Here is a 288,358-nt window from a genome sequence, read left to right as displayed (position 1 = left end):
CAACAGAGAGGAAGAGAAGGACTTTCTGAGCACCTGACCCTCCACAGGGAGATCCCATAGCTGAAATCATCATTTTCCAGGCAGCGTTAGAGAGAAGAGTCATAATAAACCATAGATAGGCTGAAACAGATGCTTGGATGACATGATTTCCTGCCTTGACATTTTATTTTTTCTGAAATAGAAATGAGTCATGCATTTCAACGATTTTGACTGTCTCACAGTTATTTCAAGCACTTTGTGATTTCCAACTTTTGGAACAGATTTTAACTATGAGTTTAGCAATTGACCTTAGAAGTGTTACCATGTTGGCTTTCCTCCCATAAGCTAGTGCTGTTTGCAAGTGCACAGCTGAGCAGCAGGAACAGAAAATCCGACATTCAATATTCTTCACATCCTGAATGACCGACACTCAGCAAAGACAACAGCCACAAACTTTTCAAATACTGCTGTGTTAGAGAGGAGAAACTGATACGATTCCTACATCTGAACTCAAAGCAGCGACTGACAACATTATCAGTATTGGATATGGCATCCCTTCGTAAAGAAGGTAATAGACTGCTGACACTACCTGTTTAAACCAATGATGTATGAACATTTGCAAAAGGTGTTAAGAGACTGTAGCTGTAAATGGATACTTTGTACCATCTTATACTGCTTGTGCTTGGCTTATGCTCGAAACGTCGAATTCTCTATTCCTGAGATGCTGCCTAACCTGCTGTGCTTTGACCAGCAACACATTTGCAGCTGTGATCTCCAGCATCTGCAGACCTCATTTTTTACTCTGTGCTTTTATAAGGTAATGTAAGAATTGAAAATCAGGTGACTGGGGAGGAGGGTGGGTTTGGGGGTTGTAATTGATGCAGGATACACACTACATAGTCATTCACCATTGCCAAAAGTTAATTATGGTAAATGTCACATAAAATATTAAAGAGACAATTAGATTAAAGGATTAAAACAGGATTCATTAGTATTAACAATATTCAGCTGTCTAAACGGTCTTAAATTTTACACTTTAAGACAAATTCAATTTCTGGTTCTGCTTTGGGTGTGTTAGCATACAAACTAACATCCATATGGAGCCAAAGTGCGTTAGTTAGTGCCAGCAGAACTAGAATGTTTGGAAATCTTAGAAACACATGGTTTTGTAGTTTGATTGCGTGACTATCTGGTACTTTGTCATAGCCAGAGAGCCCACAGTGCATGTATCTGTTATGTATCATCACCGGTGTATTCCAGACTTTGTCAGAGTAGAGCTTCTGAGCTAAAGCTCATCAAATCTGTCTGTTTCTATTCTTTCTATCTGTCTCTTTTCGTGTATCTTTGCTTTTTCTTTATATCTCGTATCCCTGGGCAACATCAGCGATGTCCAGGGTGAAAGCCATTATGGACTCCCGGCCTCAGTGTGGTCACAAACACCTGGTCCCAGTGTGGTCTCAAACACCCGGCCTCGGTGTGGATACAAACTCCCGGCCTCAGTGTGGTCTCAAACACCCGGCCACAGCTTGGTCTCAAACTCATGGCCTCAGTGTGGTCTCAAACACCCGGCCTCAGCGTGGTCTCAAACTCCCGGCCTCAGTGTGGTCTCAAACTCATGGCCTCAGTGTGGTCTCAAACACCCGGCCTCAGTGTGGTCTCAAACTCATGGCCTCAGTGTGGTCTCAAACACCCGGCCTCAGTGTGGTCTCAAACACCCGGCCTCAGTGTGGTCTCAAACTCATGGCCTCAGTGTGGTCTCAAACACCCGGCCTCAGCGTGGTCTCAAACACCCGGCCTCAGTGTGGTCTCAAACTCATGGCCTCAGTGTGGTCTCAAACACCCGGCCTCAGTGTGGTCTCAAACTCCCGGCCTCAGCGTGGTCTCAAACACCCGGCCTCAGTGTGGTCTCAAACACCCGGCCTCAGTGTGGTCTCAAACTCATGGCCTCAGTGTGGTCTCAAACACCCGGCCTCAGTGTGGTCTCAAACTCATGGCCTCAGCGTGGTCTCAAACACCCGGCCTCGGTGTGGATACAAACACCCGGCCTCAGCGTGGTCTCAAACTCATGGCCTCAGTGTGGTCTCAAACACCCGGCCTCAGTGTGGTCTCAAACACCCGGCCTCAGTGTGGTCTCAAACTCATGGCCTCAGCGTGGTCTCAAACACCCGGCCTCAGTGTGGTCTCAAACACCCGGCCTCAGTGTGGTCTCAAACACGCGGCCTCAGTGTGGACTCAAACTCCTGGCCTCAGTGTAGTCTCAAACTCCTGGCCTCAGCGTGGTCTCAAACACCCGGCCTCAGCGTGGTCTCAAACTCATGGCCTCAGTGTGGTCTCAAACACCCTGCCTCAGTGTGGACTCAAATTCCTGGCCTCAGTGTAGTCTCAAACTCCTGGCCTCAGTGTAGTCTCAAACTCATGGCCTCAGTGTGGATACAAACTCCCGGCCTCAGCGTGGACTTGAACCCCTGGCCTCAGCACGGACTCAAGCTCCTGGCCTCAGCATGGACTCAAACCCCCAACACTCCTAGCCTGGAGGCGAAACCTGGCAAGGTCTGAGTTGGAAGGACTGTTATCCTGAACTCTAATTTCTCTACTTTTCTAATTTACTGACAGACATTTTATATCATTTTTTATTGAATATTTTTCCCCAAAGAATATCTATTTAAGACCCTGCACATAGGTACCTTGGTACCTATGAGAACACCACAAGTGGTGACTTGTAAATCTTTCACTGTACCCATTTGAGTATGTGACAATAAAGTTAATGCTAATATTAATTCTAATGTTATACAAAAAGATCAGTCTATTTTTCTCCTTCCTTTTTATTCCAAATCTTTGAGCAAAATGTAACACTAGTGTATCTCCCATACTGACCTATGTAGAATGAGCAGTGAGTCTCTGAATTCCTGGAAGCACTGGATACAGCAAAGGCTATGGACCCTGACAATATTCTGGCAATAGTACTGAAGACTTGTGCTCCAGAACTTGTCATGCCTCTAATCAGGCTGCTCAAGCACAGTTACACCAATGGTTTCTACCCACATGGAAAATTACCCAGGAATGTCCTGCATACCAAAAGCAGGACAAATGCCACCCAGACAATTACCACCCATCAGTCTACTCTTGATTATCAGTAAATTGATGAAAAGTGCTATGAACAGTGCTATCAAGCAGCATCTGCTCATAAGCTGCTCAGTGACACTCAGTTTGGGTTCCACCAGAGGCACTCAGCTCCTGACCTCATGATAACCTTGGTTCAAACATGGACTAAAAAAACTGAATTCCAGAGGTGGGATGAGTGGGGTTGCCCTTGACATCAAGGTTGCATTTGACTGAGTGTGGCATCAAGAAGGCCTTGAAAAACTAGTCAATGGGAATCAGGGACAAAACTCTGCACTGGTTAGAATCATACTGAGCACGTAGGAAGATGGTTGTGGTTGTTCGAGGTCAATCCACAGCTCCATGGCACCTCTGCGGGAATTTCTCAGTGTAATGTCTCAGAGCAGAAGTGGGGATGTTCGCCAATGATTAGAGAGGGTTCAACACCATTCACAACTCATCAAACACTGAATTAGTCCATATTCAAATGCAACAAGACGTGCTGACAAGTGGAAAATGACAGTAATGCCACTCAACTACTATGACATGATCATATCCAATGAGAGAGAATCTAACCATCACCCCTTGACTTTTAATGACATTACCATCACTGAATCCCCACGATTAACATCCTTGGGGTTACTGTTGACCAGAAACTCAACTGGAGTAGCCAAACAAATACAGTGGCTTGGAATTCTGCAGTGACTAACTCACCCCTGACTCCCCAAAGCCTGCCCACTGTCTAAAGGTACAAATCAGGAACATGATGGAATATGGAATACTCCCCACTTGCCTGGATAACTGCAGCCCCAACAATACTCAAAGAAAGCAGCCCACTTGATTAGCTCCACATCCACAAACATCCACTCCCTCCACCACTAAAGCTCAGTTGCAACAGTGTATACCATCTACAAGATGCACTGCCAAAGCCCATCATGGGTCTTAGGCAGTATCCAAGCCCACAACCACTTCCACCAATAAACACAAGGGCAGTAGGTCCATGGGAATACTTCCACCTGCAAATTCTCCTCAAAGCCACCCACCACCTTGACTTGGAAATCTATCACCATTCCTTCACTGTCATTGGATCAAAACCCTGGAATTTCCATCCAAACAGCAGTGAGGGTTTGGGTGCACAACTCCTGCAGCAATTCAGGAAGGAAGCTCACCAATATCTTCTCAAGGTCAACTAGGGATGAGCAACAAATGCCTGCCCAGCCAACATCATCCACGTTCCATGAGAGAATAGTAAAAAAAGGCAGATTCAAGTTAATAATGTCCCCCAATTCCATATTAACATTTTAACAAGAATTTTCCACGAATAACGTTGTGAGAAGCTTCTAAGTAATTGCCATGTGATATTAAATATGCAGCTGGTTATATGTAGATAGCAGACTTAGGTCCTCGTATCTGTAGGTATTTTCACAGCTTTGCTCCTCCCTGGTTCTAGAATCTGTCCCTACATGATAACAGCAAGATAATGTATATTCAGCATTCATCTGCACGTTGCATTAAACTGGATCTATGACTTGCATTTACTGTTCACATCTGGTCATTTAAAGATCACATTTTATCTGAAAAAAAAATGAACTGCCCAATCATCAGGAATAAGCAAGATAAATTATATGTCAAAGTGAAAAATTTAGTGATAATCTTTTGCAAGTATTTTGAACTTTGAGTTCAATTTTGAGTTAAGAGGCAATAAGAAAGGTCTGTCCCCTTCCTTTAAGCCTGAAACCCTGAGTTTGAGTCCCACTCCAGAATCTGATAGTCAAACAGGTTGGCTATCAACCTGTCAGTTCTTTCATTATGCTTGATCACAGACAACAGGCCTGAGGATGCTTCCTAGTCAGCTATATTGCAGAAAGCAATAGCAAAACTGCAATGGCTTCCCACGCTTAACTATGGGTGAAACAAGATGGTTGCCAGTGTCCTGTTTGGGCACAGTATACGGAAAGAGCATGAGATTATGCAATAACTTTTAAATAATAAGACAGATTAAGAGTGGAGAGACAAGAACAGCAGATTAGGATAGATGACCTGAAATATTGATGAAAATAGATCATTGAGAAGGCTTTTGAAGGTGGAGAGTGATTTAGAAGGAGTGTAGGAAAGGGGTTCCAAACAGTAGGATCAAGACACGTGAGATTCTGATTCTGATTATGTGCAGTATTAGGTGAGGAGCACTTTGCATAAGTTAAGTCTCAATCTAATGAAAACATGAAATAAGAATTTAACATTGGTGAGGAAAAGGCAAGGGCAAAGAAACAATAAAGTAAACAGTCTTGGTTTTGGGAAGAATATTGCAAACTCAACCATCATTATTCATAACTTCAGACTACAACATGGGCATAAAACAGCCATTCAAACTCCTGAAAGTGCTGTAGGAAGGATGTTGTGAAACTTGAAAGGATTCAGAAAAGATCTACAAGGATGTTGCCAGGGTTAGAGGGTTTGAGCTATAGAGAGGGGCTGATTAGGTTGAGCTATTTTCCCTGGAGCGTTGGAAACTTAGGGGTGACTTTATAGATGTTTGTAAAATCATGAAGGGCATGGATAGGGTAAATAGCCAAGGTCTTTTCCTCTGGGTAGAGGAGTCCAGAGGGCATAGGTTTAAAGTGGGAGGGGAAAGATTTAAAAGGGACATAAGGGGCAACTTTTTCATGCAGAGAGTTGTGTGTGGTACAATGAGCTGCCAGAGGAATTGGTGGAGGCTGGTACAATTACAACATTTAAAAAGCATCTGGATGGGTACATGAATAGGAAGGGTTTAGAGGGATATGGACCAAATGCTGGCAATTAGTATTAGATTAATTTAGGATATCTGGTCAGTATGGACGAGTTGGACCGAAGGGACTGCTTCCATGTTGTACAGCTCTATGACTCTATGACTTATATCTACAACCCCCTACTACATAATATTTTGCCAGACCAGTAACATATTGTCTTTGTAAAGATGCTTCCCAAAGAAACACTAGAAGAGAGGCACTGAATCTGGAAAGGAGAATTGAGTTGTGAGTTGAAGAGATAGGTTTTGACAGAAACCTTAAAGGTAAAAAGACAGATGGAGTAATTTTTAAATGACTTTTCAGAGAGTATCATTGAAGTGGATGAAAGCTTGATCACAGACGGTGTGATTAGGGAGGAGGGGGAAGCAATGAAGATCAAAATCAGATACAAAGAGCAATCAGGAAGTACAGTATGTAGATAAGAAGTGGAGCACTCAAAGAGATCCTAAAGTGTTGTCACCTTCCAAATTTATTTACATTTTTCCCAGAACTCCAAGTTTAAATCTATCCAATCCACTTTCCTCTCATGGTTCAGTAACAAAACAGCTCTTATAAAAGTCACAAATGACATCCTATGTAACTATAACAAATCTTCCTCGACCTGGCTGCAGACTTTGATTCTGTTGAGCATCTGGTCCTCCTCCTCTTCTATCTCCCAGCTGGGTGGGATTGTACTTGTCTACTCACATTCTGTTTAATTCTAGCTCAAGACTTGTCGCAAATAGCTTCTCTTTCCATTCCTGTACAGTTATGTCTAGTATCACCCCCTTACACCTACCTTTTGATCCTCCTACTTCACAGCTAAAAGCTGGCCCTCAGTTGTATCAAAACTCAATGTTAGCTTCTTATGCTAATGACGTCCAGCTCTACCTCCCACTCATTATGCCTGACTCCTTCAGTGTTGCTAAAGTATCAGACAACTGTACTGCATCAATTATTGGATCCAACATTTCCTCCTTCTGAATATTGGAATGATGGACATCATTGATTTTTTAACTCCAACTTAAAATCCATTTCCTAAACATTGACTCCATCTGCTGGCAAATGTATAAAGCTGAACAAGACTTCACAATTTTGGTGTCATATTTGATCATGTGATGACTTTCCACATATGCATCATCGCTGACATCACTTATTTCCATCTCGATAATATGATCTGACTCAAGTGCTGCCACAGCCCACCTGCTGCTGAAGCCTTCCCTCATGCCCTTGTTACCTCTAGAATTGAACACTGCAATGCGTGTCTGTCCAGTATTTCACATCTACCTTCTGTAAACTTGAGGGCATCTGGATATCCATTGTCTATTTCTGAACTGCCATCAAGTCCTGTTCTTGCTTACCTGAAGCTCATGGTTAAACAGCTCCTCAATTTTACAATTCTCATCCTAATTTTCCAATTCCCTAATGGCCCTGTCTATCCTTGTCTCTGTCACTCCTCCAGACAGTAGCCCTCCTCAGTAATCTCTATTTTGGCCTACTGAGCATACTGGATTTTACTTACTCCACCATAAGAGTGCATGCCTTAAGATGCTGGGCCCAAAGCCTTTGGAATTCTCAGTCTGAACTGAAGACACACATACCTCTGTGATGATTTGGAGATGCCGGTGTTAGACTGGGATGTACAAAGTTAAAAATCACACAACACCAGGTTGTAGTCCAACAGGTTTAATTGGAAGCATACTAGCTAGTGTGCTTCCAATTAAACCTGTTGGATTATAACCTGGTGTGTGATTTTTTTTAACTTTGTATACCTCTGTGCCTCACCTTTCACACACATACAAAAATGTATCCTAATTTGGTTTGGCTTAACATTTTGTTTGATAATGCTCTGTGAAGCACCTTGGGCTAGTTTACTGCATTAGAGAGGTTGATTAGTTGTTGTTGACTCTGGAGACAATTGGCACAGCGAAGGCAAGAAAAGCTAATACTGGAGATCATGCCCATCTTTTGATCATGAAGTGAACCATTCAGAACCAGCCTTGTGGAGTGGGAGATTGAGGCATTCAAGAGATCGTGGGTTGATTGTTTTTGTTCAGAAATAGTGTGCAGGGACAAGAGGTAAAGGCTAGAGGTTGTCACTAGGTCATAGAATCAGTGCAGGCATGGTGGGCCAAATGGCCTTCTCCTGTACAATAATAATTCTAGAATTCTGTGGCGATGTTAGTTCTTGACATCAGCCAAGCCAAACTGAATTCGGATTACAGAAATAATGCTTGTTGTTTATGGCTTTTCGTGGGACCTTTTGGTGGAAATGAGAAAGCTGGACTGCAGGGCCTCACTTTCCCCATAACCAGGGATAGCATGAAAGCCCTTTAAACAGCAATTTTACATCAATGTAAGTTGTTTTAGTTGCAACTACTTACTGTGACCATAAGGTGGCGATCTATGATGAAGAATACATGCAATGGGAGAAGGAAGTGAGGAGCTAATTTGTTGATTGAAAGTTACTGCAGAGAATGACTGTTGCAGGAAGTGCTTGGTCAGGAGAGCACAGGCCCATGGTCACATCACTCAAACTAATTTTTGAACAAAAACTAGACTCTGTTGCCCTTCATTTTCTCAGCAGTATTCTGTGTGAACACTATTGAACAGAGAAATCTTGGTAAAGTAGCCTGGGGAAATATGATCCCAGGAAACCAGCATGTCAATAAAACTACATGACCCAGCTCTATATTGAAGTGAAAAGTTCACCCTCTCTTTCTCTTCATAGATACTGCCACACCCCATATTGAGTGGTTCCAGCTCTCATGGTGGGGCTAATCAGGGTCAGGAAGTCTGTATATCATACAGGCAGCGAGCACAGAAACAGATACTTCAGTCTATCTAGTCCATGCCAACCAAGTTTCCCAAACTGAACTAGTTCCAGTTGCCTGCGTTTGCCTTGTATCATTCTACCCCTTTCATGTTCATGTACCTGTTCAAATTTTTTTTAGAATTGGAGTTACAATTAGAATCCCCACAGCGTGCAAACAAGCCCTTCAGCCCAACAGGTCCACATTGTCCCTCTGAATAGTAACCCACCCAGACCCATTCCCCTATCCTATATTTATCCCTGATTAGTGCACCTAACCTACACATCCCTATGGGTAATTTAGCATTGCTAATTCACCCAACCTGCACATCTTTGGACTGTGTGAGGAAACCGGAGCACGCGGAGAAACCCACTCAGACACAGGGCAAATGTGCAGACTTCACACAAACTCTCACCCGAGGTTGGGATCGAACTCAGGTCCCTGGCGCTGTGAGGCAGCAGCATTAACCACTGTGCCACTGTGCCACCTTTGAAATGTTGTAACTGTACAGCATCTACCACCTCCTCTGGCAGTTTGTTTCACACATGAACCATCGTCTGGGTGAACAAGTTGCCACTCGGGTCACTTTTAAATCTTTCTCATTCTCATCTTAAAAATATGTTCCTTAGTTATGAACTCCCCCACCTTATCTCTGCCCCTCATGATTTTATAAACGTCAGTAAGGTCACCCTCATCCTCGCTCAAGTGCAATAGGTCCCAGCCTATCCAGCATCTCCTTTTAACTTTCAGTTTGGGGAATGGGTCACTGTGGGTCCACTACAACCATCCAGGGCAGTTGTGGAATCGAATGGGGAGTGTACAAATATCAGTCAGGAATCTAGTCACACATTAGGTGGGGTTAAATCGTTCAAGGGGAGGAACTGTCCCCTAAAAGGCAAGAGGGACGTTTTCAGGGGCTAGTTCTGCGGGAGGGAGGTTGGGCAACTTGATTGAGTGTTACAATAGTGAAGAGGAGAACTCAATGTCTAAAGGGGCTGGACATGGGCTGTGGCCCTCCGAGTGCCAGCAACTTTGGCATTTCTAGCTCAGCCAGTGGAGGAGATGCAGCAATGATATGTTCATTGGTAGGTGCTCCTGACTCTCGTCGAGATATTGCACCCACTGAGGTGTGGGTATCTGAGCTGAGTGATGGGTAGGGCAGGCAGCCTTGACAGTACTTCCTCTGGGACATCAACTTTCTCTTTGTCAGAGGTGGATGAGGTGATATCTTGCTGGGCTGCTTCTTGACAGCAGAGACCTTGGACATCCTGCTGGTGCCTGCAGGAGACAAAAGAAAAAGGTGAAAGACGTAGAAGTTGCGGCATGTCTCGAAAGACCTCCTACTTTCGTGCATCCCTCTGCTCCCACTGAAACAGTGCAGCTCCAGCTGTGGATGGAGGTCACTTTGTGAAGTAGTTTCCCCTCAACAGGGGGCATGGCCTGACAGCTCTGGCCAGGGTTTATTCCGAAAGAATTTGAACCTCTTTCATACAATGGAGGTGCTCCTAGGATTGTCATCCTGTAACAGCAATGTTCATCTTTCCCAGGGCACTGTGACAGTGAGTAAGGGATCAGGACCTGGAAGCGTTTCAACCTCTTGATAATTTGTATTGCAATGAGGATTCTTCCACAATAGGCAGCCAGTGGCACTATACAGGATAGAAAGACAAATTGTCTTCAGTCTCTTTTTCTAATAGCCAAACTTTGGCACTAATTAGGTGGTAATTTAACCAACTGAAACTTGGATAGCAAAATATACAGTTACTTCAAGACATCTTTGTAACGCATTAGTGAGTTCACGAGCTCAATGCTTTATGACACATTTGTAAAGGATTCCTTTTACTTCTGGTGACAAGATTAGCTGACTCAGGCTGTCACTACTTAGGTCAGCAATTTAAGTAGATTGAGAAATGTTAAAAGTTTCTGGATTCTATAATTGTTTTCCCAAATGTACACAGGATTTTCATGTCACTTCTACTAATGAAGACCAGCAGTGCATCACAAAAGCACAGATGTGAACAAGTATCTTTTTAATCATAAAGGATTCGCAATAAGTCCCTGATTGATATGAGCGAAGAATATTTTTGCAAGAGATAAATAAAAAATGCTTCCCGTTGTCAACTGAAAAATAATGTCACCATAAGACCAAAAGGTAAAGAGACAGAATTAGGCCATTTGGCCCATCAAGTCTACTCTGTCATTTGGTCATGGCTGACATGTTTCTCAAGCCCATTCTCCTGCCTGATCCCATTAACCATTGATCCTCTTACTATTAATTCTCTGGACTGTCACTTTATACAGGTCTGGGATTGGTTTGTGACAAATGAATACTTCCACTTGCCTGGATGCCTGGCACAACAACAACACTGAAGAAGCTTGACTTCATGATGGCAGGCCACTTGATTTGCACTACATCCACATCCACAGATGTCCACTCTGTCCGCCATTGACTGTGCAGTATGCACCATCTACAAGATGCATTGCAGAAATTCTAAAGTCAAGGACCATTCATGTGTAAATAAAGGGGACATTGATGATGGATACCAGCCACTATGGAGTTATTTAAGACATTACATAGGAAACTGCCTTCAACAAGACTTTGATGACTTTGTTTTGCGTCAGCATTCAAGACGGAATTTTTTCTTACTTTGCATTCTGAAGGAGTGGGTGGAGCAGTTTTCCTTTCCTGCATTAGATCATTGCAGTTGGTATGGATTGAGTGCAACTGGTGAGTCAATCCTTGTTTAGCATGCAATCATATAATTCTATTTGAATTAGTTCATGATGGTATTTTAATTACTGCATTACATTCAGTGATTGGAGCCATTAGATTATTGCCACAAAGCTCACACTCAATTTAAAATAAGCATAAAGTTCATGTTCACCATCTCCCCTTGGTAAGGTGTTGGCAATTTGACCATGTTCTTGGCATTATTCATACACTTCCTTTCTATGGACCTGTGGAAAATTACTCTCTGAAATGGCCTGGCTTGAATATTCATAAGTGTCACAAACCAGCCCTACTGAGTTTACATCAGTATTCAGTTGTCCTGGAGTATTTGTCTGGTATGTAAGATGTTGGTGACTGAGTTTTAAGGCATCCCTTTCCACTCACTCCAAATAATGTGAAAAGTTGGTAGTCACTTTTAACTATTTGCCTTCATTTTTTTCACAAAAAGCAATTCATTTGAGACAAGGATTTACGTTTTGCTTTTAAACAAAACATTGCCCTTTTTTTCTTTCGTAGCCATTTTTACATTATACATTAGTTTGTCAAACTCATTCACTCACTTTATTCTAATAATCATAGAATCTTAGAATGATACAATCAAGAAGGAGGCCATTTGCCCCTTTGCCTGTGCTGTCTCTCAAAAAGAGCTATCGATTGTGCAAAGATTTTGTAAATTTTCCTTGTTCACCTGTTCACCCAAATTTCTATTGAATTTTATAATTGCATCTGGCAGCACATTCCATTCATAACAATTCATGCATTAGATTTGTTTTTCTCTTGTCACTTCTGGTTCTTTTACTATTTACGTTAGATTCAGTCATCCAATCATTGAACTTTCTGTCTGTTAAAAACAATTCTAAAAAAAAATTCTCTCTATTTGTTTGATAAGTGATCATGATGTTGATCCTCACGATCTAGTGCACCTTTACCAAGTCCCCTCTTAAATTATTTTGCATGGAATAGAACAACTCTAATTTCTTCAGTATCTTCATGTGTAACAGATATCTTTCCTTTTGGTCCTATTCTGGTAAATCTTCTTTCATGCCGGCTAATGGCTTGCATCCTTCCAAAGTTGTGGTGCCTGAACTGAGAGCGAATCTATGGATGGGGATAAATGGTGTTTTGTAAATGTTTGACATAACTTCTTTGCTTCTTTGTACTCTATAGCTTGTACATTGACAGAGCTGAGTTAAAGTTGCTGGGTAATGGTGGGGACAGAGACTTGAATGGGAAACCGGAAAGACTGTCTGACTAGATGTTGGCCCAATTGATGGGCTCTCTTGGTCAGACAGGGTATACTCTGGATGTGTCACATGATCGGGTAGATCTGATCCCCAAAACTATAAAGGGTGGGAGGTTCAAACACTGAGAAGTGAGGTCTGATCCCTGACTGCATGGACCAATACATGAGGGAGTGTGGTCCTCAAACCTGGGGGACCATTGTGTGGGTGGGGGTAACTGATAGTGGGTAGTGTAAGGTCCAACTGAGAAAGTACTCTGTCCTGATCCACAAGCTGAACTTTAAAGGCACTTACTGAAATAGCTCCACACAGGCCAGTATCCTGTCAGCAAAGTCATCATTTGTTCAAACATGCGTAGTACTTGGCATTGGTCCAGCTTCTTCAGAGCCAGCTCTCAGAGTCAACAGAACTTCTGACATTCCTCTTTATAATGTGTCAACCAGAGCTCCCTGATTTGGATGTTGTTAAGCAATTTAACTGTTCCAAACCAGATGTATGTGGGTTTTCCAGGGTGTGTCCTCTCCTCCATACCAGCCTATGTGTTTTCTCAGTCAGTTCAGGCCGGGTGGGACTCTTTTCATGCTGGCAGCTACTACAATGGTTTGCTGGCCCGAATCTGAACTAGTTTCTACCCTCCCTACTGTTGTTAGAATACTCTCAACATTTGCCTGTATCTGTGTTTTTGTTTTTGCTGCTGTTTACTTACCAATGCTACTTAACTCTGTGATCAGCCTGTATTGCTCGCAAGACAAAGCTTTTCACTGTGTCTTGGTACACGTGACAATAAATTCAATTCATTCAATCCCTGAAGAGAATGTTAACTGTTTGACTGTGGTTTGGCTTGGTTTTGGGGTTCTGCTATGGGCTGATCTGGACTCCCTCTGTTCAGGTTATATCCAGAGTGAGGCTGTGCAATTGGCTTCACTCAAATGGTGTTCCCCAAGCTCATTTGGATGGCGAGGGTACCATTTTCATCGGAATACCCTGTCACTTATATGCTCCACTTGCTGTATTTTCTAATGACAAAACCAGCTGTAAGGCCTGTTTGAAGTTCTGCTGGACTTCAGTTAGTAGGTGCTTTTGCATGGTCATAAGATCATAAGACCATAAGACATAGGAGTGGAAGTAAGGCCATTTGACCCATCAAGTCCACTCCACCATTCAATCATGGCCGATGGGCATTTCAACTCCACTTACCAGCATTCTCCCCGTAGCCCTTAATTCCTTGTGACATCAAGAATTTATCAATCTCTGCCTTGAAGACATTTAGCGTCCCGGCCTCCACTGCACTCTGCGGCAATGAATTCCACAGGCCCACCACTCTCTGGCTGAAGAAATGTCTCTGCATTTCTGTTCTGAATTGACCCCCTCTAATTCTAAGGCTGTGTCCATGGGTCCTAGTCTCCTCGCCTAACGGAAGCAATTTCCTAGCATCCACCCTTTCCGAGCCATGTACTATCTTGTACGTTTCTATTAAATCTCCCCTTAATCTTCTAAACTCCAATGAATTACAATCCCAGGATCCTCAGCTGTTCCTCGTATGTTAGACCTACCATTCCAGGGATCATCCGTGTGAATCTCCGCTGGAAATGCTCCAGTGCCAGTATGTCCTTCCTGAGGTGTGGGGACCAAAACTGGACACAATACTCCAACTGGTCACATCATTAATCCCACTCTCGTCACCAGTGAAATGACTCCAGCGAGGTCGATAACCCGCCTCCAAGTCCCCTGTTATTTATACATAATATGACACTGGGAGGTGAGGATTGCAGATGCTGGAGATCAGACCCGAGAATGTGGTGCTGGAAAAGCACAGCTGGTCAGGAAGCATCCAAGGAGCAGGAGAATCAACGTTTCGAGCATAAGCCCTTCATCAGGAATGAGGCCGCATTCCAGATGAAGGACTTATGTCCAAAACGCCAATTCTCCTGCCCCTCGGATGCTTCCTGACCAGCTGTGTTTTTCCAGCACCACATTCTTAATACAACACTGGTCCAGCTTCCTCAGAGCCAGCTCTCCGAGTAAACAGAATCTCTAACACTCTGGTTTAGAGCTGTCAGCCAGAGCTCATGATTGGACCAGATTAACAGCTGCAACCAGGGAATTTGAATTCTATGAGGTCTGCCTGGCTGACCTCATTATACTCACCACACTTGCCTTTCCCCGAAGCTGACCCCACCCTCCTCCCTCCAGTTCATGTCAGGTACCTGGCAACCTGGATGCCCACTGTCAAAATTCTGAAGCAGGAGATTAAATGCTGCCAGCCTCATTAAGATATTTTGATTTCCCATCCCATTTCCTTGGTTTATCATTTGTAGTCTGACCTCGAAAACCCATGGGTAGATGGGTAGATTTGAGGCAATTTGTGGTTAGGCCTCAAATGTTTAAAATTTTAGCATTGAAGTTGAACACAACTTACCATTTTCGTGGACTAGAATTTTCACCAGGTCTCTATTAATAAAGTTAAGAATCCTAGTTTTCTCACCAACCTATTCAGAGATGTAATTAGAGTCAGAAAGTCATAGAGATGTACAGCACAGAAACAGGCACATCGGTCCAACTCATCCATGCTGACCAGATATCCGAACCTAATCCAGTCTCATTTTCCAGCACTCTTAGGTCCCTTTTAAATTTTTCCCTTCTCACCCCAAACCTATGCCCTCTAGTTCTGGACTCCCCCACCTCATGGAAAAGGCCTTATCCTATCCATGCTCCTCATGATTTTATTAACCACCATAAGGTCACCCTTCAGCCTCCGATGCTCCAGGAAAAATAGCCCCAGCCCATTCAGCCTCCCCCTGTAACTCAAATCATCCAACCTTGGCAACATTCTTGTAAATCTTTCCTGAACGCTGTCAAATTTCACAACGTCCTTCCGATAGGACGGAGACCAGAATTGCAAGCAATATTCCAAAAGTGGCTTAACCAATATCCTGTACAGCTGCAAAATGATCTCCCAACTCCTCTACCCAGTGCTCTCTTCAATAAAAGAAGGCATACCAAATCACTTCTTTACTATCTTGTCTACTTTCAAGGAACTATGAACCTGCACTCCAAGGTCTCTTTGTACAGCAACATTCTCCAGGACCTTACCATTCAGTGTATAAGTCCTGTTCTGATATACCTTTCCAAAATGGAGCACCTCACATTCATCTAAATTAAACTTCATCTGCCACTCCTCAGCCCATTGGCCCATCTGATCAAGATCCCATTGTACCTTCTTCGCTGTCCATTACAACTCCAATTTTGGTATCATCTGCAAACTTACTAACTATACCTCCTGTGTTCAAATCCAAAATCATTTATATAAATGACGAAAAGTAGTGGACCCAGCACCAATCCTTGTGGCACACCACTGGTCTCAGTCCTCCAGTCTGAAAAGCAACCTACCACCACCACCACCACCCTCTATCTTCTACCTTCAAGCCAGTTCTGTATCCAAATGGCTAGTCCTCCCTGTAATCCATGAGATCTAATCTTACTAACCAGTCTACCATGAGGAACCTTGTCAAACACCTTACTGAAGTCGATATAGATCACGAATGCTGCTCTGCCCTCATCAATCCTCTTGGCTACTTCTTCGAAAAGCTCAATCAAGTTTATGAGACATGATTTCCTATGCACAAAGCCATGTTGACTATCCCTAATCAGTCCTTGCCTTTCCAAATGCATGTAAATCCTATTCCTCAGGAGACCCTCCAACAACTTGCCCATCACTATTGTCAGGCTCATACATCTGAACAGGTGGGACATGAACTCAGATCTCCCAGTCCAGGGGTAAGAATGCTACCACTGCACCAAGCTAAGAAACCTTTATGCTTTTCAAACTTTCTTCTCAACATGTCCTATCACCTTCAAAGTTTTATTTTCTTGAACCACCAGATGTCTTTGTTCCTGCATCCCTCTGGAAATTCTGCAATTTGGTTTATGTTGTCTCCTTTTATTCTTTCTGCCAAAGGATTCAGGATTCTCTGTCAAGCTCTATCTAACAAGTGTTTTCCCAATTGGTGTTGTCCTTGTGAAGATTGTTACGAACCTCTTCACTGCTTTAACCACACATCGAGCCAATCAGGCTTGCTATCAGGAGAGTCTAGATTAGAGTGGTGCTGGAAAATTGCAGGTCAGGCAACATCCGAGGAGCAGGAAAAGCCTTTAGGCCAAGCAGCAGATTTCCACAGAGCAGGCAATGTCAGAGGTTCTTGGGACTCAAGCTCCAGATTTAAACAGTCTGTGACAGCTGGAAGCTGTAGGCTTCAGATGCGAGTGACGACTTTAAACAGTCAGCAGCAGCAAAGGCAATGAGGAGGGTATTGATAGTGAGAAGTGAAGGGTAAAGTTCAGTCAGCATAGATCGTGGAGTAGCGCAGGTAAGTCACAAGTAGGCATTAGTTAAGTGGTTAATGATTTTAATGATTATGCCACCTGGAGGTAGCATATTCAATAGATAAAGTGGTTAGGAAGACCTATGCAATATTTCCTTTACTAGTTAAGACACAAAACATGAGCAAATTACTGCAGATGCTGTAATCAGTACTGAAGACAACAGATGCTGTAGATGACAGCAGATCAGCAGCATCCATGGAGAGAGAGCAAGCTAATATTTTGACTGTAGATGACCCTTCATTGGAGCCCAACATCATGGGTTAGAGCATTTTAGCTATCAAGAAAGACTGGATAGACTTGCTTTTTTTTCTATACAACTGGGAAGACTTGCAGCATGGGGGGAGCTTGATTGAAGTAGTTAAGATTACGAGAGGCATGGACAAGGTTAATAGAAAGCAGCTATTCCCCTTATTTGAAGGGTCAATAACAAGGGAGCACAATTTTAAGATAAAGTGCTAGAGATTTAGAGGGGCTTTAATGAAAAGTCTTTTCATCCAGTTGATAGTGGGAATCTGGAATGTGCTGCCAAGGAATGGTAACCTCACAACCTTTAACAAGTACTCGAATGAGCACTTGAAATGTCATAACATACAAGGCTATGGGTCAAGTGTTGGAAAGTGGGATTAGTACAGATAGGTCTATGCAGACGCAGTGAGATGAAGAGCCCCTTCTGGGCTGTGTGATTTGTGACATTTATTAAGTATTAGAATGTGTGTTTGCGATGCTGCAATCTAAAGCCAATGGAGCAAGAGATGCCAAGTGGAATAGTCTGAATGGCTCTTTTATGACCAACATGAACACAATGGGTGGAAAGACTTCCCTCTGTGCTGCAAATTTCTATGAGTCTATGACTCTATTCTTTGTACACCCAAGTTCTGGTTTTTAATACACATCAAAAGGGCTGTGCTTTCAAAACTAGCCCCAGAGGGATATCACCACGCGCTTCCCTTTAGTCTGAAAAACAACTATTCGCCACTAATCCTGATAGGAAACTTCAGATCCTCTGGGATAAGAAGCATTCTTTCTTTGGCATGTTCCTTCCCAAATCCTTGACCCTTATAGCTGATTATCTCGTTTGATTTGTGTTTCCTCTTCCTTTCTATACGCCAAATTCCTTTTCCACCTTACTCTTTCGAGACTAAACATATTGTTGTGATTCAAAAACTTCCTGACCTTCGTGGACTCAGGTCACATTTTTTAAAGCATATGTAATCACTGTTTATACAAAATGTTAGCCCTTTTACTGTCCCGGATATTCAGAATTGCAGCAGGCCTGAATAATGTTCTACCCGAGCAAATTACTCAAGAGTATTTTACTAATGTCTTGAAATTAATTCAAAGTATGTAGCATGAGGGATCTGCTTCAGATAGATGTAGTGCTGAGACTGCTCTCAGTCAAAGTCAGTCAGAGAGGCTCCTTATCTTTCTCCTTTTGATATATTTTTGTCATTTTTCAGCAAGTCTTCTGCAACAGCAGTAGTTTCCTCACCTCTGGATAAGAAGCTCTGGATCTCAACCCCATTCCAGGAATTGTTGACCACAGAAGGTGTAAATGTAATAGGAAGATGAGTCAGGTAGACAGTCAGTCTTGATACTAAACTGTTATCTATTTCACTCATTGGATGGGACTAAGCTTCAAGTTTGGGAGTGATGCAGTTAGTGCATGTGGGTCATTGAAACAGACCAAAACACTGACATTTCGGAAATGTGATATCTGTTGGGGGTGGGGGGGGCAGGATAATGCATAGGACAGATGAGCAGAGGGACAGTAACAAGCTTGGGGATACCAGTGCTAAATCTGACAATGTCCTTCAGAAGGTACCAGCAGATGCCTTGTAGTAATAGTCTGCTGCCTTGAACAACATTGGATTGCATAAAGTTCTGGAGCTCCACAAGCTGGAAGTGAAGACCTCTCTGCAACAGCAAAGGAGGTGGAAAGAGATAGGCAGGGTGGCAGGAGAAAGAAAAGCCTGATGTGGTTAGGGTGCTGCAAACATTCACTCAACTGCCAAAGGTGCCCAGGCTGTGAAGGCCATAAGACATATCAATGTTAAACCAAGTGGCCCTTGCCATATCATCCCAATACAAAGCACTGCACAATAACGCTGCCATCTCACTCACATACATTACTCATTTCCGTTCTGGTTATACATTTCACACCAAGGATGATGGGCATTTAACAGGCAAGTGTCATGATTATTTAAAATGTCCAATAACATTGACACTATTATTGCTGTATAGAGGTGCAAGAGATTGAAGGAGTTAAAGCTGAGGAGTGCCTTAAACATCACCCACAATGATAATGTCATATAGATTAGTGGCCAAAACAGTGTAGGGTCTCCAAGGAATGAGCTAACACCCAGGTCTTCCTCCAAGTCTCTGTAACAAAGTCTAACACAGCAATGTAACCTATCACTAGTTGCTAACATGCAATAAACTGCTTTTTGTTTAATACAAGTGCATCTTTTCGTCAGAACAGCAAATGGCTTTCCTCTCCCACACTAGACCAGACAGACCCTAGAATTCCCCACACTTCAATCGACTGGTGACTATTTTCTTGCCCCATGGTGAGGTGCCGATTTAAGTGTGACTGCATTTTCAAAATGGTGGCCAGGGTTGCTCGTATAGAAGCCACATACACATAATTACTCAATGGTTTCCTTTGTGAAACTACAGAATTTTTCTCTTCTGTTTCTCATTGCTGCTGTGACTTCAGCAAGACATGAGGTAGCTGCACAATTCTTAGCTCTGACTGCTGAGAAGCTTGTGGCTGATGTCCTCTCAACTTTGGGCCCATGAGTGGTGTCAGAGAAGTTGGTGTTACTACATCTGCTTGGAACCAGCAGGGCACAAGGTCACAGATGGGGTTCTGACTGAGGGGATAATAGGTTAAGAGTCAGAGGAGTTGCAGGGAAGACAGTGCAATGGTAATGTCACCGGGATGGTATTCCAGAGTGCCAGGCTAATAGGATCATAAAATCCTCTTAATGGGAGGCAGGTCATTCAGCCCATCAAATCCACACCGACTTTCTGAAGAACATCCCACCCAGACCCACCCCCTAACTTCTCCCTCTAACCCTGCATTTCCCATGGCTAATCCATTCAGTCTGCACATCCTTGGTCATTAGGGTGAATTTAGCTTGGCCAATCCACTTCACCTGCACATAGAATCATAGAGTGAAAGAGATATACATCATGGAAACAGACCCTTTGGTTCAACTTGTCCATGCCAATCAGATATCCTAAATTAATCTAGTTCCATTTGCCAACATTTAGCTCATATCCCTCTAAACCCTGCCTATTCATGAGCCCATCCATCTGTATGGGTTTTTTAAATGTTGAAATTGTACCAGCCTCCATCACTTTCTCTGGCAATTTATTCCATATATGGATCATTCTCTGTGTGAAAATGTTGTCCCTTAGGTCCCTTTTAAATCTTTCTTCCCTCCTTAAACCTGTGCCCTCTGGTTTTGGACTCCCCTGGCCTGGAGAAAAGATCTTGACTAGCTACCCTATACCTGCCCCTCATGATTTTATAAACTTATATAGTCACCCTTCAGCCTCCAGCACTCCAGGGAAAATAGCCCCAGCTTATTCAGCCTCTCCCCATAGCTCAAACCCTCTAACCATGAAAACTTCCTTGTAAATCTTTTCTGAACCCTTTCAGGTTTCACAGCATCCTTCCTATAGCAAGGAGATCAGAATTGAAGGAAGAAACTATGAACCTGCACTCCAAGGTCTCTTGTTTCAGCAACACTCCCCAGGACTTGACCATTAAGTATATAAGTCCTGCCCTGATTTGGCTTTCCAAAATGCAGCACCTCACATTTTTGACTTGTGGGAAGAAACCGGTGGAAACCCACGCAGATAAGGGGAAATGTGCAAATTGCACCCAGACATTGCCCAAGGGTGGAAGTGGGTTCGGGTCCTTGGCATGTGAGGCAGCAGTGCTAACCGCTGATTCACCGTACTGCCCGCATGCATCAGTCACAAAAAGCTAACATCCAAAATCAACAGGTATTCGTTAATACAAGGGGAATATTGGTCCTTGCTTCAAATAGAATAGAACATAAAATAGGGAAACATTGCTAAAACTTTTCAAGCACTTGTCAGATCACAGCTGGACTACTGTGAACAGATTTAGGTCCCTAATCCAGTGAAAGATATCCTAACATTGGGGACAATCCAGAGAAGGTTCACTGGGCTGTCCCAGGTAAGGAGGAACAATCTCATGAGGAGAGGCTGAGTAGGTCAGGCTTGTACTCATTAGCATTTAGAATAATGGAAGGAAACCATATTGAATCATAACATTCGGAGGTGGCTTGAGATAGGAGAGGGCAGAGAGGTTGCTTCCCCTTGATGGAAAGTCTAACTCAAGAGGACATAATCTTAGAGAAAGGGATCGCCTAATTAGGTCAGAGTTGAAATTCCACCATGGAAACTGGTGGGATTAAAATCTAATTGATACAATCTGGAATTGAAAGCTGGTTATGATGACCATGGAACTAGAATTCATTGTTGTAAAAACTCATCTAGTCGACTAATGTCCTCTAGGGAAGGAAATTTGCACTCCTTATCTGGTCTGACCTTAGAATGACTCTTAACTCTGAACAGTTGTCTGAATGACCGTACCAACCCATTCGTTCAAGGGTAGGTAGGGATGGGCAACACATGCTGGGCCCTGTCAAACTTGCCCATCTGCCTGGAAAGAATAATTTTTTTAAAAAATCTCATGAGCAGGGTACCCACTTGCATGTGCCCTTCCTGCACTATCCCTTTTACAGACACCATGGCACCATTCTGCCGGCCAAACATTGGCATGAACTTTACTGTGCTTCAGTGAAGTACTGTATGGCCCATTAAGGTTTTCTTTCACACTATGTATTCTAGCAGACTGAGTGACCTGGCCATCGCGTGGGCCAGAGTGCACTTTTGTTGCCTGCCATGTTTAATGCTTTCTCTGGGAGATGGAAACCTGCTCCAGAATAATTGCCTTGGCTGTTCACCACACCTCCTTCGTGCTCAGCATTTGTGTCCAGCTGACAGAGCTAAGTTGAACCTGCACCTTCCTTTGCTGTCCTTATACCTTGTGGGAGATGCACACGTTTCATGTAATGATATTTCCTCAGAGTGCACAACCTCATCTGAGGACTCCTCAGAGTTCTTATGCACCATCCTCTGTGTATCACACTTGAATAATCTGGGGAAAGTGGAAGACATTAAGTTAGCTGTGATAAAGGAAAAATGTTCCAAATCATCACCATATGGATGATCATATTTCAGTCACTGGTGATATGTGGGACTATTGTGTGTTGTGCGGTTTTGTGATATCCAGGTCAGCTACGTGGTAGAGCATAATCTCTCCAATCTCGAATGGTGTTGTGCGTGGCCACTCTGCAGTTTCAATGTATCCATCATAGAGTGAAGAGGCATCCTTCCTTGTTTCTCCTGGAGTTTTACGTTTTCTTTTCCTGCAAAGAGGAACGCAGACTGTATGATGTTTTGAGAAGATGGAGGAACAATATTTCTAGAAAGTGACTGCGAGAGACAAATGTGAGATGGCAGTTTGACGAAGGTCAGTGTCAGGAGCAGCTGCTCAGATAACAACGTGAGGGGATACCCTGAGAAAAGGGAATGAGTTAACCTACAAATTGTGTTGACATGTGGAGTTCTGTGCAGGAGAATGGTGGAGGTTTGCAAACTGAATATAGGACATTATTTATGTTTCCACTCCTGAAGAGATCATTGAAGTTCTTTCAGTACCGTTCCCACCAGCAAGGACTCACACTCCTGCAGCTCTCCATTTTAGCAATTCCTGTTTTGTTTCATAACCCTGTTCCTCCTGTGTTGCCCTTCTAGGCCTTGGGGTTCATGGGGCAGTAGTGAGTCAATCAGTGGGCCTTGTGCTTGCTCTCTCTTTCCTGAAATTTCACTAATTCAGTCCTCACTGTATTTTTTAAAACTGAGAAGTGTAACTATCCAGTGTGGGTGATCTTCATGTCCTTCCACTCCAGTAGGTCAAGGAAACCTAGAAAAATCACATATTAATGCCATGGCTGTGTTAAAAAGTCGAAGCAAAATACCTTCCAGCAAGATTTGTTCCTGGTCTGATGCTGGCCTCCAGTTCTACAAGTAGGTCCAAATTGCACCCATAGTCCATGCTCTTCTCCCAACAGCAAAAAGGGAGAGGTTCCTTCTCAGTGAACGGCAAGTCATAACATCAAATAATCCTTTTTCACAGTTAGCAACCCATGGAACAGACAATCCTGATGGAGGGCTTATACCCGAAACGTTGACTCTCCTGCTCCTTGGATGCTGCCTGACCTGCTGTGCTTTTTCCAGTGCCATACTTTTCGACATGGAACAAATATGGAAATGGAGGCGAAATAAAAGCCAAGAATTGGCTCGGTGATGTGATGAGGATGGTATTGATTCTTTCTGGTTGGGCTGAATGGTCTTTATGATCCCTAGTAATCTCGCATTGACCTCATCAAATAAGTGAACTGTAAATTCCTTGCAACTTCAGCAAAAAGGACATTCTTTGGTAAAGTGAGCAAATTCTCTTTAGCACATGATCCTAGACTATTATTTTGTGGCTTAAACAAATGGGGTCAGGGTTATGGTGCTGAAGGCTTGTCCTTGGATTAGACAATTCTGTCTTCTGGCTGGATAGCAAAATGTTGCAAGAAGGACACAAACTTTAAAATAAATTTTGAGACTTTAAAGCAAACTCAAAAGTTAAAAAAACAAGTAGTACAAGTATTCCTTTTTTTTTCAAGCTTTATTGGATTTATGTTGTAGGGAGAACAATCCAGTCTCCAGATGACAATGTCTTGTTTTAAATATGCTACAACCCATCAATGTTTTTGCTAAGGATCCCCACACAGCATTGTCAATCTTCCCTGAACATACCTCCTTCTATTGATGTTACTGCAGAATTAGAGATAAATCGATCAGAAATAAATGCAGCAAAGGGAAGGAAGAAATGATGAAATGTGTTGGTCTTAGTATTTTCAAAATGATAAACCAAAAAAAACTTGATATTAAAATTGCAAAGAAAAGTTCATTTAAAATTGAAATCCAAAATGCAAGTCAATGCAGGATGAGATTAGAAATGGTAATATAACAGAAATTCTCAGTCAAAAAACAACAAAGTTAACGAGAATGATAAACGATTGAACAAATAATATCAAACATGCAAACATTGAAAGTTGGAAAATGGAACTTTCACTTTGCATAGATTACAGTAGCTTTGCAACAATAAATTTACACAAGAAAAAGTACATTTCTGAAGTTGTATTTCAGAAAAGAAGAAGCAACAATTAACAAAAGAGATGTGGAAAAGGTTTAACTGCCATATTACAACAGTGATCAAGAAGGATGTTGAATTGAGTGAACTAAAACCAAACAGTGCAATAGACAAAGATGTAAAATGGAACAATGTGGGACAAGGTATAAAAAATTTGATACAAAAAAATAACATTTGAATTTCAATCAATGAGCATAAAATGAAAAATTTCATGAGTAACGATGGAATAAAACAAGTGGCATAAATGAATTAATTGAGAACAGGTAGATGAATGAATGTGAGTAACTTAAGTAAGGGTAATCATTTAATAATAAAATAATTCATCCACAGATTACACAAATCACCAGCAATCTCCTTTTACAAGTTCTTAACAAACCTAAATTTCTAAGAGTCCCTGAGTAGTTCATTTTGGGGAGAGGGCGGGGACAAAGTTCAAATATTTAACTATTTAAAACTTGAACATTGCAATAAGTCATAGAGAAAACATGATTTGACTCATGGATACTAGCAGTAATGCAGTGCTGTTTTGGGTCAGTCTCTCATTCAGAAGGAGGTATGCGTAAGGGATTTTGGGGATTTCTGAATTCCACCTTGGACATTCACAGAATCACACACATACATAGTTCTCCTACAAAGTTCAATACTTATAGAATCACAATGATCAGAATGGATTTGCATATGTGCCATCATGATGTTTACAGAGATGTGCATTTAAAAAAAAGCATAACAGTTCATGCCAATATGTCCATGGATTTAAAAAGTTTTTAGCTAATATTGTTGGAAAGAAGGTGAGTTGAGGAATGATCAGCATTGATGATAACAAGAGACAATAATTCTGAGTGATACATTTCAGGAAACATACTCATGTTTTAAGTGAAGTATGTTACAAAGAAAACGTGAGTCTGGAAAGGAGAGTTTGTTTTTACTACTATGCTTTCCTTTGCAGTTGTGCAAGAGGCTTGGCCTCTTTTCTGTTTTTGAAGCCACTGGTGAAATAGAGAGGGGAGGACAGGGTGGAGTTGGAAACTTTTCCAAGGAACACAGTAAAAATGCAGAGTTCTGTCGCGACTTCAGATGATACCATATTGTGCTAATTCGTGTAATTCCAGGTGATTGAAGGCCTCCCAGGGGCATATGACGGTGATATCTATAAACCAAAGAAGGACAATTTCAGCAATAATGCAGTTAACGTTGTGTTACCACCATCATTTAAAGTGCTTAACACTTCATTTTCCTCAGCCTTTACACCCATGTAGACAATTGATCACTCTTCTAGGTAAGAAAGAATGGTCTTCTCTTTTATCATACAGTGTGATTTTTGTAAGGTATATTTTAATTATAATTTCTGCCATAATAAATAACATCTTTTGATAAAACAAATATGTATTGTCTGATTGCATTAATAGCTTGATACGGAAAGGTTAGTTTAATTTAATTGGATAACTGTCAAAGTGGTATCACAGTGTCACAGAAGCATTACTTTACAACATGTACTACTAAAGGTCACTAGTTAGTTTACAGGAAAATAGTTATCATTGAACACTTTCCACCCATTGTTATCGACTTAAAAGGCACACAGCAGCTCAAATAAACACTAATAATTAAAAGAGATTGTGATGAATGAAATTATTGAAGGGTCGGCTAACACATATTCCATATTGTAAGACTGCTTTCTGACATAATGTGTTGTCTTTTTTTATTTCCATTTGATGCCAATTTAAACTGTTAAACTAGGATAATATTGGCACAGTGTGAATGCAATAAAACTGTCAATGCCTATCTTGAATAGCATTCTGTGCCCTCTATTATTAGACTTCTGAATGGACCTCAAAAATTTCAAATCTAATGTTGGTCTTGCGTTTTGTACACCTTCTCCTGCAGCTGTAACTTTGTATTCCCTACCCTGTTTAATCATCCTATCAACCTTGTATGTTATAATCTGCCTGTACTGCACACAAAACAAAACTTTTCACTGTACTTAGGTACATGAGAAACTAATAAATCAAATCAAATGCTATGAAATAAGTCCCTGTCCACTAATAATGTGTAACATGTGTCCAGAATAATGAAGAACAGCAAGTTTAAAAATGAAATCCTACCTGTGCCTAATCCTTCCATTCCAGGAATGTCATCACCAAACCTATGGGAGAGGCAGAAACACTATTTAGCAACTCATACTAAACCATCCTACAGGTTGTAATCTGCCTTATGTCCACAGACATCAAGTTTTAAAAGGCTATTTGACAGCGGGTAGCATCATAGTTGAAATTGGTTCTGTCCTTGTCCAAAATCCACACCGTTGCATTTTGATTGACTGGACAGTGAGCAGGATTGAAAACCTTGCTTGATATTTCCCTCACTGAAATGCACTTTCCCTATTGAGAGAAGCTATTAGCTAATCAGCTGCTTTAGTTAAGATGAACTATCTGAGCTGAATTCAATGATTCATTGTCACTTGTATTTAACAAATAAATGCAGTGAAGTGTGTAATAAGTCACCATGCCCCAGTGCCATTCTGAGCAGGGGCTGGACGTCCAACTTGGTTGATCCTGCATTTTATTATTAATTATCCCTTGCATAGAGAAATTGCAAGCCAAAACTTGCATTTTACCACTACACAGTATTGTGCTGTACATTCTAGTCTAGCTTTACATAACTGGAAGTAACATACGTATGGCAAGTTCAATTGAGGGAATGCTGACCCAATTAAACACTGATTTTAGCGTTTTGATTTAATCAGCTCCCTTTTCTTTTAGTGCATTTTGCACTGAAACACCACCAATAATATCAAAGCAGCTCTTTGGGAATTTGGACAGCCTGTGGTAACAATTGAAAGGTTATTTGATTGGAAATGAATTGAACATCCATTAGACTTTTCAAAATCACCAGTCATTACTGTCAGTTAATGTTGCTGATTCTGAAAATGTTGAGAGCTGGGGGGAGCTGGGGGAGGGTGGGGTGGGGGGGAAGAAATGGGGAGCAGGGTAGAGGTAGTAGCTGCTCTTACATGTGAGAAAACTGAAATAATTGTTTGACAGCATATTTCATAGTTTTATCCATTAAACAGCTTTGGAACTCAGTTTAGCTTTAATTTCATCCGTCTACTTCCACCCAACAATTCCACTGATGCTACACACCTTTAAATTAAATTGATTCTGCATTTATTTTTCCTCTTACCCTTGTACTCCTTTCTTTGGTGGCTTGCTCTTAAACTGTCTTGTCTGTCTTTGTTTGAACTTTGGTGGTCCTTTCCTAGGAGTTGCTGGTCCTCCAGTTACTCTTGTGGCTGATTTAATTTCTCCCAAAGGTTTCGGTGGTTCTAAAGAGAGAGCCATCTCTTGTGCTTTCAAGTTGGGTTGAATTTCCAGGGGGTTTGCTGCCATAGTTACTGTTTTTTGTACTGCACTTCACTAGGGTACTATATTTCAAAAGAGACAAAATCTTTACCAGTTAATGTAATGTTGTAAATATAGCGACGTTACTTCACCTCCTAGATTAGCACAGAGTCAGTGCGACACTGCTTAGTCTAATCTTAATCTTCAGAATGAGACCCAAGGGCAGGGACAATGGGATTACTTTCCAACAGTTCTGCTTGTAATAGGATTGCAAAGACTGGAGAGTAGCAAGAAGAGGGCATTGGCAAAGGATTTAAGTTTGAAAGAATTAACCCTTTCATCTTTTCTTTCTTCCAATGTTTATTTAAGTAAATAGCTGCCAATGAAATAAAAATAGAGTGATCCAGGATTCTAGGGATGATAACTCTGACTAAATAAATTGGATGCAAATAACACATCATACAAGTAAATATACATAACAGGCAAGAAATACAAGGTAATGCTAGATTTTTGTGATCTTGAGAACTAATTTATAAAATACTCCATTCAATTTGGACTATACTTTTTTTTATTAATATAGCCAGCGCAGGTATGATGAAGCAAGTGGCCTCTTTCTGTGCTGTATGTCTAAGTTTCTATGATTGGTGAAAAACTTTTACAAAGTAATTCAAAGTATTGGAATCTGAATAGCCACATGTTCAGGTAAAACGCTGAGCTATGATTCTGTGTTTGGTGCTGAAAAGTGGATCATATTACTGGGAGCTTTTAGTACCCTTAATTTCAATCATGTTTCACTTCAACATAACACCCATTTCTGTACACGCTTACAACTAAACCAGATCAACAATTTACCTGACTCAGACTGTGCAATTTATCAAAGGCTCAGAGTTATTGAAACTGGATGACTGAATCAATATTATATGCAGGTTTGGAAGGCTATGTCAATCAATAAGATTTTTAGTTACAATCACACAGTTTCCAGATGTTTTTAATAAAGTTCCCTTTTGGGTTTTTGTCAGCATATTTATTTTCCCTGTTGCATTTGTCTTTGTGATTGTCTTTGTAATTTGGTAATTGCACCACACAGTTATTTTGATTAACTATTTAATGGTAAGAAGACTTAACAAAAAGAATTAAGAATCAAGTTGTCAGTGTGTTATTTTGTATTCAAAACTGTTTTCATGTAAATAAATATGGAAAAGTGAACTAATTAATGTAAGTACTTTTAAGCTTGTGACTAATATTCTCATTTAGAACAGGGTAGTTCATTGCAAATAAACTAAGGATCATTTTGTACCAAAGCATATCCTGAAATTGGGTTTCAAGGTCAAATGATTCCCAATATGCTATCGCTGCATTTTCATTAATTAGTTCAGTTACAATTTTGCTAATACGGGAGTACAGATGAGTAAGAGGCTTATTTACACAAATCCCTGACAAACAGCCACCTGTTCTTCAGTGGCTGCATTGGTCAAGTGATCATTTCAAATGAGTGCAGGTCAGATGCATCTCTCTTAAAGGTCCTCATTACCCACAAGTAAATAAACATATATTTTACTTCAGTTCTGTGACTTTTACAAATATTTAAGCTCTTCTCCTAAGCATGTATAACTTAGGTTGAAATCCTATTTCCACACAGTGGGACCTTCACGTTTGTATCTCAATAACTATTGAATCTGTGTGACCAATGAATTCAATGTACTTTTTTGGTAACTTTCTGTATAATGAAAAATAGATTGTGAAAAAAATAGTGGTTTACATGCATTATTAATTTGGTATACTTTAACAAATCCATTTGAGATCATAATCTGTTTAATAGGAGCAGTCGCTTACCCAATCGGAGAATTTTAGAATTGTTGAATTTTAGGCTGGGATGTAATCCGAAATACAAAAGACTAATCAGCACCCAAAAAAACTTAGCTTGTTCCAAAACACACAGAAGAAATTCAGCAGTGCTATACTTTGGAAGAATCAATCAACAAAGTGTACTAATAGGAAGTCAACACTTGTTGTGGTTCTGTTTGCCGAGCCTGGAATTTGTGTTGCAGACGTTTCGTCCCCTGTCTAGGTGACATCCTCAGTGCTTGGGAGCCTCCTATGAAGCTTCACAGGAGGCTCCCAAGCACTAAGGATGCCACCTAGACAGGGGACGAAACATCTGCAACACAAATTCCCAGCTCGGCGAACAGAACCACAACAACAACGAGCAGCTGAGCTACAAATCTTCTCCCAAACTTTGAGGAAGTCAATACTTTGATACAAATCTTTAACATGTTGGCATCATTATTTCCTGTCCAATTACATTAGATCCATAAAGGAAATCATTTCCTAATGTAAAATAATTATAAGAATTTTATGCAATGATCTTGATGTAAAAATGCATATTATCAAACCAAGAAGAATAAGCAAAAACTGAATGCACCTTCCTGATTATTACAGCACATTTTAAAAATAAAGGTATTTTTAAACAAATATAACAGAGTTTGATAAGATTTGATAATAAGATGCCCAGCATTTAAGATTGTGCTTCTTTAAGGATAGACATTTTAAAAGATAAACAATTTCTAAAAATTTGTTTCAATAGAAACCTGGTAAAGAGATAATAGTGTGGGTAAACAACATTTGAATGTCAAGCTTAATATTCAAATAAATAATATTTCTGGAGTAAAAAAATAGCCCCATAAGATTTCTATGCAAGTACTGACTTTAATAGTTGAGAAATGGACTTTTAACATTTTTCATCATTATTGACTCAGTTAGCTTAAATATTCTTAAAATTTCCCACTGAATATATCACAAAGCTTATCCTAATTATATGAAATGTGCTCTATATTTTACAGGGAATACAGCGTTGTTGAGAAGTATAACTACCAGGTACTCACCACTATGTGGAGGCAAAGGGGAACATTCGCCAACTGAAAGGCGAGAGCCCTAACTAGCTCTCGTCAATGCTTCTGTCTTTCTATCTACGTGGTTCTGGATCTTTGCTGCTCTGAATCCACCTTTTATTGATCCATAAATAGGATATTGACATCACATATTAATCTGATGGCGTAACTGATGGAGTAAAAGCTGATATGAAGAAGATAAGCTGAGCTTCAATTGAAATGTCACCTTTTTTAGTGTTTTGTATCACAGAGCAGAATTTATTTTACAATCTCCTATTTCATTCCAAAACCAAGAATGTTGAATATTTTGTGTATTTTCACTTTAAATTATGATATCAGGCAATTTTTTTAAAAAATTGAAATATACAGAAGCAAGTGTAGAGGAGAATTCAGTTGTCATAATATGAGAGCTGCCAATAGTGGGAAACTAATAAGATCGGAAATTATCATCAAGCACTTTAAAAAAGGTTGTGGAATCATTTGAGCATATGGAACATTGTCCCAGGTTTTGCTTTCAATTTAAAGGTGGTGGTAATAATATTCATTATTAATTGTTGTCCATTATTACTGAGCAAATTATACAACTTCAGTAGAGGGACAGATCTGCAATGACTTCAAACATTCAAAGCTTGCAGTCTGAGTTGTGCCACCCCACTGTTAGCTTCATTGTCTTCCTCAGCTCTGAAGTACATTGAATGCTGTAAATGCGCTTCATTTTCACAGTGGATAGAAACTAAACACATCACTGAAGGCCAAGTCTTGTCTGTTCAAGGCAAAGTACCTTTGTACCTTGCAATGACTTAATAAATTGATTACTTAAATTAACTTCTCTGACTCTGAAAATAAATTAATCCAAGTCTGGTGTCTTATTCTTTTATCAAACTTTGAATACTTTAAAAATGTAATTTTTATTCTCTCTTACTAATTCTTTCTTCTCCCTTAATTCAATCTGTCTTTCCTTCTCATTGTCTTTCCTCTTGTAATTGATTTGACAGTGAATTCATTCACGGTAATTTACCATTCTTTTAGACAGATTGAAGAGACAGCTTATTGCTTGTCTTGTTCATTCAAGTTCAGATACTTTGTTTCCCTCATTCCACCAGTACTGACTTACATTGTTCAGTAACCTGCCACGCAAAGGTATTTAAAATCTACACATATGAATGAATAAGATGTGCTGTGCAACAAAAAGTTGGGTCAAAATTTATTTTTACAAAGGGACATACATTGGGTTGTTATATTTTTGAACCAAATTGATTGAATGTAATATTGAAGGCCTAAACTCCTAATGAAATCCTGAGTGGAGTCCCAATTAGGCATCTTTTTAACAATTATGTTTTGGAAAATTTGAGTTATGAGGCCTTGAAAAAGAGGACAGAAACACAAATTGGTATTATGAGGTACATTTCTTGATCTGTTAACCAAGGCTATTGAAAGGATGTTGTGAAACTTGAAATGTTTCAAAGAATATTTACAAGGATGTTGCCAGGGTTGGAGGGTTAGAGATATAGGGAGAGGCTGAATAGACTGGGGCAGTTTTCCCTGGAGTGTTGAAGGGTGAGGGGTGACCTTATAGAGGTTTATAAAATCATGAGGGGCATGAATACTGTAAATAGATATGGCTTTTTTTCCCTGGAGAAGGGGAGCTTAAAAGGCATAGGTTTAGGGTGAGAGGGGAAAGATATAAAACGGACCTAAGGGGCAACACTTTCACACAAAGGATGGTGGGTGTATGGAATCAGCTGCCAGAGGAAGTGGTGGATGCTGGTACAATTACAACATTTAAAAGGCATCTGATGAGTATATGAATAGGAAGCATTTAGAGGGATAGGGGCCAAATAATGGCAAATGGGACTAGATTTATTTAGGATATCTGGGTGCCATGGACATGTTGGACCAAAAGGTCTATTTCTGTGCTGTACCTCTCTATGAATCTAAGAATGTATGACTAACTTTTTAATAATTCACAAGATTTGCAAACTGCTGGCAAGGCTGGCATTGAAGTGCTCAACATAAGTCATCCTGAGAATAATAGATCTTCCTTAATAGTGGCAGTACAATTTTACAGTAAATAATTGCTTGAGAATACAAAGCTTAAATATTGCTAAATGGAGGCAGGGAGTTGATTTTTTTTATCCTGCTCTAAACTGAACCAGAACTCAAGAAACAGACTTGAATAAAGGGAGACTATTTTCTACAACATGAGAAGAGTGTGCTGATTAGTTCGGTAATCATTGGCATGGAGGAACAGTTAACTGTCGATCTTTGTTCTCAGACCAGGAAGGTAGATTCTGTTTGGTCAGTGTGTTGCCATGGGGGATTCAACAGAGATTTGTTATCTCCATGACCTTTTCTTTATGAAAATGGTGCAACAAATGTACAAGTTCCTTTTGCCCACATAAACCGGGATCCTGTGTGTTTATGGATTTACATCTAGCATGCTTAAATGCGTCAAAATGCAAATCTAATTTACCTTTGCTAAGGCATACATACTGAGATCAATAATAAATTCATGTGAAACTCTGACATTGTTAGCTTATTCACCAACATACCACTCAAAGACATCATTGACAATTGAACTGTGTCACTATATCATTGCAATCTAGTCATTCCACCAGTATCTGAATCTGAGTTCATCAAACTGATAGCATTGCCAAGGGTTCAATCCCAGACTCAGCTCTTAGTAATATCTTTGTTGGTTACCAACGAAAATATATTTTTGATGGGCCACTAACATCCAGTCCCTTGCTTATTTTCAATATGTAGATGACATATTTGCGATATTTTAATCTGCAGCTACATCAAAGAGTTTCTTTACTGAACTTAAACACTCAAATTTACTGTTGAGCAGAGAAATTGAACAAATTCATTTTTTAGTCACATTTGTTGAGGACTCTCTCAATGGTCTCAACAGTCACCTACTAAAAGCCTATGCTCACAGGTCAATATACAGTTCAGGATTCTTACAAACCCACATGATCAGTCTGATTGGCAACCTCATTATTAGGCCCTAATAATTTCCCCACCATGTAATCTTGGTTCTGAGGGCATATCAAAACAAATGTTTTGATATATTGGTTTGTTCTTGCTGCTTCCGGGTGTCAGTTTCAGCTGCAGTGATTTGTATATGGTGTCCAGGTCAATGTGTCTGTTGATGGAGTTTGGGGATGAATGCCATGCTTCTAGGAATTCTCTGGCTGTTCTCTGTCTGGCTTGTCCTATGATAGTGGTGTTTTCCCAGTCAAATTCATGTTGCTGGTTGTCTGAGTGTATGGCTACTAGAGATAGCTGGTCGTGTCGTTTTGTGGCTAGCTGATGTTCATGGATGCGGATTGTTAGCTGTCTTCCTGTTTGTCCTATATAGTGTTTTGTGCAGTCCTTGCATGGTATTTTGTAAACTACGTTAGTTTGGCTCATGCTGGGTATTGGGTCCTTTGTTCTAGTGAGTTGTTGTCTGAGCGTGGATGTTGGCTTGTGTGCTGTTATGAGTCCTAAGGGTCGCAGTAGTCTGGCTGTCAGTTCTGAGACGCTCCTGACGTATGGTAGAGATGACACATAAAAAAATTAGCTTTGAGTCTTGGTTCAGTCATATTTGGAGGACTGTGTACAATTCTGGTCAGTGAATTATAAGAAGGAAAGAGGAAGATTAGAGAGTGTGCAAGGAAGATTAACAAGGATGATACCAGAACTGAGGCTGTACCTAACAGCAAAGGACAAAGAGACTTGAAAAGAGAAAGCTGAGGGTTAAATAGATCTGTTTAAAATTCTGAAAGATTATGATACAGTAGACACTGAGATTGAATGGTCCTATCCATTTTAGACAGGCTGGCAGGAGGAGCAGTAACAATATTTCTGAAGATGAGCATTAGGATGGGAGCCCACTATCTTTCCATAACCATGCTGTTTTACCAGTGATGGAAACATGACAACTTAGCCATCCAGTGGGTGTCCAATTAAGCTCCTTACGTAGTTTTTAAATTAAGTGTCATCATTGCCTCCTGACACCATTGACATCTGCACTGATATTTTACCCACATCAGAAATGCCCACAACAATGTGGGCGGGATGCCACGTAAATCCTGGTGGCATCCAGTGGGTTTCAACTGGGGTGAAAGAGCACCTTTGATGGGTGTTTGATAGCGCAAGGAGGATCACCCTAGCAACAATGGTCACCATTGATGTAATAACAACTCAGGACCCTTCCTCAGAGGCAGGCCCCAGGTTACCTGATGAAGGGCTTTTGCCTAGAACATCGACTCTCCTGCTCCTCGGATGCTGCCTGACCTGCTGTGCTCTTCCAGCACCACACTCTCAACTCTAATCTCCAGCATCTGCAGTACTCACATTCACCCAGGCTATCACAACCACGTGAATAGCCTCTGCTCAGGGTAGCTGCTGAGCTGCCAACTCTCAGGTCGGCAGCCCCTGTGGTGGTCTCATGAATAATTATTGCTGGAAATGCTGCTGGTAGGTCCTAGCATCTAATAAAGCCAGAACAGTGCTAGCTTTTGGTTCTGGTGTGAGAATGCATCAATATCAAGAGAGGTCTTTGCTGCTGGATTTCAATGAGAAAGGATGGGAGGATATTGAAATGAAGCCTGAAGCTGGAATGGAGAAAGTGAGGTCTGCAAATGCTGGATATCAGAGCTGAAAATGTGTTGCTGGAAAAGCACAGCAGGTCAGGCAGCATCCAAGGAACAGGAGATTCGATGTTTCAGGCATAAGCCCTTCTTCAGGCATAAGCCCTTCCTGAAGAAGGGCTTATGCCCGAAACGTCAAATCTCCTGTTCCTTGGATGCTGCCTGACCTGCTGCGCTTTTCCAGCAACACATTTTCAGCTCTGAAGCTGGAATGGACTTTGTTGTAAAATGTAATGGATTCTGAAAGAATTAGCGTTGGAGGCTTCATCCAATTTGTTGAATCTAGCTTAGTATCTTGATGGAGACAGATGTATCATCATTGCCTCCCAAGTTATTATTCCTAGCTAAGTAATATAATTTGTACCTATTTCACTTATACAATAAACTACACCTTATTATAACTAGCTCTTCTCATTATAACTCATTAATTGTTAATCGACTATCATTAGTAAGCAAATAGACTTTTATACCCAATGTAGAAAGGGGTTTGGACTGTTGTGGTGCAGGGTAGTGCCCCTACCTCAGGGCTAGATGGTCTGATTTGAAGTCCCACCTGCCACATGTGAGTGCCATAACATATTCGCACAGGTGATTAAAAATAATGCGAAAGATAATTGGTGGCAATATTCTAACCCAATCACAAGTTGGTGGTTGGTTTCTTAACTTATACAACTGATCCACTGGACAAGTTGGCCTGCTTCTGTATATGCCAGTGAAAACATCCTCTCTACTTCTATGTTGTCTATTCCCTTCATAATTTTATCTGGCTCTATAAGATCCCCCATCATTCTTCTAAATTCCAATGAATATAATCCCAGTCTACTCAGTCTCTCCTTATACTTCGAAATTAACCTAGTGAACTTCCTCTGCACCCTCTTCAATGCCAGTATATCCTTTCTCAAATAAGGATGCCAAAATTGCACACAGTACTCCAGATGTGGCCTCACTAGCACCCTATACAGCTGCAACATTAGCTCACTGCGTTTAAACTCAATCCCTTTAATAATGAAGGACAAAATTTCATCTGTCTTTCCAGTTACCTGCTGGACCTGCAGACCAACCTTCTGCGATTCATGCACAAGGACACCCAGATCCCTCTGCATAGCAGTGTGCTGCAAATTCTTAACATTCAAATAATGGTCCTTTTTATTATTACTCCTACCAAAATGGATGATTTCACATTTATTAACATTGTATTACATCTGCCAGACCTTTGCCCACTTACTTAAACTATCTATATCCATTTGCAAAGTTTCACAGTCCCCTGCATACGTTGCTCTATCTTAGTGTCATCCACAAATTTTGACACACTACACGTGGTCCCCAACTTCAAACCATCTATATAAATTGTGAATAATTGGGGTCCCAACACTGATCCCTGAGGCACACCATTAGTCACTGATTACCAACCAGAATAGCACTCATTTATCCGCACTCTTTGCTTCCTGTTGATTAACCAATCCTCTATCCATGCTACACATTGCCCACAATGCCTTGCATCCTTATCTTATGCAGCAGCCTTTTGTGTGGTTGTGGTTGTGCAAGTCCTTTATGTCCTAGGTTTAGCAGTATAGCTCTAAATGTTATGTCTTGCTTGTCAAAGGTTTAAGTCTGTGTTATTATACTTGTATTACCACGGTGAATTTGTATAAGTCTCAAATCAACCCAAAGGCTGGAAATATTCCACAAAGGGCTTCTTCTTCAGTGGAGGGAACTTTGACACACTTTCTCAGTTCTACTTAAAGCTCTTCCCTTCAGCTAACAGTAGGACACTATTGATGGAGCTCAGGAGGAGAAGGTAGGCAGGTTCCCAGTCCTAGCCAGAGGAGGATAATTTGTGGTCAGTTGACTATGAAGAAGGCCAGCTTATGGCCTATATTATTGTTCGGTGCCCATTGACATCATGATACTAGATCATTGTTATGAATGGAATCATCTTTTGAAGCAGAGGAGCAGTGAGATTTAATAAGAACTGGTAACAAGATGAATTACTGCATGTGCTGTTAAAATATAAATATGACATGTTTTCTCTCACACGCAGAATGTCATCTGAAATGAAGTTTGGTCTCATTTAACTCCTGCTTTTCACATGAGATGTTGGTCAGACTTAATTCAATGCTTGCAAAAATCATGTTTTCAGTGCCTTGAAGAATATAAACAATGATTTGCGAATGACACTTAGCAGGGAACATGAATCTTTTTGTGCTGGTCACAGCAAATGTCTGGATGTCGTGAGGTTGCTTTCATTCCAATATGTCCATCACCATTCACCATTTATCTCCTAGGTTTAGCAGTATAGCTCTAAATGTCATGTTTTGCTGTGCATTTACATTAATTTATTCCTTATGCTCTAAACTGAATTTGAGAGCATATTAATCATTAGCTCCCAGGATAGCTTTGGAAGACATGTGTACATAGATGGGCAAGGAGGAGGGTAGCTGGTAGTTTCAGTTATCCCAGTGAGGAATCGCTCTGCTTTTGTGAAGAAAGTGATATACTTGATTCCATGATTTTTCAGCTATAATTGTATGTTTTATCAATGTACATTATATACAAATCTCTCAACTTTTCATTAGGTCTTGACCGAAGATGTGTAACTTTTTGCTGAGTGAAGACCAGGCAGTTCACAAATTTACTGAATTAATTACTGTCGCTGCTCAGCATTTGAAGGGTATCAAAGCAAAAATCTGGGCAAGCTTTGTGATGACAGTTTTCATTAAAGTAATGACTTCTCCAACTGACAAGCTGTTGTAGTCCTCGATCAACAATTTGGTGTTCACCAGTGTTTATGTCTGCAAAGTTAACCCTAATGTCAATCTATTGTCTTGGAGGTAGTTCAGAAATCTAGTGCTGATCATGATGATTTGTCATTATGATTGCTGTCATAAGAGTGCAGCTAGACTGAACCTACACACGCTAGTACCAAGTCACATGGGCATACAATGCTGACTATTTCCAATGTGTGATTGGGAAAATTGCTACCCCCCATCCATTTTGCTGACTGTATCTATAAGATCTACTTGGTCTAATGTGGTAAGGGAGAACCTCTAGGTATTTAGTTAGCAGAGGCCCTTAAATTCAATCAAATGGTTTATTGCATGATAGCCATCAGCTACGAGTTACATTAGTAAGATAGATATTTTACAGAGACTGTGAGGAGACCAAGAGTGATCGGTTTATTCTCCTTGAGATTTTATGATGTTATGAATTTTCCCTACCCATCTTTATGACAACATCAGATTAAGTGGAACTTATTGCAATCCTCAGAATTAACTCTTTCAGTCTCTTACCTTATACACAGTTGCAGTACATGAAATACATGGCTAAGTTTGTGTTCTACCGTGCAGTCAATTCCTGGGTCCATCCCTTTTCCTGAAATAGTTTTGGTTCTGACAACTGCAAGGTGACCTTCATGTGTTACATGCCCTCAATAAGTGTAGGCTGCAAATATTGTTACTGCAATCCATGAAATCATATAGAGTGCACTAATTTCAAACATTGTTAGGATCTTCCAGGCTTGAAATCCAGCATCCACACCACCTTGTTTCGATACTTCTGCAAGTATAAGTGTATGATAGCCTAAAGTGGACAAAGTACACAATGCAATTCTCATTAAACTACACATTCCGCAGATTGTCTTTTGAATGTTGCACAAAGAATACACCTCACCAAATCAGCACATTTTTCTCTTTTGTATCTTCCTCCAGCACATGGCAAAATACAAAGGATATCCATACAATATTAGTTTCCATGCCGGCAGTTATATAAATATAGGATTAACCTGTATAAGCAATGGACAGAAATAAATGGGAAAAATATGCATGCTTCAACAGCATGATCTTGAACAATAAATATTTTCTCACAGAGGCGTAGGATTTTATAACTGTCATAAACTAGTAAAAACAGTATGGCATTAATACTTAAGATATTCTTGTAGTTCTTTATGTTTTTTTTGCCTAAAACAAGTCTATACAAGAGGGTCATGTGGTGCAGTGGTAGTGCACCTACCTCGGGGGCCAGAAGGTCTGGGTTTAAATCTCAGCTGCTCCAAAGGTGTGTCATAAACAGATTGATTAATAAAAATAACTAAACAAAGGAAAGGAGTGGTCATTTGGACTTGGTCCACATCCCTTTTCACCACTGGTTGACAAAAATCTACATACCACAGTTTTGAAATGTACAATTGACCTAGACTTTAATCTATTCAATGAATGGTTTTCTAATGCTATAGACATGTCAGCTATCTAAGGAGTGCAATTTCAAATGAACCTTACTAAGTCACTTCAATTTCCAACACTGAAGAAGAAAAGAAGTGAGGATTGCAGTGTTTGATGAAGAAGGCTGAGTGGTGCTCCAAACCAGCCTGGACTAGTAGGACTGAACAGTTAGGTCCAAACTGTAAATTCTAAACAATTCTTTGCTCCTCGAAAGAATGAAAACAATGCAAACATGTGACTGGAGAGTTTAAATCCAACACTAATCTTCTTTCAGTAAGATAATCATCAGTGTTGTTACCTTGGTGAAGCCTTGATTGAAGTTCTTGTTAAGCGGAATTAATTCAAAATGATGGATTGCGTAAATCAGATCCAGTTGATTAATAAACTCCGTCATTGATTAAACCAATTAATGTTTTGTAAATGTGCCCATATACTTTCACATGAAATGCATATCAAAATAGGATTGTTTTGGGTCAAAATAGTTACTTTCTCCAAACATATTTTGCCATTTTCTTGAAGTATTTGCAACCAAATCCAGCCAGAGGTGCCAAGCGAATGATCAACCTTGTCTTCCTCCAGAAGTTCCCAATCTCACAGATGCCAGTCTTCAGCCAATTCAATTCACTCCATGTGATATCGAGAAACAGCTGAAGTCATTGGATACTGCAAAGCCTCTGGCTCTGATCAAATTTCAGCAACAGTACTGAGGACTTGCACTCCAGAATTAGCTGCATCCCCAGCTAAGCTACTCTAGTGCATCTATAACATTGGCATCTACCCAACAATGTGGAAAATTGCCCAGCATGGTATGTCCACAAAAACAGGGCAAATCTAAGCTGGCTAATTACTATCCCATCAGTCCACTCTTGATCATCAATAATATGATGGAAGATATCATTGACAATGCTATCAAGCGGCACTCAGTGATATCCTGTCCACAGTCATTCGGTTTAGGTTCTCACTTTGATGGAGTGTGGCATCAAGGTGCCTTAGCCAAACTAGAATCAATGGAAATCTGAGGAAATGTCTTCACTGGTTTGACTCACACTAAGCCCAAAGGAAGATGGTTGTGGTTGTTGGAGGTCAATGATATCAGTCATTGGATGTTAATGTTGCAGTTCCTCAGGATAGTGTCCTCAACCCAACCCTCGTCAACTGCTTGATTGGTGAGCATTTTTCCAACATTTCGTCAAAAGTAGAAATGAACGCTGATGATTGCAAAATGTTCAGAAGCATTCATGGTTCCTCAGATACTGAAGCAATCCATACCCTGCTCCTATTTCTTGTGTTCTTGTGTTCTAGGTGTATGGTATTGAGGTAGACCATGATCATGTTGAACAATAAGCAGACTCAATGGGCCTGCGTCTGTTTTTTGTGTTTCCAGAGATGTAATGGAATGTCTCCCCAAACCTGAAAAAGTGCCTGAGAAGGAAGTTCCTATGTGTGCTCATTATAAATCATCTCAACTCAGTCTGTTTGTACAGTTTTAAGAAAAAAAATTGAATTCTTGCTGAACTCACTCCTCAAACTACAGAAAACCTGTCCCACTATGTCTTCATAATCACCACTCTTGGAAGATGGGATCCATTTCACAGGACCAGTATTGCAAAAAGCATTGCTTTTTACAAATATTATTATTAATTTATAAATACAAAGAAGATTGTGATAACTACAGGTCTATCTCATTCATTGGCATCACTAGTATTGGTTTCTTTTGGATCATGTTTAAGGGTGGTGCATGTAGGGAATGAGCTGCATCAGGATGAGTGGATGAATAGAGCAACATGGGCCAAACACAGGCAAATGGGACCAGCTTAGTTTAGGATATTTGGTTAGTATGGACAGTTGGACCGAATGGGTCTGTTTCAATGCTGTGTAACTCTACGATTCTATGACGCTATGTCTAAAAGCAGCAAGATTTGAACAATATTCAGGTTTGGGTTGATAAGTGGCAAGTAACTTCAGCGTCACGGTGGCACGGTGGTTAGCACTGCTGCCTCACCAGGGGCCCAGGTTCGATTCCTGCCTTGGGCAACTGTGTGGAGTTTAAATGTTCTCCCCATGTCTGTGCGGGTTTCCTCTGGGTGCTCCGGTTTCCTCCCACAGTCCAAAGATGTGCAGGTCAGGTGAATAGGCCATGCTAAATTGCCCATAGTGTTAGGTGCATTAGTCAGAAGGAAATGGGTCTGGGTGGGTTATTCTTCGGAGGGTTGGCGTGGACTTGTTGGGCCGAATGGCCTGTTTCAATACTGTGGGGAGTCTAATCTAATCTAAAATTCACACCAAACAAATACCAGACAATAATCCTCTCCAATAGGAGAGAATTTTCTCTTAACATTCATTACCATCATTGAATTCCCTAACATCAAAACCCTGGGGTTACCATTCATCTATATAATTTCTAAAGGTACAACAGGAGGACAGCAATTAGGATTCCTGCAGCGAGCAACTCACTTCCTGTCTTCCTAAAGCCCGTCCAACATCTACACACTATTGGCGTAGTGTGAGTGAATATGCTTCATTTGTGTGGATGAGTGCAGCTGCAACAACACTGAAGAAGATCAACTTTACTCAAGATAAATCAGCCCGCTTGATTGGCATCTTCAGCATTCACTCCTTCCACCACTGAATACATTGTTAATAGATGATGCTGGTGGCTCTTCATGTTTGTTACGATAAGTCTAAGGAGTTGGACTCAATATTCCCAGGTTATTGTTCTAACTGTAGATGGGATTGGGTTATCTGGAGCCATTGCTGCAAATTTTAAAGGCAATCTCTCACAAACGTAGATGGCTGTCATAGCTGACCTCTGCCATGGAATAACTAAAGCAAGTAAGCAACTCCAATTTTCTTTTACATAGTATTTTTCACATTGTGACCCAGAATGCTTCACAGTCATTGCTATGAAACAAAATTTGACATTAATTTAAATAAGGAAATAGTAAGGCACTATCTTCATGAGGCATTAATTATGAATCGTGCAATCATGCTGAAATCTATTCATAAATGCCAGGAAAAGTGAAAACCATAAAGAATCACTGCATTTGAAATCCTGGTAGCATTAGTAGTTGATGGTATAAATAGAAAGGGAAGTTTCTTTGAACATAAAGTGCAAAATCGCCTCTGCAGAAAAGGGAGAATGCTTCTGGAAATAAATCAGTTAATTACAACTGATGAATGTGATGAATCAACAAAATTAACCTTGAGGTCTACAACAGCCTTTACCCTGGTGAAACAGTGGATCCAAAGATGATTATATTAGATCTGTTAAATCTATCTCTTTAGCTATTCAGGGCACTCTTTACAATCATGTTGACATTGTATTGGTTTATGGTTATGTTACTTCATCATCTGACCATTGTCTAACTCCTCATTGATGCTAATTTAATTGAAGTAAGTTTAAACTAGTTTGGCTGGTGACATGAAACCCAAAAACCAATCCAGAAGAGAGTAAAAAGAACAAGAAGTGTGGGACAGGAGATCAATGAGTTAGTACAGAAGATAGAGAAAAGAAAGCATCCAAAATAGGTAGCTAAGTGTTTTTCAGGGATTAGTACAATGTGATTTAATAAAGTCACCATAATACCACTCTCTCATGAGAGGAAGACAACTGGCAGTGGTTTAACCTGAGGATCACCACAACTCATGTGAGGGGAGAGATTGCAAAGGAGAGTCTTTTGTGGTAACATCAACTGGTGCAAGAATTGAACCCACACTCCTGCCATCACGCTGAATTATAAAGCTGTGGTCCAGCCAACAGAGTTAAACATCTTGTCATAGAGCCATAGAGATGTACAGCATTGAAACAGACCCTTTGGTTCAACCCGTCCATGCCAACCAGATATCCCAACCTAATGTAGTCCCATTTGCCAGTACTTGCTCATATCCCTTTAAACTCTTCCTATTCATATATCCATTCAGATGCCTTTTAAATGCTGTAATTGTACCAGCCTCAACCACTTCCTCTGGCAGCTCATTCCCTACACACACCACCCTCTGTTTGAAACAGTTGCCCCTTATGTCCCTTTTATATCTTTCCCTTCTCACCCTAAACCTATGTGCTCTAGTTCTGGACTCCTCCCATTCACCCTATCCATGCCCCTCATGATTTTATAAACCTCTATAAGGTCTCCTCTCATCCTCTGACACTCCAGGGAAAACAGCCCTAGCCTATTCCTTACTTCAGTTGTTGGTAAAGTGTTGGAAAAGGTTATAAGAGATAGGATTTATTATCATCTAGAAAAGAATAATTTGATTAGAGATGTTTTGTGAAGGGTAGGTCATGCCTTACAAACCTAATTGAGTTCTTTGAGAAGGTGACCGAACAGGTAGATGAGAGCAAACCAGTTGATGTGGTGTATATGGATTTCAGGAAGGCGTTTGATAAAGTTCCCCACAGTCGGCTGTTGTACAAAATGCGGAGGAATGGGATTGTGGAAGATATAGCCGTTTGAATCAGTAATTGGCTTGCTGAAAGAAGACAGAGGGTGGTGGTCGATGGGAAATGTTCATCCTGGAATCCAGTTACAAATGGTGTTGGGTCCACTGCTGCTCGTCATTTTTAAAAATGACCTGGATGAGGGGGTAGAAGGGTGGGTTAGTAAATTTGCAGATGACACTAAGGTCGGTGGAGTTGTGGATAGTGATGAAGGATGTTGAAGGTTACAGAGAGACATAGATAAGTTGCAGAGCTGGGCTGAGAGGTGGCAAATGGAGTTTAATGTGGACAAGTGTGAAGTGATTCACTTTGGTTGGAATAACCAGAATGCAAAGTACTGGGCTAATGGTAAGATTCTTGATAGTGTAGATGTCCAGGTACACAGATCCTTGAAAGTTGCCACCCAGGTTGACAGGATTGTTAAGAAGGCGCACAGTGTTTTAGCTTTTATTAATAGAGGGATCGAGTTCCAGAACCATGAGATTATGCTACAGCTGTACAAAACTCTGGTGCAGTTGCACTTGGGGTACTGTGTACAGTTCTGGTCACCACATTATAAGAAGGATGTGGAAGCTTTGGAAAGGATGCAGAGGAGATTTACTCAGATGTTGCCTGGTATGGAGGGAAGGTCTTACAGGGAAAGGCTGAGGGACTTGAGGCTGGTTTCGTTGGAGAGAAGAAGGTTGAGAGGTGACGTAATAGAGACATATAAGATAATCAGAGGGTTAGACAGGGAGACCCTTTTTCCAAGTATGGTGATAGCGAGCACGAGGGGGCATAGCTTTAAATTGAGAGGTGATAGATATAGGACAGATGTCAGAGGTAGTTTCTTTACTCAGAGAGTAGTAAGGGTATGGAATGCTTTGCCTGCAATGGTAGTAGATTCGCCAACTTTAAGTACATTTATGTCGTCATTGGACAAGCATATGAACATACACAAAATAGTATAGGTTAGATGGGCTTCAGATTGGTATGATAGGTCGAACCAACATCCAGGGCTGAAGGGCCTGTACTGCGCTGTAATGTTCTATGTTCTATGTCTCTCTATAACTTAAATCCTCTAACCCTGGCAACATCTTTTTAAATCTTTTTTGAGCCCTTTCAAGTTTCACATTCTTCTGATAGGAAGGAGACCAGAATTGCATGCAACATTCCAAAGTGGCCCAACCAATGTCCTGTGCAGCCAAAACATAACTTCCCAACTCCTATACTCAATAAAGGAAAGCATACAAAACATCTTATTCACTTTTCTATCTATCTGCAATTGTACTTTCAAGGGGCTATGAACCTTCACTCCAAGGTCTGTTTGTCCAGCAACACTCCCCAGGACCATTTAGTGTATAAGCCCTGCTCTGATTTGCTTTTCCAAAATGCAGCACCTCACATTTATCTAAATTAAACTCCATCTACCCCTCCTCAGCCCATTAGCCCATCTGATCAAGATCTTGTTGCACTCCAAGGTAACCTCTTCACTTTCCATCACACTTCTAATTTTAGTGTCCTCTTGTGAATAATGTCAATGAGCTGATGGCACAGTTAGTCATTTGAAAGTGTGACAGTGTTGCTGAAACATGGTTTAAAGAGGGAAATGAATAGCAGCTTTACAGATGCTACCAGACCTGCTGAGTTTTTCTAGCAATCTCCTGATTGCCAATAACAGTCTTGGAGAATGTAGTTTCAGTTCCAGGATCAACATTGCATGCCAGGATGCTGGTAACTGAGGGTGGGAGAGAGGTTATGTAGAGGAGAGCTGTGGAGTTGTGAGGGGCAACTCAGAGCCAAGACCCTGATGGTGGGTCCTTTGATCAGACACAGAGTGTGTTTGTCAATGAGGGATTCCATTGAACGAGGCCATAAGCAAACCTGACTGGGTTTGTTGGTGGCGTTTGGGATACTAGAAAAAGCCAACTGTACTTTAGGAGAATCCCTGAGCCACCAATAAGTTCTAGTGAACTCAGGAATAATTGACTGTAAATATTTCATTAATGTATCTAATTACCTTTCTGCTTCCTGCAGGTAGGATTCTTTCATTGGCACTTTGCCATTGTAACTGGGGATAGTTTTAAGAATCAAAAACAAAAACTGCTGGCAAACCTTAACAGGTCAGGCAGTGTTTGTGAGGAGAAAGCAGAGTTAAAATTTCATGTCCAGTGACCCTTTTTCAAAACCGAGGAAATTCTGGTGAAGGATGGTGTATGCAGAACCTTGCATCGAATTATAAACAACACTTGCACATACACTTGAAGTGATGCAAATTACAGCCCTATGGTCAAAGAATAAGTTGAGTAGCTCATTTTCAACTGTGATAGATATAATGGGCTGAATGGCCTACTTTTGCATTGTAAACATTCTCTTCCTCTCCTCTCAGGCAATTCTTCAGACTAAGGATGGCTAGTTTCTACTCCAAGTTGATTGGTCTGAAGATCACTGATGTCCAATGCATGATCTGCACATTCTACTAACTCAGACAGGTGGTGCTTGAAGGTTTGGGCAAATGGATTGTTTGGAAATATATGTACTTGTTCTTATGCCTTGACATTGCTTCTATATGTTCCCTCTTGAAGTGTTTGCTGTCTTCCCAAATAAACCTTCTCCACTGCTTTATCACAAGCCAATTGCCAGACATGCTTGATCTCTTCAAGAATGCTTCGAGGACACCCTGAAAACATTTCCAATGTGTTGCTGGGACTTTCCTGAACGCCAACTTCAGTAGTCTCTTTGTGTGTGGTGGGAGATGTATGAAATCTAGACTTCCTTATCTTGCTTCAAGAGATAGGGAAGGTTAGCACAGGAAACATGGTGATCCTCGACTGTCTGTGAAAAGAACTCTGCACCACTAAGATTTCAGACCAACTGTCAGGCTGATCTTGAAAAGCAGGGATTCTGAAAGTCCACTCGTGATTGTGATGCTTCTGCTGGAGGCATCACAATTGATGGTCAATGGGGTCAATGGCAGAAGGTTGCAAGTGCCACTTAGACCATTTCCTTCTTGTTTAAAATAGTAGAAGGTTGCTTTTCAGACTGGAGACCTGTGACCAATGGTGTTCTACAGCAATTGGTCTTGGGATCTCTGTTGTTTGCCATATATATAAATGATTTGGATGAGAATATAAAAGGTATGTTTAATAAGTTTGCGGACAACATCAAAATCAGAATGAAGAAGGTTTTCTAAGATTACAAAGAGATCTTTATCAAATGGGTCAATGGGTTGAAATATGGCTAATGGAATTTAATTTGGTTAAATGCAAGGTGTTGCACAATGGTGCGATAAACAGGAGCAGAACTTATACAATTAATGTTAGAGCCTTGGTTAGTGTTGTATTACAGAGGGACCTAGGGTTCAGATACATAATTCTTTGAAGTTTGCTTCACACAGAGACAGGATGGTTAAAAAGGCATTCAGCAAACTTATAGTCATTGCTCAGACCTTTAAGTATAGAAGTTGAGATGTCATGTTGAGGTTGTGCAACTTGTTGGTGAGCCCTCTTCTTGAGTACTGTGTGCAGTTGTGGTAGCATAGGAAGGATATCATGAAGCTGGAGAAGGTTTAGAAAAAGATTTACCACAATGTTGGCAGGAATGTAGGGTTTGAATTAGAAGGAGAGGCTGGATAGGCAGGGACGTTTTTCACTGGAGCATAGGAAGTTGAGGATTGACATTATAGAAATTTATAAAATCATGAGCTGTATAGATCGGGTTAAAGATACGTGTACTTTCCCTGGGATGGAGGATTTTGAGATGAGAGGGCATATTTTGAAGGTAGAAAAATTTTAAAAAGGCATGATGGACAGATTTTTTTGTACAGAAGGTGGTTCGCATGTGGAATGAACTTCCTGAGGAAGTGATAGATGCAGGCACAGTTACATTTAAAAGACACTTAGGTAAGAACATGAATAGGAAGGGTTTGAAGGAATATGGACCAGAGTTTAGTTTGGGATTATTTTTGACGTGGACTGGTTGGACTGAAGGGTCTGTTTCTGCACTGTATGACTATGACTCTATAAGACCAAGTGAGGCTTTTTGAAATTTGTCATTTTTAGGGTCCATAAAGTAGCCTATATGAGGTCACACAAGGTAGTTATCATTATCTTTCTTTTGGCAGGTCAGCTGCCACTGAATTGCTATGTTTCTATGCTGGTCAGAACCTCAAAGCCCCAGAACAAGAAACCTCCAGCTCTAATCTCACCACTGCTCATCAATTCTAATATTTGTAAATCCATACTGGCAGAGATCCAATGTTATCCATTCCTTTCAAGGTTGTTTGATAAATTCCTACGGAATATCATGGTTATAGCATAAGAATAGGACATTGACTCCAACTGTGTGGGGTTAATCTGATTATTTTAACTCCTTAATGCAATGGAATAACCTTTCTCTTTAATTCACCCAATTCTATAATGAATAATTTTGTTCACTAGTGCTCTAATAGCTTTAGATTTAGTAGAAAATGAAGATGTTGCAGCAAACATGTGGTGTGAAAGAGCACTTTCAGTGCAAATAAACTGACCAGTTCCTGACCTTCTTGAACTGATTGAGATATGTCAGACAGTTTTTGTTTCTCACGTGTCAAGATCCAATTAAATGGTTCATGCACAATAAAGGTCAGGCCATCAACAGTCTTACTTGTCTCTATTACGCTAGAAGGTGCTTAATGCTACTTTAATCAGCTCTTGTTAACGTAATATATAGTCCTGCAACTTTGTTAAACACAGATAGGATTACAATTTTGGTGTGGAGGACAAATTACTAACAGAGATGGGAAAAATATGACAGCAGTTAGTTGCTGCATGAATCAGTTTTAGACTGCAAATTATTGATAGAGAATAAAATGCTATCTGACAACTAGCATCCTGGTTGAACAGAAGTATTTGAATTTTCTTTTCCCCAGTGATGGCTTGGTACATACGTCACCAGTTGATGTGGTACTCAGCCAGAAATATGATAAAATAGCAGCCCTGTGTTCTGAAATGCTGTTCTGTTTTCTGAAATCTAGTTCAAGGAAAGAAATTTGCTCCTTGCTCTAATCTCAAGTGTCTCTTATTTGCCCTTGAAAAAACATGCCTGCAAGCAATGTTCATAGATAATACTGAAGGCTGAGGACTTCATCACCAGCCATGAGAGACAATTGGTGCAGTTGGCCTGTAACTTGAACCCAGAGTTCAAAGGAAGTTTGCTGATTCAACGCATCTACCACATGCAGAAAAGGATATAATGCAGGAAATAACGCACTGATTTTAATTGAATGGGAAGTCATGGGTTTGATGATATACAAATTTCCCAAATGTTGTTTTTCTAGGATGCACTTTAGGAAACTAAAGCAGAAATTGTCCTCGTGTACCTTACCATTTTTTCCTTCCAAGCTTTTTCATTGAAACTTAATTTTGTTTCCATGTAATATTACTATTGTCAGATTTTTTTTTCGCTGAAGTCACCCATGAGACTGTTTCTTCCCTGTAGAAACCCCTTCCACTTCTCCGAGTTCAGAGACCTTAAAATCTACCACTTTCATTTGTGTTTTGGATTACAATTACTAACCTCCCAATCTTTGGCTTAGTTTCCTGCTTTCCCCACATCGCTCTGAAACACTAGGGGCAATTTTCTGTGTAAGGGCATTATATAAATCTCTGTTAATTTTTTGTTGTCAACTTATTAGGAGCCTTCTTTTTCAAATTCATTACAGGTCAGAAATCTGGACAGGAGCATAGTTGCAATCTCCTGATATGTGCTGTTAATGAGCTTGGATTGTGAAATTATTTGATAATTTTCACGAATTCAGTTCAGAAATGCTTCTTGCTGTGTATGGGCCTGAAAAGGTTAAGACTGATGTGTGCTGTAAGCCATGCCGAATATGAGTATGTCAGAGGGACATAGAACATAGAACAATACAGAACAGTACAGGCCCTTCGACCCTCGATGTTGCACCAACCTAGGAAACCAATCTGAAGCCCATCTAACCTACACAATTCCATTACCATCTATATATTTATCCAATGTTCATTTAAGTGCCCTTAAAGTTGGTGAATCTACTACTGTTGCAGGCAGGGCATTCCACGCCCCTACTTTTGTCTGAGTAAAGAACCTACCTCGGACACCTGTCCCATATCTATCAGCCCTCAGCTTAAAGCTATGCCCCCTCATGCTAGCCATCACCATCTGAGGAAAAAGGCACTCACTGTCCACCCTATCTGATCCTCTTGTATGTCTCTATTAAGTCACCTCTTAACCTTCTTCTCTCTAAGGAAAACAGCCTCAAGTCCCTCAGTCTTTCCTCATAAGACTTTGCCTCCATACCAGGCAGCATCCTGGTAAATCTCCTCTGCACCTTTTCCAAACTTCCACGGCTTTCCTATAATGCGGCAACCAGAACTGCACACAATACTCCAAGTGTGGCCACACCAGAGTTTTTTGTACAGCTGCAATATGATCTCATGGCTCCAAAACTCAATCCCTCTACCAATAAAAGTTAACACAATGAATGCCTTCTTAACAACCCTATCAAGCTGGGTGGCAACTTTCAGGGATCTATGTACGCAGACACTGAGATCTCTCTGGTCATTCACACTACGAAGAATCTTACCATTAGTTCAGTACTCAGTATTCCCGTTACTCCTTCCAAAGTGAATCGCCTCACACTTTTCTGCATTAAATTTCATTTGTCACCTCTCAGCCCAACTCTATGTCCCTCTGAAACCTGCAACATCCTTCCTCACTGTCCACAACTCCACCAACCTTAGAGTAATCCGCAAATTTACTAACCCATCCTTCTATGCCCTCATCCAGGTCATTTATAAAAATGACAAACAGCAGTGGACTCTCTGTTATAGGATCTTGTAGGACTGAGGTCCAATATCTGACCTTTCTCAAAGTCTATCATAGCAAAATAACCTGTAACTAGTTGCTATCATGCAATGAACTATATCTTGTTAACTAAAAGAAACTCTTCTAGTTCGACCAGAAATTTGTTTTCCTCATTAAAGGTAGGTTGTCATTTTCTCACATTACCTTTAATCTATTGATCTTTGTCTTGAACATGCTCAATGATTGAATTTCCACCACCCTCTGGGGTAGAGGATTCCAAAGATTCAACACTTTGAATGAAGAAATTCTTTTCCATCGCCATCTCAAATGGCTTACCCTTTATTGGCACTGTATTTCTGAGAAGTTTGAAGGATGAGAGGTAATCTCATTGAAAATAATACGATATTTAAAGGACATGGTAAAGTGGATATGGATCGGATGTTTCATATCCACTTTACCATGTCCTTTAAATATCGTATCATTGTCAATGAGATTACCTCTCATCCTTCAAACTTCTCAGAAATACAGAGCCAATTTCCTCAATCTCTCTTCATAAGACAATTTCATCATCTCAGGGATTAATCTAGTCACCCTCCATTGTGCTCCTTCTACAATAATTAGATTCCTTAGAATCTTTTCTGAGATAAGGAAACCAAGCTTGACAAGAGGTCTTGTTCAACTACAGCAAGACCTCTTTATTTCTGTACTGAAATTTCCTTGAAATAAATGCCAACATACCATTCGCCTTTCTACTTGGTTGCTGCACCAGTAGGCTAGCGTTTAGTGACTCATGGACAAAGACACCCAAATTCATTTGGACAGCTACATTTCCCAAATCCTTATCATTTAAGAATTTTCTGCCTCTCTGGTTATTTCAACCAAAGTTAATAGTTTATTCAAATTATATTCCATCTGCCATGTTCTAGCTCAATCACTGAATTTGTCCAAGTGCTCGGGAAACCTCCTTAAATCCTTTCAACTTGTAGTCTTTCCTGAAGAAGGGCTCATGCCCGAAATGTCGATTCTCCTGCTTTTTGGATGCTGCTTGACCTGCTGCACTTTTCCAGCAACAAATTTTCAACTTACAGTCTTACCCAGTTCATGTCATAAGCAAATCAGGAAATATTACATTTGGTCCTCACACATCGACATCATTTATATAGAATGTGAACAGGTGTGAACCTACCACCAACCCTAATGATACCCTCACTGCTAGCAGCCTGCCATCTTGAGAATAATTGGTTTATTCCTATTCTCTGCTTTCTGTCTGTTAACAAATTCCCAAACTTACTAGCACAGTGCTCCTAATCCATTACACTTTAATTTTATTTTTGAGCCTCCTGAATGGGACTTTGTGAAAAGCCTTCTGAAAATCCAAATACGTCCATAGATTTTCCTTTGTTTATGCTACAAATAACATTCTCAAAAAAAACTCCAACCTATTTGTTAAACATTATTTCGCTTTCATAAATCCAATTTATGACCAAGTTAACATTCTTTTCTAAATGTCTGGCTTTTGCACCATTTTTAACAGATTCTAACTAGTTCCCTGTTCCTTGTGTCAAGTTTTCATGACTGTGGGTCAGAACCTTCAAGTTCTATGGACTTTTCTAATTTATAATTCCAAAACATATTTTTAAAAGAGGATGGATACAGCCAACAGTGACTGCAGATGTAAATCAAGTGTTGGTCTGGAGAGAGAGAGTGAGGGAGAGAGAGAACAGAAAGCCACATCCACAGTTGTGAAGGATATTGCAAACAAGGGCCCTTTAAAGGTGGTGTGTGGGGAAGAACAAGTCAGAATTTACCAGACTATGAAATATAACGAGAGTTGAGAGTGTGGTGCTGGAAAAGGGTCATTCCTGATGAAGGGCTTATGCCAGAAATGTCGATTCTATGCTCCTCAGATGCTGCCTGACCTGCTGTGCTTTTCCAGCACCACACTCTCAACTTTGACTCTCTAGCATCTGCAATCCTCACTTTCTCCGATGAAATATAACCATTAAAGCATCCCTTATCTCAACAGCTATTCTCATCAATCAGACTCTGTAGTTTCCTATACTCTAAGTGGATTACGGCAACAAACTTTACCTTGAGCCGAAACACATAGAGCATAGTGACCTGGCACTCACATAACAACACATGCCGGTGAAATGAAGTCATAATAGAATGTTATCACTGTTGCAATGCAGGGAAATGCAGCAAAGTTCAGACAAACAACAGAGATGGAACCTGATGGTGGTTCAGGAAGAAATCTTGACCATGATAGCGGGAACACCCCTGATTTTCTTTGAAACTTGTCTGTCCAGGGAACTTACTTTATAAATGTGATCAGTGACAACACGGTTTATGAGTGAAAAGCTGGCTGTGCCTTCTTGCAATACCCTCAAATCCTTACCGACATTTGCACACAAGCTTGAGCCTTGGGTACCAAGATATCCAATCAAACATTAGCACCTTCAAGGCACACTCTTGTGGCACAATGTTTCTCTAAATTATTTGTTTTTTCCACAACAACCTCATACATCCACTATAGGCACATGACAGTTGAAAATCTTTTTAATTCACTGATCAAGATTTTACAAAGTCTACTGGTTTTAATAACTGTAGCAGGACATCTAAGTAACATTTGTTCATCTGAATAATAGTCGCGACACTGGAACATCTGCTAAGGATATTAATTCCTTCAGTTTAAATCAATTGACCTACGTGAAATCAGGATTGGCATTTATTAATGCTGTTCAACATTATGCTTTATTGTCAAGATCTAATTTCACGCAGTGAGTCTGAATGATTCTGGCGGATATGATGCAAAGATATAATTACAATTTTCCATTCATACATATTCATCCCTGAAAATGAGTGAAGAGTATAAAAACATTAAACAATACCATTTCTTTAATGTATTATTTTCTGCATTATAACAAAGATATATATCATTACGTAATATGTGGAAAAAACTTACATTATCACAACACTTCGGAACATGATTGGTAGTAAGAACTATATAATCTTTTAATAAAGGACATCATTATCCAAGAACTAGAAATGAATTTATAAAATAGAAAAAAGGGAATGTTGTAGTCTAAATTAAAATTTGTATTTACATTTTTATTTTTATTGGAGGATTTAATTATAGCTCATTTACAAAATTCATTTTGTTGGCAGTCTTACCCATTAAATTATGAATGTACAACCTAAATTCCTTGAAAGATTAAATGAGCCAATAGATCATGTGTGACAGGTAATATTTTAGAACAAACTCTTTATAAACTTTTAACTGATCTTGGACATAGTTCACAGTTGGAAAATGAAAAAAGGGAGAACTCAAAAACAAATTATATTGGGAACAAGAAAATGAAAACAGCTGAATACAAAGAAAAAATGCTGAATCAAATATTGTTTCATTTCCTTTGTGGTTTTTTTTCTCAGTTCTTCATTTTGCCATCCTTTATTTTCGACGCTTTGCTCTGAGCACATCCCACAGTAAAAGAAAAATGCCCTGTGTATAGTATAAAGCCACTTCTGTGGTCAAAGTCCATCCTTGATAGTATGGGACCACCTGTATGCCTTTACATTTACAATCGAGCAATCCAACCCCCTGGTGTAAAAATATAGAGATGGACAGAAGAAAGTCTTTGAAGTGGTGCATCGTTGCTGTCCTCTGCTGCCCATAAATGCACACTACAGGAAGTCCCATATATTAAAATAATTTTTAATCAAACTGTACAGACATAGTCATAGAAATGTACAGCAAAGAAACAGATTCTTCGGCCAACCCATCCATGCCGACCAGATATCCCAACCCAATCTAGTCCTACCTGCCAGCACTCAGCCCATATCCCTCCAAACCCTTCCTATTCATATACCCATCCAAACACTTCTTAAATGTTGCAATTGTACCAGCTTCCATCACTTCCTCTGGCAACTCATTCTATTCACGTGCCACCCAATGTGTGAAAAAGTTGCCCCTTAGGTGTCTTTTATATCTTTCCCCTCTCACCCTAAACCTATACCCTATAGTTCTGGACTCCCCAACTCCAACGAAAAGATTTTGTCTATTTATCCTATCCATGTCTCTCATAATTTTATAAACCTCTATCAGGTCACCCCTTAACTTCTGATGCTCCAGGGAAAACAGCCCCAGGCTGTTCAGCCTCTCTCTATAGCTCAGATCCTCCAACCCCGGCAACATCCTTGTAAATCTTTTCTGAACCCTTTCAAGTTTCGCAACATCTTTCTGATAGGAAGGAGACCAGAATTGTACGCAGTATTCCAACAGTGACCTAACCAATGTCCTGTACAGTCGCAACATGACCTCTCAACTCCTCTACCCAATACTTTGACCAATAAAAGAAAGCATACCAAATGCCTTCTTCACTATCCTATTTACCTGTGACTCCACTTTCAAGGAGCTATGAACCTGAACTCCAAGATCTCTTTGTTCAGCAACACTCCCTCGGACCTTACCATTAAGTGTATAAGTCCTGCTAAGATTTGCTTTCCCAAAATGCAGCACCTCACATTTATCTGAATTAAAATCCATCTACCACTATTCAGCCCATTGGCCCATTTGATCAAGATCCTGTTGCAATCTGAGGTAACCTTCTTCGCTGTCTACTACACCTCCAATTTTGGTGTCATCTGCAAACTTGCTAACTGTACTTCTTATGTTCACATCCAAATCATTTATGTAAAATGACAAAAAAAAAAGAGGACCCAGCACCAAACCTTGTGGCATTTCACTGGTCACAGGTTATGACATATTGTCTGGGTAGTTAGAAATTGAACCCATGTCCCTAGTCCAGAGATGAGGCACTACCACTATGTCACAAGAGCCCAAAAACAAAAAGGATGATAAGTGTTGTTCTATATGCTGACAGACTGAGAGACAATTGGAAATCATTCCCTTCTCATAAATTTACTATGAATACATGGGCTACACACAAGTATTCACTTTTCCACACCTCATGTCCTGAGGAAAAACATCATTTTGAAATTGACTGCAGGAGAGAGCTTATGGGGGTAAAGTGGTTCTAGTTTTAAATTAGAATGCTATTAAATGATGCCAACTTTTACCTTTAGATTACAAAACTACATTGAACAGAAATTTTCAGAACAAGCGATTATTTCAATTATATCAAATTATGAAAATAATAATATGTTCTTGGCCAGTAGATTTTCTGTGGTGCTATATTTTACCTTAACACATTATCCAATAGCATTTGAATGTACCTAATGCCTGTTTCTGTTACTTTCCCTAAGATAGTATTCCATTCATTTACACTGTGTAGTAACAACTATTTTAAACTTATTTTAAGTTGAAATTCCTATCCAATTACCCTACTCACCCAACTTAATTTAAAGTAACATTTCATTATTTGTATCATTCAAAATGTCATGTACATGTCATGGATACTGCTTCCAACATGGTGCATTTTACTACAGGAGCACAGACTGAACTATTGGGGACTTGTAGTATATTTGAGTCTCCATCCTCCCGGTTATTTAATTTAACAATGCAAAAAATTGAAAGCATGATTAGTTGCCCAGATTTAACTTCCACCTATGATTGGAGAGCCTCAGCTTCTCAACATTTCTCATATCTCACCCCCTTTACTTTTGGTCTCATTCACTAATCACAAATTCGATCATGTGGCCACTCATCCATAATGGCTGCACTGCCACAGTGCATACAAAAGAATGTTGCAGCCAGCATTCCAGGAACTGGCCTTAAGGCCACCACGTGTGTTAGATGTTGGATAGAGCAATGCTGCAAAAAAAGAAACTTGACCTTGCACTATGGTCTTGCATTGTCAGGTGAAATCAACTCAGTGACATAGGGGTATAGGACAATCAATCTTACATCCCAAAACACCTCATCCACATGAGTACCTAACAATGGAAACAACTGATCATTTCAAGTTTCCTAAATGCCTTGTTATCTTGCACAGAAGTGATCCCTCCTCCCTTTGTATTTTCCTGTGTGCTTGAACAGTGCTTCTTCTCAATTTCCAGTTACCCTTTCTAAACATTTGGAAGCTATTTCTTCTTTTGGGAAGTTCAGAATAAGGAGGCAAAAATTTAAAATTTGAATCAGGCTATTCGCTGTGACATCAGGATGCACTTAATGCTCAGAGCGGGGACTCCTGGTGTCAGCCCAGACAGCAGCAGTAGCGGAGCTGGAGACTCCTGGTGATAGGGGGAGTGTGGGTCTAGTGCAGGACCCAGCATCGGCTGCCTGTTGGCGAGGTGGATCCAACAACAAAGAGATGGTGTCTGAAGAATGGCGATTCCTACTCTAGTAGATCTGGCATGAGTGTCATTGGTCAGCTGGCTCAGACCTTGGGGCTCATGGTGGAGGCTGAGGAGCGAAGATGGACTTTTTTTCAGCTTTGCCTTTTCTTCTTTTGACTTGAATGCCATTGGATCATGGTGACAGTTGAAGCTTTTCACTGTATTTTACCGTGTTGTTCATTGTAGAGTACAAGTGACAATAAACCAAATTACCAATCCCAAAAGGGAAACTGAAGACTTGAAAACAACCTTAAAGGCAATGGTGTTAAGGCTTACAGTAGCAAAGCAGATAAAACATCCACAATCAAACATAATGGCAGGACAGATTCAAGGGGCTGAACAGTCTCATCCTGTACCTGTATTCCTTCCTTCCAAATGAACAGTCTCATGGTTTATCTGAACATGCTCAAAGCTTTTGACATTTCCTTTAAAGGAATTATTTATTCAACTTAGTCAATCTTGTTCTTTAAAGCAGCAGAGATTTAGATTAATAGTGTCAGAATGGAGGCTAAGCTGCCAACAAAGTAAATATTAGCTGTCCCAGCTGCAAAGGTTTGTGAGCCACACAATGTTCTTGTATCAAATGAAACCAAGAAGTGGTGTTCTCAGATCAGAGGTGTGCAGAAATTCTCACTTGGAATCTCAACAAATTCAGATTACCTTAATGGGTATGCAAGGCAGCAAAAAAAAAGTGCAGATTAAACAGTAAATTGGTTGCAAGCAAAAAAACCTAATATAAGTGCTTAAGCTGGAAAAGTTATTACTGCAAATAGTAAACTCAAATGTCTTGTGCACAGAACAATTTTACACTGATGCAAATTTAAGGTGAGACACAAACAGAAGCCAGGTGCTATTTATGCAGCTGGGGAATCTACCTAAGGCAGTAAACAGGTGAATATTGTGGCCACATCACTAAAACAGTTCCTCTGAATCTCATACTCTGGCTCTGACACTCAAGTGGGAATAACACTTGAGTTACAGTAGATAGAAGAGTTGATATTGATAAAGTAGCAACTAGATGTAATTTGCCAATTTTAGAAACTACTTTTCATCCAGTAATTGAAAACAAACTGCACACGTCACAGAATGCTTTGAGGTACATTTATTTTACAATAAGAAAGCACAGCTTAAGAAGAGATATACATGTTTTACAAAACTTCTGCCTTCCAAGTGTGAAGTGTCTTTTTGCATAATGACCAATTGCTAATGAGTTTAAAAAATTCACAAATATATGTATTTCAAAAATAGTGACACAGTACGCTTTGGTGGTAACTCAAGTGAATGATTGTCCATATAACAGCATCTTAGGCTAATCTTGAATACTCTCCCTTATACTTTCTAATAATAGACACTACGTGGCTTTGTAAATACAGCCCCACACATACAGAGAGCAAATAAGCTGAAATTATTTCTGCAGAATCCAGTATCAAAATATATTTGGTCTAAAAACAATAAGATAATTCACAATCTTTCTCATACTGCAGAATTCTACCCTACTTTGAAAGTTCTGAGACAATTAGATCTGCTTAAACAATTACAAAAATAAATGCTTTATGCAGTCATGACCACCATCACAATGAGTAGGTAGGGAACCTCCTTCAGTGGTTGGAGCCATAGCCTCAAAAGTAAGACCTTTTCCAATATAAAAACCATATACAATCTGCTATTCAATCCATTCAACAAGTTATGATCAAATGTTTTGTAGCAAAACATTTGATCATAACTTGTTGAATGGATTGAATGGCAGATAACTGATCTTGAGCAACTAATGTGGATTAGAGCTGCATTCTTACCATTTTGGCATAGGCTGCTTAATGCAGGTGAGCAATTTGAGAGTTCCCTGAGGACCATGCATCTATCTGCTTCTGAACCGTCTGCTATGGGTAGGACAAAAAGAGATCTCACTGCAATGAGTGTTTATCCAATTGCAACTACACCACTGCTGAAACTTCAGCTAAACGAGATGAAAATCAACATGGTAACAGTTCTAACCCAAAACAGAAAAAAAATCCATGCTAAATAAAGATCAGAACTAATTCCTTTTTGATTTAGGTATAATTAATGTTTAAGTCTGAAGGACAATCTAAAATTAAAGCTTAATATAAATCCAAAAGCAGAATAAAGCCCAACATTCATTCTTTAGGATTTACAGGCTCTTTCTCCATATTACAAAGCCCAGAAGGTTATATATTCTTTGCTTTACTTTTTAAAATCATAATTGAATAAAAATAATTTCTAAGTTACAAAATCATAGAATATTTTCACACAGAACATGTACATTTGACACGTGACTATGTTAGATTTAATTTATTCACAAGGTTTTAATAATAAACAGGTAAAATTAAATGATTTACTACACTGGTGTGTTTCTTCAGCATATTTTCCTCATGTTCCTTCTTTATTCCTTATTTTGCCTTTGTGATCCTAACCTGCTTTTCCTGTAGTTCAGTTTGCGTTTTATTCAAAAACTTAATAGTTGCTCCAAACATACACAGTTTGAAAATAAAATTGGAGAGTTGGGGGATGAGGACTAATTTCTTCTCAAATTTTCTTAACTAATCGTAATTAGTTGTACACAAATATTGGAAAGCAAACTAATCTCAAGATAAGATTTTTAGCTCCTTTGCATATACAACTTTATGGATGCATAGCAGGAAATGAGTGCAGATCAGTTTTAAAGCATTTTCTTACATGTGACTGTTGGCAATGTATAACATCTAAAAACTTAAAGTACAACCTTACACCTCTGCACAATGAATACTATTTCATGATGCAGGATTCAAGACCACTATTTTATGAGTTCACATTCCAGTTTTGATTGTCACCTGAGAAGGACTTCAGTAGATTTTCAACAGGACTTCTGGGATAAAAGCTTCAAGGAGCTGATTCATCAGTCTCTGAGGAAGAAGACAGTTATCAAGGAGCAGAGTCTGTTTCAACAGGACCCTTGCTGTCTGACTCTCAATGATACATAGACAATGATGGCAATGCTGTTTCTTGGATCAGATTGTCTTGCGATTGAAGAAATTGTGGCCAGAAACATGTCCTTATGATTTAGTCAATGTTGCATCTGTGGGCTAAAAGAAAAGCTCTTTGAAGAACAGCACTAACAGAGCATCCATTCCTAACTATTAGAAATTTACTTACATAGTGAGTACCTCTTTAAAAAAATCTTTACAAGGAAATAATGATTTTTCCCAAATTAGGCTGAATTATATTACATTTCTTTAAATTTAATATTTTGCCTAGATATATGAACCCTTCATTTTTCCCATGAAACATATCCATTTTGTCATTGAGAAATTTTGAAAAAAATACCAGAATGAAACTTCCTGACAATGGTGTCTGGAATTAAAAAGGAAATGTTGCAAAATCACGCTTGGTTTGAAGCTAATAAAGCCAATGTATTCATCAGAGTGTTGAGGAAATGTAATCAGATAGTGCTCGTGAAATGTGTGTCAAGTTTCCCTGATATTATACATAGTTTCAGAGATCAGAGCAGGAATGAGAAAGGTTTTAAAATAGTGAGCTACAGGACATTCAAACCCACACAGGCAATGCAGGCAGAGGTATTTAACTTCGTTTATTGCTGGCTTCTTCAAAGTAGGGATTTACTTGTCCACAGCTAAATTTCACTAATATTTTCTTATATAAAGTTGCTTCACGGTGGCAGCCACTGCTAATCCCTGAACTAATTATCATAGAACAAATTTAATAGTGGAATTCTAATACAGGTATTAGATTCCTTGTTTATCCACAAAGGGCCCAACAGCTAGTTTAAGATAATTTTAAGTCAGAGGCTAAACCAAATATAAAATATGGAGGTTCGAAATTAAACAAAAATGATGCTAGAAAAACTCAGCAAGTCTTGCAGCATCTCTCCTTGTTCATGGGATGTGGGCAGAGACCATGGGATCCGGAATTAATGTTGAGGATTCCCTTCCAAACCTATACCACTGTGCTGCCAGTTCTGGTGTATCTATCCTGCAGTGGGACAAGACATACCCATGGATGTTGATGGTTGTGCTTGGGACACTGTCAGTAAGACATGATTCTGAGAGAAATATTATTTCATGCTGTTGCTTGACTAGTCCATGGGACAGCTCTCTCAATTTTGGCACAAGCCAGATGTTAGTGAGGATGACTTTGTAGGGGTTGACAGGGCTGCATTAACAATAGTCTTTCCCAATGCTTAGACCAATGCTGAATGGTCCGTCCAGCTTCTTTCCTGTTCTTAGACATTGTCGCTGTTTGATTAAAAAAGCAATGGTTTGATCTGCCATTTATGAGAACATTTAAGAATCAACCACACTGCTGTGGGTTTGGTGTCACATGTAGCCCAGACTAGGGGATAGTAGGTTTCCTTCTCTAAATGAACATTAATGAAATTGGTAGGTTTTTACAATAATCCAGAATTGTTTCATGGTCACCATTAGACTAGCTTTTAATTCCAGATTTATGAACTGAATTCACATTTATGGAGCGAGGAAGAAGAGTTAATGTTTAGATCCAGTAGGACTACTTTAGTTTCAAAAACTCAAAGCCTCTATTTTCATAGATGCTGCCAAAACAGCCGAGTTTCTCTTGCACTTTCATTTCATGCTCTTTCAGGAAGAAACGTACTGGCCTCTGAAATTGAATCTTACTGTTTTTATATCTGTATTACACCAGAAGATGAAAGAAATCAGAATGCAGAAATGACAATTATATTCTTAACAAAAGTAGTCTCACCTAGGTGGACTAGCAAATAGATTTGAGGGTGTAGTTTCATAAGCTGCAAATGTGTTGCTGGTCAAAGCACAGCAGGTTAGGCAGCATCTCAGGAATAGAGAATTCAACGTTTCGAGCATAAGCCCTTCATCAGGAATACACAGATCATGGGTTTTAAGACCTTGTGCCTTTCCAGTTTCTCAACCCAATTAATGTAAACACAATTTAACATAAATAACGTGGGCGGCACGGTGGCACAGTGGTTAGCACTGCTGCCTCACAGCGCCTGTAGACCCGGGTTCAATTCCCGACTCAGGCGACTGACTGTGTGGAGTTTGCACGTTCTCCCCGTGTCTGCGTGGGTTTCCTCCGGGTGCTCCGGTTTCCTCCCACAGTCACAAAGATGTGCGGGTCAGGTGAATTGGCCAAGCTAAATTGCCCATAGTGTTAGGTAAGGGGTAAATGTAGGGGTATGGGTGGGTTGCGCTTCGGCGGGTCGGTGTGGACTTGTTGGGCCGAAGGGCCTGTTTCCACACTGTAAGTCTAATCTAAAAAAAAACGTGGGAAGTAATTACACTGAAACAAGCAGAAGATCAAATGGATATTGTTGCTTTTGCTTTTCAGTGGGAATGCTTGCAATAATGTTTTGGAAATGCTTTTCATAGGTCCAAATAGAACAATTTGCGTAAGTGTATTTTTCCAATACCAATATATAATAAGTACAGAAAGAAAGACCAGAATCTTTAGTCACATGCATTTTCTAGGGTGTAACAAAAAGCTTGCCAGAAATTGTCTGTCCTTCCAGTATTCCACCTGAAGAAACCATTGGCAACACACTGTTCTTCAGGAAGTTGGTGGAATTTCCACTGCAGGGATCAGTGCATAACAAGATCTAAACATCAGCAGATTCAAGCAGCAGTGCAGAAACCCAAATCCATACCGTCTGACTGGAAGACAGCAGCTGCACAGTTTTTATTTCGTTTACAAGTCTTTTGTGTGAGATTAAAATATTAGGAGATGGGTATTCTGTTTCTTTAGGACATATTGAACTGGAACCTGGGTCTTTAGGGTTCCAAATAACATTCCTCCCTTTTACCATTATCTCTATATAGATATATAAAAAAAAACCTGTTGCTGTTTCCTCACTAATGTGCAGACCTTACATTTCTATATCTTTGATGGAACAAGTAACCATTTTTCAACCTTGGTTGTTCTTAGGTGCAGGTTTATCATTAAAAATTGAAAATAAATTTGAGGCCAGAGCTAAAATAATCTATCTTTTTGAGTGGAATTGAAATTAGTTGCAACTCAAACCAGTGAGTATTTCACTCTTATTACCTACCTTTCTGAGAAATGCAATAGCAAGTCAACCCGAGAACCAAAATCAGCAGCATTGTGACTGCTACACTGACAGCAACAGTCACAGTTTGGAAACTGGAATCTGGAAAATTAGAATGTCAACAATTACTGTGGTTCCTTTGCAACAAAATTAATAAATTCACTATTCTCTTCCTCTGTCTCAATGACCATGGAAGTTACATTCTGTGACAAACAGCATATGAACTTTCGTGCATTTTTTTGCAATACAATATTGCTTGGTACCTGAATGCCTCTGAATGAATATCGCAGCAGTGCACCTATGATGGTGGAAAGGACTATATAATGGTAAGAGTATGGCTTACCATACTATTCAGTCCACTGCCATATTTCCCAAGGCCCCACCACAGGACAGTAAGTGCTCCTGTTGGAGTCAGGATTTTAAGGATCAAATTGGGATTCTCTCACATAAATAGTACCCAGATTGAGTCCAGCACTCATGTTATGGCAATGTCGGTCTAAATTTACTGTTTTCCCATCATCTTAAGGTTAAGAAACATACTAGAAACTACCAATACTTTTTAAGTTGCTTTGCATAGCATCATTATCCCTTGTCATGTGCTATTTAAAAAATGCAGTTGTGAATCTTTTCACTAGAAGATACATTAATGACATAGTTGATGTTAACATTACAAAAAGCACCTTACCTTGACCCAGAACTTCAATCCAGTTGCTAGTTTGTCCATTAATTGAGCAGTAATATCTTCCAGGATGGCTTGCAATGTGAGTGAATTGATTCTGTTTTGTACGTTCAGTTGAATTATTTTCTAAATGCACAAAGTACCAGGTGTAGTCTCCTGTGGTTTGGTAAGTTATACTGCAATTCAGCGTGACTTGGTAGCCCTGAATTGGGGGATCTGGATTTGAGGTCAATTTAACCGACAAATCTGAAGAGAAATTCAGAACGGAAATCTCTGAATGCAGCATGACCAATGAAATTTGATTAAGATGTAGAAAACTAATCTGAATATTGAGCAAATTGTAACAGGCTTTCTTGGGGTTTCACAGCAAACATAATAGCTACACACAGTATCATAATAGAACCTCTGTGTCCATGTATACACCAGTAAAACTCTTGTGTTTTCTAGTGTAGAGATCATATAAATATTGCAGTGTATAGCTAAGGTGTGTGCCAATAGCCCAGGAAGACTCATCTGTAGTTTTCTACAACCTCCCCCATACTTCCATAGTTGACTTTATTTAGGTTGACTTTTATTGTAAAGAGATTGGAGTTCAAGAATAAGAATGTCTTGTTACATTTACATAGGGATATGGTAAAATCACACTTGGGAGTTCTGTGCGGAGTTTTGGTCTATAAATTCTCAGATGGATATGCCTGCACTGGAGGTGGTACATCATAGGTTCACAATATTGGCCCCTGGATGATGTGAATATTGTGCTTATACTCCCTGGAGTTTGGACGGATGAGAGGTGGCCTCATTAAAACTTACATGATTGTAAGGGGGCTTGACACAGAATTTAATTCAAAGTTTCTCGCCCGTAAGTGTTCAAAGTTTCATCAACAGATGCCTAAGAGAAAGACCACGGAACGAGGACATGCCACAACCAAAAGGACTAGCCACACTACCATATATCAGGAGCGTTTCAGAACTGACAGCCAGACTACTGCGACCCTTAGGACTCATAACGGCACACAAACCAACAGCCACGCTCAGACAACAACTCACTAGAACGAAGGACCCGATACCCAACATGAGCAAAACTAATGTAGTGTACAAAATACCTTGCAAGGACTGCACAAAACACTATATAGGACAAACAGGAAGACAGCTAACAATCCGCATACATGATCAACTAGCCACGAAACAACACGACCAACTATCCCTAGTAGCCACACACGCAGACAACAAGCAACATGAATTTGACTGGGACAACACTACTATCATAGGGCAAGCCAGACAGAACAGCCAGGGAATTCCTAGAGGCATGGCATTCATCCACAAACTCCATCAACAAACACATCGACCTGGACCCAATATACCAACCACTACAGCGGACAGCTGAAACTGACAACCGGAAGCGGCAAGGACAGACCACTATAAATACCGGAAGAAACATCAAAGAAGCGCTTCGCAGGAGGCTCCAAAGCACTGATGATGTCGCCTAGCCAGGGGACGAAACGTTTGCAACAAAAACTTCCAGCTCGGCGAATAGAACCACAACACAGAATTTAATTCATGGACTAGGAAAACTAGACAACGGAGAATGGGCACAGTCTCAGGATAAATGGTCAATCATTTAGGTGCAAGATGAGAAGAAATTCTTCATTCAGCCACTCGTGAATCTTTGAAATTTTCTATTCCACGATCTGTGGATGCTCATTCCTTTAGCATATTTAGAGTTGAGGATAATCAAATCTTTGACCTCTTGGGGATTTGGCGTTGGATATGGCAGCTAGTACCTGAAAGGGTTAATCTATATCACGATAACTCAACTCACCAGGATATAAAGGACTCTTCCTTAGGGGAGGAGCTAATCCATTGCATGTTAACGGTTCAGTTATGTACTTGTTAAGAATGTTTCAGTAGCAGTAAGGTGTACTTATTTTTAAACAAAGCCTGATAATCTCTCAAGAAACTATTAATTCGTTTGGGATAAATAAAACAAAGAGCTGTGAATACTGGAGATCTGAAACAAACAAAAACAGAAAGTGTTGAAGAAACTCAGCAGCTCTGGCAGTGCCTGTGCGAAGAAAAGGGTTAACATTGAGACCTGTAACCTTTCTTCCACTTCACACCTTTGACAGTGGTATTCCAGGAAAGAGGACTCATCCAGCCAGGGAAAGCAGGAATAGTGACATTCACTCCTTGGACCACTGAGCATTTGGGTAGGACCTGAGTAACTTTGGAAGGAGGAAGGAAGAAGACAGAAACAAAAGTAGTACATTGGAGAGGAAAAGCAGCTGTTAGCAGCACTTTATAAAGTAAGGAGAGAGCGCAGCTGGAAGCAACCTTTTGGATCTGCTTTTTCTTTCTTCCTTCCACTTCAAGTAAAGGCATGTTGGGTGTTTCCTGTTAACCTCTAATATGGCCTGAAGGAATTCCTGAGACATAATGGAATTAAGGAACTGGTGATGGATGTGTTAAGTGGGGACTTTGACTACCAACAAAATTTCTCATTGATAACTGCGATCAAGTTAGAGATAGCTGTGTGAATGTGAACATGACAGTTATGAATATGGAGCAGAAAATCCTTTTAATATTGGAATGTGTGAAAGGGAGCATGCAGTAATCAACACAATGGTTTATAAACCTTTGGCAGATCAGCCAAGCTATAAATTATTGGGTTGTACATGCTAAGAATTTGTTGCAGGTCGTTAATGTATATGTCCATATCGCTTAGTTTTTGGTATCAATAACAAAGTTCCATCAATAAGTGATCAGCCTCCAGTTTGGGAAGGGGATACAATTAATTCTACTTTCTCAGAGCATTTGAATGCACTGTCTGCAGACAGAACGGCTTTTGTGAAAGCTGAAGTCTCAGAAGGTATTTGGTGAGACTTAAGATAGAAGGTGAAGCCATTGTGAAAAACATTTTCACTCAGGGATATATGGTTAATAATAAGAGAGGGCCTTAAAAAAATGGAGAGGTACTGGAGAAAAGACAAGTAGTAATTCTACAGAATGTGACCTTACTGTGCGGTTGCGCTCTCGAAGTGTTGCTTGGTATGGATTATAAATTTGTAAATTCTGAAAGGATTATGGAAAATAATGAGGATCTCTCATAATCAAATGGTGCACAGCCTTTAGTATCAAGCTACTACTTCTGACAGATCAATTTTGATAGTCAACAAAAGGCCACTGGTCCCAAAGGACAACTGTCAGAAGTGGTTACCAAAGTCAAAGATTTACCAGAAGGGGCTAACCAATGGAGTTCAATAAGTAGAGCGAGGAAGGCCACTGGAAAATATCAAAGTAGAATAAATGTACAGGATGAGGTGGGGGGGGGGGGGGCAGGCCCATCGATTGGAAACATGAAGGGCAAAGACACAAGGCAGGAAAGCACGTGTACACTCAAATAGTGGGTCTGGGAGTGAACCATGCCATGCAAAAGAAATCACAAACTGTTGAAAGAAATCTTATTAATAATTGGGGAAGGTCAAACAGTAGCAGTCCTGAAAGGGATAGGACGCAAGATAAAATAGTTTAACATGGTTAAGAAATATAGAACAAACCAGGAGAAGAGACCTGTGTGATAGGGAAGACTTAGTGGCCATGAATAAATGAGAAGGCAAGTCAAAAGAAAATACCAAATAACAGAAGCCTCAAATTTGGAGAGAACTTGGGTGTTCGCTGCGATGCCAGATGGAGAATAAACCAGCACTACGGCAGAGCTGGATATGCATGGATCAGTCTGTCCCCTGATGAAACTCACAAGATTAAAGCAAGGAGAGGATCAACTTTTCCACACAGAGGGTAGTGCATAAACAGAGTGAACTGTCAGAAGCAATGATCGATGCAAGTACAATGACAACACCTAAAAGACAGGTGGATAAGTATATGAATAGGAAAGGCTTAGAAGGATATGGACTAAATGCAAATTTTGGGAAAATTGGTCAGCGTGGACAAATTGAACCAAAGGGTCTATTTACATACTGTATGACTCCAGTGACACAAGCTTTTTATGAAAACAGGACCAAGGTATATACAGTAGATTCACTGATGACAGTAAATTCAATTGTTAAAGTTGTCTTGGCTTCATTAAAAATAAATGCTTGGAAAGCTGGAATGACTGGTATTAAAGCTGCCTTCCTGCAGGAAGATTGCCTCAAGAAGGGTTTCTTGAATGCAATGTGGACACTCTGGAGGCTAAATTAATACATATGGAGCTTAAATGATGATTAGGAGAATCGAGAAGGGCTTATGCCTGAAACATCAATTCTCCTGCTCCTTGGATGCTGCCTGACCTGCTGCGCTTTTCCAGCAACACATTTTTCAGCTCTGATCTCCAGCATCTGCGGTCCTCACTTTCCCCTCTTAAATGATGATTCTAGAGTTTGGTGATTCTTAGTGTGATTATACTAAGGCTTTAAGAGGTGTATTTTGTGCTTTATTTTTAAAATGAAGAAAGGTTGAGTCAGAGGCAATGAGCAGTTTGCTTGAAGCCAATAAAGTAAACAGCTTGAGAGGCCTTTGGGTTTTTTTTAACCATTGGAACAATAGAAGCAGCCTGAATGGGTGTGGTCAAGCTCCCACAGCATCAGGATTTTTACGTTTAGCTTTCTGCGTCTTGAAGCTGGATGTGGATGTTTTTATTCCTACTCTCTGTTACATGCAAAAACTGGGGTTTTCTTCCTGCTGCTAGAATTGCATGTGAGGTAATCTATTTTGCTGAATTTGCCTTTGTCAAGGATGTGCTCATTGGATATATATTTTTTGTTAAGCATTTCAATATAGAGTTACAGTTAAACTAATTCTTTTATTTTGTCTGTATTTTTGCACTCCAGTTAAAATAAAGGATATTTTGCTTAAAATATCAGGTAGCTTGACCAATTGAATTGTGTCTGGAATGCAACATCTTATACTTACCTATAAAATAAGGAAAATTTAGGATCTAGGCTATCTTAATATATTTTGAAGGGGTTTGGTCTGGTCAGTAAGGTCTTAATAAAATTGGGATGACTTACTTAAAAGCAGATCCCATGTCTTCAAATGAGGGACACTGAGACGTGTTTAAGATATATAAAGATGATTTTCTGTGGGGTGGGAGAGTGAATTTTAAACCATTGTCATTAATAGACTTAAAACAGAATTCAACACTGAAAGTCAGGCTTCGTGGCTTTTAAATACACTGGATCAGAAATCAGGCAGAATTGATTGACTGTCATTTTGCATCAGCAATTCCATTTGGAAAATGTTATCCCTGTTGCAATTAGTCAAAGTAGGCCCTCACCAGAAAATGATGGTGACTTCCAAAACTGAGATGGAGGAAGACTAATTGGAAGCTGATTTAGCTATGCACCCAAACAAGGCCAGATGTCTATGTTGAAACATTAGTCTTGAGTACAACTATAACAAATCCCAAGGTAAAATATATTATCTGAGCCAACACAACATTAAATTTTTTTAAATGGAGCACCGAGTTTTGAAATGCCCATGACTGGGAGATACCAGATACATGAAATTTGTTTTTAGTGATGTTTCTTTTGCAAATCTCTCATTGGTTCTCAAAAGGGGAAAGTGAGGACTGCAGATGCTGGAGATCAGAGCTGAAAAATGTGTTGCAGGAGAGGAAGAGAGCTTCTTCAAGGAAGGCATCCTTGCAAGAGGATTCGCAGTAGGTTAAAATCAACTAGGAGAAAGTGAGGACTGCAGATGCTGGAGATCAGAGCTGAAAAATGTGTTGCTGGAAAAGCGCAGCAGGTCAGACAGCATCCAAGGAGCAGGAGAGTCAGGAAAGAAGAAGGGCTTATGCCTGAAACGTTGATTCTCGTGCTCCTTGGATGCTGCCTGACCTGCTGCGCTTTTCCAGCAACATATTTTTCAGCTCTGATCTCCAGCATCTGCAGTCCTCACTTTCTCCTAGTTGATTTTAACCTACTGCGAATCCTCGTGCAAGGATGCCTTCCTTGAAGAAGCTCTCTTCCTCTCCTACTCCTTGGATGCTGCCTGACCTGCTGCACTTTTTCAGCAACACATTTTTCAGCATTGGTTCTCAAATACAGGATTGTTTAGAAATGTTCTTGTGAGAAAGGAGGATAAATATCATCCTTTAGCTTTGGAAACTAAAAAGATCAGCAGAGTAGTTAAGATACCTTAGCCGCAGGAACTCCTGCTCCCGGTGAAATGGTAGATACAGCATTTTTCTTAGTGAAAATTTTGGAAGAAATTTTAAAAAATGGAATCAGTAGCAATACCCCTGAGTGAGACATAAGTCACTGTGGGGTGACACATGCTCAACAAAATGCGAGAAGGAGAAAACACTTAGGATCAATGTTGTATGCTGGAGACTGGAGAAATCTCTGATTTGAAATGGATGAATATCAAGTCAGCTATCTGATTATTTTACATAGAAAGGGACAATCTCAAAGAAACAGCTATATACACTGGAAAGGATACTTGCAACTTTAATATGCTAAGATAAACATATAATATTTGTACTTTTATCTATCTTGTTTGTGTTTGCTTTATTATTACATATATATTGACTTATTTAAAAATAAAAAGGCAAATCTGCTATCATTTGTTATGGTCTGAAGGAATACTGAGATTTAATGGCATGAGAGCACATGAGGGTTAATTGTGGGATGAGCAGTGTTGTAGAATGGAGGGATCTAGGGGTTCAAGTACATAACGCTATGAAGTTTGCATCACATATAGATAAGGTGGGTAATGTGGCATTTAGCATGCTTGTCTTCATTGCTCAGACCTTTGAATATAGGAGTGTTGGGACATGATATTGAATTTGTACAGAATGGTGGTGAGGTCTCTTCTTGAGTACTGTGTCCAGTTCTGGTTACCTTGTTATAAGAAGGATATTATTAACCTGGAGAATGTTCAGAAGAGATTTACCAGGATGTTGTTGGGATTGGAAGGTTTGAATTATAAGGAGCGGCTGGGTAACTGGGATATTTTTCACTGGAGCATAGGATGTGCTATGATTGCACGAAATCTTGTAAATCACCTTCCTTATAGAGGTTTATGAAATCATGAGGGATATCGATAAGGTAATGGCAGGTGTCTTTTCCCTAGGGTGGGGGATTTCAAGACTTGGGGACATATTTTTAATGAGGAAGGAGAAAGCTTTAAAAAAGACATGAGGCAATTTTTTTTTTTACACAGTATGCTTCATGTGTGGAATGAACCTCTAGAGGAAATGGTGGATGTGGCTGCAGTTACAATGTTTAAAAGACGTTGAGTTAAGTACATGAATAGGAAATATTTAGCTGAATATGGGCCAAGCACAGGCAGGTGGGGCTAGTTTATTTTGGGATTATGATTGGTATGGAATGGTTGGACCAAGGGTGTGTTACCATGCTGTACGATTCTATGATACTATGACGCTAAGTTGTTTATATAAATATAGGAGAAAGGGAGGACTACAGATGCTGCAGAATCAGAGTTGAAAACTGTGGCACTGAAAAAGCACAGCAGGTCAGGCAATATCTGAATAGCAGGAGCGTCGACATTTTGCGCACAAGCCCTTCATCAGCAATGTCAATGTAGATAATTAGTAATCAGTGGTTGTGAGCTTTAAGGTGTGTGGCAACCTGAAATAAAGCTCTAATTAAAAGTGTAGACATGACCCTGTTTAAATACAGTTCTCTTCTACAAGATTTGCATTCCGATTTGTAGCTCGGGTGCCGGTTGTTGTAGTTATGGGTATGTTCGCTGGGCTGGGAAGTTGAATTGCAGACATTTCTTTCCCTGTCTAGGTGACATTTTCTGTGCTTTGGAGTCTTCTGTGAAGCACTGCTGTACTGTGTCTTCTGGAATTTATTTGGTTCTATTCCTGCTGTTTCCAGTTGCCGGTTCCAGTAAGTCATTGTAATGGCCGATATATTGGGTCTAGGTCTATGCGCTTGTTGGAGTCCATGGATGAGTGCCATGCTTCTAGAAATTCTCTGGCTGTCCTCTGTTGAACTTGTCCTATGATCGTTGTGTTGTCCCAGTTGAATTGGTGGTCCTTGTCATCTGTGTGTGTGGCTACTAGGGACAGCTGGTCATGGCATTTGGTGGCTAGTTGGTGTTCATGGATGCAGATTGATAGTTATCTGCTGGCTTGCCCTACAGTGTTTTGTGTAGCCTTTGCATGGAATCCTGCGAATCACATTCGTCTTAGGTCTTTTGTCCCGTTGAGTTGTTGTCTGAGCTTGGCTGTCGTGAATCTGAGTGACTGAAGAGGTGTGGCTGTCAATTCTGAGACTTTTTTTATGCAAGGTAGCGTGGTTGGGGCGTTAAGTCATGGCATGTCCTGGTCGCGTTGTTTGTCTGTTAGGCATCTGTGGACGAAGTTGTGGGGCTATCTGTTCTTGGTGAATAAGCTGGAGAGGTGTTCTTCTTCTTCCCTTCGTAGGCCAGGAGTGCTGCAGAGTGTCATAACCCTTTTGACCAGGGTCCTAATGCAGCTTCTCTTGTGCATGTGTCGAGTGGTTGCTGTTTTAGTTCAGGACCTGGTTGGGTGACTTTCCTGTACACTGTTGTGGTGCAGTTACCATTCTGTGTTCTTTCTACCATCACATCCAGGAATGAGAGTTTGTTGCTGGTTTCCTCCTCTTATAAATCTGATCCCTGTGAGTACAGTGTTGATATTCCCCACAACAATGATCATACACCAACCTAAACGGAGGGCAGTCAGAGAATTTCTAGAAGCATGGCGCTCATCCACAGATTCCATCAACAAGCACATAGACCTAGATCCAATATACTGGCCACTACAAAGAACAACTGGAAGCAGCAGGAATGGAAACAAATAAATTCCAGAAGACACAGTACAGCCGCACTTCAAAGGAGGCTCCAAATCACTGAAGAGGTCACCTAGTCAAGGGACAAAACGTTTGCAAACCAACTTCCCAGCTTAGCAAACATACCCCCAACTATGACAACAGTTCTCTTTTCATGCAGAACATTTCCCACTGCACATTTAGTGTAATTAATTGTTTTGACATGTAATAACATTACATTCAGCATTATTTGAACGGTAAGCTTCTTTGGATGATGTCACGGTTTATAAGCTAACAAATACATCTGGTAAAGTACATTCTATGAGGCACCCTTTCAAAATAACTGGAGAATAAAACAAGCTATAACACAATAAATTAGATTATAACATTCATTTTTTTTCATACCTACATCCAGCCCATTGCTGTATTTTGGTTCAAATCCATTCGTAGCTTTGCATTTGAAGGTTCCCAGTTTGTCAGTGTAACTTTCAAATACAATAAATTGACCTTCTCTGCGGCTTTCTGCATTGTAGTCTTTCACAAAGTGTGTATTTTTATACAATGTGTACACTATTGGTAGGGTTCCTTCATGCGATAAACATTTAATAGTTAGGAACATGTTATCCTTATTCACAAATTTTACATCTGCAAAGATATCAGGATTCGATGCTGGAACTTGAAAAAGAAAATGAGAAGCATGAATAACACACTTAAATGAAAGTTTAACTTCCTTTAAAAAAATACATTTCACATGTTTTAAGTGAACCAGCTCTGAACAGAGCCAAGAACTTAATGCAGTGAACAGTCCTACTGGTGTCAAAAATCATGCTCAGCTTTTTCAGAACTGAGATGGTTCCAGATGAATGAAGAAAAGGATGCACCAATGTGCCACCATCGCATCCGAATTTGTTACAAACAGGAGTGAAAAATAAAATCATCTCTTAAAGCAGTTGTTAAGCTTTTGTGTTATAATTGCATGTGGAGCCGTGACTGAAAATTATGCACAGAATTTTGAGCAAACCAGACAATTGACTAAAGAGAACAGGACTGATGTAACATCATTAACCTGAAACATTAGCTCTGTTGCTCTCTGTGCAGGTACTACCCTGACTGTTGCGTATCACTGGCATTCTCTCGATTTTATTTTCAGTTTCCAGTATGTAACAGTACTTTATTTTTGAAATGTGCTAATATTTGTATCATAAACTTTGGTCATATAGTCAAATTATCATAGTGTGGTCATGGTGGTTTATGACTGAAAAGTATGAAGTACCACAGTTGACACTTTGTAAGAATGAGGTTATTCCAAAGGCCTGGGGGTAATTGTAACATTCACCTCCTGGCAGTAATGAGTCAACGGTGTAATATTGTCAGCATCATTGCTTTTTCTATTGATTTTCACAGAAATATGGCAGCATGTTTAATAGGCAGTCAGCACGAGTTAAAATCAACTTAAGATACGGTTCTCATATTTCCTTAAATGTAACTTACTACCTTTGAGGCACCTGCTGTCACTCTTGCTTCGTTCATTAATTTTTTATCACTATCGCCTTCCAAATCTCATTACAGCATTCTTCCAGTGAGCCCCACGAGGGCAAATTAAAGTGGTGCATAGTTCACTTGTATCATCACAAAATAAATGAATAACAAAATATAAAAATCACTTACCTTTAACAATTACTTCTGTGGAATTGCTGGCAATACTGAATGTTGTCATATTGAATTGGTTGTTTACTTTACATTGATAGTCACCAGCATCTTTGAGGTCAACATGATCAATAACTAGACTGGATTGGTTTATTTTGACTGAAGAGTTTGATAATAGTTCCTGTTTATTAAAGTACCATCGGTAGGTCACTCCAGAGCCTTGTTTTACTAAACAGTTTAGAGTCAGTTTGTCACGTACTTTTAGGACAGGTGGATCTGGTACTGAAGTTATACTAACTCCCAACACTGGAGCTAAAAAAAATGAAGATTAAATTTAGTTTTACGTTCTTGTATGTATTAGTCCTTATCCAAAAGTAGTCACAATTATAAATCAAGTCATGAAGATGATCTGGTGCAGTTCTTCAATGGCTCTTTGCCATTGAAGAACTACACCAACTGCAGATTTTATTTGTAAAGCACCTCTTAACATAAAGAAAACATCCTGGAACCCTTCCCAAAGTGTGAAGAAAGAAACAGACACTGAGTCAATGATGAGAACTTAGGAGGGGTGGTCAAACACTTGGTCAACTGGGGGAGCTTTAAGGGAATTCTTGTACAAGACACAATGTTAGAGAGACAGAAATTTGTAGGGAAAGAATTAAGAGGATGCAGGCTAAGTAGATGAGAGTGCAGTTGTCAGTGCTGCAGTGAGCTTGTGATGGAATGAATAAGAGATTAGAATTAGATAAACAGTGACTCCAAGGAGTCATAAAGAGTTGGAGGAGATCAGTGGGAGTGAGAAACGTTTAAACACAAGGATCAGAATCTTAATTTGGAAGCTTTTGGGGAATCTTATATAGATAATAAATGGCAACAGGACTTAGCATAGGAAAGGATATGAGCAGCAGAATTTGGACAAGCTGATTTATAAGGGGCAAAGATAAGAGGTCAGCCAGTGCAGATATAGAATGGTTGAGTCCAGTGGTAACAAAGGTATGGATGCAGGCAAAGTTATAGTAGAATAGGCAGGTTGGAAACACATCAAGACCAAACAGATTACAGAAGTGGAGATCAGCTTTGTTCAGCCTATAGTAGTGACCAAGGAGGGGGATGGAATCAACGGCTTCAATCAGCTGGAGGCCTTAGGTTACAGCTATACAGCTTTGGATGTCAAACAAGCTGTAATTCTTTATGGATAAGTAAAAACTGAGGTGCAGATTTTCACCGAGTTGTAACACCTTGGCAGACTATTAAAATTTGAGGTGGGACCAGACAGAGAATTCCAAACGCAATTTCTAGTAGATTCCATTTTTGCTGACAAAGTAGTGGGTGGAGCATGAAACATACAAGCCCAAAAATCTCTTGGATCATTTGAAATTGTTGATGAATTCAACCCCTCCCTGTTTCATTCTATTCAAGCAGCCTTAAAAGAAGTGTGGGTGCCTCAGTTTTAAGGATAAAGTGTAAACAATTGAAAAAGGCACACTTAAGTTTCTTTAGGTGCTATGGTCTGAAGGGACTTAAATTCCCAACCTTTTAAAATTTAAACATTTCATTAAATGTGAATATGCTTGGCTGTGGAAACCAGAAAGTAAAACAAAACTTATGGTCTACCAAGCCAGATTTCATTTTGCAATCTGACTTTCCAGTAATACCATCAGCTGGGATTGTAATGCTTTCAATAAAGGTATCAGGTTTAATAACATTTTATCTCCATTTCTCCTTGCATCCCTCATTGTATTCCATTTGGACCCTGGCATTTTGTGGATATAAATTCATTTACCCCTATAAAGTACCTAATGTAGAATAAACAACTTAAAAGAAATTCCATTTCGGTGTTTAAGTTTGATATTTATTTGTTATAAACCAGAGCAATGCAAACACAGTCCTGCACGGGACGTGAAATTACACCATTCCAACAATGCAATCAAAACAAGTGATCAAACTCATTGGAATGTTGAAATTGCTCCTAATAATCAGGCAGCCTTGGGCAAGGTACAAGCATCAGAGTCCAAAACAAACTCAAAATAAAGGGGCAGAAAACAGAAATGGAGAGAAACACATTTCCGCAATTCATGGAGTTATTATTTTAACAGGTTTATTTTCGCCATGTCTGGTCTGAGTAAGGAGCTGTAAAGTGGCAATGCTGATGTGAGCAATGGGCCAGGGAGCTGTGAGAGAGGAAAGGAAACTGGCTGTGGATTTAATGAAAAACCTCCATTCCTGTTCATTAATCTAGTCAGTATTTTATTTTGGGTTTCGGATTACTTTTTGAAGTATGCTTCATTTGGCTATTATTTGAAAAGATTTGCCTAGTAGGATAGTTAATGTTTAAAATTGCACATGATTCAGGGAAATTAATGTTTGGTTGTATGGACTAAATATTAATCCCACCACCCCCTTCTCTCCTCCACAGGAAAGGTTCCACCCTGTTACATTTCAATGATACCTAGTACAATAATGTTGATGCTGTTACTGTATTTTGTTTGCATGGCATCATCACTTTCAACTTTGCATTTGTAAGTCCCTCCATCAGTCTGACTGTGAAATGATACTGAGAAGTTAGCTGGTTCAGATGTTGATACGTTCTGTACTTGAACGAGTGTTTTGCCTCGGTACAAACTATACAGAATTGAAAGCTTTTCACTTGACGCAATGCAGGAAATTGTTTCCGTTTCATTTAATTTAACTTTTTCCGGACCTTGGAGAGTTGGATTTGATAATTGGCCTAAGAAGAGAATACAGATAAAAATTAGTCCTTTTAGCTTAATGTGAAGAAGTTGAATCACACAATATACCTAATCTATTAATCACGTTCTGCTTGGGTCATAACAGTTACAGGAAGGGTAATATGGAAGTGTACACACGAATCTTATTTTTACTAATTTTTAAGTTTCCTTTCCTTATAGTGCCCTCTTTTACCACTAAACATTTTCAAGAATATTGTCAGCTCTCTGGTATCATACCTATAAATTACTATTAGTTGGGCCAAGTCTGAAATGTACAATACTAGGAACTTGTCTTTTGGGATGTTTACTATTCAATTGTTCTGTGTTTCGTTATGTGCTTCTGTTTTGTATGGTGATAGACAAAACTGGGTGTGGCTACAGAAAGATAGAGAAACTAAATTAAAAACTGTAAGCACGAGAGAGCATTGGAAGTAAACTCCTGTTCAGACATAGGAACCATGTATTTCTGCATAAAACACAGGCAGTAACATGGGGAGTAGTTTAAATTTACCAGCTCCAGCACCATCCTATCTTCACTGGGAGATCAGCTCATGTGGAGGGATTACTGTATTTCCAGGCTCATGACCTATTGCCAGGATAGAAAGTCCAGCTGTAGTAGTGACACACAAGGTGGCAAGAACTATACATTGCTCAGAGCAGAAGGCTGATGAGCAGCTTCCAGAAGACATAGCCATACCTGATAAGGTGGTAACTATTCTAGAAAAAAATCCTTCAGCTCAAAGAAAATGTAATGATACAATGTATGCTTATCTAGAAATACCAGAGCCCATCAGTCAATTATTTTCAAAAATGCATATTTTAAAAAGGCATGTATTAGTTCACAACCACTTGCCCATCTGGAATTGATGCCAAATGCAACACTTTGTAGAAGTGTAGAAATCATTCAAGTACAGGACTTCATTCATTTGACAAGTGGATGAATCTCTTCTAGAGGGCGAGGTACAGGATGTGTGCACCATTGTGGATTGGTCAGCACCATGTCAGTTTAGAGTCACAGCCATACAGTATAGGCAAGGCCCTTTAGCCTAACGAATCTAAATCAATCCACCTACACTAATCCCACTTTTCCGGTGCTTCACCCTTAGTTTTGAATGTTATGACACTTGAATTACACACCCACGTACTTTTTACAATTTGTGAGGTTTCCCTCAACTGCCCCTCCCAGGCTGTGTACTCCAGATTTCCGCCACCCTCTGAAATTGTCCCATCGCCTATCCATTTTGCTGGCTTTATCCTGAATGTATAATGGGCTTCCAGCAGAATTCCAACCAACAGCAAAGTCTAGAGCCAATGAGACACCAGCAGAAGTGTTGAAAGATGTTAAAGAGGCAGAAGAGATCAAACAAAATCCCAAAGAATGTTGAGACCAAGGTTTTTAGCTGGGCAGACATGAGGGAAATCCTTCACTATCTTTAACTTTCTAGAAAGGAGTGCTGACAGTAGTCCTGGCAGAGCTGAAGTGGTGGGAATGCTGGAGGAAATCCTGTTATAGGCAATAAGGTGACAGTAGTACCTGCTGCATGAATTATGACACACACTGTCTGATTTTAGGCACAATTGCATTGGAAATTTCCCGACATGATGGGTATATGATCTGAATTAGAATCTTAGAGTTATAGAGTTATACAGGATGGAAGCAGAGTCTTTGGACCAACTCATCCATGCCAACAGACCTTTATTCCTGATGAAGGGCTTTTGCCCGAAACGTCAATTTCGCTGCACCTTGGATGCTGCCTGAACTGCTGTGCTCTTCCAGCACCACTAATCCGGAATCTGGTTTCCAGCATCTGCAGTCATTGATTTTACCTAACAGATATCCTAAAGTGACCTAGTCCCATTTGCCAGCATTTGGCATAAATCCCTTTAAATCCTTCCTTTTCATGTACTCATCCAGAAGCCTTTTAAATGCTGTAATTGTACCAGACTCCAAACTCCACTGGCAGCTCATTCCATACACGCAATACCCTCTGCGTGAAAAAGTTGCCTCTCAAGTCCCTTTTAAATTCTGCCCCTCTCACTTTAAACGTATGCCCTCTAGTTTTGGAATCCCATACCCTGGGAAAAAGATCTTGGCTGTTCACTCTATCCATGCTCATGATTTTATAAACCTTCTTAAGGTCACTCCAGGGAAAAGAGCCAGAGTCCATTTAGCCTCTCCTCGTAGCTCAATTTCTCCAATCCCAGCAACATCCTTATAAATCTTTCCTGAACCCTTTCAAATTTAACAGCATCTTTCTTAAAGCAGGGAAACCTGAAATGAACGCAGTATTCTAAAGATGGCCTGACCAATTTAAAATTATAGAGTCATATAATAATACAGCACGGAAGCAGGCCCTTCGGCCTAATGTGTCCATGCCAACCAGTTTTCCTAAACTGAAGTAGTCCCATTTGCCTGTGTTTCGCCCTGATCTCTCCAAACCCTTCCTATTCACATACCCATCCAGGTGTATTTTAAATGTTGTAATTGTATCCGTCTCTACCACTTCCTCTGTGTTCCATTTATACACCGCCATGTGTGAAAATGTTGCCCCTCCGGTCATTTAAAATTTTTCCCCTCTCACCTTAAACCTATGCCCTAATTTTGGAATCCTCTGCTCTAAGGAAAAAATGTTGACAATTCACTTTATCTATGCCCCTCATGATTTTCTCAACCTCTATAAGGTCACCCCTTAATGTCCTATGCTCCAGGGGAAGAAGTTTCCCAGCCTATCCAGTCTCTCCTTATAACTCAAACCTTCCAGTAGTTCCAGCTAATTTTCAGATTAATTAACCACACTATTTCATTGACGTGAAAAGAGAGGAACAGTTTTTGTAATTTTGTGCACTGGTTATGGTGCATGAATTGTTGCGTTATTATCTGGTTCTGATTTTATATGAGTTACAAATGTTGCATATTTCTTTCACTAATAGTGTTTGGTTTATCGAAGAAGTTTAAATATCAAAGTTAGCTTGAAAGCTGTCCATTTGCCTATGGGACCTGGAGTTATGCAAACAGAGGAAATTAAATCTTTTTTTGAAGCTTGGCAAGTGTTTCAATTTTTAATGAGATTGCATCTGCAGAATAAAATTATCTGCTATCTGGTGCGAGAAGCTACTGACAATAGATTTTACAGCTCTGTTTCCTGCAAAACAAATCAGAGAGAGGACACCTTCTTCCCATTAGATAACATAGTTCTCACTACATTTCCATCCAAGGATATGGCTGCACACGTAGGGAAGCGGTTCAGGAAATTGGAATTTAGATTACCAGACCTATTTTTAACTACTGCAGGAAACTGCTAACAATGTGGTATTCTCTTTCTGTTAGGTGAGTAGCTTAATGAAAAACATGGTGTAAGAAATTTACATTTAAAGACTCGTACGGCCACGTTAAACAATTATCAAGCTGTGCTAAACTTGGCTGGGTTGTTCTTGAATACTTGGGAATAAACACATTTGACATTTTCACAGATTAATATTTGCACTTCGTTAATAATAGTTAACCAAATTTACAAATATGTAGAGGAACTATAAATTTCTTATAAAAAGTTATATACTAAGGTTAAAAAACCATCAAGGAGTTCGGCTCTTAGTGGTGCTGGCTTCCTTGCTGAACTTTAAACCACATACACCAAACAGAGACAAACCTATTGCAAAATATAAACAATGTTTTTCTTCAACAGGAGTGACCAGCCATACGGAGTCACTACAGCAGCCAAACACAAAAGGAAATAACATCAGGAATTCAACAACAATATCTAACTGAAACTATCTTGGGAGGATCCACTGGGATCAGAACACTGGAATGGAGTACAAATATCATGGATTCAGAGGGATTTCTGTCAGATTGGAAATTTGAGATCATTGCTTTTATTTACATTGCTTCTAATTGCATAACATAATGGGAGACATGCATCTTGATCTTGAAAAGTTGGAAATGTATTTACAATTATATTTGGGTAATTCATCCAATGTTGTTTGAAATTGTTAATCAGACTCTCCAAGCCATAATGCTTAAATTGTTTCCTCAAACTGGCTATCTAACATCAAGAACTGGATAAACCAAAACATTTTCCAGTTAAATAATTGGAAGACTGAAACCATCATTTTTATTCCCTTCTCCAAACTTCGTTACCTTGTAGTGATTCCATCTCTCTCCCTGGCAACAGTCTGATGATAAATCAATTGTATTTGTATGTTGGTGTCATACTTAATTTCAAGAGGAGTTCCAAAAACACATTTCCAGCTTTAAGACCAACAATTTGCATTTGTATAATAATGCCTAAGTTAGTCCATCTCAAATCACCTGCTTCTGAAACATTCATTCATGCCTTTGTTATCATTAGACCTGACTATTCCAGTGCACAGTGGTTAATCTCCCATACTTTACTGTCACTAAACATGAGATTACCAGAAACTGTGTCACATAAATCTTAATTTGCACTAAGCCCCATTCACATCTTCAGTCCCTGTATCTGACCAACATTTGTTCACAGTTTCGCACTGTCTTGATTTCAAAGTTCTGATCCTTTTCACAGATCCATTCAATGTCTGGTCCTCCCAATCTCTGTGGTTTCCCTAAACTCCACACTCTTTCAAGCTGTCAGTGCTCCTCTAACTCTGGCAACCTTCAGCAACCCAATTTTCATCCACCACTTGTGGCTGCAGCAGCAGTTAGTCAATTCCTAAACTTCAAAATTTCCTCCCTATACCTCTCTACATCATTTTCTTTCCTTAAGGCATCCTTAAAATTCTGCCCCTTTACCAACCTTTAATCACCTCATCTGCTTCATTGTTATTCAGTTTTCAAATGCACCCATGAAGCACTTTTGAACAATTTATTATGTTAAAAGGTCCTGTATAAATATAAACTGTTGTTGTTTTTGAACAGCGCAGAGTTTCCCAAACTCTATTGTCAATTTAATGTAGTTAGGTGAGGGGCTCAGGAATAATAATAAGCATTGGTTATCAGATTCTGGGCACCAATTTTAACCTCAAACTCTTCTGTTAATCTGTCAATGAGTCATTACATCTCACAGAAAGCCCATTTATTAAACTTTTTCTTCAATTTTATTTGAAAATCTTTATCAGCCATTTTGAAATTTCTGTTCTTTATTTCTCACAATGTAATCTACCTTTTTTGACCTTAATAACACTCACATTTACATTCATTATGTTCGTAATATATTATAATTACCTTAATAGTTTGTTATTTACTACTTCACACTTTGATTCACACAATAATTTTAAATTACACTTTGAGATTTTCTTATTTAATGTTACTGATGTCACTTTGATGCACATTTTGGGAAGTTTCACACCCCTATGATTAAAAATAAATGGTCAGAGAATCATGGATAAGTGCGAAATTTTTCAACATATACTCCTATTCCAGATAGTGCTAGAATGGCTGAAATAGAAAGCTGTGATCATTGTATCTTGGTCTCCCACATTTTTGTGTTTTTTTTAAGATTTCATTTCTTCTCTCAAACTTCTCTGCCTTTTTCCCTATTATTTTCATTTTCAGAACTGCGGCCATTAATCTAATTAATCATCGACGGGCTATTTCTTCTTGTAGGGATGACAGTGCTAAATACATTCAATTATCATTGTGTTCTGCAAAGATCTTTACAGCTCCTGACGTCTGTGGACAACACATACTATGGTGCTTTTTAATTCATCACTGGAAGTGAAAAGATAGCCAGTATTTTGCTCTTATCTGCTCTCCACAATGCTGTCTAAGAGCTGAAATGACGTCCATAGTGATTTAATTAAGTTGGCTACCTTCGTCAGCACATTTGTACTAAGCCGAAAAAAGGCTTCACTTTAATTATGAATAAATAATTTAGTGCTTTACAATTCTTTATGCTGGGACCCCATATGGAGGCAGGAAAATTGTGACAACCACTCAATAAAAACAATGAGTATAGATCACAAGGGCTGGGAAAGCAGGGGGCTTTTAGAACGGGGCACTTGTTTTTATAATCTGTTATAACTAAGGCCATTGAGAACTCAGGGCTCAGGAACCCAACATTTCAGCATCTATCCCCCCTTCGGTTCCCAGTCCCCTTTTTGGAAAGCCCTGATCTAAGTGTAAATCCTACCATGGCAGAGGGTAGAATTTAAATTCAATTTACAAATACGGAATTAAGAATTTAATGTTACCATGAAAACATTGTTTATTGTTGTAAAAACCCATCTGGTTCACTAACGCCCTTTAAGAAAGGGCAATCTACTGTCCTTACCTGGTCTGGGCCTAAATGTGGCTCCAGACCCACAACAATATGCTGGTTCTTAACTTCTGGGCAATTAGAGATGGGCAATTGATGGCCACATCCCAGAAAGGAACAAATATAAAATGAATGGAATTAAGAAATTCTTTTTACTGGAGTCTTAGTTTTAACAAACTCCTACTTGTAGTGTTCTTGAGCCTCACACAAGCTTTAGGTTTAGTTCAACAAGCATTAAGGTTGAAGTCTTTTGAATTCGCCTGACTTTATGGACACAACACCTCCTGTATGTTTATTTATGAGATAAACCACGAGTCACGTGATGGGCCAAATAGCCTCCTTATGCACCACAATCCACTCTGTGAACAATGTCTCTCATCAAATAAATATATGTAATACACACACACAGTTCTAAAGACATTCGAACAATTATGGTAATAAACTTAAACAGAGATATTTCAATTGTATAATTACAGGGCGCTTTACAAACAACGCTGAATGTAACAGTACTACTCACCGGCGACTTTCTGGCATGTAGCATACTGAGTCAAAGCTGTAAAATTAGAATATTGTTTTTTTATACATTTGTGGCGTTTGCACTAATATTTGTTTCTCAGTGTGGATTAAACACAACAAACCTAAAGAGGTTACAGTTAGGTACAGAAAACAATTTATCTGCATCTCATGTAAAAGACAACGGCGATAATCAGCTGCTGAACGACCGAATAACATTGGGAGAAGAGGTTTCTGGGAACCATCAATTCTCTTCAGCAGTACATTTTGTGAGAACCGTTTAAGTATTTATCATTCCAAAACATTGTATGTATTCCTTTCAAAATGCTCTTTTCGTTTATTTTCAAACTTTCTGCCTTATATCTGGACTGGAATGAATTTGCTCTGGATTAATTTCACCAAATACGCAGACAAGCATTCAGCAAACGGAACACCCGAACTATCTCAGAGCTAAGCTAGATCCCGTTCAGTGTAACTCGCACTTGCATAAGATCTTCGCTTAAAGAATCGTGCTTTTTTTTTCCCGTTTGCAATCCTCGGCATCGTCCGTTAACCCTGAACTGTTAGTAAACCATATGAAATTGCCACCTCTGGTGTGACCACAGGTTCTAAGCGCTGCAGATATTTGATAGAACTTTAACACACACTCGTATCTCGTTGCTGACTTGCCATTGTCATAAAATTGAGGGTAAAGAATTGAAGGGCGAAGCTCCTACAAGAACCTTTTGAGTTTTTGTATCACATGGCAAGTACTTAATGTTAACTAATACGGCCTGAAATGTAACAGCTCTATTAATGAACTTTTCCAAAGTTCTTCTATTAGAGAAAACTTGGAGTGCTAAGATTTTTCAGAGTAAAGCAATTTAATTTGAATATATCCTTTGGAAATCAACATGGTGTTTTCACAAAGTACAACTGCAATAAAACTGTGATATTCAAACTTAACTGCTTTCTCGCCTCCTAGAAAACAGTAAACCTGTAACTTACCGAGCAAGAATAACAAATCGGAATAGATTCCCATCATCTGGAGCAAGCTATCCTTTTTTTCTGTGTTGTCATTCGCTGTTGATCAATGAGCATTAGATGTACAGAGTGAAGTCAAACTCCTTCACCTGCTCTTGAGAAACACAACAGTAACAATGGAACAAGTTTCCCCCTTCTCTGTTAGGCTGCTTGACGGTAGAGTGACTCACATCCCTGGCTGGGAGGTTCCAGTACACTCTCTGACCTATGATAATTGCACGAGAGTGATAAAAAAAAGTGGAAGTGAATGGACGGGGCTATCCTGCAAAAATGATTGACAACTGTAAACACATTCACCAGTGTTAGAATGCATGACTAGGGAGGAGGGAATTCAATGGGAGCAGGGAATGCTAGGCCTGATAGAGGGGAACAAAATGTTTAAAGGTTTAAAAAAAGGTTCCCAGTAATTGAGGTATATTCCCTTAAAAAGCAAAGGCAGGGCAATCCATTCAAGACATCCCTGGATAAAAGAAAGATAAAGAAATCAAAATAATAAAAAAAGAAAAAGTGGGCTTCACAGAATTGCATAAGGAGGCCATTCAGCCCATCGTGCCCTATACGGATTCTATTACCTTGTGCCAATCTCCTATCTTTCCCCATATCGCTGCTTAATATTTGTACCACATTAATCATTCTTGAATGTTTCAGTTGAATCTGCCCCCACCAGATTTCCAGGCAATGCATGGAAACTGGCTGGTTTCTCACATCAGCCTTGCCTCCTTTAGGATGGATGTCAGGTGGAAATCACAGCCTCAAACCAAGGGGAGTGCAGAAGGTACAGAGGGGAGGTGAAAAAGCAAAGAGGGTTTATACAAAAATATTGACAACCAGCATAAAGAAGAAATATTTCTATAGACATATCAATAATAAAATGACTAAGGCCAATTAGCAATAGGAAAAGGAATTCACACCTGGTGGTAAGAGGTGGCTAAGGTGCTCCATGAAAACTTTGCATCTGTTTTTACCAAGGAGGAGGATGCAATCCAGGGCATTGTGACAGAGGAAAGATGGCTGAGTAACAGGAAACAGAGACTAGTGTTAACTTTTAGGCCACAGTAAGATTTATCATGGTTCCCAGAGGTTAATATTGGGACCCTTGCTTTGCTTGATATATATTAATGATCTTGATCGTAGTGTGAAGGAGATAATTTCAAAGTTTGTGAATGACTTGAAACTTGGAAGCATTGTAAACTGTGAGGAAAACAACGTAGAACTTGAAAAGGACATAGTATACAGGTGGATGGAATGGGCAAATAGGTGGCAAATTGAAGATCAATATGAAGAAGTGAGAGGTGATGCATTTTGGTGGAAAGAACATGAGCGAACAATATAAAATCTGAATTATAATACTTAAGAGGGTTCAGGAGCAGAGAGACCTGGGTGTATTTGTGCACAGAACACTGAAGATGTCAGGACAGTTTGAGAGAGCAGTCAATAAAACATATAGCATCCTGTAGTTTATTCTCAGGGACATAGCTTTTAAGAACAAGAAGAAAGTTAAAACCAGGTTATAGTCCAACAGGTTTATTTGGAAGCACTAGCTTTTGAGGCGCTGCTTCTTCATCAGGTGGTTTGGAGCAGGACCAGAAAACACAGAACTTTGAGCAAACAGTGTCACGGAGTTGTAATGATATATTAAACAAACTTAGATTGCATCTTTAAGGATGGGATATTCTAGTTTTGGAGCAGACAATGACACATCCCTCCCAGATCGTCTCAATGCCTTCTGTGCTCATTTTCAGCAGAATGTTGGCAGAGAGGTAACACCTATTCTGACAAGTTCTGATGAACCTATCCCACCAGTCACTGCATCAGAGGTCAGATCAGTGTTCCTTCATGTGAATTTAAGAAAAGCGATGGGACCAGACAGAGTACCAGGCCGTGCACTCAGAGCATGCGCAATTAACTGGCAGAGGCCTTCTCAGACATTTTCAACTGTCCCTGCCTTTTTCAAAAGGGCCAACATCAACCCTGTGCCTAAGAAGGCTCTTACAGCATGTCTCAATGACTACCGCCCAGTGGCCTTAACTTCAGTGGTCATGAAGTGCTTTGAAAGGCTGGTCATGGCATTAATCAACTACAGCCTCCCCACTACTCTTGGCCCACTCCAATTTGCCTATCGGACCAAAAGATCCACGTCAGATGCCATATTACTTGCCCTTCACTCCTCCCTGGAACATCTTGACATCCAGAACAGCTTGTAACAATCCTACTCATTGAGGATAGTTCAGCCTTCAACACTATTATTCCCTCGAGACTGATTACTAAACTTAGTGATCTCAGATTAAGCCCCACTCTCTGCAACGAGATCCTCAGTTTCCTAACCACAAGCCACAACCAGTGAAGATTGGGGACAATATTTCATCCTCATGAACACTCAACACTGAAGCCCACCCAGAGGTGCGCACTCAGCCCCCTACTGTACTCACTGTACACCCTTGACTGCATTGCCAAATACCAGACCAGTGCCATTTACAAGTTCTCTGATGACACCACCATAGTTGGTCGAATCTCAGAGAGCAATGAAACAGACTACAGATGGGAGATGGAAGAACTGGGAAAATGGTGCACTGAGAACAACCTAGGTCTTAATGGTGGCAAAACCAAGGAACTCATTGACTTTCAGCGGGATGTTACTTATGCCCCCCACCCCCCCACACATCAACAGCACAGAGGTGGAACGAGTGGAGAGTGTAAAGCTCCTGGGAGTGTTCATCCACAACAAGCTTTCTTGGACTCTTCATGTGGATGCACTGGTTACAAAGGCCCAACAATGTCTCTTCTTCCTCAGGCAGCTGAGGAAATTTGGCATGATAGTGAATACCCTTGCCAACTTTTATAGAAGAGTCATCGAGAGCATCCTGTCTGGATGTATCACTACCTGGTATGGCAACTGTATCATTCAAGATCAGAGACAGTTACAGAGAGTGGTGAACTCAGTCTGGACAATCACAAAGGCCAACCTCTCATCAATAGAATCCATTTACTAGATCCGCTGTCAAGGAAAGGCTGCCAGCATTCTCAAAGATCTATCCCACCCTGGCAATGATTTTCTACAACCTCTACCATCAGGGAGAAGGTACAGAAGCCTGAACACACGCACCAGCCAGTTTCAAAACAGTTTCTACCTCACTGTTGTTAGAATACTGAATGGACTCGCAAACTCTTAACATTTGCCTGTACCTGTGTTTTTGTTCTTGCCACTGTTTAGTTATTTACTTGTCTATGCTACTTAATTATATGATCTGTCTGTATTGCTCACAAGACAAAGCTTTTCACTGTGCCTTGTTACCCATGACAATAAACTCAATTCAATTCAATTCAATGTAAGTTTGAGAACTCCTTTTAAGTTATATTCACAAGATGACATCAGTTTATCTAAGAATAGGTGTTATCTTAGCTCAGACAATGTATTAAAGCTGTGAACTTAAAGTCTGTCCCAATGTTGAGTCAGTTTTATTTCTAAAGTGGGACTTACAGAATATTACATGGGTTTATGCAGTTTTTGAGCAAAATATAATGGAATTCTGCAAATACAGACCCACCCCATAAATTTATATATGTGCATGCTCATGTACCCTAGTTCCAAGTCCTGTGTATGTGAGTGTGTGCATGTGGGTGTGAGTGCATGTGAAAGAGTGTGTGTAAGCTTGGTCAAGTATGTGTGTGAGTGTGATGGGATATAACCCTGTGGGAGGGTGCATGCATGGGTGTGAGTGCGGGGGGTGGGGTGCATGTGTGTGCGCATGGGAGAGAGCTTGTGCATGAGAGAGGGTTGGCGTGAGTGTGAGGGAGTGTGAAGGAGCATGTGTGTGTGAGAGAGAGATTGAATGGGTAAGTGTGAGAATCTGAGTGTGTGTGAGAGTGAGAGAGGGAGTGTATAGTGCAGTGGAGTCACCTGTAGTGTGACATGAACCCAAGGTCCTAGTTGAGGCCATTCCCATGGGAACCAAACTTGGCTATCAGCTTCTGTTCGGCCACTTAGTGTTGTTGCTTGTTTTGAAGTCTGCCTCGGAGGATGGTCACCCGAAGGTCCAAGGCCAAATGTCCCAGACAGCTGAAGTGTTCTCTAACTGGGAAGGAACACTATTGTCTGGTTATCATTGCACAGTGTCCATTCATCTGTTGTTGTAGTGTCTGCTCAGTCTTGACAATGTACCTAAGTCAGGGCATCCTTGCCTGCAGCGTATGAGATGGACAATGTTGGCAGAATCACATGAGTACCTGCCGCATACATGGCAGAGCAAGGAGGGTATGCTGAACTTAGACAAGGCAATATTTTTTCCTCAGCTGGAGTATTGTGTACCTTCTGGATGCCAAACTCTAGAGAGGAGGTAAAGGCTTTAGAAACAGTGCAGACATTTACAAAGATGGTTCCAGTGATGAGAAACATCATTTATGAGGATAGGTTGGAGAAGTGGGGGAATCATTTTTCTTGGAGGAAAGAAAGTAAAAAGGAGAACTAATAGAGGTTTACAAAATCACAGGAGGCATAGAGAAGGTAAATAAGGAGAAACATCTCCAGTTCATAAAAGGATAAAGAATGAGAAGGTGTAGATTTAAAGGATTTCCAAATATAACAAATGTATTGTGAGAAAAAGCTTTTAATGCATTGCCTGGAAATGGCAGTCACAGAGCCAATTGAGGCATTCAAGAGGACATTGGATGATCATTTGAATAGAAACAATGTGCAAGGTTATGGGAAAACAAAGGCAGGTGAATTGCACTAAGTCATAATGCTCATTGGAGAAATGGCGCAGAAATGATGGGCTGAATGTCCTCAGCACAGCAAGGTAGCTCAGTGCTTAGCACTGCTGTCTCACAGCACCAGGGACCAGGGTTTGGTTCCAGCTTTGGGTGACTGTGTGGAGTTTTCATATTCTCAGGGAACATGAGGTATCTTTGGCAGATAAGGTTAAGGAGAATCCAAAGAGATTTGATAAGTACATTGATGGCAAAAGAGTAACTAGGGAGAGAATAAGGCTCCTTAAAGTTCAATGTGGCCTTCTATGTATTTAGCAGCAGGAGATGGGTGAGAAACTAAACAAATATTTTTCTCTTGTGTTTACTGTGGAGAAGGACTTGGAACTAGGGTACATGAGGAAATTAGAGTCAAGATGAGAATGGGGCTGGAAAAGCACAGCAGATCAGACAGTATCCAAGGAGCAGGAAATCACCGTTTCAGGCAAAAGCCATTCCTGATAAAGGGCTTTTGCCTGAAACGTCAATTTTCCTGCTCCTCAGATGCTGCCTGACCTGCTGTGCTTTTCCAGCCCCATTCTAATCTTGACTCTAATCTCCAGCATCTGCAGTACTCACCTCCGTCTACATGGGGAAATACCTTGAAAAGAGTCCATATTAAGCAGAGGAGGAGCTGAAGCTCTTACAACATATAAAGGTGGATAAACCCCAGGACCTGATCAGGTATATTCCAGAACTCTGCAGAAAGCTAGGGAAGAGATTACGGAGCTCCTTACTGAGATATTTGTATCAACAGCCACAGGTGGGGTGCCAGAAGACTGGAGGTTGGCTAATGTGGTGCCATTATTTAATAACAGCTGTATGGAAGAGCCAGGGAGCTATAGATCAATGGGTCTACGTTGGTGGGTAGGTAAGGGACAGAACTTACATGCATCTGAAAAAGCAAGAACTAGTATAGTCAACATGGCTTTGTGCATGCGAAATCATGTCTCACTAACTTGATTGAGTTTTTTAAAGGAGGTGACAAAGAAGATTGAGGAAGGTAGAGCAGTAGACGTGATCTATATGTACTTCAGCAAAGCATTCAACAAGGTTCTGCATGGTAGACTGCTTACTAAAGTTAAATCAATTGGGATCCAGCAAATTGAATACAAAATTGGCTTGAAGGTAGGAAACAAAGGGAGGTGGTAAAGGGTTGTTCTTTCGGACTGGAGGCCTATGACTAATGATATCCCATAAGGATTGAAGCTGGGTCCACTGCTTTTTGTCATTTGTATAAATTATTTGAATGTGATTGGAGGAGGTGTGGTGAGTAAGTTTGCAGATGACACCAAAAATAGATGGTGTAGTGGACAGTGAAGAAGATTATCTCAGAATACGATGGGACCTTGAACAGTTTGGGTCAATGGGCCAAGAAGTGGCAGATGGAGTTTAATTTAGATAAATGCGAAGTTTTGTATTTTGGAAAGGCAAACCAGGGCAGGACTTATACACTTAATGATAGGATCCTTGGGAGTGTTGCTGAACAAAAAGACCTAGGGGTGCAAGTGCATAGCACCTTGAAAGTGAAGTCGCAGATATACAGGGTGGTGAAGAAGGCATTGGCACACTTGTCTTCATTGGTCAGAACATTTGAGTATAGGAGTTGGGCTTACTTGTTGCGGCTGTGAGGGCACTTTTAGGATACTACATACAACTCAGGTCACCCTACTATAGGAAGAGGTTGTTAAACTTGAGAGGGTGTAGAAAACAGTTAAAAGAATGTTGCCGGGACTGGAGTTATAGGGAGAGGCTGAATAGGCTGGGGCTGTTTTCCCTGCAGCGTCGGCAGCTAGAGGGTGATCTTACAGAGATCTATAAAATTATAAAGGACATTTATAGGGTGATTAGCCAAAGTCTTTTTCCGAGGTGGGGGAGTCCAAAACTCGAGGAAAGAAAGTGTGAAGGAAAGAATTAAAAAGGACATGAGGAGTAACTTTCTCTTGCAGAGAGTGATATGTGTACGAATGAGCTGCCAGAGGAAGTGGTGGAGGCCGGTACAATTACAACATTTAAAAGACACCTGGAATATGTGAATAAGAACAGTTTATAGGGCTATGGGACAAATATTGAAAAATGGGTTAGGTCAGATTGGGATGTCTGCTTGGTGTGGATAAGTTGAATCGAGGGGTCTGTTCCTGTCTGTATAACTCTATGATTCTATGTTGACAAGCAACATGAGTTCGACTGGGACAACACTACTATTATAGGACAAGCCAAACAGAGAACAGCCAGGGAATTCCTAGAGGCATGGCACTCATCCACAGATTCAATCAATAAGCACATCGACCTGGACCCAATATACTGACCACTGCAACGGACAGCTGGAACTGACAACCGGAAGCGGCAGAGACAAACCACCATAAATGCCGGAGGAAATATCACAGAAGCGCTTCACAGGAGGCTCCCAAGCACTGAGGATGTCACCTAGATAGGGGACGAAACGTCTGCAACACAAATTCCCAGTTCAAACAATACTTCTAGCAAATCAAGACTGGGCATCTATAATGGATTGTAGGTTGCAGAACCATACTCCAACACAATCTGCAACTTCATGGACTAGCATACCCACTACTTGACCATTACCAGAACCACCTCGATGACAATTAGGATGCGCAATAAATGCTTGGCTAGTCAGCGATGTCCACATCCTATGAATGAATGAAAAAGGTATTCTGTTTGCTCTTGTCTGCCAATGCAGAACATTCGCGCAAAATTTTAAACATTAAATTCACAAACAACTCGAACATAAATTAATATTTTATCATGAAAAGGTGCCTCATGTTAGTTTCAATCTATGGAGGAACTGCAGAGCCATCACTGGCAGAGGAGTGTAATTACACTGTGACAAGTTTATTGCTGATAATTTCCATTACAAACATGGACATAGGAATTTGTAATGTAAATCTATTAATAAGGACATAACGTATGACCTTAAAATAGAGAAAGCAAGTTTGCAAGCCCTGTTTGATTCAGCCCAGCCTATAACACTCGCTTCATCTGAAGACTGCACTTGGCCTTGACTCTGTGCAAATCCACGGCAAAATGATTAGTCTGTGTAAAATATTATTCTATTGTGTAGCTCACATATCTGCTAATCTATCTGTTATATAGGAATGCATGTATATATGTTTAATGCTGCAGAATTGTGTTGTAGTAACGGGTCTCATTTAATTCTGATTTGGTGATAACCTGGTGTTGTGTGATTTTTAATCATTTAATTCTGTTACAATAGTAACTAGCCTTCTACAACATAAATATTTATCAGGCACCACATCACCCTACTATCAATGTGGTGTTTATTCTTAGAAGGAATGACAGCTAATCTTCAAATGGAAGTGAGCATGGAGACATTGGTCATTCTGAGGTCATGTGTATCTGCCTGTGGTCACTGGCCAAAAGGGTTCAGCTAAGTAATTGGCACAGAGTGCCAGCCTCAAAAATAACATCATTGGGGGAAGTGAGAAGTGAGTATGGGAGACAGAGAGAGAGAGAGAGGATTCAGGGGAACAAGCTACCACCTTCTTGGCACACGACTCGGCATTGCCTTACATCAGAGACTGCTTCCACTGAAGACGACACCAAAGACTGTGAAACATCAGGGATGAATACTCCACCAATCCAAAACTGTAGGAGATTAATGCTTCTGTTTCTCCATTCTACAGAACACCTTTGGGATCGGTGGGGAGTGGAACGGTGTCTGTGAAATGGTGATGGGAAGAAGTTAGAAAGGTACTTCTGTGAAAGGAGGATGACAAGATATATACCTGAAATGAATAGTTAGGAAGAGAATACTGTTGAAAAAATTATTAACATAGCAAGATTCTATGTTTTATAAATAAGATACAAAAACAAAGAATATTACTAAAATATCTCATTGGTTAGTCCACAGCTCATTTATCACACCTTGTTTTACATATCTAACTTTAGGAAAGATATTCCTTCTCTAATCAATGGAAACAATTTCTCCCTATTTATCAAAAATACTCAGTATTTTGAAGACTCTATCAAATTTCCCCTTAGCTGTCTATGCTCTAAAGTGAAGAACCCCAACTTATTTAACCTCTCCACATCGACTGAGTTCTGTATAAATCCAGTAAATCTCCTCCATGTCCTCTCTGAAACTTTGACATTTTCCCAAAAATGTTGTCTCCAGAATTACATAATACTTCAGTTGAGGCCTGACATAATTCGTAACGGTTTAGCACAGCTTCCCTGATTTTACGGAGTATTCGTCTACTTATAAAGCTAACGATCATGTGCTTTCTAATTATAGTCTTCTAAATTTGTTCTGCCACCTTCAAAGATCAGTTAAAGTAAATCGAGATCTCTCTGGTCCTCCACCCCTTATAAAATTGCCTTCCCTACTCTTTCATTCCAAAACACATTCCTTAACAGGAACTTGAATTAAATTTCATATGCCATGCATGTGCCTATTTCACCACTTTATGTTCATTGATCTATCTAATTACAATTAAACAATAATGCTGTAGAATGCCAATTTCAATTTACATCCATTTATTTTGGTCATTAATATTTTCGTTAACAGACATCAGTCTAAAATAGCTGTCAATACATTAAATAAGTAATATGGCTGTGCTGCCTTAGGTTTTGTAGAGGATTACAGAAAATGCTATAATTGATCACAGCTTTGGTTTATTAGAAGAGACTTACAGCCTTTGTCAATGATTTTGATGTGGGGCCCAAATATAATATTTCAAAGTTTTCTGGTGACATAAGACTGACTAAGTGAGAATGAGTTTTGAGGAAAATGCAAAGAGCCTCTCGAGGATTAGGTCGGCTACATGAGTGAACAAGAAATGGCAGATGGAATAAAGAATGGAAAAATGCGACATTATCCATTTTGGTAGAAAAAGCAAAAATGCAGAGTATTTTTTAAGTAGTGAGGTATCAAAAAGTGTTGATGTTCAAAGTGACTTGGGGTGTCCAAAATTATTTTAATCAAAGAAAAGAATGAAAAAGGGTGGCAAAGACATGATCTAGTTATTTTAAAATGCTGAGGTGAATACTGTGAATGTAGTGACAGGTTGTTCTGCTTTAACGTGTGTTTCATTAAAACAAATTCTTTGTGATGCAATTAATGAATGGGAGACATTGTTTCTAAAGGGCCAACTTTTAAAGCGTGTATTGGTTATAACGCGATTCCGCCCCCCATTAGTTTAAATGGTGTAGCTATTACATGATTTTCTTATAATGTGAGATTGCACAAAAACAGGATTATTGTGTCATAGAAGAACCAACTGTACTGGACTTGGAAGGTGATCAAAGAATAGGAGGGAACACAAGCTCCAGTTTAAGCTTTGTGTGCATAGAAAGCTTGAAGACTAATGGCTATGGAGATACCTACTTTTTTCTCTTGTTGGAGATAGTCATTGGTTGGTAGTTGTGTGACTTAATTCTTACATGCTACTTATCCTAAACCTAATATTGGCATGTCTTGCTGCATATGGGCATGGACTCGTTCAAAATCTTAGGAGCCACAAGTGGTACAGAACATTGTGCAACTACCAACAGCATCACCACTTCTGACCTTTTCTTATGGGAGAGCGGGTCAATTATGAAACAGCTGACAATCACTCCAACCTTCAATGATGATAGAGACTTTTTAGAACTTCCTCCAATTAGTTGTGTAATTGTACACATCTATTATCAACTGGATTTCTGCAAAAGATTTGATGTTTATTGTGGGATAATTTAGCTCATATGCATGTTGTTGTTAACTAGGTTGGCAACTGAGTTTTAGATGGGCCTGGTGCTGCTTTTAGCACTGTGTCCTGTGCCTCTCATTGAACCAGACTTCGTGCCTGGCTTGACAATAATGCTAGATAGAGGGGGAAATATGCACTTCCATGAGGTAATGGATTATGGTTGAATACAATTTTTCTATCCTGATGGTCCTTATGGATGCACATTTCCAGGTGCTAGGTGTATCCTGACACTATCCTATTTAGTACAGTAGTGTCACACAAAATAGCGGATATTCTCAGTGTGAAAACAGGACTTCTCACCCAGCTGTACTACTTAGTGGTCACACTTATCAACATGGTCATGAACAGATGCATGGATGACAGGTAGATTGAGGAGGACAAGGTCAAGCAGGATTTCTTTCTTGTATTTGATCATTCAACACCTGCTATGGGTCCAGTCTAGCAAACATGCTATATAGGAATTAACAAGTTTGATACTACCAGACCACCTACTGACAAGATTTGAGGCTTCCACATAGTCTTTATATTCTCCGCCTTACAACCAACAGTGTTTGCAATAAGTGGTAAGAAAGTTCTGATTCATCACCTGAAGGAAGATGATAGATGGTAACTGGAGAGATTTCATCGTCTCCCATGCCCTAAGAGGAACCTGTGTGTTCCATCCACCCCTCATTTGTCAGCAACAGTTCTGTTCTGAGAACATATTTACCATTTCAGGAGTGACTAATAACACGCTGCAACAGCAAAAGACACACACTGTATGAATTCCTTACAAGTTTTTAAAAATAGTATTTAACATGTTTAATTCCCAATATAATTAAAATAATAAAAGCACACATGCCTTCAAGAGTTTATACACATGTAATTTATGAAGTGGGAGGATAGATTAAACTTTTTTTTAAAAAATCCTCTAAGGTCAGTTCTACACAGATCCCAAGGTTGATGTGTTAATGGTTTCAAACTGGGCTTGATAGGTTTCCAGATTCTGCAGCAAGAGGTTTAGTTGTTGATAAGAGTTTCTTTTACTTTGAAATTTGGAATTACTGTGCTAATTGCCAAACACAGGCAAGGTTCAAGCTTGTAGGATGGACGATGAAAGCAGAGAGCATAGCCACTTAACCTTACTTCTTCTGATCTGTTCAGACTTGCCAGGAGAAAATAAATTTCTTAAAATACAAAAGAGGGTTAGTTCACTGTGCACATGATCTCTCTCATCAACTGACCAGTTATCCAAACACAATCATAACAATTTGTTTCCAGATTTATAATTTAGTCAGATTTGATAACGGCTGCGGAGTTCTTTTCTCAGTCAGAGTGCAAAGTGGTTGCACACGATGGCTTGCTTCATGCCCAATTGGATCCACAGGTTCGCTGGATGTTTTGTAAGTGGATTAAATTATGAGCAATTTACATTCCTCCAGAATGATTATCTTTGATGAACGATTCTAAACAATTTATCGCCATTACATGGTTTTGTAACTTGCCAAGTACAGCAATGCGAAGTTCAGCTATCCTAGAATCTGGTGTTTTCAATACTAAAACAATGCAATTCACTCTTCTAATTTCAAAGTGGTTTCAGCCCCATAAATATAGTCATAGAGATGTACAGCACAGAAACAGAACCTTTGGTGCAACGCGTTCATGCCAACCAGTTATCCTGACCTAATCTAGACCCATTTGCCAGCACGTGGCCCATATCCCTCTAAACCTTTGCTATTGATATATCCACTCAGATTCCTTTTAAGTGCTGTAATTGTACTAGGAGAAAGCAAATTTCACTTTCTCTGGTGGGTCATCCCATACACACACCAGCCTCTGTGTGGAACAGTTGCCCATTACGTCCCTTTTATATCTTTCCCCTCTCACTGTAAACCTATGCCCTCTAGTTCTGGACTCCCCCGACCCCAGGGAAGAGACTTTGTCTATTATCCTACCCATGCCCCTCATTATTTTATAAACCTCTATAAGTTCATCCATCAGCCTCCAATGTCCAGGGAAAATAGCCTCAGCCTATTCAATAAAGGAATTTTTGACCATTATAAAAAATTGTCTTTTATCAATAATGAGGGCCCTTTAGGCCATTCCCTCCTGAATGAATACAACAATGCCATTACACTATGAGGGTCTGCTCTGCCAGCAATACAAGCCATAGACAGCGGTGATGATGGAGGAATATGGGATTTGGTCAATGGGTATGTTTTAGCAAGTATGCCCACATAAAGCCATTTGGCTGATCTGCAAGACTGCTCTCCTAAACATTTAGCAAAAGCTCAGATGTTAGGAAGGAAGAATTGACAAGATTGACTGTAAATGGTTATCTTTGTCATTTTCACTAGCTAGGTTATTTTGTTTTGATACTGCATTTTCTTTAGCAGTTTGATACAACTGAGTTGCCTGGCTGGTCATTTCAGAAGATTAGATTACTTACAGTATGGAAACAAGTCCACACCGACCCGCCGAAGCACAACCCACCCATACCCCTACATTTACCCCTTTACCTAACACTACGGGCAATTTAGCATGGCCAATTCACCTAACTTGCACATCTTTGGACTGTGGGAGGAAACCGGAGCATCCAGAGGAAACCCACGCAGAGACGGGGAGAATGTGCAAACTCCACATAGTCGCCTGAGTCGAGAATTGAATCCGGGTCTCTGGCGCTGAGGCAGCAGTGCTAACCACTGTGCCACCGTGCCACCCGTAAAGATGGTTAAAGAATCCATTGCATTTTTATAGGTCTACAGTTAAACTGGGTAAAAATGTCAAATTTCCTCCTGTAGGATATTAGTGAACTAGACTTTTATTTTAAAAACAATCCAGTAGTTTCATGGTTATTAATGGGGCAGCACAGTGGCTAAGCAGGCAGCACTGCTGCCTCACCAGCGTCAGAGACCTGGGTTCAAATCCCACCTTGGGTGACTGTCTGTTTGGAGTCTGCATTGGTCTCCTTCAAAATCCAAAAATGTTCAGGGCAGGTGAATTGGCCATGCTAAATTGTCCACAGTGTTAGGTGCATTAGTCAGGGGTAAATATAGGTTAGGGAATAGGTTTGGGTGGGTTACTCTTCAGAGGGTCAGTGTGGGCTTGTTGGGCCGAAGGGCCTGTTTCCTCAGAAAGTCAAATAAGTCGAATCCATTAGAGCCAATGGTGTAAGGTTCATGAAAACTGCAAACGTAATGAATCAAATAATAGTTTCTCAGTCAAGATAGATAGATAGATAGATTGACAGACAAATTTCCTACAGTATGGAAACAGGCCCTTTGACCTGTTTATTCTGCCTGAAGTTTCTTCCTTACAATACAAAATTTTTAGTTTAACATTACACAACTAAAGGGTGAACACTTTCCTACAAAATACTTGCCTTCTCTAGATAGATATAAATAATTTATTTTCTGTCACTATGTTGTCTATGGTTCTATATCCTGGTCTTATACTGACACACAGGTCAATATTTATGGTCATCTTTAATGCTCCAGTCAATAATTAGCTATATTGATTAGTTAATTAGAATAATCTAAAGCAGGATCCCTGTTAGGAACCCTGTCAATAATCAATCTTGTCAGAGTGCACAATGTGAACAAATCCCTATCGAGGGAGCCATTAATCAAACCTACTACCACATTAATATGAGAGAGGTGAAAATATCATTATCAGATTCCACAGCTTGAGTAGATTCTTTGTTGGTGATAACATAACAAAATAACAAGAAAATGCAGGCTCTCCATTTAAGACTGTTTATTTAAAAAATAATTACAGCTCTGTTGTAATACAATTGACAAGTTATATCGAATAAAGTGCAATCACAGATGGGTTGTTCTGTACTAGTGACTCAATGCCCATTAATTTTCCAGTAATATGAAGACAAATTCTGGCTTCTGAAATGTGAAATGTCATTATATAATTCCATTATGTAAAATTCTGTTTATGTCTCATTGGCACACAGCACTCCAAAATGTAATTCCTTGACTATCACATGACCAGTAACACAGGTAGAGAACAACCCAGGTATTAAATTTACAACCACATTTTTGAACCTCACCTTTTCATGTTTAAAAGTATAAGCTGCTGTTTCTAGAAAGCTGAACAATTTCAAGTTTAAATCGCATAACATGAGAAAACATGAAGAATATTTGAAAGAAAGCATGTGTTCAGGATTGTTAAAAAATACTACTATAAGTCTAAGCCCTGTGCTCACAAATCAAAAATGTTTTTTTTAATCTTTACCCTGAAAAGTCATCACTGGGCTTAATTAACTCAACATTATTAGATGTAAGACTGATTTTAGTGACTGCAGAATGTTTTAGCTTGAGGGAAAAAAAAATCCAGACTCAATCAGAAAAAAAAGCAGCACCTTTTAAACAAAATATACATTTTCTCTCCTCACATGCTGCCATGAATCTGCCCCTTAATCTGATACCGACAGTCAATACATTCACCTACTGTCAAGATATCAACATTAAAACCACCGCCTTATTTCACATTTCCAGTATTTTGCTTTTCTTTTACCATTTAATTCCTTTCAGAAGACTAACTCTCAATTCATTCATTACCTGTCAAGATATCAACACACAAGCAGGTTTACAACAAAGAAAATACCCGTTTTGTAGTTGTCTTACATGGTTTGATGTTAAAATGGTTTTAAGTTGTATTAAAAACGAGCCATAAGATTCAGCACTGTCCGATGGCTAAAAAATTGACCCTGAAACAACACTTTATTCATTCTTTGATCTAGAAGGCTGAGAAGAAAAAGGTCCTTTGGAAATAGACTTAGTTAATGACATCTGTCTCAGAATGCCAATCGAGACCACATCGCCTCTCCAAACACCACCCAGACCCACCTCCTACCTATTCCCTGTAAAGCCTGCAATTCCCTTGGCTAATTCACCTAGACCAAACACCCTGGACACTACGGGTAATTTAGCATGGCCAATCCACCTAAGCTGTACAACTTTGAACTGTGGGAGAAAACCCTCGCAGACCCAGGGAGAATGTGCAAACTCCACCCACTCCCGAGGGTGGAATTGAACCCAGGCCCCTGCCACTGTGAGGCAGCAGTGCTAATCACTGAGCCACCGTGCCACCCGAGGATATATACATGACATCTACAACAACGGTCTTCCCTCGGCATTCTCATCTCACTATAATACAGATAAATTATTTCACCTAAGACCCTGTCTTTGCACATTCAAAACTGTGCTCCAATTATCAACAGATTAGATACTGGTAGAATTTTAAAAACATTTATACAAGGACTATACACTATCTGCATCCCCCAACCCACCCCCTGAGGAAGTTATTTACATTTAATATTATTTTTAAAATTCTACTCGTTAAGAATTAGAGCTCTGCATGTTGAATAAGTACAATCCATCTTGTTTGAAACCAATGTGATTTGGGTACATTAGGAAACGGTATAGAGAAAATTAAGGATTATATTGGGGTGGAGCCATCTCACCTGCTAAGTAGCAATTAAGTGTGTGGGTAATAGTGAGATCATTTCAAGATCAATCCATCGGTTAGTCTAGCTTGCAGTATTAAAATAAACTGTAAAACAACATATTAAAAGATCTCCAACAAGCAAGAGTAGTAAATCTAGAAAAGCAACCAATTTAGAAAGATCCCTGGTATTGAAGAGGTGGTTGGAAAATTCTTCAAGAAGTAGTCAAAATATGTAGTAAGTAAACAAAGACATACAAATGGTATTGTAAATTGAAATACCTCCTAGTGCAAAATATATCCAAAAGCTTTATTTTCTGTGGCTTCCCTAACTTTTTCAAAATTTCAGTTAGGAGCATAAGAAGTTTGGAGCACCACCAGAGCTACAGAGAGGTTTTCTGCTTTATCTGCTTGATGCCAATACTGAAGATGGAAAGTGGCTGACAAATACACTGTTCTGACAAAGTGAAAATTACTTTAAAAATTGAAATTTGGTACAAGGAAATGCTGTATCAGTAGACAGCTACCATTTTGGTGTTTGATTACAAGATTTGATGTCAATGACATGAATCTGTTTTTCACTGGCTCTTGGGTGAGGTCCACTGGTTTACAAATTCACTGGTTACTAATGTAGATGCAATGCTTCTACTGAACTTTGAACAAAGGCAATTTTTAACTGCAGAGTGAATGGAAAACTGCTGTTAACTGCTTATTTCATTGTTTTGTGCTTTCACTGCAGGAAAGTAGGGAAGAGTGAATTTATTAATGTACACCCATAACACGTGCCTTGAACTTAGACTTCTCTGCAAATGGATGATGAAAGATCGATTAATTTAAACAAACACAATGCTTTACTTCCTATATTGCAATAAATATGGGGTGCTTCAGGAAAATGCTACTTTCTTCACTGATAGTCAGTGGGCCTAAATCATATTTGGTTGTCTGTCAATGTCTTTTGGCCAAAGACAATTAACCATCCCTCAATGTAAATGCTACTAAAGCTGCTTATCAGAGGAATATTTTTACTGTATTCAATAGCCAAATCTCAAGTATCACATTAAGTTCTATCAATTTGCCCATGTTTCCAATGCTTGAAATTTAGTAGCCCAGTCAACAGTGTAGTGCATCGAGACCCTTCATTACTTGACTAACTCAAATCACAGGCCAGAGGGGAAAAGATGACATTCCGGATCAACCTAATATGCAATAAGGAACTTTTAGTCATGCAGGCAAGCACACAGCCTCCTGAATCAGCATTACATAGTATTGGCATCAGGGTTTGCAGAAATCCTCCAGTCGCTCTGCTCCCTCCCCAAAGTAACAGAGTTTGCATGGGGAAGGATGGAAAGATAAAAATCAGAAAAATGTAAACAATGACAATCAGCATTCCCAGTTTAGATTTTTTTCTTCCTTCTGCCTTTTGCACAACCTTTTCCATACCAACCACCAGAGACAGTAGAAGCCACCCCTTCTGGACTGTCCTTGGTTAGTAATTTACGACTATGACTGTCTTCTTCCCCCGGTCTCAGCTGAGTAGCTAGACTGAAAATAGGATCTTTGGACCTTGAAGAAAATCAGGCATTGCAGTAAAAATCATTGAGAAATTAATGGACAAAGATTTGCAATATATTCTCAGCAGCTACAAATCACCAAGATTATAAAATCTTTTCCTCAATAATTCAACAAGTAAAGACAGCAGGCAAATGGATTATAATGCTCAATTCTATGTTAACCTTCCAGTCTGTGTTGTTTAAGTGACCTCAAGCAAGGGAGATTGTTCCCACAAGCAATCAAATTTACCCTTTCTGCTTGAATTCCCTTTCCATAAGAGAGCATGGATGAGGGCTTCAATCAAAAAAATGTGGCTGATGCAAAAGAGATGAAGCAGATATGACAAAACTCAATCATGGAGATATTGAAAAGAGTCTGCTTCAACCTGAGACAGTGGCTGGGAAAGGTATGGAAATAAAAAAAATAATCGATAGACCCGAAGGCTGTCAGTGTTCATGTGCAAGATTACCCATGCCATTGGAAGATATCACCAAGGAGCACAATTCAAGGATGGCGGCGTGGAAGCCAAAAATAAAGCCTTGTGAATTCTATTGTGGGGATGGAGCCTATTGCTAGTTGAAGTCTACTTACAACTGGATAGGTAGGTGTTGCACCGAGCTTGATGGAGTTTAATGGAGTTAAAGGTTTTGGAGGAGAATGGCTTGTTGATTGTCAAAGGGTATAAAGAAATGACTCATTGGAAATGTGGCCGATGCAGATTGGAAAAATCAGACATGGAGTTACAAGGAAGATTTTGGGAAAAAAAGTTAGGTTGGATATGCAAAATTTGTTTCCAAAGGCACATGTATTTTGTGTAGGCTTTCAATTGCTATTAAAGGTAATGATGTTGATTTTGAAAGAATGAAGGTCAATAGGACATGAGAAAAGGGATGGATGGATGTACGAGACTAATGGATAGATGCATAAACAGGCTAGAAATTAGTATAGGATGTCAGCAACATAATGCACTCAAGAGAACATTTGCAAAGTTAACTTTGCAGAAAGGGAAGACAGGAAGTAGCAAAGAAACTAGAGAAAGATAGTGAGGGGAACGTTTGGCTTGAGGAGCGACATGATAGATGTGGTACAAGCAGCTGAACAGCTGGTCTTAAACTTCTTTGTGAGATTCTCACATTTATAATTTTGAAGCGATAGTGTGCAAATTAATCAGGGACAGCAAGATTTTGTCGTGATTAATGTGATTGCAGCCAATGGAAAGAATCGATGGAAGGAAATTGGGAGTGTTCATGAGTGAACATGATAAGGGTATGAGCAAATACAAAAGGCTTTAAAGGTGAAAGTTATAAAATGGTTGACTGGATGTATAGCTACAGAAAGTTTATGGAAAGTGTTGGACCAAGACTCAGCAGTAAACAGCTTGAATGTATAGCTGTATATTACTTGGATGAAGAATTTATTCCAGGGAAAACAAAACGTAAAGTGGTCAAAAGTGGTTGTAAGTAGTGAGGAAGATGTGGCAGGCATTTGAGAGGGCCTTAGCTGTGATTGAGACAATGAGGAGGAGAGAGACTTTTGTTGAGGGAGTGTTCATAGAAATTGGTGGAAAACTTTAAATGGAGGAAGAGGTAAAAGAAGATGAGAGGGGACGAGAGAAGTATCAAGATGAAATAAGTAGGTGATACCTGTCATAATGTGGAATTTCCAAATGAAGTTCTTTCAATAGCAATCGCATGACATCATCACATTTTGCATGGATTTTCAGTGTAGCAACATCATCCTTTGGTGTCCACTGTTAAAGGAAAGCATAACAAATTACAGCTTAAACTGATTTGCTGTCTTAAAAATAGAAATATGTCTAAAGGTGTTCAAAGTTATTGGTCTGGATGAAATAGGAAACAGATCATGAAGACAAAAAAAAGTGCTGTTTGATTAAAAAAGTAGGATAGAGCAAGACAAATAATCTTAGAAGGAATATCTGTGAAAACAAGTAGACAATTACTAAGATAAAACAGATGGTGACATCAAAATACAGTGGACCAGAGTTGGAAGAGTGGGAAGCACAACCTTAGACTTAGGCATAGGATCTCAAAAGATTGCAAAGAAATGAGCACGACTGTGGAAGATTTTGAATGGACACAGAGATGGAAACCACAGGAGCAAGGGTAACAGGTAAGTAGATTTTTATCTGAACAGGACACAGGTGCTAGAATTTGCATGTGTGGTGTTTATGTGAGGTTGGAGTCAGAATAAGGACATATGAGAAAGCAGAGAGTGACAAAAGATATTGGTAAGAGATTTGGGATTTGAAATTCATATCAGCATTGCAGGGCAGTAACTCACAGATCATTTAATTTAGGACAATTGGGCGTTTCAAGATAGTTAAAATTGGGGAACTCAGACCATATGATTATAGCTGGAACTCAGCATGATGGTTTCAATCTACCAATATTACAAGAAATCCTGACTCATCCAGGACAGTGCCAGACAGTCAGTCCAAAGGCACAATGAAGGGCGAGGTACAGGACCAAATAAGGATAAAGCTTTGAGCACAGAGATTTGTACACAATTAGTACAACAGTGCATGCCAATTTGGAAATGTTAAAAGCATTTAAATATAATTCACAAAATTAATCTGTGTACAAACAAAACAGGGTGGATTCAAACATAAATACATTATTTTAAGATACTATACTTAATTTATACAAAGGTAGATCAATCACAAAGCTTGCTTCTTTCTCACAAACTACTGAATTTTATTTTGCCTCAACACAAAAAAAAACTTAAGATAACAGATTCAACATGAATTAAAGTCAAAATTTGAACAGATTCTTAGGCCATATAGTTGCTTTTTTAACTCATTACTAAAATGTGAACAGGTGATATAATTTTATACTGATTGGATTAATTTCACTTGTATGACTCGAGGTAGTTAAATTTACAATTTTAGCTATGGAAGTGAGCACTTAACCAGTCTTAAAAACATAAATATATGATTACATAAGACTGTTTTTGAAAAAAGAAATTTTGAAATGACAAACTAATCTAACAGGTAGTTAGAGAAACAGAGATAATACTGCTTAATACAAGGATTGGGATATGACACACAAACAGACAATGTTGAAAATACTCAGGAGGTCTAGTAGCATCTGGAGGGGAGAGGGAGGGAGAGAGAGAGAGAGAAAATAAATCAAAGCTTGGATTTGCTAACACTCTTTATAGGGATGAAAAACTGTTGTGCTCATCTGGTCTGATAAGTGAGACCAGTTCCACACCAACATAATCAAAATCTACTTGCAGAGAGCTTTAAATCACAAGGATGAATAAACTAGTGCTTACCTGTAGATTTACTATGTACAGCTTTGGCCTTTTATGAGGTACCCTACTCATGCACCAAAGACATGCATACTTTTTAAGAACCTGTAATAAGGAAAGTGTAGATTTCAGAACAGAAAAACCGCATGATAAAACTTGCTTGCATTTTAATTCAGATTTCAGGTTTAATAATTCAGACTGGAAGACGTATAACAGAAGTGTGAAAATATTTATGGAACCAAGAAGAAATTTTAAACAACAATGAGTCAGCATTTTGACAGGCAGCATGCCTTATCTGCCAGACACCAATATGGCTGTTCTCCTCAATTACATATCATTGAAACAAAACACCAAAGGGTATTACACTTGATGCCTGCTATTTTCCTCACTTAGAAGTTTGCATACGCTGGAAGTTGGTGTCCACAGAGGGCCACAAGGTTAAGCAGTGTTGAAGCATGAGACATGGTACAGTATATGGCACTATTCTCAGATTCTTGTTTAGCATACTGTTGAAGCATCATAGAAAGTTTCAAGCTGCAACCAGCCTAATGTGGAAATGGCAAGTGCCAAAAATAAAGGCACACATGCAATCCTTAACAGTGACATCCATCTCCATTGCAATTCCATCCCTCAAGTAAAGAAATCAAAATTGTACGCATTATTCCAGATGCCATCTCACTAATGCCTTTTACAGTTTCAGCAACACTTTCCTACTTTTATTCTCTATTCCTTTAGCAATGAATGCCAACATTCATTTGTCTTATTAGCTGCTGTAACTGCTAACCAATCTTCTGCAACCCACATGCACAAGGACAACCAGAACCCTCTGCATCAAAGCACTCCGAAATTTTTCTCCATTTAGACAATAAATTGCCTTGTATTCCTCTGACCAAAATGGATATCGCACACTTATCAATATTAGGCGTTATATGCCAAATTTTGGCCAATTTATCTAACTTGTCCATATCCATTTGTAAATTTATTTATTCATTACATCTTACGTTCATACCTATTTTAGGGCCATCTGCAAATTTGGCTCCAGTACTCTCTATCGCCACAGCCAAGTCTGTTAACGTAGATTGCAAACAGCTGGGAGCCGAGGACCAAACCCCGTGGCACGTCACTACTTGCATCTTGCCGACCAGAAAAAGACCCATTTGTCCTGACTCTTTGCTTTCTAACCATTAGGCAATCCTCTATTCAAACTGATAAAGTACCCTTAAGCCAATACGATCTTACCACATGGATTCACCTTTTATGTGGCACTGTACAAATGTCTTCAGGAAGTCCAGATACATCACATCTACAGGATCCCCATTATCCAAATTTCTTCTTACATCTTTGAAGAACTCTAACAAATTAGTCAAGCATGCTTTACCTTTTATAAAACCATGCTGTCTGTGATGAATAGCATTTGACTTGCCAAATGTCCTCTTATTTCATCCTTAAATAATGGATTCTAGCAATTTCCCATTTAAAATAACTTATCTGTAGTTTCCTACTTTCTGCCTCCCTCCCTTTTTGAATAAGGATGTTTACATTGGCATATTTCCAATCCATTGGAACCGCCCCCACACTCATGGAATTTTGGACTATTGCAACCAATGGAGTTTGTGGTAGGTGATGGACCAATCATATTATCGCTGTACTATTAATCCAGAGATCCAGGTAATGTTCTGGAAATCCGGGTTCAAATTCTGCCAAGCAGACTGTGGAATTAGAATACAATGTTTTTAAACTCTGGAATTAAGAGTCTAATGATGACCATTGATTGCTAGAAAAACCCATCTGGTTCACTAATGTCCTTTCAGGAAGGAACTGCCATTGTTACCTAGTCTGGCCTACATGTGACCCCAGACCCACAGCAATGTAGTTGATTCTTAACTGCCCCCAGGGTAATTATGGATGCGCAATATATGCTGTCTAGCCAATCCTCATCACATGAATGAATAAAGAAAACAAATTAAAATTTTTAAATTACAAAAGCTACTGTTCTCAGAATTAAATTTTTTAACATAGTATTTCTTCACTATTATTTTGACAGCCCAATAATTTTTACTTACATGGAGATTACTATGGATTCTATAGTCCTTCATGGATAGTTTTACTTATCTTCTCTAGTCTATACAGGAGTTGCTAGAAATTCTTATTTACACAAAAATGTACAATGAGGTGTGGCATGACTATTTCAAATACAACCAAAGTCCATTAATTATCTGAAGTGACAAAAGAAGTTTCTGAGAAACATTGTTTAACCTTTAAACTGGATCCAAGACAAATGATGACATCCGCTTTCTTGGCTGCTTCAGCTGCTCCTTTCCAGTTCAGTGGCTGTTCCAGTGTTCCCTTTTCCCCAAAGTGCACAATTGTGTCTCGCAGCTCACTATTACATTTGTGGCACTTTCTTCCAGTATTGTGTTTGTGCAATGATGTGCGTTCTGTTACATCGAACAGACGAATGTATTCTCTGTTAGGAGAGCAATATGTGCATACCTGCAAAAATCACATCAGCATAATCAAGTAAAATGTTGACAGTAATTAACTAATGTCTGTAATTATATGTGGGAGTATAAAAACTAAACATAAAAAGCTGACAAAGTACATAGAAGGTTATTGTATAAGGCAGGAGGTCATGGTACAGGAGTAACACATCAGCACAGATAGAATTGGCTGGCTGATGAATGCATAAATGGATCACAGTTTCAGATTGGCAGGTTTGACAAGTGGGGTCCCACAGAGGTCTGTGCTGGGCCCTCAACATTTTCCAATTTTATATTAATAATCTAGCTGAGGGTATTGAATGCATGGTGTCTATATTTACAAATTGCACAAAGATAGTTAAGTACATTTGCTGTGAAGGTGACACAAAAAGGATGCAGATTAATGCAGATAAAGTGAATGGGCACAAATCTGGCAGATAGGAGTGTAATGTGGGAAAATGTGAAGTTCACTTTGGCTGGAAGAATCAAAAAGCAGAGTATTACTTAAATGGAGAATGATCACTAACTTCTGAGATGTAGAGGGATCTAGATGTCCTAGTGCACAAGTTAAAAAGGATTAGTATGCAGCTAGGTGTAGCATGTAATCAGGCAGGTTAATGGGACGGTCACCTTTATGATGAGAGGACTGGAACATAAAACTAACGATGTCATGCTTCACTTACACAGGGCGTTGATGAGACCACATCACAAAGACTGCACACAGTTTTGTCCTCCAAATTTAGGGAAGGATGTAAATGCATTGAAGATGATTTGGAGTAGTTGACTGGATTGTTACCTGGAAAAGGAGTTGTCTTATGAGGAAAGATTCAATAGGCTGGGTTTGTTTTCACTAGAGTTTAAAAGATTCTGAATGGTCTTCACAAGGTGGATGTGAACGTAATGTTTAATCTTAAGGAAGAAGAAGCGGGACACTGTTTTCAAAGTATTAGTTGTCCTTTTAGGACAGAGATGAGGGGAATATTTATGCCCCTGGAGAAATGCATGACTTCTAATTTCTGCCCCAGGAGGGAGTACTTGTCGTGGGGGGGGGGGTTCATTTAATATTTTTAACTTGAAAGTAGATAAGATTCTTGTTAGGCAAGGGAATCAAACATTATTGGGAATAGATGTGAATATGGGACACTGGAACACTAACAGCTGAATGGCAGAGCACTCTTGAAAGGCTGAGTGGCCTACTTTTGCACTAATTTAATGTTCATCTGTAAACTATTTTAATTTTACAGGCCACAGTTCTTAAAACAATCTGGCCACTAATTTATAAAATGACAGACAGTTGTGAGAAAACTTTAGTGTGCCAGTGATGCCAAGGAGGAGGTCAAACCCTTGTGAGGAGTGTGAGCCCAGCACAGCCTGGTGCTTATAGACTGTGGAGTTAGACTGTTTATGTGTTTCTTTGCTTTTATATTTTTAGTAAGAAGGACTATAATGCTTAAACTTTTAACTTTGTTTTCCTTATTTTACTGCTTTGTGTCTAAGATTCTGTACCTACATACCCTTGTATCTAAGATAGTGCCAACTTGTAAACTTTTCATTGTACTCATGTGAATACTTGTGATATAAACCCAATTCAATTCAATATTCCAAGTCGTGGCTTGGTTACAATTCATTAGGCTTCACCACATATAATTCCATCATTTCATTTTTTTTTTGAACCATGATGATTATCGATAGCCCTCTCTGGAGAAAATGTTGGCAAATAAAAAGACTACTGCAGTTGTAATATCTCTCTTGATATTAATTTTACACTTTAACTTTTTATTTTCATAAATCAAAGAACAGAGCACTACTGACATGCAGAACCTCCAGAAAGTACCATTCAGCCCAACAGATTAAACAGTTAATATTCTTCTCTTTCTTTTCCACTTTGAATTAATTTGTGTTTGCTATGTGGAAAACTCGATGTTAGAAACTGTCGGTAGTTGAGTCAATTGTTTAACTCAGATTATGAATCTTTTCTTGCATTGTTCTTTGAGTTACGCCCAGACATTTTTGCCTGTGATTTCCTCTTCAAAGAAAAAGAGCAAACAAAATAAGGAAGGCAGAATATTTCAAACTTATGCACTGTAGTGTTTTAATTGTGCCTCAAAGGCAAAATAATTTTTTTCACTAAGTAGCTGAGCTATATAGATCAGAAAGGTCCTTAGTTAAATCCAGCTTGCACAATTACATGCTCTTAAACACATCAATTATAGCACAGCAACTGGCTTCAGGTCTTGGGTTACGAAGATCTGCCCCAGTATCCATTTGGAAACTATATTGGTAGTACATACAGATGAACATTGGGCAAGGATATATTTTGGGGAAAAATATAATTCTATTAAATTTTCCCTTTCTTCCCATTTTGATTTCTTACTGCAGGGTCATCATTGAATTGCAGCCCATCTTGTAGTGCCTCATCAAGTGGTTATCATTCATGTATGAATCAGAAAAGTACAGAGGTACTGCATTCAGAAGAAAGAAAACTTTGATTGAAAAAGAAATTCCAAAGACATTGTTGTGAGGTTTCTTTTTGTTTTAAAAAAAAAACTTACAAATGGGAAACATTTTAAATGATGCCAAAAAGAGAAACAGAAAAACAATTTGTGTGCAACGTTACCAAATATCTTAAAGTGGCTAAAGACAATCAAATTGTCAAAAACAGGTTCACATGATAACTTATAGGTACATCCTGACATTCCAATAATGAGATGAATATAGGTGCAACATACTCAAGCTGCATGCCAGCTCCTGTGTTATCTTACCTCTATATACATATTTCCATGTAGTTCAGAAAGTGCCTTCCTGGGTAAACTGCTACGTAAATGTAATCCATCACAATTCTGAGACACTACATGATGCACCTTGAGGGAGAAACACAAGAAGGATATTTCTTAAGCTAGGATTTTGAATTTTCAACATTTTGATATGGTAATGAAAAGCCTTGTGAAAGGCACAAAGTTAAATGCTAATCTGAATTCTTCACATTTTAATAAAAATGAAATTGTAAAAGGCAGGATGTAACCAATTGCTTTACAGTGAATGGTGACCCAAGAGACATTTCCTCTCCCCTCAGGATTTCCTCAAGATAGAAATGGTATGGATGAACCATTCCCTTATAAAGATCCCTTGTTTCAGAAAATGTATCAGTTAGATTTGAGCTTGTCAAGAGAGAGAACAATGATTCAGTAAACTATAAGTACTGCAAATACAAAATAGCAATCATCCAACTGAGAAAAATAGAAAATTTAGATTTTAATTATTCCTTTGAAAAGTTTTGGGATTATGGATTTTATCCTATGAGGAAGTGAATACTACACTACGTAGTCAATTAATTTTAATGATGCAGTTAAACTACAATTATAATTAACTGTTCTATACTGAATTAAAAGGAGCCATATTGAAAGAAAGAGACCGTAGATCATAGCAATATAAACACAATGTGAATTAACTGTGATCATGAACTCAATTGCTATAATGCAAAACAGGGATTAAAGGGGCAATCATACAGTCGCCCACAGTTGTATCTTTCTATAAAGGCATTGTTTTACATGGCTCCACTGGTGCTTTATAGTTAGTGGCTTTCTTGCAAAAGAAAGGAGAAGAAAAACCCTAAACTATAACATACACTATTGAAATTCAGTACGTTGAAATTTAGGGATTTAATAATTCTCTGTTGAATCATTAAAACCAATGGTTTACTAGTTTAACATTTGCAGTTTTCGATAGCTACTGTGAAGTCTTCACCTACATTTGACACTAATTACTGGCCAGAACGGTGTGTGTTTTATTTTAAATTTTCTAATTCCTATTTCAATGTTAATCTCAGCTGGATAACACGGTTGTCTCATGTTTTGATATTTTCAGCACAGAAATTTTGGTGTACTTGATTTCTGTTCAGCTATATTTGAGGAAGTTTCTTTATTCTCTTCTAGTTCTACATATGCCAGCAAGGAAAGTTTTACAGTGGGCTCAAGGGAATTTTAATTGCATGATTTGAATTTCATCCAAAGTTGTCCCTGAACACAGAAATGATTAGGATTTTCCATTGCGAGAGAATTAAAACTTGCTGACATTTGTTCAACATAGGTCAATCTTTTATCGAGAATTTAATTTCAGAAAAGACTTTTTTCATGGTACCTGCAAGGATTCATGATAATTAAGATAATATACAAATATTTACAATCAGGGCACCCACATGATTTCCTCTATGACAGCACAGGTACATAAGACAGGAAAAATCAGGAAACACAAATGATTTACATAAGCACAATGCATTCTGCATTTCCAATAAACTGCATTTAATACAAATCCATCTGTACAAGCCAATTTTGTAGATTTGATTTAGGATAAAAAAGTGCAAATGGCTCATTCCAAACCTCTGGTCTGACCTATGTTTGCAGGTCTAGATCAATGAGTAAAAAGTGTGCATTTCATTGAATTAACTGAGCTTGTAGAACTGATTGAAGAGCATGGGGGCTACATGTCAATTCTTGACTCACTTTGAACACTGTCTTGCATTAAGGAAAGGATAAATTGGCTGAGAAGGATAGCAAAAAGAATAGCTGACTCATATGACCAAGTTTTTTGATAAAGGTAGGTATAGGTTATGCAAATGGATTGTCACAAAAGTTTGAAGAATGTACCATACATAGCAAACGTTGCAGAAAAATAATGGGGTAGGTGGCTGAAGGGATAGAAAATGGCACGGGATCAGAAAACAGAGTAGTGGCATATGGTTATTTTACAAATTGCCAGGAAGTATGCAGTGGTGCTGCCTCAAAGTCAGCACTGGAATCAATGTTCTTTTGGAATGACCTGAACTTGGAAATGTTGTACTGAACAAAATCTGAAAGTTTCAGAGAAGACACAAAGCAAGGAAAAGGACTAATAATAGACGAATGATTGCAAATGAATTCAGGAAGACATGCTGATGAAATGGACAGATGGCAAACAAAATTTAACAAAGTTTTAAGAAGTCTGGAGTAATTTATTTTGTTGGGAAGAAGAATGAGGGGAGGCATTTGGAATGTTAACATAATGATTGCTACTGAACTAGAAATTTGGAGGCCTGGATTAATGAATTCAAAACCAGTGAGTTTAAAAAAAAGTTGAAATAAAAAGTTAGATCATTTATGGTGACCATGTAACTGCCACACTGCTGAAAAGCCCTAAACTAAAACAAAGAACAGCAGATGTGGAGATCCGAAACCAAAACATAAATTGCTGGAGAAACTCAGTAGGTGTGGCAGCATCTTTGGAGAGAAAACAGAGTTAACATTTCAAGTCTGGCAAATCTTCATCAGAACTTCCAGATGTTGCCAGTGCGAGTCTCTCCAGTAATTTCTGTTTTTGTTGCTGAAAAGTCCACCTGGTTTACTGGTCTCCTTTAGCAAAGGAGATTTAGCATCCTTACTTGTGTCTTCAGATAGGAATGTAGTTGACTCTTAACTACTCCTGGAATGGGTTAGCAAGCCACTCAGTTGTCAAAAAAGGTAGATCATGTTCTCATTGTCAATTAGTGTTAGAAATAAATGCTAACTTTGCTCATGGTACCCACATCCTATGAATAAATAGAAGTAGCAAGCTAAACTAAATAGTACAATTTTAAAGGAGGCGCAAGGTCAGAGAAACCTACAATTCTGCAGTAATCAAATAGAGTTACTGGCCAATTCTGTGCACCACACTTTACATGAAAGGGATCAGAGGAGATTCACCAGAATCGTATCAAAAATGAAAGATTTCAGTTCCCTAGGAAAAGCTAAACCTGAAACTGAAAAAAAAATGGGAGATTTAATATTGATACTCAAAAGGATTTGCATTTAGTGAATAGGGAGAAACTACTTTCTATATCAAAAGTGTTGGTAACTAACACACAGCATATTTGCTAGTTACTGTACCTCTATATAAAAACATTTTCTTTTCACGCAAGTTATTGTGATGTAGAGTGCACTTTTGAAGATGTGGATTCAATAGTAAATTTCAATCAGGAACTGGATAAAATTACTAGGCCTTGAGGAAAGCGGGGGGGGGGGGGGGGGGGGGGGGACTAATTGGATAACGCTTTCAAATTGACAGAAAAAAGCATTTAGGATCGGATGGCTTCCTTCTGTGTGGTATCATTCCAATCATCCTATGATGAACTTCCCTGACCTGAAATGCATTTAACAGTCGCCATCATTTCTTCAGTTTATTTTGCTGTGGTTTGCAGGAGAGCTTATCGTTCACATTGCTTTTCTTTAAATCCACAAAATAAAACAAAGAACTGCGGATGCTGGAGACATGAAACCAAACAGAAATTTCTGGTGAAACTCAGTAGGTCTGGTAGCATCTGGCACTTCTGATGAAGAATCACCAGATTTGAAAGTTAACTCTGCTTTCTCCCCACAGATGCTGTCAGACCTGTTGAGTTTCAACAGCAATTTGTTTTTATTTTCCCCAACCGTGTATGAAGTGAGAATCAGTCATTGTAATACAATAAAAGAGAAAAAAAATTCTAGTTCTTACCAGTTTTTCTTTATAAAGTTGAGTGATGCACATATGAGTCAGGGTGGGCTCTGCCTCACTGAGATCTGCTGTGCTTTACCACAAATAAACAACATATACTTCAGCAGACTAAATAATAGAGTTACACATTCAGCCTGTTGTGTTTGTGCTGGCTCTCTGTAGGGCAATCACCTCATGCCATTCCCTGCCTTTAGCCCACAGCCCTGCATTTTTGTTTTCCTCTTCAGATAATAAACCAACTCCCTTCAGAAAACTTAACTGATCCTGCCTCCACCACATTCTGAGGACCACTCTATATCCTAATCATCTGCTGAGTTCAAAATATTTTAACTTGCATCATCAAGGCTTCTAACTGTGTCCTCTGGTTTGCAATCATTCCATCAGTAAGGAATTGGTTTTTCCCATCTACTCTGGCCAAACCCTTTAGGATTTTGAATACTTCTACCGAAACTCCTCTCAACCTTTTTTCTTCCAAAATGAACAAGTAACTTCTCCAATCTATTTGTGCAATGAAGTTCCTTACTCCTGGAAGCTTTCTCGCAAATCTTTTATGTACCCACTAAGGCCTTCAACATATTTCCTTCAGTGCAGTTCCCAGCATTGAACATAACACTCCAGTTGACGCCGAAATAGTGTTTCATATAGATTAGCACATCGTCCCTGATTTTGCATTCTATGTCTCGAAGTCGAGGATGCACTATTAACCAATCCTTTACATATATCCAGGTCTCCCTGCTCCTGCAACTCCTTTAGAACAGTACTTTTTCATTTTTTAAAAATATTTTCCCCTCCAAAATGAATCACTTCACCCTTCTCTACATTAAAACTTAAAGCCACTTGCTTACCTATTCTATCTAAATCCTTTTGAGTTCTACTCGATCCTTCTTATGGTTTGCAATACTTCCGAATGTCATATCATTTGTAAATTTGAAATCAACAAAAATACGACAAGATACAATAATATACTCTTGCCCCTTCAAAAAGTAAATGTATGGACTAGATGACTGGCTGAAAACTTGAAACATTCAGTATCACCCATGGGTAAATAACATTGGCAAATAACCTGTAACTATTGTTGATCAGACAATATGTTAATACATACTGGTACTTATGCACTGTAGCTCAAATGCTTTATTTTACAACAATCAAAAAATTATTTTTATTTGAAACACATGCAGGGAGGTTTTACAATGTGGCTCTGAGCACCGATACTGACCTTGTTTCAATGAAATCATCTCTTAATTTTCCAGCTATCCACCTGTGGGGAGTGGGAAAACGACATTGCTCTTTGCCAACTTTAATTGCTGCCTGGTCATGCTACAAATGGCTTAATTGGAGCCCATGTTAATACTCTATTTTTGGTTTAATCTCACATAGGCAGTGAAAGAACATTATTATTTTAAAAGTATAATAGGTCTTGGCAGGAGGGCTGGCAGCAGTTATGGTAAATTACTGCAAACTCAACTACACTAATGCCAACATCAATTGTGTCAGACTGAAACTGCAAAGATCGGAGTAAATCAAAAAGCCTGAGTATAGTCCTACTTCGAATAGTCTGAACATTTCCTTTGTTAAATTTGCCACCATAAATAAGGCATAGCTTTGCTTTTTGATCATTTGCACTTACGGCAAGATCTAAAATTGTGGAACTCTCTACAGCATTCATTTCACCAGTTCGTGCAGTTATGCTTTCTAACCATTTAGAAAAATATGTGACATTTTTGATCGAAAAATAACAGCTATATCATTTGGTGTAGTAGCTCATATAAAGATTTTCCTTACCTCACTTCCCTACCACTCTGCAATAATGTCCACACCCCTTTGGGGCCTCTGTAATCTGGGATAGATGCAGCCTGCATTAAGCAGAAACAAAGTAATATCTTATTATTTCAACAAAGTACAAGTAAAAAGGTCTGTTTGTCAAAAGAAAATGCATTTATACAGCATTTAACATATTAAACTCTCTCAATGCAGTTCTCAGGATTTGTCACTGAGCCACATTAGAAGATATCAGGACAAATGGTCAAAAGCTTGACTGAAAGCTTTAAGGAATATCTTGCATGAAATGAAGGAAAAAAACAAAGTTGCAGAGAAGTTTATGGTTAGAATTCCAGAGCTTAGGACCTAGTAGCTGAAGGCAACAACAGAACAATGAAAACATGCATTTTGCTTAATTTAGTTAATCCACCAGCTTAATGTCGAACATTTCTACAGTAACATTACTGATAATAAGCAATCCCAGTGATACTTACACTGCTTATAAAAAATACAGGATGAAAGAAACTGGTAAATAACATGCATCGAATGTAATATTTATCAGATTTACTGTTTGTTCTAAGTCATTGAATTGGATGATTTAGAATAACATTTTCATTTTTAAATGCAATTGATGTAAAGTGATAAAATGTCATCCTTGAACATCAATTGAAACGCAACGAGTTACAACTTGTGTTTACGTTGTTTCACTTGATGAGTGTTTCAAAATCTCCACTCTGACAAACGTCAAGGATTGTAACTGAAATAAATGGATACATGATCAGACCTGTCCACAAAAGCTTTCTGTTACCCAACACACTCTTGAAAATGCCTCATAACTATGCACGATATAGACAAATAAATCATACAGGGATGTGCTAAGAGGTACTTTCTATTGAAACCAAGATATATTTATTATCTCTAGATTTTCAAAGTAAGGGCTGTGTCCTAATTCATTGGTTGATACATAGAGATATTCATACTGAGCCTGTCTTGCATTTTAGCAAATAATGCTGGCAGCTTGAGTGCCTTGAATTATGGTGCTCTCATATCTTGGCCTAGATTTGAGGAGAGTTCCTTTCCCCCCCTGATAAAACGAGACATAAATAATTTGGCAACTTTAGAAGTGTCAGTAAATATTATACAAACTATGAAAAGTTGCTGCTTCTTCAGTCATGCAGCCTGAGGAATGATTTGTTTTTAAAGTCATGAAAAGGCTGATTAGACTACATGTAGAGATGCTAATAAATCCAAGACGGTCACCAATAAAATCAAACAAAGAATGCAGGAGATGATTTCAAAACAAATTACGAGAATATGAAACTTGTTATCACTGAGTGAGGTTGAAATGATTGGCACAGATGCATTTAAAGGGAAGCTAACGAATTAAGGAAGAAAAGAATAGAAGGATGCCTTTAATGGGGTGAGATGAAATAAGGTGGAAAAATACTTCTATGAAGTAAATGCTTGCTGGCCACAAAGACCATTTGTGTTCTGCTAGTTTATTGCAATCAACAGTTCTATTTCTGCATTCAACATATTTTGTACAGTGCTTCTGAATGATATCCAAAAAGCTAAAATTATTCTACAGCACTGACTATTTTCATTCAAAGCAATGGAATCAAGCATTCATATCAGTCTCACCCTACTTAGGAAAAGATGGGTTATTACAGCTTCTCATGCAAACTCTGACTGTCTGTGGGACCACACTTTTGAACTGATGCAATGAAAATCACGTTAGCCTTTAAAATTTGACAAATCGAAGAATGCTACACCTATAAACTGTTTCATAGAAGCTTGAATGAAGACGACTAAGCAGAAATAGCTTGAAATTCTTGTGATCTGCTAATCACGGCTCTCATTTTTCTGGCTTGGTTATAGGATTACCTTACCGTGCTGATTCCTGCACCAGAATAGATTACTGGGTATTGTGCTTCTTGTATAGCTGCTGCCAGCAGATTAACTTTTCTCCTTAGTTCTTCAGGCTCATCAATAACCTAACAAAAATAAATAGCAGAGATGTCACAGCCTAAATGCTTTAAATGCATCCACCGTACAACAGCACTTTAAAGAATTGTATTTTATAAATTATTTAAAAGAATAAAAATATCTTGCATTTATAGAATGCTTTTCATATCTAAAAACATCTCAAATTGTTTAAAAGCAATTAAAATCTGAAATTCAGCACAACACAATGGGTAGCATGCTGGAAATCGAGGCCTGATTTTCCTGAAGTATTCAGAAAAGTTAAAGATTTGATAAAAGTACGTAAAATTCCCAAAAGTACTGGCCTTTTAGACCCAGATAGAAAGCACGCACCAAGTTTCTGTATTTAGCAAGAATTATTTATTACAAATTAATAAATTAAAGCTATAGGTAAATAATTCTGAATCATCAACACATAATTCTACAGTTTATAACTTCCCTTACAAACAAATACAGACAGACAAGAAAAATGGATGTTATGGGCAAAGACTGGGAAGGTAGTTCAATGACCCCTGACCATGGGGTTTGCTGTTTCTTGAAGTTCTTCCTTCTGGTACTTTCAGGAGGCACTTTCTTGCAAGAGGCACAAGGTGACCAATTCACACTTATTACATCTCAAATTTATTGGTTAAAGGAACAGCTTACAGAAACATATTGTCTCTCTGCAGATTGAATGGGCGCTTGGCAGAACACTACGTTCCATCTGTAAAAACGACCCAGAGCTTCCAGTTGCCTGCCACTTCAACACATCACTGTGTTCTCACACTGACATTTCTATCTCAGACCTCCTGCAGTGCTTCAACGAGGTTCAGTGCAAGCTGGAAGAACGGCATTCTGTTTGGGGACCCTGTAGCCTTCAGGACTCAATAACAGAGTTCAATAATTTTTGAAGCTGAATACCCTTTTTCATGTCCTTTGCCCACTCCCATACCCAGTCACAGCACAACCAACCCATTTTCACTTATTCATTGTCCTCATTATCAGCTTTTCTCCTTCCCTGGTTTACTATCATCCATCCCTTTGTCTTCTCTCTTTTTGGGCTCCATTTCCACCTATCCACTCACTCCATTCCCTATCATCAGCATAACCACCACCTTTTTCTAGCTATTCCATTATGGTGAAGGGTGATTGAACTCAAAACGTCATCTCAGCTTTCCCTGCATACATACTGCCAGATTTGCTATGTTTCGCCAGCAATTTGTTTTGTGTTAGACATCTTTGCATTCTTGATTAACACTTATTCTTCAGTCAAGATCATTTGGTCACTGTCACAAATTGACTGCTGAGTTTCTTACATTCCAATAGTGACCACTTTTCAAAAGACGTTGTGAAAGGCAAGGAAATGCATATTCTTCTTCTTGGATCCAGTAGAAGGAATGGCAGAAATTGGTCATGACAGCAGTCCAGTACTACAAGAAGTTTTAAATATATTTAAAGTAATCTTTCCTTGAACGTAAATCACTATTGAGCAAATCTGTTGCAGTGCACAGCTAATCAATGTGGAAGCTCAGGAGTCAACTACAATGCACGAAAAAATTACTTACCTCTTCAAGTTTCCTCTTTCGTGCCTCAGTCTTCTGTTTTCGCTTTTCCAACTCTTGCACAGTATCAACACATGCTGCAAGCACAGCGAGGTCATCCTTTGTTCGTAGTTCTTGAGGTTTTTGTAGAATTTTGGATACCTGCAAGAGATTCAGTGATGGAGATATTAGAGGAAATGGGTCAATAAAACGTGGAATACATTACCACCAATTGAAACTCAAGCTAATTCAATTAGCTAAGTTTCTTATACTTAGTGAAGAAAAATATTTTTCAAGTTGATACTTAGAAAGAACAGGAAAACTAAATAAGAACAGATAAATACAATGTGGATCAAATGAAAATATTCTTCAATAAGTTTTACAAACAGCCATCTCAGGAGTATTACTTTGCAAACTTTAATCTCAACAGATACATTCTTAATGCTAGCAAGTTTAAAGTGTACACTGTTTAAAACATGAGAATGTCATTAAAAACATGAAAAATGCATACTTTTATTTACAGCCCCAATTTAATATCACCAAATAAGAGTCTGAAACAAGGTTTCAATGCCTGTCCTGACAAAATAAGAGACAATTTGTACTCAAGTGAATTCATTTTATCACTGTACCTATGTAGTTCTTGTGCAAGAACCTAATGTCACTTCCATAACAACAGAATCTGTCATGTATTGTACAAGTCAAAATGTTTCCTCTTAGCACATTCCCAGTTTATAAACCCTAAATATTTTCCCTTGTGTAATCACTCTAATTAATCATAAACATGTTTTCAAACTTACGTGTTTATTGAAAAGGTAGTACACAGATAAAGATAGCAAAAAGAAATTAACTGTTTACCAGAATGTCTTAAACATTTCAAATTTCACAAGCCCACAGTGGCTGAGGTTAGTACTGCTGCCTCACACTCTCAGGCAACTGTCTGACGGGAGTTTGTACATTCTCATGTCTGTAGGAGTTTCCTTCAGATGCTCCGGTTTCCCCTCTCAGTCCAAACATGTGCAAGTTAGGTGATTGGTATGCAAATTTTCCCTTAGCATCCAAGGATGTGCAGGCTAGGTGGTAGGGGGTGGGGGTCTGGGAGAATCGGTGTGACTCAATGGAACAAATGACCTACGTCCACCTGAAGATTTCTATAAATAATTACACTTCGAGTTTTGAGAAGATTTGAAGCTCAGGTTGAGGTTCTGGATGTAGGTTTGCTCGCTGAGTTGGAAGGTTCATTTCCAGACATTTTGTCACCATATGGGGTAACATCTTCAGTAGGCCTCCAGGCCCAGCACTGCACATAACTCCTGCTTTATGTTTATATGTTTGAGTTTCTTTGGGTTGATGATGTAATTTCCTGTTCTTTTTCTCAGGGGGTGGTAGATGGGGTCTAACTTGTTGACAGAGTTCCTGTTGGAATGCTATGCTTCTAGGAATTCTCATGCATGTCTCTGTTTGGCTTATCCTAGGCTGGATGTGTTGTGCCAGTCAAAGCGGTGTCCTTCCTTATCTGTATGTAAGGATACTAGTGAGAGGGGGTCATGTTGTTTGGTGGCTAGTTGATGTTCATGTATCCTAGTGGCTAGTTTTCTACCTGTTTGTCCAGTGTAGTGTTCATTACCATTCTTGCACGGTATTTTGTAAATGACATTAGTTTTGCTTGTTGTCTTTCAAGGTTCATGAGCTGCTGTTTTATAGTGTTGGTGGGTTTGTGGGCTACTATAATGCCAAGGGGTCTGAGTAGTCTGGCAGTCATTTCCGAGATGTCTTTGATGGAGGGGAGAGTGGCTAGAGTTTCTGGACATGCTTTGTCTGCTTGTTTGGGTTTGTTGCTGAGAAATCAGCAGACTGGGTTCATTGGGTACCCATTCTTTTTGAATACACTTCACTAAGGTCCTATTGACAACTATTATTTACAACTTCAGTGATATGTCTGCCCCGGATGGAAAATGTAAATATGAATTTTAAGCATTTTGTAATGAAACTGAAGTCTCCAATGTATTATTATTGCATCCCGTGTTTCATCAATACAACATGTAGACATAGTAAAACTTGACAAAATTAGAGATATACAATGAAGCAGTTATCATGTTATTGAATATTATAGATCAGCAACATCTCTGAACAAATTGATTAGAAAAACATTTTTGTTCAGTGTTAGAGGCAGTTGAATATTTAATCTTTGATATAGTTACAAGAATGCCAATAGTATCTCATTAAAATGGCCATATGCTGTTTACTCATGTGCCAGACATTACCAACTTTAAACACATACTCATTGCACTAAAAGAATAGCACTGGAAGTTCTAATGTAGTTAATTTAAATTACAGTATCAATGAATTTCAAACCAGGCTCTTGCCATGGTGTCTCTATGTTAATTAGCAGTATACTATCTCGCAAATTAACTGTGAAGTGACTCATGCCGACATGCTACCTCTCACAAAAGCACCCATCTGTAGGCAAACCAATTCGCTTTCACTCTGAAAATTGCATTTTTTATTTTCATGATAAATTGGGGTGCTTTGCAGAGAATGCATTGCAGTAGTGACTGCAAAGATTATTAAGACTAAATCATGGGATGCAGTGCCACATTGAAATCAGCCAGCATAACCTTCCGAATGGCCCCAGTCACAGCTGGCTAGACAGCACACATAGGAACGTAACTATTCTTCCCACCACAGCACCATGGTTGATCACAGGAATTGGTTTGTGTCGCTGCATCAAGCCGTGCATGGATTCCTGGTACACAAACACCAAGTGTCACTACCTGTCCCCGGTGTTGCAAAGGATGGGCCTGGCCTCACTGTAGTTGTGGGGCAGTGGGTACCCCCTGGTTCTCACTGGGTGGAGGGTTGACTTCAGGGGATCCGTTGTTTCCTGATTGGGAGGAAATGCCCTCCTCTTTATCTATGGCGCTCTGTCTCTTCTTCTGGTGGTGATGACCTTCTTTGCGCCCGTCTTCCCCAGCTGAAGAGCCGGCCATCTCTCCCTCATGCAGCTGTCTTTTCCCCCTTTGCTGGGAGGCTTTGGGGGCCTGGCAGGATTTTCTCTTCCTGTTTTTAACAAGTATTCACTCCTCTGCCTTCTCGATTACCTCCGCCTCCACTGCTTGCATCTGCCCAGCTAGAGCTAGGATCAGCTGCTGTGTCTTTCCGCTGGCTGCTGCCTCCTTCACTCCAGCCTGTTCTTCTTTCTGGGTGCCACCAGTCTCCGGTTCCCTGCTGTCTGGGTGGACCTTGCTGGTCTTTGGGGGTCCACGGCTCACATTGCCACCTCCAGCCATCTGTGCTTAAGTGGGGTCCCCCCCCTCTTGAACAGGTCTTGTACATGTGGCCTGCCTCTCCACACAGGTTGCAGCTCTTTGCTTCCTGACAGTCCTTAGTCAGGTGACCCTCCTGTTTGCAATTCCTGCAGATGGTCACCTTGCAATCCGCCGCCACGTGTCCCACCTTCCCGCAGGTTCGGCACACTTTCGGCTGCCCTGCATATGTTAGGTAGCCTCTGCTCCCTCCAATTGCGAAGCTCGAGGGTGGATAGAGAATGTTCCCATTATCATCGACCCTCAGAGTTACCCTGACCTACCGCTTACTGGTCCAGATCCCAAAGGGGTCGATCACATCGGTGGCTTCTCCTTCAACTTGGACGTAGGAAGGTCAGGACATCAGCCGCAGGAACATAGGGGTTGTACATATGGATTGTAACAACCCGACTCTTCTGTGCAGGAAGCACACACAATGGGATCGCCGACAAGATGGAGAATAGCAGCTCCCCCTCCTTCTCCTTGAAGACCTTCAGGAGCTGCTCGCACTGCTTCACACTTCTGAAGGTCACATCAAAGTAGCCTGCCCCAGGGAAATCCTGCAGGCAGTACACATCCGCTGCGGCAAACCCACAGCATCCCAACAGCACTTTCTTAATAAATAGGATGCAATCGACTGGTGTACGACCCTCTACCTTCTTCACAGTCACCCTGTGTTTCGAACCCCCAGTCCAGGGCTGCGGGCAGCTGCTGAGGCCATAGCTCTTGAGGTTGGCTGGTACCTGAATTGGCGTTAGGCCGAAGCCAGCATGAAGATCCATCAAGAGCAGGTCAGCACAACCAAACGATCCTCCAACGTCCGATCACGATCCGGCGATGATCTCCACCAGCTCCGACGACTCGCAACTCGACACATGTCCTGAGAAGAACAGACACTTGATCTTAGCCAAAAGGCCGAGAAGCGATCGCTGTCTTCAGCCTAATGCCAATACGAGGAAAGCCAACTGAGAGCTATGGCCTCAGTCGCACCCGCAGCTCAGGCCAGGGAATTCGGAACACAGTTAGGCTGACTGTGAAGAAGGTGGAACAGCATATACCGGTCGGTCTGGCAGTGTTTGATAAAAGGAATTTGTTAGAGAGTACTGTGGGTCCCAAGCAGCAGACATCTAGTGCCTGCAGGATTTCTCCAGTGCTAGGTATTTTGAACTAACCTTTACGAGTGTGAACCAATGTGAGAAGCTCCTGAACGTATTCAAGGAGAAAGGAGAGGCTCTGTTCTCCATCCTGTCTGTGGTGCTGCTGTGTGTCCTCCCTTGCATGGATGTGTTGGGTTGTTACAATCCATATGTACAACCCACACATTCCTGCAGCCGATGTCCTGACCTGCCAGAGAAGGCATGCGCAGGTGGAAGGAGACATTGTGGACCCACTTGGAATCTGAACCAGCAAGTAGCAGGTCAAGATGACCCTGAGGATGGACGCCAGTGGGAACATCCTCCAGCTTCGCAGTTAGAGGGAGCAGGGGCTACCTCACGTATGCAGGGTAGCCTAGAGTGTGCCTAACCTGCCGGAGGACCAAACACATGGCAGTGGACTGTAATATAACCATATGTAGGAACAGATAGCTGGAAGTGGCAACATGAACCATGGACCCCGAAAGGCCAGCAAGGCACCACCAACCAGCAGGGGAGTGGAGTCCGGCAACACCCAGAGAGGACGGACAGGCTGGAGTGGAACAGACAGCAGCCAGCGTGGAAGCACAGCAGCTGACCGAAGCTCCAACTGGACAGACAGAGGCAACGGAGGAGGAAGCCAAGGAGATGGGGGAGTGGATTTCACTGAAATACAGGAAAAGGAGAACCTGCCAGGCCTACATAACCTCACTGCAAAAGGAGGAAATGGCAGCTGCATGGGAATAACATCAGCAGCTCCTCAGATGGTGAAGACGGGTGGAAGGTTGTTCATCACCAGATGAGGCAGAACACCACAGGAGTAAAAGGAAAGAGTGCCCCCTGTTATGAAGATGTGGGTGTACATTTGAGAGAGTTAAAAGCAGCAGAACTACCAGACACAGCATCAAGCATTCTCAATAAGAATGTAACAAACACTAGGTTGAACAACTCAAGCTTGCCTGGAGACAAAACAAATTCGAATTTGGCCAATCAGTTTAAATTATAACCGCAATAAAAATATCTATTTTCAATCAAATTTGAATTGAGCATATTGACAACCTCAAAAACACAATCCGATGTTCTGGGGTATAAGATTGGGGAAAATTGAACAGTTGAGGGGAAAATTGCTGTAGACTGCTTGAAAAAAATCTCTCTTGAAACTCCCTTTTCGATCAGTAACCTTTAAACGCAGAAATTCCTAACAAGAAAAAAGACGATACAGGAAGATCCGAAGACAAGAGCCTACCGCTGTCTGGTTCTGAAATAAGAAGTTTTGTTCTGTATTGGGAGTATTATACAAGGGTAGGTAAAAACTAGGTTAGTGAAAAAAATTGCAAATACTGGTTAGTTAATTATTCTCTGTTACACTTCAAGTTGTTAATTTTTACTTTACATAGTTCTTGGCCACTCGAATTTTTACAGATTACCACATGCGATAAATCTTTTCTGTGTTGCTGGTTTTCAGTTACCAGCCGTGTAGTAACATCCCCAACTGGGAAACAACAGACCCTCCAAGGGGACTGGTAAAGCCCAGACCCCATCCGGTGAGAACCAGGGGGTACCCACTGCCCCAAGTAACTGGGAGCCGCCATCATGTGGCAGCCCCTCTGACAGACAAAACTGGACTCTGCAGACCGCAGTCTCAGCCTGATGACACCAGCGTGGGGAAATAACCCCTGCAAGGGTCACACAGTTTGCCTACACCATGAGGATACAGACAGCCGCCCCAGGGAGAGGGCCATCGGTAAATGTACAATAGCAACCTCAAATTGTAAAATAGGGGTTAAAATCGAGAGTACTAACGTGTGTAGTGTTAACTCTTCCACACAATGTGTTTGTACATTGGTCTTCGAGCCAACATTAAAGCAGATGTACTGTTTCTGCAGGAGTGTGGGATACCACACCTCAGCAGTGAGAGGAGATGGAGGCAACTTCATCTCCGGGGTTAAGGAGGTTCTGGGTGGGCACCTCCTCGTCACTGGTGTTATGTAAAGAAACGCTCCCCTGAAACTAATATGCATGCCCCACTGGGTAAGAGGGAGCGGTTGACCATCCTGCAACAGCTTCCACTTTTGCTGGCTACATCCAGGACGGTCACTCTGGCCAGAGACTTCAATCGTATCGTTGATACAAATGGACGATCCACCAGGTGGGGGGGGAACGACAGTGGAAACAGTCAAAGATGCCAAGCTGCACAATGTCTTCAGCACTCCCTGCAGATGGAGGGCTGCGTAGATACACTTGGTTATGGGCAGATGAGTCTATCAAAGATCAACACCATCCGGGTCAGGTCTGCTCTGCGATCCGTGATTCACCTCGACCAAACCTGTGCTATACCAGGCAGGAAGACTGCCGAGGGTCTTGCACTTCTCAGGTGAGAAGGGCTGTGCCTGTGAGATCCTTTAAGCATGCCCAGATTCTTTGCACCACTACGTGCTGCCCAAGAAGCGGCTGTGGAGGGGACAAGACTGTCTCACATGGCGGGGAACTATGCAAAAGGAAGTCTGGAGAGGAACGCAGTGGTGTTTGTTGAGGTTCGTCCAGGGTTGCTCTGTGTTCTACCATCCGTTTTCCACGATGCACACTGAGACAAACATCAACTGTGCCGGGAGGACCATCAACTCAGTAAAAGACGCTCTTTGATCTGTCCAAAACTTAGTGGTCTTCCAGCTGAAGGAGTTGACCACAACAGTGTTGCAGACTGGCACATTCCAAGGTCCATGTCTACGTGCTGAAGCTTGGGGCAGCTGCCACCACGCCACAGTGAAGGAAGACCACCATGTAAGGCCCTTATACCAAAGAATAACGGGGGGGGGGGGGGGACCCAGTCAGTAATTGGGCTCCGTTGATGCCTCAAAGCAGCAACAGCAGAGAAGAGATCGTCATACATCTTTTGCAATGTGCCTTTGCAAAGAAGACCCAGACAGAAATGCAGTGGTTTCGGTTGAGGTTCATCCTGAGCATCTTTGCGCCACAGGACTTTGCACTCCATGACCTCTTTCCCAGGACATTCACCAAGCCAAATATTGACTATGCCTGGTGGACCAATCAACTTGGTGGAAGATGCTCTTTGGTGTGCCCAAAACTTGTTGCTCTTCTCATGCAAAGAGTTGACCTTGACCGACTGTTACAAACTGGTACAATCCAAGATTCAGGACTACATGCGGGGGGATGCAATTAAACTTAAGGCAGCTGCCACCAAAACACTGGTGTAAGATCTCAGATCTTTCTTCCAAAATAGGAGGCTCTGTTTCATTGAGATACCCATGTCGCCTTAATGGAAATGAAAATAGTTTCCTTTCATGTTTAGAAAATGTCTTTTGTTGTTGCAACTGTGTTGAAGCTCTAAATGAGAAATGTTAAAATTCCACAGTATTTTCTGCAGGTCTGTACAGAACTGTTCTGTAGTGGTATTTACAGATAATTTATGGATAAAGTATATTTTAGAAACAAAAAAAATTGGCTCGTATTTCCTTTTACTCAACAATTTGCACACTTCTGGTCAACTCTTTGAAATAACTGATTGCACACTGGAGTGCAAAGCAAAGAATCCAGGCACCTTCTAGTGCTTTGCCCAACCAGCCATGGTTCACAGCAAGGAGGCATCGCATCCAATTCTATCCTTAACTCATCCTTAAACAAACACTCAGACAGAAGGAGCAACAACTTTAGCAGTACCCCTCCATCCAATTACAGTGACTGGAACAGGTCTGACCACATAGATCCCCAAGTATGGGATCCCTGATTCGGACTATTAACCTGAGCCAATCAGACAGTGCTGCCGACTGCATTTGGTCAAATAAACAGGAGTCTCCTCTTCCGCGGTTACATTCGAGCCCTGCTATCTTTGGAGAGGGAGCACACAGCATCCAAGAATGCTCTCGATGCCTTTAGGTCAGGGTGGGCACCACAGGGAATGGAGTGCTTTATTTCTCCCCTCCAACCTTATTCTGATTTAGTCTCCTCCTTCTCCCTCTACCCTCCCCCTTCACATTTTCAGGTGAGCATTGCCCTTATCAGGTTTTGCTTGTTGATGTTTCACTAACCACATGGGTACTTTCCTGGCGGTGGGAAACTTAATATAAACATTACTGCCGGGTCCCCTTTGGGGGCAGTGGTAGTGTGGCAAAATAATTTTTTTTTCTCTTTTTAAAAAGTAAGAAAAAAGTTTAAAATAAATTTACATCTCAGCAATTCTCCTTACTCTGGGGACTGGCTCTGAGCTAGCTGGTCAGAGTCCACGTACTGTGAACATTTAAATAAAGGGGGACTTGATGATAGGATACAGCCTCCATGGATTCATTTCAGTGGCAATGAGAGAAAACAGTGTGCTCCTGAAGAAAATTCAGTCAACAATCGACTTTGAGTTGGGGTACGCATTTCTGGCATCATACTTGTATTTGGGAAACTTGACACATTCAATCCTTACATCAAAGACTGGGCCCAAAATGTGGTAAAAAAAAGCATTTTTTTCCCCAGACAGAAGGAAAGTAACAGGTCATTCTGGACAGCTTGAGGACCTGAGACATCCTCGGTAATTAGGAGTCTAACATTGACTGAGGCACCAGATACTAAAATCTTTTATGATCAGACAAATTTAGTTCAGAATATTACAACACCAAGTCTCCTCTAATTTTATGAATCAGTGGAATCATAACGGGATTTTTGACGAGATTAAGATGACTGGCAGGGGCTTGTGATTTTGGGTTAACTCTGAATGAGATGCTGAGACACTGTTCGGTATGTAGGATTAATAATGTAACCATGCAAAAACTACGAGCTGAAGCTCAAACAGCCTGTATCACTAGAAAATGTGGCAAGTGGACCGTGCAAGCTACATGGTATTCCAAAAGAAGTGGACGCCCTTGCATGTTCAACTGAACTTAAGAACACCGACTTGAGTGTAGGCAATCACACAGCCTCACGCTCAACATATCCTGAGCAGATGGATCCTAATTCAGCCCACAGAAAAACCCCAAAACAAAGCTGAATCTCAGCCAAATGGCTAAAACGTTCTTCAGGATCCAGGCCAGCAAGCCATTGTAGATGCAGATTCGAGATAGTAAAGGAGTCCTACAAAGCCTGACTTGAATAAGAAGTCATAGGTTGGTATCCAGGCCAATGCACACCCTGGAAAGTCCACCTAAATGTGACTTGAAACAGTTAAATTGCTCTGCAATATCCAAACCTGAACCAAATAATTGTCTGGTTAAATAGACACTCTGTTCTAATGGAGGTCAACAAGGTTTGTTTTGGACTCCAAGCTTAAATTTGTGCAAATCCTCAGCCAGACAGAGGATGTATACTGAGGAATCATTACAGATTATGGGTACGACTTCAGTTCCAGTCTCCTATGAGAAGCAGTTGGTGCAGTTACCACCGATTGTAGTAAAAGGCTTGGGTCCGAGATCGATGGGGCAGAATTGATTGACAAAGGTTCACCTTGATCAGCTCAACATTTTTTGATTAGAAAATAGCTGCCTGACTGAAGCCCAAATTAAATACTCGCAATTTTTCAGGAAGGTCCAGGGACTATCAAAGGAGCCACGACCACCTTACATGTTGACCAGGAGGCAATTCAACAAGGCCTGCCCAGTGCAATTTGCCTTATGTACAAAAGTAGAGGCAGAAATCAGGACGCTGGAATGTAAAGGAATCATTAAACAGTCCAGTTTGTGAAGGAGCAGCACCAGTCACACCAATTGTGAAGCTTGAGAGGTCAGTTCACCTTCATGGGTACTTTAAGCAATAAAGTGCTTCTTGCAGCAAAATAAATACCTAATCCCTCGCATAGACAACTTGTACACAAAAGTGGCAGGAGGGGACTGTCCTTCATGAAGCTGGACATGAGCTATGTGCCCACATGCAACAATAACCATAAGGGTTTGTACCAAAATACAAGTCTACCATTTGTGCTATCATCAGCCTCTGCCCTTTTCCAGTGGATGATGGAGAACATTTTACAAGGTGTACCCCAGATTGCCATTTATCTGGGTGACTTCCGCAAGCTCTTGGAGAACTTGGACATAGTGCTTTAACGTTTCTCACAGTGGACATACACCTTAGAAGGGAAAGATGGGTGTTCCAGGCACCCAAAGTGACTTGAGTTACAGAATCAACAAGACCTGGTCATACCCATTGAAAGATAAAGTGAGGGTGATCAAAGGTGCTCCGGCTCCTACATCTGTACCAGAGCGGAGGTGGCGGATTACAAACCCTTGTTAGGGCTACTTGACGGCTATGCTACCCATAGTTTCAGATCAAATTCAGCAGTAGGCCCTTATTCTCAGTGTGTATAATTGCAAGTTGGAACATCATCCAGAAGGTCAAAAGGCAAATGCAGACACCTGAGCCACCTCCCACTGGCAGATACATCAGTAGTGTTGCCACTGGAAGCGTCTGTTCTAATTTTCAACTTTCTGGACACTCTTGCAGTCACCACTGATAATATCAGACTATGAACAAAAAATAAGCACTACCGCAGTTGGACAGTAGGGTGGGGGTAAATAAAAAAAAAGAAGAAAAAAGTGTCAGAGGTCCCGAGAGCTTCATTCTGAGAGCTGGACCAGTAAGAAAGCAAGATAAATTGGAGTCATCATGCAGCTCTCTGAGAAGGGCATTGCTTGTCACTGACAACTTGGGTGTTTTTTTCCTTCCTGGTCATGGAAATTGAATAAAGATTCATGCACCTTGTATCTTTCACTGTGTCTCACACCTGCACACACACAACATGGGTGTGGGGGGTAAAATAAGCACTATTGCTGTCAGGCGGTAGTGTGGGGGTAAAATAAAAAAAGAAAAATGAGGAAAATAAGAAGAAAGAAAAAAAATAAACAGAAGTCATCACACAGCTCTCTGAGAAGGGCATTGCTTGTCCCTGGCCACTCAGGTATTTCCTTTCTTCCTGGTGGTGGAAACTGAATAAAGATTTGTACACCTTGTGTCTTTCACTGTGTCTCACACCTGCACACACACCCACAAAAATAAGCACTATCGCAGTTAGGTAGTAGTGTGGTAGAAAATTAAAGGAAAAAAATGGGAGATTTAGAATAAAAAAAAGATAGACAGGAGTCACCACCTAGTACAGAGGTAGGGAGGGTAGGTCAGAGGATCTTCTCGTGATCTGCTCTTGGGTCTGGCCAAACTGGCCATAAACAGGTCCAGGCAGCGGGCCCTGAAGGGGGTCATTAGGGCCAATTGCCTTCCCTCTTCTGCAGTTATGTTAGAGTCTCGAGGGGTCGCTGGAGAGGGAGCATGCAGTGTCCACCAACACCCTCAAGCTGTTCAGGGAGAGGTGGGCACCGCAGGGAGCGGAGTGTATTATTTCCCCAGCCAACCTTATTTTGATTTAATCCCTGCCCTCCCCTTCACTGTTTGATCACGCAGCATTGCCCTTTGATGTGAAGGGCAATGCTTGTCACTGGCCACTTGGGTGTTTCCTTTCTTCCTGATGATGGAAATTGAATAAAGACTTGTACACCTTGCGTCTTTCACTGTCTCACACCTGCACACACACACACACACAACATGGGTGCTGGGGAAAGATAAGCACTACCGCAGTTAGGTAGTGGTGTGGGGAGGAGAAAAAACAGGAATATCAGACATCCTGAAAAGAAAAAAAACAGGATTCGCTCTTGGTGGTGGAATATAAAGGTTTATGCACTTGTTTGTACTTCACAGTGTCCTACACCTGCACACACACATGGGTGCTGGGGTAAAATAAGCTACTGCTGATAGGCAGTGGTGTGGGAAGAAAAATAAGGAAAAAACAGGAGTGTCAGAGGTTCTGTTCACTGAGGGCTGGCTCTAAGGAAGCTGTATTATTGACAAGGACTTTCCCCAAAGGAAAAAATAAACAGGAGTTGCAGGGATTCTCTCACATGGTCACAGTCCATATACTGTGCACATGTAAACAAAGGGTGACTTGGTGATGGGGTCCTGGCCTTCGTGGACTTTCACCAGTAATATCCAGCTTTTGGCCATTTGCACTCAACAACTAAGATCAGATTGTTGAGGAAAAAAAAACAAACTTGAGTATTTTGCTCTGCTACTTATTAAAATCAATTACTAAGTCATAATCCTTTTCAAATGAAATCATACAACAGGACTTCTGGATATGTGTGTTAATGGTTTCCCACTACTGGAAGAAAATACTTCACCATCGACAATTTGACTGTGCACATAAATGTGGCAGATATACAACAATTTCTTTCTCATCCTACACAAGTATACCCAAACCATTTTTGAGAATAAAATAATAAAATAGAGGAGATCAATCTAAGCATCAGTTAATTAAGACTAATAAAATGCCCTCCCTTGCTGATAGTTATATCGGAAGTATTGTATTTGGTGAAAACCAGGAAATCGAAAGTCTATACCTTTCCACAAAGCTTTAATCTGATAACCCAATGAGTTGGCCCATGCTAAGGGGCAGATCAAAGGGCTCTTGGGGGAGCAGCAGTGCCCCTACCTCAGGGCTGACGGACTGGGGCTCAACTCCTATCTGATTCATAGGTATTTCATAACATGTCTGAACAGGTCAAGGTTCAATGACTACTTGTGGGTCACTGGGTTAGAGGGAGATGGAGGGCAGGGTAGGATGGGGGTGAGGGAGATGTGAGGATGGAGGGCTGGGCAGGGGGAGGGAGATGAGGGTGGAGGGCTGGGCGGGGGGGCAGGGAGAGGAGGGTGGAGGGCTGGGCGGGGGGGGCAGGGAGAGGAGGGTGGAGGGCTGGGCGGGGGGGCAGGGAGAGGAGGGTGGGGGGCTGGGCGGGGGGGCAGGGAGAGGAGGGTGGGGGGCTGGGCGGGGGGGCAGGGAGAGGAGGGTGGGGACAGGGAGAGGAGGGTGGAGGGCTGGGCGGGGAGGTGGCAGGGAGATGAGGGTGGAGGGCTGGGCGGGGGGGTGGCTGGGAGATGAGGGTGGAGGGTTGGGGGGGCAGGGAGATGAGGGTGGAGGGCTGGGTGGGGGTGCAGGGAGTGGAGGGTGGGGACAGGGAGAGGAGGGTGGAGGGCTGGGTGGGGGTGCAGGGAGAGGAGGGTTGGGGGGGCAGGGAGAGGAGGGTTGGGGGGGCAGGGAGAGGAGGGTGGAGGGCTGGGTGGGGGTGCAGGGAGAGGAGGGTTGGGGGGGTCAGGGAGAGGAGGGTGGAGGGCTGGGTGGGGGTGCAGGGAGAGGAGGGTTGGGGGGGTCAGGGAGAGGAGGGTGGAGGGCTGGGTGGGAGTGCAGGGAGAGGAGGGTTGGGGGGGAGAGGGAGAGGAGGGTGGAGGGCTGGGTGGGGGTGCAGGGAGAGGAGGGTTGGGGGTGCAGGGAGAGGAGGGTGGAGGGCTGGGCGGAGGAGGTGAGATGTGAGAGGTTGAAGGTCAGAGGCGGTTGGAGTGAGGGAGCGATGACCCGGGGCAGGGAGTGAACCTGGAGCCCACAGTAACCGGGTCAGGGGAGGAGGCTGATCTCCGCAGGAAGGGTCCGCCCCTGTCACTCAGCGCCACCTCGGCCCGACCTCCCCGTCCCGTCCCCTCCCTATCGCCGGGTAAAGGAGCCGCCCCCTCCCGCTCTTGGATCGACCACCCGGGCACCCAGCAGACGATCAACCCGCCGTGAAAACCTGACCAGTTTAATCCTGGCCCTCTGCTCCTCCAGCACTCGCTTCTGCCGCCGATCAGCCGCTTTCCGGACCTCCCGTTGGGACACCCCGGCCATCACCGGGAGGAGGCGCGGAGCCAACGGGCAACACTGAGCCACCGGCCCCTTTAAAACAAGGAGGCGAGTGTGCCGGAAAGAGCAGCCCCCTGAGCCCGGGCGAGGAGCTGCTTCCGTCAACAGCGCCTCCTGTGGCCGGAGTCCAAACAAGACTCACCTTTTCAGCTCGGCACAGGGGGCTCATTCTGTCAGAGGGGCTAGGGGTACTGGCCCAGAGAGGTCGGGATGAATTCTCTATCAGCAGGGAGGCTGTGACTAGTGGTAATATCACTGCACTAGTAACTCAGAGCCTCTGGGTTCATGTTCAGGATATGTGATAAATGGTGAATGTGAATTTGAAAAAAATCAAGAGTAATTGCTACACAAACAGTTACTCAAATAAAAAAATACTGTGGATGCTAGAAAGCTGAAATTGCTGGAAAAACTCAGCATGTCTGGCATCACTGAGGAGGGAGAAACAGGGTGAGCATTTTGAGTCTGATATGACTTATTCAGAGTCATTAACTTTGTTTCTCTCTCTCTCCACAGATGCTGCCAGATCAGCTGAGTTTCTCCAACACTTGACATTTTTATTTATGGTTCACTTGACAGAAGGTAATCTTCAGCCCTACCATCCGAGCCTACGTGAAACGCCAGATCCACTGCAATACTGACCCTTAACCGCAACCTGAGCCATTAGGAATGGGCAATAATTGCTGACCTGGATAGTGACACCCAATTCCTGTGAACAAATAGAAAAAAAATCACGCAGTGTTACATTTTGGATTGCGGTTATTCTTATATTTTAATGGTAGCTATTCTTGTGTTTTTAACCATAAGATCAGAGTTACTGATTTTTCAACTCCTGGGTATGATGCTTTCTTTTACATTTAATTTGATTTTGCTCAAACTTTGACACAAGAAAAAAACGAGTGGCAATGAATTATTCAACTATTCAGGATCTCAAAATTAAATGGAAATATACACAAACCAAGCATATTAAAATAAATGTAATTTATGTGCTTGTATTTAAAGATATGGTGATTGCATAATATTAAATTAAAAGTTATTAAGTCAACATTATAAGTTAAAAGCTGTGCTACCTTAAGGTACCTTAATCAGTGTAGCAGTCTTGAATGTGAGTTAAGGTCTTGTAGGTTCAAGCCTGTATCCAGAAATATGAACACATAATCTAGGCTGACATTCCACTGAAGTACAGATTGAACACTGTACTATTGGAGACACAGCCTTTGAATGAACAATTAAACAGAGACAGTGCCTGCCCCCTCGGGTGGACAATAAACAGCGAAGTTCTCCATGGTATTCTGGCCAATACTTATACCCCAACCAACATTACTGAAACAGATTGCTGGTCATTGCTGATTTAGAGTAAAGCTCACTATTTTAAAAGCTGACTATTGTATATTGTACGTTGCAACAGTAGCTACACTTTGAAAAGTCTTAATTGATTGTAAATGCTTTGAAATATTCTAGATTATGAAAGTTGTTTTATTTCTGAACTTTATTTCAATGCAAAAGCAAAATACCTCAAATGCTGGAAATCCAAAACAAACAGAAAATTCTGGAAATGCTCAACAGGACAGGGAACATCTCTGGTGAGATCAACAGCGTTGACATTTTTAGTTGGTGACCTATCAGAACAATTTAGTAACCTAATAAATTTAAAACATTTGTCCAGGTGAGAATGTTCCTCTGTCTGTCAGAGGAAGAAAAAAACTGTAAAATTTAAGTTTTTATTAATGAAGCTGTCTCTTCCAAAATATAATTTACACTGGGAATGCTGTGGTCATGCAACATTTATATCTGCATCTGCCATCAACATGAACGTAAATTTCCTTTGTATTTTCAGGTTGGAATCTGATGCTACTACAAATCTTCCTTTAGCTGGAACATTAGGATTTGGGCTGTAAGCACAGTCCTCAACAATATTAGTCAGTGAGTAACCAGCCAATGGTCAGCTGGTGCAATACCAGTGTTCTCTCATTCCCTCAGAAAATATAGCATTTCACCATGAACAAGACATCTGTCAATGGGGATTAATAGGCAAAGGAGAATTCATTGTACTTATCATCAGTGGCAGGCATACTTCAGGTAGCTCTCTGAAACTTGATAATATCCTTTGGGACTAGTATTACATGCATAAGTATCTGCATTATTCTATTACTCTGTATATACCTGCTTTATTATAATATTTAGAAAATAGTAGCGTGCATTCAAAATAAATTGGACATAAAATAATACGTTTTATATCTGGTTAGATAGTCATGGGAACTCAACAAAAACGTTTATATGTCATGCGTATGGTGCTGGAAAAGCTCAGCAGGTCAGGCAGCATCCAAGGAGCAGGCGAATCAACATTTCGGGCATAAGCCCTTCATCAGGAATGATTCTTGATGAGGGGCTTATGCCCAAAATGTCAATTCTCCTGCTCCTTGGATGCTGCCTGACCTGCTGTGCTTTTCCAACACTACACTCTAGACTCTGATCTCCAGCATCTGCAGCCCTCACTTTCCCCTCCAAAAATTTTTATATGTCAACATTTGTGATAGAATGAAACAAGCAGCTATATAAAAAATATTGAAAAGAAGCTTTGAGAAAGCTGTCCATGAAATACATACTTCTCCACCCATTTGCAACACATTTATGGTTCTGACATGAAAAGCCACATCAAATGTAGCAGTGTGATGTAATGTCAATCTACAATGGATTGTTTGTCTCTTATTGACAACCTTATTTGTAGAGATAATCACTCACTCCTGACCAGTGAACTCATGCATAATAATGAGCCAGATACTGTAGCTAACATGCTGATTAGATATACTTAAAGTGTCGACTTGATCACATTACCACATAAGCAACTTCTTATGTCAATTCCAAAGAACAGAGCTGATTCCTGAATCAGGAATTAGATTGGCAGTTTCATTTTTCCTGGTAGAATTGGATGAGAAACTATGGGTCAGCAGCCTCTTAATTTTCTGTTCCCAGAAGACAGGGAAAGAAAAATCAAGGTCTTTGATTTTGTGACCAATGTTCTCCGTGAACACTATTTCTCATGTGGAATGCCTAACTGAGAGACCAGTCACCTTCCATTGGAATGTACATTTCCCAATGTTTCAGATTTTTTTTATTATTGATTTTTTTCAATTATAGATTTACTTGTGTATTTGTTGCAGGAATTGTGAAGTTCATTAAGGTGACGGTCAGTGCTGTAAAACGCATAACTTTAAACATTAAATAATAGCGCTCCTGTGTCAGCTGAGACAAAAAAAACCTGAAGATGCTGGAATCCAGAGTAGATGAGCAGGAGGCTGGAAGAACACAGCAAGCCAGGCAGTATTAGGAGGTGGAGAAGTCAACTTTTTGGGTATAACTCTTCTTCAGAAAGGAGGTGGGGCTAAGGAAAGCTGCAAATAAAGGGAACGGTTTTGGGTGGTGAGAGGGGAGGAATGGTGAAGTAGTGATAGGTGAACACAGATGATGAGTATGGCCTAGTTGGTTGATGGGAGGGATGAATCTGGATGGTAGCTGGAAGGAAGGGTCAGTAGGTGGAATGGAAGGGAGGAGGTGGGGCTGGAAAGGGAGTTGGAAGGTTATTTGAAATTGGAGAACTCAACGTGAGTCATCTAGACTATAGGCTATCTAGGCAGAAGATAAGGTGTTGTTCCCCCAATTTGCTGTCCAATTCACTGTGGCAATGGAGGAGGCTGAGGCTGGGCATGTCGGAGAGGGATTGAGAAGCACAATTGAAATGGGCAGTGACCGGGAGGTCAGATGAATCCACCTCCTCCATTTCATTCCACATACCGACCCTTCCTTTCAGCTTCCAACTGGTTTCATCCCTCCCAGCGACCAACCAGGTCGTACCCACCACAATGTGTTCACCGACCGCTATTTGACCATTCCATCCCTTCCCCACCCAAAACTCTCCGCCTCTTTCTTTATCTGCAGCTGCCCGAACCTCACCTGTATACCTGAAGAAGGGATATACCTAAAACATTGACTTCTCCACCTCCTGATGCTGCTGTGTTCGTCCAGCCTTCTGTGTCAACTAAAACATAATTACAGAGTTATTCTCAACAATGTGCCTGGAGTCCAACCTCCAGAAAGTTTCAGCTAGTATACCAGCCATATTTTCTGAATTTTCGCTAAGTCATTTGTAGTCATTCAGAATGTGATCTCTAGTTTTGTAGCTAATCATCTTTTTTCAATTACTGACATGATGGGCCAGGTTGACCCCATGCTTACAGTCAATGGCCAGAAAGTTTAGCCTTCCTTCCTTTCATTTCTCATCAGCTTTTCCCATGACCACCTTCTGATCAATCATCACGTTTTAGAGTTGACAAATGAATTTACAGCCAGATGCCCTTCAACAGAGCAAAACAGATTTGAAATATAGGGGAGAATGTAGAAGAGAGAAATTGAAAGTTAATTCTTCTTAAAATACTGCACACTTTGCAAAATGTTACTTCTCTTTTATGTCCATCGGGTGTTTGCCTTGTACTTGATGTCTTGTGTTTTGCAATTTAATTTGCTATGGCCTGTGGAGCAGTGTAGCTTGTTGTAGTGTAAACGTAATCCCCTGAAAATCACATTATTATCACACTGCTACTTTATAAAAAGAAAAACATTCTAAATTCAGATATAATGACAAGCTTACTATTCACAAATCTTTTACTGAGATATTTTATGAAGCACTACTAACAGATCAGTGGGTGTTTGCAGCTGGGTAGCATATTTGGCTGCTATAATTTCCTACTGTGGAAAAAGGTAGCAAAACATTTCACAACTAAAGGAATATCTCAGATAACTTGGCATCAGGTTACAAGTAAGATAACAACACATTATAACAAGAGGTCTATCAGAAAAACTCCATCATCAAAGGCCAAAGGGCCTGTACTGTGCTGTAATGTTCTATGGTCTATCTTCTGGAGTACTGAGTCCAGTTCTGGTCACACTGTTAGAGGAACATAGAACATAGAAAAATACAGCGCAATACAGGCCCTTCGGCCCTCGATGTTGCGCCGACCAAAGCCTACCTAACCTACACTAGGAAGGATAGGGTTCAGAAGAGATTCATCAGTATGTTGCCAGAAATGGATGGTTTGAGTTATTAGGAGACGCTGGATTGCCTGGGACATTTTTTCACTGATGAATAGGAGGTGATCTTATTGAGGTTTGTAAAATCATTAGGACTTTAGATAAGGTGAATGGTAAGTGTGTTTCCCTAGGATGGGGGATTTCAAGGTTGAAGGGAATATTTTTAAGCTGAGAGAAGAAAGCTTTAAAAAAGAGACTGGAGAGTTGGAGGCGGAGGGGTGACCTTATGAAGGTTTGTGGAATCGTGAGGGGGCATGGATGGGATGAGTGGACAGTCTTTTCCTTGGTGTGGTGGGGTCCAGGACTGGAGGGCATGGATTTGGGGTGGGAGGGGAGGGTTATGGGGGGTACCTGGAGGGCGGCGTTTTCACACGGAGGGTGGTGTGTGTATGGGGTGAACTGCCGAAAGAGGTGATGAAGGCTCATGCAGTTGCAGCGTTGGAAGGGCATCTGGATGGGTGTATGAGTGGCGGAGGTTTGGAGGGGTGGGGGCTGGGTGTTGGCAGATGGGACTAGGTTGGGTTGGGATGTCTGATCGGCATGGGCGAGTTGGTCTGAGGGGTCTGTTTCTGTGCTGTACGTCTCTATGACTATGAATCTATGATTCAGTAATGGTGACCATGACAATTCATTGATTGTTGCAGACGCAGGATCACCATTGTCATTTAGAGAAAGAAATCTGCCACCCTCACCTGGTTTTGTTTACATGTGACTCCCGGCCACAACAATGCACTTGACCCTTAACTGCCCTCTGAAATGGACTAGCAAGCTACATAGTTCAAGGATCACCAGGGATGAGCAACAAATGCCAGCCTTGCCGGTGATGCCCACATTCCATGAAAGGTCAGAAAAGATTTACACGGATGTTGCCAGGGTTGGAGGATTTGAGCTATAGGGAGAGGCTGAACACGCTGGGGCTGTTTTCCTTGGAGCGTTGGAGGCTGAGGGGTGATCTTGTAGAGATTTATAAAGTCATAAGGGGCATGGATAGGATAAATTGACAAAGTCTTTTCCCTGGGGTGGGGGATTCCAGAACTAGAGAGCATAGGTTTAGGATGAGAGGGGAAAGATATAAAAGAGACCTAAAGGGCAACTTTTTCACTCAGAGGATGGTACATGTATGGAATGAGGTGCCAGAGGATATGGTGGAGGCTAGTACAATTGCAACATTTTAAAGGCATCAGGATGGGTATAAGAATAGGAAGGGTTTGGAAGGATATGGGCCGGGTGCTGGCAGGTGGGACTAGATTGGGTTGGGATATCTGGTCAGCATGGACGAATTGGATCGAAGGGTCTGTTTCTGTGCTATACATCTCTATGAATCTATGAACAATTCTTTTTTACACAGAGAGTGGTTCGTATCTAGAATGAACTTCCAGAGGAATTGATAGATGTGGGTACAGTTGCAACACTTAAAAGACATTTAGATAAGTACATGAATAAGATATGTGTGAAGGGATATGGGCCAAGCGCAGGCAGGTGAGACTAGTCTAGTTTGGGATTATGGTCGTCATGGACCATAATCTGATTTCATGCTTTTTAGACGATAACTCTACAAATTGATTATGATTTTGAGAAACTTGCATATTTTTATATAGATTTATATTTTCTTACAATCTGAGCTGATGGTCATATGTGTCTTTGCTGGTCACTAGAATATTCTCAAATGGCAGAATCATATTCAGGCTTTGGGGGTCTTCCTTTTAGACTGGAGAGTAAGAGAGAGTTCAGGAAGATCTCACCAAACCTTGAGCTGGTCAGGCAGTGGCAAGTTCAGTAGTGGGCCATTCCCTGGAATTGAGACCCCAGGGGTAGAGGGCCTGCAAATTGAGATGTGCTGGCCAATCAGAGGGCAGCAGCACCAATGGGGAGACCATGGCTGTTGCCGGGAGGACAGACAACAGACTCCCAGCAGTGGCGGAACAATCAAGGTCAAACATAATGAATGGGGGAACGGCTGGCAGGAGTTGCTGGGTGGGGGTGAGGAGGGGAACAGGTACAGTGGGTTAGGATTAATAACAATGGCAGAAGTGGTTTCCAGTGGGCACCCTCCCCCCATTTCCTTGTGTCCTGTATCTCCATCTGGTACTGAGTGCCTTCAATCAAGGGAACACCTCCCCCTACGACACCAGGATGACAAACACACTGCATGGTTTTAGCTGCTGTGCATGCCACCTGGTGACTTGTCTAGTAACAGCTGGATTAATCCCAGCAGTAATATGCTGAGACTCTTAAGTGGTTATTAATTGGCCACTTATGCCTCAATTGGCAGCAGAGCTGTAAGGTCAACCATGGGCCTTCCTGACCTGAAATAAGGCAGAGGTCAGGTAGCCACCATGCCAACTAATTACATGACCTTCCTTCCTCTAAGATCACCCCCAACAAGAGCAAAAGTATACCCCCCAGAGTTCTTAATTTAGGAAGACTTGTTTACTCGAGTTTTGGCCTTTGGAGACCAATATTTGTCAATTCCCAGAAACTTGTAGTTGGATCTGTTTAGCTATGATGCAATCAATTGAAATGAGATAAGAGAAGAAAATTACCATGAATGAGCAGAGCATGAGTTGACAGAATTCAGTTCAGGCCTTCAGTACATTCCAGAGATGTATAATTGCTGGTTTAGACTGGGTGTGCTACAGCAAACCATTCCCTGTGGGTTCCTAAAAGATCTTTCATGTAACCTTGAGGTTAGGTTGTCAGGAATGTATTGTTCATCACTGTGACCGCTTGGCTTTTAATTGTCTCTGACTATCTAATTATTAGGAAGTCACGATGTATTTCATTATATTTACCTTAGTTTGTTAATGCACTGTAATACAGAAACTTTTGAATCAACTATTTATGACAATCTGCTATGCATGTCTGTCTGCAACCTTCAGAGACAGCTCTGAAACACTCATACAGCCCAAAATCTCCATCTGGTTACATTTGAATAAATTAAGAGTTGCATTTACAAGGATTATTTACATCAACTATGTGAAAAACTGTCTGGCCCATTTAAGAATAATAGGATATTTCACATGTAATCATTTAAGTCTGAGAACTACTTATTTAAAAGTAAAAGGGAATACTATTTTGCTCTGTTGGTGACCTAAATGTAGGTTTGATTGATATACACGTTTTAAACAACTTCCCTGATAACTTTGAGCTTACTCAGCTGTACCATGCAAGATGTCAGATTTGATTCTCCATCTGTTTTGAGTTAGCCAATCACAGCCAGAGCAACAGTAGGATGCTAAATTTGGCCTTGCCTTCCCTCATAGAGGAATAAATCTGGCAGAGGGGACTATTCCTCATGCTTGTCCAGCAAACCCTGCTGGATGTTTGCAGGTGAGGACACAATTGGACTCAGCTTGATGCCTATGTGGTTGAATCGTGTTCCAACACTTGCTATCATGACTCATAGTGACTGATTGCTACTTGGATGAGGTAATGGAGAATGACTGGGCATGTGGAACTCTATTCCAGGAAAGCATCAATGACATTATGATAGAAGGCAAGGAAAGAAATGCATTGATAATTAACAATGGAGGTTATAAATAATATGCATGGGTTAGAAGTTTAAATACATGTTAAAATTTTATGAACGTGTAATTTCCATGTAGGTTGTATGTGCTTTTCCACTCCTATAGAACTGTAATTTCTAAATTATTAACTGTTGAGAAAAAAGAAACAAGCATAACACTGGCTTGAAGGGTAGCTGGATAATTGTCACATTTATGTGATAATTATTCATAAATTGAACAGAGCCGTAGTCGTAGGTTACAGTTCACTCAAGGCATCTATGTTCCTGTGGCAACATACACATTTCCATGCATATTGTAGCCTGGAGCTACAGACATTGCTGACAGAGGCTCCAACCTTTTCCCATTACATGGCTGACCAGGAATCTCTCCTACTTGCCATCAATGTGTATTTGAAGAACTATGCAGATTAATACTCAACCTGTCTGGCTGGTTTACGAAAGTACCTTCCAGCAAGTCCTGATATGGAACTTGAACCCAGAGCTTCTGGCTTCAAAGCAGGAATGCTACCCCTGCACCACAAGCCCACCTAGATCATGTATATAGCTCTCCTGTAATTATTTTGAAGAGTAATAAACTGATCTTGGGTTAGATAGTCTCTTTAAATTAGTGTTACCAGACACTTGTCATTTTACTAGTGCAAGGGGCATTAAACTACAATTGTAGACATACTGCTGTGCGAAAGGAACATGCAAAGTTAAAGAGAGAAACAATATTAAATTGCATGCGCAAAAGTTTTATTCAGGGTATACCACAATGCTTATACCACAAACTAATCTGCCTTTATAAAAATAAATCTGCATGGGTTGTGTATGCTGGTCAGTGCTGGGAATTCTAGAAACTTCAATGCAAGAGCCCAGCATGCCACCAAGGATGGCACCATATCAGAAATATCAACTCAATCTTACTTCCTTTCTTTCTCTGCTTAAACTAGAGTTAATGACTACCTGTGGTCCACATTCTAATACTTTAAATCTTTTTTTTGTTCTTCCAAAATGTTGTTATCCCTGTATGTTCTTCGACTATATTTGACCTGTCAATGATAACCAGGGCTAATACCCAGACCCATGATGGGGAATACGCATGAGAGACATCAGTTTCACCCTTCTTTTGGTCTTGTCTCTCTTTAGTGAAAGTAGCTTACTTTCCAAATAAACCTATTGGACTATAACCTGGTGTTTGTGTAATTCTTAACTTTGTAAACCACAGTCCGGCACTGCCAAATCATACTTTTGTTGGAATCTCACTTCGCCAATTAACACTGATAACTATTGAGAACTCAGTCCTTTGGGTATCATATGGCATAATCTGACTAAACACATGGTTGAAAAAGCCATGAACAGCTTTGAAGAGGACATAGTGGGCCGAAGGGTCTCTTCCTGTCCTGTACTGCCCTATGTTTAATATCATTAGTAAATGATATTAGGTGTGAGCATATACCTTTAAATAGCCATATAAAAACTCCTGTTATGTTTGTGTATTACAAGATTATATAGAACAATAAAATGTAGTACTTACTTGAGTACCTCACCCAATGAATCACTTTGAACCTTGATTTATTGATACAAGTTCTTAGTGGGGTTGGGCAATGAAACTTAATAATTTTACCTCGAAGACATGTAACAATATCTAAATTGAGTTAAAAAAAAGGCCGACCAATGAATATTCCAGATAATCTTTAATTGTCATCAACATAGCATTTTAAAATGTTATATCAATATAGCATTGTTGTAAAATCAGGTAGAATTACCTGTATCCACCATTTTGGTGAGAACTGGTCAGAAAAATCATGCATAAATCATATTCTTAGCTTATTAGCTCAAATTTATTTAAAGGTATATGCTCACACCTAATATCATTTACTAATGATATTAAACACAGGGCAGTACAGGGCAGGAAGAGACCCTTCGGCCCACTTTGTCCTCTTCAATGCTGTTCATGGCTTTTTCAACCATGTGTTTAGTCAGATTATTAAGGCCAGGCACCACAGATCCTTGGCAGTACCACAAAGTGTCAAAGCTGCCATGAATTAGTCACCCACTGCTCATTTAGTCTTTTGATTTCGGTCTTCAAAATATTTTTTAAAAATTGTCCTTAAACTTCTCTAAATAGGTGTTTTGAGTGTAATGATAATGGACTATCTGAATTTAACTTGGTAATTTGACATTAATGTTGGAGACTTTCTTGGACTAAACATAGTCTAAAAAGAAATTATTGATCTAAAATCACTCCTGTGATCACCTGACAAGCCCAGGAACCCACATGGAATGTGCAAAACTGGCTGCATTGGAATTAGTATTTTAATCAAGAGACACTGAACCTCAAAGAGGTATCAAGAAACACATAACCCTCATTTTATGCATGTCTGCATGATAACTTCACATATCGGAGATAAAAGGTTACTGCAGAGTGTTCAGTTTCAGAAAGGCAATGGAGCTAGACTTGGAACGTACAAATGAATCATATTTCAGTAGTTTTGAAAAACAAAAGGACAAGAAAGCAATATGGACTGATAAAGCAAGGGTAATAAAGGATATCCTCCTGTACTATGTTAATTTCAGCAATCAATACTGGTGAAGAAGCAATTTATTAAAAACACTATTCACTGACAAACCAATGCTATCCACAAGCTTCACCAATCATGATGAAACAGTAAATCAGATAACCATTGGCACTCAGGTTTCATTCTCACAACTCAAGGACTCTAAAACTTTAAACTGCAACTATCTCTCCTTCCTATCATATAGATACCTTTTTCCTCTTTACTTTTTAAGCTTATTATCTGAAATGTGTGAATATGTTAGATGTTGCGTTTTCATTGGTTCTTTTTCCTGGTTTAATAGGTATTAAAACTTCAACCACTTTCACTCAAGAAAATCTTGGAATTGAACCACCTTCATTTTTCCTTTGGTTAACTAAATTTAATTGAATTATAATAGTTAGGTGTTAAAAAGAATTGTTGCGGCCAACATTCCTGGTTACCTGCTGCACCTGTGTGTTAGCTTTCTAAGTTTCAGGCACACGCACCAGAAGTCTCTCTGTTTTGCAGCTTTCTGCATTTTATCTTCATTTAAAGAACACTCTGCTCTCTTGTTCTCCCTTTCAAGATGAACTGCTTCATGTTTTCGAACATTAAACTCCATTTGCCAACTTTTTGCCCACTTACTTAACATATCAATATTTTTGTGTAAACTGCTTGTATCCCTTTTGCAACTTGCGTTTCCATCCATTTTTGTTTGTATTGGAATGTCTGGAATACTGTGAGTGTTTGTGGGGCAGGAATACTATTAGTGTAAGAGTATGATGAATACAAATTAATGTGACAGGAATACTATTAGTATCAGAGTGTCAGGAATACAATCAGAAATAGAGTTCCAGGAATATTGTTAGGAATGCTGTTCATACTGGAGTATCAGAATCACAATGAAAGTCTCAGGAATACTGTTATTGTTCATGTTATTTAGTCAGGAATGCTATTAGCGTTAGTATTATTGTGTTGGCAATACTTTTAGTTTATCAGGAATGCAGTTAGCATTGATGTTATTGGGTTAGTAGCACCATCTAGAGTATCAAAAAGTATTAGAGTATAGACATTAGTATTATTTGGTGGGAGTGGTATCAGACTGTCAGGAATACTGTTAGTGTTAATATTATTGGGTGAGCAATACTATTAGAATTAGCGTTATCGTGTCAGGAATACTGTTAGCATGTTAGAAATATTGTTAGGAATAGTGTTATTAGTTGGGGAATACTGTTTGTGTATTGTTAGTCAGTTTTAATGAAGAAAAGAACGAAGAATAAAAGAGAAGTACAGCACAGGAGTAGGTCCTTTGGTCCTCCAAGCCTCGCCAATCAAGCCTAACTAAATTAAATAACAAACCTTCTGATCTTATTCAGTCCGTATCGCTCTATACCCTCCCCATTCATGTAGCTATCCAGATGCCTCTTAAATGTCGCCAATGTGCCTGCTTCCACCACCTCTTCTGGCAGTGTGTTCTAGGTTCCTACCACACTGTGTGAAAAACTTCCCTTGCACATCTCCCTTAAACTATCCCCCTCTCACCTTGTACCTGTGTCCCCTTGTAATTGAAACTACAACTCTGGGAAAAAGCCTCTAATTAACCATACTATCTATGCCTCTTATAATTTTGGAATCCTCTATCAGGTCTCCTCTTGGCCGCTGTTTTTCCAGTGAAAACAATCCTCATCTTTTTAACCTTTCCTCATAGCCAACATCCTCGAGATCAGACAACTTCCTGGTGAACCTTCTCTCTACACTCTCTCCAAAGCTTCTAAGTCTTTCTGGTAATGTGGTGACCAAAACTGCACACAATACTTCAATGTGGCCTAACAAGGGTTTTATACAGTTGCAACATGCTTTGCCAACCTTTGTACTCCATGCCCTGGCTGATAAAATTCATATGGCCTTCTTAATCACCTTGGCCACCTTTGCCCCAGGAGGAGCAATTCCACTCCAGGAGATCCCAGATGGCCACAATTTCCCCTCACATTTGATCAACAATGTCCTCCAGTGCGTCTTCTCTCTTTCCTGCAGCTCCGCCCTAGACCTCCACCCCTCCTGGTCCTCACTTTCCACCCCACTAACCTCCAGATACAGCATATTATCCACCCCCATTTCTGCCATCTACAATCAGACCCCACCACCAGAGATATAATTCCCTCCCCATCCCTATTTGCGTTCTACAGAGACCATTCCCTCTGCTGCTCTCTCATTAGATCCAAGCCCCACGAACCCCCCCTCCCCCCCCAACCCACCCTCCACTCCCAGCAACTTCCCCTGCTGCAGCAAGAGGTGTTAAATCTGCGGCCACAAAGGATCCTTCCACATTGGGCAGAGATTTTCCTGCAGCTCCAAGCATGTCATCTACTGTGTCCATTGCTCTTGATGTGGTCTCCTCTACATTGGGGAATAAGGACACCAACTCGCTGGACACTTCAAAGAACATCTCTGGGACACATACGCTAAACAACCCCACCACCCTGGAGCCGACCACTTCAACTCTCCCTCCCACTATGCCAAGAACATTCAAGTCCTGGTGTCCTCCACTGCCATATTCTGGCCACCTGACGCCTGGAGGAAGCATACCTCATCTTTCGCCTTGGGACCTTCATACCATACAGCATCAACATCAACTTCACCAGTTTCCTCATCTCTCCACCCCCTCCTCATCTCTCACTCTCTCCTATCCTCATTCCCAAACACAATCTCCTCCCTCCCCCTTCCCTCTCGTCCCCCCTTACCCTCCCTCTCACTTACCCTTCCGCTAATTCCTCCTTACCCTCTCTCCCCTTCCTCCTCTCACCCATAATCCTCCCACATTCACCCCCTATCCCTCTGCATTTCCCCCTCTGCCCCCTTACCCTCCTTCACCCTTTTCCTCCACCACCCTCCCTACCCCTTTCCCTCTCCCTTTACTCCTTCCCTTCTTCCCCTCTCCCTATTCCCCTCCGTCCCCAGTTCACCCCTTCACGCTATCCCTCCCTCCCTCCCCCTTCCCTCTTTCTCCCTTCTCTCTCTCTCCTTGCCCTTACCACTCCCCCATCCCTCACCTCTCCCTCCCCTTTTCTCTTCCCTCCCTCTCCCCAACACTCTTTCCCTCCCCTTTTCCCTTTCTCCTTCCCTCCCATTTTACCCCCTTTCCCTCCCTCCCCTTCCCTCTTTTTCCTTCCTATTCCCACCTCCCTCATACTCTGGCATTCATCTTCCCTCTCCCTCACCGCATATCCTTCCCCTTTCCTTCCCCACTCCATCTCCCCAATCTCGTTCCCACTCATCCCTCTCCTTCCACCCTTCTCCCCCATTCGCACTTCCCATCATCCCCACTCCCCCTCCCACCCATTCCCACTCGCCATCCAACCCTCTCCCCCACACCCCTCCCTCCCACTGCCCCTCATTCCTCCCTACCCTTCACCCTCCCATATCCCCATCTCTCCTTCCCCAAACACCCTCCCTCCCTCTCCCCATCCCCTCCCTCCCTCTCCCCATCCCCTCCCTCCCTCTCCCCATCCCCTCCTTCACACCCATCTCTCCCGCATCCCCTCCCCGACTCTCCCATCCCTCCCCCTCTCTCCCACACTCCTTATCCCTCTGCCACACCACTCCCACACACTTCCCTCTCCCCACAAACCCCCACTTCACCCACACACCTCTCCCTCATTCCCCTCCCCACCCCCAAAACCCCTCATTCCCCCTATCCCCATAACCACTCTCACCCCCTCATCCCTCTCTCCCCACCCCTCACCACCTGAGTCACTCATCTCCCCACTCCCTCTTCCCCACACCCCCACACCCTCATCTCCCTAAATCCTTATACCTCCCACTCCCTCACCCCCAATCCCTCTTCCCCGCACTCACTTATCCCCCTTCCCCCTACTTCATCCTCTCCACTCCCTCACCGTCATCACCTCAATTCCTCATTTTGACACACTCTTATACCTCCCATTCCCTCATCCCAATCCCTCATCCTCCCACTTCCTCAACCTCTTCTCCCTCACCCATCACTCCCTCTCCCTCATCCCCTCACTCTCTCACCTCCACTCCCTCATCCCCTCACTCCTCATCCCCCACTCCCTCATCCCCTCACTCTCTCACTCCTCATCCCCACTCCCTCATCCCCTCACTCTCTCACTCCTCATCCCCACTCCCTCATCCCCTCACTCTCTCACTCCTCATCCCCCACTCCCTCATCCCCTCACTCTCTCATTCCTCATCCTCTCAATCCCACTCCCTCACTCCTCACTCTCTCACTCCTCATCCCTTCCCTTATTCCCCTCTCCCCCACCCACGTACTCCTTTACTCCTCCTCCCCCCCAACCACCAGCCGCACTCCCGGGGGCCTGTCCCTTTAAAACTTTGTCCGTTGCGTCGAGCTTCATGAATGAAGCCACATGACAAAAACATCATCTGACGTCTGGCCTCGGCACAAGCGCAAACACCGAGTTGGGGGGAAATTCCTTCAATTGTGAGAAAGGGGAGAAACCGGGCCGCCCGCCTGCCTGCCCCCCGCCGCCCCGGAGCCGCGCCGCTGTGTCGGGGAGTTCCCCAGGACTCGGTGAGTGGGGGGCTCGGCCTCTCTCAGGTGGGGGGGGGGGGGCGCCTGGGCCATAAACCGACAGCGTTCTGCTGAGTGTGCAAACGCAATGTGTGTGTGTGAGAAACAGTAACAGTGTGTGTGTGTGGAGAGAGGGAGGGAAGGAAGGACAGAGAGAGAGAGCTGCTGACTCATCATCAGGGTCACACCAACCTGAGCCAGGCAGCCTGGACACTGGGCTTTGCAATGGAGGGGACAAGGAGGCTGCTTTCACAAGGAAAACACTGCAATAGCTTCTCACAAACACCTTCTGTACACACTCTGTATGTCTGTGTGTGTGTGTGAGAGACTGAATCAGGGAGCTGCTGACTCAGGGTCCACACACACATACACAGTGCATTTACCACCTATGCTTCTGCTCAAATGGAGAAAACAGGGCAGGTTGATCATATGTTGTATGTGATAACACTCAAAATATTTGCCCTTTTAAAATGTGAGCATGTGTGTATACATAAAAATGAGAATTGCTGACTCAGGATGCAGCATCTAGCAGCAGACTCGTGTCCTGTGTTGGATAAAAGGGTACTTTTGCTTTAAAAGGATAGTATGATTATCTATTTGTATTTTTTTTTAACATGCTGCTTTTTTTACACCTGTTTTGGCTGATTCTGGGATAAGTGTCTGGCCAGACTAAGTCAGCAATAAATGTTTTCCTGAGGATGAATAGTAGTTTGATTTTGCAAAAGAAAATATTTTCAAAAATGTAATATGTATATATTAAAGATTTTAAAAAATTGATTACTGGTCAATAGCTGATTTATTAACAGGATCAAAAAAGTAATTTATACAGATGTGTACAAGTCAAACATGCTGACTAGGCTGTTGTTGAGTGTAAATAAGTGGTATTCTGTAATGTGTGCAGGAAAGTTGGTGACTCATAAGATGTAATGAGATGACCATAAGTACACATGTAGTCCTCGGGGATAATTGTGGTGGTAGTGGGGAATTTGGGAGTAAATGATGACTCATCTGTAGGGTCTTGTTCTCAGCATCTGGATTGGGTAGAAAGGGAAAAGCAGTGTGAGTATGCGACTCAGTTGTTGATTTATCAGCCTGACTCCAAAATCTGGCATTAAAGAGGAAGGTGAGATGGTAGTTATCTCTTTATGGTTTTTCCAAAATCAAATATTTTTAAAATGCACTTGCAGATGTACAGGAGAGCCACTATGTATTTAGTATGTTTTTAAATGTAAACAGAGAAAAGAGCAGCCGGGAATTAACTCTGGAGATGGATTGTCATTTGGTGGTCCAAGTTAACCAAGGTGATGTAAGGTTATATTTGTACCTTTATTGTATACACCTATTACCAGGTGAATTATTTTAATTATATGTAATGCAATTTACTTAAATTCTGAAGCTGTGATTTCAGAATGTTGTCTAACCTTTCTAATATCTAGTTAGCTGTGCTAAAACTACTTGGTGACTAGCTATTTAAACTTGTTCTTTAATTCTATCATCTTAGCAAATTATTTTAATAGCAAAATCTGTAAAAGACTTGTAATTTATTGGATGTATTTAATATACCCAACCCTGATGGAGAGGGAGTTAATAGATGTAATTCAATCTCTCGATTTTGCTGACACTGGTTAATTGGATGAACATCACTTCATCAGTTTGATATGATCCCTTCCACTGAGTGAATTACACCCTTGTTAAATTTTCCAGGTATCTGTTTTCTGCAACAGTATTTTATAACACTGTGCATGTGCACCAGCAGGAATCTGACTGATTCATCTGTGCTCAGCACAAAGCTAAACTTCAATGAAGGGAAGAAGTATGCTTGGATTTATTAAACATGATCATTTATGGTAGCAACATATCAAATTTCGTTTTGTCACGTATCCCTTCTACATAGCTACTGTATTTTAAAGCTCCCCATATAAAACAAACATTTATGCCAAGACTAGACATTCGATGCCTTATTATTGTTCTTGACTTCCAAGTTTTTGAATTGTAGCAGTCATTTCCAAAGTCTATAGTCGGTATACTTAATGAATATGAAGTTTCTAACAAGAATATTTGTAGTTTGTTTTTAAAGGCTTTGATTACACTTTGTGCTTGTACTCATTCACCCCTAATTGTCTATTTATTTGATAGTTTGGGAGTCAAATATTCTGCATTGGGAGTCTGATAGTGTGGCTATATTTCTCAACTCCATGTATGTATCAAGAACTCAGTCCTTCCTTTAGTAATTCACTGGCATTCTGATTGTACTCCTGACATATGTGTTACAACAACATGCACAGTTGCCAAATGCCTGGAACTAATTTCTGAGAGGTTGCAGGGCAAGGTGATTGAACTCCTGGTTTTAGTCACACCCTTACTACTTCATCACACAAAAATGTTTTGCCTATTACTAAAATTAGTGCTTCTAACATTTTGTTTGGGATTTTTAAAATGTAGACATTGTGCTGTGCTTTATGAAATGATGCTTAGATTTACTTAACAAGACTGGAACTTGAACACTGTCATTTCTGGACTTTTAAAAAATCTTCAAGCAACTTAAAATGGAGTCTTACATTCAATAAAACACAATATGGTATTGCAGTATAAGTTAAATTTGCCGTCTGACTTGCATGTAGCTTCCTTATTTAAGGAAAAGGAAGTTAGGAGCTGACACCCATTGCATAGAGTACCAAAGTTGCAACGAAGAATTAAAGATGCCGAGTTTGGATTTTTAAAACTTCAACTCTTTTTGTTAAGAGGGAGTTATGGCCTTACACTCTTTTGAGGTCCCACATGAGAAAGAAGAAATTAGTATAGAAACCTGTATTGTGGACCTTTTGGTTTTAACACTATAGGAATGAGAGAGTTTCAGTGATGCACTAATTTCAGTTGTGTTGATGAAATCTTGAGGAGAAAGTGAGGACTGCAGATGCTGGAGATCAGAGCTGAAAATGTGTTGCTGGAAGAGCGCAGCAGGTCAGGCAGCATCCAAGGAACAGGGGAATCGACATATCGGGCATAAGCCCTTCTTCAGGAATGAGGAAAGTGTGTACAGCAGGCTAAGATAAAAGGTAGGGAGGAGGGACTCGGGGGAGGGGCGTTGGAAATGCAATAGGTAGGAGGTCAAGGTGAGGGTGATAGGCCGGAGTGGGGTGGGGGTGGAGAGGTCAGGAAGAAGATTGCAGGTTAGGAAGGCGGTGCTGAGTTCGAGGGATTTGACTGAGACAAGATGGGGGGAGGGGAAACTGGAGAAATCTAAGTTCATCCCTTGTGGTTGGAGGATTCCTAGGCAGAAGATGAGGCGCTCTTCCTCCAACCGTCGTGTTATGTTATGTTGGTGCTTACCTCTGATGCAAAAGCCTCTATTATAAAAAAGATATGTGACTTAAGGGGCTTAACAGGAAAATGCAGGGAGAATGTTTCTCCTTCCTGGGAGAATTGAGGACCAGAGGGTGTGGCCTTCATTAAGAGGCACCAGTTTAAAACTGAGGGGAGAGTTCTGCTGAGGGTTGCAAACCGTTTGGAGCTCCTTGTCACAGAGTTGTGGGAAGAGAGTCCTTGTGTGCATTTTAAGGCTGAGAAAGATTATTGATTATTGGGAAATTGTAGGTTACATGGAAAACACAGGAAAGTAGACGTAAGGGATCTAGAATGAACCTGTTGAATGGCAGCGCAGGCTTGAGGGACTGAATGGCCTGCTACTCTTCCTGTTTCTGACAGGCGTACGGACTTGAGGGGTTGTTTCAATCATTTTGGAACAAAAATAGAGCTACAAGTTGAACAGAAAAGCAGAGTTGTAAGGGGACAATTGAAACAATGAGGTGATGCTGAAATTGTGTTTGAGGTCTCAGTAATGTTGATAATTTGTGGTTTTGATGGACCAGCTCCATAATTAGCCCTCCAGTTTGTGTGATTCAAGTTCAATTAGCCTTGACAGTGGACTGCAGGTCTTATATGCCGTACACTGAACTGTACTTGAACATTGTTTTTGATGACCAACATTTGCATTCAGAAATTTTAAGATAATTGGCAATAGAACCTGAGGTGAGAGGACAGGGCTGGGGTGGGGGGAGGAGTGGAACGGGGAGTTTTTTTTCCACAGTATGTAATTAAGTTCAGAACACATTGCTTAAGAACGTCAGGGTGAACTGTCACTTTCAAAAAGGGAACTGGATAATTATCTGAAGAGAAAACTGTTTGCAGGGCTACCGAGGAAAGGATGGGGAAGTGGGACTGGCTAAAGTACGCTAACCAATTGATGGTTCTACAATTTTAATTGGATTAAAGCTACACTGAAAGTAGCACCTTTTCTGTTGAAAAGGGGACATCACCATACTGCCACTGAGTAGGACTTTTCGGGGGTGGGAGGGGGAACAATATGCTTATCCTGAGCAGTGTTAGTGGAATAGTTGAAACTAACTGTTTGTCTTCAATCTTTCACAGACTTGTTGCTTCTATCAAAAATATGATTTTGGAGATATTGTAGCTTGGGGAATGTCTGGAAAATAGCTGTTGTGTTGTAGCACAAGAAGGTATTGGTCAGCTTGTGTATAGAAGAGCAGGGCAACCTGTTGTTAAAAAGTTGAAACAATAGAAATATTCAGCATATCAGTCAGGATGTGTGGAAAGAACAGATCAGCTAATATCTGGGCTGTAGATATTTTGTCAGAATTGGCGAGCCTGTATTTGAAAGGATAACACATCTTTTCTCTCCACAGGTGCTGACTGGCCTGCGGGGAATTTCAAGAGTAACCTGTGTGTTTTTATTTCTGATATCCAATGTCTTCAGCTTTTATAAATAAAGCAAAGAACTGTGGATGCTAGCGATCTGAAACAGAAATTGCTGGTGAAACTCGGCAGGTCTGGCAGCATCAGTGGGGAGAAAGCAGTTAACATTTCAAGCCCAGTAACTCTTCATCAGAACCTTCTGAACATTATCGTCATCTTTTATTTGCTTTTCATTTGTGGTCAGGGTTGTTTTGCAAGCTTGCAAATGCTTGAAGTCTTTTTGCTACAATCTTCAAAATAGAATGAAAAATATATAGGGTAAGAAAAAGTTTAGTTCTTTGAAAAAAAATACACTTATTGCTGCTGACGTTCGCTGTGCTACCCCAACCTGTGTGTGCAGCTGATAACTGTCTCTCTGCCCTTCCTTCCTGAATGTCAACAGATAGCAATTTCTGTTCTGAGGTTTTGCACGTTTGTGCTACAGATAGAACTGTTATTACTGGGCTGCACATGCTCACTTTTGCTGCTTGCTTTTTGTGGGGAGAAGGGAGCGGTGGTGGTAAAGGAAGAATTAAATTTCTACTTCCTCTTCAAGTCGTGTATTCATTATCTGAATTTCCACAGCCTGTTAGTTCTCTTTTTCTGGTTCCTGTTATCTTCCAGTTTTTAAAAGCTGCCATTACTATTTATTTTACCTGGATTTTAAAAGCAGATGCTGAGCCTGGAATCTCAAAAATGTGCTTTTCACTTTTCCTGGCCTGTGTTCTGATGATGCTGAATCCTAGTGTAACAATTTATACAGAGTGAATACTAATGATTGTAGCATTCCTGCTTCAATCACAAGAATTTTTAAAAAAAAAGAGGTCAGGTACCCCAAGGGATTTATAGAATTTTTATAGAATCCCCATAGTGTGGAAATGCGCTTTTTGGCCCAACAAATCCACATTGACCCACTGAAGAGTTACCCACCCAGACCCAATCCTCTATAATGCAGCTAACCTACACATCCCTGAACACTATATGGGCATTGTAGCTGGCCAACCCACCTGACCTGCGCATCTTCGGATTGTGGGAGGAAACCGGAGCACCTGAAGTAAACCCATGAAGACACTGGGAGAATGTGCAAACTCCACAGAGGCAGTTACCCGAGGCTGGAATCGAATCCTGGTCCCTGGTGCTGTGAGGCAGCAGTCCTGACCACTGAGCCATTGTGCACCCCACGGAGTTTTCTTTGCCTAAAGTGCTAATGATTTTCTGTTTTACTTTCTTAATAATGAAGGGTCTGTCGTAAACTTGGAAATTCATTTCACAAATTTAGACACTGAAAAGGGAAAGTTATAGTGGTTACATAACAGCTACATTAAATTAATCCTTCCCAACACAGATTTACTACAGAACAGGAGGAGGCTATTCAGTCCATTGAATAAGCAGTTCATCTGATAAATTCTCCTGCCTTCTCCATGTAACCATGCACATTGGTATCTGAAGAGAAACAGTCTTAACACCCATTGAAATGTTTCAATTGAACCTGCCTACTCTGTACTTTCAGACTGTACATTCCAGGCCTCAACCAGTCCCCTTGTGAAAGAATTTTCTTTTTCTCTGTTTGTTCCCTTTTTTTTCTGTTCACAAATTGGACACACTCTCCCCATTTAACCTGGCCTGACATGCCATAATTTACTCTTCTCTTCTTACAGTGCAATTTTTTGGATGTAGGTTTGCTCGCTGAGTTGGAAGGTTCTTTTCCAGACATTTTGTCACCCTACTAGGTACCATCTTCAGTGGGCCTCCAGGTGAAACACTGCTGATAATCTCTCCTTTCTATTTTTCAAGTTTCATATCACCTGCAAACTTTGAAATTGTCCTTTGTGCACTAAGATTTAGGTTAATAACGTACATCAGGAAAAGCAACACTGACACTTAAGGAAACTGGGCTCTGCACTTCCTCCAGCCTTTTAAAAACATCCATAACCACTATTCGTTGCTTTCATTTGCTCATGCAACTCTATGTTGTTCCCGTTGTCCCTTGTATTCTGTGAGCTAATACTTTTTGTCTCTGTTGTGTAGCACCGTATCAAAAGTCTTTTGGAAGTCCATGCACATTGCGTTAGGGACCTTGACCTCACCAACACACTCTCTCTCTTATTGCTTCAAAAAATAGCCCAACCAGTTAGATAGACTTGACATTCCCTTAAATGCATGCCAGCTTTGGTTAATTAACCTGCATTTGTTCACGTGACGAGTTTTGTACCAAATGATGTCTTCCGAGAGGTTTTCTACCACAACATTAAACTGAGTGCCCTACTATCACAATCTCTTTTGAACAAAGATCTAATTTTTTTTCTTGTATTGTTTAATCATATGGTATCTCAAATGAGTCTAAGGAAGACTTCGAAGTTGTCAGTGCTTCTGCAGGTTTTACACTCATTCCTCTCCATATCCTTGAATGCACCTCATTAGACTTGGTGCCTTGTCCACTTGAGTATGGTCAGCCTATCTGTTACTTCTGTCTTCTTCAATTACCACCTGCTGGATCAGGCAAGGACATCCTAAGCTGGAGCTAGGTTTGCACTGTGCTCTCTGTTCTTGTGGTGTTAATGTTATTTCAGTCTGCCAGTTTGCTTTCAGCTGCAATAATCTGAGACAGGCTTGGCTGTGTCTTTCTTTTGAGATGCAGCAAGACATCCCAGTCATTGGAGCTGCCATTTTCCTTTTATTCAGCTGAGACTGATCGTGCTTATGTGAACTCTCTGACCTAGTTTCAGTCGATCCACCTTTCTATGCCATCTTTTATATTCGGTGAATATGGGAAGTTGATGATGTGGTGGGTTTTAATTTGACTGTGGGCAGGTTTGCGATGCAGGATGACTCCCACAGAGTGGGTTCACTTCCCATGCAGGCTAAGATAATCATGAAGGACCTGATTTCTCAAACCACCTGGGGTGTGGTGACTCTCTGATTAATTGCCCTTTCAGTCCTCGCTCTTAGAGCAGCCTTACAGTCCTCCGGGAAGAGAGCAAATCTTCCTTACCCTGAGGAAAGTCCCGCATTGAGAAATGAATTCCAAATAGTAAAGTGGAAGTGTTCTTTGTAGTGGATTGGCGTGCGGTTGTTTTTGTTTTTTCTCTATGATTGGAGAATATTGGTTGAACCGATTTTAGATTGAAGTACATTCCTAAAGTAAACCCTTACAAATTTTTCTAAAGGTTTGGTGTTGCAGTGTGCCATGTTCAAATTGCATGGTTTGCTGTTAGAATATATCTCATGCTATTTTAGATGAGGAAAGGGGTGTGGAGGTATGGGGAGGCAAAACATTCCTCTAAACAGGGAGGGAAAGGCATCTGGATTGCCTCTGTTTACTTGTGGTTGAAAAAGGAACCACAGAGGCCAGCTTTCTTGCCTTCTCGGAAATTTTGTGTGGGAGGAAGGAAGAGAAATGTTTTTAAATCCTTGTGATGAGGGCACATTGTACTTTCTTGCATTTTTGCTGGGAATATACTTTAACCTCAATTGTACTTTCAAGATGGTACTGCACGGAAGAAAGCAAGTTATGTTTGTATGCTACTAGGAAAAGTAAATAGAGAATATGATAGTTTGCATGAGGTGGAATTGCTGAGTCATCAGAATTGCACAATTGAACAAATACCATCCCGGTCGCCACCCCCTCTATCAAGGCAATAAACTGTAATCCATACTACAAGAATGAATGGTGCTTGGAATGTGATAGTGTTTGTGTGGAAGGCCAAGATGTTTCAGTAGGCACTGTAATATGCAAAGTGCATTTAATATGCAGCTTATTCTTTCCCAACCTCATTTTTAGCTATGTGCTGTGGTATGACTTGAGATTTTACAAGTCATGCAGTATTCTAGATTACCACCCAGACTGGCATTTGGTACCTTTTTAAATGAGGCTGTTGGTATGGATCGACACTGTCCTGAAGAAACAAGACCAGGCAAAGGGCTGCTGTATGTTGATGGACGCATGTATTGCTTGCAAGAATAGTGGTTTTAGGTGTGCAGGAAACTGGTTTCCTGTGGTGCATATTGTTGGTATTCATACCAAGATTACTTGGTACAGTGCAACTGTTTATTTTTACTATGTTCTAAATTAAAATTGAATTGTTGTGTAGTCTTTGTCAAGCCATTTGTATGACTACTTAACTGTTGCTATGATTTTCAGATTTATTAGTGGTACCTGGTGGAGAAGTGGCACCAGGGTTGACGGTCAGTCATAGAGTCAGAGATGTACAGCACGGAAACAGGCCCTTCGGTCCAACTTGTCCATGTCAACCAGATATCCCAACCCAATCTAGTCCCACTTGCCAGCAGCCAGCCCATATCCCTCCAAAGCCTTCCTATTCCTATACCTAATCCAGATGCCTTTTAAATGTTGCAATTGTACCAGCCTCCACCACTTCCTCTGGCAGCTCATTCCATACATGTACCACTCTCTGCATTTAATAAGTTGTCCTTTAGGTCTCTTTTATATCTTTCCCCCCCACCCCCACCCTAAACTTACTCCCCCACTCCAGTTTTGATGTAACTGGAATATACAATTCAAAAACTTTGTCTATTTTATCCTATCCATGCACTCCCATGATTTCTTAAGCCTCTATAAGGTCACTTCTCAGTCTCTGATGCTGCAAGGAAAATAGCCCTTGCCTATTCAATCTCTCCATATAGCTCAATTCCTCCAACCCTGGCAATATACTTGTAAATCTCTTCTGAACCTTTTTAAGTTTAACAACATCCTTCCGCTAAGAAGGAGACCAGAATTGCTCGAAATATTCCCAAAGTGGCCTAACCAACGTCCTGTACAGCCACAACAGGACCTCCCAACTCCTGTATTACATACTCTGACCAATAAAGATCTTATTGAATTTTGGCGCAGAGGCCATTTGACCTCTTCCTGCTCCTGTTCCTTTGCAATTCTGTACCAACTCGTGTTCAGTACGAAGCTGAAGACCAGCAATTCGTAAATGGCAGATTATAGTTCAAGATAATTTTCCGTGCGTAAATAACTCGGGGCAGGAAATGTCTGTTACCAATACTGTACAGCTCAGTGTTTGAAGCTGATCTGAGTGCGCACACAGTTTCACTTCTCATGTTTGTGTTGGAACCCTGGACAGCCGTACCCCTCTGTTGAAATAGGTACATTCTGTAATATGACAGTCTTCAAAATTTATTTCTTTTGGAAGGCATGTGCCATTTGCTCTTTATTCAAATCCTGTGATTTTGAGCAAAAGTGCTGCTGCTAAGTCAAGGGCACGATTCAATGGATTGTGGTTTCCAGCCCTTCTCTGGGGTTTGAGCGCACAATCTAAGCTGACAACTTCAGCTTTGCACACTGTGGAGTTAAGGCAGGTTTTGGATTTGAAACACTATTATCTGGTTGTTTATGTCTTTGATTTTGGTATTGTGCTGCCTGAAATGTTTCCTTACATCATGATGGTTGACTAGATTTTCAAAAATGTTCCATTTTTCATAAAGTCCCGAGGTCGTGACAAGTGCCTCATAAATGAAAGAATATTTAATTCCATTTGAAACTGTTCAAATATAACCCCCAATCTTAATTTATTATTTAATGCTGTATGATGATTTTGTTTAAAGCAAATGCTATTATGGTGCCACCTCCAGTCATATCTCGAATGAGACTCCAGCTCTGTAGTTGAGTAGGATTGTGGCAACTTAACCTTTTTTCATAAGGTAATACTTCAATAACTGAGGAAAAGTAAAAGGGCAGCATGGTGGTTTAACAGTTAGATTAGATTCCCTACAATGTGGAAACAGGCCCTTCAGCCCAACAAGTCCACACCGACCCTCCGAAGAGTAACCCACCCAGACCCATTTCCCTCTGACTTATGCACCTAACACAATGGGCAATTTAACATGGCCAATCCACCTGGCCTCCTCATCTTTGGGCTGTGGGAGGAAACCAGAGCACCCGTAGGAAACCCATGCAGACTCTGGGAGAATGAGCAAAATCCATACACGCAGTCACCCGAGGCTGGAATCAAAACTGGGACTTTGGTGCTGTAAGGTAGCAGTGCTAGCCACTGTGCCGCCCCTCATTACTAATTAGCATTGCTGCCTTACAGCACCAGGGATTCGAGTTTGATTCCAGCCTCGGGTGATTGACCGTGTGGAGTTTGCACATTCTTCCTGTGTCTGTATGGGTTTTTTCCCACACTCCAAAAGTGTGCAGGTTCGGTGGATTGGCCATGCTAAATTGCTGTAGTGTCCTGGAATGTGCAGGCTAGGTGGATTTTCCATGGGTAATGCAAGATTACAGGGATAAGGTAGAATAGGTTGTGGGTGGGATGCTCTTTGGAAGGTCAATGTGCCAATTGGCCTGCTTTCATATTGTAAGAGTTTCTATGATAATGCCAGTTAATGCACAAGAGTTTGCAAGTGTGGCTCTGAAAGTGTTGCATCATTTAATTGTTATAGTGGTCCATACTTGCTAATTATACTTGTGTCCCTTTACTACCTAATGGCCATGCAGGCTTTCTATTAGATGTTTTGAGCACATTTTGAGTATTCAAGATTAAATATTCACGATAGTCCCTCTGTAACCTGATACAAAATAAGACCAGCACAATTATTTGTTGATATTCTCATTGCAGGAAGCTTTTTCGTTTGAACAGTTAAGATGAGGTGAAAATGGCAATGCTTTTTAAAAGACAAGCACGATTCTTTTTTTAAAAAAAAGTCTTATTTCTGACATTGAGCTACAATATACAGTAAATTGCAACTGCACCCCACACAACTGTTTGGAAGTGTTGATGTTTTGAAAATTCTTAAAAACCCATTTGGGAGAAATATATTTTCTTCCAAATGTAACTTGACAAAGTTTGACACTGGTCCACACTGTTCTGTTGCTTTCAGGTAGTTTCTTGACCTATGTCAGTTAATTTACTGGAGTCCTGTGCAGCTCGAAGATTGTTTCAGGCCCTTCTGTTTTAAAGTTTTTTTTTCCCCCTTCCCTCATTGTTCTTATAATTGATGAAGGTGTCCCTTTCACCCAAATGTTTAACGTTATCTATGTGCCTTTTCAAATGAGTTCTATGGGGGCTTTAGTGGCACAATAGTAATATCCCTACCTCTGAGCCAAGAGACTCAGTTTCAAGTCCCACCTACTCCATTTATTAAGTCTATAAATAAAGTCTATTTACAAGATCAGTTAGCAAATTCACAATGAATGAAACTTAATACATTTCAATCCTTTTATAATGCTGCAATCAATTCCTGAAAATTGGCACAATATCTCTACCACTGATTGGGATTTGTTACTATGCTGTGATCCTCGCATGATCACTCCATTTCAGTTCAGCAAATGATTTCACAACTCAGTAGTTACATGAGACTCTTAAAGAATAGGGCTGTTATCCTGAAGTATTCACATGATTGAATACACCCCCCTGAAATTTTCAAAGTTAATTTTGAAATTCTAGGAACCAACATATTTGCTCAATTTCAAAATGTATGATAGCATCTCCCTTATACAGACATCTTTGATTTTAGTAATCAGTTCTCTCTTGCAAATTTAACAAAAACGAAAAAATGAGTTCATGTAGTTTTGCAGCACCGAAAATGTTCAGTTTGGCCTCTCGTTCCTGGTGACAGCTCTCCTTTAAAAGCTATGCAGTTAATCCCTCCTTTCCCTTCACCTACTTCTCTGCAAATTTGGCTTTAGGATCTATCCACGTCACTTCTGAAGACTTCTGATCTGCTTACACCACCCTTTTCAGTCAATATGCTCCAGATCTGTGATTTGCTACTACTATGTTTATAAGAAATACATTCTCCTCTGATTATTTTGCCCAAGTTTGGATCAAAAGCTAAAGTGTTTTTTTTTTCTTGAAGTTTGTGTACAAGATGGCAAACTTCGCAAATCTCAAACCTCAGAATCTTATCTTGGTTGTCTGCTTTAGTTTGACATGCAAAACATGACTCAAAAAATCAAAGCAACACTTTGAACTTTCAAATAGGTTGGAAAAAAGACATTTATGGTTTTAAATCTCCTAATCATTTAGTTGCAGGAGAGCTTATTGTTCTAATTTATTTGGAATATTTTTCATTTATTTAAGAATGTGTTGGGAACCTGTACAAACATTTAATATTACAGCCTCGGAGGTGAATATATATTTTTTTCTCTGGCATTCCTGCTGATTATGCACCTTTTTTTTTGCTTCCATCAAGCACTTTCCAAAGCTCCCTGTGCTCTTTTTATTCATTTTTCAAAAGTAGAAGTACCTTGACCCACTTCCCAAAACTGCAATGTCCTATTTTTACAGATGTATAGACATTCTAGTCAGTAGACACTTGACTTTGCCGGGATCCTGACTGAGCGCTGGTGAATTTTCACATAGTGAAGGCACCTTTGCACAAAGTTCTATACATGATTCGTTGTGGCCATTGCTGACTTCATTTTGTTGTAGTATGCTGTATTGGCATACCCTGTATTTGGTGTTAAGTTGTTTTTCTTTTTATGTGATTGCCTTTTTTTTAAAATCAGTGCACTCTTGTTCCATTTGACCTTTGTGTTGAACTATGATTTGTGCTCAGCTTATGGTGTTGGTGTTGCTGTCTTTTCCTTGAGGTGGACTTTCGTTCTGCTCAAGGATTCTGCTGTCAAACTTCCACCTCATGTAAGAGGGTGACAACCAATTCTGGGGTTCTAATGCACATTTTATCTTGCTTCACCAAGTCATTATGTTGTGAGGCTTCTAAACAGAAGACATCCAGAAAAATACTAATTTTTTTTCCCTCTGAAACTTTCATCTTCATCAGTTTCTTTGATCCTAACTCTACAAGTTAAGGAACTGTCCAACCTCTTATTGACCTCTAGGCATGCATACAGCTGTAGCTCGTTCATTATGGTATAGCAACGTTATTGTGAACAAAATCTTCACAGAAAGGAGGTACTTCTTACTGAACTTGCTGATGGGCAATCTGTTCGCTATATTTGGAAACAGACTGCGTTCATGTAGCTCCTTTTTAATGTAAATGAATATCCAAAAACACTTCATTGGAGTGCTGTCAAAATTTAATGCCAAACTTCTTTAGGAGACGTTGGAGCAAATGGCCAAAGTTTGGTCATTAGAGGTTGATTTTGAGAGGTGCTTTTTAAATGAGGAAGAGTAGACCAGTTAAGGGGGTCTAGGGCTGGAATTGAATAGCTAGAGGATTCCGCAGTTGCATGATGGAACTATTATCATCTGTGATAGGACGCAGTCCTCTGGATGGTTTAGTGAAGGAGATTAGAGATTGGGAGGTACGCAAACACAGGGCGAATGTTGAGCTATGGTTTTATTTTAACCAGGCACCAATTTCAGTCAGCAAACACTGGAATATAATGACTAGGCGTTGGACCAAGTTAGGATTGGGGCAGCACAAAGGAGTCTCCTTTGGAGAGGGAGAGGGGAGGCAATGACAGCACCTGAAGACAATGGTTTTTAGACTTCAGAAGGCATTTCTTCTTGTCTGATACTGGATATAGTTTCTTTTTTTTTAAGTTGTTTTTAACAACTCTTAGTCAGGCTGAGGGCTTGAATGGTGCCGAATTTGTTTGATGTGCACAGGAGGGTTTCTTCAAACACTGTAACTAGCCCAACTAGGGAAGAGCTGTACTAACCTTGGAACTGGGGAATGTGTCTGGTCAGTTGATGTTTTGGTAGGGCAGCATTTTGGGAGCAGTGGTCATAAGTATTAAGTTTTTAAGATAATTATGGATAAGGATCCTGGTCCTTTGGTGAATGTGTTTAAATTTGGGGAAGACTTAACAGTATCCAGCAGGAACTGGAGACATTAGTTTGGGGATGGCTGTTTGAGGAGCAATCCACATCTGATGTTTGGGAGTCTTTTTTTTAAAAGGCTTGTTGATTGGAGTTCAGGGCGTGACACGTTTCTGTGAGGATGAAAGATAAGGATGGCAAGACTCGGAATCCAAGGATGACGAAATATTGAAAAATTAATGGAAAAAAAGGAAGCATACATAAGGTTTAGGAAACTAGAATCAGACAAAGCCTTTGAATGTAAAAGGAGGAGGAAAGTACTTAAGGAATTAAGAGGGCTAAACAGGCCATGAAATATCCTTGGCAAACACGATTAAGGAGAATTCCAAGGTTTTTTTTTACTTATGTGAGAGCAAGTCGGTAAGTAGGTTCAGTCAAAGATAAAGGAGGGAACTTGTGTGGTGCTAGAGGGAGTGGGTGATGCCCTTTATGGGTACTTTGCATAAGTATTCACCAAGGAGAAGGGTGCGGATGATAAAATTAGAGAATGGTACTATGATATTTTAGATCATGTCAAATTAATCAAGGTAGTAGTGTTGGGTGTTTTGAAAATCTTTTTAGGGTAGACCAGTTCTCAGGACACTGACTGACTGGCAAGGGAGGAGATTGCTGGATCCTTCAGAGGTCATTGTCTCCTCTGTAGCCAAAGATGAGATCCCAGAAGACAGGAGAATAAACCAGTGTTGTTCCTTTTTGTTTGAGAAGGGCAACAGGGAAAATCCGTGAAACTTATAGGTCAGTAAGCATCACATCAGCCGTAGGGAAATTGGAGAAGATTCTTTCAAACAGGATTTGCTCATTTTTGGAAAATAATGGACTTGAAGCATGGCTTTATTGCCAGGGAGGTCTTGTCTGATAAATTTGATTGTTTTTTTTAAGGGAGAGATGAAGATAACTGTGGGTGGGGCAGTGAATGTTTTAATGAAACATTTGACAAGGTCCTTAATGGCAGACTGGTCCAGAAGATTGTCACGTGTGGTCCACGGTAAGTTGGATACAAAATTGGCTTAGTCATAGATGACAGAGGATAGTTGTGGATGGGTTTTTGTTTATTGACATTGGTAACCAGTGGTGTTTCATAAAGATCAGTGCTGGGACCTCTCTCTGTGACACATTAATCAATCCACTTACATCATTTGCAAGTTTGTAATCGAGATGATAATTGACAGAGTTGTGAATAGTGAGGAAGGTCGGCAAAGGATACAGCAGAGTATGGATTGGTAGGAAGGCTGGGGAGAGAAATGAGCTTAATCAGATAAGTGTGAGGTGATTTATTTTGTAGATCCAATGCAAGGAATCTATACAGGTCATGGCAAGACCCTTGGGAGCATGACAGGAAAGTTGGACTGCAAATACATAGTTCCCTGAGATTGGCAACATAAATGGATAAGGTGGTAATGAAGGCACAGGCATTCTTGCACTCATCAGCTAGGGCATTGAATATAAAAGTTGGCACATTGAAGCTATATAAGACTTCAGTTTGGGCACACTTGGCGTATTGTGTGTAATTCTGGACGTCACTATGGGAATGATGTGGAGCCTTTGGAGAGGGTTCAAAAAGTTTACCAGGATGTTGCATGGATTGGAGTGTATTAGTTATGAGGAGAGGTTGGACAAACTTGGATTGTTTTTGCTAGTGTGTAGGAAGCTGAGGGGTGTCTAAATAGAAGTACTTTAAGTTTTAAAAGAAACATAGATAATGTGGATAGTCAGTCTTTCTCCTAGGGTGAAAATATCAAATGCTCGGCAGCAGAGTGGCTCAGTGGTCAGCACCGCTGCCTCGCAGCACCAGGGTAGACGGGTAGGAGGCTGGAAGAACAGCAAGCCAGGGAGCATCAGGAGGTAGAGAAGTCAATTTATCTGCAACTACCCCTACAGCCACCCCCAGTCCTGAAGAAGGGTTACACCAGAAACGTTGACTTCTCCACTTCCTGATGCTGCCTGGCTTGCTGTGTTCTTCCAGCCTCCTGCTTGTCTACCTTGGATTCCAGCATCTGTAGTTTTTTTTGTCTCACAGTGCCAGGGACATAGGTTTGACTCCAGCTTCTGGCAACTGTCTGTGTGGAATTTGTACATTCTTCTTGTGTCTGTGCGGGTTTCTGTAGATGTTCAAGTTACATGGATTGGCCATGCTAAATTAGCCATAATGTTCAACAATGTGTAGGTTAGGTGCGTTAGTCATGGGAAATGTGGGATTACAGGAATAGGGTAGGGTGATGGGTCTGGGTGGGAGTATCTTCAGAGAGTTGGTATAGACTTGTTGGGCCGAATGACTATGTAAAGATTTAAGGTGAGGGCAGGAAAGCTTTTAAAGGAGATAAGTCAGGAAAGCCTTTTTTTTAAACTGAATGTGGTAGGTGCTTGGAATGTACTGCCAGGGCAGGTGCTAGAAGCCGATACAATAGCAATGTTTAAGAGGTATTTAAGTAGTCACGTGAACAGGTGGGGAATAGAGGGATATGGACTATGTGCAGGTAGGTGCGATTAGTTTTGAGTAGCTTCATGGTCAGCACAGGCATGCTGGGCTGAAGGGCTTGTTTCTGTGCTGTACTGTTCTGCAGATATTGAATAAACAGCTTGCTGATTTTATAAATGCTGGAAGGAATGAGAAGTTTGTGGCAAGCCAGTGCTGGGTGTTACTACTTTCTGCAGATGAAGGTAGGACCTGATGTTGCTTTGTGATCCAGCAATAAATGCTAAATCAGTTGTTCGTGCATATTCAAGACTCCAAACCTCAGACTTGAGGGGGCACAGGGCTCTGCCTTATTGGGGTGGGGACCATGCTTGGGAGAGAGAGTGGTAGTGTAAAGATGGGAGTTGTCCTTTTTCTGGTGGGGTGGCAGAAATGGAGCATCCACCCTGGAGGAATATCTAAGGTGGGGAGGAATAGTTGTAATAGAGACTGGGACCTCCACAGCATCAGAGTCATAGTACAGCATAGAAACAGATCATTCGGTCAAACTCGTCCATGCTTACCAACTATCCTAAATTAATCTAGTTTCAATTGCTAGCACCTGGCCCATATTCCTTTAAACCCTTCTTATACATATACCCATCCAGATGCCTTTAAAATGTTGCAATTGTACTAGTCTCCATTACTTCCTCTGGCAGCTCATTCCATACATGCACCACCCTCTGTGTGAAAAAGTTGCTCTTTCGGCCTCTTTTATATCTTTCCCCTCTCACCTTAAACCTGTGTCCTCTCATTTTGGGTTCCCCCATCCATGCCTTTCATGATTTTTATCAACCTCTATAAGGTCGTCCCTCAGCCTCCACTCCAGTGTCTCCCTATAGCTCAAACCCTCCAACTCTGGCAACATCCTTGTAAATCTTTTCTGAATGCTTTCAAATTTCACAACATCCTTTCTTTAGCAGGGAGACCACAATTGCAGGCAGTATTCCAAATGTGGCCTAACCAATATCCTGTACAGAAGATGGAAATGGGATGAGAGGGTGAGGGTGAAGGGTTCACAGCTATGAAATGCAATAGTTAGTTGCGAGGGCCTGAGGCAAGGTGGTTCATACTTGGAAAGGGCATTCAAAAGTGAATTGGGATATTACAATTCCCAGGAATGGTCATAGAGGGAACTCATGGAACGGTGTGTCCCAGCTCTGTATTTGAAGAATATGTCGGTGCTCTGTGTTGAGTGTGGCTACAAAAAAAATCAACAGGCATGAATCTTACATTCTGCACTTTCAGCAGAAGATGAACAGCAGAGTCAGCTAATTTATACCCAAAGCATCCTGAGAATGAACAACTTTAACCATTTCATTACTTCCAGCTGCAGCAAAGATCTGCAAACATAAGGAAGTACTACACAAAAGCTATAACTGTGAAAGAATTAAGTTGCGTTCAAATCTTGGGTGTGCCTCTGTTATTTTCTAGTTACTAACATCAGCTTTTCTACTGTATTGAAGGTTTCATTTCAAAGTGATATTTATTTGAGGGAGAAATGCATTTTTACGTTGTGCCTTGGAGCAGGGATTGGTGAGAATATGTTTTGAGGTGCCTTTTCAGGAGGCAGCTACAGGATCTGATTGTGATAGCCTGAGGAGAATCTACTGTCTTGGCTGAAGACTCCAATCCAACTGGTTGAAAAAGCCACTTTTAAGGAAAAGGAAACTGTCAATCAAACTCCTCTCTGAAAACAAAAAAATGAATGAATTAAGGAAGTAAGATATTTCCTTGTGTATGCATATTACTTTTGTTATGAGATCCTTCGTATCGCAATTATTTGTACTAATTGTTGTACTGAAAAGCAACTATGCCAATTTGTTGTTTTGTTTCAAATTTAAATTGTTCCTGCAGTATGAATTTGAGATCATTGACTAACTGTTAACCAGTTGTACCTCCCATGTTAGACAACAGCACTTTATCAGGTTGTCTGCCTATCTTCCTGACAGCTTTTAACATTATCCAAGCAGAGAAACTGTTATGACTTCGACTTCCTCTTCCTCCTCCAACCTGCTGCCCCACCCCACTCCTCCACACCCAACCATCCACATCTTCCTGCCAAGCGTAAGCTATGATAAGTCAGGATGCTTCCATCAGGAATTTTGTTCCTTTATGCTGTTCATTGAAGAATGCAAAAATGGCATGTGCAGTGTTTGGACAGAGTACAAACATTTTTATTCAGAATTAAGGAGCAGCCCCATTTAAAAAAAAATCTTAAGACTACTTTCTTGGACGTGTAAAACTAGACCAGCTTTTCATTTCTCCCTCTGTTTTGAAATGTTTATTTTGTCTTTATGATAACTCAGCTTCGACAGTTACTGATTGTTGAAACTTTACGATGCAGGGTCTTAATGTTGTCCATATTAGAGGAAGATTAAGATGATTGTATTGAGGATAGGGAACACTGGGCTCCCTGCTCTCATTTGAATCAGAAGAAAGCAGTTGTCCCAGTTGCATTCTCCTTGGCCTAGATAGAACGGAGCTGCTGTCAGATGCGAACTGCTATATAGAAAATAATTTCAGGGCAGGCTGTAGCCCTTACACACAGACCTGTAGCACTCTAATCTGGATTACAATCTGTAATCTTGTCCAAAATTAATAAAGGCCTGTTGATCCTTGTTGCATTAGACTGTTGGAATTTGACCTGTCAATATGCCTGTGGGACAGCGGAAAGGAGAGAGTTGAGGAGGCTAACCATTCTGTAAATTTGCACCGTTTAATTTCAGGAATATCTGATCTAATCTTCTGCATGTGTGCCAGTGGTGCTAGACAGTTTCAGAAAATGAAGGTTTGATCTGATTTGACAATGATTGGAGAAAGTGACTGTTCGTTCTTGTTTCCTGAACAGTTGGGTAAAACGTTGATCACTTGGCAACCTGATTCGCCTATTCTGAGCTCTGTTTCCTTTCGATGATATCTTGATTGAAAGTGATTGATGCTGTTTGTGGTCGCACAGTATTAAATAAGCTGGGTAACCACCGACCAGCTTTCAACCACAGATACAAGCCCACTGCCCTAAACTTATACTGGCCTAATATTTTCTCTTCGATATCATACAGAGCTAATACTCAGCTATGGGTATGCTTGGCTGTATTTCTAATGGCTGACTTACATGCACAGTACAATACTGTATGCAGCATTGCACACATTCATCACTAGAAAACAATGGCCAAGTGATGTACTGTAGATGTTGGTAACCACAGCACTCCTTACTGCTTGGAATAGCAGGACCAAGTTCCTCTTGAATCAGAAAGATTTATAAGATTGTGTTTTTATTCACTCTTTGACTGTGAGTATTGCTAGCAAGGCCAGCATTTGTTGCTGATCCCTAATTGCTGTTGAACTAAGTAATTGCTTGACCATTTTGGAGGGCAGTTAAGGATCAACCACATTGTGTGAATCTAGAGTCACATGTAGGTCAGACTAGGTAAGGACAGCAGATTTCTTTTCCTCAATGACATGAGTGAACAAGATGAGCTTTTATGAAGATTGATCGTCTCCATAATGGTGCCATGAAACGAGCTTTCATGTTTTGCAAACTGAATTTGGATTCCATGAACTGCCATGGTGGGACTGGAAGCTGTGTCCCAAGATTATTAGTCTGCCTACCTTTGTAACCGTCATTGTCATAGAGGTCTACCATCCAGAAAAGGGTCCTTTGGCAAATTGAGTCCACATTGATCAAAAATCAGCACTTTCCTATTCCAATACTATTTTCCAGAAATTGCCCCATATCCCTGTAAGTCTTGGCTTCATAAGTACATATTGAGCAATTCCTTAAATGTTATGAGAGTTTCTGCCACTACTGCGCTTCCAAGCAGTGAGCTCAGGATTCCACCACCTTCTGGGTGAAAACATTTTTCTCGCATCCCCTCTAAACCTGCTGCCCTTACCTTAATAACCTGGTCATGATCCCTCCACCAAAGGGAATATTTCTTTCCTGTCTGTCCTATCTTGTTCCCCTTTCATAATTTTATTCATCTCCATCTCCTCTGCTCCAAGGAAAGTAACCCCAGTCTCTATTCAAAACTACAAAAATAATCTCCAGCTCAGGCAATATCCTGATATGTTTTCTCTGCACCATCAAGTACCTTCTGGATTCTAGTCTGCATGTTATAGTCCAGCTGTGACTTAATGTTTTATACAATTCGAGCAGAAATCTCAATAAATATTCTATGCTCTTAATAGCCAAGGCACAGAGATTAAAGGCAAATATCCCACTTGTCATCTTAATCACTTTATCTACGTGTCACCTTAACTACCTTAAGGGACTGGTGGGCATGCACACCGAGGTCCCTCTGATCTTCAGTGCATCCCAGGGATCTCCTGTTCATCACACATTTCATTGCCTTGTCCATTCTGCCCAAGTGCATCACCCCTCATTTTATTTGAACGTAAGACATAGGACTGGAAGTAAGGCCATTCGGCCCATCAAGTCCACTCCGCCATTTAATCATGGCTGGGCATTTCAACTCCACTTACCTACACTCTCCCTAAATTCCTTGCCTTGAAGACCGTTAAGTCCTGGTCTCCACTGTGTTCCGTGGTAATGAATTCCACAGGCCCACTACCCTCTGCTGAAGAAATGTCTCATTTCCCCTGTTCTAAATTGACCCCCTCTAATTCTAAGGCTGTGCCCACGCGTCTTAGTCTCCCTGCCTAACAGAAACAACTTCCTAGCATCCACCCATTCTAAGCCATGCATTATCTTGTAAGTTTCTATTAAATCTCCCCTCCACCTTCCAAACTCTTAACGAATACAATCCCAGGATCCTCTGCCATTCATCATATGTTAGACCATTCCAGGGATCATCTGTGTGAATCTCCACTGGAGACAGTCTAGTGCCAGTATGTCCTTCCTGAGGTGTGGGGTCCAAAATTGGACACCTTATTCTAAAATGGGGTCTAACTTGAGCTTTAAAAGTCTCAGAAGCACATCGCTGCTTTTATATTCCAACCCTCTTGAGATAAATGACAACATTACATTTGCTTTCTTAATCACGGAATCAACCTGCAAGTTAACCTTTTAAAGAATCCTGGACTAGCACTCCCAGATCCCTTTGTACTTTGGCTTTATGAATTTTCTCACCGTTTAGAAAATAGTCCATGCCTCTCTTCCGTTTTTCCAAAGTGCAAGACCTCTCATTTGCTCACGTTCATCAGCCTTTTCCTGGATCGCTCTCCTAAACTGTCTAAATCTTTCTGCAGTCTCCCCACCTCCTCAGTACTACTGCCTGTCCACCTATCTTCGTGTCATTGGTGAACTTCGCCAGAATGCCCCCAGCTCCTTCATCCAGATCATTAATATATAAAGTGATTTGGTTTGAATTCCATTTGCCACTGATCAGCTAATCTACATTCTGCGGTAATCTAAAGCTATCCTCGCTATTTACAACCCCACCAATTTTTGTCATTCTTGAACATACTTAAACTTAATGAGCAGTGAGTCTAAACTGCTATAACAGGAAGGGCCTCAACATTGATACCTGTGAATCCCCACTGGACACAAGCTTCCAGTCAGTGACCCTCTGCTTTCTGCCTCTCGGTCGATTCTACATCCAGTTAGTGCTGGATTTATAGAACCTATGGACTTTTACCATCAAAATCAGTGTTCCATGTGGGACCTTATTGAACATCTTGCTGAAGTCCAAGTGGACTGTACAAAATGCATTACCCACATCTGCAGTGGTAGATTATTTACCCCTGAGCCAGGAGACCTGGGTTCAAGCCCCGTTTGCTCCAGAGGTGTATCAGAACCGGCTGAGTGGAAAATATTTACAGCTCACTCAACTGTACAAGATTAGATCAGGTCCAATTTGAGATGATTATGCAGTAGCCATTCCTGTTTCAGTTCTTGTCACCACATCGGAAGAAGGATGTGATTACAATAGCGAGGGTGCAAAGGTCATTTACCAAGATGCTGCCTGGGCTCAGCCAATCCTCCTTCATAGCTAGGCAGAGGTTGATTTCTTTGGAGCAGCAAAAGTTTGAGAGGGGACTTTGGTAGAAATGTATAAGATTGAGGGTCATTGGGTGAATAGGAAGACCTGTAGATGGAAGGCTAAGAGAAGAATTGAAGTGATTTTATTTCACTCTGGAACTCTCTGCCTGAAAGGGTGGTTAAGTCAAACACTCAACATTGAAGTAGTATTTAGACTTTCTTGCATGCAAGAGAGCATAAGCCTTAGCATGGACCCCATGACAGGCTAAGAAAAATGTCAAAATGTTCTTCTCCAGACCTGAAATTACTTCATTTTTCTCCTTGAAGAAGAGAGATGATTTTCCTGAACTATTAGTGTTGGTGATAATTTTGAAACCTTAAACATATGATCAAAAAACTCATGACCGTTCTTGGCCTTCCCCTTCACAATTCTGGAAAATACCTTGTGATTTTATTTCTTCCCCTGTCCCAATGGGCTTATGTTAGAGAGTCATAGAAATGTATAGCATGGAAACAGGCCCTTTTGGTCCAACCCATCCATGCCGACCAGATATCCTATATTAATCTAGTCCCATTTGCCAGCACTTGGCCCATATCCCTCCTAAGCCCTTCCTATTCGTGTATCCAAGCAGATGCCTTTTAAAAACTGTAATTGTACCAGCCTCCACTACTTCCTCTAGCTAACTTTCTTTATATTTTAAAAAAAAAGCACGCTCTCTGGCAAATACCTGAGAATAGGTCACCCATTAACATTTGCCATGGAGGAAGGAAGCGAAGTGTTAAGAGGAAATGACTGACAGGAAAAAAGAAGTTATTTTCAAGTAGAGGAAGAGAGAACCAGAATAACATCTACCACACTATACAGTAAGCAGAAAGCTGTGGCTTAAAATTAAAGCATCAGTTTTTATTATTTTTCTACACTAATCGATATTTAAAATTGGATATTGGGCTCAGAAATGTTCAGTTGTTACTGGTAGTGGGAATACTCCAGTTGGACTATTGGTAGCAGAGAAACAGACCATTCCAGTCCGTGCCAGTGTTTCTCCTCCACAGGAGCCTTTTCCCCACCCTTTTTCATCGAACACCATCAACATGTCCTTCTACTCCTACATTCCTCATGCCTATCCAGCTTCCCTGCCAATCCATCACCTCAGATACTGTGTACCAATGCTCTCTCCACTCTGGGTATGGTTTTCCCTTGAATTACTGATTAGTCTTATTAGTGATTTCTGTTGTATTTATGTCCCTCCAGTTATGTTCTTGCCTGCAAATAGAAGCATCTCATCTATATCTACCTCAGCAAATTCTGCTATAACTTTTAATGCCTCTTTCAGGGCAGCCTCAGTATTTTTTTTCCCCTTTTTTAGAGAAAGGAAATGCAACTTTCTGTATCTATCTATCCAGATAAGTATAATCCCTCTGTTCTGGTATCATTTTAATAAATTTTTTTTGCTTTTGCTCTAGCATCTCTGTACTTTATTTAAAAAAAAGAACATGGAGACCAGAACTTTTCACAATCCTCCATAGTTTTGCTCACCCAAGGTTCTGTTGTGTGTGTATATGTATCTTCTCTGCTTCACAGCTCTGCCATGATAGAAATTAACCCTTTTATGCTATACAAAGATTGTGTAAACATGGGGGAGCACAATTTGGGAAGGTTACAGATGACAAAAATTGGCCATGCAGTGGAGAGTGTGGAGGGTAACTGTAAGATCCAAAATGGTAGATGGGTTGGTGGAGTGGCAAGAAAACTGCAGGTGGAGTTCTAGTCTGATAAGTGCGAAGAAATGCATTTTCATAGGTCAAACAATAAAAGGGAATACACAATAAATGGATCTATACTGAGAGCGGTAGCTGAGTGAGAGATCTTCGAGTGCAAATGTACAGGCCCATAAGAGTAGTAGTAAAGGCAGATACGGTTTTAAAGAAGGCATATGGAATGCTCACCATCATTGGCAGAGAAACAGAATACAAAGGTAGGGATGTGGTGATGAAACAGTAAGATGCCAGTGAGGCCATAATTGGAGTATTGTGTGCAGTTCTGCTCACCACATTACAAGAAGGATGTAATTGTGCTGGGAAGGATGCAGAGAAGACTTACTAGAATGTTCCCATAGCTGGAGAATTGTAGCTCTAAGGAGAGATTGGTGTCGTTTCTCTTTGAATAGAGAAGACTAAATAGGTGACATGATTGAAGTATCCAAAATTGAGGGTAGCGATAGAGTAAATGGGAGGAACCTGTTTCCCTTGGCAGAGAGTTCAAAACCCAGGGGTCATAGATTCAAACTAAGTGACAAAAGGATTAGAGGGGATGTGAGGGAAAAATGTTTTTATGCAGAGGGTGGTGCGTATCTGGAATTTGCTGTCTGAGTTGGTGGTGGAGGTAGAGACTGTAAACTCTTTCTAAAGATACCTGGATCTGCACATTAAGTACTGTAAGTTGCAGGGAGAGGGGATTAGAAAGGATAGCTCTATGTCTTTGGGGTCAGTTTGGCCAAGATTGATCAAATGGCCCCCTTTCTGTGCTGTATCAATTCAATGGTTAATAGTGACACAACAGAAAAGTGCAGTCTGAATTGGTATCCAATCCAAAAAGGTGTTAAATTGCCAATGGACGGTAACTTCATATAATCTCTTTACGAAGTGTAAATTGGCGGTATTATTTTAATAATTAACCAGGTCATGTTTGTTTGTGCATGAATCCTACTAAAGTATGAAACACTTTTAAAATCATCTTCCAAGTTTGGAATGCTTTTGAGCTCTATAACATTTAAAATGAAATTCTGCATTTACAGGTCTGTCACTGATATTAATAGTTAAAGATAATGCATAACTTGTTAAATTAAAGTACATGGGTTGTAATTTACTCATGTATTGTTATTACTTAAATCAGGGTAACAGCTTTATGCTCAGTGACCGAAATCCATACAAAGGAACCTCAAGGGCAAGGTACAATATTTTAAAATTGATGTCCCTTTTAAAATTGCATTTTTGAAGTTCCTTAGACTAAATGATCTTCGTGTACTAATTTAACCCATGAGGCAGCAGCCCTTTCTTAAAAAAATGCTTTGCCAAACCCCTCTCTTTGAAATTTAAACAAGGCAAGCACATATTAGAAGTAAGTGAAGATTGTTTTTTCCTGATCCGGAGAAGCCCAAACAATGAAATGTTATGTTATATATTGCTTAAAACTGACCATTAAAAAGGCAGTTAAAATCTGGTGATGCTCAAAACGCCAGAATTGAAAGAGCACTGATTTTAAACTCTGGAAATTGAGAGGCAGAAGGAGACCACTGGGATAGGGAGGGGAAATGCAATGGAGTTTTTTGGCTTACTCGCTATATACTAAGTTGAACTTTGTGGGATTTTGTGTTTGGTATCGTTTATTCAGTTATCTGGGACAAGGAATGAGTATGGTCAGCATAATAAGAAATGGACAACTGAAGATTGTAATTTTAAATTCCTAAATGGAAGAACAGCAGAGAATCAGTAAACTGATCAAAAACCAAGATTCCAGCAATTGATCTTGTTCTGCCATCACACCACAATTCGGGTCATAAGACTCCCGAGCTCCTGCTTCATATACTGGACTAAGTGGAAATTGCACTGGCTTCTCTTCCTGGTCTTGATAGCTGACCATTCTGAGCTGACAAAGGGACATGGAAGGATAGCTCTGTCTGTATAAAGGTGCATGATTTAGTGTTGTAAATGTCAGGTTGCAGGGAGCATCACCAGATGTGGACGAGACAAGGAGCATGTGACTAGATCAAGTGAGCTGAGATAGTTGGCACCAAAGTAAACATTGAAAAACTGCGAGCATTTTGTTCCTGTCTCTGCCGAGGATGGTGTGTATCTATGGGGGGGGGGGGGGAGCGGAGCAGTGATGGAAGTGGGTAGAGAGGGTTGAAAGAGTTTCACATGTTAATGGATTACTTCATGCTTGGAGATGACTCAATTTGTCATTTTCCATGCAGAGCTCAACAGTTATTTCACATTTGACTCTTTCTTTTTCTTTCTCCCCGCCCCTTCTTCTTCTTTCACTTTTTCACTTTAAATCCTGAAATGCTGGATGTTAGAGGTTTCACAGATTTCTGGTATAAAGTAACCTAAGACACAGCTGAAATAGGTTACAGAAGATAAGTTTGGGAAACTGCTTAAACTTTTTCTGTTTGAGAAGGCAGCATAGTGGCTTAATCCATTGATTTGTCATGGTGGCGGCTTGGGTGTAGTCTGCCTCTAAATGTTTTATTCAAACCTGCTGACTCATCATGATTCTCACATTTATAATTAGCATATGAACAGCATTTGGTGCAGGGGTTGAACTGAGGTTTACATTCATAGGAAGTTCCTGCTACTATGATTCTGCTAAATAGTAAATTCAGCAGTCTCTCATCCAAAATCCCCCTCTCTCCTCTCTCGAAGCCTTTGTTTCTCTAGGGTTACAGGCCATTCTGTAAATTCTTGTCCAAACAGCAAAGTGTTCATGAGTATTAGCAGTTTCTTTATGCGTATGGTGCACCACAGCCAACTCCACTTTGTCCTTCCTTCAGGTCACCTGTAAAACCTGTACTGCTCAGCACTGACTAGCAGTCAGGGGTCAGGTCCTTTAGACTTTATGTTCTTATTTAAATAAGCTCTCATTCTCATCCTCCTGGACAGCACCAAATGGAAGCTGCATTTGGATGCAAAGTGTTTAAAATTTGCTCCTCTCAAAAAAAATTGCATCAAAAATAATTTCGTTTTTTTTCTTTTCCCATAGGTTTGTGTGATTGAAAGTGTGCCGTGGTATGACGACTACTAACAAGGGAAACAAGGCCTTAAAGGTACAGCTGACCTCCCCTTAGACACTTAATACCAGGCTGATACGTCCAATAAAGCAAAATATTTGTAATACTGTGCTTGTCAAAAATTCATGCTGAGCTAATAACACTGCTTGGAATTCACGACACATTAGTTTCTGGATTTCTATCTGTCTTTAATTTTACCCTTCATTTAGGGACACAAAATTGTTAAGAAGTTTAGTACGTACACAAGATTGGCCAGTATTTCACTGAAATGTTCTTTTACAATCCACGTGTTCTTTTCTCTTATGCTCTTTTTCTTTGTTTTTTGGCTTTCTTTTCCCCCTTCCTTGTTTTATGCCATTTCTCTTCCATTTGCCCTATCCTTTTACCTCCCTTCTCTGTAAAGACCTCGGCTATGTTTTGGATTCAAGGTACCAAGTGCCCTTCAGTCCGTCCCCAAGGTCAGGTAACTAGAAATATCATAGTTGATGTATCATTACCCAAGGTGTACCTTTGGAGGGACCGTTATTAGATTCCAGCATTTCCCCATGAACTATAGATCCTCGAGAAATGGACTGGTACTACCGTATTCATGTGAGCTATCGCAGTGCAGATTTTAATAGGGTGTAGTACATTGAACTTAACCATTTTGAATCAGAACCCACTATCTGGCTAAGAAGTGGAAGTTAGTTTTGAACTAAACATTTTTACTAACTTCACTATTTTTATGACCTGCTGTATTGGCAAGTTATTGCCTGTGCGTGCCAATATGCAAGAAAGTAGTTCGCATTGTCATGTAGAGGAAGTTGATTTCAATAGCAGACAATGAAGAAAATCAAGGGAACCAGTGTAATTAGAAGCTGGTTTGGACTTCATCTACACCGATCTCTGTTACTATATGAGGAAAAATGATTAGGGGAGATGTTTTACTGAGGGACGTTTACCTTCGATGAAGAGTTTTCAATTTATGTTTCTGTGTGCCTTAATGGTTCAAAAATGTTTCAACAAATTACTAATCACAAAGAGCAGGAATTGTTCCTCTTCCTCAACAATGCTCCCATCTTTCAAATTGAGTACCCAAATGCAATTCCGCATTGGGAATGCTATGATTAAGGCAGTTTCATTTTCAACAAATGCAGTCAGACTGCATAAAACAGAGAAAATAGATGCTGGAGTCGGCCATTCAGCTCTTCAGGAGTCTGCATCACCGCTCGATATGATCATGGCTAATCATGCAATTTCAGTATGCCACTCCCATTTTCTCTCCATACTCCTTGATCCCTTTGACTACAAGGATCGTGTCCAGTTCCCTCATAAATATATCTCATGAACAGGCCCCAATAGCTTTCTATGGTTGAGAATTCCACAGGTTCACAACTGAATGAAGAAATTCTTCCTCCTCTCAGTTTTAAATGATTTACCCCTTATTCTTACACTGTGACCCCCTAGTTCTGGACTTCCCCATCATGGGGAACATTCTCCCTGCATCTAATGTGCCCAGTCCAACCAGGATTTTGTTTCTGAGATCTCGCCGATCACCTGCCCCACCAAAATTCTTCTAAATTTTAGTAAGTATAAGCTTAATCAATCCAGCCTGTCTTGCATCAGACCTGCCATCCTGGAAATCAGTCTGGTGAGCCTTCGCTGGACTCCCTCAATGGTAAGAATGTCTTACCCTTTGACTAGGACACCAAAACTGCACACAGTACTCAAGGTGTGGCCTCAACCAGGCCTTGTGTAACTGCAAGAAGCTGATCTTGAAATTTGTATTGTGAAATGTGATTACTTTTTGTATGAAATGGTACATTGAAGGGAGCAGGGAGGGCTATGTTTATTGCAAATGGAAAGGATTAGATTATTGTCCAGGGAGTGGAAGGGATAAAACTTGATAGAGGTGCAGGTTCTTTTGTTTCTCAGAATTTGAGATCCGTGTAATGGACTGGGGTTGCCTTATCTGATCCTCTATGATCCTGCACTTGCACATTCCTAAATCTGCTGTGTATATCATTGTCTTCAGTTGATGCTGCAATCAAAACAAAACTTCTGTTATTGGTGAAGGAGGTTTGCAGGCTGTTCTGCAGTTGGAAACTTGTAAGCACCTGACAATGTGCAAACTAATACATCAACTTCAACCCAACACTGTGACCTCACCCGGTACATTTCAGACCAGAGACACTTTTTAAGATTGTTGAAGTTGGCCTGTTTTAATGTAGGATTTAGTAGCAGAATAATATTTGTGCCTTTTTATGATCTATACTGTTTTTGTTAGAAATCAGTATAATATTAGCTGAACCTTCAGTACTGTCGCAGATACTCACTTCACATCTAAATGCTATAAACTAAGCAGTGCTTGATGCTTAATTTAGGCTTCAAAAAACTTCTTGCTTTACAAGCTTTTTGAATACATTTCTAAACTCTGGGGACCATGTGTCTGAAAGCTGGTACAGCTAAATTTTTCTTTAACGTGTTAGTGGTGAATGAACTACAATGCATATGCATCAATCTTTATTTAAATGTTCAGCTTCACTATTCTTGCCAAAGTGCATAACCTCACATTTTCCCACATTATATTCCACCTGCCAAGCTTTCTTACACACTTGCTTAACCTGTTTATATCCCTCTGCAGGCTCCGTGTCATCCTCACTGCTGGACTTCCCATCTAATTCATTTTCCACATCCACATTATTCTCACAGACACTAAATAATTGTGGCTCCAACTCTGATCTCTGTGGCATTCCACTAGTTACATGCTGCTAGTTACACCTTGAAAGCATTCCCGTTATCCAATTCCTCCTCCTATGAGTTAACCAATCGTCTGTCAAAGCTAGCATGCTACCTCCAACTTCAAGCCTTCAATGTGGTACCTTTATATCATATGCCTTTTGAGAAATTCAAAAATAGTATACCTCCTTTTTACTCCTTCAAAGAATTCTAATAAATTTGTTGGGCATAATTTCCCCTTCATAAAGCCATGCTGACTCTGGTTATATTAAGTATCTAAATGCTCTGCTGTTATACTCTTTGCATTAAAATAACATTTTAACAACAGACTCTATGCTAACATTTTTTTGAAAAAGGTGTTATATTGGCAGTTTTCCAGTCCTCTGAGACTTCACGCGAATCTGAGGATTCTTGGAAGATTGCTGCAGTGCATACACTATCTTTACAGCTACTTCTAATATCTGAGGATGCATTCCATCAGATTGGAGGGAAGTTTCCACAGCACTTATTCTCTAGTGATAGTTATTAATATTTATTTACTTATTTATTCCCCTATTTGCCCCTTGATTATTTAATATTTTTCAGATGCTATGTTTAATTCTTCTGTCATTTCCTGCTTCCCCATTATTATTGCCCTAGCCTCATTCTCTAAGGGGCCTGTCTTTTCTTTAGCCCCCCCTCTTCCATTATATCTGATGACGTTCTTGCTGTATATTTTGATATTACTTGCTAATTTACCATCAGAATTTAATTTCTCATACCATTAGATTTTAGTCACTTTTTTTTTGTTTTTAACATTTTCTCAGCCCTCTGGGTTACTACTGATTTTTGCCATATTGACTACTTTTTATTTCCATTGGATGCTATCCTTAACTTCATGTTTAACCAAGTTTGGTTTATCTCCTTCCTCGAATCCTCCTCCTACAGTGGGATATATCTTTGTGGAGAGGCATTGGTATTTATTCTATGAATCATTATTTCCCAGTCCACTCCATGTAATTCGATCCTCATTCCTTTTGTACTTGGCCATATTTATAGTTACCACAGTTGTTTATGACCCAAGTTTCTTCCCCTCAAACTGAATGCTAAATTCTACCATCTTATGGTTGGTGTTTCATAGATCTTACAGTCAGATCATTTGTTTAACTTGCCTTATTGCACACTACCAAATCCAAAATAGTCTGATTCCCGATTTAAATCCACAGCACATTGTGCTTGGAGCCTGCTCCAAGTGAACATTATAAATTCTTTCTCATGGTTACCTCTGTCAATTTGATAATCCCAACCCAAATGAAATTAATGTCACTTATGATGCTGCCTTTTTTATACATATCCTTATTACCTCAGAATTTGTTCTCTGCCTACTGTTTTAGGGCCTGTAGACCACTCTTTCCTCTTGTGTTATCCTCACCCATGCGATTCTACATCTTCTGATCAGAGATTATTTCTTGCATCTTTCATGTGTATTAACAGTGCTACCTTATCTCACTTTCCGTTTGTTTGTCCTTTTGAAAAGGTACATAACCTTAACTGTTTTGTTCCCAGCTTTGATCACATTGAAAACGTCTGTTGAATCTTATTATTTTGGTGAAGTTTTAGTTATTTGAGTTTGTTTTGGGAGGGCTTGTCACTACAAGACCTAGTGAGTTGTTTTGCCATATCTTAGCCAAACAGGCTGCACCCTGATGATGTCAGTTGCTTCTGATTTTCCCGTCCTCCTACCACACGATGTTCCAGCACCAAATCGCCACTCGGCAGATATCCTAGAATGCACTGGTATCCCTTACACCCATGCTGCTGTGCACCTAGGCAAATACTGTCCATGCAGGGCTACCCTACATGATTCTTAACCTTGATCACAGAAGTGGCCAATCGGGGAAATGGTCAACCTACTTTTCAGACAGGGTCCTAGAGGCACTGCTGGATCGGGTGGTGAAAGGACGGAACTTTTTTTTCTGACAACCTGGAGTGATGGTCATGCTGGCCTGGTCAGAGGTTGCCACCAGGGTTAAAACAAGAGGAATGCCCAGCACTTGTATGAAGAAGGGCAATGTCCTTCACCATTCTGCCTGATAAGGTCCCCTAATTTCTGTCTGATACCTCTCTCTCTCCCGTCACTGCACCCACTGCTTATGAAGGCTCATGCTCTACCCACCCATTACCTGTGTCGCACGCTGTCTCACCCTAAACCCTAGCGCCACTACCCCAGTGTGCTCTCTTCCCAGCCTGTTCACTCACAAGGCAGTTTTCCATCAGGACCCAAAGGAATAGTTAAGTTTGTTTTAATCCAGGTGGCAACCTTTGACCAGGCCAGCACTCTGTCACTAACCTCTCCTATAATCCTCCTTTTTCACCAGATAGCCTGCAGCTGGGCAGAAAGACTCCATGCAGCAGTGTGCAGCTTGTAATTTGGCTCCTCTCCCATTTACAAGGGCAGAGCTTGGACTCTGAGCGAGGTCTGGACTGGTATCAGAGGCTGCCCCTGACCTGTCGGAGGGGCCCTTTGAGCAAAGGCTAAAAACATCTTGACTTGCTGTGAAAGCAAGGGAAGTGCCTGAATGTGCAGTCTGGCCCAGTCTGAGTTGTGTGCATGTCTGTGTATAGAGTTTCCTTGGAAGCATTATAGCCCTAGTTGTTGGTGCAGCATTGAAGTGCGGAGATGTCCTGTAAGTGGGTTGCAGGTGTGCCGTGAGGGTTGCTAATGGATGTTGATCTCACGTGGCCATTGCCCACGAAGCATGCCATGAGGTGTTGGCATTTGGTTTCAATGTGGAAGTAATTCCGACCATATGCTAAGTTGAGGTGTCAGGTGCTATGTCTAGTTTGTATATCTTGTTTTCCCATTGTCTGCTGTTTGGTTGGGAGTTTGAATATTAATGAGGCATGTTGTTGCATTATCAAGGTGTTTGACAAGCATGGGCACCTGTGTGCATCTTGCCTGTGCCTTATGCAGATCTCACCACCTCACTTGTGAAAACCATCTGGTGGGGCACAATAATCTCTGTTGAGGTACAATAATCTCTGTTGAGGTGTGCCTTGCTGGAATTGTTAACTGATTCTGCTGCACATCCTGCCATGGGCTCAGGCACTCAAATTCTATAGGATTGTGTCCATGTCTCTAATGGCTATAAAATCTCGCACATTAAATTATTTTGTTTTCTATTTAAAATGCCATGTGCATTTAAGTGAAGAGTCAATAATGTTGCCATTCTATACCATTTTGTCCTCTTTTTTTTGCTCTATGTTTGTAAGCTCTGTCCCTTCCTGTCTTACTCTGGGTATTGTTATTCAAATAGCTGTCGAGAGTGGGGTCCTGGAAAAGCACAGGAAGGTGACATCCAAGGAGGAGGAGAATCGATGTTTCGGCCATAAGCCCTCCATCAGGAAACATCGATTCTCCTGCTCCTCTGATGCTACCAGGCCTGCTATGCTTTTCCAGCACCACTCTAATCTTGACTCTGATCTCCAGCATCTGCAGTCCTCACTTTTGCCTTTTTTGGTTGGCGCCAGTTCCCAGCAAGGCTTACATGAAGCATGTCCCAATGGAGCTACTCCCTCCTAGCCCAGTTCTGGTGCCAGTGTCCCATGAACTGAAACACATTTCTCCCACGTTAAATCCTCGTGTTTGTAATGATCGAATGGTTGTTGTTGTACACTGAATGAGACCTCCAGAAATTGAGTTTCTGTCAAACTCCAGGTGGCCAACGTGGTGGTTGTTAACCATGCCACTAATTAGTCCCATCGTTCTGTTTGCAGTCTCGAGTCTATCGTTTTACAATGCTTTGACAAAGCTTAGTCACTTGGTACAAATTTAGGACACTGTGTACCTCAACAGAAAAGAATGGGGTAACTTCTCCACTGGCTCTTTAAATTCTCATGCAACTGTGGGAATAAACAAATTAACCATATTCTATTATCTCCAACAACGATACAGATTTGTGAACTGCTTGTGAAAAGAAAACCGCTTTGATTAGGTGAGACTAAACCAAACTTAAATCGTACAAATTGTGTGTATATAAGGAAATATGTTGCAGAAGGAAGTTCCAAGGGGCCATAACAGATCGAGCTGCTCTTGCCACTTTTGCCAACTCAATGAGGTGGATATGATCATTCCCTCTGGGGGCACGAAAGGTAGATCAGAATATTTTGTGCCTGGTGAGAGACTGAATGTTGTGGAGTAAATGGGTTTGTATGAGCAGGTACTGAAAGGAAATCGTTGAACTCAAAAGTGATGCTTCAGTAGAACTTTGATCAAATACTTTTGAAGTAAAACAAAAAGCTGTGCATGCTGGAGACCTGAATGCTGGAGAAACTCAGCAAGTCTGGCAGCATCTGTGGGAAGAAAGCAAAGTTACATTTCAATTTGGTGACTCTTAATCAGAACTGCATTCTGCTTTGAGCACCTCGTAAATAAATTGGACCCTCTAGGGGGAGGAGCAGTCTGATACTAGGAATTGAAGGGGTGAACTGAGTCAGTGTTTTTTTTTCCAAACCTTTTTAAAAAAAATTCTCTTTCACTATTTATTGAAATGTGTTTCCTTAGAATGATGAGTTGAATAATGAACTACTTTCTCTGGGGAATCCAGAACAAGTGAGTATCATAAATTTGAGTTAAAAATCACACAACACCAGGTTATAGTCCAACAGATTTATTTGGAAACACTAGCTTTCAAAGGCTAGTGTTTCCATATAAACCTGTTGGACTAGAATCTGGAATTGTGATTTTTAACTTTTGTCCACCCCAGTCCAACATCGCCTCCAAGTCATTAAAATAGAGCAAAGCCACTCGTATTCAGCAATAAAGTTGCACTCCTTTTCAGAAAAAAATGTAGTTAAAGTTTATAAATCTTTCTTTCCCTGTCCTCATTGCTGTGAATGCTAAATTTGCAAAATTGAAATTGATTGATTGGGATAAGTATGCAGATGTACTTACTAGAGAAGGTGTAAATCCTGACCTCCTCTTGGGAAATAAGGCAGGACAGGTGCCCTAGGTGTCAGTGGGGGAGCACTTTGGGGCCATAATTCTATTAGTTTTAAAACTGTGTTGGAAAAGGATTGACCAGATCTAAAAGCTGAAGTTCTAAATTGGAGGAAGGTTAATTTTGATGGTATTAGGCAAGAACTTTCTAAAGCTGATTGCGTGTAGATACTTGCAGGCAAAGGGACGGCTGGAAAATGGGAAGCCTTCAGAAATGAGAGAACGAGAGTCCAGAGAAAGTATATTCCTGTCAGGGTGAAAGGAACGGCTGATATGTGTAAGCTGGATGACGAGAAATTGAGGGTTTGGTTAAGGAAAAGGAGGAAACATATATGTCAGGTATAGATAGGATAGATAGAGTTAATCCTTAGAGTATAAAGGCAGTAGGAGTATACTTAAGAGGGGAATATGGAGGACATAAGATAGCTTTGGCAAATAGGGTTAAGGAGAATCCAAAGGGTTTTCACAAATACATTAAGGACAAAAGAGTAACTAAGGAGAGAATAGGGCCGCTCAAAGATCAGTAAGGTGCCCTTTGTGTGGAACCACAGGAGATGGGGGAATTTTACATCCGTGTCTACTGTGTAGAAGGGCATCTTGAAAAATGTCCATATTACAGAGGAGGAAGTGCTGGATATCTTGAAATGCATAAAGGTGGATAAATCCCCAGGATCTGATCAGGTGTACCCTAGAACACTGGGAAGTTAAGGAAGTGATTGCTGGACCCCTTGCTGAAATACTTGTATCATTGCTAGTCATAGATGAGGTGCTTGAAGACTGGAGGTTGGCTAACGTGGTGCCACTATTTAAAAGAAGGTGGTCACAGCAAGCCAGGGAACTATCGACCAGAGAGTCTGATGTCGGTGGTAGGCATGTTGTTGGAGGGAATCCTGAGGGACAGGATGTACATGCATTTGGAAAGGCTGCAGGGAGACTGGTTAGCAAGGTTAGATCTCACGGAATACAGGGAAAACTAGCCATTTGGATACAGAACTGGCTCCAAGGTAGAAGAGAGAGGGTGGTGGTGGAGGGTTGTTTTTCAGACTGGAGGCCTGTGACCAGTGGATTGCCACAAGGATCGGTGCTGGGTCCACTACTTTTTGTCATTTATATAAATGATTTGGATGTGAGCATAAGAGGTATAGTTAGTAAGTTTGCTGATTAGCGCTGAAATTGTGTTGCTGGTTAAAGCGCAGCAGGTCAGGCAGCATCCAAGAAAGCCCTGATGAAGGGCTTGTGCCCGAAACGTCGAATTTCCTGTTTCTTGGATGCTGCCTGACTTGCTGCGCTTTAACCAGCAACACATTTTCAGCTCTGATCTCCAGCATCTGCAGACCTCACTTTTTACTCGAAGTTTGCTGATTACACCAGAATTGGAGATATGGTGGATAGTGAAGAAGGTAACCTCAGATTACAATAGGATCAAATGAGCTAATGGGCTGATGAGTGGCAGATGGAGTATAATTTAGATAAATGCAAGGTGCTTTGGAAAAGCAAATCTTAGCAGGACTTATACACTAAATGGTAAGATTCTAGGGAGTGTTGCTAAACAAAGAGTGCAGGTTCATGGCTCCTTGAAAGTGGAGTTGCAGGTAGATAGGATAGTGAAGAAGGCATTTGGTATGCTCTCCTTTTATTGGTCAGAGTATTGAGTACAGGAATTGGGAGGTCATGTTGCGGCTGTACAGGACATTGGTTAGGCCACTGTTGGAATATTGCATGCAGTTCTGGTCTCCTTCCTATCGGAAAGATGTTGTGAAACTTGAAAGGGTTCGGAAAAGATTTACAAGGATGTTGCCAAGGTTGGAGGATTCGAGCTATAGGGAGAGGTTGAATAGGCTAGGGCTGTTTTCCCTGGAGTGTCGGAGGCTGAGGGGTGATCTTAGAGGCTTATAGAATCATGAAGGTCATGGATAGAATAAATAGACAGTAGTTTCCCTGGGGTGGGGGGAGTACAGAGCTAGAGGGCATAGGTTTAGGGTGAGAGGGGGAAAAAAATATAAAAGGGACCTATGGGGCAACGTTTTCATGCAGAGGGTGGTGCCTGTATGGAACGAGCTGCCAGAGGAAGTGGTGGAGGCTGGTACAATTGCAAGATTTAAAAGGCATCTGGATTGGTATATGAATAGGAAGGGTTTGGAGGGAGATGAGCCAGGTGCTGGCAGGTGGGACTAGATTGGGTTGGGATTTCTGGTCAGCATGGACGAATTGGACCGAAGGGTCTGTTTCTGTGCTACATCTCTATGACTCTGTCAACAATTCTTTTTTACACAGAGTGGTTCGTATGTTGAATGAACTTCCAGAGGAATTGATAGGTGTCGGTACAGAGACTGAATTCTTACATTGTGACTGGCCTAGAACACACTCCTTTCCCAGCGCAAATCCTTTGTGTTGATAAGCACATCACTCTTTTAAAAAAAAATCTAATTTTAAAAATAAAAGTCCCTGCAGTAGTGACATTCTTGGGGGTGGAGTACAAGTCCACTTGGGGCCAGCCCTCTAAAGACAAATGATAAAGTTCCAACAGGGTAAGAACAAAGGTTTCTCTTCACTATAATTACTCTGAGCAGTCATTCACTGTTCCTCTATAGCTGTAACTAATTCAAAAATTACTCAACATTTTCCTACAAAAATGCATAACTCGAGAAGCTGCGTAAACAATGAGAAATCTGTTTTGGTAAGTTGACGTACAACACTTGGGGAAAATCCTAAACCCTATTTTTAGACTGATTTCTGGAGCTGCTCCAACATAGTTGCTTCATGTACCAGACAGACTCATTTGGAGCCGTCCTGTTTACACTAATTCACAGTAGGGAAAGTCAGAATATTTCCAGTGTTTGATTTGTGCTCCACGTGTGTATCTGTCCCCTTGGAAAAAGACACATGCACTTAAAATTGCAGAAAAACAAGCTCCCTTAATTATTCTAACTGTATTTACACCTAAATCTATTAAAACATAAGTAAGAGTAGTTCATTTGCCACCACATAATTTAATACGATTGTTTATAACTTTTTTATCAACTCTCTTTTCTCACCTTAACCCCATAAGACCAATAATTTTTCATTTCTGATTTGAGTGGACTCAATAAGTGAGCTTTCAAGGCTCTCTAGAGTAGAGGATTCCAAACATTTTAATGTTTTTGTTTTACATTATGCTATTTCTAACTTGTTATTTCTGATTTGAATCCATTTTCTTCCTTTGGCTGATCTATTGAAAGTTCTCATAAGAATGCACAGTTTCCCATTTCTTTCCCAACCCCCAAAAGAAATGCTGGTGGCAACATGTTTTGTTCATCCATAATTAGCCATGCTCCGTGAAGACCTGTAAGAGAGAGAAAGATAATTGTACTTTTATAGGCACTGACCTACATCAAGCACCAGAAATCTCTCTGGCTATGTTGGGAGGGTCTGCAGGTTGGTCAGTAACCCATTTGGCTGTGTCACAAATGCTTTTTCTGTAGGTGGCAAAACTGGGAGTAGGCCTGGAACTTAAGAATTTTTGAGGTGGGAGTACAACACACAGATTATGACCTTCTAGTTTCCTATTTTTTAAAAAAAATACTGATTCGTACACACTTCAGTATAGGGATCCCATCTCTTTTTTTTTGGTGCAGGCACATCTATTTCATTTCATAGAATCATAAAATCCCCAGTGTGAAAACAGCCCTTTGACCCAACAAGTCCACACTGACCTTCCAAAGAGTAACCCACCCAGACTTATTCCTCTACCCTCTTACTCTACATTTCCCCCTGACCACTGCACCTGATCTGCACATCCCTGAACACTATGGGGCAACTTAGCATGGCCAATTCACCTGACCTGCACATCTTTTGGATTCTGGGAGGAAACCAGAGCACCCGGAGGAAACCCACGCAAACTCTACACAAGCAGTCACTCAAGGCTGGAATCAAACTATGGTCCCTGGTGCTGTGAGACAGCAGTGTTAATCAATGAGCCATCATGTCTCACCCATTTGCTGTGCCATAAGTTAGCATTGTTTTTGTCACTAGTTACTACATCTTGCGGTTCCTGACCTTCCCTATGTAGGGGTTTTATTTCCAGTCGAAAAGATCTACATTTGACAAAAGTAACATTGGTCAAGAATGCATTGCACATTGTTGTCTATAGAGGGTTTAAGTAAATATGGCTGTTACATGGTTTGGTCTTTTAATGCCACTGCTTCTCTTCCTTTGATAGACATCAGAGCTATTTAGTGTTTTTTCTCATTGATGTTTTAACATTTACTCACTGTCTTCCAATAGTTGCATTCATCTAAATATTACAACAAGGAAATTTGTGCTTTGCTAGCATCAAAATCTCTCCATGTAATTGCGTTGCGAAATGTTCATCGACAGGTTCCTTACAGATTTTGTTACACTGCCCTAGAGTGTGAAGTGGACTTTTTTTTTAAAAAAAAACTGCTGGCAAGGTTCTTTTGAAGATCCATTACGAACTCTTTTTATGTAAAGTCAAATTTCTCTTTCTGAAGATCACGAAAACCAAACCTGCTTTGTAAATTTAACAGTTCCATACAGCGAATGAGGACAAATGTGAAGTACACATTGCAGTGCTCTTGTAAATAGAAAGGGAAGTGTTAAATATTTAGTTTATCGCATCTAAAAAGTGTAAAAAAAAGTCTTGTTTTGATATTTCCACATGTACCTAATAGCATTAAATCTGTCAAATAGGGTAAGCTGCAACTAGTTCAACTATTCATCTCTTTTGGGATCTTAGCCCAAGAACTAAACATTTAAACATATTTTTTCCCCAGTGCTGTTATTCATTTTCATGTGAGGAGGCTGCTAAAAGAGAAATGAAATAAGAATGGATGTAACTTTTTTTTCTGTTATTGACTGGCGTGTTTCAGTGGGGAATTTTTGTTACTTCTGAAATTACCACATATACAGTTGGTTACACATTGAATTTTAACTAGTTATACTCTGTTGTCTAAATGAAGCACAAATTCTGATTAGTTGGAGATGGTGTTTTCATGTACAACTCAAATTGCATAGGAACACCTCTAGACACAGCCTGTCTTGAATACAACAGTGAGAAGAACATGGTCATGTGGATAACATCTGTACCTGCATGCACTTGCATTTTTAACTCTTAAGAGCCATGATTCCATAGTTGTTCACAAACATGACTTCTCATATTTTCCTTCCTGTCCTTTTAGAAGTTTCTTTTTACTAATTGTCAAATGCTTATTCTGTTGTGTGTAATCTGTGTCTTGGCAAAACTAATACACTTAGATCTCCAAATAATGTTATTTTAATTTACTTTAAGTGTTTTGCCTTTTAATGACTTTATCTTGTCTTTCAGTATTGGTCATTTGTTCCATCCTTTCTCGATTAGGAAGATGTGCCTAATTAGCCCTTTTTTCTTGTGCTCCATTTTAAAGAAGAAACTTACTTGCTTTTATTTTAAATGTAAATAGATTTTGCTTCTGTTACCTTTTCTGGTAAGATAGGTGTTCCATGCCATTTACTCCAAATGTTATCATTTTTTATTTGGTGATTATCTTAAGTTGGTGGCCTTTGTTATTGACCTGCCAATAAGCAGAAATAATATTTACGTTGGCAAAATTTTCAGTCACATTGTTCACAAAGTTGGATGTCTAAAAGCTGATGAGATTGTAACTGCTGCTTAACCACTTAGTTCATAGGTTCAGCATTACCTTGTTGCGATTATACTTGGTTGCCCTGCTTCTAAAATTTTTGTCCCATTTGTTTTTTAACAGCTTTATCATGTCTGCCATTTGAAAAGAGTTGCATGCCTGAATTCTTGATTCTGCACTCTACTATTTTTAAGTTGTCACTATCCATGTATATAAATATTATTCTTTCATGATGTACATTTTTATTTGATATCCACTTAGCCTGTTTGAACCACCTGAAGCCTTATAGTTTTCTGCACTGTATTTTAGTGAATACATAGTTAAATTAGAATTAAATATACCACTGAGTATTGCTACAGCCATAATATTTGAGTTTTACTTGAGGAAAGCTAGAAACTATTGCAATTAACTCTGAAAATGGACTTGGTGCCAACTGGTGTAAGTTGTGAATACAATGCTTCCTCTTAACACTTCTTAAGCTGTGCACTGCCATGCAAACGTTGTTTCTGGGAGTTTACCAAGGGCCAGCCTTTATTAATAATTTTAAGACAAAGAAATGTTCATTTTTATTTAAAATCCACAGGTCCTTATGCAGTTCCATTCACTCATTGCTATCGAACAACAAATAATTCCAGCAAATGAACAGTTATTTGTATTACGCAAACAAGTTCTAAAGAAATTATCATGCAGACATTTAATAATTTGTCACTATATGAAGGCCATTACAGTGCTGAAACTGCGCAAATAGTGATCTGGTATGATTTGAATTTTTAAAAAATACTGTTGTGTAATTTTCCAACTTCATAGCAACAATATTTTAGATCTAACCACAACTAAGCCCCAAATTGTTCCATGCTTCCACACTGAATATACAGTATCTAATTTATATGCAAGTCTGAGTTTTCTGAAATTCCAATGAAATTATTACAGTATAAAAGTGTTAGCTTTCTAAATATCAAATGAAATCATGTAACTGCTTTAAATCATATAGTTAGGAATTTCTGGTATGCTGTTATATCTGTGAACTTTGTTCCCTGCAAATTAACTGCTTAAGATGAAGCCCAATAAGCTGCTCCCTCCTTTTCCCATTACCTTATCATCACCCTTTCTACTTAATCGCTCATGTGTTTCCATTTGAACCATTTTCACTATGTTTTAAAAGTTTTCATTTCCTGTATATAGTTTGAGTGGAAAAGTTGATTATCCACCCCCACCCCCAAAATATCCTAATTACTGTTAGTGCATTTTTGTCTCTAAGCGCTAAACAAGTTGAGTCCAATATTTTCTCCTAAAACAATCACTTACCTTAGTGCAGGTAAGATAGATTAGTCAGTTAAACATTGGAAACTGTTGCATGTAACAGCCATGTCTTGTGCATCAAAATGTTTTTGGAAACAGATGTTTCTAGGCTCAGTATAATTTATGTTTATAATATGGAATGCAGGTATTTTTGTAGTGTCAAAAGAATCGAGCCTCATTTTGTTAAAGTATTTTCATAAATAACTTTTGACGCTGTTAACTATCTCAGTTTGCAATATTTATAGTAAATTGTAAGCAAGCATATGCATGGGATGGTCATTTATTGATCTATTTCCATTGAAGGCTTCCACCAGTATGGGGTAATTTGCACTGTGCTTGTAAAAAGGTTAAAGCATTCAGCATTTAACTGATCAATGGGAATCTGTCCAATGACTCCATTTCTAAGAGCTGTCTTTTAAGTTGGTGCCGCATTTTTGAAAGTCTCCTCTTCTTCCCCTGGCTTTTCTCCCACAGGTGAAGCGGGAGCCAGGTGAAAATGGAGCCAGTCTCACAGATCAGGAGCTCGTTTCTATGTCTGTTCGAGAATTGAACCAACATCTGCGGGGCCTAACTAAAGAAGACATCATCCGGCTGAAGCAGCGCCGCAGAACGCTCAAGAACCGTGGCTACGCTGCCAGCTGCCGTGTCAAGAGGGTAACTCAGAAGGAGGAATTGGAGAAGCAGAAAGCAGAACTTCAGCAAGAGGTAGAGAAGCTGGCATCTGAGAATGCCAGCATGAAATTAGAGCTGGATGCCCTGCGATCCAAGTATGAGGCCTTGCAGAGCTTCGCCAGGACCGTAGCCAGAGGACCCGTCATGCCGGTTAGAGGTCCTATCACTTCTGCCATTGGGCCCATTATGCCAGGCAAAGTGGCTACCACCAGTGTCATCACAATAGTCAAATCCAAAACCGATGCAAGATCTTAGTACATACTACTGTAGACACAGGCTAGAGACAAACTAGTTCTTCGTAACACTGGTCAATTCATGGAGTTAACCACAAATGTTTGAATAAATAACTTAGCTGCCATCCTTCACCACCTCTACCACTAAAGAAATACAGGCAAGTTTCTCCACATGATCACCAGACTGCAGTAGATTGGCGAATTAGCAAAGCACTAGTTACAAGGTCAACCTCATTCTTTTGTAGAGTCCAAACTCTCATTTGGTCATGTTATGTTCAGGTTTTTAATTTAGTCCATCTCTAGCACACTTCCTGTAGACCTCTTGCAGTTTTAACTGAACTGAGTAATATCCAAAATGAAAAGGAAATCATTCTTTTATTTCAACGTCAAAATTCTTACTGAGTTCCCTAGTGCAGCCACAGTGAATAAAATGGAGGCCTTCATTAACTTGGAAGATCTTGCCGCTTGACAATATTTCACACAGACCAAACCATGGTAGCTCCACAGCCACCTTAAAGGACAAGCTTGTTGATTTTTTTTTTCTTTGCTGAAATTTGAGCAAACTTTGCAAAAATAAAAATCTACCTTTTGGATGAAGACAATGTGACGTGTTTAAGCAAATCCCAGTATTGTAAATTACTTTTATCAATTAGATTATAAATGGACTCTGAGTGCAATTCTTTTTAATTGGAAGCTTTTATTTTTGATCTGAAATCTTGTGGCTAACTTTGTGCATTGACCAGTGAACAGCTTCTCATATTCATGCACATCTGAACACGGTGTACCGTATCACCATGGAGTAAGGTAGTTCAAATGACCTGTTCATATGGTTAAGTATTCCTTTCTATTCATATACTACTGGGTATTTCTTGGAAAAATTTATAGCACAAATTAGAAATGTTGATTTTAATTTGTACACTTAAAAAAAGGTTACTCATTGGAAGACAATGCACAACATTTTAAAACGTGCAGAGATGGGAGGAGGCAGAATTAATAGCACCCTTTGTAACACTATATAAGCTGTTACAGAAACCCTGCCATCTGCTTGTCACTATCCAATGAAGGCAGCGGAATGTCAGCCTGACTGTATAATAAGCTTTTGATTATTCAAAATGTGCAGTCTTCATAACAAAGCTCAATTCTTTATGGCTTTAGATTCTTCAAGATAAACAGCTTCTGATGATCCTATCTCTGTGAATCTTCTATTTATGGTTTCTTCATTTATGTCATGTATAAATGTTGAATATTTTACAGACAGAACTCCAGAAATCTGGTGTTTCAAGTTTACAGATTTAATGAAATCTTTTCCATAACATGGTGTTTAAATGTATGAATTCAACAGGTGTATAATATTGTGGAAGTCATGGAGAATGTTTAGATTTCCATTGATATTTAAGTGGTTAAAGAAAAGTGTGATATAAGCACCAGAAGAGTGAACACTATTTCAGCAAAAACCTTGTTAGCTGTATATTTTCTTTTGAAGAAAAGGTTTAATCCTCTTTGACTTTTATAAGTCAGAAATTAAGAGTTGGCTGATTTTTATTTTATTTCATTCCTGCTGACTAGAACTAGCTGCTGTTCCACCGATCATCCCCAGTTCTCTCTCCTCAGCCAAACAAAAAATTGAAATGACTGTATTAAACTTTTACAGATATTTGAAATTGCTTCTTAAAAAAGCAAGTGTGAGTAGAAGGGGCTGATTAACCATATGAATGAAAATTTATTCAGAGAATCTTTGATAGTAAAAGTTCCTCTTTAGTGTATGTATACAAAGTATCTTTGTCAACATGTAAGGGTATTCGAGTTTAATTTTTATAAGTACACAGATTATCATACAATATTTATATACAAAAAAATCACAAAAAAATGTTTAATAGCTTTTACAGATGTTTCTAGAGTGGCTTATTGAAATCAATAGCTTTCTAGTGAATCAGCGTGTTAAGTGGATCTGGGGTGACGTATCTGTGATGTGTTAATATGCAGTTTAGTGTTCTTTTACAGTTGTTTCATTCTGTATTTATTTGTGTGTGAACACAATGGGGGTTTATGTTGTGTGCATTTTTTTTTGTACTTCCTCTTCCACACTTGCTGCACATGTGAATTTTACAAAATAACGCAACAAACTTCAAGGTGGTGTGTGAACCTCCAGTTCAGTTTGATCAGCAGTCTCTTCTGAAATACTTTTTGGCCCGCCTTAACCAAACCAGGAATACTAAACTATTGCACAGCATCTAATGTTAACTATTTGTGACCTATGTCCACGTTGTAGTTATTTTAATATGTGGGACAAGCCTTTAATTTGTTGAACTTTTGTTGGCTTGTGTACCATCGTCATCTCCAAGATCCCCTTGTATCTTTGAACTTTGTATTGATTTGTACACATTTACAGCCAACACAAACTAAGAGATTTGTTCTTTGTTTGTATTGAAGTAGAATATATATTACAGATTTGGAAATGCAAAATATATTCAATGTCTAATGTAATTTTATGTTGAATGTGTAATTGAAGGTGCTGTTCAATTGTTGAGCTGTTATTGGAGTTGCTGATTGTTCACTGTTAACCCAATGTTTGGTCTGAAATACAAATCTATTTGGCTAAACTGCATATATGACTTTGTTTCTCGCACACCTCTATCTAATTGTGATATAATACTTGTAGAAAATTGTGTTCTACACAGTTCTTTTCAGTAAGAATAAACTTATTTTTATTGTCAGAAACTATTTCTATCTGTGTGTAAAGGGCTGTGCAAAACCCTCAGCATCTCAACACAACCTGGCTTCGATCTACTCAACTACCTGCTGAGCATCACTACCAAGAATTTCTGGATAGAATCCCAATCAACCCAATTTAAAGCAAAAAGGATTTGTAACTTATCCCATTACAATCTGTTAATTTGTACAAATCTTAAGATTTATTTAGGACTTTTGAATCTGATTATGTAACTATACATTAGTTTTTAAACTGCAAAACTATGTTATAAGGATGCATAATATAGTTACAAAATATGTCCACAGACCATACTTTGTAGATGCCAGTTTGAGATGTTGAGTGTCCGGTGCTGACACCATGCCTGCCTTTGGCCAGCTTTAGTGCAATGTGTAGATGTTTTTAATAATGCATAAGCTGTGTTGTGATCAAATAATCACGAAGACATAGCAGCTTTATCGCTAGAAATTTTGAAATTTGAGTGTAGTCTTCTAGCAATGAGCATACTGTTGAATGTGGAATTATACAGACAGGTATCAAATGAGATACTTCGGTTTTAATTGCTTTTAACACTAAGCTGATGCTCTGGTGAAAATAACTGATTCTGGAAGGCTTTTTTAAACATAACTTCCATTCTTAAAACACATGCCTATTGGTCAATCACAGTACACTACTGTTTTAAAGTTGGATTGAGACAAATATCAAATTTAATATAATTTAAAATTGTATACCTAATGAATCTCTCCCTCCACCCTTCCACCCTTCACTTAGGATGTGTTATTCATGGTTGTAAATACCCCATTTGATTTTAAATTTATGAAAGCTTGTTTCAAATCCATTTTGAGAATTAGATTTTAAACTAGATTTTTAAAACTATAATGTTTAACTGCAAGAGTTGGTTCCAAGAGAAAAAGAATTTCTAAATTAGAAATTACATTCTATTTCAGCAATAGTCTTAAAAAGTCATGAACAGTAATTACACCAACATAGTGTTTAATGCTATTTGAAACAGGAGTTTTATTTCAGAGAAAAGAAATTGCACTAGAAATAGAGTTTCAGAGAGGTGGTGTTTACAAGTAGTCATCTCAACATTGTTAAACCTAGTCTATATATCTATCCTGATTGTCAGGAGAAAGGGGTACTTGAGATGCAGGTTTTGAATGCCAATGAAGTTTTTTATTGATTGTTAAGACCTTTTCAAAGAAGGTATTGTGTATCCAAACTGATCAATACATAACAAGTAAGTGAGGGGAGAAAAGATCCCCTCCACCCCTTGAACATAACAAGAATGAGAAATAACTGAAGCCTTGTTCTGATTCCCATTCAGGCTCTGTGGTGTTTTATTTTTCTCTGTTCTTTTAATGCTGTCTGCCTGTGACATTTATTTTGTGAATAGTCTAAGTGCTTGTTTTAGCAAGTGCTTTGTATGTGAGGTGTGTGGCGTACATGTGTACGGCTTGGTGACTGTTGTCAAGTGAGGTTCTTCAAATATGCAAGCAGCAATTGGTGTCCAGGACAACAGTGCTGGAATAGTACCCTACTGATAGCAAGGGTAACTACTTATTGTGCAAATAATGTCTTGATATAAGGGCTAAATAATCTTGTGTTACAAGAGTGTATGTGTGTGTGTATCTCTGTTTTTTGTTGTGTTTAAAGTTAGACTGGAGTTATACATGCCAATGGTCATTTTCATCCATTAACACAAATAACAAAATGGACGTCACTGTTGTATTTGAACCCTTAGACTCAAAGCCTACATGAAGCATATTTTTGACATGGTGAGAAATAGTTTCTTGATATGTACAAAGTTCAGAAATCCGAAACCATGCTGCCTATTTGATTGGGTGTTCACCTCTAGCCTGATGACACATTTTCACACCTGACTAGCTGATTACTAGTTTTGAGTTTTCCAACTTTACAGGCAAACCTTAAATCATGCTGCTCTTTGCATACAAGTCAAATTTAGGCTAAATTGGAGTATGCTACTGGATAAAGTGAAATATTTTCAATTGCCTTTTTTTTTCTGCATTTTATTGTAAATCTGATTCTAATCCAGGATCTATAATCCCTGCTTCGCTTCAGAGCGGTGCTCATCCTGTTTTGAAGTCAATCGGGCAGGTATTCTGTTTCACTGTTGTACTGTTGCCGGAGTGCTGCATCCAGCTTTACATTTATTATGGACCTTTGACCAGACGCTGGCAAATTTTCCAAAGCATTACTGCCCCCACTATTGGCAAGAGCATTAATTACTGAGTGATTGCATGTCACTGGGAAGTTAAATGCAAGGAACAAGTAAAGAAATTGAAATATGGAAGCCAGGCACTTGTCAGTCCCTATATTTTGTTTTGATCACTTGAAATGACAACCTGTTTCTGGCAATCAATTGGGAAGTGAATATGCATTTGAGAAAAATGCTGTTATAGATTTCTGTGGCAATGGAATCTAGCTGCATTATCTTTAGTTTTTGACAGTTGCTGGTTTTGAGGCAGCTGATTGGTATATCACTGTATTTACAAAACATTGTACCAGATTTGGCTTATTTACATTATTTGCAAACCTAGGTACTGGATTGAACTTCATGCTTGTATAAATTTATTGCCCTTCCTTGCAATATTTGGAGCCCATTATATTTTGAAAAATTGTGTTTACTGTAAAATAAAAATGTTGTATGCCATCAATACAAAGTACAGGTAATGGGACGTTAGCCTGGGTGCTTAACAGATCTCAATCTGTTTCTTTTGAAGTGTAAGGAAAAAGTTATTAGTCATCACTTCCCAGGAGCGTTGTAATCATACTATTGAGGATTGAAATGTTGAGGTACCAGCATTCAACCAATGTGGTGATATGAAATTTGTGCAGTATTAGATGAATTCAAGGTAAAACTATTTTGACTAATGCTCTGTATCAAAATTCTGGCTCAAAGGGTGTAATGAATCACTGTTGTACTTTGTATAAAGAGTCCATTTAATAAGTATTTATTGCCTAAATTATTGTACTTTATGATCTGTAGATAAGTATGTATTCATAACCGCCATGAAAATTAACTATCCGTTTCCATTGGACACATCATTAATTTATTTCTGTATATACTGTATGTTTGTTGAGATACAGCTTACTTTATTTTGTATATGACCAATAAACACCTTTTAAAGTGATCTAGCCTAGTGTAATAAAAGATGTATCCTTTTATAATGTGAAACAATGCATGAACTAGTTTGGATGTGGACTTAATATCAGGTCTCATCAATGTGCCTTTAGGAAGTAATTTTTTTTAGTGAATGCATTAAGTGACACTAACAATGTAACTCTCTTTAAATTTATAATGTTTGCTGGCAGAGTCTTTACTTAATCTCCCAAGTTTTAGAACTTTTTTTTAAAAAAAATCTTTTGACCAAAGCTTTTAACCCTTTAGTCCAGGGCACTACAAAGCTATTTGTTATTTTTTTGAAAAAGGCAATTTAATTTCTTTTTTTATTTTTGGTCTTTTTACCCTCAAGAAGCAAATCCAAATTCTAATTCAAGAATTTGCCTAGAAATCTGGATGCATTTTGCTATAAACAATATGACTTAGTGGGTTGGGTTTTCATGGAGTTGGGGAGATTCCACGAAGGTATGAAAATGATGGCTGGAAGTCAATTCCAGGATTCAGTATCCCTTTCTTGAATGTCTTAATTTTTGCTTAGTGGAGGTTAAGGGGACAGGCTGGTTTGGGTTGTGAGCCTGCACTCTGCACTGCTGATCTGAACAATACTCTTAGGACATGGGCATAACCTCGTCTTCTACAATTGTCATGGAGTGGAACAAGCTGTCCAAAGACTCTTGGTTCACAACATCTCTAGACTGCATCTCTAGGAAAGTCCAAAGAATCTTAACTATACCCTTCATTTCAGGCTATGGCACTTCTATGCTATTATGTACATAATACACTATTGTGTATAGAACCAAATGAACCCTATTCTGATAATATGATGTTGTAAGTACAATTAAGTGATTTATAAAAATTGCTTTTATTACAGCCCAATAAAAGTATTGATAATACAGATCCTTAAGTACCGGTAGCAGAAACTGCAAGTACTAAAACACACTTTTGCCAATTTCACAATGTTTATTTAAATGGATAGGGTTGTCAGTCAAGCAACATTTTTCTCGGATGTAGCTGTTTCAAAATCCTGGATAATCAGCCAAGCTTCATCGTGCATTCTTATGTAGATTTTAAAGATGTTTGCACAGAATGAAGATGACTAATAATAGATTGAAGCTGGACGAGAATGTGTAAAATTAAAGGTGATACTGTTCCAAAACTCACCTTTCAAATTAAACTTTTACAACCTGCACTTTCTTTCCAATTAGTGAAAGAGCTATCATAATCTGCGTAAATGAAAACCATTCTGTTCAAGGGATAAATCACACATCTTAAATGATTTCTGTTCAGTAAATGAACCATTAAATGGTAATTAATTAGTGAATTCTTACATTGCGAGGCAGTTCAGCTAATATCAACATTCATGGAGTAAATACCCTTTTGTTTACAATGCTCCAATGATGTCACATAATTGTAATAGTTTTCTCACTGAGAAAGCTATGATTTTATGCAGTTACTCTCACTGCTTCATACTTTGCCAACCCTTTTTTTTTCTAATCTTGTACCCAAATTATCTATGCTCGAGTAAATAGGTTACATCCTTTGATGGTAAGGTGTTGATTTGATACCACTGAATAAAAATCTCTTTTATTTTGTAGGTTAATATCAAAAGTTAGTAAACAATGCTGTAGATGCCTTCACTGCTGTCCAGCTGAATGATAGATACAAGTAGAATTCATTTTATTTAACCAAATTTCTGCAGCTGTTACCAAAAACATGCTTGTTGCTAAATAGGTTCTCAAAGGCCCACTCCCATTGATTTCCTTGTTAAGGTTAATTTTAATGTAGGGAGCTGTACTTTCAGCTTAAGAGTAGAAGGAATTTTATGCTTTAGTGCAGAATGAAGTTATTATGAGCCAAATTTAATTTCCACAGGCATTTTGATTAAGTACTGTTGTATGCACTGAGTTATGAGCATGCAGCAATTCATTGAGGTTTAAACTTTAACAAATTTGGTATTGTTATCACAGTAACTACATTTGACACTAAGCAATTGCTTAATGATGAAATTTTAATGCTGAAAGTTCAATTTTTACAAATATTTACAAATGTTTTTGTTCAGTTTCCCACAAAGAATAGTTCTGCTATCCCATGCTGTCACAGGCCAGAGTAGATGTGCATTTCCAATCGGACCTGACCTATGGCTTTAATTAGATGAAATACTTACTGACTTCAACTAAGTGAAGGAAAGAACACCAGCAACCTTTGGGCTGCAGTACAGCAATTCCAAAGAGACACAGGCACAAATTGATTCTGGTATTTGAAAAATAAAACCAAGTTGCTTGATAATCTGCTTTTCATAAAGTAAGAACGATATAAACCGAGGCAACAGCCTGAATTATGGGATAAGTGTGGATACATTTTACAGATTTAGTTTGCTGAAACAGCATTTTATTGAATGTGAAATTTGTGGAACAAATTCTGTCATTAGTGAGTGGAAGCACTTGATACAGATTTACTTTCATGTTAGTTTATATTGTACCACAAGATATTACTTTTGAAAAAATCGAAGTAATGACACACCTCTGCCGATTTCTGTTGCACAGAGTTCAAAAGTTACAAATCACTCGATTCTCTGATCTGTCCTTTTTTAAAAAAAAAAGTGACCCCTGACTTTAAAACTTTTATTTCTTTATTTAGACTGACTCATAGGTGGCAGCATCATTTCCACATCAAGTTTGTGAAGATCATTCAGGATCTTTACGCACTTCAAGTTAAGCCCCTTCTAAATTCATGTACCTTCTGTACTGAGAAGGCAATCTACTCATTCCAGTTATCAATCCTGTAAACCATCTCTGAACACCTGCAATGCATTTGTGTCGTTCTGTAAATAAGAAGACCAAAACTGCGAACGGTAGAGTCAGATGTATAGCATGGAAACAGACCCTTGGATCCAACCTGTCCATACCCACCAGATTCTCCGAACCAATCTAGTTTCCTCCTGCCAACCCCTGGCCCATATCCCTCCAAACCTTCCTATCCAAACTTGTAGCTCAGCACTGTCCCCATGACTTGTCCTACCTGCCTATCTTCTTTTCTACCTATCCACTCCACCTGCCCCTGCCCCTGACCTATCACCTTCATCACCTCCCCCATTCACCTATTGTATTCTATGCTACTTTCTCCCCACCCCCACCCTCTAGCTTATCTCTCCACGCTTCAGGCTTCCTGCCTGTATTTCTGATGAAGGGCTTTTGCCTGAAATGTCAATTTTACTGCTCCTCTGATGCTGCCTGAACTGCTGTGCTCTTCCAGCACCACTAATCCAGAATCCTTCCTATTCATATACCCATCCAAATGCCTCTTAAATGTTGCAATTGTACCTGTCTCCACCACTTCCTCTGGCAAGTCATTCCAATCCTGTACCACCCTCTGTGTGAAAAAGTTGCCCATTAGGTCTCTTTTACATCTTTTCCCTCTCGCCCTAAAACTACGGTTTGGGCGGCACGGTGGCACAGTGGTTAGCACTGCTGCCTCAGCGCCTGTAGACCCGGGTTCAATTCCCGACTCAGGCGACTGACTGTGTGGAGTTTGCACGTTCTCCCCGTGTCTGCGTGGGTTTCCTCCGGGTGCTCCGGTTTCCTCCCACAGTCACAAAGATGTGCCGGTCAGGTGAATTGGCCAAGCTAAAATTGCCCGTAGTGTTAGGTAAGGGGTAAAATGTAGGGGTATGGGTGGGTTGCGCTTCGGCGGGTCGGTGTGGACTTGTTGGGCCGAAGGGCCTGATTCCACACTGTAAGTCTAATCTAATCATATCTAATCTACGCTCCCTAGTTCTGGACTCCCTGAACCCAGGGAAATGACTTTGTCTATTTACCCTATCCATGCCCCTCACAATTTTGTAAACCTCTAAGGTCACCCCTCAGCCTCTGACGCTCCAGGGAAAACAGCCCCAGCCTGTTCAGCCTCTTCCTATAGCTCAGATCCTCCAACCCTGGCAGCATCCTTGTAAATCTTTTCTGAATTCTTTCAAGTTTCACAACATCTTTCCGAGAGGAAGGAGACCAGAACTGCATGCAATATTCTAAGTGTCCTAATCAATGTCCTGTACAGCTGCAACATGACCTCCTAACACCTGTACTCAATACTCTGACCAAACATCATCTTCACTATCCTATGTACCTGCAACTCCACTTTCAAGGAGCTATGAACCTGCACTCCAAGGTCTCTTTATTCAGCAACACTCTCTAGGGCCTTACCATTAAGTGCATACGTCCTGCTAAGATTTGCTTTTCCCAAAATGCAGCACCTCTCATTTGTCTAACTTAAACTCCATCTGCTAATTCTCAGCCGATTTGTCCATCTGATCAAGTTCCTATTGTAATCTGAGGTTACCTTTCTCGCAGTCCACTACATCTCCAATTTTGCCATCATCTGCAAGCTTATTAACTATACCTCTTATGCTCGCATCCAAATCATTTATATAAATGACAAAGTAGTGGACCCAGCACTGATCCTTATGGCACTCCACTGGTCACAAGCCTCCAGTCTGAAAAACAACCTTCCACCATCATCCTCTGTCTTCTACCTTTGAGCCAGTTCTGTATCCAAATGGCTAGTTCTCCCTGTATTCCTTGACATCTACCTTGCTAATCAGTTTCCTGTGGGGAACCTTGTCGAACTTCTTTTTGAAGTCCATATAGATCACATCTACCGTTCTGCCCTCATCAATTCTCTTTGTTACTTCTTCAAAAAAAAACTCAATCAAGTTTGTGAGACATGATTTCCTATGCATAAAGCCATGTTGACTATCCCTAGTCAGTCCTTGCCTTTCCAAATACATGTACATCCTGTCCCTCAGGATTCCCTCCAACAACTGGGTTAGTTATGATCTAATCAATGCCCTGCGTAACTAAAACACAACTTCCTGCCTTCTTTGTTCAGTTCCTTGTTTAAAAAGAAAGGGTAAAACTCCATTAGCCCACTTGATTATGTGCCTCGCCTGCATTTTCTTTTTGTGACTCATGGATCCAAAAATCTAGATCCCTCTGTATCTCAGAATTCTGCTATTGTTCTCCATGTAGTAATACCCTTTTTTGCCCTCTTTCTCAACCCTGAATGCATATACGTGCACACCTACACCTCTCTCTGGCAGTACTCACATGAGGAATAGTCACTCAATCCAACAGCACACTCTGTCTCCCATCTTCTGGCTGTTGGCCGACTACTTCCTCTCTGACTGTACTACTTTGAGCTGTGGAATGACCAATTCTTGTTATCCACACAACCCTCAGCCACGTGGATGCCTGTGGTCCATCCAGTACCAATCCAGTTCCAAAACCCAGTGCTCAAACTGATGGCACACCCTGTAGGTGTGGTAATCCAGCCAGACTTCCTACATAACTGCATGTGTACAGTACATGGGACTGAATTCCCTGCCACTCCTTCAGTGGTGCACTGGCAACTATCATTGTCGTGCTGCAGTAAGAATGCTGTACTTAGGGCCACTCTTCATGGACAGGACCAGGCTGCATCTCGGGGTTCCTCCCTTGCTCTCGAAGCTCGCACTCTCAGCCTTCCTGGATACTCACAGCATCCCTGCACTTTGACCCTTCAACCAGAGATAGAAGGCAGGCAGTGCTGCTGTCTTGCCTTGCCATTTAGGGCAGACCTAAAGCTAGGAAATGTAATGGCTTAATAAAGTCAAAGGAAATAACCTTTAGGCTGAGGGTCCTGAAAAGTAAATCAAGGGTAGCCTCTGATACCAGTCCCAGCTCTACTTAGGCAGATTCTAAATCCTGTCTACGAGAGGGGGTGAGGCACTAAATGTTGGAAAGTCCATCTGTGGAATTTTTCTCATCCTCTTTTCCCCCCCCACCCCCAGCCTGCAGAGATTACAGCAGATGAAAGTGGGTGATAAAACTGTTATTTTCACTGCAAGGCAGCCTAAAGGGTAAGCAGAGTTAATGGTGGTAGAATGTGTGACGGTGAATGAGGGAAGCTATTGAAGGCAGTCCTGTGTTTGTGTATTGTAGTACAAGCTTTTGTAGGAGAGAAGTACATGAGCAGTGATAGTGAGGTGTCAGAGCAAAGATGGTGGCTTTGACCTTCTCTATTCCTCCAGGATAGCTGACCACCTTCCTGTATTGTTCTGCATTCCTCCAGATGATGAACAACTTTAACTTGGGTGGCAAGCTTGGACTGAGTTGGCATGGTCTGGTGTCCTGGTCTCCTCTCTTCATCTTGAGGGAGGAGAGAGACTCCTGTCCACACAAGCCCATTCATCAGGATCTCCAAGACCCTGATGGCAAAGCCAGGCACTGAATTCCCCGTCTGCGATAAATGTCAGCAAATATGTTGGGCAGTGGTGGACCATGTGCTCATAAAGATGGTTTGGGTATATAGAGTGCCATTCTTCCAGCAGGCATCTGCTGAGTGGCACCTTGTCCTGGGAATGGCATGTGCTAGGGGATGGAAATTGGGTCAGCGATGCCATGGGTGGGTTAATGAGGCATGTTTTGGTAATGCGTGGTGAGAAGACTCAGTGACAAGCCCTCCAAAAAAAAACTTGATGGAACTTGGACTTGCCCACAGAATCCGATTCCGTTTATCAGCAAGAGCAATTTGCCTGGTCCTACTTCCCCACCTTTCTGTGTAACCCTCCACAGCTTTTTTTTCTCTTGATTAATTATCCAAATTTCATTTGCCAGTCATACATAAATCTACCCCCTCCAGGTTCTCAGGCAGTACATTCCAAGTCCTAACAACTCCCTGCATGTCAGATATCTTCCTCATGTTGCTGTTGTTCCTTTTGTCGTCATCATCATAAATCTGTGTCCTCGTTTCTCGACCTTTCCACCAAGGGAAATAGTTACTCTGTAAGTATGTTGTCCATTTTGAATATTTCTGTCAAACATTATCAGGGGAGTGCAGCACCAGTTTCTCAAGCAATCCATGTTAAGGAAGGCCAATATTCCTGCTACCACCTTGTCAAACATTTCTATACCGTGTTTAAAGCCTTAATATTGTTTCTAATGTTGGTGCCCAGAGTTCAGCATGATACTTCCATTAAAGCTGAACCAATTGTATTATAAATAGTCAATACAACTATCATGCTTTTGTACTCTATAGCCCTATTTATAGAGCCCAGACCTCTGTGTTTTATTAAGTTTTTTTCAGCCTATCCTGCCACCATCAGTGATCTGAATACATATAGCCTCTAGGTTCTCTTTGCCTGCATCCCCTAAAATAAATTGCATCCTTTGTTATATATACTGTCACCTCATCCTTTTAGCTGAAATGTACTATTTTATGCCCTCGCATTAAATTTTGTCTTCTGTGTGTATGCCACCAAACTGTGCCTGTACTTGTTTCATCAGTCTTCTGACTATTCACACTACTGGCAAGATTTGTTATCTGCATTGCTATCTGACCCTCCACCTGCAAGTCCATGTCATTAAGAAAATCCATATTCCTAGTACTAGGCTGGGGAACCCAATATAATGTGTTTGTGGGATGTGGCAGTCATTAGCTTGGGCCAGCATTTATTGCCCATCTCAAGATGCTAGGGCCATTTCACAGGGCAGGTAATAATCACTTGAATGGGTCTGAAGTTGCATGTCAGCTGGACCAGGTAAGGATGATAGATCTCCTTCCCTGAAGGACATTAGTGAACATAATTGGTTTTTACAACAATCAGCAATGTTCACACGGTCACCATTAGGTCACTATTAGTGTGAATAGTCAGTCTTCTGACTATTCACACTACTGGTAAGATTTGTTATCTGCATTACTATCTGACCCTCCACCTGCAAGTCCATGTCATTAAGAAAATCCATATTCCTAGTACTAGGCTGGGGAACCCAATATAATGTGTTTGTAGGATGTGGCTGTCATTAGCTTGGGCCAGCATTTATTGCCCATCCCAAGATTCACACTGCACCATCTGTCATGGTGGGATTTGAATCCATTTCCCCAGAGCATAATCTGGATCATGGGATGGTTAAATCAGTGCTGCTAAGCTACTCATCTGCTCTGTCTTCCAGTCTGAAATACATTTTACCATTACTCTCTACTCCCTGTCACTTAGCCAACTTTACATCTTTGCCAGTACTGTGCCTATTATTCTACAGGCTTAATGGTAACTCACCAAATGGGCAACTGCAGTAAAAATGATTACACCTTTCTTACTTCATCCATAAACATAATCAAGTCAGTTGAACATAATTAGTCTTGAGCAAAGCTATGTCGACTTTCCTTAATCCACATTGGTCCGAGTGACTGTTAACTTTGTCCTGAGTTTTAGGACATATGTAACAAAGTCAAAATCGGTCAAAAACGCTTGTTTTTTAAAAAATAGTGCAGTATTGATTTTGGAAACTTTATTTTTAGCATGCAGCTTGTCATTTTATCAGCTTCATAATGGGACTTGTATAAGTTTGAATCTTGCTGGAAAGGATGTTTACAGTACAATGCTGGGCCTTGGTAACATGGCACTGTTCTGCTTCCTATCTAGGGGTGGTGAAAGTGGGTGGAAACTTCAGGTGTTCCTTGGCTGCCAACCCATGGGGGAAGTGGGATCCAGTGGATCACAAGGAGAGAGAGAGAGAGATTGGATGTGTTTACAGATCAGTGAAAACCTCCGCTTTCCTTGTCTGATCTGTTACTAGAAATATAATGTCCACCCATCCAAGCACCACAAGGAAAGTTATTCTTTTCAAAACAAAAACTTGTAATAGGATCTTTTCACTTCCTGATCCTCTCCTCACCTGCATGAGCTTGCTGGGGAAGGCAGGGTCAACTTCAGATCCCATTACAATCACTACCAGTTTCGGGAATTACACAGCTGCCCATCAAGAAGGTGAGCTCAAAAGACATGATGTGCAGGACTTGATTGGCAGGGGGATGAAAAAAGACAGTCTTACTGTGTATGTGCCCGCAGACAAGGGAGGCGCGGTGGTAGTTTGGCGCACTGACCTGTACACCGCTGAAGCCAAACGCCAGCTCGCGGACGCCTCCTCTTATCGCCCCCTTGACCACGACCCCACCTCCCACCACCAAACCATCATCTCCCAGACCATCCAGGACCTCATCACCTCAGGGGATCTCCCATCCACCGCCTCCAACCTCATAGTCCCACAACCCCGCACCGCCCGTTTCTACCTCCTGCCCAAAATCCACAAACCTGCCTGCCCCGGCCGACCCATTGTCTCAGCCTGCTCCTGCCCCACCGAACTCATCTCCCAATACCTCGACACGGTCCTGTCCCCTTTAGTCCAAGAACTCCCCACCTACGTTCGGGACACCACCCACGCCCTCCACCTCCTCCAGGATTTTCGCTTCCCCGGTCCCCAACGCCTTATTTTCACTATGGACATCCAGTCCCTGTACACCTCCATCCCCCATCACGAAGGACTCAAAGCCCTCCGCTTCTTCCTTTCCCGCCGCACTAACCAGTACCCTTCCACTGACACCCTCCTTCGACTGACTGAACTGGTCCTCACCCTGAATAACTTCTCTTTTCAATCCTCCCACTTCCTCCAAACTAAAGGAGTTGCCATGGGCACCCGCATGGGCCCCAGCTATGCCTGCCTCTTCGTAGGATATGTGGAACAGTCCATCTTCCGCAACTACACTGGCACCACCCCCCACCTTTTCCTCCGCTACATCGATGACTGTATCGGCGCTGCCTCGTGCTCCCACGAGGAGGTTGAACAGTTCATCAACTTTACTAACACCTTCCATCCCGACCTGAAATTCACCTGGACTGTCTCAGACTCCTCCCTCCCCTTCCTAGACCTTTCCATTTCTATCTCGGGCGACCGACTCAACACAGACATCTATTATAAACCGACTGACTCCCACAGCTACCTGGACTACACCTCCTCCCACCCTGCCCCCTGTAAAAACGCCATCCCATATTCCCAATTCCTTCGTCTCCGCCGCATCTGCTCCCAGGAGGACCAATTCCAACACCGCACAACCCAGATGGCCTCCTTCTTCAAGGACCGCAGATTCCCCCCAGACGTGATCGACGATGCCCTCCACCGCATCTCCTCCACTTCCCGCTCCTCCGCCCTTGAGCCCCGCTCCTCCAACCGCCACCAAGACAGAACCCCACTGGTTCTCACCTACCACCCCACCAACCTGCGCATACAACGTATTATCCGCCGCCATTTCCGCCACCTCCAAACGGACCCCACCACCAAGGATATATTTCCCTCCCCTCCCCTATCAGCGTTCCGCAAGGACCACTCCCTTCGTGACTCCCTTGTCAGATCCACACCCCCCACCAACCCAACCTCCACCCCCGGCACCTTCCCCTGCAACCGCAGGAAATGTAAAACTTGCGCCCACACCTCCACACTCACTTCCCTCCAAGGCCCCAAGGGATCCTTCCATATCCGCCACAAGTTCACCTGTACCTCCACACACATCATCTATTGCATCCGCTGCACCCGATGTGGCCTCCTCTATATTGGTGAGACAGGCCGCTTACTTGCGGAACGCTTCAGAGAACACCTCTGGGCCGCCCGAACCAACCAACCCAATCACCCCGTGGCTCAACACTTTAACTCCCCCTCCCACTCCACCGAGGACATGCAGGTCCTTGGACTCCTCCACCGGCAGAACACAACTACACGACGGCTGGAGGAGGAGCGCCTCATCTTCCGCCTGGGAACCCTCCAACCACAAGGTATGAATTCAGATTTCTCCAGCTTCCTCATTTCCCCTCCCCCCACCTTGTCTCAGTCGGTTCCCTCAACTCAGCACCGCCCTCCTAACCTGCAATCCTCTTCCTGACCTCTCCGCCCCCACCCCACTCCGGCCTATCACCCTCACCTTGACCTCCTTCCACCTATCCCACCTCCATCGCCCCTCCCCCTAGTCCCTCCTCCCTACCTTTTATCTCAGCCGGCTTGGCTCTCTCTCTCTTATTCCTGATGAAGGGCTTATGCTCGAAACGTCGAATTCTCTATTCCTGAGATGCTGCCTAACCTGCTGTGCTTTGACCAGCAACACATTTGCAGCCAATTACAGTTACAATCACTTCACTGTTCTGTAGTTCTTCTGCATTAACAGGCAGTCGTGATAATGCGTTGTTGATGAGGCCATAGTTATGGCAGTTACCTGTCAACAATATTGTGAACAATATTAAAAATCTGTCATCTTCATGTGGTGTTTGCTCTCATTCTCCTTTAACACTGATTTCATCACAGTAGATTTCAAGAAAATGAAGAACTCTGAGCAGATTTCACTGATGTCAGATTTGAGTGATTGTTCTAAGTGAACATGAAGAGAGGCTAACGAAGATGTGTTAAAGATCACAATCCTTTCTACGCTACATTTTGCCTACATTAAAATAATATATTACAGGTAAGATCTCATCGAAATCCGTTAGAAACAGTCCATTCTTATACTAGGGTAAACAGATTATTCTGTTTATGTTTGTTATCGTTGCCACCAAGACATATACTTTAGTCACACATGGACATCAAAGCATTTGTTTGTATTCATTCATTGGATGTAAGCATTGCTGGCTAGGCCATATATTGTCAGCTTATTGCCGAGCCCTAGTTGCCCTGAAAAGGTAGTGGTGAGCTGCCTTCTTGAACTGCTGCAGTCTATTTGCTGAGTCAAACATTATACTGTTAGAGAGGGAATTTCAGGATGTTGACTGAGTGACAATGCAGGAATGGTGATTATATTTCCAAGCCAGGATGGTGAGTGGCTCAGAGGGGAACTAGCAGGTCACATGCATCTAAAGCCCTTATCCTTCTAGATGGAACTAGATGTGTATTTGGGTGGTGATGTCCAAGGAGCCTTCGTGGAATTCTTCAGTTCATTTTGTAGATAGTAGCTGCAGTGTGCACTGTGCCTTGATAGTGGAGGGAGTGGAAAACAACTTTTCTAGTCAACCTGTTCAGAGATGTTATTATATACCTCTGGAACAAGTGGTACTTGAATTGGGTTCTCCTGGCTCAAAGGTAGGGATAGTATCATTGTGCTGCAAGTGTGGATGGAGTGAATGTTTATGGTTGTGGTTCCAATCCAACAGCCTCCATATGGAGGTGCTGAGATTGGACTGGGTGGACAAGGTCAGAAGTCACATGACACCAGGTTATCATCTAACAGATTAATTTGAAATCACAAGTTTTCAGAGTGCTGCTCTTTTGTCAGGTGAAGTCTTGTTCACCTTTATTGTTGGAGGTGCACCCTTCCAGACAAATGGGGAGTATTCCATCATGCTCCTGACTTGTGCCTTATAGATGGTAGACAGGATTTGGGGAGTCATGGGCTGAGTTCCTTGCTGCTGGACTCCAAGCCTTTAACCTGTTGAAGCCATAGTATTTATATGGATAGTTAATGGTAACCTTGATAGCATACTTAGTTCTTGGCATCAAGCTCTCGTTTGACTGTCACATTCACCTCACTTCTGCAATTCAGCTCTTTTGTTTGAATGAGTGGCCTTGGCAGAACCCAAACTGGCAGGTTATTACTAAGTAAGTGCTGCTTGATTTTACAGTTATTGGTACCTTCCATCACTTTACTAGTGATCGAGAGTAGATGGGGCAGTATTTGACTGGGTTAGATTTATCTTGCTTTTTGTGTATAGGACATATCTGGGCAATTTTCCACATTATCGGGTAGATACCAGTATTGTAGCTGTACTGCTTGACTGAGAGCACAGCAAGTTCTGGACCATAAGTCTTCAAGACTATTGCTGAATGTTCAGTAGCAACAGGCTTTGCAGTTTCCTGTGCCTCCATATGATTGTTGATATCACATAGAGTGAATCGAATTGGCTAAAGACTGGCAACTATGGTGTAAGCTATCTTTGAAGGAGGCCAAGAGAGATCATCCAATTAGCACTTCTGGCTGAAGATTATTGTAAATGGTACAGCCTTACCCTTTGTCCTGATGGGTGGCCTGCGCTATCATTGAGGATGGAAATAATTGTGGAGCCTCCTTCTCCAGTGAGTTACAAAGTTGTACACTATCAGTCACAATTAGACAGAGCAGGATTGCAGAGTTTACATCTGATCCATTTAGTTATGGAAACACTTAACTCTGTCTATTACTTGCTTATGCTGTTTGGTATGCAAGTTGTCCTGTTTTGTTGCTTCACCAGGTTGACACTGTTTTTGATATGTATCATGCTGTTCCTAAAATGTTCTCCTGCACTCTTCATTTCTTTCTAGTACAAGCTCAGGTACTAAAGTGAGATCCTATTTTACATCCTAGATGTAAAATCAATAGCAAAAAGATATTGGGTTAGTGTTTCTGAAAGGAAGGTGTTTCTTCATTGAATCTGAATTTCTTTGAACTTGAACATTTTAGAATGACTAGGATTCAGGAAATAAAAAAAAAAGCATCACCTGGGTGTTTCAAATTGTTCAGTGTGTAGGATAGTTCAGGAAACCTGAAGTATTCCAAAGAAGAAACCTGATTTCAAATGTGAAATGGGCAACTTGATGGACTGAAGTTCCACATCAGAATTTGGATTTGCTAGAGGACTCTTGAATGGGAATCCTGATGATCTTTCACTTCCAGCATTGAACATGCCTCCTACCCAAATCTTTTGCCTCGTTCTCCTGTCAGTCTTCAAAAAGGGATTGTTTCCTCAGTGACATCCTGATCCACTCTGTAATCTCTCTGAGCATCTCATCCCCTTTGCTTGGCACCTTCCCATGCATTCATAGGAGGTGTAACATCTACCCTTTTACCACCTCTCTCCTCATCATCCAAGGTCCCAAACACTCTTTCCACTTGAAGTAATGTATGACTTTCCATTTAGTATATTGTAAATGCCCACTCACAATTGATCTGTCCAATATAAAGGGAGCCACAATGCATTTGGGTGATCACTCAGCACAGCACCACCCCATGGTCTGCAAGCATGACCCAAGTTTCTTCTAGTTGGTTGGTATTTTCATTCACCACCTTGCCCTCTCACTCACATTTCTATCCATGATCTGTTGTGGTACCCCAGTGAAGCTCAACCCCAGCTTCCAATGAAGCACTTCACAATCCTCTGGACACAACACTTAGCTTGACAATTTCAGACCATGAAATCTGCCCCCATTATGATTGTTTTTGGTTAAGATTTTCAGACCCACCCAAGGGGAAAAAAAAGTGCAAGAGAAACTCAACAGATTTGGCAGCATCTGTTGGGGTGGGGGTAGTTTGGGGGGTGGTGTGTGTGGTTGGTGGGTGGCAGTGGAATGGTTTGTGTGAAGTTTCAGGACAGAGGCCCAAAATCTAAAGGAACAACTGGGATAAGGTCCCAGAGAATGTCAGCAACCCTATTAATCAGCTCATTTAGGCACTTGGCAGCTTGTGTGGCTGTAGCCAGAGGCAGTGAGCCTGACTCAGTTTTGCATCTTTCGCCTACCTTCATCCCCACCACCATCGCCACAAATGAGTACACGTGATGTAGACACAAAGACAGACACACACATGTCTCCACAGACATTGCCAGGACCTGCTGAGTATTTCCAACACTCTCTATTTTTAATTCCGGCGATGCAGTCTGGATTTGAGAGAGACAATTTAGCCAGAGAAGACGGAGTTCTAATATTTCTACATATTTGTGCTGGAGGTTTACACATGGGAATTAGTGTTCACTTCCTGCAGACCAAGATGCACTTGTTGTTCTTCCAAAACTGAGACTCAAAACATTTTTCAATTAACCTTTATTTTAGCCTTAAGACCACATATTTCTTTTGCCTTTAATAATGTAAACTTTGAATGTTACCAAAGCTCTAAAAGAAAAATGTTTTTGCTGTACTTTCTGTCAGTGAATGTTTTTAGAAATCTTGTGTACACTTGTGAAATCTTAGTCATTACATAAGGGAAGATATTCATCAAGTTGAACATTCTTCTTACATAAAGCCAATGAGGAGGGTCCATATTGAAGTCTGTAATGAAGCTTAAACCCGTTACTCATCACAGCACTTTAAGATTCTCTGGGCAATTTATGTTGCATTTTGTGCATTCCTATCCAAATTTAACCTAAAATTACTCATTAGAACTTCTCAATGGCATGCTGTTGCTCAGTTTGTACATGCAACGATCAATCTAATTACTTCCCAGCACATTCTTTATCATCAGAGAGTTAGAGATTACACTAAATGACATATAATACACCACACATTAAGTATGTTGTTGTGCTGTGTACTTGAACATAGCAAGAAAGCAGAAACGAGCAGTAGACTTTACAATACGGTTGCTATTGACTCTTGAAAGTAAAATGAGTTCTATAATTAGGATTTCCTATTAGAACAAGATTTCAAATATAAGTGATACCTTGACATTGTCACTGGAAAATATGGAACTATAGAAGTCTACTAAAATTATTGGCTATGTGTCACTACAGAAGAGTTTTAGACTCCATACCACAAATAGTTTAAAATTAATTTGGAAGCCAAGTTCCCAATGGCACAAAAGGTGTGAGAGTACAACTAGAAAATGGCTTCACATCATTTGGATTTGGCACTGAGTGAAGCAGGGCTGCAGTCTAGCACAAATACAAGTTTTTAAAGTTCCTATGTGGAACAATAGGCATTTGGAAGCTGTTTGTTGTGATCTTATTAAAGTACCGTATAGAAGATTCAATGTTAAGACTCCATAGAAGCAGTTAAGCAATCGTTGGGTTGTTCGTAACTAGCTCAAAAAGCATCTATGGACCTTTACCTAATTTTAACCTCAAAGCCCAATTGTTCAGGTGATGCATAATCATCAGCTAGAACATATTATAATTATAGGCTACATTATAGTGACGTCACTTTCACAACTTTTGTTCAAAAACAAGCCTCAGCTGCATTGTTTTTCCATCGCCAGTCCCCTGGGTTACCACTGGTAATCCTGTGTAAACAGAAAATTACCACCTTATTTACCGATTCAAGTGCTTGCTAGTTGGTAGTATGTGACTATATTACTTTTCAAGAGTTGCCGGTTGTACTTTGTAGAAAATTAGTTTGAAGGCAGGCGTAAAAGCTTTCAATATTCCCCAGAATCAACTCTTACCTACGTCGGCGTGATAGATTCTAAATGGCATTCAATGGAAAGTATGAATTGGAGAGTCAGGAAAACTTTGAGCCGCTCATGAAAGCTCTGGGTAAGTTTGACCTGCACCTGCTATTCTTTTGCTTTTTTGACTTAAACTCAGTGTCAATAAATTGATACAAAGGCATTACCTACTTAAAATCAATCCCAGCCAGGTAAAGCCATGTGGTTGAACTACAGTTCACTCACCTCAGTAAAACATCTGTGCCACATTTTATCTTGGTGCGACTTTCATTGAAATGGCTTAGAAACCAAACCATTACTTTGCAAGTACATTTTCCAATTGGCATAATGATCCAGGTTACTCAGTCGATGTGTAAATGTTAAGTCATAGAATAATATAATTAACTAAAGATAACCAGAAGCTGAAATATATGATCTGAGGAAGAGTCACTGGAACTGAAACATCAACTCTGATTCCTGTTTACAGATGCTTCTCCAGCAATTTCTGTTTTTGTTGCTGAAGTGTGTGTGCTATTCTTAAACTGTGTAGTTCGGGTTTTGAGCAAAAGGTAACCTATCAAAAAACAAAATGAAAGGGAATTTGAACATGCTACTTCATTTTTTTCAAGATTCTGTAAGATTTCTCACCAAACAATCTATCAAAGCTTAAGTATGAATTATACCCCAATGAGTTTTTTGTGCCTTCCCATTTTATATTATGGTCTTTGGGTTTGATTAAAAGGACCAAAAAGAGGGGATGTCTGATCAGAACCCTGATTTTTCAGCTCAATTCTTCAATCCCTTCTTACAGTTTGTTGTTTAATCCTCTCCAATGACATTTACTTACTTTCTTTGTCTTTGACTGCTTGAACGTTCAGGTAAATAACCATCCAAGTTCACATCCTGTGTGCCAATCTGACTTAATGCTAGATGTGTCTGTCAGTTTATGATAGTAATGTAACACATCACTATTTATTTTTCATATTTCGATTTTTTAATGTATTTTCCATAAAAATGAATAACTTTTAATTTTTGGTTATAAGTTTGTTTTCCCAAATTAGTGGTCATAGATATTTCTCTTTCTTTCTCAATAGTTTGCAAATAGTGTCTCCCTCTTATAGTTTGCCATTGTTAAATCATAAGAATACTTAACCACCATTAAAAAATGTCAATTTTACCAATGGTATAGCATGTTTCAGTGCATAGACAGTGCAGCATAAAAATGATCAGATCCAACTAAATTACTTCAGTGTCAAGGACCTGCTTACAAGTAATGTTATTAAGAACAAACACAGAAGAGAAGCTTTCTGACAAGTGGGGAAGTTTGAGGAAGATGTCAATGCCATGCAGTTGCTAACAGCATATCTGGAGTAGCACTACCTTTGGGTCATGTTCATCGGGATGTTGGGTGGGGGCCGGGTAAATTGGAAAAGTTGGCTTGTGGGAGATGGAACGCAAACAACATATATTTACATGTGATTAACTTTCAAAGAATGATAGAATTTTGTGTTGTTGTTGACAAATCAAAGAATGTTTGTGCACCTCCCCAACTTTCTGCCTTTCCTCAGACACAAACAGACTGTTTTCCTCCTGCCTACAGAATCGTGAAAGATCCTTATAATGGAAATGAATTAAATGATTAGAATTATAGGGATGAAATAGAGCCTGAGCTTGGTCTTAGGTCAACAGTGTGTGTTTGTATATTGTAATATGCACATATGCAATATAGTGTAGGAATTAAATTTGATCCGATCACAAACACAGTTTTGTACCTGATCCGAAATGTGCCAGTTTAGTGATGTGTAGAACTGAAGCAAAAAAAGCTTCAATTTCCATTAAACATCTTATTGTAAACTTTAACAGGGGAGTGTGTGCGTGCCCACCATTTTTACAAGAACTTCTTACTCTCCATTTCATTCTTCTTGGATAATGCACAGGGACTGTCAATATCAGGGAACCATTAGGAGTGACAACTATGGCCAAAACACACTGACTCAAATTTCAAACCTATTTAAATGTTTGCAGCTGTGTTTGTTTTTAATAAGTGACCCACATTAATCTATTTGACACTTGTAAAACAAATTGGTAGTTTCACATCAACAGTCACATGATCTACAATCATTTCAATACAATACTCAGTGTCTGTGTGCTCCAAGATTCAAGACATCTCCTCTGGGCTGAAGACGAACTTGGAATGGGAGGGGAAGGATCCCGCTGGTGCATTCCAGCCAGATACCATCAACACAAATGGGACTAGGAAAGAGGTTCTGCTGAGAGATTGCAAACATACTGGCGCTAAACAAAAGGCCAAACTAAAAAAGTAATAATCTCTGTATTACTAGCTGAGCCACATGCACATTGGTGTACATTTGTATTTTAACTGGATAAGTTAGATGGACAAGGGTAACATGGAAGATGGATTTCCAAAGTTCATTTATTGCAGTATGTTGCAGAACCTCCCCAGTAAGAGGCATAAAATTGAATACTATGTAATGGGGTAACATTAATAAAAGATCTCAAGGTTAAGAATACTCTAGCAATCACAACATGGTAGTATTTCAAATTCAGTTTGAGGGAGAACAACTTGGGTCTTAAACCTTTAGAAAGACAATTGCAGATATATGAAGAAAGAGTTGTCTAACGAGCGCTGGAAAAATGGATTAAGGGGAATGGTTGTGGAAGACCAGTGACAGATATTTAAGCAGATATTTCATTATGTTTGGTAAAAGAAAAATTACTCTGGTTAAAAAGAAGAACTCAATGGGGAAGGATCAACCATCTGCGGTTAACACGTGTGGACAAGAAGAATATTCTGTCAGGAACCAAGGCATATAAAGCAGAGAAAACTAGTTGCAGGCCACAGGGTTTGGGGTTTTATTAAGCAATCAAAGCAGGTGACTGAAAAGCTAAGAGAGAAAGAAATTTGAATGATCATGAGAGTAAATTGGCAAAAAAATCTTAAAAACGACAGCTTGTATGGGTGCATTAAACATGAGTAACTAAAGTATAGAAGATGCAGTTGAGGAATTAGTAATGTAAGCTGGAAAATGATAAGTAATCTAATATTTTGCATTTGTCTTCATGAAGGAGGATCATTTAGTAATAATACACCCCAATGTTAACAGATCAGCAAGGTGTTAATTAGAGGAAAGATCTTGCCACAGTCTTTACTATGAAGGTCAAAGTATTTGACAAACTAATGGGACCAAGGGCAGACATATTACCAGGACCTAAAGACCTGAATCCAGGCATTTAAAGGAAGTAGTTGCAGAGGTATTGGTAGTATTGGTCAAGATATCCCAGAATTCATTGGATTTTTGTGAACATTCCTGCAGATTGGAACTGCATTCGAGAAGGGATGGAGACAGAAAGCAAAAAACACTGTAGGCATTTAGCCTGTCATATGCCATTGGGAAAATGCGAGAGTCCTTTATAAAGAAACAAATAGCGGAACATTTAGAAAAACTTAACACGGTCAAAGAGTTAAAATGATTTGTGAAAGAAAATAATTTTGACAAATTTGCTTGAGTTCTTTGAGAATATTGCAAGCAGAATTGATAAAGGGTAACTGACAGATTATAGTATATTTAAATTTTCAAAAGGCATTCAATAAGGTTCCACATAAAAAGGTTATTGCTCAAAGTATTGATGGTAATGTATTAGCATGGATTAAGAATTGGTTAACAAACAGATGACAGAGTCAGGATTAATGGATCTTTTTCAGGTTGGAATGGTGTAACTAGTGGGATGCCACAAAGGCCTTAATTATTTACTAACTATATTATTGAATGGGAGGAGGGACAGAATGTAATCCATTGAAATTTGTTGGTAAAATAAGTGGGAGGGTATGTCGTGATCAGGACATAAAGAATCTACATGGGGAAATAAATGGGTTGAGCAAGTGTACAAGAATTTGGCAGATGGAGTTTAACAGTAGAATGTGAAGTCATAAACTTTGGTAGGAAGAATCATAAACCAGACTATTATTTAAATAAAGAAATACTCCAATAAATTGCGATGTAGAGGGGCTTGTGTGTTCTTGTACATGAAATACAAATGTTGGTATCCAGATGTAGCAATTAATTAAGAAATAAATGGAATATTGGTCTTTATTGCAATGAGTATGGAGTTCAACATTACAGAAGTGCTGTTTCAACGCTATACGGTGTTGGTGAGGCTGCCCCTGGAGTATTGTGTTCAGTTTTTGACTCCATAGTTATGTTAGGATATTATGGCATTGGAGACAGCTCAAAGGGATTTGTTAGGCCAATTCCTGAGATGAAGTTAAACAGGTTAGGCCTTTGTTCATCAAGATTTAGACGAATGAGAGGTGATTTTTTCAAAAGTTCATATTCTTTATATATAATAATCTGAGGGAGGTTGACAGAGTAAGTGTTGGAAGGATGTTTCCACTTCTGGGGGAATCTTGAACCAGGGGTCATGGTTTAGGATAATGGAACATACATTTAAAATTGAGACAGACAGGAATTCTCCCAGAGGGTTGTGCATGTTTGGAATTCTTTAGACAGAGAGTTGTGGAGGCCAAATCTCTGAAAGCATTTAATGAGAAGATAGATGTTTGAAACATCAGGGAATTGACAACTATGCTGAGATGTCAAGAAAGAATAGTTTAGGCTTGGGGCAGATCATCCATGATCATGTTGAACAGACTTAAGGGGCCGAACGGCCTACTTCTCCTATTTCTTATGTTAAGCTGTGCTGGAGCTGAAAGTGTGTTAAGCTGTGCTGGAGCATTGTAGAGTGACACTGTGCCTCCATATTTTCAAATGTATATCTCCTGTGATTTAACCAAAAAATAGAAAATTATCTGATGGTAGTGGTAAATCATAGAGCTAAATATTCATGTTTGTTTCATGTTGCAAATTCTGTTTAGACCTTTACTTGAGTACAATGATTAGATCTGAAAAGGCTTTCCTTTTACCTCGGATAAAAACTGATTTTTTTTATGCATTTGTTTTTATTTGCTAGGACTCTCAGATAATATAATTCAGAAATATAAAGACCTCAGCAATGTTATTGAACTTACACAAAATGGGAATTCATTTCAAGCTACTTACAATTATGGCAGCAAAGCAATTACCAATGATTTCACCATTGGACAGGAAAGTGAGTTTTTGTCATTCACAGGGCACAGAGTCAAGGTAAGATTGCTCAGTTTTTGTAGAAGTGTAAGAATTTTTATAAATGAGCTTTTAGTGTTCCCCTTTCAATGAATCAAGTGAAAATTTCCATGTGAGACTCTCAAAAAGGTTCAAAACCACTGACAACATTTCTAAAAATGCATGTTGACTTTGTTTCCACCAACCTCTTTAATAATTGAGTGAAATGTGGTGTAACGCTATTTCACACTGTTCAGCTGAATTTCATGAATGATAGTCCAATGATCCAGACAAATCTGGAGCAAGAATTCTGAATTGCATTTGATCATCCACTTCTGAAACTATGTATTTCACTTGTTCTTGAGTAAGCATTTCTATTTGTTTTTGTGTGATCTCTCTCTATCATACACAGCAGTCCCTTGGTATATAACTTCTCCTCTGCAATTTTTGGTACAATTAGAAGACCTGAAAATGTATTATGAAATTCATTGAATTTTATTTGAAAAGCTTCTGCTTAAAATTTACATTAAGTATAAGTAAAGGAACCATAACCTTTTTGAGGATGATGCTACTTTGTAATTTGACAAACTTTCACAATGATCCACAATGTTTAAAATTAGTGGGTAAACATTTGGGGTTATGTGCGGTTTTCATGATTTATGAACAGCACAGCTAATGATGTGTAACCCCTGATTTATTGTAGGAAGTGCAGCAGCCAATTTACACACAGTACATTTCCACAAACATCAATGTAGTAATGACCAGATAATTGTTTTTAAGCGATGTTGGTTAAGAGAGAAATGTTGGCCAAGACCCTAGGAAAAACTTTCTTGATCATCCTCAAAATAGGATAAATTAGATTGAGTTACAGGCACCTGGGATGTAACTGGGTGTTGGGTTTGGTTAAATTCTCATCAGAAAGATGACATCTTCAGCAGTGACAGGGATTAGCTTAAAGCAGAGATTATGATCATAATGTATATAATATAAATAAATACTGTTTGGTGAAATACACTTATGGTCTGGCATGAGCTTAATCAAACAGACAAACCAATGATAAACAGTCTCAAAGGTTTTGAAAAGATTTGTAGCTCAGGTTGAGGTTCTGGATGTAGGTTTGCTTGTTGAACTGGAAGGTTCATTTCTAGATGTTTCGTCACCTTATTAGGTAACATCTTCAGTGGGCCTCTGGGCGAAGCATTGCTGATGATCTCTGCTTTCTATTTATATGTTTGAGTTTCTTTAGGTTGGTGATGTCATTTCTGGTGGTGATGTCATTTCCCGCGGTGATGTCAGGGGGTGGTAGATGGGGCCTAACTCGATGAGTTTGTTGATAGAGTTCCGGTTGGAATTCCATGCTTCTAGGAATTCTCATGTGTGTCTCTGTTTGGCTTGTCCGAGGATGGATGTGTTGTCCCAGTCGAAGTGGTGTCCTTCCTTATCTGTATGGAGGGATACTAGTGATAGTGGGTCATGTCGTTTTGTGGCTAGTTGATGTTCATGTATCCTGGTGGCTAGTTTTCTGCCTGTTTGTCCAATGTAGTATTTGTTACAGTTCTTGCACAGTATTTTGTAAATGATATTAGTTTTGCTTGTTGTCTCGAAGCTTTTCACAGTTGATAAAGCACTTATTAAAGTTGCTGTTGTCATGTAGATCTCCCAATGTGCTGCACTGGCAGATTTTGAGAGGGAGTACGGCACCACTGTGAGCCGGTAGCGCTATTTTGAAGTGACAGACATTGACTGAACACAAGTTGCCTGATGGAGACCCAGCCTCCTGGGTGAAAGTTCTCTGCAGTGGGTACCTTACAAAGCTAACTCACTTGGGCATCAGTAGACAGTGGCACTGGACCCAGGTTTAAAGATGTGCACATTAGATAGATTGGCCATGCTAAGTTGTCCATAGTGCTCAGGGATGTGTAGTTTAGGGGCATTAGCCGTGGGGAAATGCGGGGTTAAAGGGATAGGGTAGGGGAATGGGTCTGAGTAGGATGAGAGGGTCAGTGTGAACTTGTTGGTCTGAATGGCCTGTTTCCACACTGCATTGATTTGATTTTAAGTTCTCTTGAGCCACACAAGGACACTGCCCTCTGCAGCCAGCTCCATCCAGTCTGTCTCTGTCAGTCAGGGTGGCCTCAAGTGGGACTTGGATTCATGTCACACTACAGGTGACTCCACTGCACTACACAATAAAACACACACAACCATGCACACACAAAGACACAGACACGCACACCCTCTCTCAGACACAAGCTCTCTCTAATATGCATACACACCCCCCCCACACTCTCACCCACGCGCGAACCCTCTCACAAGCTTATACCCCATCACACCCACAGACATACTTCACCAAGCTTACACACACGCTCTCACACCCACACGCACACACTCACATACACACACTCCTTCTTCTCTCCTGCACGCACACGCATGTAAATTCATGGGGTGAATATGTATTTGCAGAATTATATTTTAGTTTGCTCAAAAAATGCACAACCTACATTCAGTCCATGTAAGATTCTGTAAATCCCACTTTAGAAATAGAACCAGTCTGACTCAGGACTGGGACTCAGACAAACTTTAACCTCACATCTTTAATGCATTGACTGAGCTGCGATGACACAATTTGTTAGAAAACCTGAAGTTATCTTGAGAATGCTGACTTAAAAGGTGTTCTGGGATTTACATATTAACGAACTAAAACTAGCAAAACCATTCTAAAAGATGAAAGAGTTAATCTAAGTTTGTTTGATATATTTCAGCCACATGACACTGTAACTTTTTGTGCTAAATTCTGTGTCTTCTGGTCCTGCTCCACATCTACCTGATGAAGGAGTGGCGCTCCAAAAGCTAGTGCTTTCAAATAAACCTGTTGGACTATAACATGGTGTGGTGTGATTTTTACCATTGTTAATCAGGGTGGACTCTGCTGCCATCTGTAGGGAAAGGAGCTTGTTATGGAAAACCTGGAGGAAAACATTGTTAAAGCAGAGTGCTGCTTTTTGCCTGGTGTCTGACATCTCCAGTGACAGATCAGGGGATGAGCAGAAATTGAGTGATGGGTCAGGGGTTGCAAAAAGTGAGGTTCCCTTTAAATTTGATGTGAGCTCTGGAAGATCCCATCAGGCTCTAGAGCTTTCTGCATATAATTTAATCTTAAACCTGTGCGTTGAAAGTGAAATGAGCTGAGAAGAACATAATCACATGGAAAAAAAACCTGGCTCACGTAAGAGAGGAAGACTCTCCTTTTTTTATGCATACTTCCACACTTAAGGTGGAAATATTTTTGTGAGACAATGTGTGTGTTTAAGTGTGATGTGATCAACTGATTACAATGAAGGAGCATCAAATGTAATGTTATTAATCACATAACAGCAAGTTATAGTCCAACAGGTTTATTTGGAATCACTAGCTTTTTAAGTGCTCCTTCTTCATCAGGTCTTCAAAGACAGTGCTTTGAAAACTAGTGATTCCAAATAAACCTGTTGGACTATAACCTGATGTTATGTGATTTTTAACTTTGCCCACCCCAGTCCAACACTAGCACCTCCAAATCATAAATATAATGTGACAGCCTCAAACTGCATCCTCTGTAGTACTGAAGTACCCCTTGTAAGGAAACTTGTAGATTCTCTGATTTTCCATAAAAATATTTGAAAAATAACTTTACCAGAGAACGAGGCTCTTGACCATATTTACAATAAGGATTTATTCAAATAATTTAACAGGCTTATCACAATTCTTTGTCAGATGTAGGGAGGAGGTATTGACTGTCTTGAAAATCATTAAGATGGATAAGTTCCCAGGGCCTAATAGGATCTAACCCAGGATCTGAGACAAGCAAGAGAGGAGATCCCTGGGGTCTTGACAGAGATCTTTGTATCCTCTTTAGCCACAGATGAGTTCCCAGAAGACTGGAGAATAGCCAAAGTTGTTTCTTTGAAAGTGGAGTCGCAGATAGATAGGATAGTGAAGAAGGTGTTTGATATGCTTTCTTTTATTGATCAGAGTACTGAGTACAGGAGTTGGGAGGTCATGTTGCGACTGTACAGGACATTGGTTAGGCCACTGTTGGAATATTGCGTGCAATTCTGGTCTCCTTCCTATCGGAATTATATTGTGAAACTTGAAAAGGTTCAGAAGAGATTTACAAGGATGTTGCCAGGATTAGAGGATTTGAGCTAAAGGGAGAGGCTGAACAGGCTGGGGCTGTTTTCCCTGGAGCATCGGAGGTTGAGGGGTGACTTTATAGAGGTTTATAAAATCATGAGGGGTATGGATAGGGTAAATAGACAAAATCTTTTCCCTGGGGTGGGGGAGTCCAGAACGAGAGGGCATCAGTTTAAGATGAGAGGGGAAAGATATAAAAGGGATCTAAGAGACAACGTTTTCACAGAGAGGGTGGTATGTGTATGGAATGAGCTGCCAGAGGAAGTGGTGTGGAGGCTGGTACAATTGGAACATTTAAAAGGCATTTGGATGGGTATATGAATAGGAAGGGTTTGGAGGGATATGGGCCGTGTGTGGCAGGTGGGACTAGATTGGGTTGGGATATCTGGTCGGCATGGACGGGTTGGACTGAAGGGTCTGTTTCCATGCTGTACATCTCTATGACTCTTTGATTCTAAGCGCGACAGGGATAATCCAGGAAATTATAAGCTGGTGAACTTGACACAAGTAGCAGGGAAATTATTGAATAGGAGTTTATGGACAGGCTTTACTACATTTGGTAAAAAAAAATTGGACTTTTAACAGATAATCAGCATGGCTTGTGCGGTGGAGGTCTTGTCTGTCAAGCATTTTTGAGGGAGTGATGAGGATAGGGCAGCTGATGTCATCTAAATGGATTTTACTAAAACATTTGACAAGGTCCCTCGTGATAGACTGGTCTAGTAGATTAATTCACATGGGATCCATGGTAAGTTGGTAAATTGGATACAAAGTTGATTTGATCATAGAAGACAGAAGGTAGATGTGCAGTGCTGTTTTTCTAACTGGAGATCTGTGTTCCACAAGGATCAGTGTTGGGACATCTGTTGTTTTCAGTATATATAAATGAAAATATAGCTGGTCTGGTTATAGACAACATGAACATTGGTGGAGTTGTGGATATTGAGAATGAATTTCAAAGGATGTAGCAGGATATAAATCAGTTGGTAAGCTGAGTGAGAACTGGCAGATGGAGTCTAATCCAGATAAGTGTGAAGTGATACATTTTGAAAGGTTGAATGCAAGAGAAAAGTATACAGTTAATAGCAGGACTCTTAGGAACATTGATGTACAGAGGGGTCTTGGGATGCAAGACCATAAGTGAAAATGGCAAAATGGGTGGATAAGATGGTAAAGAAGGCTTACAATATGTTTGACTTAATTGATCGGGCATTAATTATAAAGGTTGGCAAGTCACGTTTAGTTTGGCCACATATGAAGTCTTAAGTGGAGTTCTGGTCACCACACTATAGGAAGGCTGTGGAGACTTTACAGAGGCTGGAGAAGAGGTTTACCACAATGTTGCCGTGATTGGAATAAATTAGCTTTAACGAGAAGTTGGACAAACTTGGATTGTTTTTGTCAGAGTGTTGGAGGCTGAGGAGCGACCTGATAGAAGTATGTAAAGTTGAAGGATATAGATAGGGTGGATAATTGGAGTCTTTCTGCCAAGGTGGAAATTTCAACCACTAAGGGCCATGGATTTAAGGAGAGAGGGAGAAAGTTTAAAGGAGATGTGCTAGGCACATTTTTTACACAGAGGGTGGTAGGTTCCTGGAAGATGCTGCTGGGGAGGTGATAGAAGCAGATACATTAATAAAATTTAAGAGACATTGAGACAAGCACGTAAACAAGCTGGAAATAGACAGATACAGACCATGTGCAGGCTGATGGGATTAGTTTAGAATTACATCATGGTCAACACAGACATGGTGGGCGAAAGGACCTTTTCCTGTGCTGTACTGTTCTATGTTCTAATGTACTGAAACTGACCATAAATCTAAAGGAAATATTGAAATTGAATGTAGCGAGCACTGTGTGTTACGCTTTCCAAACATCCACACACACTTGTAGACCAGAAAATATCTCCCTCCCCCACATTCCCAATGTATTGACCAGTGGTCATATCAGCCTATGTTCCTCAATAGACATATCTAGACAGCCTCCCGTTGAGTAGACAGCATTAAATATAGTTAGATCTGAAAGGCAGAATAGCAACATGACTCATCTTGCTGAATTAAAAGCCCTAATGGATAGACTTTATAAAAGACAACATTTTTTTCATCTCCTCTCATTTCACTTTTTCATATCCTCAGCTACTGAGCAGAGTCTGTAACCTGACCCCCTTCACTGTCCAGATATTTTAAAAATCTTTGCTAGAGCAACAGATTGTCACATCACTGGTTGTGAAATAAAGCATTTTCCTTTTTCAAATAAAAATCAACATTGTTGTAGGGGCTGCATATTCAGCAAAGTGTCAGAGTGCTACAATGTACTGGAAAATTACCAGGTCTGGAAAACATTTTAGTCTTTAATTTGAAATCTTCGGAATCAGTCTTGGACCAGAGCAAATGCTGTGCACCTATGATTCAGGCATCAAACCAAGTAGAGCTGCATCCTATATGCAAAGGTTAACATGTGCCATCAAGTTTGAGTTTAAAAGTATACTCAGCAGCATCAGGCAATACTGCCCTCATGGGGAGGAACATAGGAACAGCAGAAGTTCACTCAGCCTCTTGAGGTTGTTCTGAACTCTTTGAGATCATGGCTGATCTATCATCCTTGACCTTCTAATTCAACTTCTTTCATAATATTCCTTAGCCACCCTTGGTTAACAATAATCTATCAATCTCTGCGTTAAAATTAATTATTGACCTGCCATCAATTTCTGTTTGTGAAAGAGAGTTCTATATGTTGGCTGCTCTTGGCATGCACAAATGTTTCTGAACTGCTGAGACCTGGATCTGAGTTTTAAGCTGTACCTCCTAGCCTTAGACTTGCCAACTAATTGCAATAATTACTCCAAGAGTTCCCTTGGTTACCTTGAAAAGCTTGATCAAATCACGCCTTAACCTCCTAGCTTCCAAAAAAATTACTAGTTTCTCTGCACATGATTTAAGTTTTGTTGTTCAGGTATCATTTTGGTAAATCTCCTCCCAAAACTGATACATCCTTTTGATTGTGTTGTGCCTGGAATTGCACAGAGCAGAGTGCTCCCGTGGAACGATGACATTGTATAACTGTAGCACAACTTCAACCTTCTAGTAGTCTGATCCTCTCAATTTAAAAGCTACTCTTCCATGAATATTTTGGATTATTTTGTGTATTTGCCTATATACATACTGATATATGTACATTGACTTTGAAGGCTGTTTGGATCCCTACTGTTTAGCTTTTCACCATTTAGATCATACCCTGTTCTATCCTTTTTAGATCCAACTCACATTTGCCTGCACAGAAATCCATCTGCCTGAGTTTGCCAGAGGATTATCAGCACTAGTGATTCGTTTAGTAATTCCTTGTAGATGATTGACAACATTGAACACTTTTTTAAAAACCTAATCTTTTGAAGAAACCAGATATTATCCTGCTGTTTGTTTTTAGGCTTTGGCAAAACTGGAAGGTGAGAATAAGCTTGTTATCACTATGGATGGATTGACTGCAACCATGGACTTGAGTGGAGACAAAATAATTGAAGTAAGTTACTGTTGTTATTGGCACTGCCATTGAAGCCGCTTTTTGGGATTGCTCAAAGACTTATCAATGGCACAATTCTATGAGTGCCAGGAAATCTGATTACATTAGCTTTCTCGAAACCTCTTTCAAAATCACAGACTTGAATATTCAGTTCTTAAGTTTAATTTAGTTATTTCCTGTATTGATGTTTTAAGTGAGTACTTGTGCATATAATCAATCCATGTGTCTTAAAAACCAAAATAGAATAAAATACCAGTTGAGCTCACGCTGTGATTTTAGACTAAATGGGAGATGCTGTTATTCTAGTTATTGAACCAGAACAAAAATTATATAAAGGCTACTCAAATCAGCAAAACATCACGATGAATGTCTCAAGTTAGTTCAAATAAGGCAATGCATTAGCGTAGGATCCAAGGTTGTAAACCTTGATGTTAGCATGTTAGAATTTCCTAACTGAATTCCACAATATACTTGCTTCTAAATTAAAGGTTACAGACGATATGAGCAGCCTTTTGAATGGATATCTGTACACAAACAGATGCCTAATTAGTGAAAGAGCTTCTACCTTCACTTTAGTTGATGTATAAATATTAGAGAAGATGCCATATGTAGGGAAGTTCTTCCGATTTAATGGGGCAGTTGTAATCTGTCTTGTCTCTTTGAAAACTGACAAGATCCAGTTCAATCCTGGTTTGTACTCTTTCTCGTTTTGTTGGCCATGAAAGAGCAACTACATGCTGTTGTTCTGCAATATCTATTCCAAAGCTATATACACAAAGCTGTCTTGAATTGAGTTGAGTCTTCATGCCTCCAGTGCAGGGAAAGTAAAACAATAGGAGGAGATTGTTTAGTAAGCCAGAAGCTCCAGTTAATGCTTTTGAGACAAAGGTTCAAATCCCATCATCACAGTTAATGAAACTTGAAATTCACCAAATAAAAATCGGGAATTACAATTAAATTATCATCAATTGTCATAAAAACCGTCGGGTTCACTATTGTCTCTTAAGGAAAGAAATCTGACATCCGTACCTGATCTGGTCCCCATGTAACTCCGTGTCCACAGTAATCTGGTTGACTGTTAACTTTCTTGCAAAATGTTTAAGCAAGCCAATCAGTTCAAGGGTAATTAAGCTTGGACAAAAATTGCTGGTCTTGCCAGCAATTGCCAAATGCCATGAACAAAAAACGTTTGCTGTGCAACTGCCATTACCGCACTGACCATTGGCACTCCCTGGGGTCTGTCTGGTAGAGGTTGCATGATGCATCACTCGCGATGGAAGTATGTACTGCAGATGCTGGCGATTAGAGTCAAGATTAGAGTGGTGCTGGAAAAGAACAACAGATCAGGCAGCGTCCGAGGAGCAGGATAATCAACGTTTTGGGCAAAAGCCCTAATGAAAGGCTTTTGTCCGTAACGTTGGTTTTCCTGTTCCTCAGATGCTGCCTCACCTGTTGTGCTTTTCCACTCTAATCTTGATGCATCACTCTGTCTGGTATTAGCTGGAGAGATGAAAAGGAAGTTTGATTTTAAATTTGTCAGTCTAGGAAAGCTGGGAGTGGAGTCACCGTAACCAGAAACCCTAACCACCTTACCGTACATCAAAGAAGTTTCACAAATGACAGCCAGACTACTAAGACCCCTCGGAATCCTAGTAGCACACAAACCGACCAACACTCTCAAACAAAAACTAACAAACTTAAAAGACCCAGTACAACCCATGGACAAAACCAACATCATCTACAAAATTCCATGCAAGGACTGCCACAAACACTACATAGGACAAACGGGAAGAAAGTTAGCCACCAGGATACACAAACCAGCTAGCCACAAAAAGACACGACCCTCTCTCCCTCGTAGCCCTACACACAGATGAAAAAAACCCACCAATTCAACTGGGACAACACATCTATCCTGGGACAGACTAAGCAAAGACATGCCAGAGAATTCCTAGAAGCCTGGCACTCCAACCACAACGCCATAAACAAACACATAGATCTAGATACCATCTATCAACCCCTCAGAAAACGAACAGGAAATGACATCACCACAAACCCCAGGAACCCCATCCAGGAAAACATATAAATAGAAAGCAGGAGACAACAGCTTCGCTTCACTTGGAGGTCGCCACTGATGATGTTACCTAGCCACGTAATGAAACATCTGGAGATCAAACCTACAGCTCAGTGAGCAAACCTACACCCTAAACCTCAACCTGAGCTACAAACCTTCACAAACCTTGCACCACATTATCTCTTCCCTCCACCCACCACATACTCCAGAGATTAGGGTTTCCTTAGAATGTTATTTCCAATCCAGTGTTTGGTCAGACAATTTGATTTTGTAGTGGGCATGAGCTGACAGGTTGCCTGGGGGGAGTTTAATTTCTGGAAACATCCTTTTAGTCCAATGCTGTCAAGGTCCAGTCCTTAAAATGAACCAACCTCCATGAATTTTACCTGTCAGCAACCAAAACCCTTTCCAAACAAAAATGGATCGCAGTTGTGCGTCTTTATTTTTTTTCCCCATTTATTTCCAGCTCACTACCACCTTCTCAAGGGAAACTAGGGACAGGAATAAATACTGCCCAGCCAGTGGTGCCCACATCCCACAAAAATGAATGCATTTTTAAAATATTTAAATTTTATATATCATTTACATTTCGATCCTGACACTACTCCATTCTACCTTTTCTCTCTCTTTTACCACATTCCTTGAAATGATCAGCTCTACTAAAACCTTTTTCCACCAATTTTAAAATCCCTTTACATCCCTCAATGTCGAATCTTCAGCTCATCTTGCATTCTCTGGGAGGTTTTGCTAGATTAACTATGCTGTATAAATACAAGCAGTTGCTATTTCCCATAACTCTTAGTCTTCAAGATTACACACATTTATAACAGTTTTAATATTGCTTCAGAGGAACTAATAAATATTACAGGATTTATAATTTTAACCAGGTAGTGTATAGTGTAAATGGCTCATGCAATGACATGATTTATCACGTCTTCTGAGATTCTTTAATCGTAATAAAATGCTCCCTTTCAATTTGTCCTCACAAACTGAATTAACAGCAAAATCAAAATGCTACCTAATGCAAGGCATCTACGTTTCTTTATTTAAAAGTTTTATTTTAAGCATTTCTGTACAAATTCTTTTTGCATCAACTTTACAATAACTTTACATATTGCAGAATGTGAAATAATGTCAATAAAAATAACATGGATGGAAATTGGCCAAAGGGCATTGACTATGCAATGTGATTATGGAGCCTCAATAACTTCTACATATCAATAGAAACAAGTCACTGGATTCTTTTACTCTTAGATATTACAGTACCTCACTGGTTTGAAACTGTTCTCATTTTCTCTCGCATTCATTTTTATAGTTCAATAAATAAACCTGCTGAAAAGCATACGCTGAAATATTCATCTAGTTTTTCCTCTTTATGGATGTTGCAAAGCCAGCTGATTGTCTTTTTTCCTTGATTAGCCTTAATTAGGATACTTTCTTAAGGTGAATGTAAGATTGCATTTGAAAAGATTCACTTCTGTTCTTTGTCTCATTTCTTTTAGACTATGAGCAATGGAGAAATTACTGCAAAGAAAATTTGGAAAAGAATTTAAAGTGTACAAAATGGACTTGAACACAATGAAGCCTGTACCACACTGTGTCAATTTGTATAACTGAAATGGAAGCAATGTAATTGGATTAATAGCTGTGAATGAATTATTACTTACATTTTCTTTATAGTAGTAATATTTTTTCATTGTCTATCTAGATGAAGTTTGGAATAAATATTTACAGTTAAAGGATGAAAATCCGTTGTCTCTTGGTTGTGATTAAATTGTAGGGATTCTGGGATAAAACAGAATCACCATTTGAAACAATTGTAACATTTGCTTAGAAAGATGGACATCAGGTTTATGGAAAAGGTTTATTTTGTGTAAACTGAATATTGTAAATTGGTGGTGTTTGTGTGAGACATTTAGCCAGAATCTGCCTTTACACATTCTAGTTTCACTTGATTGAAATAGTCAAAGGCATTTTCTTGCTAAACTGTTCTTGTTTACTTATGCTTATTTGATTTTTCTACATATAAATAATACAGTTTTATTATAACACTAAAATAGATCAGGTAACCCATGAATGACAAATCATTAATTAATTATACGTTTCATTACAGATCGAATTTAAAAAACTCAGTTAACCTTTTAATGCAAGGTTTGTGAAAGTTTAGTATTAGTCTATGGTCAGTCGTCTGACTTGAGTTCCTCCTTTACAAATTCAGAGACCTTGTTGCATTTAACACTGACATCAATTCTAGACTAAAAGCATAAAACCTATTCTGCTGTAGCCCAGCTTATTTAGAGTAACTTAGTGAGATGAGGCAGATTTTAAAGTGATTCTTATAGGATTTAATTCATGTTCAGAAAATAACATAGAAAGCTGACATTCCCTTTCAAAAAATTATATTGACAAAAGTAAAGCAATATTCATACATAAAGTTATTTAATATTCATAAAATAAATGACTGTTTTAATCTTGACAACTACCAAAAAAAAAGACTCCTCCTGATTTGTTTGTTCTCAATAGTGCTGAGGAACCTGGACAATGGCAAAGCCAACTCTGCCACCTGGAGGCCAGATGCTCATTGAGAAGAAATCTGAATTAAAAGTTAACACATTAAATGCTTATTTTAGTTGACATGGATAATAATAAGGTTTTAAAAATCCTATTTATAAAAAAGACAATTTTCAGCAATCAAGTATTTAATTATGCTGGTATTTTGAAAATTAAGCCAAATAGAACTTCATGAAGAAAAGTGCTACTTTTGATGTTTTACATTTGACTTTTGGAGCACCAAAACTAATTTGAATTACCAAATGATATGAATCAATTTGAAGGAATATTTGAGCAAGCATAATAAAGTGGAAATCTTTGAAATATCATAGCATTTGAATTAACTCATAAATATAAATTGTACATTTTTACCACTGATTTTTACTCTGGGCAGGCAATTCTTTAATGTTGCAGTGTGCAAATAAAAGTAATTATGTTTCCTGTGTGAAATTCAATTGCTATTATAAATTATGTAGTCACACCTTTCCAAATGCCCAAAATAAAAACTAAAATATTCTTCAAGGTTTGTGCGAAGATTTGTAGCTCGGGTGCTCGTTGTTGTGGTTCTGTTCGCCGAGCTGGAAGTTTTTGTTGCAAACGTTTCGTCCCCTGGCTAGGCAACATCATCAGTGCTCTGGAGCCTCCTGCGAAGCGCTTCTTTGATGTTTCTTCCGGTATTTATAGTGGTCTGTCTTTGCCGCTTCCGGGTGTCAGTTTCAGCTGTCCGCTGTAGTGGTTGGTATATTGGGTCCAGGTCGATGTGTTTGTTGATGGAGTTTGTGGATGAATGCCATGCCTCTAGGAATTCCCTGGCTGTTCTCTGTCTGGCTTGCCCTATGATAGTAGTGTTTTCCCAGTCGAATTCATGTTGCTTGTTGTCTGAGTGTGTGGCTACTAGGGATAGCTGGTCGTGTCGTTTTGTGGCTAGTTGATGTTCATGTATGCGGATTGTTAGCTGTCTTCCTGTTTGTCCTATATAGTGTTTTGTGCAGTCCTTGCATTTGCAAGGACTGCACAAAACACTATATAGGACAAACAGGAAGACAGCTAACAATCCGCATACATGAACATCAACTAGCCACAAAACGACACGACCAGCTATCCCTAGTAGCCACACACTCAGACAACAAGCAACATGAATTCGACTGGGAAAACACTACTATCATAGGGCAAGCCAGACAGAGAACAGCCAGGGAATTCCTAGAGGCATGGCATTCATCCACAAACTCCATCAACAAACACATCGACCTGGACCCAATATACCAACCACTACAGCGGACAGCTGAAACTGACACCCGGAAGCGGCAAGGACAGACCACTAAAAATACCGGAAGAAACATCAAAGAAGCGCTTCGCAGGAGGCTCCAGAGCACTGATGATGTCGCCTAGCCAGGGGACGAAACGTTTGCAACAAAAACTTCCAGCTCGGCGAACAGAACCACAACAACTAAAATATTCTATTTGCATGAATCTGCAGATGCCGTGCTGTGTGTCAAACCACTCAAGCAAGCAAATAATTAAATCATTAAACCACTGAGCACTGAAGTGACACAAAATCCCCTGTTGATTTCTAGCATGTGCTTGTTTGAATGGTGACTTAAGAGGAGGAGAGGTTGGCTTTGCTTATCTGAGAGGAAGGCAAAATATAACACGGTGTCATTTAAATTAAAGGATTTTCACATAAATATAGTCATTAAAGGAGTTACAGTTGACCGTGAAGAAAGAGGACTTAACTTGGATTTGACTTGTTTATGCAAGTTACCATGATTATTAATTATTCATAATTATTCATAATTAAACAAATAAAGAAGTTAACAACAGGCATTATGATTCAGCTATCAATAAGCCGAATAAAATAAGTTGAATAGTTTGAATAGAGCAGCAAGATTGTCACCTTTCACACTGCGTTCCTCAGGCAGCATAGTGATCGATGGTACCTTCCATAACTTTGCAATTGTGCTCATTTCTCCAGCTGAAGATCAGGGAGACAAAATTACAAGGATTAGAAGTGCTGCTGAACAAACTCTGATTTTTGTAAATATCATCTCCAAAGATATAAAGATACATTTAACTTCAGTCAATGAGAACTGTTCAAGTTGTAATCTGAGATACAACTCTTGTGTTGTAACAAATATAAGTGATTGTAAACTGGGGAGTCACAAAGAAACAGAAATGCTAATACTTCAACCTGCTACAGAAAAAGTCTGTTTGTACTGTTTTATATATTTTCTCAAAGTGGGAGATGAGCTGCCGATGAGGGAAAGTATATTTAATATGTAGTTTTCTTTTCTTTAGTACTTCATATTTCAGGTGTTCCTAAGAGGGGCTGATAGTTTCGAATGTGTCTGATAATTAGCTGACATTATCCACAGGTTTAGAATGCAATGAGTTGACAGTAAGATGACCAGCCCCTATCCTTTCTAGGTCGCTGATCTAAAAGCTCCTTTTCATTCCCCTCAGTAGTGCAGAACGGTTACTGCTGCATACAGCCTCCATTTAAAAAAAGCGTTTTATTTTAAAGTGAGACAAAAATAACTTTGATTTGTAACTTCCCTCCAATTCAAAGGACAATCCGTAAAATACTATAACTCCTTGTTTTTACAAAAACTAGGGGATTTTGTGGGTTGGATTTGAAGATTGCACATTAGAGGCTATGGAACTGTGTCCAAAAGCAGTTCATTGTGTATGCAAGATTGTGAAACTAATCTGATTTGTGTCAATCCTTTTTGGATGGTGTATCTGCAGTCATTTAATTGAATCAAATAAATTCACAACCAAGTTGGTGCACTGCACATGTGCCAGCTCTTCAACTGAAAATGTCTATTTTAATTCCATGTATATGTATTATTTTTAAACTGCCTGACCCTTTTTAATAACATTATGGTTTCTGCCTTAATGGCTGTTCATGGTAAAGTATTCTGTTCTCTAACACTTCCTTTATGAAAAAAAATTCTCCTTCTTCCCCTTTTTAATTTACTTCAGTCCATATCCTTTACCTGCTATCTATTTTCCAGCAAACAAACCACTTTATGTTGTCCTCATGATATTTTTGATAATGTTGGAAACTTTTATTTAAACTTAACTGAAATCCATTTCTAATTTTTTTTAACGAAATATAGTTTTCAATATCATTCCGGTGAAACTTTGCCAAATTATTTTGCATTTGGGTGCTCAATAGTGCACCATATTCCAAATGTAAACTATCTAGACTTGTGTAAATCCTGATGAAGGGCTTTTGCCCGAAACGTCGATTTCGCTGCACTTTGGATGCTGCCTGAACTGCTGTGCTCTTCCAGCACCACTGATCCAGAATTGTGTAACTTCAACCTTTCTTTGTTTATGTGATGTCCATGCTCCCTATACCCTATAATCCCATACATATCTCTATATCCTTAGATATCCGCTGACACTCTTTTAATACTGTATATTGTTTGAGTGTATATCTAGTATGTTATGAGTGGGAGTTATGGCTCTAGTGCTAGGAAGGTGGAATCTGCAATTGTTGGGATGGTATGGATGTTCCCAATGATCAGGGTGTCTAGACTAAGTATACTAAACATTTAGGACAACTTAGGGGAATTTCTTCTCCCAAAGAAGTAAGTCTGTGGAAGGCTCTCCCACAGAAAGCAGTTGAGTCCCAAGTATTGAATGTTTTCAAAAGGTTATATATAGTTCACAAGGCTAACGGGACCAAAGGGAGAAAGTGGGAACAGGGAACTGAGTTGGATAATCAGCCATGATGATATTGAATGGTGGAGCAGGGTCAAATGGCCTACTCTGGCTCCTATTTTCTGTGTCTCTAGGTACAGTATACACCTGAAGCTTGCTGAAATTGGTGCTCTAATGAGCCATAAAACTAGAGAGGTAGAGACGGCTTTTAAACAAAACAAAGGTGATGAGAGGTCAAGCCTGAGGAAATGTAGAAAATCAAGATGTAGGGTCGAAATTGGACAGCAAATTAATGACAAAGCAAATTAAGTTGAAAATTATGGGATGAGACAAAGAATAAAGTTAACATTACACAGACGATGAACACTAAATTTTACAAAAGTAATACAAGGGAAGTGGTGCTGAGTAAACCAATAGAGCTGTGGGATGGAAAAATCCCAGGGTTCTGATGGACTTCATCCAAGGATCTTAAAAGAAAAGGCTAATGGGAAACTTCAGACCAATTAGCCTGACATCTGTCTTGGGGAAAATGTTAGAATCAATTATTAGAGAAGTTGTAGGTGAGCACTGAGAAAAAAAATCAAGCAATCAGAACAATTGAGCAAAGTTTTGTGAAAGAAAACAAAAGTACAGTGCTGGAGAAATTCACCATGTTTGGCAGCATCTGTGAAGCAAAGCACACAAAGTGAATATTTCATGTCTAGTGTCATTTCCTCAGTACTGATGAAGGGTCACTGGACTCAAAACTGTATTAAGTTTTTTTTTTGCCTCTTCACATATAATGCCAAAACTGGTTTGTTTCTCTAGGAGTTTCTATTTTTGGTTCAGGTCTACGCACTGTGTGGCAGGAGTTCTGGAGGATGGCATTGAAATGGAGTCAGAATGTAAGGAAAAAGCTCCTTGGAAAATTGTCTGCAATCTCTCATGCTGATCAAAATTGTGTAATACAAATCCACTGAGGAGATAAACATTACAGGTGGTTCACAGATGCTGCCTGAACTTCTGAGTAATTCCATCAGCTCCTGCTTTTGATTTGCAGTGAGGTGCAGATTACCTCATCTGGGTTAGCTTTAATAATATATAGTTACTAAACAGTGCATGGGGTGTGCACCATCTGGTTCTGAAGATTGGAAATTATTAACAAATATGTGTTCTGTAAGGTTTTAAACTAATAATTCCACCACATAAGTTGGCCAGGGATGGCAAAAAACACCAGTGTGCCTTGGCTGTTAGGCAGAGCTGTCCACAGCAGTTCGACAGAATCGCTGCCATCTTGCTGAGTCGCCAGATTGGAAATTATACATGGGAATGAATTTGGCAAAGATTCCCCAGAGTTCACAAGGTTTTCATATTATTTATAAAATATTCAAAATATGTGAAATGAAATCCCAATACATTTTCTTTTGGAGCGTTTGATAACCACTTCAGATACCCTATTTTACATCGTATGGGGCAGGATTACTCCAGGAATTTTTAATTGTCCAGATTGGTAGAGATATAAAGAATCTGAGAAAATCTGTGGACCTTAAAATATGTTCCCTACTGAGGAAAAAGGCAAGTGCCTTTCAAAAAATAGCTAAAAAGAACTATGAAGCAATTGAAATGGTTCTTAATTTATTTTCATGTTTTACATTTACATTTGCTGTATGCCTTCCATGTTAAACTCACCAGAAGTGTTAAAGATATTACCTTTTACATCGTCATTGTGGCTCTGTCTAAATTGGCCTTTAATACATATAATTGAAGTTTCTTTATAGTAGCAACAAGGAAGAATAACTTTTACTGGATCATGCCGACTACTTGATATTAAAAGTTGATTCTGAAGATGATGATGTACTGTGCTGTAAAGGGAAGAAAATAGTATAAGAGCCATCAGTTAAGTAATTCTGTTGGTTTTCAGTTTTCTCCAGAATAGAGGCACGAGGTGCCAAAGTGATAATTGAAGATCATGAGTTACAGAGCAACTTTGCAGGACAACTGCATGAAACACAAACAAATATGCAGTTCTTGGAGACAGACAATATGCTTGGAGACAGTGTGCAGTTGAGGCCTTCCTAGTTGTTGTTTTAACTTATCAGCCAAACTGTTTGTTTAGCACTGTATTGCAAGGTTCAGCTGTTTGTAAAAACTTAATTCCAGGGAACTAGCCAGGAAACATGCATAAAGTCAACAGGATAAAATGGTTGAATTCTAAAGTATTGTCGTTTCTAGATTATAAATATTGTTTCATTTGTGCCATGAGAAATTACATGAAAGGCATAGCTAAGTTCCCAGATTCACCCTCAGTATGACTCCTGTCACACTTAATTGACCTTTTCTACAATGTATGTGAATGAACTCCAAATTAATCATGAACTGACAGAAAAGGGAAATAGAGATGCAAAATATACAAGAGAAGTATCAAAATCAAAGCAATTTTCTAGAACCTTAAGGCAGATTTGACTTGGTGTTAACAATGAGTAAGAAGATTGTGGTCTTAAGCCAAACTCTACAGCTTGTGAGAAGATTTGTAGCTTGGGTGCTTGTTGTTGTGGTTCTGTTCGCCGAGCTGGGAATTTGTGTTGCAGATGTTTCGTCCCCTGTCTAGGTGACATCCTCAGTGCTTGGGAGCCTCCTGTGAAGCGCTTCTGTGATGTTTTCTCTGGCATTTATAGTGGTTTGAATCTGCCGCTTCCGGTTGTCAGTTCCAGCTGTCCGTTGCAGTGGTCGGTATATTGGGTCCAGGTCGATGTGCTTATTGATTGAATCTGTGGATGAGTGCCAAGCCTCTAGAAATTCCCTGGCTGTTGTCTGTTTGGCTTGTCCTATAATAGTAGTGTTGTCCCAGTCAAACTCATGTTGCTTGTCATCTGTGTGTGTGGCTACTAAGGATAGCTGGTCGTGTCGTTTCGTGGCTAGTTGGTGTTCATGGTTGTGGATCATTAGCTGTCTTCCTGTTTGTCCTATGTAGTGTTTTGTGCAATCCTTGCAAGGGATGAATGCAGATTTCTCCAACTTCCTAATTTCCCCACCCCCTCACCCTTTTCTCAATCCCAACCCTCGGACTCAGCCTTCTTGACCTGCAATCTTCTTCCCAACCTCTCCGCGCCCACCCCCTCTCCGGCCTTTCACCCTCACCTTAATCTCCTTCCACTTATCGCATTCCCAACATCCCTCTCCCAAGTCCCTCCTCCCTACCTTTTATCTTAGCCTACTTGGCACACCCTCCTCATTCCTGAAGAAGGGCTTATGCCCGAAATGACAATTCTCCTGCTCCTTTGATGCTGCCTGACCTGCTGCGCTTTTCCAGCAACACATTTTTCAGCTCTGGCCTTCAGAATCTGCAGTCCTCACATTCTCCATTTTGTGTACTATGTTGGTTTTGCTCATGCTGGGTATCGGGTCCTTCATTCTGGTGAGTTGTCTGAGCGTGGCTGTTGGTTTGTGTGCTGCTATGAGTCCTAGTGGTCATAGTAGTCTGGCTGTCAGTTCAGAAATGTTCTTGATGTATGGTAAAGTGGCTAGTCCTTTGGGTTGTGGCATGTCCTCATTCCGTCGTCTTTCCCTTAGGCATCTGTTGATGAAATTGCGGGCGGTATCCGCACACAGGAAAGCCACACACACAGACCAAATCCTAAACTACGAAAGCAACCATCCCAACACACACAAAATAAGTTGCATCAAGACACTGTTCAAAAGGGCCACAACACATTGCAGCATACCAGAACTGCAAAACAAAAAGAACATCTATACAATGTATTTGCCAAAAATGGATACCCCCACTGCACTATACACTCTCTCTCTCTCTCTACACACGCAGACACTCTTACATACTCATACACACACACATACACCCCCGACACTCACACCCTCGCACGCACACTTTCACAGGCTTATACCCCACCAGTTTGGAACTAGAACCAGTCTGACTCAAGATTGGAATACAGACAGACTACAATCTCACACCTTTAATGCATTGTCTGAGCTGAAATGTCATCTTTGTTTTTATAAAACCATAAGTTATCTTGAGAATGTGACTTAAAGAAGCTTCTTAAAAGAAAAAAAAATCAGTAATAGTATCAAATATTATTGAAGTTGGTTGAATGAAACAAAGCTAAATCTTAGGGGAAATTGTTTTTGTGTGTCCTAAATCTTAGTTATAGTTCCTGTCATTACAATGAGGATTTTTAAGCAATTGCAGCTTTAAGTGGTAGGATTTCAGAGAATGCTAAGAATCCATTATTTTAAAAAAGAGAAAAAAGAATAGGCTGAGTACATACAAAAGTCATCAAAGCCTGGTTGATGGGAAAATTATTGGAAAATGCTTTTGTACTGTGTCTCAATCACCATTTACAGTGATATGGATTCACCAAGACAGTCAGTATGTAGCTGTTAAGAATCGGTCACTTTTGACCAAGTTGATTCAATTTTTGGAGAGTAATAAGAAGGGCCAGCATGTGTTATGTAATCTACATTGAACTTAGTAAGGTTGTTGATGAGATCCCCGGTGGCGGACTAATGAAAAGCAAAGGATTTTGATATCCAAGCTCATTCTTTTTGTGAATCAAGTTGCTTCCATATACTGCACGTTGCTCAATACTGGGCTCATTGCATTTTCGGATACGTCAGTTATTTGGGCTAAAATATGCAAGGATTGGTTGAGCTTTTTGCAGGTCACAGGAAAAGCAGTTGTGGGATTGATGATGAGAAAGCTGTACACTGCAGGAAGGGATCCATGAGCTGATCAGGTGGGCAGGAAAGTGGCAAATATAAGACAATTTATAGAAATAAGAGGAAGTACATTTGGGGAAATCAAACAAGGTACGGGAATAGACAATAGATGGCAGGATAGTGAGAAAAATAGAAAATCAGAAAGACGTTAAAATCTATGTCCATCGACCACTGAAGGTAACTGGATAGTCACAGAAGCTGATTATGAATGTACATGGTATAATTCCTTTAATAGCTAATGCCGAAAATACACCAGCAATGAAGTTATTGCTAGAACAGTATATACCAGTTAGATTGTGTTGTGGAGATGGCCATTATCTGAGACTTTTGGAACTACTGTTGCTTGGTGGTTATCAGCCCAAACCTGACCATTGTTAAGATTTTGCTGCATGTGGGCATAGGCACGCTCAAATATCTGAAGAGTTACGACTGAGACCTTTTGTGTGAGGTATGACTCCAACAAGTGGAGAATTTCCCTCTGATTCCATTGAATTCAATTTTGATGGAGCTTCTTGATGCTGCGTTCAGTCAACTGCTGCCTTGATGATGAGGATAGTCACTCTCCCCTTGTCTCTGAAATTGATCATTTCCATCCATGTTTGGATCAAGGCTTTAATGAGGATTGTAGATGAGTGCCCCTGGTGGAACCCAATTTGAGCAACAATGAGACATTGCAACTTGGTAGCAGGTTCAACAACAATTTTCATGATTTTGTTTTACAAGAATCTTTAAGGGCATCTATAATTATTCTAGTGAGCTGGTTTTGGTGCGGAGTCATATTGAGGTAATGGCGCACAATAGTATTCAAGGCTCTAAATTCCGTAACAATTCCACCATCGGCACATGTCCAATTAAATGTGGAAAATAGGAGATTTCCCTGTTCCACCAGAAATATTTTACCTTCCAACTGAAAATTGAAATATATGGAACATGATGAAGGGCCTGTTTCCACACTGTAGGGAATTTTTAAAAAAAGTGGGTGGCACGGTGGTTAGCACTGCTGCCTCACAGCGCCAGAGACCCGGGTTGAATTCCCACCTCAGGCAACTGTCTGTGTGGAGTTTGCACATTCACCCCGTGTCTGCGTGGGTTTTCTCCGGGTACTCCGGTTTCCTCCCACAGTCCAAAAATGTGCAGGTTAAGTGAATTGGCCATGCTAAATTGCCCGTAGTGTTAGGTGCATTAGTCAAAGGGAAATGGGTCTGGGTGGGTTGCTCTTTGAAGGGTTGATGTGGACTTGTTGGGCCGAAGGGCATGTTTCTACACTGTAAGTACATAGAACATTACACCACAGTACAGGTCCTTTGGCCCTCGATGTTGCATTGCCCTGTCATACTAATCTGAAGCCCATCCCACCTACCCTATTCCGTGTACGTCCATTTGCCTGTCCAATGACGACTTAAATGCACTTAAACTTGGTGAATCTACTACCGTTGCAGGCAAAGCATTCCATACCCTTACTACTCTCTGAGTAAAGAAACTACCTCTGACATCTGTCCTACATCTGTCACCCCTCAATTTAAAGTTGTGTCCCCTCATGTTTGCCCTTCCCATACTTGGAAAAAGGCTCTCCCTGTTCACCCTATCTAACCCACTGATTATCTTGTATGTCTCTATTAAGTCAACTCTCAACCTTCTTTTCTCTAATGAGAACAGCCTCAAGGCCCTCAGCCTTTCCTTGTAAGACATTCCTTCCATACCAGGCAAAATCCTAGTAAATCTCCTCTGTACCCTTTCCAAAGCTTCCACATCCTTCTTATAATGTGGTGACCAGAACTGTACACAATACTCCAAGTGTGGCTGTACCAGAGCTTTGTACAGCTGTAGGATAACCTCCTGGTTCTGGAACTCAATCCCTCTATTAATAAAGGCGAAAACACTGTATGCCTTCTTAACAACCCTGTCAATCTGGGTGGCAACGTTCAGGGATCTGTGTACGTGGACACTGAGATCTCTCTGCTCATCTGCACTCCCAAGAATTTTACCATTAGCCCAGTACTTTGCATTCCGATTACTTCATCCAAAGTGTATCACCTCACACTTGTCCGCATTAAACTCCATTTGCCACCTCTTGGCCCAGCTCTGCATCCTATGTCTCTCTGCAACTTACTACATCCTTCATCACTATCCACAACTTCACCGACCTTAGTGTCGTCCGCAAATTTACTAACCCACCCTTCTAAGCCCACATCTAGGTCATTTATAAAAATGCTGAACAGCAGTGCACCCAACACCGACCCTTGCAGTATGCTGCTCTTTTGGAAATTGGCAGATACGATATTGTGGGGATAACTGAGACGTGGCTTCAAGTGGACAGGGCCTGGGAAATGAATATTCAAGGCTACACGTGCTATCGTAAGGACAGACTGATGGGCAGAGGGGGTGGGATGACTGTGTTAGTAAGGAATGATATTCAGTCCCTTGCGCAGGAGGACCTAGAATCAGGGGATGTAGAGTCAGTATGGATAGAGCTGAGAACTTCTAAGGGTAAAAAGACCCTCTTGGAAGTTTTCTACAGGCCCCCAAACAGTAGCCTGGATGTTGGATGTAAGTTGAATCAGGAGCTGAAATTTGCCAGTCACAAAGATGTTATTCCAGTTGTTATGGGGGATTTCAACATGCAGGTAGACTGGGAGAATCAGGATGGTATTGGACCTCAAGAAAGAGACTTTGTGGAGTGCCTCCACAATGGACTCTCAGAACAGCTGGTGCTGGAGCCGACCAGGGAGAAGGTAATTCTGGATCTGGTATTATGCAATGAATCAGAACTGATCAGGGACCTTAGTGAAGGAGCCATTGGGAACTGGTGACCATAATACAATAGGCTTCAATCTGCAATTTGAGAGGGAGAGGGTACAATCGGAAGTGACAATATTTCTGTTGAATAAAGGGAACTATGGAACTATGAGGGAGGAGCTGGCCAAAGTTCAATGGTGCAATACCTTAGCAGGGATGACAATGAAGGAACAATGGCAGATATTTCTGTGTATAATGCAGAAGATGCAGGATCAGTTCATTCCAACCAGGAAGAAAGATCCTAGAAGGAGGCATTGGTGGCCGTGTCTGATGAGGGAAGTTAAGAAACATATAAAGTTAAAAGAGGAAAAGTATAACATAGCAAAGATAAGTGGGGAAGTGGAGGACTGGGAAGCTTTTAAAGAACAACAGAGGATTACTAAGAAGGAAATACACAGAGAAAAAAATGAGGTACGAAGGTAAACTGGCCAAAAATATAAAGGAGGATTGTAAAAGCTTTTTTCGGTATGTGAAAGGGAAAAAAATGGTTAAGACTAAAATTGGGCCCTTGAAGACAGAAACAGAGGTATATATTACGGGGAACAAAGAAATGGCAGAAGAATTGAATTGGTACTTCAGATCTGTGTTCACTGGGGAAGACACAAGCAATCTCCCTGAGGTAACAGTGGCTGAAGGACCTGAACTTAAGGGAATCTATATTTGCCAGGATTTGGTGTTGGAGAGACTGTTAGGTCTGAAGGTTGATAAGTCCCCGGGGGCCTGATGGTCTACATCCCAGGGTACTGAAGGAGGTGGCTCGAGAAATCGTGGATGCATTGGTGATTATTTTCCAGGGTTTGATAGATTCGGGATCAGTTCCAGCAGATTGGAGGGTGGCTAATGTTGTATCACTTTTTAAGAAAGGTGGAAGAGAGAAAGCAGGAAATTTTAGACCAGTTAGTCTGACCTCAGTGGTGGGAAAGATGCTGGAGTCTATTATAAAGGATGAAATTACGACACATCTGGATAGTAGTTACAGGATAGGTCAGAGTCAGCATGGATTTATGAAGGGGAAATCATGCTTGACTAAGCTTCTGGAATTGTTTGAGGATGTAACTCTGAAGATGGACAAGGGAGATCTAGTAGATGTAGTGTACCTGGACTTTCAGAAAGCTTTTGATAAAGTCCCACATAGGAGGTTAGTGAGCCAAATTAGGGTGCATGGTATTGGGGGCAAAGTATTAACTTGGATTGAAAATTGGTTGGCTGACAGGAAACAAAGAGTAGTGATAAACGGTTCCATTTCGGAATGGCAGGCGGTGACCAGTGGGGTACCGCATGGATCAGTGCTGAGACCGCAGCTTTTTACAATATATATTAATGATATAGAAGATGGTATTAGTAATAACATTAGCAAATTTGCTGATGATACTAAGCTGGGTGGCAGGGTGAAATGTGAGGAGGATGTTAGTAGATTACAGGGTGACTTGGACAGGTTAGGTGAGTGGTCAGATGCAGTTTAATGTAGATAAATGTATGGTTATCCACTTTGGTGGCAAGAACAGGAATGCAGATTACTAACTAAATGGAATCAATTTAGGTAAAGGGATAGTACAAAGAGATCTGGGTGTTCTTGTACACCAGTCAATGAAGGTAAGCATGCATGTACAGCAGGTAGTGAAGTAGGCTAATAGCATGCTGGCCTTCATAACAAGAGGGATTGAGTATAGAAGCAAAGAGGTTCTTCTGCAGCTGCACAGGGCCCTGGTGAGACTACACTTGGAGTATTGTGTGCAGTTCTGGTCTCCAAATTTGAGGAAAGACATTCTGACTATTGAGGGAGTGCAGCATAGGTTCACGAGGTCAATTCCTGGAATGGCGGGACTACCTTACGCTGATAGACTGGAGCGACTGAGCTTGTATACCCTTGAGTTTAGAAGACTGAGAGGGGATCTGATTGAGACATATAAGATTATTAAAGGATTGGACACTCTGGAGACAGGAAACATGTTTCCGCTGATGGGTGAATGCCGAACCAGAGGTCACAGCTTAAAAATACGGTGTAGACCATTTAGGACAGAGATGAGGAGAAACTTCTTCACCCAGAGAGTGGTGTCTGTGTGGAATGCTCTGCCCCAGAGCGCTGTGGAGGCCCAGTCTCTGGATTCATTTCAGAAAGAGTTAGATAGAGCTCTCAAGGATAGTGGAATCAAGGGTTATGGAGATAAGGCAGGAACAGGATACTGATTAAGGATGTTCAGCCATAATCATATTGAATGGTGGTGCAGGCTCGAAGGGCAGAATGGCCTACTCCTGCACCTATTGTCTGTTGTAGTGCTTATGAAATCGAGCAGTCATTTTACGAACAGCAAACTGACGTGACCAATTGAAGCACTATTTGAGCAGAAAGAAAATCAACCTTCTGAAGGCAGGAGATTGCTTTGATACGTTTGGTTGAATCTGACCATTTGTTACAGGGTTAGTTGCAATGAGGCCCGGTGGCTTCTGTTGCTCTCTCTTATTGTTCAGTCACTCTGATATTGACCCACTACCACAAAACATTCCTGGAAGGATTCGCCATTCAGCAATTTGTTAAAACCTGTTGTGTACCCAGACAAGCACTGTCAGTCTAGAGCTGCCTTGCACAGACCCTGACAGGGTTTGTCCTCGACAAGCTAGACAGCAGGAAATCAATGCTGCACTCTGCTGGCAGGGATCTGCATTTACTTTATCAGGGTGATGCAGAGGCCTCCTCGAGGTTCGTCCTGAGCAGTGCCGTGACGTGGGACTCTGTGCTCTATGGCCCGTTCCCTGGGACGCACACTGAGATGAACATCAACTACGCCTGGAGGATCATCAACTCAGTGAAGGACACTTTCTGGGTGGTCCGAAACCTGTTGATCTTCCAGCTGAAGAAGTTGACCCCGACTGAGTGTTGCAGACTGGCACATTCCAAGGTTCAGGACTGTGTGTTGAGGGACGCGCTGAAGCTTGGGGCAGCTGCCGCCAAGGCGCGGTGGGGAAAGACCACCGTTTAACACCTGCCTGCCTAAAGAAGGACAGGGGGCCCCAGCAGGCGTTTGGGTTCTGCTGATGCCTCAGCTAAATATATGGGCATAGGAGTGAAAAATGCACAGACCTGTATATAACAATGATAATTTCTGATCTGAGTATGTAAATGTTGACATATGTATGGCATGACCATCAAATTATTTTATGATTATGTTACGAATAAAATATATTTTTGAAATGAAAAAAAATGCAGAAGCCTCCTCAACCAGGTCCAGTAGTGGAAACCACAACACCAGATTGTGCCAACCTGACCCGGGGTTCCCATGTGTATTGTCACAGTCTGTGCCATCTGGTGAGGATGCCCAGAGGTGAAGGAAGAAGCTCAGTAACCTTCTCCAGTCTGCTAGGGTATGGCCCATCATCTTCTCTCCAAGACTGTACACTCACTCTATCCCTGTTACTGCACCCACCTCCCACCAAGGCTCCTGCTCTATTACTCTCACTATCACCTGCAACATCTTCCTCACTCCCTCTCAGCCACGCTAACTCACAACCTCACCAACCTTGCATGCCCTCTGCTCTGCCTACTCATTCTCTCAGCAAACCTCACCATCTGCACCAACAGTACCAACAGTGCCACCCAATTTCATGTCCCATACTACCCATCCCCCTCTCATTCACTGAGGGGAACAGCCCACAATCAGGCAGAAAGGATCGAGATGTATGATGTCCTGCCAACCATTTGTCTCCTCCCTTCTTATGAGGACGGGATTCTGATGGACTGGTATTGGAGGCTGCCCATCACTCTCTGTGCTGGGACCCCCTGGGTGAAGGCCGTGTCCCTTCACTTGATTGGCCACCCCTGGATTTGTGATTGTGCTAAATGGCCTGGCAGCAGCAGCATGGCCCTGGTGCCCATTGCTGAGGGGGTAAAGCACCAAAAGACAAGACAATGTAAAGCAGGGATGCTGTGAGTGAACAGAGCAGGTCCATGATGAGCTGTGAGGGTTCTTTGGGAGGGGGTGGGCACATGTCAATGGCAATGTTGGTGGAAGTGGACTGTGTATGGCTGGTACTTATGTCTCTCCCCAAAGACACCAAGTATTTTTATTTTTTCCGCAGAATTGTACAAATTGCAGCATTTTGTTTTTGACATCGATGATAAGTTTGTTTCCTCTTTTTATGATGATAACCATCTGGTTTATCTGTCCAGGTTCAGCACAGGCTGTTTCCCTCTGATTGGGGTTGGGGTTGATATTGGGACACTCTGAGTTCTGCTAACATTACTGCACCATGAGGCAAGAGAAATCCTCACTCCAGCCGGACAGACCCTCCCTTCAGTACAGTCTGACATCGAACCCACTCCTCAGTCTCCCTGCACCACCCGGTCACGTTTATTACAACCTCACTGAAGGCTCTCATACTAAACTCAAATTGTTTTCTTCACTGTGATATGAATTTGATTATAACAAAATCGGCTGATCGTGTTTCACATAAATCACCTTTTCACACTCGGGATCAGCCTGTGCCTGTTCTCTCCATTATCTCCAGTGTTTCCCTCACCATGCTCATCTATTCCCTCTCCAAATTCACAGCCTGCTATTGTCACTCCATTTCATGGATTTCCACATCATGCAAACATGATATAGACACTGCAGGCCACTCAATCCCTCGATCTTGTACTATATTTTAAGAGGGTTAGGACCAGTATCTGCCCAGTCACTGAACAATGTGAGCAATGCTGGGAAAGTTGGGAGATTCACATGACATTATCAATTAGCAGATTCTGAACATGAAGAGCAGAAATCCTATTTTCCATTGAAAATTGAACAATGAGATTCTCATTCACGAGCAGCGAGAGGCCTGTTTGTCTCATTGTTCCCATTCTGCTAATCATTGGATAAAACCAGGCAGCGGCAATTCCCAACATGAAAGTCAGAGCGGTTCCCTTTGAGTGAGACACAGCATTGTTCACACACCAGTCACGTCTGAGCTTGTTTTCAGGAACAAGGCATTGATGAAATGGCTGAAGATGGTTGGAGCTTGAGACATTATCCTGGGAAACGCCGCAGTGTAGTCATGGAGCTGAGATGGTTGGACTTCCCCAACCACTACCACCTTCCCTTTTTGTGAGGTGTGACTCACAAGGAGTGGAGAGCTTTCCTCTGATTCTGTTGAATTCAGTTTTGATGGGGGTCCTTGATGCTGCATTCAGTCACCTGCTGCCTTGAGGACATGGATAGTCACTCTCCCATTGCCTCTGGAATTGAGCATCTTCCTCCATCTTTGGACCAAGGCTTTAATGAGGATTGTTGGCGAGTGGCTCTGGTGGAACCCAAACTGAGTCATTTTCACATGATCTCATGGAAAAGACCAATTTTCATGACTTTGTAAAACAAAGGACACTTTTAATTATTCTATTGATGTATTTTGGTGGAAAATCAAATTGAAGTTATTGGTGCTAACTATTATTCAAGTGTGTAAATTAGGTAGCAACTTCTAGCATCTGCACAGGCTGAATTAAATGTGGGCATCAGGAGATTGCTCTGTTCCTTCAGAAATTTGCTGTAAAGTTACTTCCCAGTGAGCTGAGCATTGACATATATGCCGCACAATAAGGTTGCTTTCCTCATGTGATATTGACCTCATCAGATGGCCATAAAAACTGAGATATTGTTTATTCCAGTAATAACAATTTTTATTATTACGGTGTATTACACATACTACAGTGACACAGAAGGCTATGTTTTATACGTGAGGATTCTCATTCATTCCAATTTGAATTGATGCGAATAACAATTTGGTGTGTGCTTTCTGTCTCATGTTCCAGATAGCCTATAGAGGGTGCTGCACCCTCTGAATTCACAGTACGTTCCTGTGATAAATTCTAAGAAACTCTTTCACCACTGGTCAAATATAATAAGACCATAAGACCATAAGACATAGGAGTGGAAGTAAGGCCATTCGGCCAATCGAGTCCACTCCGCCATTAAATCATGGCTGATGGGCATTTCAACTCCACTTACCCGCATTCTCCCCGTAGCCCTTAATTCCTCGAGACATCAAGAATCGATCAATCTCTGCCTTGAAGACATTTAGCGTCCCGGCCTCCACTGCACTCTGCAGTAATGAATTCCACAGGCCCACCACTCTCTGGCTGTAGAAATGTCTCCGCATTTCTGTTCTGAATTGACCCCCTCTAATTTTAAGGCTGTGTCCACGGGTCCTAGTCTCCTCACCTAATGGAAACAATTTCCTAGCGTCCACCCTTTCCAAGCCATGTATTATCTTGTAAGTTTCTATTAAGTCTCCCCTTAATCTTCTAAACTCCAATCCCAGGATCCTCAGCTGTTCCTCGTACGTTAGACCAACCATTCCAGGGATCATCCGTGTGAATCTCCGCTGGACATGTTCCAGTGCTGGTATGTCCTTCCTGAGGTGTGGGGAGCAAAACTGGACACAGTACTCCAAATGGGGCCTAACCAGAGCTTTATAAAGTCTCAGTAGCACAATGGTGCTTTTATATTCCAACCCGCTTGAGATAAGTTACAACATTGCATTCGCTTTCTTAATCACGGACTCAACCTGCATGTTTACCTTTAAAGAATCCTCGACTAGCACTCCCAGATCCCTTTGTATTTTGGCTTTATGAATTTTCTCACTTTAGAAAGTAGTCTATGCTTTTATTCTTTTTTCCAAAGTGCAAGACCTCGCAGTTGCTCACGGAGAATTCCATCAGCCATTTCCTGGACCACTCTCCCAAACTGTCTAGATCCTTCTGCAGCCTCCCCACTTCCTCACTACTACCTGCCTGTCCACCTAACTTTGTATCATCAGCAAACCTCACTAGAATGCCCCCAGTCCCTTCATCCAGATCATTAATATATAATGTGAACAGCTGCGGCCCCAACACTGAACCCTGCGGGACATCACTTGTCACCGGCTGCCATTCCGAAAAAGAACCTTTTAATGATTCAGCAATCATTGTTCATTTGCCACTGAATCCAAATTTGGATAATTATTGTCTCCTTTAATTAGAGATGCATGAAAACATGCTGGCTAATGATCACTCATCATTGGATTGTCCTGCAAAAGTTTCAAAAATAATACAGATTTTAATAGAATATTACAAATGATGAAGAGGTAAAGATGGAAGTGCGATACCACAGTTTGAACTTTAGCGATTGGGTCTGAGTGGGCTGTTACATCTTCTCTCTCTGAATTGAATTTGGACATTCTTTACCCAGTTGCTCAAGGGGTTGAAATAAGAACACAAACAAACAGTAATTTAGCAGAAATGGACACAGTTTCTGAATGAGCTCATAAGTATAGCAATGTGTGATAGTAGTGTTTCAAAATATTGAAATGTGGTTTCCAATATTTTAATTCAATTGTAACAAGGGAGAGAGTAGGGCCCCATAAAGATCAGCAAGGCCAAGTACATGAGGAGCCGCTGCAATGGGGGAGATACTAAATGAGTATTGTCCATCAGTATTTACTGGGGAAAAGTAGATGAAAGATAGAAAATGTTGAGAGATCAAGAGCCCTATTTTGAAAAAATGTCCATATTACAGAGGAGGAGACGCTGGATGTCATAAGACACATAAAGATGGATAAATGCCCGGGTCCTGGTCAGGAGTACCCTAAAACGCTGTGGGAAGCTATGGAGGTGATTGTTGGATTCCTTGCTGACATAATTGTATCATTGGCAGTCACAGGTGAGGTGCTGGAAGACTGGAGGTTGGCTAACATGATGCCACTGTTTAAGAAAAATGATAAGGAAAAGCCATGGAACTATAAACCGGGTAAGCCAGACATTGGTGGTGGGAATGTTGTTGAAGAGAATCCTGAGCGACAGGTTTTGCATGTATTTGGAAAGGCAAGGACTAATTTGGGGTAGTCAACTTGGCTTTGCATGTAGGAATCATGTCTCATGAACTTGATTGAGTTTTTTGAAGAAGTAACAAAGAGGATTGATGAAGGCAGAGTGGTGTATGTGATCTAAATGGACTTCAGTAAGACGTTCAACAAGATTCCTCATGGTAAATTGGTTGACAAGGTTAGATCACCTGGAATACAGGGAGAACTAGCCGTTTTGATACAAAACTGGCTCCAAGGTAGAAGACAGAGGGTAGTAGTGGAATGTTGCTTTTCAGACTGGAGGCCTGTGACGAGTGGAGTGCTACAAGGAGAGGTGTTTGGGTGCACTGTCTTTTATCATTTATATAATCAATTTGAACGTGAACATAAGAGCTATGGTTAGTAAGTTTGCAGATGACACCAAAATTGGAGGTGTTATGGATAGCAAAGACATTTACTCAGAGTATAATGGGATCTTGATCAGATGGGGCAATGGGCCAACAAGTGGCAGAGGGAGATTAGTTTAGATAAATGTGAGGTGCTGCATTTTGGAAAGACAAACTAGGGCAGGACGTATACACTTAACAGTAAGGTCCTGGGCTGTGTTGCTGAACAAAGATCATGGAGTGCAAAGTCATAGTTACTTGAAAGTTGAGTCCCAGTTAGTCAGGATTATGAAGAAGTGGTTTGGTATGCTTACCTTTATTGGACAGCGCATTGAGCACAGGAGTTGGGAAATCATGTTGCCACTGCACAGAACATCAGCTAGAAGGTGCTGGGTATTTGGTTCGGGGGGGCTGGGGCGTGCGCCAAGTCTTGGGAGGAGCGTATCAGTAAAGTGAGGCAGAAACTGGGCAGATGGAGGCTACGGTCGCTCTCCATCACGGGAAAAAACCTGGTCATCAGGTGTGAGGCACTGTCATTGTTGTTGTACGTGGCACAGGTCTGGCCTATTCCCAGAACCTGAGCCGCTGCAGTCACCCGGGCCATCTTCCAGTTTATATGGAGTTCAAAGATGGACCGGGTCCGAAGGGACTTGCTATACAAAGATTTGGGCAACGGGGGAAAAAATACACCCAATGCCACCCTCACCCTGATGGCCACCTTTGTGTGTGGCTGCATCAAGCTGTGCGTGGATCCCTGGTACGCAAACACCAAGTGTCACTACGTACTGAGGTTCTACCTGTCCTCAGTGTTGCGAAGGATGGGCCTGGCCTCGCTGCCGCGGAACGCTCCGAGTAGTTGGACCGTTCCGTATTACCTGTCCTTCGTGGAGAAATTTTTGAAGAAAAACACCTTTGACCACAAGTCCATCAGGAAGTGGTCAGCATGTAGCATCCTTGAGACCTTTCGGGAAAAGGAGAGGGCGGATCCTGTCGAGTGGTTCCCTGAGCAGACTGTCAAAGCAATTTGGCAGAATGCCTCATCGCCAGAACTTTCCAATAAGCACCAAGACATGGCTTGGCTGGTGGTGAGAAGGGCTCTACCTGTGAGATCATTTATGCACGCCCGGACTCTCAGCCGCACCGCACGCTGCCCTCGAAGCGGCTGCGGGGGGGACGAGACTGTCACACACCTCCTTTTGGAATGTGCCTATGCAGAGGAAGTCTGGAGAGGAATGCAGTGGTGTTTGTTGAGGTCCGTCCCGAGCAGCGCCGTGATGCGGGACTCCGTGCTCTACGGCCTGTTCCCCGGGACGCACACCGAGACGAACATCAACTGCGCCTGGAGGATCATCAACTCGGTGAAGGACGCTCTCTGGGTGGTCCGAAATCTGTTGATCTTCCAGCTGAAGGAGTTGACACCGACTGAGTGTTGCAGACTGGCACATTCCAAGGTCCAGGACTACGTGTTGAGGGACGCGCTGAAGCTTGGGGCAGCTGCCGCCAAGTTGCGGTGGGGAAAGACCACCGTTTAACATCTGCCTGTCTAAAGAAGAACAGGGGGCCCATGTAGTGATTTGGGCTCTGCTGACGCCTCAGCTCAATATATGGGCTTATGAGTGAGAAATGCACAGACCTATATGTAATAATGATAATTCTGAGCTGTGTATGTAAATGTGGAAAAATGTATGGCATTACCTAATGTACAGTCCATCAAATTATTTTATGAATATTTAACGAATAAAGTATATTTTTGAAATTAAAAAAAATCAGCTAGATCACTCCTGGAGTATTATGTACAATTCTGGTCACACTGCTATAGGAAAGATGTTATGAACATTGAAGGAGTTCAGAAAAAATTTACAAGAATGTTGCCAGGGTTGGAGTGTTTGAGCTATGGAGAGAGGAAGAATAGGCTGGGGTTATTTTTCTAGGAGCATTGAAGGCTGAGGGGTGACCTAACAGGAGTTTGTAAAATCATAAGGGGCATGGATAGGGTGATTAAACAAGGTCTTTCCCCCAAGGTGGGGGTGTCCAACTCCACAGAGCATAGGTGTAAAATCAATGGGATAAGATTTCAAAGTGACCTATGGGGCAAATTTGTCATGAAGAGGGTGGTGTGCGGAAGTAATGAGAAAATGGTGGAGGCTGGTACAATTGCAACATTTAAAAGGCATCAGGATGGGTATATGAAGAAGAAGAAGAACCTGACAGGGTTTGTCCCAGACATGGTAGACAGCAGGAAATTGATGCTGTGCGCTGCTGGTAGGGATCTGCAGTTACTGTATTGGGATGATGCAGAGGCTTCCTCTCCCAGGACCAACAGTGGAAACCACAACATCGGGCTGTACCAGCCTGCTCCAGGATTCTATATGTATTGTAGCCGTTTCTGCCATCTGATGAGAATGCCCAGAGGTGAAGGAAGAAGGTCAATACCTTCGCCAGTCTGCCTGGGTAAGGCCCATTATCTTCTCTCCAATACTATGCACCCACTCTATCCCTGTTACTGTACCCACCTCCCACTAAGGCTCCTGCTCTATCACTCTCACTATTGCCTGCAACATCTTCCTCACTCCCTCTCAGCCGTGCTAACCCCCAACCTCACCGACCCTGCATGCCCTCTGCTCTGCCTACTCATTCTCTTAGGACACCTTACCATCTGCACCAACAGTACCAGCGGTGCCACCCAATTTCATGTCCCATACTACCCATCCCCTTCTCATTCACTGAGGAAGCAGCCCACAATCGGGCAGAAAGAGTCAGGATGGACAATGTCCAGCCAGTCATTTGGCACCTCCCTTCTTATGAGGATGGGATTCTGAATCTGCCCAATCAGGGCATGGACTGGTGAAGGCTGCCCTTCACTCTCTGTGCTGAGAACCCCTGGGTGAAGGTTATGGCTCTTGACTTGATTGGCCACCCCTGAATTTGTAATTGTGCTAAATGGCCTGGCAGCAGCAGCATGGCCCTGGTGCCCATTGCTGAGGGGGTAAAGCACCAAAAGACAAGACAAGGTAAAGCAGGGATGCTGTGAGTGTGCAGGTAGGTTCAGGGTGAGGATGTGTTATGACAGTAACCGAAGAGCCCAGAGTTCGAGCCTGTCCCAGTTTCTGAGCAGGGTGAAGTCCCTGAGCACACCGTGTCCTTGCTGCAGTATTACAATGATAGTTGTTGGTGCAGCCCAAAGTGCAGCATTGAAGGACAGAAGGTCCTGGAGGTGGGTCCATGATGAGCTGTGAGGGTTCATTGGGAGGGGGTGGGCACATGTCGATGGCAATGTTGGTGGAAGTGGACTGTGTATGGCTGGTACTTATGTCTCTCCCCAAAGACACCAAGTATTTTTATTTTTTCCGCAGAATTGTACAAATTGCAGCATTTTGTTTTTGACATCGATGATAAGTTTGTTTCCTCTTTTTGTTTATGATGATAACCATCTGGTTTATCTGTCCAGGTTCAGCACAGGCTGTTTCCCTCTGATTGGGGTTGGGGTTGATATTGGGACACTGAGTTCTGCTAACATTATTTCACCATGAGGCAAGAGAAACCCTCACTCCAGCCGGACAGACCCTCCCTTCAGTACAGTCTGGCATCAAACCCACTCCTCAGTCTCCCTGCACACCCGGTCACGTTTATTACAACCTCATTGAAGGCTCTCATACTAAAATTGAACTGTTTTCTGCACTGTGATGTGAAGCCGCCAAGCACAAAATTGCCTCCTATTGTTTCCACATAAATCACCTCTTCACACTCGGAATCAGCCGAGTGCCTGTTCTCTACAGTACCTCCAGTGTTTCCCTCAGCATATCTATCCCTTCTCATCCTAAACCTATGCCCTCCATTTCTGGACTCTACATCCCAGAGAAAAGATTTTGTTTATTTATCCTATTCATGCCCCTCATGATTTTATAAATCTCTTTAAGGTCACCCCTCAGCCTCCAATGCTCCAGGGAAAACAGCCCCAACCTGTTCAGCCTCTCCCTATAGCTCAAATCCTCCAACCCTGGCAACATCCTTGTAAATCTTTTCTGAATCCTTTCAAGTTTCACAACATCCTTCCGATAGGCAGGAGACCAGAATTGCACGCAATATTCCAACAGTGGCCTAACCAATGTCCTGTACAGACGCAACATGACTTCCCAACTCCTATACTTAATACTCTGACCAATAAAGGAAATCTTACCAAATGCCTTCTTCACTACCTTATCTACCTGCAACTCCACTTTCAAAGAGCTGTGAACCTGCATTCCAAGGTCTCTTTGTTCTGCAACACTCCCTACGCCTTACCATTAACTGTGTAAGTCCTGCAAGGATTTGCTTTCCCAAAATGCAGCACTTTGCATTTATCTAAATTAAACACCATCTGCCACTCCTCAACCCATGGGCCCATCTGAGGTAACCTTCTTCGCTGTCCACTACACCTCCAATTTTAGTGTCATCTGCAAACTTGTCAACTATACCTCCTATGTTCACATCCAAATCATTAGTATAAACAATGAAAAGTAGTGAACCCAGCACCAATCCTTGTGGTACTCCACTGGTCACAGGCCTCCAGTCTGAAAAACAACCCTCCACTACCATCCTCTGTTTTCTACCTTTGAGCCAGTTCTGTATCCAAATGGTGAGTTCTCCCTATATTTCATGAGATCCAAACTTGCTCAGTCTCCCATAGGAAACATTGTCAAACGCCTTACTGAAATCCACATAGATCACATCTACCAGTCTGCCCTCAAGAATCCTCTTTGTTACTTCTTCAAAAACCTCAATCAAGTTTGTGAGATATGATTTCCCACGCACAAAGCCATGTTGACTATCCCTAATCAGTCCTTGCCTTTCCAAACACATGTACATCCTGTCCCTCAGGATTCCCTCCAACAACTTGCCCACGACCAACGTCAGGCTCACTGGTCTATAGTTCCCTGTCTTGTCCTTACCACCTTTCTTAAATAATGGCACCACATTAGCCAACCTTCTGGCACCTCACCTGTGAATATCGAGATACAAATCACTTCTCTAGCTTTCTAGAGTTCTAGGGTATACCTGATCAGGTCCTGGGGATTTATCCACTTCAATGCATTTCGAGACATCCAGCACCTCCTCCTATAATATGGACATTTTTCAAGATGTCACCATCTATTTCTCTACATTCTATATCATCCATATCCTTTTCCACAGTAAACACTGATGCAAAATATTCGTTTAGTATCTTCCCCATCACCTGCGGCTCGACAGAAAGGTTGCCTTGCTGATCTCTGAGGGTCCCTATTCTCTCCCTAGTTACCCTTTTGTCCTAATATATTGTTTAATATATTTGTAAAAATGCTTTGGATTCTCCTTAACTCTATTTGCCAAAGCTATCTCATGTCCCCTTTCTGCCCTCCTGATTTCCCTGTTAAGCCCCTGGGCAGCATGGTGGCACAGTGGTTAACACTGCTGCCTCACAGCACCAGTAGCCTCGGGCAACTGTCTGTGTGGAGTTTGCACATTCTCCCCATGGCTGCTTGGATTTCCTCCGGTTTCCTCCCGCGATCCAAAGATGTGCAGGTCAGGTGAATTGGCCATACTAAATTGCCCATAGCGATAGGTGCATTAGTGAGTGGATCTGGGTGGTGGGTTATTCTTCAGAGGGTTGGTATGGGCTGAAGGGCCTGTTTCCACACTGTAGGGAATCTAATCTAAACTAAGTATACTCTAACTATCTTTATACTCTTCTAAGAATTCACTCAATTTATCCTGTCTACACCTGATAGATGCTTCCTTCTTTTTCTTAGCCAAACCTTCAATTTCTTTAGTCATCCAGCATTCCCTACAGCTACCAGCCTTTTCCTTCACTCTAACCAGAATACACTGTCTCTGGACTCATGCTATCTCATTTTTGAAGGCTTCCCATTTTCCAGCCATCCCTTTACCTATGTACATGTGCCCCCAATCAGCTTTCGAACGTTCTTGCCTAATACTGTCAAAATTGACCAGCCTCCAATTAAGAACTTCAAGTTTTAGATCTGGTCTATCCTTTTCCATCACTATTTTAAACAAATAGAATTATGATTGCTGGCCTCAAAGTCCTCCCCACTGATACCTCAGTCACCTGCCCTGCCTTATTTCCCAAGGGTAGGTCAAGTTTTTCACCTTCTCTAGTGGGTACTTTCACATACTGAATCAGAACATTTTCCTGTACACACTTAACAAATCCCTCTCCATCTAAACTGTTGACACTATGGCAGTCCCAGTCTATGTTTGGAAGTTAAAATCTTACCATAACCACCCTATTGTTCTTACAGATAACTGAGTTCTCCTGACAAATTTGTTTTTAAATTTCCCGCTGAATATTAGGGGTCCACAATACAATCCCAGTAAGGTGATCATCCCTTTCTTATTTCTCAATTCCACCCAAATAACTTCCTTGGATATATACCCCTCCAACCGTAACAAGGACAGAACGCCCCTGGTGCTCACCTTCCATCCTACCAACCTTTGCATAAACCAAATCATCCACCGACATTTCCGCCACCTCCAAACGGACCCCACCACCAGGGATATATTTCCCTCCCCACCCCTTTCCACCTTCCGCAAAGACCGTTCCTTCCGTGACTACCTGGTCAGGTCCACACACCCCTACAACCCACCCTCCCGTCCTAGCACCTTCCCCTGCCACCGTAGGAATTGCAAAACCTGCACCCACACCTCATCCCTCACCTCCATCCAAGCCCCTAAAAAAGCCTTCCAGTTCCATCAAAGTTTTATCTGCACATCCACCAATATCATTTATTGTATCCGTGCTCCCGATGCGGCCTCCTCTACATTGGGGAGACTGGATGCCTCCTTGCAGAGCGCTTTAGGGAACATCTCTGGGACACCCGCACCAATCAAGCACACTGCCCTGTGGCCCAACATTTCAACTCCCCCTCCCACTCTGCCGAGGACATGGAGGTCCTGGGCCTCCTTCACCACCGCTCCCTCACCACCAGACGCCTGGAGGAAGAATGCCTCATCTTCTGCCTTGGAACACTTCAAACCCAGGGCATCAATGTGGACTTCAACAGTTTCCTCATTTCCCCTCCCCCCACCTCACCCCAGTTCCAAACATCCAGCTCAACACCGGCCCCATGACTTGTCCTTCCTGCCTATCTTCTTTTCCACCTATCCACTCCACCCTCCCCTCCGACCTATCTCCTTCATCCCCTCCCCCATTCATCTATTGTACTCTATGCTACTTTCTCCCCAACCCCACCCTCCTCTCATTTATCTCTCCACCCTTCAGGCACTATGCCTGTATCCCTGATGAAGGGCTTTTGCCGGAAACGTCGATTTTACTGGTCCTTGGATGCTGCCTGAACTGCTGTGCTTTTCCAGCACCTCTAATCCCGAATCTGGTTTCCAGCATCTGCAGTCATTGTTTTACCTGGGTTCATCTGCCTTCCCTATTAGGCTTCTTGCATTGAAATAAATGCAGTTTAATTTATCAATCCTACTTTATTCTCTGCTTTGTCCCTGTTTGCCCTCACTGTATGATTTGCTTTTATTCTCAACTGTACCAGTCTCAGATTGATCTCTTTCCTTACTATCTCCCTGGGTCCCACACCCTATCTTACTAGTTTAAATCCTCCCGAGCAGCTCTAGCAAATTTCCCTGCCAGTATATTAGTCCCCTTCCAATTCAGGTGCAATCCATCCTTCTTGTACAGGTCACTTCTACCCCAGAAGAGATTCCAATGATCCAAAAATGTGAATCCTTCTCCTGTACACCAGGTCCTCAGCCATGCATTCATCTGCTCTATCCTCCTATTCCTACCCTCACTAGCTCGTAGCCCCAGGAATAATCAAGATATTACTACCCTCGGACCTTCTTTTTAAATTCCTGCCTATATTCTCCCTTCAGAATCTCATCCTTTTCCCTTCCTATGTTGTTAGTTCCAATGTGTACAATGACCTCCTCCTGGGCCCCCTCCCCCTTGAGAACATTCTGCACCCTCCCTAAGACATCCTTTATCCTGGCATCAGGGAGGTAACACAACATTCAGATTTTTCGCTGCTGGCCCCCAGAAATATCTGTCTGCGCCTCAGTCTGGAGTGTCCCCTAAAACAATCGATCTCTTGGAACCCAATGTACCTCTCATTGCGTTAGAGCCACTTGCAATACCAGAAACTTGGCTGTTCTTGCTACATTCCCCTAAGAATCCATCACCCCCTACATTTTCTAAAACAGCATACTTGTTTGAAATGGGGATAGCCACAGAAGACTCCTGCTTGACCTGCCTACCTCTCTTACTTTTCCTGGAGTTAACCCAACTATGTGATTGTATCTGTGACTTTTCTCCCTTCCTGTAACTGTCTTCCATCACACCCCTTTTGTCTTGTAAATTTCTCATTGCCTCTAACTGGTGCTCCAACCGATCCATTTGATCTGATAGGATTCGTAACCAACATCATTTATTGTAAATATGATCCTCAGTAACATGTAAACTCTCCCTAAACTACCACAAATGATAAGAAGAGCATATCACTCTACTAAAGGCTTGCTTCTTCCAATCTATAGATCCAGAAAATAGCACCATCTTATTCCTCTACAAAACACTGGTCCAGGCTAACTTAGTATTTCTGCCTTATATTTTGATGTATCTCAATAAAACATATAATCAATAAAGAACCCACTCTACTCACTATTGTAGATTTACAGCAAGGCTATACTTAAAACTATCCACTTATCTGTTTCTGTGTTGTGACCTTTCCCAAACCATTTCCTCCAAAGTTAGTTGTGAATGCCACTGTTTGTTAATTTTCCTGGCCGCATTCCAATGTCCAGCGATGCAGGAATTCAACAGCAAAGGCAGTAACTGCGCAGGTTCACTGTCGTGTCAGTTAGCAGTGTGAGTTTCTTTCTTTCTCTCTCCTGCACTGACCATGTGTTGCCTTTCTCTGTCCCTCTCCCTTTTAAAAGTGCCTTTGTTTTGACTTTTTTTCCCCCCAAAATTCCAAAACAATGGAACAGCATATAAAACAGTAATTGTTGCTCCTGGAATTTGAGAAAATCACCTCCAACACCTAAAATACCTCAATAAAGGAGCAGCCTGTGTGTTACCTCCTGGTGAACCAAGCATTGAAATATATGCCATACAGTAAGGCTACTTTACTCATGTGTTACAGACCTCATCAACTGCTGAGAAAAATGTAGATCGTGTTCATTCTAGTCAAAAAAAAGTGTTATTATTACATGATCTCACATTCCGTAGTGGCACCAAAGCTTTATATGGGCATATTCTCATTCTTTCCAATATGAATTATTGCGAATAACAATTTGGTGTGCTTTCTGTCTCATATCACAAGTACCCTATAGAGGTTGCTGAATTAACAGTAAGTTCCTGTGTTAAGTTCTAAGAAACTCTTTAGTCAATGGTCAAGGGTAATGATTCAACAATTATTGTTCAATTGCCAGTCAATCCAAATTTGGACAATTATTGTCTCCTCTAATTACAGACACATGAAAACACACTACCTAGAGATTTTTTATTCATTGAATTGTCCTGCAAAAGATTCATACATGTCTAAGTTATTAATGCAATAATACAAATGATGACGAGGTAAAGTTTGAGTGGCGCTAACACAGTTTTACCTTGAGAGATTGGGTTTGGGTGGGCCATTAAATCTTCTTTCACTGAATTGTATTTGAACACTCTCTCCCCAGAGAGGGGTTGAAGCAAGAACACAAACTAGCTGTAAATGAGCAGAAATTGTTACTGTTTCTGAGTGAGCTCATAAATACAGCTTGTGGAATAGCAGTGTTCCAAAGCCAGTAAAACTGGGTCTAATAATTTCATTTCAGTTGTTTGTACTGGTTATCAAATATAGCAAACTGATGTGAGCAATTGAAATACCATTTGAGCAGGAAGAAAATTGACATTCTGAAGTCAGGAGATTGCATTGATACATTTGGTTGAATCTGCCTGTTTGTTGCAGGGTTAGTTTCCACAAGGCCCAGTGAATTCTCTCGGTGTATCTTAACAAATCGCCCCAATAATTACCCAGCATGCCATATGGGATTTGTCCAGTCTGACATTGACCTATTATCACACACTATTCCTAGAACAACTTACCATTTAGCAGAATCCTTTGTAACTGCACAACATTTTAAAACCCGGTGTGTACTCAGACAAGCTCTGTCAGTCTGGAGCTGCCCTTCCCAGATCCTGACAGGGTTTGTCCCAGACATTGTAGAAAGCAGGAAATCGATGCAGCACTCAGCTGGCAGGGATCTGCAGTTACCATATCAGGATGATGCAGAGACCTCCTCTTCCAGAAGCAACAGTGGAAACCACAACACCAGACTGTGCCAGCCTGACCCGGGGTTCCCATGTGTATTGTCGCAGTCTCTGCCAGTTGGTGAGAATGCCCAGAGGTGAAGGAAGAAGGTCAATAAACTTCTCCAGTCTTCCAGGGTAAGGCCCATTGTCTTCTCTCCAACACTGTGCACCCACTCTATCACTATTACATTATCTCCCACCAAGGCTCCTGCTCTATCACTCTCACCATTACCTGCAACATCTTCCTCCCTCCCTCTCAGCCACGCTAACTCCCAACCTCACCAACCCTGCATGTCCTCTGCTCTGCCTACTCATTCTCTCAGGGCACCTCACCATCTGTACCAACAGTACCAGCTGTCCCACCCAATTCAATGTCCCATACTACCCCTCCCCCTCTCATTCGCTGAGGGAAACAGCCCACAATCGGGCAGAAAGAGTCAAAATGGGCGATGTCCTGCCAGTCATTTGGCTCCTCCCTTCTTATGAGGACGGAATTCTGAATCTGCTCAGTCAGGGCATGGACTGGTATTGGAGGCTGCCCTTCACTGACTGTGCTGGGAACCCCTGGGTGAAGGCTATGGCTCTTGACTTGATTGGCCACCCCTGGATTTGTGATTGTGCTAAATGGCCTGGCAGCAGCAGCATGGCCCTGGTGCCCATTGCTGAGGGGGTAAAGCACCAAAGACAAGACAATGTAAAGCAGGGATGCTGTGAGTGTGCAGGTAGGTTCAGGGTGAGGATGTGGTATGGCAGTAACCGAAGAGCCCGGAGTTCAAGCCTGTCCCAGTTTCTGAGCAGGGTGAAGTCCTTGAGCACACAGTGTCCTTGCTGCAGTATTACAATGATAGTTTTTGGTGCAGCCCAAAGTGCAGCATTGAAGGACAGAAGGTCCTGTAAGTGGGTCCATGATGAGCTGTGAGGGTTCATCGAGGGGGGGGGGGCACATGCCGATGCCAATGTCAGTGGAAGTGGGCTGTGTGTGGCCGGTGCTTATGTCTCTCCACAAATTACACCAACACCTGTATTCCTAACATTTGTATTTTTCCACAGAATTGTACAAATTGCAGCATCTTATTATTCACATCAACGAAGAGTTTGTTTCCTCTTTTTTGTTTATGATGATAACCATCTGGGTTATCTGTCCAAGCTCAGCACAGGCTGTTTCCCTCTGATTGGGGTCGGGGTTGATATTGGGACACTTTGAGTTCTTCGAGTAAAAAGTGAGGTCTGCAGATGCTGGAGATCAGAGCTGAAAATGTGTTGCTGGCTAAAGCGCAGCAGGTCAGGCAGCATCCAAGGAACAGGAAATTCGACGTTTCGGGCATAAGCCCTTCACCCCTGATGAAGGGCTTATGCCCGAAACGTCGAATTTCCTGTTCCTTGGATGCTGCCTGACCTGCTGCGCTTTAACCAGCAACACATTTTCAGCACACTTTGAGTTCTGCTAACATTACTGCACCATGAGGCAAGAGAAACCCTCACTCCAGCCGGACAGACCCTCCCTTCAGTACAGTTTGACATCGAACCCACTCCTTAGTCTCCTTGCATACCGGGTCACATTTATTACAACCTCACTGAAGGCTCTCATACTAAACTCAAACTGACTTCTTCACTGTGATGTGAATTTGGTTATAACAAAATCGGCCGATCATGTTTCCACATAAATCAATTTTCATGCTTGGGATCAGCCAGTGCCTGTTCTCTACATTAACTCCAGTGTTTCCCTCGCCATGATCGTCTATTCCCTCTCCAGATCCACAGCTGCTATTGTCACTCTGTGTCATGGATTTCCACAGCATAAAAACATGATATAAATGCTGTGGGCCACTCAGTCCCTCAATACTGTTCTGTATATCAATTAGGGTAAGGCTCAGTATCTGCCCAGTCACTGAATAATGTGGACAATGCTGGAAATGTTGGGAGATTCACATGATATCTGCAATAAGAAGGTTAAGATCCATATACCCCCTCCCCAAGGATCCCCAGGTCCCTGTCGGCTATGGCATGGTGTCAATCTCCATGTCTGCATCCGCACAGGGGAGCTGTGTGTGCCAGTGTTTCACAGGAGCATGGGTGGCCTTTAAAGATGGAACCGAAATCAGGGACCCAGGAGGTCCCAGCAGTGACTAGTACCACTTTCTGAGGGGAATTGGGGAGTATGTAATGTAGCAAGGTTATAATGCAACAGTATATAATGGTTTGATAACGTGTTTTTTTTTCAGAGAAGGTCAATGTCTGGCACTTTTGGAATTCCTTTTACTTGCTGTTTATCGGTCCAACCTTGACCATTGATCGGGTCTTGTTGCATGTGGTCACAGCTTTCTCTAATATCTGAGAAGCTGTGAGTGAGACTCAACATTGTTCATATGTCAGCCAATATCCCACTTCTGAACTTGTTTTCAGGGATAGGTCATTGGTTAAGCAGCTGAAGATAACTGGGGCCTGGGGTATTACCCTGGGGAACCCCTGCAGTGTGGTTCTGGAGCTGAAATGGTCAGACTTCCCCTATTACGTCTCTAATTGGAGTTTCCCTTTGATTCCATTGAATTCAATTTTGATGGGGGCACCTTGATGCTGCATGCAGTCAACTGCTGCCTTGATGACAGGGATTGTCACTCTCCCCTTGCCTCTGGAATTGATCATTTCCTTCCATGTTTGGACTAATGAAGATTATAGATGAGTGGCTCTGGTGGAATCCAAACTGGCTCACTATCTTTTGAGAGAACAGTCAAGAACAATTTTCATGACTTTGTAAAACAAAGGACACGTTTAATTATTCTTTTGAGTTAGTTTTGGTGCAGAATCATAGTGAGGTTGTTGGTGCTCATGATTATTCAAGTGTATAAATTATGTAGCAACTTCCATAATCTGCGCAAGTCGAATTAAATGTGGAAATTAGGACATTTCCCTGTTCCTCCAGAAATTTGCTGTGAAGTTACTTCCCAGTGAGATGAGCGTTGAAATATATGGAATATGATAAGGTTTGCTTTATTCATGTGATACATATCCAGTCAAATGGTCAGAAATACTTAGATCTTGTTCAAACCAGTAGAAGAAAATGTTATTGTTATGGTAGATCACACATACTGCAGTATCATTGAAGGCTAAGTTTTATACGTGAGGAATCTCATTCTTTTCAATTTGAATTATTGCTATAATAAATGAAAAGTTTGATGTGTGCTTTCAGTCTCATATCCCAGAGACACTGGAGTGGCTTCTGCCCCCTCTGAAGACAGACAGTAAGTTCCTGTATTAAATTCCAAGGAACTCTTTAGCCTATGATCAAGTGAAATGATTCAGAAATCATTGTTCATTTGTCACAGAAAATATATTTGGATTATTCCAGTTTCTTCCAAATACAAACACATGAAAACATGCTGAGCAATGATCACTTGTTATTGGATTGTCCTGAAAAAAGTTCAAAAATAAATAAAGATTTTAATATCATGTTACAAATGGTGAAGAAGTAAAGTTTGAAGTGCAATATTAAGTCTATTCCCTCTCCAAATCCACAGCTGTGATTGTAACTCCATGTCATGGACTTCCACACAATAAAAATATTATGTAAATGTTATAGAGCATTCAGTCATAGAGTCATAGAGATGTACAGCATGAAAACAGACCCTTCGGTCCAACCTGTCCATGCCGACCAAATATCCCAACCCAATCTACTCCCACCTGCCAGCACCCAGCCCATATCCCTCTAAACCCTTCCTATTTATATACCCATCCAGATGCCTCTTAAATGTTGCAATTGTACCAACCTCCACCACATCCTCTGGCAGCTCATTCCATACCCGTACCACCCTCTGCGTGAAAAAGTTGCCCCCTAGGTCTCTTTTACATCTTTCCCCTCTCATCCTAAACCTATGCCCTCTAGATCTGGACTCCCCGACCAAAGGGAAAAGACTTTGTCAATTTATCCTATCCATGCCCCTCATAATTTTGTAAACCTCTGTAAGGTCACCCTTCAGCCTCCGACGCTCCAGGGAAAACAGCCCCAGCCTGTTCAGCCTCTCCCTATAGCTCAAATCCTCCAACCCTGACAACATCCTTGTAAATATTTTCTGAACCCTTTCAAGTTTCACAACATCTTTCCGATTGGAAGGAGACCAGAATTGCATGCAATATTCCAACAGTGGCCTAACCAATGACCTGTACAGCCACAACATAACCTCCCAACTCCTATACTCAATACTCTGGCCAATAAAGGAAAGCATACCAAACACCTTCTTCACTATCCCATCTACCTGCGACTCCACTTTCAAGAAGCTATGAACCTGCACTCCAAGGTCTCTTTGTTCAGCAACACTCCCTAATACTTTACCATTAAGTGTATAAGTCCTGCTAAGATTTGTTTTCCCAAAATGCAGTACCTCGCATTTACCTAAATTAAACTCCATCTGCCAGTTCCCAGCCCATTGGCCCATCTGATCAAGATCCTGTTGTAATCTGAGGTAACCTTTTTCGTTGTTCACCACACCTCCAATTTTGTTGTCATCTGTAAACTTACTAACCATACCTCTTATGCACACATCCAAATCATTTATATAAATGCCAAAATGTAGAGGGCCCAGCACCAATCTTTGTGGCACTCGACTGGTCACAAGCCTCCAGTCTGAAAAACAAACGTCCACTACCACCCTCTGTCTTCTACCTTTGAGCCAGTTCTATATCCAAATGGCTAGTTCTCCCTGTATTCCATGAGATCTAACCTTGCTAATCAGTCTCCCATAGGAACTTTGTCGAATGCCTTACTGAAGTCCATACAGATTCACATCTACTGCTCTTCCCTCATCAACCCTCTTTGTTACTTCTTCAAAAAATTCAATGAAGTTTGTGAGTATTTCAATTAGAGGTTGGTCTAGCATGAGAACAAGGTGGAGAATTCAAACGGCAGGACACCTGAAACACGGGGTCATATTGTGGACCAGTCTCATGTTGCATAAAGTAGTCATCTAAAATGTGTTTGATCTCCCCCTCGTGAAGAACCAATTGTGAGCAAATGGAAAGAAATACATGGAAATGCTTCACTTTAAAGAAGTGTTCGATGTCTTGGATAGTGTGGTGAAAAGATGTAGAAGGACAGGTTTGGGAAGGAGCTGATGTTTTGTGAGTGATTGAGAAGAAGGCAGGCTGATAGGTTTCTGTATATGTCAAGCAGCCAACTGGCCCAACCAAACACAGAAAATGCTGGGGAAACTCAACAGGTCTGGCAGCACCTGTGGGAAAGAAACTGCGATAACAAGGGGGTTTAAATTCAGAGCTTTTCCTCGCATGATCCCAGATTGCTTGATTTACTCCTTTCTCCTTTTATTCCTGTCCCTTACTGGGGTAAGCTGAAGTGTGTTCCCTGAACCCTGGTCCAGTCTGGTATGACTCTTCTTCAGAAATTCAGTTCCTGGAAAAGCTTAACTTTTATCCAAAGACCTTCCAGTAGCTACTGAGATACCATTAGGTATGATTAATGCTTTTCATTGGAAGAATGTAGCATATTCTCACTTTCAAATTGCAAAACTCTGTGTACAAAAATTGTGGACTGTTGCACAGAAGAAATAAAATGGACTCAATGCAGAGTTTCAGCTGACTGGAGTTGCATTTTTGAATCAGTTGATCATATTTAAGTAAATAGGTAAAACAAAAGAAATATTACCACAGAATACTGTGTAGAAACTAATTATTCAGCATTTTGTCTTATAAGGAAAGATTGGATAAGGTAAACCTGAGCAGTTGGAGTTTATAAGAGCAGTGATTGAGACATAGACTGTCCTGAGGAATCGTTACAGACTGCATGCTTCCTTTTTTGGAAGAATGCAGGACTCTTTCAAAACAAGGCATTGCCCCTTTGAGATGGAGATGAGGAGGAATGTGTTTTTTTCCAAAAGTCAAGAGTTTTTGGAATTCTCACCCTCAAGTTGGTGGAAGCAAAGTCTTTGAATATATTTCAGGGAGAGGTAGATAGACTCCTGATAAGTAAGGTGAAGAGTTATTGGAGAAAGGCAGGAATGTGGAGTAATCAGATCAGTCATGATCTTTTGAAATGAAGGGCTGTGTGGCCTGCCCATGTTCCAAATTAGTGTATTTATATAATATCAGCAGAGGCCAAGCAACAGAATCACCTAACTTCCTACATCTTGTATATTCTGTGGAAAGGAGCAAAAGCAGAGAATGGGGAAGAAAGTTAAATGACAAAAATTCTTCATGAGAGGTTGGGGAAATTTTCTGATGGTGTTGATTAGGATGAGATTGTGCCACATGGGTTGTTTTCTCAGTAATCTTTTCATTGCAGGCCGATATAATTTTGAACCACAATGAATTGACATGTGACAGATCAGATATGTAACAGCTTGTTCCTGTTAGTCAGGATTTTGCAGGTCGGCCACACCAGTACTGGCCTGAGCCTGCAAGCAGTTTGTGGACTCTAATAATTACAGAGAGCTACATAGAATGCAGAAACAGGCCATTCAGCCCAACTATCCAATGAAAATATTGATACTTGACTTGAATATACCATTTGTCTCATCTACTCCTGATAGTAAATGCCCTTCCTTATCACTCTCTAGTGAAATGCATTTCTCCTGAATTGCCTGAATGATTGATTAGACTACCAACTATCTTACATTGGTTCCTCACACAAGTAGAACCAACTTCTCTACATCTGTCAAATCCTTTCATAAGTTTGAAGATTTGTCATCAAGTTATTCCTTAGTGATCGCCTCTTTACATTCTGTCCATCTTTCCTGATAAGGAAAGTATTTTCGTTCTGTTAATTTTTTGCTAAATCGTTTTTATATCATTTTGAGTGTCGTTATATTGTCATGGACAAAAGAGGAAATGAGAGAATAAGGGATTTATTTCAGAGATTTTCCCTCTTAAGCCCAAAACAGCAAGGTATTGTTTGATTTATCCCTTGCTGCTTTAGTCCTGCCCATTACTGGGTGAAGCATGTTCCTCATACCTTGGTTTTTGGATTCCAATTTTCCTTTTAAGATGAACTTTACGATGAAAACAAAGTTAGGGTCAAAACATGGAGAAATTACACAGCCCTTCATTTCAAAAGATCATGACTGATCTGATTACTCCACATTGCTGCTGCTTCCACACAAACAAGTCCTTAGGAAATTATGGAGGACGGATAGGAGGTAAGTGATACAGAAGCTTCTGGAAATATCATCATGTGATTATTGAGTCCAGCAAGTTTGCTCATATTTGAAAAGAACATAAGTTAAACAGGAAATTATAGATGGGATTACAGTTTTCTTTGGGATTTGTCCTCATGCCCTCTGGCCATGACAAGAAAATGGAAACCAGAACTATGCAGAGTACTCTAAACGTTGTCATAATAACCAACAAACAGAAGCTGCAGTTGGCCATTTAGCTATGTGAGTCTGTGCAACTATTGAATAAAATATAGCTGCCATACCACATCCTCATGTTCCTGCACTACCCTTTACAATCCCATGAAACCTTTAGAATACAAATATTTATCAAGCTCTTTTTGAGTATACCCAAAAACTGAACATCTGTAATTCTCCAGGAATAGAGATTCCAAAAGATTTTCTTGCCTCTCAGGAGAGATCTTCGTGTCATCTTAGTCCTAAGAGGCTGGACATTCTGTTCTGAGGCTGCGTTTAGTTCTAACTTTTCTGCCAAGCTCCTTTTACATGTTTACTAAGACCACCTCCCATTCTGCTAAACTCTCAGGAAGACTGTGAAAGCAAAATACTGCAGATATTGGAAATCTGAAATATTAATACAAAATGCTGGAAAAACTCAGCAGCTTTGGCAGCTTCTGTGGACAGAGAAACAGCATTAATGTTTTAAGTTCAATGTGGCTCTTCAAGAATATAGGCCTGGTCAATCCCACTATGACAATGCATCCCAGGAATATATCAAGTGAGTCTGCATTGTTCCTGCACTGACCAGGGCAAGGAGAGCAAAACTGTGTGCACAATTGCAGAGTTCAAGAAGGCAGCTCACCACCACCACCACCTTCCCTAGGGCAACTGGGGATGGGCAATAAGTGCTGGCCAACCAGCAATGCCCATATCCCACAAAATGAATAAATAAATATAAACATTTGCTCAAATGTTGGAGTAGACTTTGAACCACACTTTACCAGCAAGATTTTCTGGCTAGATACGTTTTAGCTTTTGTCACATTGCCTCCCATCTATGCCATTCCACACTTGAACCTTTGGGGATCCACAGTACCAATCCTGGCACAACTTTACTCCCCCACCCAAAGTGGAAATCAACAACTAATTGTGAAGTACTTGATTCTCGTTCCCAATAACGTCAGAAAAGGGAACAGAGCAAGGAAATGAAGAAACCATTTTATCTTGTTTCTAGTCCTGCTGGAAGATTAAAAGTGAATTTCTGGAGACAGCAGGACATTACTGGGAAGTTTGTAATTTTCCAAATGAGTGCGGCACCACATGACAATACGGTTCCCCTTTCAGGTGTTTGGAGACAAGCGTTAAATTTGAGATATTTTATTTGAAAATTGATATTAGCATTTCCAAAGGATAATTCGACTCTGGAACCCTGAACGGGTTGAGATTTGCCTCGAGCCCGAATTAAATTTGTACATCAGCTCTACACTGGCCTGAGCAAGTCAGTCAAGGCCATGTCAGAGGCTTTGTTTAATAACAAAGTTTAATAATTATGGGAGGGGACTGGCCTCACCTCGCCCACGTTCTTGTTAACTGCTGAGACAGCAATCAATACTCGGAAAATTCACTCTATCTGAACAGTTCATCGTCTGAAAAAAAAGGTTTACAATTCAGATTCATTGAGTTGATGCTTTTTAAATTGAACCAGGTGCATATTCAAATACTTACAGTGTGGAAACAGGCCCTTCGGCCCACTAAGACCACACCCATACCCCTACTTCACCTAACACAACGGGCAATTTAGCCTGGCCAATTCACCTAACCTGCACATTTTTGGATTATGTGAGGAAACCGGAGCACCCCCACGCAGACACGGGGAGAATTTGCAAACTCCATCCAGACAGTCGCCTGAGTCGGGAATTGAACCCGGGTCTCGGGTCTCTAGCGCTGTGAGGCAGCAGTGCTAACTAACTGTTGTGCCACCATGCCGCCCACAAATTCACCTCCTGAATCGCTGCCAGATCAGTCATTCACTTCATATGTATGTATCTTCTTAATTATTGTTCTTCACTATTATTTAATGATTAAATACTCGCTCCACTTTCAATTATCTTGGTGTGACAAAACCGAAACTGCGGGACCCCTTCAGAAAGTTCAGCAGCTCTGGACTGAAACTTTATGGAAAAGGTTAAAGTTTTCTCCCCGTTTCCCTCTGAGCCTGCCTGAAAGTAATCAACATTCTCAGTTCATATTAATGTTACTACTTTTCATGTGTCCCATGTGTGTGAACAAGATCACTTTTGATGTGAATGCGGAGTCGGCGCCTCCTATAATCGATCATTAAAATCCGCGCATTCCTTCAACAAACTCAAACAGAAATTGATGGAGAAACTCAGCTGGTTTGGCAGCAGCTGTGGGGAGAAAGCAGGTACCGTTTCGAGTTCAGTGACCCTTCTTCAGAACTCTGCTTTTCGTTGTTTCTGTTAATGTTTGCTACACATCTCCAGCATCCGCAGTTCTTTGCTTTATTTTAAGCAAATTAGTTCCACGGTTCGTTTACAGAGTTCAGAACTTAAAAGTGAAAATTAAACACGCATCAGCGTCATAACAAACAAGTTGAAAATGTCGAGGTTGTAAGTTGGATTGTAATGTGAGGGGGTTGAATGTGATCTGGTAGAACGAAGATTGGCAGTATTCATGTATAAGGTGCCTTATCTTGTGAGGATTCGCAGTGTGAATATGGGGTGTTACAATGTGATGATTTGGAGTCCGTCGGTGTATCTAGGATGGTATAATGTGAGAAATTGGTGTTCCACTGCGGATTTGCAATGTGTGAGTTTCTATCTACGGATTGTTACACTGTGAGGATTTGCAATACGTTAATGTGTAGATTTGCAGTGTTGAGTATGAGATGGTGTTACAATGTGAGGATTTGGAGTGTGACATGGTGTATTTAAGATGTTCTTACAGTGTGAAAGTTAGGGCAGTCCCATGATGTGGGGCTGTTTCCGGTAGTTCAGGTATTTGAGGGAAGTCGCTGCTTATTTGCTAAGCACATAGAGAGTGTGTGTCTGAGAGAAACAGGGAACTCCTGAATCTCGTGGTATTTGTTTACTATACCTTTCAGGTAGTATGATTCATTTTTTAAAAAAATCTTTTAAACATTTTATCTTAATTTCTGGGACAATCGGTGACCGCGTGTACTTTAGAAACAACTTTTAGTTGCTGCTAGTATTTCTTGAGTGTATTTCGTTTTCACTTCTCACTTTGGTGATTTTGTTTTAAAACACTTGTTCGTTCTGTGTGCGGAGTGGGAAGACGTGAGCGTGAGGTCTCAAACCGAGGAGACAAACAGCAGCCAAGAAGCTGCTCAGAGTCACAGTGTGGGTCAGGAGGGCGCTGCTCCCCACCCACCGGGGAGTGATCCACTCTGAGTGAAGGATGTGGGTCTCAGTACTGCCCTTGGGCAATAGCTTACTGAGTTTACAGAATGTAACTGATCCAGTGTGACAGATGACACAAACTAAAGGAAGGTAAAAACAAGGACTGCAGATGTTGGAATCCAGAGTCTAGATTAGAGTGGTGCTGGAAAAGCACAGCAGGTCAGGCAGCGACGTTTCGGGCAAAAGCCTGATGAAACGTCGATTTTACTGCTCCTGGGATGCTGCCTGAACTGTCATGCTTTTCCAGCACCACTCTAATTACAAGCTAAAGGAAGACTTGCCTGATTATTGGATCCTGGGAGCTGACTTTATTCAGTTGGTCTTCACCTTTTATTTTTTTTTGCAAAATGGAATGTACAGTTAGTTAGTTAATTAAAAATTTTGATCAAGCTCCATTTGTTTCAGGATTGGTACCACAAATTATGAATTGATTTGAATAAGTTTCATTTCATTTGGGCTGTAGTAACTAATAAAATGAGGAAGCACTGTTGAACAACACATAACTGGGTTTGATTTCCCCTTCCAGCCCCTACAAGAGACCAATTTGTGACACAAAATATTCTTGATGACTGTCAGTTGATGTGGTAATGTTTGTTCCCTTTTTAATAGCTAGTTGAGGTGATGGTTGCAATATTTTACATTTTAGTTTGAAGTATAAGCCCAGCATTTTGCACTAGCTTTCCTTATCCTACTGAATTGTCTTCGTGGGCAAATAGCATTAATTACTTGTCATTGATTCTTGGGCATTAGAAATAAAAGGGATTATGTTGACCATTCCTGCTGTCACTTACATTGCAGTCTTAACTGTATATTCCAAGGTCTGTTTTCTACATTTTGTTTCAAATTTAACTGTGCTCATTCTGGGATGTATTTACTGAGCTTGTGCTCTATAAAGGGATTTACATTTTTGAACGGAACCGATCTGTTCAAAACTACTTGTTCAAGACTACTTGAATAAGTATGAAGCTGAAAGCATCTGATTGCAAAGTGTGGGAATGACAAATAGGAAATTTTTCCAACTGTCATATTCATGTGAGCAGATATGCCTATTGCGATGGGATTTTTTTTGACTTGTAGCATTTTGTTTTGATACTAATGATACCTCAGTAAATCTAAATTGTTCCAATTTGTCTAGTTTTCTTTTCATGTTGACCACCATTTGATGGTTTAGGAATACCAGGTGCTGTATTGTCCCCACTTGTGGTAATGTATGACTCATACTACATAAAGTTTCAACAACACTTGAAATGAAAGACACTTTTAAGAATTCTGAAATCAATTTTAACAATATCACGATAGTGTCACCTGTGAATAACTACTAGTGAGAAGTTAAGAACAGGAGAATAAATAAAATTTATAAATTCAAGTGTTTTGTGATTTTTAAAGAAATCATTGTATCAAAAGGATTTTTTTTGAGGATTGCTCTGAGGTTTGTTTTTGGAACTCTGTCATTGACCAGGGCTGAGGATGGTCATGAGGCAGGTGAATTTCTTTGCTGGAACACTTTTTTTCTTTTTGTCTTTTCCAGCCTCTCCTCTGAGCAATTTATCCTTTTCTCGGGAAGAGGATAAGTGGTCTTTTAGTTGTGACCTTGAAACAAGCAATTGCCTAGAAAACATCAGTTTTTATGAAAGTTAGTTTGCTTTCAAAATTCCCTTAATGTAAGCAGTGATGCAGACCTTCAGTTAGATGAATTTGACCAATCTTTTGATATCACAGATTCCTGTTTTGTACTTAATTTTTTTTTTGCAAGTGAGTTGCCAGAACAGGGAAATGGAAAAACAGTTTGCTGTTTCAGATTACCTTTTTTCTAAATCCAAAATATCCGCTACTTAGACGTTCAAAACCATGAGAGTGTAGTCTGAGTCAAGGCATGCCAAATTAAGACTGAGATGCAGAGGAATTTCTTTGGGGTTGGAGCTCTTTGCCACAAAAGGTTGTGGGGACTAAGTCCTTATCTATGTTTAAGGCTGAGATTCTTGATCGGTGGTGGAATTGGAAAGTGCATGCATATACAGCATGTCGGAGCAGCAATGATCCCATTGATTGGTGGAACAGGGTTGAGAGGAGCCATATAACCACCACCTGTGCTGATGTGGTCTTGAAGTAACTTGAATATTGTCCAGCATAACGATTGCATTAAGTGCATGCAAGTACCATAATTGGGGTCAAACTGAAATCAAAGGTCAAGTAATTTGACCCTATTAGCCTGTTATGGAGCATTCCAAGCGAAGTTTGATAAATCCAGGTTAAAATTTGCAGAAATAGTTTGACAAGCCTTTTCCCAGAATGACTGAAATAATTTAATTAATTCATGCACCAAACAATTTGTTAAATTATAATTGCCCCAGTTATCAATTTGTTCAGAACTTTTAACTTCATCTTTAAGATTCCAGTCTTGTAATCATTCTTTCCTTTGGATTGTTTCTCTTTTTTTTAGTGTGTTTCAATTAATTTCCTTAAAATCAGGAAAATTAATTTTTGGCTTAATTGTACTTGGTGCCCTTGCATATGGAACCATACTAAACTTGTGAATTCTTATCTGTTCTTTTCTATCCAGGGCTGAGTAAACATCTCTAATCTGAATTTTCTTGCAACTTTCTTTAGTTCGTGTGACTTTGAAAATGAGTGCTGCTGCTGTTGTGAGGCCACTTGATGTAAATTTGTGTGAAACAACAAAATGGTAAATGTTTTCTTTTTTTCAATTTCAAATGAAATGGCATGTAGCGCAACAATACTCAAAGGAACGTCTTGTCCACTGGGCTATCTGTTAAAAACACTTGTGTTGCAATCTTTCAGTGAGTGGATGATTTATGTTCTTGCAGCTGAACCCTGGCATGTATCTGGCAACGTGACAGAGCATCATCAAGTCATAGAGACGTAAAGCACAAAAATAGACCCTTCGGTCCAAGTCATCCATGCCGACTGGATATCCCAACCTAATCTAGTCCCATTTGCCAGCACTTGGCCCATATCCCCCCACAACCCTTCCTATTCATATACCCATCCAGATGCCTTTTAAATATTGCAGTTGTACCAACCTCCACCACTTTTTCTGGCAGCTCATTCCATGTTTGGTTGTGGTTGTTTTTCTTTAGTTGTCTAACTTTCTGATCGCACTCAGTCCCAGGATATATAGCAGTAGGTCAGTCATACAGCATGACTTGGTCCAACTTGTCCTTGTCGACCAGATATACAAAACTGATTTAGCCCCTTTTATCAGCATTTGGCCTGTAGTCCTCCAAACCCTTCCTACTCATGTATCCATTCATATTTCTTTTAAATGCTGTAATTGTACCTGTCTCCTCCACCTCTGGAGCTCATTCCATACACCACCCTCTGTGGAAACAGTTGTCCCTCAGATTCCATTTTCAAATCTTGCCACGCTCACCTCAAACCCATTCCCTATAGTTTTGGCCTCCTACCTTAGGGAAAAAGACCTTGGCTGTTCACCTGATCCATGACCCTCAGATCTTGATCTCTATAAGGTCACATGTCGGCCTCTGCTCCAGGGTTGAATGCCCAGTCTATTCAGCCTCTTCCTATAACTCAAACTTTCCAATCCTGGCAACATTCCTTGTAAATAATTTCTGAATCCTTTCCAGCTTAACATCTTCCCTCAAGGAGGGAGATCAGAATTGAACACAGTATTCCAGGTGTGGCCTCACCTATATCCTGCAGAGCTGTAAGGTGACCTCTCAACCTCCTACTCAGTGCGCTGACCAATGAAGGAACATGTACCAACTACCACCTTGTCTACCTGCAACATCACTTTCAAGAGACTCTGCACCTGGACCCCATGTCTGTTTGTTCAGAAACACTCCTCAGAGCCCTGCCACTAAGTGTACAAGACCTACCCTGGTTTGCCTTGCCAAAACACAACACCATTAATTCAGATTAAACTCCATCTGCCACTCCTTGGCTCACTGATCTATTTGATCAAGATCCAGTTTTACTTGGAGATAACCAACTACTTTGTCCTCTGCAAACTTACTAATCATACCACCTCTATTCACATACAAATACTTGTATAAATGACAAAAACAGTGGACCCAGCACCAATCCTTGTAGCACACTGCTGGTCAGAGGTGTGTAGTGTGAGTTACAACCGTCTACAACCAGACTCTGTCTCCTACCTTTGAAGCCAATTTAGTATCCAATTGGCTAGCTGTACCTGGATCCCAAATGATCTAACTTTCGTAGCCAGCCCACCATGCAGAAGCCTATTGAATGGCTTGCTGAAGTCCATATAGACAGTCCTGAAGAAGGGCTTATGCCCGAAACGTCGATTCTCCTTCTCCTTTGATGCTGCCTGACCTGCTGCGCTTTTCCAGCAACACATTTTTAAGCTCCATATAGACAATGTCTGCTGCTCTGTTCTTCAGTCATTTTTGTCATCTCTTCACAAAACTCAATTAAGTTGCATTTTCTTTATTAGGGTGGACGACATTGAAAGTGACATAGAGCTGGTAGTGGATAACGAATGTTGTAATGATTTCTGCAAACTGAAACCAGGTAAAATACTTCTGTTATATGATTGTGCACGTAAAGTAGGGTTGTCTTAAGTTTGTTTAGATTAGGTTACTTAGTGTGGAAACAGGCCCTTAAGCCCAACAAGTCCACACCAACCCTCCGAAGAGCAACCCACCCAGACCCATTCCTCTGCATTTACCCCTTCACCTAACTCTATGGGCAATTTAGCATGGCCAATTCACCTAACCTGCACATTTTTGGACTGTGGGAGGAAACCAGAGCACCCGGAGGAAACCCACGCAGATGCAGGGAGAATGTGCATACTCCACACAGACGGTTGCCTGAGGCAGGAATTGATCCCAGGTCTTTGGTGCTATGAGGCAGCAGCGCTAACCACTGAGCCACCGTGCCACCCACTGAAAGTTTGCAGGACCCACATAGATCCTTCATGTTCAGCTTGCAGAAGCTCACTCACGATGCTGGTAGCAGTGGGAAATGGTGTAGAAAAAGATTTACACTATTACCTTTGGTAGGTTATAAATTCAAGCACTACAAGATGAGCCAGTCATGAAGATACGTTGGTGTATTTTTAAAGCTGAGATCCGTTTTTAGGCACTGTATTTTGAGGAAGCTATATTGTTAATGCAATTTTAACCCTGAAACAGTAGAAAATTGTGAAAGTACATAATTTAAAGATTTTAATAATCCTTTCATATCATGTTCTTTTTTTCCTTCTTGTTCATGTTTCAGTGCAATCTGTGTCATCAGTAATGAGTCAGATTACATCCCAGTTTTTAATGGGACTTTAATTTAAGTTAACATACCGGGATGGTTTTCTCAGTCATGTTTCTCTCTTACAACCAGTGAATGTACTTCATTATTCATAGTGCAGCTCTTTCATGTCCTGTCTTGATCCTTTAATGTTGTGCTGCCTGTTTAAATCTACTGGGGGGTCTCAATAGCTTTTTTTTTGTAAAATGATGGCTTGGTAGTTCATTCAGGACTTTTAAATCCTTCATTTTACGTAGTGTCAGGTGAGGCCTGCTGTCTGTGGTCCTTTCCTCACCTCCAACCAGCTGTAGTTATTCATTGGCTGCTCTATCCAATTTTGGAGAGCTCAATGCATAATGTGAAATATTTCTAAATTTCATGCCTTTATCATAGTCTGAATAGTTGCACTAGGAAGGTATTAGATTTCACAAATATTAAACTTTTCTCATTTTAGGTGGAAACTATTTATCACTGGTAACAGAGAAAGTGCAACTTCACAGTGGAAAAACTGTGGAATTGCAAAAGAATGTCCTAATGACAATTGGGGGCCTGGATTATACAATTTACTGGGGAAGGCATGACCTGCTTAAAGGCTGGCAAGAGTTCTACTTGCCCCAAAGAATGGATATGGTGGTTCTGGGTGTGATTGAAAGTTATCCGTGCCTGGCACCAGGGCTTCAGCTTGTCATTCTCGCTGGAAATGATGGGTCAGTATTTGCCTATGAAGAAGAGATGTTGCACAAAATTGCCACCAATTTGAAAATGCTGTTTAATGAAGGTCCAGTGTTTCCTGGAACTGAAAAGTATGAATATGGAAAAGATTTCTTACCAAAGGTAAGAGCTTTGTTAAAATTCCATGTGGACTTTTTTTTTCCCCTTGTGACCTTGATGCAATCACATGAATACCAAATTTCTAGAGGAGCAATTTCTACTGCACAGGAGTGTGCTAATTGGTCAGCAACTGGACTTGTTACTTGAGCACAATGCAAGGTTTTAGTTGCTTGATGACTCGGGGGGTGGGGGGGAAGGTGAGGCTCTTGGCGAAGATGCTGAGGGACAAGATGTACGGACATTTGAAGGAAAATGGGCTAGTTAGTAACAAGTAGCATGTTTTTGTATAGGGAAGGTAATGTCTCACCAACCTGATTGGTGCTTTTGTTTTTGGTTTTTGAAGAGGTGACAAAGATAATGGGGGGGGGGGGAAGGGCTGTGGATGTAATCTTTCTGGACTTGAGTAAGGCATTTGATAAAGTCTCACATGGCAGATTGGTACAAATACTAAATCACATGGGATTTGGGGTAGGCTGGCTAGAAGGATGACTCATTCCTGAAGAAGGGCTTATGCCCGAAACGTCGATTCTCCTGCTCCTCGGGTGCTGCCTGGCCTGCTGTGTTTTTGCCAGCACCACATTTTTCAACTCTGGTCTCCAGCATCTGCAGTCCTCACTTTCTCCTGGCTAGAAGGATACAAAACTGGCTTGGTCATAAGGTAGTGGTGGAAGGGTGTTTTTCAAAATGGAGACCAGTAACTAGTGGTATTCCACAGGGATCAGTTTTGGGTCCTCTGTTTGTAGTATGTATGAATGACCTGGAGGAAAATGAGTGGTTTGATTAGTAAGTTTGCAGATGACACCAAGATTGGTGAAGTTGCTGATAGTGCTCTTGATGGTGAAAGGATACGAAAGGTGACTTTGGGCTCCAAAATGGCAGATAGAGAGTGTCATCCAAACAAATGTGGAGTGATTCATTTTAGAGGATCAAATTTAGGTGTGAATTATATTGTAAGTGACCAAACCCTTAGGAGCATTAGCATACAGACCAGATCTGGGTGTGCAGGTCCACAGTTGTAAAAAAGTGGCAACACAGGTGGCCAAGGTGATTAATGCTTGCCTTCATTGTTTAGCGCACAGCGTACAAAAGCTGGCAACAATGTTGCAGCTATATTAAAACCCCTGTTTGTCCTCATTTGGAGTACTGTGTGCAGTTTTGGTCACCACACTACCAGAAAGACATGGAAGCTTTGCAGAGAGTTAGGAGCCGGTTCACGAGGATGTTGAGGACATTGGCTATGAAGAAAGGTTAAAAAGACTAGGATTGCTTTTACTGGAAAGACTGTGTGGCTGAGAAGAAGCTTGATAGAGATCTACAAAATGGGGAGGCATAGATATGGGGGATAGTCAGGTTTTTTTTCCCCAGGGTTGGAGTTTCAATTACATGGGGCCACAGGTTCAAGGTAAGAGGTGGGTAAGGGAGATTGTGTGAAAAATTTCCCTCGCCCAAGTGTGGTAGGAGCCTGGAACACACTGCCAGAAGAGTTGGTGGAAGCAGACATGTTGGTGATATTTAAGAAGCATCTGGATGGCTTCATGAATAAGGAGGAAGGAGGAGGGATTATGGACCAAATAAGGCAGAAGGTTTGTTTGTTAGTTTAGTTAGGGCATGATGCACAGGCTTGGAGAACCAAAGGCCTGTTCATGTGCTATATCTCTCTTGTTTGCTTTGTTCTAAAAGTGCTGATCTGTTTCAGAGTAATGAAAAATATATGGAAGCCCTCAAAAAAGCAAAGTTGGAAAAGGTATCCCAAGGTACGAAGGATTTCATCAGTAAAAACGCAGCTGAAATGAAGAAGCTGATTGATGGCTTGGATTTTAAGAAAGATGATTTCCCCACGACTCTGAAATGACTGAGACTGTGTGATGCAACATCTCATTTCAAAATGAGTCTGGATTAGAGCAACATTGTGTTTGTTTTTTGTGAATTGAAAGGCAATACTGTCTAAGTTACAGTGTAACTCAACAAATAATTCTTTGCAGCTAATTGCACATTTTTAAATAAGGATAATCATAGTTTGATTATCCTTCAGCTATGTTGTACTGCAATTTGATGTGAGCTTCTGATTTTTCTTTTCTAAGCCAGCCTGAAACTTTGTTCAGTGTTTCGGTACTAGCACTTTCCTTCAAGCCCTGATGCATCTCTACATAATAAAGTGTTTTTTTCTATGTTAAATACTATTCTTAAACGCTTCTATTAGGAATAGGAAATAAAATTAAAATGTGAATCTATAAGAACTTTGGTGTATGCACATAGTATATGGCATGATTGTGATGACCTGTCATTTTTGTTTAAGTGGAGCAAATGGCTTCTTCCAATTTGGATAATTCTCTTTTTGAAGTGAAAATGATAGAATAAACAGAATCACCTAGCACGGAGTTCTATAATTTTTTTATATATATTTAAAGAAAAACACAGAACTTCTGTTATCCACACACCATTTAGTACCCTGTTGTTCAGGCATCATAATACAAAGTGATCCTAGAAATACATAAACTGATAAGGAGCAAACCTATGCCCTGTGAAGTGCCCTACATTCAGGATGGCTAACAAATCGTGAATATAACTACTGCCCTTTGAGTTTCTGGTCAATGGCAATATCATTGAATGTCAAGTGGACTAGACACATAAATATAATGGTTATAAGAGCTGTTCAGAAACTAAAAATATTGTGATCGTTCACCTCATCATTCCCTAAAGCCTGTCCATCATCCACAAGGCAGAGGTCAGGAATGTTATAGAAGGCTCCCCATTTGCCTGGATGTGTGCTACTTGCAACTACTCAAGAAGCTTGACATTTTTCAGGGCAAAGCAGCCTGCTTCATCAGCATCACATCCATGAACATTCATTCACTTATTCCTCCAGTGGGTGCTTGGTAGCAGGTCCTCAGACAGCACCTGCCAAACCCATGTCCACTTTCCTGTAGAAGGACAAGGACCGCTGACACATGGACCTGCAAGTTTCTCTCCTGCCTAACTTGATTGTATGTCACCATTCCTTCACTGTCAGTGGGTCAAAATCCTGGCATTCCCTCAAATGGCGTTGTGGGTCAACCTATAGCAGAAGAACTGCAGTGATTCATCACCACCACCTTCTCAATGGCAGCTAGGGCTGAGTAATAAATGCTGGGCAGCCAGTCATTCCTTCAAATGAATTTAGTAAAAGTACTCTTCCTCCTACCATTAAGTCCATTGATTCCATAGTGTCACAGATGGGGAGCAGGTTTGAACTGCTAATGCATAACTGCTTTTAATACCCATTCCAAGACTCTGCATATTTAATTTAGTAACAATTCCAACTTCACAGAAAACGTCAGTGACTTACAAACTATGTGGGGAGATAATGATGGGTATGGGGTTGTCTTGAGTTTATGCTTCTGGCTTGCCTCAAAGGTTATTGGCAGGGTAAAAGATGAATACTTCTGACACTTTGAAGTGAAGAGTTCCCCAGTGGTATAGGTTTTATTCATTCTTTTCCTTGTCCACTTGGTTTGCTCTGGATATCAGCGTCCCAAAATACACACAAGTAGTGCAAAAAGCTCCTTAACATTCAGTGCTGAGTCATAATCGAACTGACTTATGTGAACTTGTCTGAAGATCAGCCTGCTCCATCTCAACTTCTGGCCATTGATCAAACAACCCCCACCCACCCAGAGCTAGCTATTGCTTTGAATTGAACTTTCTTACACCTTTCTGTAATCAAATGTTTGACACTGTCTAGTCAGTTTGGCTATGTCAAACATCAAGTACCTGTTTTTCTCCATTTATTTAATTGATTCCTTTTGTAATAAAGCTTGACCCCAGCTAGCTTGCTCAGATCACTAATACCTCAAAAATGTTTTGGGTTCCTCCCACACTCCAAAGATGTATGGGTCAGGTGGTTTGGCCATGATAAATTGCCCATACTGTCCAAGGATATGTGGATTAGATGGATTAGCCATGGAGAGTGCAGGGTTACAGGGATAGAGTAAGGGGTCAGTGTCGATGCGATGCTCTTTGGAGGGTCAGTGTAGACTTGATGGACCAACTGGCCTACATCCACACTGTAGAGATTCTATGATAATGGTTCTGGCCATTGACCTTTCATAATGAGAAATAACAAATAGCCTTTCAGCCAGTGAATCGTGGTGAGAGTGAGGAAGATTTATAATAGGGAAACAATTTGATTAGCATGATGAGTCTAAACGGCCAACATTTCACAATCTAAAAACCAAGGATAGGTACAATATGAAGGAAAAAAGTGAGTCGCAGCCGAACCAGGAAAGGGAAATTGAGAGTAGTGGTCATGATCTGAACTAGTTGAAAGACTAAATTCAAAGCAAGCTAAGAGGTAGCATCTCATCCTTTAGCTCCATTTTACTGCCTCTGGACATCACGTGAGTTCAACCTACCAATCCATAAATAATTCCCCTTTTCAACTTGATGGTTTCGTTATCTTTTTATTCCTCTGTATCCAGTTGTCGGAATGTTATCATTCATGCCTCAAGGTATGGCTTTTGCTCTTTATTGTGTCTGTACCCACTCTTTGGATTTTTATTGTGAAAGCATTTGCAATCTAATCTTTTATCCCCTTCTCCTCTTTCAGGCCTTTCATTCTGTTATAATTAAACTCCAGTCCCCTCTGTATTTGCTTGGTTGTTAACCACTTCTTTCCTCCACTATGTCCTCACCTAAACATTTCCAGCATCTTCTTTTTAATTTGGCTGAATAATGTACTGAAGTGGAAAACAAAATCTGCCCTTTCTGCTATGCATTTGATTTTTTTCTGTCAATACTGACAAATAACATTTCCAGGTCATTTTGATAGTAAAAATATTAAATAAAAACAGTATTAACTATTTACTCTTGACCTAGCTCCTGGAAATGACAGCGCAACTTACCGTTCACAGTCTAAGACCTTGCAGACATCTGGCAGTGACACATAGACCTCTTAAGCAACAGTTTGAAGTCATACTCAATGTATCGTAGCTCACATTTCTAACATATTGAGTACAGGAGTTGGGAGGTCATGTTGCGGCTGTACAGGACATTAGTTAAGCCACTGTTGGAATAGTTCTGGTCTCCTTTCTATCGGAAAGATGCTATGAAATGTGAAAGGAATTAGAAATGATTTACAAGGATGTTGCCAGGATCGGAGGATTTGAGCTATAGGGGGAGGTTGAATAGGATAGGGCTGTTTTCCCTGGAACATAGAGGCTGAGGGGAGACTTTATAGAGGTTTATAAAATCATGAGGGGCATGCATAAGAGTGCGTAGGTTTAGGGCGAGAGGGGAAAAATATAAAAGAGACCTACAGGGCAACCTTTTCATGCAGAGAGTGGTTGGTGTGTTTCCTCCCAGGTGCCAGGGTCCGTGATGTCTCAGATCGTATCTTTGGGGTCCTGAAGGGAGAGGGTGACCAGCCTCAAGTCGTTGTCCATGTAGATACCAACGACATAGGTAGAAAGAGGGATAGGGATGTAAGGCAGGATTTCAGGGAGCTAGGGTGGAAGCTGAGAGCTAGAACAAACAGAGTTGTTATCTCTGGATTGTTACCCGTGCCATGTGATAGCAAGGCAAGGAATAGGGAGAGATATCAGCTGAACACGTGGCTGCAAGGATAGTGCAAGAGGGAGGGTTTCAATTTTGGATAATTGGGGCTCATTCTGGGGAAGGTGGGACGTATACAAACAGGGATGGTCTTCACTTGAACCAAAGGGGTACTAATATCCTGAGTGGCAAATTTGCTGGTTCTAATCGGGTGGGTTTAAACTAGCTCAGCAGGGGGATGGGAACCGGAGGTGTAGCTGCAGTGCACAGGAGGATGAGAGGAGGAAGGACAGAGTCAGGATTTCAGGGTCACAGCAATGTGCTGGCAGACAGCAAACTGGTTTGAAGTGTGTCTACTTCAACACCAGAAGTATCTGAAATAAGGTAGGTGAGCTTGCAGCATGAATCGGTAACTGGGAGTTCGATGTTGTGGCTATTTTGGACACATGGATAGAGCAGGGTGAGGAATGGATGTTGCAGGTTCCAGGGTTTAGATCTTTCATTAAAAGCAGGCAAGGCAGTAAAAGAGGGGGAGGCGTGGCCTTGTTAGTCAAAAATAGTGTAACCGTGGCCGAGAAAATCTTTGATGAGGACTCGTCTACTGAGGCAGTGTGGGCTGAGGTTAGAAACAGGTCAGGAGAGGTCACGCTGCTTGGAGTTTTTTATAGGCCTCCGCATAGTTCCAGGGAAGTGGAAGAGAGGATTAGTAAAATTATTCTGGGTAGGAGTGAAAGGAACAGGGTGGTCATTATGGGGGACTTTAACTTTCCCAACATTGACTGGAAATGTTATAGCTCTAGTTCGTCAGATAGATCAGTTTTTGTCCAATGTGTACAGGAGGGTTTTCTGACACAGTATGTCGAAGGATCGACAAGAGGGGAGGCCACACTGGATCTGATGCTTGGTAATGAACCAGGCCAGGTGTTTGATTTCGTTGTAGGTGAGCACTTTGGAGAGAGTGACCATAATTCAGTTACGTTTAGTTTAGCGATGGAAAGGGCTAGGTACATGCCACAGGTCAAGAGTTATCGATGGGGCAAGGGTAATTATAATGTGATTAGGCAAGAATTAGCATGCATAGAATGGGATAGCAAAATTCAGGGGATGCAGGCAATCAAAATGTGGAGCAGGTTTAAGGAACAAATATTGTGTGTCATTGATAGGTATGTCCCTGTCAGGCAGGGAGGAAATCCCCAGGGCCGGATGGAATTTATCTGAGGATTCTCTGGGAAGGCAGGGAGGAGATAGCAGAGCCTTTGGCTTTGATATTTGAGTCATCATTGTCTACAGGTTGAGTACCTGAGGGCTGGAGGATTGCAAATGTTCAAGAAGGGCAGCAGAGATGACCCAGGTAATTATAGACTAGTAAGCCTTACATCTGTTGTAGGAAAGGTTTTGGAAAGGTTTATAAGAGATAAGATTTATAATTATCGAGCAAGCAACAATTTGATTTCAGATAGTTAACAAGGTTTTGTAAAGGGCAGATTGTGTCTCACAAACCTCATTGAGTTTTTTGAGAAGGTGACCAAGCATGTAGATGAGGGTAGGGCAGTTGACATGGTGTACATGGACTTCAGTAAAGCCTTTGATAAAGGTTCCACTTGGTAGGCTGATGGAGAAAATGCAGAGGCATGGAATTGAGGGTGATTTAGCAGTTTAGATTAGAAACTGGCTTTCTCTAAGAAAGCAGCGAGTGGTGGTTGATGGAAAATATTCAGTCTGGAGTCCAGTTGTTAGTGGTGTGCCACAAGGATCTGTTTTGGGACCACTGCTGTTTGTCATTTTTATAAATGACTTAGACGCAGGCATAGGTGGATGGATTAGTAAATTTGCAGACGACACTAAAGTTGGTGGAGAAGTAGACAGTTTGGAAGAATGTTGCAGGTTGCAGGGGGACTTGGATAAACTGCAGAATTGGGCTGAGAGGTGACAAATGGAGTTCAATGCAGCTAAATGTGAGGTGATGCATTTTGGGAAGGATAACAGAAAGTCAATGGAAAGATTCTTGGTAGTGTGGATGTGCAGGGGGATCTTGGAGTCCATGTGCATAGATCTCTGAAAGGTGCCACCCAGGTGGATAGTGCTATTAAGAAGGCATACAGGGTGTTAGGTTTCATTGGTAGAGGGATTGAGTTCCGGAACCGCAATATCATGCCGCAACTATACAAAATGCTGGTGCGGCCACACTTGGAATATTGTATACAGTTCTGGTCACCCCATTACAGGAATAAAGAAATAATTATCTGAGTGTTGAAACCATGAATAGTTTGTAGACATTCAACAAAATTGTTTTGAATTCAATATGCTGTAATTTTATCTGTCAATGCAAATAAATATTTTGCAGAGCAAATTCCAATGTTCAGTGTTTTTATTTGATTAAAATGATAAAAAGAATGACTTGTATTCATATAGACACATGAACACAGGATATCAGAAAACACTAAACAGTTAGATTTGTCCCTGAATATTTCACAGTACGCAAACACCAAGTGTCAATACGTACTGAGGTTTTACCTGTCCCCGGTTTGTGGAGGATAGGACTTGCCTCGCTGCCGTGGACTTCCTGATGGTCTTGTGGTCAAAGGTGTTTTTCTTCACAAATGTCTCCACGAGGGACAGGGGATATGGAATGGTCCAACTACTGGGAGTGTTCCCCGGCAGCGAGACAAGTCCTATCCTCCACAAACCGGGGACAGGTAAAACCTCAGTACATATTGACACTTGGTGTTTGCGTACTGGGGATCCATGCACAGCTTGATGCAGCCACACACACAAAGGTGGCCATCAGGGTGAGAGTAGCGTTGGGTGTGTCTTCTCTGCCCTCTTCCAGGTCTTTGTACATATTGTCCCTTCGGACACAGTCTATCTTCGATCTCTACATAAAGTGGCGCAGACTCGGGGAATAGTCCAGACCTGAGCCACATATAACAACACTGAGAGTACCTGATGCCTGATGACCAAGTTTTTACCCACAATGGAGAATGACTGGTGCTCCAATCTGCTCATTTACTGCCTCACTTTAGTGACTCCTCCCTGGCTCATGTCCCAGCACTTTTGGGTGGTCTGTCCTGATGGTGAAGGGGCTAAAGGATTGGTAGGCCCAGTTTCTGGAAAGCCTGGCCTCGCTTTTGCCTCAGTTTTCCTCAGTCTCAAAGCCTGATCAACCTGGTTACAGATGGACATGAGCCTGTGCGCTGTCAGCAGGTCTGAGCCGAAAACAGTGACGTCATCCGTGTAAAGGGAGGCCTTAACCTGTAGGTTCCCACTGCCAAGAAGAGTCACCCCGCTCAGGGTCACATTCTTTCAGATAGACTCAGCAAAAGGCTCTGTACAACACACAAATAAGGCAACAGCAAGTGGGCAGCCCTGCCTGACTCCAGATCTAATTGGAAAGCTTTCTGATTCCTGCCCATTGATTGGAACTGCACAAACAATGTTGGTGTAGAGCGACCAGATCCAGTTGATGCTGTACCTAGTGATCGTGTTTCTAGGTCAGGTTTGAGGTGGTAATTGGGGTACACTGACTAAGGTGCTTGGTTTTATCTCCTGACTTTTAGTTACATGAAGCAGCTAAAGATAGCTAGGCCTGGGACATTACCCTGCGGAACCCCACAGTGGAGGCATGGAATTGAATTTGTTGAAGTTCCCCGACCAGTACCACCTTCCTTTTTGTGAGATGTGACTCACAATGAGTGGAGAGCTTCCCTCTGATTTCATTCAATTCAGTTTTGACGGGCTACTTGATGCTGCAGTCAGTCAGAGGCTGCCTTGATGACCAGGAAATTCACTCTCCCCTTGTCTCTGGAACTGAGCATTTTCCTTTGTGTTTGGACCAAGGTGTTAATGAGGATTGTAGATGAGTGGCTCTTGTGGAACCCAAACTGGGTCACTATCACATGGTCTCTGGGAAAAGACCAATTTTCATGACTTTGTAAAACAAAGGACACCTTTAATTATTCTATTGATGTGTTTTGGTGGACAATCAAAGTGAAGTTATTGTTTACTATATTGTTTAATTGCTCACTATTATTTAAACGTATAAATTAGGTAGCAACTTCCAGCATCTGCACAGGTCAAATTAAATGGAGAAATCAGGAAACTGCCCTGTTCCTCTAGAAATTTGCTGTAAAGTTACTTCCCATTGAGCTGAGCATTGAAATATATGCCACACAATAAGGTTACTTTACTCATGTGATATAGACCTCGTCAGATGGCCATAAAAACTTAGATCTTGTTTTTTCCAGTAATAACAATTTTTATTATTGCCGTGTATTACACATACTACAGTGACACTGAAGGCTAAGTTTTATAAGTGAGGATTCTCATTCCTTCCAATTTGAATTATTGCGAATAACAATTTGGTGTGTGGTTTCTGTCTCCTGTTCCAGATAGCCTATAGAGGGTGCTGCACCCTCTGAATTCACAGTAAATTCCGTGATAAATTCTAAGAAACGCTTTTGCCAATGGTCAAATATAATGACTCAGCATTGTTCATTTGCCTCTAAATTCAAATTTGGATAATTATTGTTTCCTTTAATTAGAGACACATGAAAACGTGCTGCCCAATGATCACTCATCATTGGATTGTCCTGCAAAAGTTTCAAAAATAATAAAGATGTTAATGGAATATTACAAATAATGCAGAAGTAAATGGAAGTGTGATACCACAGTTTGAACTTCAGCAATTGGGTCTGAGTATGCCATTAAATCTTCTCTCTCTGAATTGAATT

The 288,358-nt window shown here is 40.8% G+C and overlaps 6 protein-coding genes and 1 long non-coding RNA gene across 15 annotated transcripts in view; 3 read left to right on the top strand and 4 right to left on the bottom strand.

Annotated features, from left to right (window-relative positions):
* The window catches only part of LOC132827881 (uncharacterized), a 15,618-nt gene extending 11,306 nt beyond the window's left edge, over positions 1-4,312 (bottom strand). Inside the window, exon 1 of the long non-coding RNA XR_009646056.1 lies at positions 4,248-4,312. This is a non-coding gene — a long non-coding RNA (uncharacterized LOC132827881). The remainder of the gene's footprint in view (positions 1-4,247) is intronic.
* A 21,018-nt stretch (positions 4,313-25,330) lies between these two features.
* pde6gb (phosphodiesterase 6G, cGMP-specific, rod, gamma, paralog b) lies at positions 25,331-27,661 on the bottom strand. Its single transcript, XM_060844494.1, has 3 exons — positions 27,501-27,661; positions 26,423-26,463; positions 25,331-25,470 (listed from the first exon to the last, which is right to left on the bottom strand). Exons 1-3 carry the CDS (start codon positions 27,656-27,658, stop codon positions 25,394-25,396), a joined length of 276 nt encoding a protein of 91 aa, XP_060700477.1. The 5' UTR covers positions 27,659-27,661; the 3' UTR covers positions 25,331-25,393.
* Positions 27,662-58,036: 30,375 nt separating this feature from the next.
* LOC132828013 (Fc receptor-like protein 5) lies at positions 58,037-84,714 on the bottom strand. 4 transcript variants are annotated; one of them, XM_060844885.1, is made up of 8 exons: positions 84,533-84,714; positions 83,550-83,585; positions 76,523-76,801; positions 74,095-74,385; positions 72,832-73,101; positions 63,671-63,910; positions 62,989-63,087; positions 58,037-60,013 (listed from the first exon to the last, which is right to left on the bottom strand). In XM_060844885.1, exons 1-8 carry the CDS (start codon positions 84,567-84,569, stop codon positions 59,991-59,993), a joined length of 1,275 nt encoding a protein of 424 aa, XP_060700868.1. In that variant the 5' UTR covers positions 84,570-84,714; the 3' UTR covers positions 58,037-59,990. The 4 variants fall into 4 exon arrangements, with proteins under 4 accessions (XP_060700868.1, XP_060700869.1, XP_060700870.1 ...); XM_060844886.1 differs by having other exon boundaries at positions 76,550-76,801; XM_060844887.1 differs by having other exon boundaries at positions 76,775-76,801.
* A 14,048-nt stretch (positions 84,715-98,762) lies between these two features.
* sirt7 (sirtuin 7) lies at positions 98,763-133,709 on the bottom strand. The gene is made up of 10 exons (XM_060844493.1): positions 133,582-133,709; positions 119,567-119,704; positions 117,929-118,033; positions 116,064-116,134; positions 114,282-114,354; positions 110,540-110,638; positions 107,554-107,790; positions 105,322-105,402; positions 103,668-103,774; positions 98,763-102,036 (listed from the first exon to the last, which is right to left on the bottom strand). The coding sequence occupies exons 1-10, from the start codon at positions 133,669-133,671 to the stop codon at positions 101,868-101,870; spliced, it is 1,170 nt and encodes a 389-aa protein (XP_060700476.1). The 5' UTR covers positions 133,672-133,709; the 3' UTR covers positions 98,763-101,867.
* Positions 133,710-149,240: 15,531 nt separating this feature from the next.
* LOC132828012 (transcription factor MafG) lies at positions 149,241-193,820 on the top strand. 2 transcript variants are annotated; one of them, XM_060844884.1, is made up of 4 exons: positions 149,241-149,365; positions 154,069-154,396; positions 177,031-177,094; positions 192,146-193,820. In XM_060844884.1, exons 3-4 carry the CDS (start codon positions 177,059-177,061, stop codon positions 192,596-192,598), a joined length of 489 nt encoding a protein of 162 aa, XP_060700867.1. In that variant the 5' UTR covers positions 149,241-149,365; positions 154,069-154,396; positions 177,031-177,058; the 3' UTR covers positions 192,599-193,820. The 2 variants fall into 2 exon arrangements, with proteins under 2 accessions (XP_060700867.1, XP_060700866.1); XM_060844883.1 differs by lacking the exon at positions 154,069-154,396.
* A 20,598-nt stretch (positions 193,821-214,418) lies between these two features.
* LOC132827960 (fatty acid-binding protein 1, liver-like) lies at positions 214,419-231,087 on the top strand. The gene is made up of 4 exons (XM_060844810.1): positions 214,419-214,485; positions 219,366-219,538; positions 227,090-227,182; positions 231,034-231,087. The coding sequence occupies exons 1-4, from the start codon at positions 214,419-214,421 to the stop codon at positions 231,085-231,087; spliced, it is 387 nt and encodes a 128-aa protein (XP_060700793.1).
* A 39,415-nt stretch (positions 231,088-270,502) lies between these two features.
* On the top strand, positions 270,503-280,471 carry LOC132827782 (uncharacterized). Of its 5 annotated transcripts, XM_060844492.1 has the most exons (6): positions 271,667-271,708; positions 273,160-273,204; positions 274,632-274,707; positions 276,463-276,539; positions 277,723-278,102; positions 279,796-280,471. In XM_060844492.1, the coding sequence occupies exons 3-6, from the start codon at positions 274,649-274,651 to the stop codon at positions 279,949-279,951; spliced, it is 672 nt and encodes a 223-aa protein (XP_060700475.1). In that variant the 5' UTR covers positions 271,667-271,708; positions 273,160-273,204; positions 274,632-274,648; the 3' UTR covers positions 279,952-280,471. The 5 variants fall into 5 exon arrangements, with proteins under 5 accessions (XP_060700474.1, XP_060700473.1, XP_060700471.1 ...); XM_060844491.1 differs by lacking the exons at positions 271,667-271,708; positions 273,160-273,204 and adding an exon at positions 270,503-270,622; XM_060844490.1 differs by lacking the exons at positions 271,667-271,708; positions 273,160-273,204 and adding an exon at positions 270,503-270,622 and having other exon boundaries at positions 274,585-274,707.
* Positions 280,472-288,358: the final 7,887 nt, after the last annotated feature.

The sequence above is a fragment of the Hemiscyllium ocellatum genome, chromosome 25 (assembly GCF_020745735.1).
Source record: "Hemiscyllium ocellatum isolate sHemOce1 chromosome 25, sHemOce1.pat.X.cur, whole genome shotgun sequence".
In the NCBI taxonomy this organism is placed as follows: Eukaryota; Metazoa; Chordata; class Chondrichthyes; order Orectolobiformes; family Hemiscylliidae; genus Hemiscyllium; species Hemiscyllium ocellatum.
Note: the sequence above shows the minus strand (reverse complement) of the source record. Positions and strands in the feature narration are given on the sequence as shown.

Bases quoted from the DNA above. Each gene is read 5' to 3' on its own strand.
- pde6gb (XM_060844494.1), bottom strand. From the start codon at position 27,658: ATGGCTCTCTCTTTAGAACCACCGAAACCTTTGGGAGAAATTAAATCA. The intron at 26,464-27,500 runs GTAAGAGGAAAA...CCTCTCCCATAG, and splicing joins CCAAAGAAAGGAGTACAAGG to GTTTGGTGATGACATTCCTG. The intron at 25,471-26,422 runs GTAGGATTTCAT...TTTGGTTTATAG, and splicing joins AATGGAAGGATTAGGCACAG to ATATCACCGTCATATGCCCC.
- LOC132828013 (XM_060844885.1), bottom strand. From the start codon at position 84,569: ATGATGGGAATCTATTCCGATTTGTTATTCTTGCTCG. The intron at 73,102-74,094 runs GTAAGTGATTTT...TTCTTTTTCAAG, and splicing joins CACAGAAGTAATTGTTAAAG to TTCCAGCATCGAATCCTGAT. The intron at 60,014-62,988 runs GTAGGTAATAAG...CTTTTCTTTTAG, and splicing joins CTATTGCATTTCTCAGAAAG to CCCACAGATGCAACATTGAC.
- sirt7 (XM_060844493.1), bottom strand. From the start codon at position 133,671: ATGGCCGGGGTGTCCCAACGGGAGGTCCGGAAAGCGGCTGATCGGCGG. The intron at 116,135-117,928 runs GTAAGGTAATCC...TGCTTAATGCAG, and splicing joins CTGGTGCAGGAATCAGCACG to GCTGCATCTATCCCAGATTA. The intron at 107,791-110,539 runs GTAAGATAACAC...TGATTTTTGCAG, and splicing joins ATGGAAATATGTATATAGAG to GTATGCACATATTGCTCTCC.
- LOC132828012 (XM_060844883.1), top strand. From the start codon at position 177,059: ATGACGACTACTAACAAGGGAAACAAGGCCTTAAAG. The intron at 177,095-192,145 runs GTACAGCTGACC...TTTCTCCCACAG, and splicing joins AGGGAAACAAGGCCTTAAAG to GTGAAGCGGGAGCCAGGTGA.
- LOC132827960 (XM_060844810.1), top strand. From the start codon at position 214,419: ATGGCATTCAATGGAAAGTATGAATTGGAGAGTCAGGAAAACTTTGAG. The intron at 214,486-219,365 runs GTAAGTTTGACC...TTTATTTGCTAG, and splicing joins GCCGCTCATGAAAGCTCTGG to GACTCTCAGATAATATAATT. The intron at 219,539-227,089 runs GTAAGATTGCTC...GTTTGTTTTTAG, and splicing joins TCACAGGGCACAGAGTCAAG to GCTTTGGCAAAACTGGAAGG.
- LOC132827782 (XM_060844491.1), top strand. From the start codon at position 274,649: ATGAGTGCTGCTGCTGTTGTGAGGCCACTTGATGTAAATTTGTGTGAA. The intron at 274,708-276,462 runs GTAAATGTTTTC...TTTCTTTATTAG, and splicing joins TTGTGTGAAACAACAAAATG to GGTGGACGACATTGAAAGTG. The intron at 276,540-277,722 runs GTAAAATACTTC...TTCTCATTTTAG, and splicing joins TTTCTGCAAACTGAAACCAG to GTGGAAACTATTTATCACTG.